Source organism: Anomalospiza imberbis, chromosome 1 (assembly GCF_031753505.1).
Source record: "Anomalospiza imberbis isolate Cuckoo-Finch-1a 21T00152 chromosome 1, ASM3175350v1, whole genome shotgun sequence".
Taxonomy (NCBI): domain Eukaryota; kingdom Metazoa; phylum Chordata; class Aves; order Passeriformes; family Viduidae; genus Anomalospiza; species Anomalospiza imberbis.
Window position 1 is genome coordinate 65971090 of NC_089681.1, and position 227295 is coordinate 66198384.

Genomic DNA, 227295 nt, shown 5'->3' on the forward strand with positions numbered 1-227295 from the left:
ATGGCTCCATCTAATAAATTTTGCAGGCTCATTTTTAAACAAGTGAGGCAGTCAGCACTGACAGTGCTTCACAGAAACCTTTCTGCCTGTCCCAGTGTCAGCAGCAGCACTGAAAATGGGCTGCCTGTCCCTGCTGGTTAGTAGGCTGGTCCTGCTGGGACTAGCAATAGCCTGTTTCTCAGTTCTCTCAGCAGTGGCACCAGTCTCTCTCTCACTAGCAGACATCTCCTGGGGGTGGGGAGCTGAATAGAAACCTGGTGGATGGAAAGAAGTAAGAATATATTTTTATATGAGGAGGATGTTTTTTAAAATGATGGTGGTGAAACACTGGAACAGGTTGCCCAGAGAGGTGGCAGATAGCCCATTCCTGGAAACATTTAAGGCCAGGTTGTACCAGGCTCTGAGCGACCTGATTTGAAAATGTCCTTGCTCATTGAAGGGGAATTGTACTAGGGGACTTTTGAAAGTCTGTTCCAACCCAAACTATTCTATAATTCTATGATGCTACAATTCTCTGACTCTTCAAAGAATCAGCTTGCACTTTGATGCTCACTGATACAATGGTGTGTAGGATTATCTTCAGTATGCATAAGCAAGGGGGACTAATTGGTAGATGATGCTGCTGGTGCTTTTGCTATTCTCAGTGGGACTCTTTTTCACTTCCTCACATCTCCAGCAGCTATTCTCAGCACTAGGTCAGCTTGGTCCAAGCTAAATGCTGAATATGCCTCAAGTAGCTTTTCCAAGCAATGGTGCTTCAGCATGTGTGTACACTCACATATGCACTATCTGTGTAGGCAAGAATATTAGGCAGACCCTTTTTGCAGCTTCTGGTAGTTTTGCAGCCAAGCACCTTTTCTCTGAGGAGAGTGCAGAAAATCAATTTCTGTTGTCAGTAGAATCCAGGAGGGAAAAAATCGGTCTTCATGGATTCCTGTAAGTGAAACATTTAACATATTCTGAAGCCATAAGTTAGTTTTCTCACATTTCTCCCATTTTGCAAAGAAAGTAGTAGTGCATGCATATTCATGAGTATATGAAATTGATGGGGAATAATTATGCTATTCCGGGTAGTAGTAAAAATGGTTACATTTTAGTCACTTTTAGCCTGAGAACCTCTGTGGAAATACTTGCTCAAATAAAATCTATTTAGAAAATAGATTCCTAAAGAATAGAGGATTCCTGAAGTTTCTGTGTATCACAACAGTCTCCTATTTAAGAAGGTCAGCAGAAAGTGGATTCAATTGTCTATTTATGTTTTATTTTATACAGAATCTAGCATTTACTGTCAGTATTACAGACAGTATGTTTAATTATATAAAATATTTTACATACATATAATAGTTTGTATTTTTCTGACAAAGCTTGCAGTGAAGCAGGTAAATTATTATTACATTTTTTTTGTCTCAGGTCAGAGAGTCCCAAGCAGTTCTGTTTTGGGCTACTGCAGATGTGTTGCAGTACACTTGCCAGAATAACAAGGCAGATGTCTTGTAGGACTTCACATTTTTTCATGAGGAAAAGGAAACATTTCAAAGAACCAAGAAAACTATCTCAGACAAAAATCACGTCAAGATTTCTTGTTCAGTTCACATTGCAATTATATGAAAATTTTGATTGATATTTAAGCAATAGCTTCCTGACTAAATCTAAAATTTTCTTGGTTTTGTCTCTGTGTATATTCTTGTATAAAAGCAAAACATTTGGCTGAACATTCTTAAAAAGCTATTTTTGGTATGTATAACTAACCACAACTTGCAATTCTTACATACAAAAATGCACCTCAGCATTTCAAACATCATTTGAATACCATGAAACATATAATCACCTCCAGGCTGCAGACTGCTCTCGTGTAATGCTAAAGGCTTTAAACAGAGAAACTTTGCTGTGAAAAACATGCCTATTGGACACCTGATCAAAAAGCTCTCTGCTCAAAGACAGAAAGCCCAACTCATTGGCAGACAAAGCAACACTTTTGATACACATTTGGCATCTCTCATTTGCTTAGAGAAGCCTAGGCTGGTGTCAGATGTAATGGCTAGAGACATAATTAATGCAAATTATGCACTGCTCTCGGAAGACAGAGTTTCTAGAACACGTGTTCATTGTTGACCTCTGCTTCTTCATGCTGCACCTATTTGGGGTAATATTAAGTATCGATTATAAACTTCCTTTATACGATGTCATTTGTCACTCAGTTTTCCTGTTAAAGATCAAAGGCAGATGATACCTGTCACCTTCAAACAGAGATGAAATAGATGGCAATTTTGGGACATGGAAAGGGAAGAGACAGAAATCACCTTTCTCAGACTTCATCTTTTGGAACCTATTACAGTGGACTATTGTAGTGTCACAGAGGTTGTTTTGTGATAGATACTGCTATTGATAACTGACTCCCAATGCACTTTTTCTACACTGAGGAAGAGTATCTATAACTTCAATGACCCACATGCTCCACAACTCTGGAGTTACAGGTATAAGCATTTTTTTACATAAGCCTTCTTTCCTAACTAAAAACATTTCACCACAGATATGAAAATAATGTATAATCAAAATAATAATTTTAATAAAATACCAGTGGGGTTCAAACCATTCTGTGTTCTCCTACAACATTAAAAAATGCCTCAGTTTTTGTGGAGAGACAATTAAGATATGCCACTGTATAATCTGCTTTCTTTCAATATACATCTTATGGACTAAGAGTTCACTTCATTACTGGTTATGGAACAAACTTCTGGTAACTGAAACATTTCTAGCTTTACCCCAGGCAGAAGGTACAGGGGTTTTCCTGTTTCTTTTGCGTATTTTTCCTACAGCAGTATTTGGTCTGTGAAAATAGGGCAGGGCATGAGAGCAGGCATGTGGGCCTTCTTCCATATTCAAGAAATTGTGTCTATTCTTGTGATTTCAGCACATGCAGAATATTCAGTTATGCTCACAAAAATGCAGTCCTGGCTCCAGCAGAAATATGCTTCCAGGTTCTGATCCAAATTATGCATGTGGTCAATTTTAAACTTGCAGGTGATTCTATTGTAATAAGGGAAAGTTCTCTGCTGATGCAGTTTCTAGCAGATGGAGATGTGCTTCTCGGATTTGGGCCCTTGAATATTATTTGAAACACATGATGCATTGACTTATGGTGGGTTACACATTACTCTGCATGGACTCCCACTGACTTCAAAGAGTCAGCTCACAGTGCAGGAGCCACTCAGAAGTCAAAACCTGGCCTTAGGCACAACATATATTAGCTCATCAAAATTCATTTTGAGCTCTGTTTGGGTGCACCTCAGTGGGTGACAGCCATCAGTGTGTTTGGTGCTACTTTCTTGCTATCCTTGATGCAGGAGAGAGAAAATTCACCTACTCTTCCTCTGAGGCTACACGATTCACCAAGAGCTCTGGCACAGCATTTCTCACAAGTCACTATGTTTACTGCTCCCACCTCTCAGGGCTGCAGACTTTGGGGTTTCTATCAGTGGGTCACGCTGCCCTTCTATGAGCTTTAGTGAAGTAATTTCTGTGCTTTCAGTTCAGTTTGGGCTCTGGAACAAGATGCCAGGGACAGCAGGATGAACCTTCTAGCGCAAATAAGATCCTCACAGCTAAATTTAGGGGAAACTCCACAATACTGTATTGATTTTTTTTTTCTTCTCAGTACTTAATAAAATTTCACTTCACTCTAGAAGTGTAACAAAGGATTTACCAGGATGTCATTCCTAAACATCAAAGGCTGCTTTTAAAAGGACACAGGTTCCCCTTGACCATTTTGTACAAAGAGGGTATGTGCACAAAACCAGGTAAGAATTTCTGTATTGAATTTCAGTGAAATACCAGTGGTTATATGGCTAGTTCCTTGCAGAACTTTGAACACTAAGCAATGATGTTGTGTTTACAAATGCAGGAACTTCATCCTATTGAGTTATTTGTCAATTTCTGTCAAAGTATAGACAGGTATTTCTCACATCAGACACTTTCACAATGAAATCACGTGTGTGTTCAAAACAAGGATAGCAGAAACCAATCAAAATCTTTCTGTTGGTGAGGGAGGAGAAAAAAAAGAGCATGAGAATAAGACCCTCTTATTGCATCTTACTCATCTTGGTGAGAAATAAAAGACTGCAGTCCCATGGCTAAGACTGAGTTATAAATAATTGTAGCTTTTGGCCACGAGTAAAACAGACCATATGTCTACACTGCAGCCACCGCAGGTCACATGAGTAAACCCGAGTTAGGCTCGAGCTCTGTCCCAGGCCTGCCTTGGCAGCAGCGACATCAGTGCAAATTCACCTCTCCAATCAGCCAAAGCTGCTCCTTTGGCAGCATCACTGTGGCACCTGTGGTCTAAGCAGTGCCTAAGCCAGCTCATGGCTTTGTCCCTCTGACCCCCAACAGGTGTAGAAACAGTGAAAATAGGAAAAAAAAAAAATAAAAAAAAGGACAGGAGTGGGGGAAAGGAACGGTGAAAGTTACAAAAGTCAGTATTCTCCAGAACAGTTCATGACAGCTGCTCTGCATTAACCATTGAGCCACAGTTCAGGAGTACGACTCCCTTTGCTTCTCAGGGATCTCAGTCCATTGGTACGATCAGCCTTCCCTGCTTCATTTGTCCCTTCAAGCATGGCAGAGCTGGCTGCCCCGTGTGCTGTCCTCCTGCTCCTGCAGTGCAGATCAGCTGAAACCTGAGAGGGAGAGGAAAGACAGCGACAGCATCAAGGAACTCATGCGGGAGGGCTAAGCAGAGCAAGGTCCTGGATGACTCACAGTGGGGTTTCAGTGCTCACCAGGAAATGTGGCCACTGATTACTTACTACGCTGTCATTTGCAGTCTGAGGTGTAGGAGGCATGGCCCTCAGTATGCATGAGCAAATGGCACTGTCTGAAGGCTGAACCACTACAGCTTTAGCATAGTATCCCTCTGTATTTCATTCCATGGGAAGGATCCTTTCATTAACTTCCCACCAGAAGATACCAGTGGCAGAATAGCCTGGCATCATTTTTGGCACACCCCCTTATCAGTTACATCCAACTCCTCACTCTCTTGTCCATCGATCTCTGGGAGAAGACTCCACGCTACATTTCTGTCGGTTGCCAGACCAAGGAGTACTCTGTATCCATGGAGTAAGTAAGTCTGTCTGGGAGGTAGGTGCAGTAACTCCAGCCCACTGAACAAAATAAACACGGCAGAATATTTCACAGCTATGCTGCACACAGTTACAGGCACAACCAGATACATGTTAGGCTTATTCCAACACAGGATTATGGTGCAGTTTGTCACAACAAAGCCCAATGAAATCCATGTTACCTCCCTCATTCGCATGGCACTCACAATTCCTGGCTTTGGTGTATGTATAATCACTGAGAAGTGATTCAGGGAGGTTTAGATCCTGCACTACGCATTTTGCTCCCCCCTTCCCCCAAGTCAGGGCAGTAAATATAGAAATAACTTCACAAGAAAATTTGAGTATTGTGTTTCTATAAAAGAATTTCAAGAAAGTAACAGGTGACTAATATTACTGATGTTACAAGAATATAATAGGTGAATTTCAGCAGTAAATCTCTATCACGTTACCTATGCCTTAGGGTATTAAGACATGATGCAGACTTGAGAGCTTTAGAGACCTCTGATCTGTGTTCCATTATAGGGACGTGAAAGCACTGTTTCATAAAAACAAGGGGGGAAAATGAAATAACACTGGAGTTTTTAAAAAGTTGGTGCATTTTGTCACATTAAAAAGAAAAATATATTCTTATTATATTTCTGATGTAATCATGAGCCTTCAGCTTGAGATCTTGACAGAGTGCTACTGTACTAAAATCCATACTGAAATGTTTCCATGCTCTCTTTTTCTTATTTTTTTTTAAGCAGAGTTTTAAGCAAAGAAAAAACTCTGGAAGTAGCCACAGGTGAAACAACACACTACTTTCTAGGACACCAGTCCAACTGGTTCCAACTGGATATAAGGAAAAACAAATCATCAGGAGGAAAATTAGGCATTAGAGCAGGTTGCCCAGGATCATTGTGCAATCTCCATCCTTGGGGATTTTCAAGACACAGCTGGATAAAACACTGAGTACCCAGGTCTGATTTCAGAACTGACCCTGCTTTGAGCAGGAAGTGGGACTAGAGACATCCTGAGGTGCCTTTTGACCCAAATGTTTTATGCTCAGCTGAGTAGCAGGTAATGATTCTGCTTTGTAGTGAAGCGTTTTTTTAACATGTAGAATGCGGGCTTTCCTTTCTTATAAGGAAAAATAAACCCTTCTGAATATTTACATGAAAATGGAAGGTGTAGGAGTGTCAGCTGCATACATCTGAGCCTTCTGGCTAGGGTGGTTGCTCAAAAGGTGGGAGACCCAGATTCACATCTCTGCTGCATGACTCAGAGTAGAAGTTTGCCCACTCCAGATGGGTTGACAATGTCACACCATTTGGATCCGTGTTTGCCTCAGCTTGCTCTTGACATGTCCTTTACATGTTTGTGGTCACCATTAGGTTTTTGGCTCAGCAAAGCAGCATGGTTTGGGGATTAAGTCCTGAGCCCTCTGGAATCCAGCAGTGGTCAAAGGTGGTACAGTGCCTGCTGTGGCTTGGCCCAGCCTCAGATTGCTCTAAGTTGTTTGTGGCCCCTCTTTGCTCACAGAGCAGCTCTCTGAGACTCCACAATAGCTCAAGAAAGGTCATGTTGCGGATTTTCTCCTTCTCCTTAGCACATGCCTGTCACAGCCTAGCTCTGCAAGGTAAGTATGGGATAACAAATGCCAGCACCCAGATCCCAGACCAGTCTCCTTCATCACCTTATGGACAGTACACAAGAGATTCTAAAGGAGCCCTAGAGAGAACACAGTGTTTTCAGCATCTCTGAGAGCCCATTCAGTGCTCTCGGAGGCTGGCTATGCTGCACAGAGCCAAAAGTTCCCAATGGCTAATCCTGCCCCTAAAACTGCCTCCTTCTGTGCCCTCAAGCACAGCATTTCACCTCTCTGTTGCAATTTTTTCATCTGTAAAATTGGGATAATGACATTTTGCTAACTCACAGGACTGCTGTGAACTTTAATTACGGTAGGTTTTGTAAAATGCTGTAATGAGGGAAAGCACTAAGAACAAGTAGATTATTTAGTTAAGCTGGCTGGTGTGGTGCTGCCAGACTTGCCTGAATAACTCAGGATCTGTATGTACACACCGGAGATTGCTATTCTGTACACCTTCAAAGATAAGCATTCCAGGGCTTGAGTCTGGGCAGGCAGGATTCATTCTGAGAGTGCCTCTTCCTAAGAAGACTGGTGTGCAGCACTTGCCGAGAGTGAAAGATTGGGTCAGGTTGAAGGGACCACAGTGGGTCATCTGGTCCAACCTCCCTGCTCCAGCAGGGTCATCCCAGAGCACATGGCAGAGGAATGTTCAGATGGTTTTTCAAAAGTGAGAGAGACTCTACAGCCTCTCTGGAGAATCTGTTCCAGTGCTTGGTCACCCACACATGAAAGAGGTTCCTCATGTTCAGGTGGAACTTCCTCTGTTCCAGTTTCTGCCTGTTACCTCTTCTCAGCACCATTGAGAAGAGCCTGGATCTATCCCCATTGTACTCTTCCTTCAGATAATCAGAGACATTGATGGAATCCCCTCTTACATTCTCTTCCCACCTTCTTTTTCTTTATTCTGCAGATAGAAAACAACTTTGATTTACCAAGATCCACCTTAAAATGGAGTACAAATCCGGATGATAGGATAGCCTGTGATACCAAGGGCTGAATGCAAAATATCCTTTCTAATCCCCTCTTTCTGTGTATAGGGAAAGCCACAGGTTTTTACAGATTAAAGGTAGGAAACCAAAGAATTTCTGTACTGCAGTGGCAGGTATTATAAGACGACAGCATTGCATCCAAATGTCTTTTCCTTAGCGTGTGAACAGGAGTTTTGTGATGTAGTTGCTCTGTTTTGCTGCCACCACATAACCACAGACCCTCCTCTGCCATGGGCTATAACTTGCATGAGGTGGCTGAGGTAGAGTTTCTTTGCAGGGAAGCAAGTGCTGTGTCCACAGTGTGCTGCAGGGGGATAGAAGGGATTGCCCTGCCTGCTGTATCCAACTCTTCAAATGCACTCAGACTTCATGTCACTGTTTTCTCTACGCTGGATAGCTGGACAGCAAGGCTTTGGGCATCTGGCAGCACTCAGCAGAGGGGTGACAATCATGTAAGTCCATGCAAACACAGTGTCTCACAGGTATGGGTCCATCTGGACACCGTCTTTCATTTTGCACGCAGCAGGTGATGACCGTTACCCTCAGATCTTTCTCCCAGTTCCTTTGCTACTTCCTGGCCAGGAAAGAATCAACTGCTGTGAGCTACACGGAACAATTGAGCAAGTGAATGGAGAAAGGCAGCACCAAGACAGGGAGGACTGGGACCCAAGCTGTGCCTCTGGTGCCTCAGAGAGCAGGAGTCAGGCAGTCAAAGGGACAATGCGGGGACATTGTGCCTCTCTGTGGGGATCTTTCACTGTCCTTCTATACCTGCAGAGGTGGGGGTCACCACAGCCTTGCCCAAGGAACATGGCCCTGCTCTGTTCCCTCCTTGCTCACATGCTGCCTGGTTGCATGCCTTGCATGAGAAAAGACCAGTCCCTCCAGTCAATTCATCTGGAACAGTGGTGAGGTCTGGAACTCCATATTCTTCTCTGAGGAAGACAATCTGTCTGGCTTTTAATACCACCCTATTGCTCTTTGATCAAAGATTATTTAAGCTATTATTGAAATATTGTTCTCAGACTTCTATTATGGCTGGTATTCACAGAAACAATGCTCCTCACTAGCTGAACACATAATGTTGAGCTGTTTGTTTTAGACAGAATTCCACATATTCACTTTAAGTTACTTTCACACTGCTGGTCATGAACAATGACACTTGTCCGGAGCTACAAATAATTACCGGGAATCATATTTCAGCGACACTTCCAGCAAGCTTCTACACTGAAAATTCATTTGCAGCACATCCAGTTCCTAGACATTTCTTTCAGTATCTAAGTGTCTACCAGATTGGCTTTGGGGTTTTGTATTCTGATGAGTGCTAGACTTCCTCACCATGTTTCTATTCTTTACATTCTAACCATGTTTGCAAAATGTCAAACATCTAAATCAGTTTGTCTTTTGTCAGATATGGAAGATTATTGTCTGCAATGACCAGCAGCCACTAACCTGGCTCAATCCATGCTGTTTGTTTGCTAGTTCTACTATGGACACCTTGGCTCCCAGGTATTCTCAATCTTGAGCATTAGCGCAGTATCTTTTTTATTGCAAGATTGTTTAGAGTAGCAAATACAGAGTCAGAGCAATGACTATAGACCAAGACTAAATGATGTTTGATGTTGCTGCTCAGTTTAGATACCTGACATGGCATATACGGACATGTATTTTCAAAGCAGAGTTACTTAGTCCAACCTGAAAAGTCAAGCTGCTGATAAGAGCTATAAATCAGGCTTATGAAATTCATGAAATTAGTAGATGCTCTTGACAATCCTGGAACTTTGCCAAAAAAGTTCCTGTCAAGTTGGGGTTTTGGTTTTTTGGTTGTTTTTTGTTTTTGTTTTTTTTTTTTTTTTTTTTTTTTTTGTGTGTTTTGTTTTGTTTTGTTGTTCTTGTTGTTTCAATTTGGTTCGGTTTTTTTTCAAATGCTCCTGAGAACCACAGAATCATCATAGAATCAGAGGATGGTTTGGGTTGGAAGGGACCTTAAAGATCGTCTAGAAAAATCCTGCCATAGCAGGGACACCTTCCACTGTAGCAAGTGGTGGCTCAAAGCCCCATCCAAGCTGGCCTTGAACACTTTCAGAGATGGGACACCCTGCTTCTCTTTTTGTTTGTTTGTTTTTAATAAAGATTTCATGAAGTTGTTTCCAAGCTATATTTTGGAACAATTAGTGCACTTCAACTGCTGCCCCACTTAACAGAGAGAATTTGCATTGTGGAGATTCATCATGCATTTGAAAACTGTTGTATGGCAAGTCTAATAATCCAAATTATTGTTTGCTAATCCAATTAGGTATTTTAATTAAACTGTGTAAAGTTCATTGCTGCTGTGAGGTTTTATATCTGCCTCTTGGTTAATTTTATTTTATAATTTTTAGGTGTTATCAGATGACAGAGCTCTAGCTCAGAAAAACAATGGTGAGGTGTCTGCATATTGGCATACTGAGTGGGTAGTTCTCAAACACTTCCGTCACTCTTTCCTGAACAGTCAAGTCAGATAAAATTGCAGATCCTATCATTAGCAAAGTCATCCAGTCCACTCCTCTGCCACTGGCTCACTCCTGGCTTTATATTTACTTCTGTTTCCTTGTGACCATCACCCAGACTTCACAGAATACTCTTATGGGATCTGGGCCCAAACTGATGTAAAAGATGTTACATAAACTAGCAAAGCCCAGAAATAGACTGAGGGAGTGCACATGAACTCTGTTAATTCCACCTAAAAAAGGCAAACTGAAGTACACCTGAGCTGGAATTGCTTTGTTCTTGACAAAAGAGCCCTACTGTTTAAGCACACCCTTCACTCCACAACATGTCTTGTTACATCTATTCTCATTCTTCTGGAACAGAAAGAAGAGGAGAATGATAACCCCTCTATGGGAACCCTTTCCCTTCATAGGAGAAAGAGTGACCCACACAATACTCTCTTCTTCCTAAGCAAAGCTGGAGGGAGGCAGAAAACCAACCTTCCCAAGTGGAGTGGTCTGATGAGCTGTAACATCCAGCGTGCTGCTTTCACGGTCAGCACAAGCTTTGAGCTAGCAACCAACTCTGCTCCAAGACTGCAATCTTTTCTTTCCCCTATGCAAAAACAGTGCTGATTCTGAACCAACAAAAAGTGACTGACCATCCTCTTAGGCAAGCAATACGGCCATGACTACTTCTCCTCTGCTTACAGATGGGATATCACATCTTGCCCCCACTGGGCAGATGGAAACAAAAGCAGTACGACCCACTACAGCATAGGAGTAGGACAGGCACTCAACTTTCCTGACATTTCTCCGAAGAAACTGGCTGAGCTTTAACTCTGCTCCATGCTTCTACAACAATTCCAGTTGGACAAGAAAAAGAATAGAAAAGCAGCCCTATATTTTTTTAAATTTTATTATATGGAACTTTACTCTTTTCTTTGCCCAGTTTATATTGTCACAATACTTTATTTTATTTGTAATTATTTTGAACATAAATTCTTTTATTTTGAGTTTTTTTTTCATTTTGAATGATCTTATACCTACAAAAGTCTCTTCCAAATCTATTTCAGAAAGACTAGAAAGACCTGTTTTCCTGCTGTGATGTGGGATGTTAGACAACCCTGCTGCTTGATGGGTGAAGAGCCAGGTGTCATGCTGGCAATGGGCTTCCCATCAATTGCTGATTGAGATTTGTAAAATTATACATTAGCTGATAGCCAAGATCTGTAGCTGTGCTATTAACTATGACTGCCAAAGGAGGCAGCAGGAAGATTCCAGCCAGCAGGCCACCACTCTTGTTTGCATGATCATTAGCTCTGTCCTGCATCAGCATTTAGAATGTGCTTTACCTGGGACTGGACTTCAAGGCCACCCACTGCCACCAGCAGCCTAGCTGCCCATCTGTCACGAAGTATTCCTGCTGTGGAAAGCTTGGTGTTGGTGTAGCACAGGTTGCAGTGTCTGCTTAGTCAGTGGCTTCACTTCATACTAAAGGCTACTTAAGATCTGGAGTGTAGCTATGTCCCTGCTGATCCTTTTTCCCCACCTCCAGCAGAAGCAGCCAGGGAGCTTTTCTCACCCTTTCTGATGCATCCTCTGTACCTCAGAACTGGAGGCACTACCCCTGCACAGCTCCCAGCTTTCCCAATTGGCTGGGCAGAACTCCAGTTTGGGATTCAGTTTGGGATTGCAGCCAGGTTTATCTTACCTGCAGAGGTTTTTGCCTGAAACCAGGCCTGAAGGGTTTTCAGTCCTCAAAAGTGAGTGGGAATTTTTTGTCCGACTTTTTACCAGAGGAGACTATACCCCTCTGGGTTTCATTCTTTCTAGGTAAGCAACTCTCTAGTCTGTGTAGAGTGCCTACAGGCAGGTATAGATACATTTTAGGAACTGAATAAATACCTCAGCTACACATTTGATCTTGGCAAGCAGTGAGTTATTTCACTATGCAGGATGAAGATGGCCCTTGTAACATAGGTAGATAAGACATAACTTTCCAAAGATACACCTCTGTTCTAATTTATACATGGCAGTGTTCTTTTCTGGGCTATCTGAAGCCTCTAAAGTAACTTCTTTCTATCTAATGTGCTTTAAAAATTCAGTTTTTACCCTTACAACAAAACCAAAATTTTCATGATTAGGTCAGAGAAAAAATAAAATGCATGCTTAGTTTCTGACTTTGGGGGAAGGGTGATAAGCATGACAGTCAGAGAGAGCACATGGTGACACGAGGCATGGCTAGGTACAGTTCCATTTTTTCTGTTGCGCTTGAAAATAAAATGGGATTTGTAAATGGAAAATAAAATGGGATTTCTCCCCATGCCTAAGTGGGTGTTTCACAGAAACTGTGTGACCGACTGAGGGGGCTGGCCACATTCACCCAAAACACAATTTTCTGAGAAGGTGGCCTTTGAAAGAACACGTCCATCAACAAGAAAACACTTTCTCCACCCTATTTTATTTTTTTTCATTTTTTAACCTGAGAGGTGAGTTCTTCTCCCACAGTGAAAGAGCCCTTGGTAAACTCCAGCTTGGGAGCTCAGTCGCTCCTAATATTAGCTTACACCATTATGCAAATGCAGCCCTGGTGTTCCCACAGTCTGGGGAGGGACCCAATTCCAGCTTCCCACAGCATCCAACAGCTGCCTACAGCCTGGGCTCTGCCACCACTGAAGACTGCAGCATTTGTCTGCACTTCAGTTCTGACTTGGGTTTTGCCAGCTTCTGTCACCGGATGTACTTGTTGCCACTCTGTGCTTGAGAGTCTCCCTCTGGTCTAGTTTTCAAATGCAATAAAACATTAATTGCTGAGAATACACACAACTTCAGCTGCTAACATTTAAGAAAGATGGTGAAAGCAAGATTTCAATCATAATGCTTTATCTCAATGCTTACATGTAAACATAATCCTACATGTAAACATAACCTTTTCTGGATAACTGTATAAGCCTGCTCAGCCATTTCAAAAGACATTGAGAAACCACAAAACCCTAAGTTCTTTTTTCATTTTTAAATTTAATCTTGCAGCAAAGCCTGAGAAAACATCAGACGTCCTAACAAAAATAAGCAGTCCATTTCTCCACACTCAAGAGCTATTCCAGTAGTGCACTGAAACTCCTTTTCACTCAGGTCAAACAAACCATATTGACTCGACTAAATAGGATCCTAGCCTGGACACGATGGAACTCTAACATTATGGGGTTCCAAGCTGATAGCTGCAAGTGTTTGGCTCAATGGTTCTGGGAAAAGTTTTGGGCCCTGGCTGAGATGGTAACATGTTGGTATGCCCCCATGGAGAGCCAGGTCCAGAAGAGTTGAAATCCCTTTTCTTCCCATCTCTCTTCAAAAGGCCCCCATACCTCCCTGAAGCACAGGATGGGAGCAGTCACTACCCCTCACCTCCTACCCCTCACCTCACTACCCCCTCACTGATCCTCTTGCATCATGCAAGGCAAGCTCAATGAACAAATGTTTACAGCCCAGTCTATTCTCCCTTTTAATTTTGCTCATCTATGATGGTGAGAATACTTAAATATCCAAACAGAGAATACTTATGGTTGCCTGCCTGTTAGCACAATTTTTTTACGCCTGCCTCTAAAACTGTAAACATGGGAATCAAACATCTGTTGTGCTTTCAGCAGGAAAAGAGATTACAGTGAGGTACAACTACTAACATTCTTTATTTCTGGCTCAGATTTTTTTTTTAATTGCTAAGAGTTTTAATACAACAATCTTATACACAATATAAAAGAACTTACATTCAAATTGGCTTACAATTATTTTCACTACATCTTAATAATTTGAATGACACATGCCTTACTCTTTCATGAGCTGCCAGGGTAAAAAAATCCCATCCAGCCCAGCAAATCTCTCTCTGCATGGCTTCACACCAGTGAACAGGAAAGGAACACTCCACAAATCTCCAGTCTTCACCTAAAGTTGCCCAGTGACTTTCAGGTCTGCAAATGCCCCTATTGTCAGGGTGTAAGACAGATATTTTCTGTGCTGCAAATGTTAGAAGAGTTCATAAATTCAAACTTGTAAAGGAGTCAGGATTATGCCATTGCTTTTGAAAGCAATATATCCAGTCAACTGAGTTCATGTGTGGTTGAAGGCACACCAACTGCTTTGGAGAAAATAAAATTTTTTGTTCACATAAAGTGATGCTATGTAAATTTATTTGTTCATTTCAGGCAGAATTGTCTGTATCAGGCATTTTTTTTTTTAGAATGACTTGATTATGACTTGATTTTTAGACAGATTTCTTCTGCACTGTAACTGGGACTACACTTAAGGGAACTCGAGCTAAACAAAGAAATAATTGTTTCCATCTCTTCAGCAACGTGTTGCAATGTTGCAAAAGTTATCAAACTTTCTTATGGAAATATAAAAACATTTCTTTATAATTAAGTCTTAGGATGCAAAAAAGGACACATTATATTAATAATTTATATATTATTAAACTTTTCGGGCTCAAGATGTAGTAGCCAGCACTTTGCTGTGTGTTATTATGCAGCCCTGTTTTCTGAGCAGAAGCAGCCCTTCATGTTTGTATTTTAGAGGAAACATATCTTTCTGTCTCACTGACTTTAGAAAGATGAGAAAAAAAAAAATTCTCTCCATGCTTGGGATTCACTGTGTTTGCTCCTGATAAATTTGAAGGATACAAATTTCCTCCCAGTGATATAAGGAGGATCTTCCTGATCTTTCTGCATACTCCAGCCAGTCTACATGACTTAATTTTGTTTTTGGGAAAGGGCTTCTGAAAACCTGCCAGAAGTTTTTCCCAGTGATTCCAACTGGTAAATTCCATAGGCACGGGAATATCTCAAGACGAAGCTGATACAAACCCCCTTTTTTATCCTTCGGTAGCATCACAACCCTTTCTGTGGCCTTTCTCTCCTCCTTATACTGCCGTCATCTGACAAAGGATACAGAGAGACTAAAAATACTGTTAAATAAAAACCCATTTATGTGACAAGAGAAAGAAAATAGAACGTCAGAATGTTCTGATGCCATCACTGCAAGATGGCATAGGACAGTGTGTGTACAGCACAATGTCTGGCAATAAGAGGAAGATGCTGGGCAAGAAGGAGCCTCTGTTGACAGTACATGTTCATTATTAATATTTGATGGAGGAAGGGAAGGAGAGGAGAAGGATTTAGAATAGATTTCCTTCCGCTGGTGCTGTACTTCTTATGAAACAAAAACCCCACAAACCCAGTAGGAATGTAGCATGTCAGGAAACTTTAATGATCAAGTAGATGCTAAGTTACAAAATCTCTCAAAGATTTTCCCCTCCAAGTCACATATTATGAAGAGATATTGCTTTCCAATCCTATAATAGATTTTGCTTTTTTTAAAATTGCATAAATTTGCTTTTGTGTCTGACAATCTATTTAGGAAGCGAAAGTCCATATACACACAAGAGAGTTCATTCTATATGCAGGCTATCAGTCAGCTATAGATAACATTTTAATGAACATTTATTTTACATCCTAATATGAGCTGTTTGCTGTTCAGGAAAATGCAGTTTCTAAAAAACAAGAGTTACAGAACATTTCTACTTTATGAAACAACTTCATTGTACGTCAACAACATAGTATGTCCTCCTGCTGGGGGAGGTGATGGAGTCACCATCGCTGGATGTGTTTAAAAGAAGACTGGATGCGGCACTAAGTGCCATGGTTTAGTTGAGGTGTTGGGGCATGGGTTGGACTCGATGATCTTGAAGGTCTCTTCCAACCTAGTGATTCTGTGATTCTGTAACAAATTGAGTCCACATCCCTCAGGTTTCAGCAAAACCTGCGATAGATACTGTAAGATTAGAAATAAAAATTGATTTTTTTAAAATTATTTTTAGTTAAACTATTGGCATTGATGGTTCAGTCTTTCAGTTTGGATTTTCCTTCCGCTTTTCTTGTGACTGGTAGGCACAGGACAAATAAACTGACTCAGCAGCCTTGTCAGTGGCGTAATCTTTTTTTCCTTTTTGTTGCTTTTCCATTTTTGTTCCCTCAGAAATATTTTTATACACTCATCTCTTCATTTTCTGACTAGTTTGCCTCCAACAAGTTCCTCCTCTTGAAGTACAGCGCCCTGGCTGCCTGCTGTCCCTTGCTCTCTCAAACAGTTCAACAGGTGAAGACCTGGAGTCTCCAAATGAGGAGGGGATCTCCTTTCTGCCACCAGCATTACATCCAGGCAGTGGAGTACCCAGAGTACTTATGCTTCTTTTAATTAACCAAATCTAATGTGATGCTTGTTCATTATAACCTTCACCTTTGTTTTATTGCTCAGTTGATTTTTTATACACATTGAAGTTTTCCAGCAGTTCTCATAAGTGGTTCGTTGTCCATCAGACCTATACAAGGTATCCTTCAGCGTTGCAGTGTCAGTCAAAGGTATTTTTGTTGCAAATTTTAGACCTTTTTAATTCATGCACAGCGCAAGAAGCCATGGATATCTATTTTCAGTGGAGATATAATTAAAAGATGCATAATTATGGTTAGAAAATATTCCTAGAAAACTTTACTCCTTCAGCATGTGATGATTTTTTATAGGTAACATTCTGAGGAGTCTTCTACGCTCACCAAAGATTAACATCAAAACAGTTCACCAGTGGAAAGATGCCTCAATTTTTCAGCTGAGCACCTGTTATCTTTGCAATTTAACAAAGCATTGAAATTTTTTTTCATTAATGCTTTAAACCTAATAATAACTTTGAATATAAATAATATTCAATATTATATCTATGCATTGAAGTCAGTACAAAACTGATAAAATTCTCACTAAAGGAAGGAACATATGATTAAGTCATATTGAACCTGCTTATTAGATGGACAGTAGGCATTGTAAAGTGTTCACTCATCAAGAAACATTTTCTTGCGGTAGATTTTCTAATGGAAAGGTTTTTGTTCTTATATGTTTATGAATAAAACTCTCTGGATATACAAAACCAGCTCTTTGAGTGGGCACATTTATTCTTCAGTGAGCTACTATTTTATTTATTCTGACAAAATAAAAGGAATTTTTTTCTGTCTATATGGATTAACATGAACAGCAATAGCTGCCACAATTCATGCCTACTTAAACACTGAAATTCTAAATGGAGAAGTATTAATTTTTTTTTTTTCTTAATGGAGGAGTTTTGAAACACTTGGAGTAGAACATGATAAAGGAAAGACCTGACTACCTATGATCATGTGGTACCTTTTGCAGGAATTCATCCACCAGCTCCAGCATCGTGCCCCTATGATTGGGGTAACTTTCTGCCTATTCAAACGCATATTTCCATTACAATTGTATGAGACAGATTCTTAGTATTTTTCTCTGCTGTGAAACAGCTGATGCCTTTCAGTGTTGGTAAAATAGTTCTACATATAATTTTCCTTTTTTGAAAATAAAGTGTTTTGGGATCTCTCTAGATGAAAGATGGACTAGAAATGCTAATTATCCTTAGCCACATAACTCAGAATTACCTTTTTATTTTACTCTAAATCTGTATCTGAATATATAAAAATCCTGAAAACTGGTGACATTAGACCTGCTCATATAACTGATATGCTTTTGGGGAAAATAAACAGATAGAACTGCCAGCTGCTGCACGAATGTTGTAATGGAATGAGTGCTAATGTTGAAAAGTATCTCCTTTAATAAAATTTTTAATAAAAAACTTAATTTGATTTCTGTGTTTAGAGAAACAGCCCCAGAAAATTAATATCCAAAAGTTTAAGTGAATTTATGTCGTAACTTCTCAAGTTTCTTTTTCCCCGCAGTTTTATTAACATAGACATTTGGGTTTGCATCAATACTTGCTCTTTGAATCTGTATATGTAAGTTTCCTCCAAGTAATGACTGTAACAAAACATACCCTGGCAGAACCTTGCAAAATATAAGCCTGTTTAAGTTACTCAGTAAAGATAACATTTCTTCAAAAATGCAGAAAAAGAAACTCTAGCTGCATGTAAATTAAATTTAGAACTCTCCTTTGCATAGAATGAAAGTCTGGCAGGCTGTGATTGCAGTGACAGAAAGTAAAATAAGAAAGAGGTCTCTGATGTCCAGGCAGCACATGCATGCCCTGTGCAGAAATCTCTTCACAGAACTGTCAATGGCTTTGCTCCCCCATACCCATGACATGGTTGCCTCCATTTCCAAGCTTTCCAAAAGCTTCCAGACAAGATTTGAACCAAACCAAAACGCTGGATGAAAGAGCAAGAATAAAGTGCCTCTCAAACTTTTATGCACTTATTTAGCTACAAGCAGCATCAGGGGCTCCAATGGTTAGAGATTCCCCATCTTACTGCTGGAGAATGCCAGGAAGGATTTTGGTAAATGCCCTCCCATTTACACACTGCTCAGCACCATGGCAAAGCCATGGGTAAGACTGGTTATTTGCAGGGATTGCTACCAGAACTTCAAGATGGGTTAGGAAAAATGGCTTGCCTAGGTCACCACCTTTCCTGTGGAAGTAATCAAATCATGGCTTCCAGCAGGGACTGGAGTGCTCCATGGGAGGTTGATGTTGCAGTGGAAGGCTATTTTGATAAAGATTCAAAGGAAATGCCCTTAACCACAGTAAAGATGAGGACCATGGCAGTTTCAGCTTTTGTCTCTCATTGGAAAGCAAGCAAGTAGCAGGCACTCTGAGGAGGGACTGCAGGACAGGTGCCAGCAAACCAAACCCCTTTCAGGGCCTGTCCATTCAAAAATGGAGAGAGGATATAGATGGGTGAAACATGTATGTAGAAATCTGAATATAAATGTTAGTTTAAATACTTCTCAAGTCATCCTCAGTACCACTGTTGCTCAAGGTTTTTGTTTCACGGCTAAAGATAGCTCTGCTGGTAACATGAGACAAAATAACGGTGGAATTGTTTTACTCCAAGAGAGGCTGGGTACTAAGGAACCAGCTTTATTTCCTCCCACCACCAGCTCCTTCTAAAAGATGCTTTACTGTGAGCATTATCCTGTATTTCTTAACATGAGCCTTAATGGAACTTTAGCATCCCTATGGCAGTTCTGTAAATGCAGGACTGCCTCTGGGGTATGGCCATTGGCCTGTATCAGGTGTGCTGCTAATGTAAGTCAAGCAAGCCTACATTTATGCATTTTAAAATACCAGACTCCTGTTTCCATGACAGAACTTGAAGAGACAAAGGGCTGAAGTCTCACAGCTTCAGAGTAAAAAAGATTTTTAGCACAGCAAAAGATCTGCTCGGTTTTCTGCCAGTCCAGTCCCAAGTGATGCAAGACCTCTCTTCCACCCCACTCTCCTTTGCACCAGAATTGCTGTAGCTCCTTCAAGAGACAAGGGTATTTCTGCTGAATATCCAACTCTTAAGATAATTTGTGCTGCTTGTGGTATGCAAACGAGCTTTATGGGACTGGGATATATTCACAGTGTTCAAAGCAATGAAAGAACCCCAAGGTATGCTGCACAATTCAGGATCTGAAAGAAAATTGAAATTCTGCTCCTAATTCAAGGAAAAAAAAAATGGGGAAAAAACGCATAATCAGTATTAAGTGGCTACTTTTGATTGTGAACATTAGCAGGCAGAGATTAGCACCTTTCCACTCTGTTTCTATAAAAGCTCTTTTATGCAGCCATAAAGTGCAGAAGGGCTGCAGGTAGATCTCTGCCAAAGATTGTGCAGTTTAGTGATGGTCTTGGCTGATGAGACACTTCAAGACCTGATCTAGGGCATTGAAGGAACATGGAAAAGGATGCAGAAGCAGCAGGCAGTTACCTAATACTATCAAGTCTCAATAAAAAATGACAAGCTGAGACATTTTGGCAGGCTTTCTGAATACCTAATAGGACAATGCTTGTGTAAATGGGCCTGGAAGTGAGGTGCAGAGAAATAAATTCACAGCAGAAAAAAAACTCCCAACCCACACTTTAAAAGCAGCAAATTATTTCAGTTCAAAGCTCTTCATATCACATCTGACCATAAGGTAACAGAATTAGCCTCACTGATTGTTTCTGCAAGACATGATTCACGTCCAGTACTTCATATGTAGCAATTCAGCAAAAACGCTTCCACCCGAGCCAGAATACATAAATACTTAACTTTTTGGCAAAGCGACCGTGAGAGTATTTGTACCTATGGATTTGCTGTGACAGATAAACAAACTCGTACTCCTTACAGAAGCGAAAGGGAGTAAAGCCCCGGGACGGTCGGGAGGGTCTGGTTTTTCCACGGGGCCAAGTTCTCACAGCGGTTTCCTTAAACCACCAGACCGCGCTGATCGCAAAGGCAAATGCGGGGGCATTCCCACGTACTGGGCAGACGTGTCTGTGCACGGGGGATGTAGGCGGCGGCGGGAGAGGCGGTGCGATACCCTCCTCCTCCTCCAGGTGAGATCCGCCGCTTCGGCCACCTCCAACACAGGCGAGACCCGTCCTTCTGCCTGCGCTCAGTTCTCCATCCCCCCTTGTCTTTTTTTATTTCCAAATAACTTCCCCCGTCCCCTCTCCCGCCCGTCCGAAGGGGCGGAAGCGGCAGACGGGCGCGGGAGGGACGCGGGGCGGGGGCAGCGCGGGGAGCTCGGCGCGCACCAGGGGCCGCCCGGCAAGCTCGGCCGGGGAGAGGCTCCGCGCCCCCGCCGCTTCTCTCCCCTCCCCGGCCCGGGGGCGGTGGAGAGGGGCTGCCGTCGCGCAGACACCGCCCTAGCGCCCGAGGAGCCGGGGCTGTTTCTGGAGGAGAGGCGCGGCGCGGCTCCGGTCCAGCCGAGCTACGGGGGCTCGCCCCGGCCTCCCCCGCAGGTGGCCGCCCGCCTCAGCAGCTCCCCCTGCCCGCCGCGCCGGTCGCACACCCCGGTGCGCGGCGGCGGGAGGGGCCGCGTCCCGCCCCGCCCCGCCGTGCCGCTGCCGGGCGGCGCTGCAGAGGGCGGAGCGGGCGGCGGGGCGGTGCGGCCGGCGCCCGGCGCGGGCTGGCTCCCGGCGGGCGGCGCTGCTGCGTTGCTCTGGGAGGCGCCGCGGGGCCGGGCGCGGAGCTGCGGGCTCGGGGGTGTGAGCGGCCGGGCAGGGCGCCCCCAGGATGCTGCGGTTCCTGCGCAGGACCTTTGGCCGGCGGTCGATGCAGCGCTACGGGCGAGGAGCCGGGCGCGGAGCCGGGCGAGGTGGGCTCGGCGGCGAGGGGGACGAGCGGGACGGGGGGCTGCGAGGAGCGGCCGCCGCCGCCGTCGGCTCGGGAGCCTTCCCCTCCTCGCCGCTCCCCGGAGGGGTCGTGCACAGCGCCGGAGCGCCCGTCCACATCCCCGCGGCCGGCGGCAGCAAGCCGGTGCTGCAGTGCCGCGTCCTTCTCCTAGACGGGACCGAAGTCAACGTGGAGCTGCCGGTGAGTAGTGTGCGCTTACCTCCGCCGCCTGCAAAACAGCGCCTGCAGCTACCCTCTCCCCTCCTCCGCATCGTCCCCCCCTCCCTGGCGACACGCACCTGCGAGTGCCCCCCCCCGGCCGCACAACAGGCGCCGTTCGCCGGGAAAGCCTCGCTAGTTTCGTCCTTCCCTCCGCGGGCGCCCTCGCCGCCGTCTCCGCCTGCATGCACCTGCTGCCAGGTGCGCGGCGCGCCTCCCCACCATGACCGTCGCCCGCCTCCCTCCTGCCGGCGGCGGCCGTCTGCGCCCTTCTTCCCTCTCCCCGGAGCCAGCGGGGAGGTGGGCACCCGCTCTCCTCCTTCCCTGCGCAGCCGAAAACAGCCCCTTGCAGCGCTGCCTTTCGCGGCGCCTCTCCCGCCGGGAGGGGCCGTCCCCGCGGTGCGGGCGCTACCTGTGCCTTTCCCCGGCTGGTGCGGGGGGGCTGCCCGCTGAGCCCGGCCTGGGGGGGCATCCCGGTGTGCCAGGCGGGGGAGAATGGAGCCTCTGCAGGGCGGCGGTGCCTTTGGCCTTGCTGCCCTGCGGCTCGCAGCCCCCAGCTCCGCAGCACCTGTGGCGCCTCGGGGAGAGCGAGGCGCGGCCGCGCTGCCCCCGCCGCGGTGGGGTCTCCGGGGGGTCGCCGCCTCCTTCTTCTCCTTAGTTCTTGTTTCCCACCGTCCCCGCTGCCGGGGCCGGGTGAAGGTTCCTCCGGGATGCCCGAGGCGCTGTCCCTGTCCCGTGGCGCCCGGGTGCGGGGCCGGGGTCAGGGGTGAGCCCGGGAGGCTCCGGGGGTGCAGCCCGACCCGGCCCGTGGGTGCGTGGACGGTGCCGGCGCTGAACTTTCTCCCCTCCCGCCGCTGTGCAGGAGGAATGAGGAAGGGACGGTGCCGGCCTGCGGGGCTGTGCGTGTGTTGTTTGTGCCTGTTCGCTGAGGTTGGGCCGTGTTTGTAGGTGTTTCACTATCCCCAAAGCCCGTTGTGTGTCCTTTTTTCTCTCTTGAACGCTGCTGCACGGTGTGTATCGGTAATTTTCAGTTTTGGTTTTTTCATTTCTCACAGCTGCTAAGTACTCACCACCCATCCTTTTTTTACTGACCTTTTCCCTCCCTCTTGAAACCCAAGTTTCCCATGACATAATATGGAAGTTTACTATGTTTGAAAAACATTTAGTGTTCTTTCCATTTCAGCTTAAATAGTCACTAGCCGTTAATCTTGGTCTCCAAAAACAGGTGGGAGAACTTAATGAGTGTAACAACCTGAGAAATTGTGCACTGCTTTAATCTCCACCAATATAAAAGAGAGGGTGTTTTCAGAGTACCTTTAGACACTTGTTAGGTGCCTTTCATATTAGCTGTCATCTGTATATATTGGCATCATTTCACTAAAACATGGAATTTGGCAACCCTGTTGTTTCTGCTTGAAAGAAACAGAAGAGATTGATTAAGACTCTTACAAGTGAAGTATGTGAACGGAGCCACCTAGAGATACTTGCTGCAGCATTATCAGGCTTCCCTTGCCTACAGACTACATCGCACATTTCTAGATATTTGAATGCTAATGTATTTCCTCTCCTCACATCTCCTCCTCAACTTGCTGCACTCCTTCTAGCATCTCAGCACAAATTTTTATAAAGTAGAGTTGATGACTGTTATCAGTGTGCTAAGGGTTTACTTATAGAGGTCTATGTCAATAAGCTTGGTAAATATTTTGTTTAAGGTTATACTCTGATTTGTCAAAGGTCAGATTTTGCTGTAGAGCCTCTTTAAAATGATCTGAGGATTTGTAGGATCAGAAAATGAGGTAATGACACTCACAGTCCTTGAGTGTTGAAAACATATGGACATATCTACTTGGCCCAGTAAAGAAGCTGTGGAGCATTTTTGCTTGAACTGACCTCCAAATGAAGCTTAGACTTGCCAGTGCTCTCAGATTGTGAGCTGCACATGTGTTGGTTGTAGCTCAGCTGTCCAAAGACAAGAATAAGAAGTTTGCTTCTTTTTTTTTCACCCAAATCCCTAGACTGATGGAGGACTTTGGAGCATGTAATAGCTGTCAGTGTTTTGAGGATTAAAAACTGTTCTGTTGAATTACATCTGTTCCTCATGTTTTTTTCCTTTCTTTAACTGAAAGTGACACCCACACTGAGAGTTAGAAAAAACTGAAAAAAGCATTGCACTGTTTACAGAATTTGATCCGTGAAGTTTCTCTGAGCTTTGCAGGTCTAGATTTTATGGGAATAGGGCATGAAACAGAACATGCTTGAATACTCAGAAGCTGAGGTATGGGACTGGTTAAGCTGAATGAATTGAGTAGCATCTCTTTTAAAAAAAGTGTATGGTGCTTTCTTTCATATCAGCTCAAATTTTATCAAAAGGAGGGAGGGAAGTGTGGGCTTCGTCACCAATGAGCAGCGTACTCATAAAGTCAAGTAGAGAGAGGATTGCAGAGGATTGCACTGTGCTGCTGATTGTGTTTGCAAGCACTTATTTTAGGAGATACTGGCATCTCTAAAATGTGCTCTTCATGATGACATTGCACCCCTCCTGCCTTTCTAGTTGAAAAAGGAACTTGTTGATATTAGAGCACAATACTCTTGCAACTACAACTTTTTAGGCTATCACTAAGACTTTGTTTAGAAGTAATTGAAAGGTTTATTGTATTTCAAAGACTACGAGGTTTATTTGCTTGTGTGGAGGAATGACAGAAAAGACATGACTGGAGGAAAATTAGCTATGTACACAGAAAAAATGTTATATTTTTTAGTTATTGTTTAAATTTTTTTAATATTCCAATTAAACTCAAACCCTGAAACTTTTGTCTAAGGTAAATGTTCTGCTGCAGTGTTTTCTTATAGGTGGCAGCTGTTGGAAAAATAAATCCTACATCAGTAAATTGGTAACTGTCTTTGTGGTTGATGTTCCAATTCGTGTGATAATGTCTGTATCAGAAAGTACATGACTTGCAAACTTTTGTTAGTTCATGGTGGCAACAGAAGCAGAGATCTACTCTGATCTCCCAGTTCTTCCTTAGCTCATTCTTCTCTAGGCTGTATAGCAGTAGTGAACTGGAGTAATCTTCCTTCTTTATCAGTGCTCCCACACCCTCTTTCTACTGGAGCATTTGCACTTTATTCTTTTTACTGCATGTGTTCTGCCCTTGGACTACCCCATCTTGTAAGCCTGCCCTTCTACGTGCTGTGTACCCTTTCATTTGTAGGTGTTCTCTGGCTTTTACAAACTTGTTTTGTACCCAGCTGCCCCCACACAAATGTCAACATAAGATTATTCTGAGCACTGCAGATACCCCTGGATAATGGGTTCTATACTAGGCTTCTTGCATGAAATTTCAAGGATTGCTTAATGATGCTGGCTTTTTTCTTCACTCTTAAGGCAAGAATCATGTACTTCAAAAGTATTCTTTCTAAACAGAATAATGCACTGGATGGCTTTTTAAACCCACGAGCTCCTCAGGGCCCTGTATTGAATGTGAGATGCTATTAAGGTTGGATCTGTTATACCGGAGTGAGTGGCAGTTGACCAGTTCTGTTGCTGTGGGGTGATTGCCCATGGGAAGGGGAGCATAAATGTTGTCATTACTTCTTCTTGACCTGACACCATGTGTCTGCACATCTGAAATCCAGTGATGAGAACTGATGCAATGAGAAAGAAACGCTTCCATTAGAAACCATCCCTCCTTCCTCACACATAGCTGTCTCTGTATTTCCTTTTATCATTGGGAGCCTGTTTAGTATCTTTTGTGTTCCACTTTCACTTACACTGGAGGCTATTAGCTGGTCAGAGTTTGTGACTTGGTCGTAGGTAGATGGAAAGCCACTTGATCATTGTTGCCAAAACAATCCTGCCTCTGTTTTTCTGGAGGACTCGTGACTTTAATGAAAGAAAAACTGGTTGTAGGTGATGCTGTGTTCTTACAGAAAGAATGCAAGGAGAGAGCATTGACATTTAGGCGGCAGTGATGGTGCCTGCTAGTTAATACATAGATGGCTCTCAGATAAAGCCAAAAGGCCAAATTTTTCTTAACTCTAAGGCATGATAGCTGACATTTCTAAAAACTGAGCCTTTGATTTTTAATTAGGTGCATCTTATGAAAGCTTAAAGGGCAGATATGAAAGATGGCTATTCAGTGGGACTGTCAAGAGTAGCAGGAATTAATGTTGCTTAATGCTGTTGAAAACAGTATTTTCTGATAAATTGTGGGAGGGCAGGAGGAGAATGTGTAGAGTGTTCTTGGCTTTCTGTAGTCTTAAGTGGGATAAAAGAGGAAGCAAATGGTAAGCTTCCTCCACTAAGAAAATCCTCATCCTGCAAAGCAGATCTGAGATACCTTACATTTTCTGTGATGTGAATCCACAGCAGTCAACATGTTGTCTGTTATAAATACTTCTTTCTGAAAATCTTCTTGCTCTGATAAATTCCTCTGCTACTGTGAAGACAATTACAGACTTGTATGATGTATTAGAAAGTATGTAATGTTTAAGGATTAAATTAATCAACAGCTCGAATATAACTCTTCAAATCTGTGAATTATTTTCAGATGAATGGCTTTTATATTATTTCTTTGCCATCCTTTTGGTGTATCTGTTTTAATAATTGTTTTGGCTGCTATGGAAACAATTCAGGATAGGAATAGTAAATGTTCTTCAAGACTGTTTTCTAATCTCTGATCTGCTGTGTGTTGTCTTCTTATTGGGGTAACATGAACATAGCAAAAATTGCTGTCTGGCCTCTATGCTTACATCAGATATAAATGTTAAATTAACTCTTGAGCAGTCATCTCAGTTTTATTGATTAGTGTATTTGACTTGATGAAGTTATAAATATCAGGAGAGAAGTGCAACTAATTTTTCTTTCTTTCATATCATATATGACTTCCAAATAATGTTTCATGAATATTATCTCTAGAAACATGCTCTGATATGCATATAGATACTTGGATTCAGGTCCTGCTCTGGAGTTTCCTAACTAAGGAGTTACACACACATACACCCCCCTCTGACAGATATATTACATCACATGGGTAATGGGATTTTTTTAATAAATTCTTTAAAGCTTTTATCACTTATAAAATTGGTAATATGCCTTCTTTATGCAGAAGAACAACGACATAAAATTATAGTACTTACTGGAAAATGTTTAAAGCATATTTGCAACACTGGAAAGGGAAAGGCCTCTCCTGTTCATGAGCTCCTGTGAGCACCAGTAATTTCCTTCATAAACTGATCAGGCTCTGTTGGTAGAAGAGGTTGGATATTTTTGCTTCTTCAGTTCACGTTGAAATGCCTTTTGAGTGCCTTACAGCTCTGATTAAGCAGCTGTATCTGGAACTCAGTGTGTTGTCTGCTGGTAATAACCTTTAATTATGTTATCCCTGTTCCATATGCCTTGATGCATTGCTGCAGTGTGTACTGAAGGTGTGTGAAAGCCACTCATAGTACAATCACATACAGAATCAGGAACATGCACGGCCCCAGAGAGAGAAAAATGAGATGGGGTGTGCATGCATGACTGCAGCCATGCTTCAGAAATGCATGAGGTTAGGCTCTTGAGAGAGTAGAGGGAATTTTTGGCCCTTGATGTGCTTGCCAAACATCCCCAATAAATCTACGGCAGATAAAAGAAACCTAGTAGAAAAGGGAGTACATAGTAGAAAAAGGAGACAAAAAGCAGCATTTTGTTTTGGCATATGTAAGAGAAATTCTGCTTGTGAGTTCCATTAGTTCTTAATGAAAACCAATACAATTTTTCAGTGTAATACAGATAGGATGACAGGAGTGCTGCTGCAAAGAGCTGACAAGCAGGGAGGAGGAGAAAGTCAGTGATGAGAGCAGTGTAATGCAAAAGCAAGAGCACCTGGTACTAATTCTCTGATGGAGAGCTTATGTGTTTGGAGAGATGAGGAGAAGATAAGGCTGTTGTATGCATTTGTTCAGAAGCCTTTTTGCAGTGGACTAGAAGGCAGCTATGCTGAGGAGAGTAATCATGTGAAATGTCAGTGTGGCTCTTGTTTATTAGCCCAAAAATTATTTCATAGCAAATGTTTGCAGTGGACTTACCTATCTGATAGCAAACATGGGAGAAACTTTGAAGACCACCATGGATTTGAAGGAAGAGGGTCTATAAGAAGGAATCTTTCAGAACAGTTTGACAATACAGAACTTGTCAACAGTGTACTAATATGTTCTAGTGGTTCTTTTCTATAGTGCTGGGTGGCAAGTCTGTAGCTTCAGGCTCTTAGTAGGAGTCCTGAAGAGGAAAATGAACATCTGGGCATGTAAAAAAAAAACATCTGGAACAGGTAAAAAGTTCTTATGAGGTAAGAAATAGGAGCAAAGAGACTTTTGAAGTTCAGTACATTTGTAAGAGCAAGCAGATAACTAGTTTTGTTTGGATTGCAGAAGATGGTACAGGAAGAAAAAAGCTGAAGAGACAATATAAATAACTATATATAAAGTACAGGATGTAGTGTTCATCTGTTTTTTTTTTTTTCTGAAACAAAGGGGATGGCTATCTCTACTCCTGCTTCTCTGCACATGCTTTGTCTTCATGCACTTCCTTGTGCTCCTGTTTGTAATGCCTCTGTAAATACCTTTTTTATATAACTCTCTCTGAGAGGCCTTGTTTAGTGTCTCACCTTCTTCAAGCCTAAATCCATTTTGCAATTCAGGGCTTCTGTTATTAAATTCCCAACCATTTCAACTCTCCCTTTTCATTTGCAATCTTCTTGAGCAATTATCTATACTTCTTCTTTGTGGATATCATCTGTATTACTAGCATGATACCTAATGAATTTTCTTCTTAATAAGAGCAGATTTCTTTTAGTTCTGTGGGTTTTCTTTTACTTGACTCTCTTTTCCCAGTCTGTAAAAGTAGTTTTATTTTCCTCCCAGGAGCAGCTAGCTACACAAGCTGTGAAGGGTCTCTTCTGGAAGGCACTTTAAAGAGCATTAGAGGACTGCTTCCTTCTGGTTTGGACCTTGAGCATAGCTCTATGTCCTAGTTCTCCTGTTTCTAGTTTAGAAAATTTCTGTGTTTTCCTGCAGTTGTCAGAAATTTGAAACGCTCCTCAGTCCTGTTCCTTCCCCAGGAAAATTCAATTTCCCTGCTGTGGCCATGAGTCTGTGGCTGGCTCTGCAGTTCATTCTGCCAGCTTGACTCACCTAAGTGCCCTGTCTGCCAGGGCACAAATGATGCAGGTTGAGGACAGCTTGTTGTGAACATTTGTGGAGCTGACATTAGGGAAACACTGGTAGCTATCTGTGAAATTATTAGTTTAAAGGTTAAACCTCATACTTTAAAAATGTATGGTTTCACATGGGACAACAAAAATGGACCTGAAAAGTCGAATGATGTGGACAGGAGCTGGAGAGAAGAAGGGAGAACATACACATCATTGAGTTTTTAGGCTCTTTGCAAAGTAAATGGAAGGATAAGAATAAGTACAAAAAGTTTCCTTTTTTGCTAGAAGGGTGAACTCAACAGCTGCTAGCATTATGTATCGTGTTTCTGGGTTAGTACTTTAAATACTTGAAAAACAGGGGGCTTTTAGTACTTGTTTTCTAATGTAGACTATGGTAAATGTTCTTTTATTTTTTTCTGCATTAGAAGTGAAAGGGTTGGAGGGTAATGAAGTGTTTAGAGTGACCATCTGCTCTTCATTTGACTTACTATTTCCATTTATTTCTATGCATCAATTTAAATGTGTCCTGGACCATTAACTATATTGTGATGAGATTATTTTGAAATATTTGTTGAAGTTACAGACTCAGACTCCTGCTGTGAAGCATGAAAAATATTAAGAGTTAATTTATGTTGGCTGTTTGGTTTTGATCTGTACAGATTCTGATTGTTTCCCTTCCTTGTTGTTATGGAACCACAGATAGTTTATCCAAACAAATACCAAATGTTGTCTTTGTTTTCTCTTCCCTTTTTTTTTCTTTAAGTATGCTAACAAACACATTGAGTTTATTCTGTATTTCATTATCTTAATATTTGTGGTACAGTTTGTATGATAAGAGACTGGAAATCCTAATAGAAGAGCCAGTTTAATGTTTGTGAATTATTACAAATAACTCTACATAAATACATGGAGAATGGTGGTACTTTCTTTTGAAGAACTTCACTTTATATGAACATAGCGGTATCAAATATACAGCTAGAAAAGCAGTGTTACCATTTATGGATTGTGACCTGTAATTAAATTATTCTAGACTGTAACATTACTTTGAAGGATAACTTATTTAAGGATTAATTCTTTTGTGGCTATTTGAAAATAATGTTTTCCTCAGTAGTTCTTCGTAGCACTAGTAATTGATTCTATGTATTATTTTTATTTGTATGTTATGTATACATCTAAAATAAATGTAGACTTCAGAGGATTTTTGTAATTTAGCAGTCTTGACTGAGAAAACACTTGTTTCTTTTTTGTCATCAACTGAGACTAAACAAGGACACTGCTTCCCATTTTTAAGTTTAAAGTTTCCTATTGTGTTCATTTCACTATGTGAGGTCTTTCAGGTTATGTATTGGCTGATAAACAAATTTGGTTGTCTTTGTTAAGCTTTAAAATTATCCCAGGTTCTGAACAAATTCTTACTTTAATTTTGATAAATAATATTAACAGGCTAACTGCATCACATCTCTCTTGATGGTATGAGGTCCAGTCATTACCTGCTTTAACTGTGCAAGTGAATATTTTCCAAGTTTTTTGAGAAAAGAAGCAGTCCTATGAAATGTTTTCCTTCTTCTCCTTTGTTTCCATCCAGAATTGGTCAAGGCTGCTTTCTGTCATTTAAACAAATCTTTCATACCTTGTTAGTGGTTCCTGGATCTATGAAAATGGTATGATTTTAAACGAAGAGCTTACATTTATGTAAAAAGACCAAACTCAAGAACTTCCATTCTCATAAGCAGGTCTGAACACACCAGTGTTCAGTGCAATCATTGTGTTGCAATAAAGATCACTATTCAGTAGAGATGCTGATCCCCAGTGTGGAGGTTTTATATTCAAGCTACTTACTGAGTAGAAATTCTTCCCGAATAATGAACCTTCCATGAGTGCTTTGCTTTGAGAGATGATGAATGATGAGTCTGTTATCTCTTTGAATTAAGCAAATAAGTGAAGAGTGGTGGTATTCTTCAAAGTAGGTCGTATTGCTAGGAAGGGCAGCACCCTGCAAGTGTAAAGTCCAGCAAGCAGTATCCACTTTTCTCTCATTTTTTGGTCTTTGGATGCCGATGGAAATGGATGTGAATTCAGAAATCCTGCTGTAGCTCTGGGGAGGAGCGGAGCTGGTTTAATAGTGTAACAATATAACTTTGTTGTGCAAAAGACTTAATTTCTTTTCCTCCCTCTTCCTGCTGTTTCATGTTACTGGGTTTGATTTAGTTTCTTTCCCTGCTGTTCAGCAATGAAGAGAGGGTGGCAGGAAATGTTCTTCTTTGTGGCTGGCATCCCCTTTCCCTGAGGAGGAGCATTTCCAGCCCTGCTCCCACTGTCTCGAGTCAGCCCACGAGTCTCATCTGCCAAGGGCACGCTGTGAGCTGGGGCTGGGAACACCCAGCTGCAGGGTGGCTCCACGTGTGCCCAGCATCTCTCTGGCACTATTCATTCTGCATGCAGCTATCAGCAGCACACTGGAGTTTTGTTCTTGACTTTCAGTTAATTAGATGTTCATTTTGATGGGTTATCTTTTTAATGGGGGTACTTGCTTACTAAGACAGCAGAGACCCCTGATTCCTTTCTCAGAGGCCAGTGAAGCCATTAAATTTTGACTGTAGCACTTCTCCCTTTCTCCTTTAAGCTGATTGCTTAAGCTCTTACCAGCCTGTGTGTGTGCTGTGTCTCCCTTCATTCCCTTCTTCTCATACAATGATATTTCACATGTGGCTTTTCTCTGTTCAATGAACTGTTTCAAAACTTAAAAAATCAAACCCCCTGTTTTTAAGTGTGAAAATCGGTGAGCCTTTGGGGCATCAAAACTCAAACTGTTGCATACAGTAGGCACTTGGAGAGGAATTTTTCTTTTCATTAAAGGGGTTTGGTTCATGAAGGGTGTATAATATATTTTGGGAGGTCAGACTATAAAGAAATCATCTCAACAAATATTTTATATAGTATTCTTAAAGTTATAATCGAAAACACGATGAGGTTATTTACCCACTGCCTTCATGTTTTCCCTTGAATTCTACTTATAATACTTATAATTTTTTTTTTCCTGTGTAGCATGTTGATGCATTATATGCATTAAAGTTTATCCTACAGTAAAACTTTTTTGATGTATCATTTCTGGGTTTAGAAAATAAAGATGTTTACTTTAAAGATGGAAAAAATGAGGAAGGAGTTGGAGCATTTGTCTGTATATTAGCAAAAATATAGGCCTAAGTTGATGACTGCATTTCTCAGAAGGGAGTGGGAATAGAAAAATTCAGTGCTGTGAAACAAAAACAAGTGGGTTTTGTTTGCTGCTATTGAAATTTGCCAGCAAATATTCTCATTTTACAGTTCATGTGCTTGGATTTTTGATGTATTTTCACATTAAACTCACAGCATATATCGGTCTGTGATTTGATTATAAAGCATATTTTGTAAAAAAAAGTTCATCTGTTTCAGCAAATGTTTTGCTTTAACAACATTGTTATGGTCAGGAAAGTGGACCATGATTTCATCCCCCTACATGTTATCGTATTAGCTACTGATAGAATGGTTTCTTCTTGAAGAACTTAATCTTACTTTGACAGAGCAAAACAGATCATCTGACAGCATTTCCAGTATGATCAGAATCTTGAAAATTTGTCAAAGCAGAAAGATATGTTCTTTCGTAAACAGAAAATACTGTTCATTCAAATTCTGTTTCAGAAAGCAGATTTTTTCCATGTAAAAGCTGCCAGTTTCTCAGCATTTGTGTAATGCCAGGAGGGGAGAACTTTCCCAGCTGTTTCAGTAAGCTGCATGCTGGAAGCATTCTAGGAGGAGAAAATAGTTGGAAGAACCTCTGTGTGACACTTCTGTGTGAGCTTGCTATGACTTTCAGGAGCTGTTGAAAATCTGAAAATCTGCAGTGCAAGTGCCGGCTTGAAGGATAGCCCTCAAAATGAACCTTGTATCTTTTGCACTCTGTAAGGCACCTTACTGTTTACTGAAATCAAAACTACTTCTTTTGATGGAGCTTTTACATAATACCAAAATCTTCAGTAAGATTTTTGGAAAAATTGTTTCTTGCAAACTACAGGGCAAACTGGTTAGGTTGTGAGAGAGATAGGGAAACATTTAAAGAATATTAATTCCTCTTTAATGCATATGCACTAACCTCATTAACAAGATAAGGCTGTCAAGAGTGGGTCAGCATTAAATGACTTGTGGGAGCCAGCAAATACAGATCCTGTGAAAAGCCTCAGGCCTGAGGAGCTCTCCCTACAGACAGCAGCTCTCTGAGAAGCACTTCCTGCTTTCCTTGCACAAGTTTTGGATTAGACTCCAAGACCCTGTATATGGGAAGGAAGCTTTTTCCCCAGTTTTCCTTTTGAGTCTTAGATAACTACATATATTTTTTTGTACTGGTTTCTTAAATGGTGCAGTCGTCTGCCTGCATTGCAGAGCTGATACAGGTGATGTGGAGGATGAAGTTCTTTTCTTTCTGTCTTGTGCATGATGTGAAAGTGCTCACTGGGAACAGCAGATAGTTGACTGACCGTGTGTGATCCAACTCCAGTTTCTGGTGCTGAAAAAATGTCTCTGAAAGCAAAACATGAATTCAGTGCAGTTCTGGAGGGACAAAATGGGACCACTTCCTCTGCTTCCGAGACTGTTGTCTGCTTTGCTTGGAAAATATCTTCTGTGAAATGCCAAACTTGGGTAATCTCTGCCTCTGCACAGATGGTAGTGGAAGTTCCTTGAGAGGCAGACCGGGGCGTGGGAGGCTGGGTGTAGGGCTGATGCTCTAGGGGATTCAGGGGGGACCTCACTGCTCTGCTGCTGCCTGAAAGGAGGGTGTGGACAGGTGGGGGTCAGTCTCTTCTTCCGGGTAGCAAGTGACAGGGCAAGAGGAAATGGCCTCAAGTTGTGCCAGGAGATGTTTAGATGTTAGGGAAAACTTCTTCACTGAAAAGATTGTCAAGCATTGTAATGGGCTGCCTGGGGAAGTGGTGGAGTCACCATCCCAGGAAGTATTCAAAAAATGTGTAGATGTGATGCTTAGATACATGTTTTAGTGGTGGACCTGGCAGTGTTAGGTTAGTGTTTCGACTTGATCTCGGAGGTCTTTTCAAGCCTTAATGACTCTGTGGTTCTACAATGAAAATACATGCTTTGGGGTGTACGCCTCTGTCTTGTACATGGACATAACCCATAGTACTAATAAACTTGGGGTGGTTTTACTGCTAAAGGATGGGTTGCAAATGCAGAAATGGCCCCATAGACAAGCTTGCAGTTTTGGTTTCAGATCTAAATGAATTTATGGTGTTCCTTAAAGTGCCTTTTGTATCTCAAAAGCTATTGTGAGGCTGCTGGTTCCTGTAGCAGTAAGAAATGGAATTTATGTTTGAGGTTGCTAGGATTTATGATGCACATTTTCATTTTGTGCTGGAATAGGGAGGGAGACAGTGTTCTTAAGGCCTGACTAAATGAATACAAGCTTACACATACTAACAGAACTTCTTGTTTTTACAAATAATTATTTTTCAAAGGGAATTATTAGAATGAAATAGATGCAAAAAATCACTGATTATTATTACCTGCCTTTGTTTCCACCCTGCTCACCCCAAATAACCTGTCTACTTCACCACCACTTCTGACCAAGCTACTGCATTTGCTAAAAAAATTTACTTTGCGTTAGTGGTTAGCAGGTGTTCCAGCTGTCTCGGTTCCCATTTTTTCCTCCTTTTAACATCTTTTGTTGAGGCTGTTAGGATGATGTTAAATGGAAGTCAATTGACTATTCTCCTAGACATCATTTCTTCTATCCCTCTTTATAGTGGAGAGAGCCATATGGATGGTTTGTAAATAAATAGGATCTGAACTGTAGATTTGTTTCAGGTCAGAAAGGGTCATTGTGAACACTTAGTCTGTTCCCCTTCTCTGATCAGTCTCTAGAACTTCTTCCAAGAATATGGTTTAAGTCTGTCACTTTTTTACCATCAGTGCTCTCCTTGGATCTCATTAGTTTATCTGTCTTTACAATTCTTTAATAAGAAGCAGTTACTTATTCATGTTGCATGTGAACTTTTCACCATAATAATTGGTCTTTTACTGTATCTTATATTTTTATGTTCCCTGTTATTCCCTGTCTTGGCACTTGCACAGGCAGGCAACAAAAAGTCATGGAACTACAGGGAAAAATATTCTCCACATGCAGGTATGTGAAATTCATACACATGCCACCTCTTAGTCTTGTCTGTGTCTAAGTAGATAAAACCAAAATTTATTTACTGATGCTATTTAGGCTCAGAAATATAGTTTATAGTTTTTTTCTGACTTTGTGAATAATGTGCAGACATTTGAGCTGAGCACAGCAATGTTGTGTTATAATGGTTTGCTGAGTGTTATATGAAATGCCATTGCTTCTTACCTAATGTTCCCTTGTTTGTTTTCTTAGCTGTAATGTTACACTAAGAGGTCACAGTCCATTGTTTTTCTGTTGTTACACCAAGGTTCTTGCAGTGCTGCTGAAAGTCAGGGCACTGTCTTTGACCTAATGAGTTTGAGGGAAACTCCCGTTCCTCTCTGTGCGACTTGTGGTTTCACTGAATTCAGCTACAGTGCGTTGATGCAGTCCTGCATCCCCAGGATTTGCAAATCACTATGTACAACCGACAAGACCCATCATCCCCTGCTACTATGCCAATTTTGTTCAGCAGGAGTAATTTTATTAGCTCCCTCCCGGGAAAAACTGGTGACTGTGAACAGAACACTTCAGGGTTGCACTGACAGTGCTTCTTGCTGGCTGCTTTCCTCCTTTCCCTTAGTGATTATTTTTTTTTTTTTTTTTTTTAAATCTGCCTCTCGTGAACTACACACATCTATTTTAGGAATGCTTCTGCTTTCTTCTGTCAGACTCAGCACCTGTGTTTTGAGAGTATGGGTGTTTTGTGGTCAGTTAGATTTGAAGCAGTTCTTGGCTTCTCATGCCATCGCGGTGCTGTAGACAGACACGGGCCCTTTCAGCTGTTTGTGGGGCTGTGCTGAAAGCCGGGTCAGGGATCAGACCCAGGGATGTTTCATTGTGGGGGGGGGGGGAAAAGCACGTTTGCAGCACTGAATGTCAGAAATTTGTTAAAAGTATGGCATAAGTAAAGGGCTAAGCAATAGCCAGAGGGCACAGAAGCTCTTTAAAGTGAAAGTTCTGGAGCAGCCTGTGTTGTTGAGTTGGGCTGTGAGGCTCTAAGTAATCACTTTAGGCATGGATTGATTCATGTAGTTGGTGCTCTCATAGCTTGGTCATGTGAGTGCTTCTGGTCTGTCCCACCGAAGGAAGACAGGTTAGTGTGAAGTGGAGAAGGAATAAGTGCTTGGTTGCTGCAGTCAAGTCATTCAGTGACAGAAATTGTGGCAAATAGCTCGAGCTGGATCTGCAAGAACTCATCTGGTCCGACGTCAGTGATCTTGCAGAAATTCATCTAAGGTTTCTTATTGCTGTAATCAGGTAACAGTGTAGTTTTATGGAGGAAGAAGTTAGACTTGTGTTGTGAGACAATTTTCTTGAGATCATGATGAGTGGTATAATTTATGCTGCTGTTATCTAATCCATTGCTGACTGGACCCAGCTGTCTCTAGTTTTTATTTTCAGAATCTAGAATTAATGCTCAGCTAGAGTTACAAAGCTGATACTGAATTTAGAAAGACACTAGGAATTTTAGAGAAAATCACCTTTTGTCTAGACTTCACCAGTGGAGTTTCAAATGGAACCAGAACTGAAAAGGTGGTCTTAGGGTCATTACTTGGTCTGGATATCCTGTGGTGGAGTGTGTCCCTTATCCCTTTAAGGCTGGCTGCAGGTGAGGTGGAAGGAAACTATGTTCAGGGAAAATGACTGCTGCACTGAGCAGAGCCGGGATTCCTAATCTATCAGGGATCCATAAAATTCAAGTGATCTGAGTTTAATTGTAGATCTCTATTTGTAGATATTTCAGAAATGGGTCTTGCTACCACAAATTCAGTAATTCTTGATTGTGAATAAATCTCAATTAAATTTTATCTTGCCATTTCTAATACCTCAATTATTTTTAGTTTAGTCTCTATGAAAGTAGAAAGTAGACTATGGATGAATTTGACTTCATGTTACATTTTCCAAATTAACTTTTTAAGGTTTACTATTAAATTACTGCATTTATGGAAGGAAGCATTGTTTAAGACAATGATCTGAATAAATGGTTTTTAAGAAGCAGGTGAAAGATTTTCTTGAAAGAACAAATGGATGGCTCTGAATCATGCTCAAAGTGTTCCAGTGGAAAATATGCTTTTACTTCCAAGTATACAAGTTACATTAGAATGACAGGTTTCTACTAGAATGACAACTATTTTAAGCATTTGAATACTTTTTTTTTTTTTTGAGGGAAAAACCACAGGAAAAAAGTTTTGCTTCAGGATTTTCTTTCTTGTGACTAAGTAGTTGTGTTCTTTTGATGGCTTGTGGCATAAATCCTCTTTTCAAAATGCTAAAGAAAACAGAGTTCCCAGGCCATCTGGTGCTTCTTTGTGTACATGCATGCCTGCATCCATTTACAGTCAGGGCTGTTGTGCTGCAGCTTCAGGGTGAGGGAGATCAACTTGGATCTGGGAAACTTAAAGGATGATGCCAACCAGAGCTGGGAAGTGTTGGTTTTAGTGTTCAGGGGTGAAGGTTTCAAGTTCAATATCCGATTTTTAAAAAATTATTAGGCATTTGGTACTCCTCTTGTGATACTCCCAAAGCATCTTTGGAGGTGTTATACTGTCTGGGTAGTGAGGCCACAATGTCTGTGATCCCCATCTGGACAGGAGACTTGAGGCTCTGATGGACTGCTGCAGAAAAGATTACCAGAGACTGCCTAAGACACTATTGCCTTTAGCTGTCTCACTCTGTGGCTAAACTGACAGAAGGGTCTGCTGGATAACCAGGGATGAGTTTAAACCATGGGAGACGCTGAGCTGCAGTGACTGAGATAAAGTTGTGCAGGGAATGGTGATCTCTAGCCAGAGTCATGGGAGTATGTGGATTTGGTAGAGTGCCAGTGAATTCAACAGGTTCAGTAAGGTTGCCCTGACAGGCTTCTTGGTATGGTTCTGGATTGCTCTTTCTGCACCCACAGTATTCCTCTGTACAGGTTTTTGTCTGGAAAGCCCCTGCAAACTGTTGCCATTGTATTTTGGGAGTAAATGTTTGAGTTCTATACTGGCCAAAAGAGGGTCTGAAACACTGCTGGAGGGAGAAATTAGATTGTTAAAGTCTGGATACTTAAGACATATTCTGTAGATGCAAAGCCCCTTGACTATGTGAGACTGAGGAAACAAGTTTAGCTGTGGTGCCTCTTTATCTGGACTTTGTTCTAGAAGTAGAATTTCATCTTACACAAATAATGGGAGCTGACTAAAGGTATTGCAGTGTTACAGTACAAAGTTCTTTTTACACTGACATGTTTTATTGAATTGAGGTGACTGTCTTGTGATAACCTTGTAGGATACAAGATATGAATTTTACTTGTGAAACACCCAATAAGCCTAAATTAAAAGCACCTCTTTTTGCTTGAAACTGGCAGTATAGAATTTGGTTAAGAACAGTGATAAAGCATAGACAAAGCTGATAATTTGCTAAAATACAAATCTTCCTGTGCTACAGCTAATCTAGACAGATTACAGGTATTGTAATTATTTATTAGTGACTTGTTACACACTTGAAATCACGGAAGAACAAATATTTGTCATTAACTTTTCAAATTTCTGGATAAAATTTGTTTTGAAGTTCCCCCAGCCCAAGTACTTTAGATTAACAGGGTGGAAGAGGGAGACTGGGGAGGCAGTTTCAAATTTATTAAGTTAAGACCTCTGATTTCTTTGAGACTTTTATTAAACATATCTGCCGATTCTGAGACGGAGAGAGAACCAATTTGCCTGTTAAAAATGCATCAGGCTAGAACTTGAGATTTTGAATATGTCGCCTGTTAGACTTCTTTTCTTTTCTGATAGGAGTTTATGACTCGTCTAAGCACACAAATGGCTAGTTCACTGTCAGTGTAAAACAAATCAAAAACAGCTAAGTTTAAATATGATACTCTTACGTTGTGCATCATCTAAAATGCTGTAATACACTTTCTCTACAATTTTACCAGTCACAATGAAATATGTGAGTGCTTGTAAATTGGCAGACCTGTTAAATTAAGTGCTAGATTCACGGTTTTCTTAGTGTTGTCTCTAGTTGGTTTTTTTTCCACATGTTCCTGATCAGTACTTAAAATATGTGGATGTTCTACTCTTTTGATATGTAAATAGCTAAGAATCTCCCTGGTGATGATTGCAACTTTCTCCAAACTTCATGCTGCTGATACCAAGGGCATCTATTTTATTGTGATAATCCTTTCCCATCTGATTCAACTGCTTTGGCAAATGTGTCAAAAATTATACATGAATGTGGCTGGTGCTGTAGCTGAATTTTTGGGTTACTATGCCTTTAAAGGGAACAACCTGTCTCTCTCAGTGATTGTTCTCCTCAGGCTGTTTCTGTGCACTTGTTTTCATTCTCTGAATCTGAAATACTCTGTTCTGGTGTGCCAGGCTCATAGCATATTGTTCTCCAGCCTGGTGGACAGCATGTGTGCGTGCATAAGTGCTGTGGGTCATGAGTTAGTCAAGAAGTAATTATCTTCTCACATCTCCAGGAGCCTATTCTTTTCTCTTGATGTTTTATCTCAAACTGTATCTTTTGTTAGAAATGTTTCAAGGCTAGAACTTGTTTATTATGACATGAAGTGTTGTTTTGGTACTTGATGAGAGTATGTTGAGGTCTTTACTACTTGTGTCTTAACTTTATCAAGATTTTGAGGAATCTGTCTCCTTCAAAAAGTAAACCAGTGGTAGAAATCTCATTTCTTAGGAAGGCATACCTGGTGGCTATCATTTGTAAAAGTGTCTCTTAAGAATAAGGCAGGAGAGTGATGCTCCCAACCTCAGACTGCTAATGTAATTTTAGACAATAAGCGAAGTAGGACTACTGTATTTGTTTTGATTAGGTGAGGAGTAATGTTGTAAATTGGCTTTTATGGAGACTTTGCAAAGGAAGTATTCCTCAGACAGTCAAGTAGTAGAGACCTTTATGATGCTCTGGAGTTTGCTCCTTCAGTGGGCAGAATTTCTTTAACTTATGGGAAAAGATTTGACATGTTGTTCTGCGTAGGCCTTGTAGTGAATAAGACCTTGTCTTGTAGCTCAGTAAAAAATAACAGTCAAAATATAGGGTTAAACTGGTTTTTATAACCTTAGTGATATTTGGATTTAGTTAAATGGAATGTTAAGCATTAACACATGAAAAGATTATTGGCAAAATACTGAAGTTAGAAACTGAAGAGCTTATAGCAATCCATTCAAAGTGCATTTTTCTAAACAACGATGAACTCTTATATTTTTGTGTTAAAGGAGAAATTGCATTAACTGTTGCAAGCCTAATTCATCATAATTTGTTTGTAACGGGAAGAAAGAATGTAACAAACCGTGCAACTCAGCGTAATCATTCTTCTTTTTGACATGCTGCATTTGCATGCTAACATAACAGTTATGACAAAAATAATGTGTCTTCAGTTTGCTGCACATTTTTAAGAAAAAAACTCAACCTGAGACTGTCAAGTATGGGGTTTTCCCCACCTCCAAAAATAATGTGTCTTCAGTTTGCTGCACATTTTTAAGAAAAAAACTCAACCTGAGACTGTCAAGTATGGGGTTTTCCCCACCTCTAATAAATTGAAAGTGTTTGCAAACTTACATAGAAATACGTGCAAATATGAGATGATGTGAGTTGAGAAGGGGCTGGGTTTTTTAAATACATGAGCATGTGGTATATTTGAATAAAATCTACTGCATTCCTGAGTGATCTTATGCTCATAGAATGCAGTAACTTAGTTTTGCTCTAATAATGCTGAAGTGCACCTGGTTGTTCAAGAAAACTTCATTATGTATGCTTTGTGACTCTAATGATCTTTGTTGTGGGTAACTGTGACTCATCTGGGGATGGGCTGTGGTGACAAACCAAACTCATGACACTTAATAATTTTTGGATTTTGCTTCCTGAAGCTGTTGTGCTCTTCACATTAATTTTTGATGATTGTTGCCTGACTTCCCATCTTAATTGTATGTTGGTTCACTCTGCACTTGCTTTGGGCAAAGGAAACTCAAAGTACAGCTCTGGGACCCAAAGATCTAGCGAGTGATAAAAACTTATAAATCAGTAGATAAATTTAACTGGCAACAGTACTTGGCACAGTGTTGGGAAAACTGCCATCCTGATGTAAACACATACCTGAACTTGGGAAGATAAATAATAAGTTTATCAAGAAAATAAAAAAAAATACCTGTTGCCTTTGTTCTTCCAGCATTGAGGATGTACTTGTTTAGTTTGAGGAGCAAAGTGGAGAAATAAAGAAGAGGTTTGTGGGTAAAGTCAGACCTGTATTCCTGAAGAAAAATATTATTTGATAGAATAGGGGAACACGTGACTGTTGTCCTTAGGATAGTCGTCTTCTATGTTTTAGTAGTAGTCAAATGGTTTCTGGTTATTACAGAGTTTGTTGTAGAGAGCCAAAGCATCTTTTCTTTGTATAAATTAGGTTGAACTAGGTCAGGCTTGCATTTTCCAATGTTGGATTTTTTTTCCTTAAAATTTTCATGCTGACATAGTTTTTAAAGTAAGGGTTAACATAAGGTTTCTGGAAAATAATGAGATTAAAGCTTCTGCTGTGGAAGGTATGGTGTAAAGGTTGAGAACCTTGTGTTAATTGAAAAGATGACGTGAATAAAAGAGCAGCAGAACTGAGAGGAAGGGCAAAGGCAATAAGAATGTGACTTTGTTGCTGGCTGTGTCATGTGCACACCTTGAGCTGCTCCAGATCACAAGCTCTCTTTATTGGTAGTCACCACCTCTGCATGTCTGCCAGTGTCACAGAATGGACGACTCTTTCTTCCTGACTAAACACACAATGTGCATGCACTTTGCTAATAACAAATGTAGGAACATCTGTAACATACTCCAAACGTAATTCTTCTTGCATCCTCCCTTCTGTACTCAATGTTATTTATAGTAATAAATGTTTTGCAAGCCCTTTGTGCAATTTTAAGGTCTGGCAAAGATAAAGTACAGATTATGATGTTGTATTGTTGAGAAACTGAGATGACTGTACCATCTTTCTTCTGAAATTAATAATTCTGGCAACCCGAAATGAGCAAGAAGGATTCAGTAGGCTGCAATATCTGAAAAAGGTCATTACTTAAAAAATATGGTTCTCCTAGAATAATATGGAAAAGCAGAGGAGCTTATCCAGCAAACATCAATCACTAAATGCTGTTATTTATGTTGTCCATTTAGCATGAGTGCCAATTTTCAGATAAAGGAAGTTGAAGGGAACAGATTCAGGTCAACAGAGTTGGTGTTATTCCTGATGTTTAAGGGATTATGTTCTTTTAGTTCATGTTATTTGAAACTTTTTGCCAGAAAAATGCATGAAAGATGAAATGAATCAACAGTATGAACTCTAATCAGTGGCTAAAACATCCTTGGCCACAATGTTTATGTATTAAAGTTGAATGCTTGTCTACTTTACACAGGTCTTCCAAAGTAATTAACATGTATATATCGCTACACAGTAATTTAAACAACAGTCATTTAAAGGGCTTCATTAAACCTAAAAAATGCCAGGCTTGAGGAAGCCATGTGTATGTGTGGCTGCTGGAGCGATTTGTCATTTGAATTGAGAATGAAGTCCCTATTGAAAGCAAATGAACTAGGAAAAACTGATCCAGCTGTATTGTAAATGAGCCTTAGAAATGAGTATAAGGCCAGTGTTCATTCATACTGAAAAACGTAAGCCTGTGACACTGGAAGGATGCTTAACTGTTGCAGCATGATTTTATTTTCCCTATGGGTGTGATGGAAGGAGGTGGAAGGTGCAGGTGAGGGGGGTTGTGGAGGGAGCAGAGAGAAAACCACTGAAGGAAAATTGTAGTGTGTCCCCTTAATTAAGGGCTCTAAGCAAGCCGATATGGTGACATACTATCAGTCTTGGTACTAAATGTGAACTTAGTACTTATTTAAATAGGGGCTTGTGCTGAAAGTATATCACTGTTAATGTCAGTAAATTGTATTAATTTGCAGCTGGGTGTTTTTACCTGCATGGATCCATTTTATGTAATGTACACTTCAGGCATACTGAGATTGTATCCTTTTTGTCCAGTAGCATCACATATATAGCTATATATCCTTGCATTTCCTTCCTTGAAGCCATGTTTCAGGTCCTGTTTCGTTCTAGATTTTTGTCCAGGGAGCCATGTGACGCCACAACACTGAACTCGAAACTCAGGAAGGCACAACTGCAGCTTTTTGGAAACAACCAGAGTAGGATGAGTATTTCTCAGTTTACTGTAGTGCCAACAAGCTGGGACCTGCTTATTCCAGTGCTCCACCCTTGTCAGGAGACAAGTAGGCAGTGCAAACAGTGATATCTCAATAGGCCTTTCACCTGCTCAGAACAAACTCTTATCTGGTAGACACTCTAGGCAGATGATATGTAGCCAGCTATGATGAATTCGTCTTTCACGGTTCAGGTTTGGTGTAGATCTGTTTTTCTGTAGAGAAAATATCATGCTTTGAAGCAGGTGTCAAGCTTCAGACTGCCTTTTTTTTTCTCTGTATTCTCTATGCTTGCTTCTTTCTAAGTATGGTTGGCAGGGTGGGGATTTGAGAAAGCAGAGGGTCAGTGCAAATCTAGCAGTCAACAGCATTTAGATACCACTCAGAATTGCTGTCTTCCATTTAAGAAACTGTTTTTTTTTAAAGAAAATAGGACTGGTCCATGATGCACCAGAAACCTTTTGCAAGACTGCATTATTGATAAAAGTAGGTGTTTTTCACCTGAGCTCATCTCTTATATTTCATTATTTTAAAAAATTCTAGTGGTGTGTTTTATGTTAGCCCTAGTTCGTGTGTCTTCAGCAATTTTGCCTTTCAGTGTTACAGACCATATCATAAGCCGTTTTTGAGCCCTGCAAATGTACTGTCTTCAGATGCTGATTCTTGAAGCTTACCCCCTGGAACAAGTCTGTCTCAATACCTAGGTCAGCCCAGCTCTGTCTGCTTTAGTTAACTTGACCTAAGGTGCTGCTGTGGTCCTACTACCTACTTTTTCTACTCCAGTTGCTTAGCATTTTGGGTTTTTTCAGAATATTAGTTCTACTCACTTTTTCCAAAGACACTTTTACGCCTGGAAGATGTTTAGGTCCATTAGTTCTGCTGGTGGGGAAAAAATGAGGACTTTGTTCCTGATTTGCCCAAGGAGACCTCTAGCTAACAAAGATGCTCTTTTCCACTTCAAAAAGAAGTTCTGGCAGCTTCTGTCTGTGTGAAAAAGTGTATGTGTATTGGATGTCTGTAGGGCTGCTGCTTCATCCCGGGTGTTCCTTTCCCCAAAATAGTTCAGCAGGAGCCCAGTTCTTTTGTTCTTATTTAGGTGGCTAAAGGTAGCTAAGACTCAGATTCTTATCTTGCAGACTTTGAGTATTTACATTTTTTGTTGCCACAAGTGGGATGAGAGCAGGCAGAATGTGGGGGAATGAGGGAGCAGATCTTACACAACCTGTGGTTGTTCGGACTTTGTGCGAGTCTTACTTGACTTCCATTCCTCCTCAGCCCCTGCCGTTGATGATGAGATGAGACATTACCAGGAAAGTGGGACAGCAGAGCTTAAGCTGACTTTCTATAGAAACTGCTCACATCTGAGGTTATTGGGAAGTTCTAGACTCTATGCTCTGCACAGGTGAGCAGTCTACCTGCACTGTGCCAGTTGGATACACTCTTGAAAAGTCTGAGCTACTTGCCTGGGAGATCTGTAACAGGGATATGTTTTCTTTATAGAGACTCAGTTACTGAATCACAGAACCATTTAGGTTTGAAAAGAGCTTTAAAGAGAAGTAATACTGGAGAGCTTTTTTCCTTTGTGCAAACTGGGACCATATTCTGACCTTCCCAAGAGCGAGAGAGGGCAGAGCAGGAACTTAGAACAGAGGAATGTTCCTGGGCGCTGAAGTGAAAATGAGGTTTTCATTCCCTTGTCTCCTGCCTGCCTTCTGATAAACATAGAAATTGCAGCTAGTTTCACAATTCTAACCTCTAGTATATGCCTTTTCTTGTTGTATTGTAATCTGCTATTGTATGATAATTAGCCATCCAGAAGATAACAGAAGCACATAATGATTTTTGTGCTAATTCTCCTGTGGACTTAATTTTATTTTCTGGTTAACTTTATAGTTGCAGTACCTGTATAATATTCCATGAATAATATCTTCTAGGAAGAGGAAAAGAAGAAAGTCAGCAGCACTATCCACACAAATTGATATGTTGATTGCAGATGTATTTACAACCCTGCCTGGTCATCACCAAAGACCTTTGGCAAGAACTTTTATAATTTGCCCAGTTAGCATGCTTTCCTGTGATAGTGAGATAGGGTTTCAGAGCCTGCATGTGCACGTCAGGGAAGATTTTGCTCTTTTTCAAGCTAAGGCACAGATTTCTAGTGGTGTTCTACTTCTACTGTACTCTGACAAAACTCCAGTATGTTTGCTGTAGGACCTCCTTAAAGGAGCTAATAGTAAAACACTTCTGTCCCTTTTTAATCTATTGACATTAAAAAAAAATTACTGAAAGCATCCAAAAATGTTTTTGTTTCCTTTTGTGAGTGCATGCCTCAATCTTGTTGTGTATTACAGGTATGTATGTCTTGTTCAGTTGCTGAATGAAAAGGTAGAAAAATTAACATTCCCTTGGAGAGATAATCAGTTTTCTTGGAACAGCTGCTTAAATAAATTAGAGATTGTGTCTTACTCCTTCTTCCCCTCAAAAAAAGTCTGAATTAACAGATATTTTCGAAGCAGCCTTTAGGTATTCTGAATCTTAATTTAAACATGAATGAGGCTGGAATGTTGTTTATTCTTGTGTATGTGTGTGCAATTTGAAAAAGATATTTATGCTACAGCTTTTGCAAGTGACATCTATTTTTATTGTTCTCTTTTTCTAGTCTTAAATTACATACATGCCAAGAGGGATTGCTTATTGTTTTTACATAAGTCTTAAGAAAACTCAAATTTTTTTAATTTCTCCTTGTACTTCTCCTCCAAGATGTTAAGGAGTTATACCCTTAGAATAAAGGACCCTTTATCCTATTCCACAGAAACCTTTACATGTCAGTTGATTTTCTGAATATAGTAAATATTTTCCTGAAAGCTGATAACATTTTAAAAAGTAAAATAAAACCCAATGTTTTTTTGCTTGGCTTTTTTTTGTTTGGTTGGGTTTTTTTTTTGCTTTCATATATGAGAAAGGATTAATGAGACAATTAGAGCTGTAGGAACAATTAAAAAACAAGCTGTGAAGTCATGGAACACTTTTCTGCCAGTAAAGATGTGAAAATCCCAGACAGCAGAGAATTCCGTAGTTTCAGTAAAAGCATTTTGAGTATGTAGAAACCAGGCTAATTGCTTGCAATAAAGCAGCAGTGCTTCAGGTGAAAGCTGAACCTGCGTTCCTGGATTATCTGATGTGTATTATCAAGAAGTGTTCCATGTATGTTGGAGGAAATATGAACTCAGTGCTATTAAATAGCCTGGAATAAAGCAAGCTTCTACCAGTCATAGCTTGCTTGTTTCAAAGTGTAATACAGAGGAGAAACTTATCTAGAAAGAATCATTACAAACCATCTCTCCATCTGAGTTTTGGGTGTTGAAACAGCTGACTGGTAACTGAGAGTTTGCTTCTGTACTTGGAAGCAGACAGAAATGCACAATGACCCCGAGTAAAGAACACTCTTACCAACAGTATTATTGGGAAGAAATTCAGCTTTTTATAAACTATGTTTCCAGTGAAATTACTTGGACTTTGTGCTGGCTTAATTTAAAGCAATATCATTCTCTGTGCATTATTTACATCTCAAAATTTCACAGACAGCTGTTTAATAAATTGAAAAAACAAGGGACTGAAGCAATAACAAAACCTAGGGAAGTCTGCCTCCCAGCACTGAGTTATTTCTGTTAGTTACTGCCTTGATTGTTGTTGTTGTTTTTTTTTTAATTTATTCTTTATTTGAACCTGAAGTATAGCTGAGGGTTATGTGCCTTGGAGGGTGGTGCTGTGTGCCTGAATTTCACTTCATTTTAGTTGGGTGCACACTCCTTTGGGCTGCTTTGTAAATACAAACCTCTGTGTATGTGTGTTTCTTCTTAAACTTGATGGCATTTGTTTTGTTCCGTTTGATCTTGGCATGCATATATATTAGCCCCTGGTAGAGATGAGTCACATCTGAGACGTGGTACATGTGCAATGCTGTTTATCAAGCAGTAATTTCAGACTTCATTTAAATATATTTCGTTTAGCTTGAAGGTGTGTGTTCCTTGAAGAACAGGCTTGACAAGATCTTGACGTATAAGTAGCAGCAAGGCAAATGTGATCTTAAGGAGTTTATAGCTCTGGATAGTTGTCGAAATGTTGCAGGGAACAGAAGAAAGATTTGGTAGAAGATGGAAAAATATGGAAGAATATAGAGAATAGAGAGAGTAAAAAATAAGACAGTTGGGAAGCAGATTGCTTGAATCAGTCTTGAAAGGAAGGATATAAAGTCTTATTTTTCCATTCCTGTCCCTTAGCTAAGGCCAGTGCCAAGTGCTGCAGCAAAGGAGGAAGAAACCTAGGCATCAGCAGATACTGGGTTGGAGGCAAGCTGCTGGAAAGCAGCTTTGCACAAACAGGGCCTGGGGGTCCTGGTGGCCAGCAAGTGGAGCCTGAGCCAGCAGTGTGCCCTTGGCACAAAGGAGGCGAGGGGCATCCTGGACTGTGCTAGATGGAGTGTCACCAGCAGGCCGTGGGTGCTGATCCTTCCCTGCTGCTCTGCACGGCAGATGTCTCACCTGAGCCCAGTTCTGAGCATCCCAGTACAAGAGAGACATGGAGAGGGCTGAATGAAGGGCTGCTAAAGTGATCAAGTGACTGGAGCATTTCACAGGAGGAAAGGCTGAGAGAGCTGGGACTGTTTAGCCTGTACAAGAGAAGTCTCATGGGCTGGGTGGGGAGGCACACGGATGGCACACAACTTATGAGTGTTTAAATACCTGAAAGGTGGGTGTAGAGATGGAGACAGGCTCTCTTCAGTGGCACCCACTGACAGGACCAGATGTAATGGGTGCAAACTGAAACACAGGATGCTCCATCTGAATATCAGGAAAAGTGTTTTTACTGTAAGAATGACCCAGCACTGGAATAGGTTGTTCAGAAAGGTCATGGAGTCTCCGTCCATGGATGGAGAAACAGTTTGGAGACAGTCCAGGACAGAGTTCTATAGTTGGCCCTGTTTAAGCAGGGTAGCTGGACTAGACCTTCAGAGGTCACTTCCAGCCTCAACCATTCTGATTTCCAATTCTTGCATGGGCAGTTGTTAAATTAAAGAACAGATTTATTCTGAAGATATCGTGGACCTAGTACTGCAAGTGATACTGTTCATTTGCCCAGGATACTGGGGTGGCATCAAGTCTCTTTGGAGTATTTGTCAGTCTAGTTCTTGAAAATCGTCAAAGGCAAGAGATCCCACAACATCCTTGGGTATCCTGCTCCTTTGTTTTAGTGTTCTAACTATTAAAACTTTTTCTAGTCCAAATAAGCTCAGCTACAAGTTCAAACTTTCCTGTTCCATATAGAACATCACTGACTGCTGTCCTTTTCATAAAGCACTTGGGTGTATTGAAGGAGTGAATATGGAGACTCTTGTGATTGGGCTGTGTTCTTAGATGGTAGCATTTTTGAGACAAACTTCCAAGCAGCCTTGTTGTGTTTTGTTCTGTATAAGCCATGTTTGCTAAAACTATTGTCCTTGCAGTTCTCTCTTGGGTGCTTTCTCTTTTTCTGTCAGCAGTTTTAAACATGGTGCTCCAAACTGAGTATGGTATTCCACTGGTGATTTGTTATTAGCACTGAGGAACTGTAATTGCTTTCCAGAGGCTTCACTGATAGCCCTCCTAGGAGGAGGGTAACATTCCTGCTGGAAATCAGACCTGCTTCTTTGCGGAACAGTCTAGTGTTGACTACATGGATTTTTTAATCCATTGTGAGCACTCCATTCTCTCTGCTCTACTGCTTTCTTGATTTTATCTTCTTTGTATGGTATCTTACATTTAATGGATTTTTTTTTTTTAATGTTGAAACCTCTTTTGGTTGATGCTTTCTTTACTAGTGCTGCTTTGATTTTCTGGGTTTAATCTTTAAAAAAGAAATCTTGGTACAGAATTGTTTATTTTGGACACTTTCACTTAAGTTATTTGACCTATGTCTTGATAACATCTATAAATTTTAAAAGCATACCTGTTCTGTCATTCAAGCCAACAACTAAAACTGTTGGAAAGAATAACATCCAGGAAATAATATAAAATGTCCATCTCCTGGTTATTTAGCTGCTGACTTGTGAGTACAGCTGAACAAGGATATGAGTCCCCATATAATTGTACTTTAGATTACATTTCTCTAACTTGTTTAGGAGTGTATTTAGGAAAATTTATGTTTTGAGAATGCATTAAGATAGGCTGATACTTCACCTATAGTTTTCCTTTCAATCTTTGGGTTAATTGCTCTGCTGTAATAGAATGGGAAAGGTTTGCCTTTAACATGTGTCTTAGTCCTCCTCTCAGATACATCTTCTGTGCTTTGACTTTTAAGTGGGAGACCTGGATCCCTGTGGAAACCTTGAAAGTAATATGTCCTATGAAAATACTTGAAATGCCCTTGTCCGAGGGAAAGGGAAAAAACCGACAAAAGTAGTGCAACATCTCATATGAACTTCTCCTGTGAAGAGAAGCCAAGTATTTTACATTGAAACCTGAAATACTGAGAATTTGCAAAAACAGTTTGTTCTGACTGTAGAAAGAGAGCAGTCCTCTCCTATTCTGATAGAGGCCACAAGCTGGAGAAAATAGCACAAGAGTATTTGGCTTTTTATTTAAGTAGTAGGATTGAAGAAATGGTATATAAATAGGGTCCTAGCTTGTGAATGCATTTGACTTCATACTTTTTGCTACACCATTTTCTGGAGAAATCAGCCACCCTCTAAGATATACTGAGAAAAAACACATAAATTTAAAAAAATATTTCTCCAGTACCTTTGTTGTATGTGAATGTGGTTCCTGAATTGTGTATCAGAAGGATTTTTTTTATTAGGTTTTTTTAAATGTGAATTTGCTTGCTAATAATTAGTAGAGATAGAATCTAATACTGTGGAAGAGCTTACTTAAACTGCTTTCTTGGAGTGGACTGCTTTTTATTTTGGGAGTTTTTCCCTTTGTATTTATCTCACTGAGACACCACTGTGTTGTTATGAGGATTTATTTTTTATATTGCTCTTTTCCACTTCAGTGGTAACTTTTCTCATATAATGATTGGTTATGAAAGCAGCTTTGCTTTTCTGGTTTTATATGTTGACAAAAGAAAATAAATAGTTGACTTTTCCATTTTAAAAGTAAAAGTTTTGGGGAAAAAAAAGGCACATAAAAAATTGGTTGGCATTAGCAGTGCAAATCTTCTTTCTGACTGCAGCCTGCTTGACAGTGGTGCTGTGCAGGTTCAGGGTCCCAGGCCAATCTGCACCTCTGCAAGGAGAAAGCCAGCTGACATTTTTGAGGCTTGTGTTGCTGAGGTATAGTTATACCTATATATATCATGTAGATCCCTCCATTTGTAAGAGAGCAGAAAGATTCCTTCCTTGGCCCCTTCAGGACAGAAGTATAGACACAGTAAAACAGATGCTTCATGGCCTGTCTGCAAATTGAGATACCTCGTGAGTTCTATTTTGAAATCAGTTATTCCAGCCTTCTGCAGAAAAGGCAGTTTCTTCTTTCCACCAGAAAATGCCATCTACCACAGAAATCTCTGAGCATTGTTCTTTTGACTGCTGGTCAGTGCAGTATTTTTATCAGCCTTTCTACTCTTGTCAGAAAGGATCAGGAATTGAAAGAGTGCTCCCCCCTCTTAAGGGTGGAGAGATATTGTGGTCTGTGTTCTCATGTGTATATTGTTGCAACATACTGACTGTTGCTTCTGTACTTTTCAATACAGAAATACTTTTAAAATGTTGGAAATACCTTCAGATGCCTTCTTATATCAGTGAATATAGGTATTAATTCTGATTTTTTTTCACAGAAAAACCTTGAAGTATCTTAATGCTGAGAAGTGTTTTCCTTCCCTCCTCGGATTCAATTTATATTCTTTGGTGTCATGTTACATTTAGAGGCCATAATGAATTGTCATAAGGTGAAACTTTGTAAGCTACTGAACTGTAAAAGCCTAAAGTTATAAAGCCAATTGGAATTCTCCAGTGGAAGAAAAGATGATGTGGTATATAAAGACAGAAAGTTGATGTCCAAAGCTTGTGCCTTCACAGGAACTTGAACAGAAAAATGCTTAGAACTAGAGGATATGCTTGTTGTTAGAGACCTTTCTAGATGCTTTTAGTTCACAGTCATGTGGGTTATTCCAAGCTCTTACTCAAAGCAGAGTCAAAACTGAATTTAGACTTTTTATTTGAATTCAGACTGAGGGTATCATCTCATCTTGAAAACAGTGATGAACATGCTGCAACTTCTCTGGGCAATCCTAAGGGAAAAGGTTTTTAGGACATCTAATTGGAACCTTTTCTGTGTCAGTTTGTGTCTTGTTCTCTTACCATGCGTCTCAGTGGAGACCCTGGCTTTGTCTTTGCTGTTACTTCTGCTTAGCTCTCAGATTGCTCTTCTGTTTTCCAAACCTTCTTTCCTCTGGGCCAAACAATCCCAGCTCCTTCAGCCATTGTTCATGGTGAAGGTGCTGCCCTTTGCAGAACCCCCTCCAGTTATCAATGTCTTTCTTTTAACTTGTCCTAAAACTGGCTGCCTTCTCCCAGATGTGATCTAAGAAGCATCGAGCAAAGAGGAATAGCGAGTTCACTCAGTCTGCTAGTCATGCTCCTGTTGCTACAGTCCAGCCTGTTTGTTGCCTTCCTTGTTGCCAGGGCATGCTCCTGGTTTGCCTGTGTGTCAGGTCCTTTCCAACTGAGCTGCTCCCGGTTAATCACACCCAGCCTGTACCACTGCAGGGGGTTAGTCTGTCCCAAGCGCAGAACTTTGCATTTGCCCATGTTTGAATTTCATGAGACATGTTCCTCTTGGCCCATTCTGCCAGCCTGTCTGGGTTACTTTGATGGGCTGCCCTGCACTTCAGTGTGACTAGACCCCTCAGCTCACTGTGTGCCAAAATCTCGGTGAGGATGCATTCTGGTGGAGGAACTCCGCTTGTAATTGCCCTTTAAGTTTAGTATACACTGATAACTACTGCCTTTTGAGCCAAATGACCCAGTGGTTCATCTACCTAGAGTCTATATGTGTTAACTATCAATACATCAACCTGGATTCAAGGGTGCTGTCAGATACGATGTTGAAAGTTCTTTAGTCCAAGTGAGCAACTTTGCTTCCTTCTCATTCACGGATTTAGTCACTTCATCATAGTGGCCAATTGTGTTGATTGAGCAGATTTATCCTTGGTAAATACATGCTACTGTTTTCTCCATCATCTGATTTGTGTGCCCTGTAATATTGTGGTTAATGCTTTCTGAAAACAACTAGAGATCTCCTGCCCATTGTTAGCACAGAGGCTTTCAGCTATCCAGACATCTGCTAAGAAGGCCTCAAAACTTTGGGCAGATCATGCTGGAGGTTCCTAGAAGCTGTAGCTGATGAATTCCTAGCAGATGGGGCTAATGCTCTGTTTGCCCTATGATATAACAAAGGTGAAAGAGTCTGGTTGATCTTGAGTGATCATGAGATGACCGAGTTCAGGATTTGGAGAAACCTGGGCAGTAAAATTAGGCCTGTGGACTGGACTGTTGCTTATATGAGAATTTGTTAAATTAGAATCCCTGGGGGTGGTGTTTGATAAAGGACTTAGAAAAGGAAATTTGAAAATCTGAGCTGTTGGACAGGTCAAGAAAACAACATCTCATTTTCCGGGTATGTCAGGACTTTGAACTGAAAAGCCCACTTGACTGAACAAGAGACTTCTTGTGGCAGCACATTTCTCTCTCTCTCTCAGGATTTTTCATAGAGGTGCACAGAGAGAAGAAAGAGAAAACAATTTCTATTTCTGCTCTTTGTTTTTCTCATGTGGAATGTGCTTGGAGAATTGTTTACCTGGGGTGATTGCTTGATTGGATTCTGGTGAGGATTGTTTGAGCCTGATGGCCAATCGGATCCACCTGTGTCTGGACTCTCTCGAACAGGATCACGAGTTGTTAGTAGTTAGATATGATAGAAAAGTAGGTATGTAGTTTTAGTATCTTCCTTTATATATTATATTAATGTATTATAGGATAGTTATAATAAGGAAATCATTCAGCCTTCTGAACTGATATTGGACATCATCATTCCTTCCCATTGGGTTCGCCTGCATTTTACAATAACTTCTTTATGAACAAAACCAAAATCTTTATGAAAAAGAACATAAAAGAAGTGAAAACCTGGACCAGCAACAAGAGTATGAAAGCATTACTCAGGTATTTAAGAATCAAAAATGAAAGACCAAAGCCCAGCAGAGTTAGGGCTAATGAAGAATAACAGGAAGGGTTTCTACATGTTTAGTAGTAGATAAGGGAAAAATTATGGGAAAAGGCTAGTCGTATGCTCATCTGTAAAAGAACTATGGCAAAGCTCTGAAAGTAATAGGCTAGTCAGCCTTATTTCCGTCCCTGGAAGGATCATGACTTGTTTCCACATTGGTTAAGTTTGTAAATACATGGTCAAGAATTTATTACTTAATAGTGTGCATTTAACAAGAGTGTGCTCACTCAGTCTCATTGCCTTCTGTGGCAGAATGGCTCTTTGTGAATGACAGAAGTGTCACCTTCTGAGGTTACCAAGGTTTTGAATAATGCCACCAAATGCATTCACACTTAGAGGTCTAAGGAAGTATGGGCTGGATGAACAAGCTGCTTAATGGCTTGAAAATCAGCTGGACTATTATCAGTAGCTCAGCATCCAGCTGGCAGCTGACTGCGTGCACTATGCCAAGGGTTGATTCTGGGGTCCATATTTTTCAATATGTAGTGATTTGGAGGATGACATATATTTGCAAATTACACTAAATTAGTGGGAGTGGCTGACATGACATATGGCAAAACATAAATCCCAAGGGATCCTGAAAGACTTAACACTTGGGCCATCAAAAGCTTCATGAAGTAGAACACAAAGTGCAAAGCGGTGCACCTGATACTGAACAATACCATGAATCAGCTGGGAATGGGCTAAGCGGCAGCTCTGTTCAAAAGAACCGGGAATTATGATTGAAAGCAAGTTAAATATTAACCAGTAGCATGCCATCATTGTCAATAAATCTGGTGCTGTGATACATTAGGAGTATAGTCAGCAGATTATGGGAAATCATTGTTTCTCTGTCCTTGGCACTGAGGATCCTCGACTAAGAATGTTCCTTTTGGGCCCACTAGAAAAGTAAATGTCAGGAAATTGCAGATGTTTCAGTGGAAGGTTTTCAGGGTGGTCTGCATGGCCTGTGAGGGGAGGCTGAGGGGAGTGAGCCTTGTCTTGTGTACAGTAAGCTAATAACAGTCTGCAACTATTTGAACGGCAGTTATAAAGATGATGGAGCCAAGCTTGTCTCAGTAGTGACAGATGATGTAACAAGACCAAAGATCTGTTTTCAGCTTGAGAAGTTTACAGTGAACATTATGAAAACTTAATCCACTGGGAAGGTAGTGTAGCACTAGTGCAGGTTATCCAGATAAGCCATGAGATCTCTCCCTGTAAAAGTTTTCAGGAGCTGGGTGGATGGATATCCATCCATCTATCCTTGTTGTGTTTAAATATGCAAGGGAGGGATATGTTGAAGCCTCCTGCCCTTTGATAGTTTTACATTATCTCATTTTGTTTTTCTTTTTCTTGGGAGCGTGTATGTATAGATGTGAAATCTCTCTGAATTCAGTGGAGGTGCTTTAACATGCCCTAGGAGCTAGTTTTGCATTTAATGAACATACCTCCAGTGTTTAGGGAAAGAGATGGGAAAAGAAAGAACCACAGTTGTGTCCTTTAAACAAAAATGCTTTATTCAGCATTGCTAGCAGTAGTCTCTTGGGATTTCGCTAGAAACATGGTAATATTTCAGACTTCAAGATTGTAATCTGGCTTTTCTTCCTATTGAGGGAGTGGAAGTCTAGGCAGAGTTCTACTAGGAAATTTTTGTTGGGTTTTATTTTTTCTTTGCCATAATGATGACACATTCCTTCCTAGTAATGAAATTCTAGTATAACTTTTGGGGAACCCTTGGTATCCTTGTAGGCTTTGTGGCTTCCAGTCAGCCTCTTGACTGAAATGGGGCTGAGAAAGAGATCTTAAGTGTGCCTGGGTATCTTCATATGTGCACCCATGCACACATTTGACTGCTTTGGAGAGCCAGGAGTTTCTCGGAAGCAGTTTGCTCTTGAGCTCCTTGTACTTCACTAAATCAACATCTCTTCCACAAGGGCTTTTTCTGGCACTGATGGATGGCAATTCAAGTTCAGCATAGCAGGAAACAAGAAACTGGAAAGCGGTAGAGAGCTTGAGAATTCTTAGATATGTTTAGCAATTCCTGTCTGTGGCTTCAAGAGTTAGTAAAGACTAGGTGTATTCACACCAAAAGGCTGAGTTTACTCTGTGAGAATAAACATCAACTTGCTGCAGCAACGTAGTCTAAGTCTGTGCTTAATATGTTTAATGTGAAATAATCCTCTATTCTCACTAGGACAACACTGATTATCCCCCTACCTTCATCATGGTTGCTGCTTAATTATTACCTTTCAGAACTAGGATGCCATAGCTCTACACTTGATACTGTTGGCTGGAACTGACAGTAATTTTAAAATAATATTTAAGTCTAGCTCTTCTGTAATGGGCAGATGTGGTGTACTGGAAGCATAATATCTGAGTGAGTTGCTCATGAGTTTGTGTTTGAAAGCTGTAGCATGGTAGTGGGTTGTGTGAGAGCTGTGCTTCCTTTCTCCTAATTAGAGGCAGTGGCACTTCAGAGTTTGTTGCACAATTTCTGGAGCTGTTTGTCTGGGCAACGTGTTGCTTGGGCAATCCTAGGCTGTTGATGCAGGGCCTTCTGCCAACTAATTGCCCAACCCTTTTTCCTCCTGTATCTTGATTCTTGCTTTGCAGTCAGTTCTCCAGTACAATTATTTACACATGCAATAATTTTGTTGGTTTTGGAAAAATTGTTTGTAATTATCTTTTCTGCTTAACTTTTCTAATGCCATCCACTTCCCCTTCTGGGCCCTCCAGTTTCAATATTTCTATTTGTTTTTATAATTGAAGAAGTTCTTAAGTAGCTTGAACTTAAAATAGCTGTGTTGGGCAAAAAGTAAACAGAATGTCTCCTTACAAGTCTTGTAGCTGTGCAAATCCTAAAGATGAGCATCTAGATCTTGTTAATGAAGCCCAACCAGGCATAATTAAGGCAGGGTTGTGCTGGGCACTGCAGGATCATGCAGCAAGATAAATTTATGACCTTAAACTGGTCTTGTAAGGCTCAGTATGTATACCATCTAAAAGAGAATGGTGTTTGTTGTTGTATTAATGTTGATAATCTCTATGGGTTCCAGGCTAGTAGAGGATCACCAGCTGGTCTCCTGTCTTTTTCCACATTGCCTCTTCTCAAGGTTGAATTTTTCAATTGTACCTCATACATTTCAAAATTTACATTTGCTTCTGTGGTTATTGTTCCCTTCTTTTCCATTTTATTGCTGTCTTCTCTTGACTTTTCAATGCTACACATAGCTGCAGTCTTCACTTTTTTCAGTCCAAGTCTTTCTTCTCTGCTCCACTGCAATGACTTTGATTCTTTGATTTCTGCATCAGTAGCCTACAAGATGTTAGATTTGCACTCCTGGTATTGCATGCTTTCTCTGTCAGCTAACTGATCTGCCTACCATGTTCAATACAGAAAAAAACCACTGCTTTTGTATTAATATTGTGATATAATATGAAGAAAATATTACTTGACTTCACTAACCCCTACCCTGTCTGAAAACATCAAAATAAGATTTCATCTCTTTATAGAGATGCTGCAAAAAGAATACAGGATCTATAGCTGGGCTGCTATGAAGTACAAAAATACAGGTGCCATCTAAAGCTGTTGAGAAAAATTAAGATGTGATTTTAGTGCATGATAAAAGTATGGTATGTGATGTCTGTTCCATTATGTAGTGTTACATGTGCACCAGCTTGTTCTGACATGTAAATAAGGCAGTTCTGGTTTCCTTGTGAATCTTTGTAAATAGTGCAGCATACCTGCTGATGTCTTCCAAAGGGAGGCAGATGTTTGCAATTTTTCTAAATCCTCGTGTCTAAGGATGATGCAAATAATATGAGTGAAAAACACTGCTAAGTACATACTACTCTGAATTCTTATTTATCTTGATGGGATATGTTCAGAGCTACTTGTAGTTGTTTGTTGTTTTGGTTTTTTTTTATTATTTCAAGCAATGTCTTTGGTTTGCCTTTTAAGCCCTTTTTAGTCCTTGCTGAGTCAGTCTCACTCTGCAGTTGAAAATGATATGTGTTTAACCTAGTTTTTAGAATTAAGACTTAACACCATAAGAAATTTAGCCATAGTAGTTCTAGCAGAGTTTTTCTGCTGTGGTTACCTTGCAGACTTCCTATTCTGAAATGGGTGCTGAGCTTACTGAAGTGCAGAAGTTAGTCCAGAACAAATTGCTTGTGGCACAACCTCTTCATGAGGGAAGTAGAGTGTCAAGTTACCTTACTGAGCACAAAAGCATCCGCCTGTCTGCAGGTGGTAAACAAGCTGTAAGTCATTCCTTCATCTGTGTATTCCTTCCAGGATCTTGAAGACAACTGGTGACTCTCTAGAAGATGATATTTTAAGCATTGACTCTGTTGGTTTAAAGCAAATTGGTTAGACATGTATATTTCTGAAAATTGTTGTTTGATCCTTTGTCCTGGGAACCAGATGTATTATGCCAATGGATTTTTTTTTAAAAATGCTTGTTTTGAGTAGTTAGGTTTCCATTTTTCATGCAGTTATACTTAACTAAATGAGTGCTTCAGAGGAGAATAACAAAGATAATTGCTTGAGTTTGCTGTCTAACCTTACCCTTGTGCTTCAAGCCTATCTTAGAATTTAATATTAACCCTAGATCATGGTTTATCCTGAAAATTGAAAACAACCAGCAGATTTAACAGTGATGAAACCTAGAAGACAACTGGAACATAACTTGAGAAAATGCTTTGCTTCTAAATGCTGCATGTAAACAAAATGGCATTAATTCAGTACAAGTTACACACAACGTCAGGAAAGGCTTGTTACCAACAAACTGTCAATCTTATGTCTGTTCATTTGCAGGAAGCTTAAATTGGGGGGGGGGAAGTGGGAACATTTATGACTCACATGGATTGGGAGATAACAAATCTAAACCTATGTTTACATTTAAAACAACATAAGGCTTTAAAAATGCTTCAAATTGTTAAATATTTGTCATATTGTAGTTTGTAAATTTTGTGTCTTCATGATTCACTGGGGAAAATGAATTCACTGGGAGTGAGAGAATAGCTCAGGCTGAAGGACAGTTTCCAACACATGAGATTTCACAGCCCCTGGATGTTGTGAAAATGAAGCTGGAAAGCATTTGGCGTTGCTTGGAGGCGTTCGCTCCTCGCTGACTCCCTGTGGCCCATGGAGTCTTGGCACTTCTCTTTGCATGGAATGTCTGAGCAGAAAGGAGAGGGTACTCTCACATCGAAATAAGCTGCATTTTGTTGGTCGACTGTGTTTGTATCAGTAAATATATTACATCTCTTAAAAGGTGGGCTTTTAATTCAATGTCCAGAGTTATTGAATAACAAGTGTGGAATCATTTCCTCCTCTGTAAGTTAGGAGTGGCGAGGGAAGATGAGAGAGACAGACAAAGGAGACAGCCTAGTTCTCAGAGACTGAAAGAGTTTTTATGCCTTGTTGAGGACCTGAGTTCAGCGATATTGTTGGTAGAGAGAGTATTGCCTTTCAGTAACGATGAGTATGGCAGATCTGAGATAACCTTGTCTTGAGCTAGTACAGCAAGACTCTCTACCCTCCCCCTGGAAGCCTGGCTATTTTGAATTTCATACCGATGGCCCAGTAATCTGTATGTGATGTATGGGAAGTGTGCATACTAAGGTCAAGACAGTGGAGTCTGCAAAAGGGTGTAAACATATGTATTGGATTTGTGTGGCAGGGTTTGGTAGCAGGGAGGCTGCAGGGACTGCTTATGTGAGAAGATTCAGGAGCTAGTCTCATTGTCAGATGGAACCAGTTCCAGCAAGTTCCAAGATGGAATTGCCCCTGGCTAGATCTGAGTCCATCAGCAATGTTGGACCACCTCTGTGATAGCATCTTTAAGAAAGTGAAAAAAGCCCTGCACAGCAGCTGTGAGAGGAGCAAGAAAACTGTGAAATAAACAGCACTGCCTACGCCAAGGTCACTGGAGGAGGAGGGACAGGAGGTGCTTCAGGCGCCAAAGCACAAATTCCCCTGCAGCCTGTGGTGAAGAGCAGGTTGAGGCAGGCCCATGGCCCTCTTGCAGCCCATGGAGGCCCACAAGAGAGCAGAGATCTCCCTTCAGTCCATGGAGGACCCAAAGCAGGAGCAGATGGAAGTCCAAAGGAGACTGTGCCCCTATGAAGAAAGGAGCCCATGCTGGAGCAGGCTGGGGGACACGCTGGAGCAGTCTGTTCCTGAAAGACTCTGCTCTCTGGAATGATCCCATGCTGGAGCCAGTCCTGAAGAGCTGTAGACTGTGAGAAGATTGTACTCTGGAGAAGTTGGTGAAGGACTGTATCCAGTGGGACTGGATCCTATCCTGAAACAGAGGAAAGAAGGAGCAATGGAAGAGGAGGAAGCAGCAGTGAAGAGACACTACCCATTTTCCCCAGTGCCACTCAGTGAGTGAGGAGGTAGAAGAGTCTGGGGTGAAGTTGAGCCTGGGAAGAAAGTGGGGGGGGAAAGTTTGTTTAGTTCTGGTTTTATGTCTCACTATCCTGCTGTTATTAATTGGCAATGAGCTAAGTTTATCTTCAAGATGAATTTGTTTTGCCTATCACAGTAGTGATCTTTCTGTACTTCTGTCAACCTGATAGGATATTTGACCCAGCCTTGTAACACTTGTAGCTCTTCCCTGATCTCTGGCTTGGCAGTGTCCCTGTCTACTGCCTTCACATGAGTCACCTGCACACCCCAGCTTGGTGTCTTCTGAAGAGTGATGTGTTCCATCTCTTCCTCCCTATGGTAGATGCAGGTGTTGAACAGGATAGGTTCCAGGATAGATGCCTAAGGGAATTCCCATTACAGCATGTCTCCAGGTAGTGTTGAAACCACTACCCATTTCCCTTTGAGACCAGTGCTCTAGACATCAATAATTGACCTATCTAGACTGTAGTGCCCCAGTGGGGATGTGGGGATGTTGTGGGAAACCATGCTGAAAACCCAACAATTGAGATAAACAACTTTTGTTGGTCTAATCCAAGATGATGAAAAGGCATAATTAAAGATCTTCAGTGTGTATGATTGGTGAGTGAGCATTCAGCTTATCACTCTCTTCATCTAAATGGTTTATTTTCCCCCAGCATATGGTATTTTCAATACAGGGAGATGAAAGACTAGTCTCTCTTAGTCTACAGACTCTCTGGCTGTATCAACAGTCATATGTTCTTTGTTGCTCAGCCTGAATAAACTTCACTACATGCTGTCTCTTTCAGAATCAGCACAGCTGAATAAGTGAGTTGACACTTGTTCTTCCTGCATCATCAGTGTGGTGTTGTGTTTAGTTGCCCTTAAAGGCTCTGCTGGCTACATACATATGACTTTGAAATCATCTGAATTGCTAGTGTCATCTAAAAGCTGTCAGGCAGCAAAGTTGTCCCTACAGCCACAGTTTGGCTTGCAGAACCTTGCTCCAACAGAAGAACTTGAGTTTGCTCTTGACTCTGTCCAAGTCTGTAAGTCTGGTAATGAGAAACATTGTTCATATTAATAATGTCTCCAGGACACTGATGGATTCCCCAACATTGGACACTTTTAAGATTGACCTGGACAGGGTACTGGGCCATCTTGTCTAGAATGTGCTTTTGCCAAGGAAGGTTGGACCAGATGACCCTTGAGGTCCCTTTCAACCTGGTAAGCTACGATTCTATGATTAGTGGTAGAAAACAGAATTAGGGCAACAAAACATGATCCTCCAGTGACTTAGTGACTTAGTGACTTTTCAGACCATGAGAATGTTTGGTGTTAATGCTGATTAAGTTCTGTTGGATATTTAACTGAAGTATTGCAAGTTTGTGGGAGTTCTCTGCTCTTGCATTCACTTTAATTGTGAAATAAAATTCTTCTGAGACAAAGGGACTCTTACCAATTTTATTTGCTTTATAAATGAAGGATTTTTTTATTGTCTGCAAAGAACTGGTGGTACAGTCTTTGCAGGAGCCATCAAAGAATGGCTTCATTTTTAAGTAGTTCATTATCCCTCCAACTAAAACCTATTCTGTGAAGTGTCTTTGTGTTGCAGTGACTTTTGGATATAGACTTTGTTGTATTCATACTATAAGGCCTTAGTGATATTTTTTTTCCCTGAAAAAAAAAATTAAAGTTTCACTTAAAAATCAAATTGTTATTTTAAACAACTGAGGTGGTAGCAGTTCAGCCATGTATGACTGGCCAATTTAGAGTGTCAGGTCTGATCTATCTTGAGAGTCGGACTTTAAGAAAAAAAAAATTGCAGAAGTTGTCAAGCGTAGCAAAACTTCTGTTGAGGTAAAATGCCCAGGTGAAAAGAACCAGCCACAAGGAATGCCCCATTAGCCTGTCACAGTGAACTGGGAGTGTCACCAGTTTAATGAGTTCTGCTGAATCTCTGGCAGTCACTACGGCAGTAGCAAAGTTTCCCTAAGTTTGTGTGGTTGTCTGAATTAAACATGCAAGCTCCTATTGAGATGTTGTTAATACACATGTATAAGAAGCCAGATGTAAAGCTGAGAATATATTTTTTTGCTCCTTTATGCTGCTTGGTTTTAATTTCCATGAGAGTTTTTTTGATTCTGTTTTATTTCCCCTTGCTGTGCGAACATCCGGAATTCATTTCATGTCATGGAGCAGGCAGAGTAGCCGACCCTGAAAGTGAAGGACAAAACTCAAACCTTCCTGCAAACTACTAAAAGCTGCAGCTTGCTGCAAATGGATTTTCAAATCAAACCATATATGGGGCAGCTTTCTAGCTATTGCAAGTCTGTCTATACTCTCTGGAATGTACATGTACCTTTGATCATGTTTTTATCTTATTTTTGCCTTAAAATTTCTGAAGGCTGTCATTTAGACTACATCCAGAGGAAGTGCCGGCACACAGCACTCCCTCCAAGTAGGCAGCAAAAACTGCAGCATGCAGGGATCCTGGCAGGAATGAAGCCTGACACTTGTGTGGATTAGTGGTTCTTCTTTTCCCTCTTCTTCAAAAACATCAATTTTCCAGATTCTGATGAATACTGTGCTTTTCTGCATTCTGACTCTGGGGTCAGAGGTTGTTAATAATGAGAGCTTTTATCTTTTCAGCCTCTTACCTAGTATGATTGGATGATCTGTTGGTTGGCATGAAATATCAACAAATCATTTTTGGCTAAAACCCAGTGTTTCTGCTCCTCTTATTAACACGCAGAACTCCTAAGTTTATTCAGTAAAAAACCCCAGACATGAGTCCTTGCTCATCTTTTAGAATGAAGATAAACAGAACGTTGTGCTGCCATGCCTGTTTCAGTACAATAAGGTGTTCACTTTTCCTTCAGATCTGAATATTTATAAGAGAGTAAGAAGTTAAATACTATAGCATGATGAGAATTTATCTTGTCATGGAATTCCTTGGCAGCAGTGAGGATATTAGAGTGCTAAACTTCGATATAATAAACGTAGGTCTGCCACTGGTTTTAACTGAGCAGTAGCATCATCTGAGAGAGGTGTTTTCTATTAACTTGAACTGCTGTTTATTCTTTTTTAGAATTGTTCTAATGAAGTTTTTTTGAATAAGAACCACATGTTTTTTTTTGTCTTGCATATTCTTTCTTGAAAGTAAATGTAATTTGTAGTGATTGTCTTTAATTGCATATACTTGTCTAATTATGTTTGTGTTTAAAAATAATTGTCTTCCTGGCTGTCCACTAAATTAAATACTTTTACTGGCAAACTTCCCTGGTCTTCCTCCGTTTTTAAATCTGCTGATTATAAACCTGCAGTTTAAGAGGGTTTACTGATTTTTTTGAAACTCTGGATTTCTGGGTCTCTTCAGAGAGAAGCAAATAATTGGGATTGATTATTTGGAGAAGACTATGACTTAGTGTATGAAAGAACAAAGAGTGAAGAGTACTGAAGTCAGTTGGCTGTCTGAATAAACAACCTAAAAAAGGGTTTCTCTGCATTTTTAAATCCATAGAGCTTCTGAGGAAAAGACCACATTAGAGCTTCATCCTCAAGTTCCAAACTCCCTTTTTGGTCACTGCTTCTGTTTCACATCTTTGAACTTCTTTTACTGGCTGTAACTGTCAGGGTGATTAATAATAAATATGATTTATATGGAAGGTTTTGCACATTATAGGGTAATTAATATACGTAATTAATTCTAATGTTATCATGCATGTGGAATTAATTTTGTTCTATGAAAAGTGCCACAAATAGTATATGTTATTTAATTTTTTAAAAAGACATAGAAATAATTGACTGTGAATTATGCGAGCATTAAATGTGTGCAGGTTTATGCTGGAGAAGAGGAGTGGTTCTAAGGAACTTTTTGTTTTCCCAGACATAAAAGTAAATTCATGCAGCATGCATGATGTGGTACTACTAAAGGAATCTGCTCCTTTTTGCTTTTACAGGTCAGCAGGTGGTGGTAGGGATTCTGTTCTATGCACCCAAAAGTGACAATCTTTAAGGCATTGTGTAAGATACCAGTTCCTGGAGTAGCTGTCCTAGGTTTTGCCTTCCAGCCACAGCACAGCTTGGTGGCCGCCTCCTTGCCTGGATACCAGTGTTAGGAAGCAGCTTTTGGCATATGAGGCCCAAGCCAGGCTGTGCTGTGTGGTCGTTTGTGTTGGGAGGGGGTTTGAAAGCACTGTTAGCTTGAATTAATAGTGATGTTTAACTGATGTAACTTGCCCCTGTAGCCAGTTCTTTACAAGGCATTCAGATGCCCTGACAGATACCCAAACCTCTTGGGCAGGAGTCAGGAATAGAACCTGTGACTTGTCTGGTTGGGAGAATGGGAGCCCTGCAGCCCTAATTTATGTCACGTACTACTATTTGTGTTACTTGTGTGTCTGGCCATTGCTGCTGGTCTGAACTACATTTATGCTGAAGCAAGGTTGCCAGTAAAGCCTTATAGGTAAACTGCTTTATTGTAGACAGTCATAAATGTGTTTTATTTAAAAACAAGTTAAAAAAATTAGAAATGGTTTAGTCAGGCACCCATACATGTGAAATGTATATGAAGGATGTGTCTATATGGAAAATTGGTTGTACAATTGCATCTGTTTAAAACTATTTCTACTCCTGGAGCATTCAAATGCAGGTGTATAAGAAAGCAAAGATGCCATTTGAAACTTTGGTACTGCATTAGCATAAGGAAAAGCAGAGTCTTTGCTAAACTCTCCCGGGAGTCTCTTCTGATAGCACTTGTCTATTTCTCCTTGTTCTTTTTAATGTCATCTCATGCCAGTTCCATGTTATTTCACAAATACAGTTTAAATTCATAACCTAGAATTTTCTATAGCTCTCCAAAAAGATGGCACCTCAATCCCATCATGATTTGTGCAGGAGGGCAATGGGCAAGGGAAGCATTAAAACATAATACTGTGTTGTGTTTGATGGTATTGCCTCAAAGAGTTGGCTTCCACTTCAATGCCCATAGCTTAGCTTTATCAAATAATACCTCTTCCTCTGAGAATGCAGAACTGTAAATTTTATTTTGAGTGAAATCATGTCAGTTGAGAAGTCTCAGCATAGGTTTTTGTTCTTATCCTAGCTACTTTGTGTTTCCTCCACTTTGTGTTTGAGTGGCATGTAATATTTCAAGTGGGTCAGGAGAGGGAGCTGGCATTCTAGGGGTGAAAAAGAATCTTCTTTACATATAAGTAACCCTTTTTTTAATTGTGCCTCTGAATATATAATTGTGATGGGGTAACCTGTCTGTTCCTGAAATAACAGGAGTCCAAACTGACTTCCAGAACATAAAGTTGCAAGTAAGGATTTTTTTTATTTTATTTTACTGCTTTGTTCTGTGGCTGGTGGTTGCTTTTATCTGTTGCCTGAGGATCCCATTTAGAAGTGCTGACAATGCTGTTCTCTTGGGAAGAGGTCTGTGTTTCCAGTAGTACATGTAGGTGATTAGGACAATGAGCAGAACCTCACCCTCATCTGAGTCCAATAAAATAAAAATGTCACTGCTGGTCACAATGTTGACTGTAGTAATTGCACGTATAGGGCACCCACCATGGTAGTGCCTGCCTGCCCTTCATGTGACTTTTGGAGAGATCAAACGCTTTTCAAAGGCAGCATGCCCTTTAGATGAGTGATGGAAATGTGAAATTGCCCTGCATAAGGGTTTCCCCACTGCAGTGGTTTAGCCTCAGCCATCAGCCAGGCTCCTACCCAGCCCCTCATTCAGTCTGCAGGATGGGGGTAGAAAATATGGAGAAAAACTGGGAATTAAAAGGCTCGTGGGTCAAGATAAAGCTGACTCTTTCCCTAACTGAAATCCACTCCTTCACTCCTAACTTGTGTACGCCTCCCCACCAGTGGTCTGTGGGTCTGCTGTGGAGATGACTGAAACCAGCTGTGTTCAGCATAGGACAGCCCCATCTTCTCTGAAAAAAACTAAGCAAGTGGTGAAATTATCCCTTCCAGATAATGTAGGTCTTGAGACATGATAGTTTCTTGCTCCATTTTTCAGCAACGAGGCAGGCTTCTCAGCCTCTGGATGTGCTACTATAATCAGTTTTTGAACAGCTGTACTGTAAAATTCAGCTAGCAAAAGTGCCTATTTCAAAAACAACTGTGTAAAACCAGCTTTCAGAAAAAGTTAGCATTGTTGGGATCATTTTATAAGTTTGGCTCACTTGTCCAGTTGAGGAAGAGACAGAATGTGATTGGAGGTGAGGAAAGGAAGTGACTGGAAGCAGGGATGTGTGAAGTGGCAAAGGAAACCCTATACTCTCCCTTCAAATCTCACCTGACTTTCTTGGATCTGCTTTATGTTTGTGTTACTGTACATAGTAATCTCTCCAGTGAGAGATTCCTGGCATGGCTTTGGACTCTTTGGAGATTGTTTGCATCTAAGGTAATTCCCTTTCTGCTCTGTTGTCTGTATGTTCTCTATAATGCTGTCCTGCCAATTCAATCTTTGATTCATCCTAATGAGTTCGTACTTTATGAATCATGAAAAATAATTTCTTTCCTTCTATTGCAGAGCTTGAAAATAGCATATTATTATTCTTCCCCACCCTTAGTTCTTAGTAGTTTGGGTTTCTTGGTTTTGCTTTATTTGTTTTTATTGTTACTTTTTTGTTCTTGGGCCATTTTTTAATTTATTTGTTTTATTTTTTTATTTACCACTGACTGCCCTTACATAACAGGTTGGAAAATACTTTTCCAACGTCACACTAGCAGGGTAAATGTACTGTGATCTGACTAGAAGCCCAGTGCCATTTGGGTTTATGTAGAGACTTGGTACATATAAAATACAGTGATCTATTTATTTGTCCTTGTTCAGGCTTCTCCTCCAGTGAACACTGATTCTTCTTGTCACTAGCTGGTGGAGAAATGAAAGTCTGGCTACTGTTAAGAAATGCTGCTGTGCAGCAATAGTGAGATTTACAATACCCACTGTTAGGGGATTTTTTTTTTTTTTCTTAATGACTGTCTACAAATTCTCATTGGCATCTTGGTTGCTTTCACTGTTGGCCTATCTGCCCACGGGGAGAATGTTCTTCAGTGGTTGTGTGCTTATCTGAGGTTCCCTCCATCCCCTTGATGGGATGTGACTTGTGACAGTCCTAGCTTTTGAGAGACTTTTATCATAGGCTTAGAGAGTAATTTGAAGGAAGCAGCTTGGTTTGTTGGTTTGGTTTATTATGTGTGAGAGTTTGGGGTTCTTTTTGCTTTGGTGTTTTGTCATTTTTCAAGGGGTTCTTTAACTTTGCTTCTAAGCCACTTCTGCTCAGGAAATAGCAATTTTTTAGTTTGGGGCCTTGACAGAAATGACTGGGAGCACAATGTTTGTTCTTTCAAGGTTATAATAAGTAAATACCATTAATGGGATTTTTTTGTCTGCTGATGAACAGCTGAGGGCTTGGTGGTGTGTGTATGCATTTAGCATTTTTTGTTGGTTTGAGTTTCTTCTGCAGGGGGAAGTTAAGGGGATTTTGACTCTTATTTTCAGCTAATTTCTCAAAGGAACTAAAATGAATTTTGTTCTCCTTCAGATAAAAGTTCACACGCGTCATCACTTGCATTTTCTTCTGGGCACATTCAGCAAAGCTGCTTGTTTCTATGGTCTGTACTACATTTAAACATCATTTGCATGCAGTAGCAGGCTCTGAAGCAGTACTGGTGTTATTGCCATGACAGGGTGAGAGGTTTAATGGTTATTTGAACAGTGTCATATTTTCAAATGAGCTTGTAGCCAGAACTGAAAATTTAAGTCAGTGGTTGGCTGGTAAGAAAATAACCTGACATCTTCATTGCAGCTTGAGAAAGTTAGCCAGCCTCATGGAAGTATGATGTGTTAGTAAATAATCTGCTTTTCTTCAGTTAGCACTGATTTTATGAAAATAGAGTAGTATTTGCATGATTTCAAGCACAAAAAAATGCAACTCTTTCCCCACTCTTCCGAATCTGCTCATTAGGCCACCATAGGAGGGTGGGACAGGCACCAAGGTCATGGCTGGTTTGCAGCGTGCTCTCTGCAAGAGTGTCCTCTCTGGATGGCAGCGTGCACACTGGAATTTGAAAACAAGCAACTGACTTTGACAATACTGCCTTGTAGCAGCAGTACTGGGATGGATAACATGGTTTTCAGTGCATCTTTTGCAAGCCCAGCCACAGCCTCCAACATGTACTTGGCTGAAGCTGTTAGATACCCTGGATTTATAAGAATGTAGAACAGTTGCATTTTTGTGCTTAAAATTATGGAAGTACTGCTGGCTTTCAGTACAGCTGAGTGTGTTTGAGCAAGTGAGGGCTTGACTATCCAGAAGAAAGCAAGTTAAAGGACAGATGATAACTGAGCCCCAGGAGTCAAGGCTAATTAGGAGCAAAGATGACTTTTATGCATGTTTAGCCTGTCTGAAACACTTGGAGACAGCACTGCCAGTGACTGCTAAAAGGCAAAGTGAATTCTCACTGCTAAGCAGGATGGCCAACAGATAAAGCCTCACATTTGAAAATGAGCTTTAGGTTTGAAAAATTGAGTTAATAGCAGTTCAGGTGTAAGAGGACTGAGCAGAACATATTGAGCTACTCTTGTTTTCAGGAGGTGCCAAGGAGAGGAAATGCTGTTCCATCAGAGCAGGGCAGTATCAGGCCTGTGGAGGTGAGACTTGCTAGCTACAAAGGTGCCTTTAAGAATTTACTAGAAGCTCAGACCTGAAGTGAGTGACCATCAGACCATAGCAGCCCACTCTGCAAAAATCTTGAACACATTGCAGAATACATAATCTTGTGCTTTCTTTCAAAACAGGAACTAAGCCTGCCCTACCTACCCATTGATGTTGCTACTCTCTATTCAGTTTGAGATGCATTGACTTTGATTGGAAAGCTAATTGGCTTTGACTTTTCTCTTGGCGATAGCTTATTTCCCTTAATTTTGGTTGTCATTTTGTCAGCTGGCAGACTATTTCATGAACCTCTTTGCCTATTTGACAGGTTATTTTCCCAAGCAGTGCTTCAACTATTTCTGAAATCTGTTTATTGTTTGTAGCCCTGTAGTCTCTGAGCTCTCTCTAATATGACTCAAGAATTTCAGCCTCTCCACTTGGGTTTAGGGGAAAACATGGGCAGAAGCTCTCCAACTTTGCTTGTATATGCTCTGAGAATGATCAATGGCATGCTTGCACTGTATCTGCACTAAAATTGGACTTTTCTGGTATGTATGTCCACTTTTCATGCCCTTTGGCGAAAATCTTTCAAAGAGCTCTGGAACAGCTAAAATCAACACTAATCAGCTTGTTGAGACAGGGCCAGTTGGTGTAAAATGTCCCTGGCTGATAAATTTTCTCTTTCCTTCATGTCTACCAGAAGCACATTAAAATCACTTGTCTATTTCCATGTCAAGCCTGGAAGAGTTTCTAATTAGAGAAGTTAATCTTTGTTTTGTCATGTTCTGGCTGACAAGAATTTCCATAGATTCTGTGAGACTGGGAACTCTCTGGCAGCCAAAAATGTAGCCTACTTGAAATGTGGGCCATGCAACTGTCACTGTTGTTGTGCAAGGTGCTTTATCCCATTTGGAGTCCTTGTAGGATTTGTAATGAGTCCTCATTTAACATAAGAATTCTCTCTGAATGTGATTCATGATCCCAAGGAAGATGATATGGGATTTTATTTGAGAATGGCTTTAATGAAACAGTGGACAAAACTCAAATAATTGTTAGGTGGAACAGGGGTGATTGACATGAGAAACTTTTTTTTTTCCTTTCTCTCAGTGATTGCTCATTACCAGGGAGGTTCCTAGTCTACAAGTGTAATTCAGTTTTTGTGTTTCATCAAGTACCTGCCTCATGCTAATTCAGTTTTGCCTTGGGTTGCAGGTGTAGTTTTCTTTGTAAGCTGAACATTTCATACCCACCCTCCCAGTGCTTGCCTGTGAGGTTTCATGGTGCTCACACAAGTTCTCCTGAGTTCCAAGGAACACTTCATCAGAAACTGGCAGTGCTTTAATTGATGTTTCAAAACAAAACAAAAAACCCAAACAAAAACCCACAAACCAAAAAGAAAATCCTACCAAAACAGAAAGCAAAGACTAAAAACCAAACAAAAACAAAAACCCAACAGAAACAAACAAGAAAGGCGAGTCAACACAAGGTTTTGCAACTTTTCTGACATCACTGTTCCCAATTATAGTAATGTCCATACCAACAAAATAGTATTTCTATATAATAGTGTATGCATACTGTTTGTTGCCATTTACTTCATTTTGTGAGATATAAGCTATGCAGGCCATTTACATCTGATACTTCTGAACCATCTGTCTAGCAAGGTATGACTGCAAAACATTTTTAGTTTATGGTTGGGGGTTTTTAGCTCTGTCTTCAGAAAATAAGCAAAAGTCAAAGGTCTGTAGAGAAAGTATGATTTATTAAATTCTAGATGATTAGATCTACCATGAAAATTTTACTGTACAAAATCATTTTCTTGTCTTTATGTGGTACCAGATTTTGAAAAGGGAAACATGTTTTTTAGCTACTGTTTTGTCTAGAAGGAGGAGAGAAGAAAGAGACAGTGAAAAACGAAATTTTATTGTAATACAGACATTTTTTGCTTTAGAGACCACTATGATGCCTATGTAATGCCTAAGGAAAAAGCCTTCTATTTTGACTATTCCACCCATTTCATTCAATGCACATTAATTTATCAGTCCACAATCTGACTTGCTGGATTGTCAGTCAGTGATGAGGCAGAATAAAGAACAGGTAAGCCTTTACTGTTAGTAGAGGAAAGGAGTCAGTTGCTTTCATCTCCCCCTGTAGTGCAACATCTCAAAGAAAGTTTTGGGTTAGCAGTTTGCCGGCTGCAGCAGCTTTATCATTTAAGGGGTACAAGTTGCTGGAAAAGCTCATTTAGTGACAAGTTAAATGTTACAATCTCCTGTAAGCTGTGTGTGTAATACTGCATTTTATGGTCTAGCTGTGCAGTGCAGAGCTATTCTGTATGTAACACATGTTAAACATTAACTACTGCTTGAGTACAGAAGGTGGAGTGTGCTCTCTGTGGTTTCTATTGGGTGTGTGGCAGTGGAAGATAAACATATGCTGGTAGTTAATGCCATTAAGCAAGCAACCATGAGCAGAGTAGGGCATCAAGTGCATTTTTCCTACGTTTTGAATTTTTCATGTTCTGCTGTTTCTCTTTTTATTGCTTTTGAGGGTTTTCTCCTCCTTCACTTAAGCAAAATCCGTTTAAATTTTGTTGAGCTTTGGTTTGGCTTCTTTTAACAAGTGCTGATTTTTTTTTCCGTATGAGAAAATATGTTCTGGATACTTTTTGTTCTGTTTATACCAATTACTGTACAAGAAAAGATGATGACTTCTTAGCAATGTACTGTTTTAAGAAGCCGTTGCATTCTCCTCTGCCTTTAATAGAATGTTGAACTTTGGTTAATAATGTCTACTATCCACCTCTTGCCCCCCTCAAAATAATAAAACAGTACCTTACAATGACAGTTTAATGTTGGTATTAAGCTTTAATTCTTCTCTTGAAATTTGATATGCTTCGATTTCTGTGCTTCTGTTTTGTTAGTTAAAAAACCCTAAAAAATACAACTTAAATAAAATTTGCTACCTATACCTGAGCTTGCTTGACTTTCTTGGAAAAACAGAGGTGTAACTCATCATCTTGTCTGTTGCCGAAGAAAACTGATTTTAGACAGCCTAGAACCCTGCATGTTATGATTGATGGTGCCTTTGTGCAGAAGATCAAACTAAAGGAACTGAATGCTTAAGTGTGAATTTTGCTACATTTTGGGATAAAGTGGAAATGCCTAATATGTTAGTTTTTAAAAATAAAAACTGGGAGAAAAAATCCTTAAAGTTGTAAGAGGGACAGTCACAACAGTGGATCCTGCTCAGTACTTCCCTGTATAAAGTACAGCTGTAGCTTTAGTCTCATACTCAGATTTATGATCATCTCATGCATTTTTGGGCAAGAGGTGTTTTTGCTCAAGAACTTGAAAACTTTCTTCCCCAAGTAACTCAACAGTATTTGCATGAAAATTTGGTTTGTTATTTCCTTTTCCTTCTGCCCACCTGTAATCTTCAAATTTTGGTTTTCTAGTGTTGAAGATTGAGTATCTAAATTCTTGCCTTAACCTCAAAACAAGTACCCAGGCCAGTGCAGCCTACCTTTACGATCTGCTAAGTTTTCTACCCTTACCTGTACGCCATAGTTGGGGTTTTAGTTGTTAACTTTTGTTTCCATGCCTGCATGTTTCAGATGGCATGCCAAGTAAGATTTACAGCTTTTTTGGCCCTTGTTTGTTTCTTCATTTAAAGGCTGTAAATACGATGGCAGTTGGCAACATAAATGAAATCTTATCAAATCCCAATAATTTTCTTCACAGTGCACTTTGAGTATTCAGGCTGTCCAGAAATTATTTTGCAGCTTCAGTGGTGGTGTGGCACTGCACGAGTGCAGTTGCTGTTGATAGCCAGCAGATTTCAGGCAGTGTGTTAAGTAAGCTTTTCCTGGAGAATCTGACTTCCTGGGGTACAAAATGATGGCTCTGTGACTTAGAACACTTGTAGGGCATAAGCCTTTCCTTTCTCTTGTACATTTTTAATTATGATGAACTTTGAAAGCTTTCTTTGAGAGTGAAATCTGATGCTGTTGGACTAGCTTCAGACAAGAACGGCATGTCACTCTCTATTTCCTGAGGAAAATACAAATAAATGTCCCTGCAATTCTTCAGAATAAATAGCATTGCTCTTTTGATATTATTTTCCTTTGTGTATCTCTTCTCACACATTTGAACTTGAAAAGAAACACATCCAAGCAACCCTACACTGACCAGTTTAAAAAAAAAGCATTTTATTTTCTGTTACAGAAAAATGCAAAGGGACAGGAGTTGTTTGACCAGATTGTGTATCATTTGGACCTTGTAGAAACGGATTACTTTGGCCTGCAATTCATGGATGCTTCCCAAATTACAGTGAGTATAACTTAAGTTGATTTTTATATTTTGCAGTAGTTTGTGTTACCTATTACAACTGTATTGCTGGTGCAGTCCCATGGAGAGATGTCAACACTGGGGGCTGAAACAAGTGATGCCATATTTGGTTCTTGCACATAAAGCTACATCCTCTGAATGAGTCCTGTGTCATCTTATATGACATGCATGTGACTTGATTGCCCACAAGTTAAAACAACAATGAATTTTGGTGAAGAAAAGTGTGCTTTATGGTTAGCAGACTCTTGGTATTCAGAATGTTTTGCAAGCAAGGATTTCTTGTAAATTTTCTGTCTCAACACATTGTGTTGCTTTGTAGATTTAGGTTCATTTGCAAGAGCAAAACGTTTTGGCTGAAAGTTCTCCTTCTCTTCCTTATATAAGGACCTCCAGTATCTACAGGTGAAATAAATAAATTTAAAAAAATTACATATTTAAATAGATATATTAATAGGATAGGGTTAAAAGACTACAGCATTGTGGTTACACTGTATTGACATATCTTTAATCTTTTCCTTTGTCTGTTCACTCTGTGTGAACAGGAAGTTTGACAAAAACCTGCACTGTGGATAGAAAATGTGCATATTTGGAAAATAAGTGTTTCTTTTAGTGCTCTCTGGTCAGTTTGTAGATGGTTTTTTTCCATGAAGCAACACAAGATCTCTTCTCTGGGACAATATAATAAAACAATAGGAAAATGTAGCTGCAATATTGACATCCTGGGAAGGGCAGGTTCTAAGTTTATCATCCCAGGATTCTCAGCTTTATTCTCTAATGAGCTTGGGTCAAAGGATGGATCAGGGTTTAAGCAGTTGCATTATCATCTGTGTTTTACCAGTCACTGCAAACAACAAACAGGAAACCTATCCAGGTACTGTACTGACTTGTACTTCAGGAAGAGAATCTCTGGTTTTGGGGAGAAGCAGTATTAATCTATTTAAACATTATCCTGATGTCTAAATGAATTTAGGTTAATATCACTGAAAACGGATGTTTTGAATGAAGTGTGCCCATAATGGGTTTGGGATTTTTAGGTAATTTAGTGTGTGTGCTCCTGATAAAATTTCTAAATACATAAATTGTATGTACTTTTATGATGGATCTGATTATAAGGACACAGTTAATACAGCAGAGCCTGCTTATAATGGGAAAATTGCATTATATCGTCACTGATTGTCAAATCATCCAACTGGGATTTTGATAGCTAGGAATAGTTACCTAGCAAGGAGTTCCATAAAGTTTTCAAAGAAGGGAAGCAGAAAGGGAGAATGAAATATCCTTTCTCATCAAGAATGAGAACAGATCAGCCAAAAGCCAGGCTGAGGAAGATGGGAAGACTCATTATCTTGTATGTTTGCAAAACTGAAGGGCTCTTTTGACTGGTAAGAAAGATGCAGATGTGAGTAGCTATGTCTTCTGTATGTAGCTCTCTCACTGGTGTTGAGGGCAAAATGTGCCTGTACATGGAAGTGTTTTAGCTTTATTTGTGTGCTATTTCTTTGTTCTTTTAAGAAGGGAAGTACATGATGCATCTACAGTTGCAAGAGGGATGAGGACTGTGAACAGCTGCTGGGGGGGAGTCTGAAAAAAGCCAACTCTAGTTGCAGGGCTTTGGTGGTAGGGTTGTAGTTTCCTGAATTAAGAGGAGTGTTGAGGGCAAAATTCTTTACCTTCCCTGAAGTGCAAGGCCAAAAACTCGTCTCTTGTGGTTTTTGGTCTGGATTAAGCTGGGCAGAGAGTAGATCTTAAAGAACTTCAAGGCACAAGCACCCTGTGCCTTTTATCTTGCCCAGCACCCCGTGCCAAAAGGTTCCATGTTTTAACAGCCTTCCTTCATCTGTTTTGAACCTGTGTCCTGCTCTTTTTGTTTGCACAGCAATTAATGCATAGCCTCCATGGGCTTCTGCTTAGTGCCAGCCCAGACACACAATGGCAAGTGGGGGCCTGGGAGATTAAAATTGTGTAAACCCCTTTGAGGCTCTAAGCCTTTGTCTTTAGTATGTATTGTTAAGGGCTAAAAATTTTTAAGTCACCATTACAAGTAAGAGAGAACAAAATAATCTTTGAATAGTGGAGATTGCTTCTGTGTGCGCCAAGGCCAGCAGCTTTTTGAGTGCACTGTGTTTCCTGCAGTCCTGTAACTTTGCCAAAGAGTTGGGACAAGCAGTGTTGATAGCTGTGATTTAGAAAACAAAATTGTGATTAGAGTTTATCTGCTTTGAAATAGAAAAAACTTTAATTGTTTGAACAGCTTATTTTTAATACAACCCCCCCCATAAAGCTGTAAAAAGCACAATATCAGCAGTAATGCAGAAAATACTGTAATGCCTATTCAGTGAACTCTGCATTAGTTTGTATCTTGTGCTCTTTGTAAATATGCATCAGAAGGATGCAGAAGGATCGAAGGATGTAGATAATCATCTAATAGTTTATTTGGAAACAAATCTTAGTATACTGTTGCATTTTGAGTGACTTGCTGTTAACTCTAGAATTAGAAATGTTCTGCTACAAGAAAACAATTTCTTATTCTAGCTATTACAGAACTTCAATGGAGATGTAGTGCTTGGGGTGATTGAAGGGTGTCACTCTGTAGGAGGTCTCTGCAGTGGTTCAGAGAAAATGCAAAGCTTATTGGGTTTTTAGTTACTTTTACTACAGTCAGTGTTTTCAAGTGGAGCAGGAGGCCTTAGAAAATTTAGGTGAGTTTGGGAATAGCAGTAATAAAATATTGGGAGACTGTACTATGGAAGCTCAGTTGCCATGAGGAAGTATTTAATTGATCTGGTTGCGTGCAACATATTCAGTGGTTAGTTTGGGGTTTTGACACTTACTTTTGGCTGTTGGTAGCTGATGTTTATTCATTTTCTATCTAGGAGTGTCCTTTCTTTCTCTTATTCTAAATCATCTTAATAAAAAAAAAAAGGCTTTCTGTGGTTAACAGCTCTTTGCGAGCTCTATATTTTATAGGGTCTCTCGAGATTTAGATATCTCCATTTCTACAGGTGCATTCTTTGTTCCGATTTTCTGTCCTGTGATGCCAAAACATGGATACCCTCCTAGCCCATCCTGTGTTTTACAAAAATTTATAACTGAAGGATTGCCCATGTTTATTAGCTTGGAATTTGCTTGCTTCCATCATAATTTTGTTTCTGTTCACAAGAACAATTGCCAAGTAATTGAAAGGGAAGTATTTTTAAGATAAATCTTTGAATTCTCCTTTTTTTTTTTTTTTTTTTTGTGCAAATGAGTTGCTGTCATCCCTGGGAATGGATAGAAGCAAAAGAATTAGCCCCTTTTCTCACATGTGTCTCTTTCAGTGATCCTTTATGTAATTAAAATCCTTTACGTCGGATCTCTAATGTCACAAAGACCCCTTAGCCTAAAGGAAGTCTGTGTGGAACAGCCTTTCCCGGCTGTGCTCTGCAGCCACTTGAACCCTTTTGAGGATGTGTGGTTGCACCCAGTGTATCTGGCACGTTGGGAAGCACTGGATTTACTCCGTGTGTACAGCAAGACTGATGTGTGAGAACACCCTGTGCCTCTTCTAGGTGCTGCCCATGGCTATCTATGGTGGGTAGCAGGGTTCCCTGGGAAGATGAGTGCCAGGACCAACCTGCAGTGAATTATCCTGGTAAACCATGTTTGCATCTGAACTTCTCAGTTTTGACCAATTTCTAAATTGGGTTTTGATGCAAGAGTTGAGAAGACAATGGAAGGAGGACATGGAGAAGATTGTGTAGAAGTGAAATAGGCTTTTATGAAAGCAATTGCTCCAAGAAAAAAAAAAAAAAAAAAAAAAAAAAAAAAAAAAAAAAAAAAAAAAACCAAACCAAGAGGGAAGAAACATGGCCAGAACTGTGTTGCCCAGAGTGGGCCTGACCAGCAGCAGTGTGTCAGGATGCACTGAGAGCCTCACCTCTATGAAAGGCAGCCTTCTGGCCAGGTTTTTCTGAGAGAGTCAGGACCGTGTATGACTCACGACAAAGGATTTCAACAGTGCTGGGGGGCAGGTAGGAAGTAAGCTGGACAACAATTAATGTAAGTGCCTTTGTTTCCTCTACACATCAAGAACTAGATTCCTGGATGTTTCAGCAGGCATTGGGTCAGGGACTTGTAGGGCCTTGGTTCATTATGACTGCCTCTGCTACATCTGTCTGAATTTTCTTTTAAGGGCTCATTGATCTTTTTTTTTTTTCAGCTGTTGCTTTTGCTATTACTGCCATGACTTCTTAAGATGTGAGGGATGGGGAAAAATGAGCAGTTCAAAACAGTCAATTAGCCTCATAGTGTGATATCTGGGAGCCTTTTTCTTTTGTACGCCTTAATACTTTAACAAGTGTTCATGGAGCAGAAGAAAATAGGGACAAGCCTTATTTTCAATATACTGGATGTGGGAAAGAAGGGAGACTGGTAAATATTTTGAAAATGCTAAGTGTTTCCTTTTCTGCTACTGTTAGAAACATATTATTTTCCCCATGAATAAGCTGTGACATTCCTCTGTGACTCAGTTTCCCCTCCCTGAATCTCTCTCACTCCTCTGGATGATGAGCACTTTGGGACTGTGGTTGTTGCAGGACGTGTGGATTGTAGCCAAGAGCAAAAAATACCAGTCACAGATGGAGGGTCCCAAAAGCTGTAGAACATGCTGTAGCACTCTGTGCTTCAGTTTCTAATAGTGGCAGTGATAGGAATGCCAGTTCAGTAACTGGACAAAGGCAGTATGGCCGACTCCAGAGTGATGCAGAACATCTGACGAATGTGGAACATTTCCAGCTGTGGCTGTCCAAGTCTGTATTGTGGTTTGTGAACACTTGGTGGAAGACTCTAAAACACTAACAAATTCCAATCTTTAGTCTTCCAGTAGCAGCTGCTGTTTTGGGAGGACCTTTTTCTGACACAGACTTGAGAAGCAGGTGTACAGGGCAGGTGGTTGTTGTGCTGTCAGTGATGCTTCTGCACCTCTCTCCTGAGTGTAAAGAATTCTCTCTGGGGCAGCAAACAGTCTGTGCTGGTTTATTTTGTCTTTGTGTGTGTTTGGAGCATAAGTTGAAGAGATTTCTCAGTTTTCTTCCACTGATATAGTCAGGTTTGTTGCCTACTTGTTAAAAATCCCTTCAGTTTATTTTTGAATGTTTGGGCATAGGCATCAAAATAAAAAGTAAATTGCTAGAATTGATCTGGAGTGGTATCTGATTTTGTCTGTAAAGTAAATCGAATGAGAAATATACTAGACCAAGAAAGTTTTTAATATAAATTTATATAATTCTGTGTTTTACTTCTGTCAAGTCTGCAAAGCAAAATATTATTTAGTTATCACGTGGATATGAATATATATATATCCATATTCATAATATATATTCATGGATATGAATTAGGAAAGGCTAATGATCTTGAAGGATGTCCTTACATCTCTCTGTTATTCTTGGTTAATTTATCTGGTCTGCAGTTAAACCACATCACTTATCAGGATGCTTCTGAGGTGGCTCTGTGCCAACTCAGGCCGGGCTTCCATGAATGCCACACAATATGTGGAGGTCTCAGGGCTGGTAGAGATCCATTAAGGCCTCCCAGTGCCCTCATGGCTCTGGAGTTAGCATCTGTGGCCTTGTACTTCCCGAGATCACAATCTGGAGCTTTATCACAGCTCCATGTGCCCCTCTGCTGCTGGACAGCTTTGCTTGCACCCTGCATTGCCTGCACTGTGCCACCGTGTCTGACTTGTGGAAGGTGGCAGCCCTTCACAGGGCTAGAGAGAGCTTGGCATGGCAGCTGCAGAGCGGTGTGAGTTGAAGGGGGCTGCTGGAGGCAGCTGCCCTGCCTTCTTCAGGCCAGGGACAATCAGAAAACGGATAAAACTTTGCACCTGGATCAGGTTGTCCTCCAGCGGTGTTGATGCGGTTCTGTAGCACTGTGCCGGGGCCCTGTTCAACAAGATGCGGACAGCAGTGTCCAAAGAGGCTCTAAATCAAAACTGGCTGCCTGAGACTGAAACCCCTGTAAGATCCCGCCACTATTTCGTGAAAAGTTGGTCTCATCTGAGCCCAAATAGAAACTGTTCACCTCATTAATCCCAGCTTGGTTTTATAACGTGAATGCTTTTTGAGTAGAATTCCCTTTTTTCTTTTTTTTTTTATTTCAAGTTGGGTCAGTGAGATTGTAGAGCAGCATCCTGAAAAATGCCTGCAGGTCTTGTCTGTTGAAAGGGGTGTCTCTATCCAAGCTCCTCATGGCAGCTTCAGTTGGATCTGGTTTCTAGGGGCTGTGTTCAGTCATGTTTGATACCCTCAAGGATGGTGGCTCCACAGTCCCTCTGGGCACCTGTGCTTTGTCTGAACAGCCTCATGGTGTCAGTCTTTCTGTCCAGCTGGGATTTCTCCTGAGTCTGGTACCACTCATCCTTCTGTCATGGAATACCTCTGAGAAGTGTCAATCATCTTCTCTACAGCCTTTCAGTAGGTAGTTGAAGTCACCAGTCAGGTGAGCCTTCATTTTCAAGAGGAGCATAATTTTCTAGGAGGGATTAGAGAAACATGAGAATAATACAGCATTGTTTTATGTTGTGAACTCTTGGGAGATTATCCTGTTTCTAAGTATATGTTTGTGTACTCCCTGAGTTTCTACATGACCCCAGTTCTCATTTGGTTTTCTGTTACTATCATAATAATGTTGAAAGGGGACCTGCAAAAGAAAAGAGGGCTTTTGCTCCTTTGCTCCCTTTTAAATCTGTAAATGTAGAGAAATCCCCAAACTGTGGTTTGGTAGGTAGAATTTTTATTGGCTTGATTTTTTTCTTGGTGTTTCCTCCCTCCATGTGATACGTGCATTTTTAACTTCTCTGCTTTAGAAGGTTGTGTGAGTAATGGCAGGCAGCTTGGTAGGATTCAGGTGCCTTGGAAACCAGAAAGCAAGAAGACAGTTGAAGGGATAATTGACTTTTGGTTTTAAAAGTGCCAGCTTTTGTTTAGCACACCTTCTTTCTGAACTTGATCACTGAGCATGATTCTCACTCTTGTACCTCCAGGCATCACGTGAGAAAGCTTTCAACTGATATTTTTCAGAGGACAAATAAAAATATCAATAAGAATAGGCTTCCTCTTACCGATAGTTAAATATATAAATAAGCATAAGGGAGAACAGTCAATTCAAGATGTTCTTCATGCATAGAAAGCCAATCAAAAAGGGTCAAATGCATTTTTTTTCCTTTTCAGGTCACCTTTGAGGGCTGTATAAATCAAGATAAGGAATATTCATTATTTTAGGAAGCAAGTAGAGAGGTGGTGGAATTTGCAAAGCTCAGGTGTGTGATGGGATTATGTCAGCCTGTGGAAATCCTCCTTTCAGGCCTCATTTGGTACTCACGTGGTCCTTATAAGCTGACTGCTTTACCAGCTGTAGTTTATCTGCTGTATCTTGACACAAATTTATCCTTCCCATGCTGTATATCTATTTTGAGAAAATATTGGCTACAGCCATTAGGAAATGCTGAGCTACTTATTTTTTCCCCTTCACTTCAGTAAAGTGAGTGATCAACAGGAGACTATGCTGAGATAAATACATGTTTCCAGTATTTTAAGAAATTATTTTTTAAGGGTGCTTCTTTCATGTAGAATTGATTGGTGTTTGTTTTCAACACATGAATCCCAGTCAATGGCTACTGTGTTATGTCAGTTAATACCATAGGAATTCATTTGATAGAGCAAAGAAATTTTGCTGAGATTAAAGAGGACTAAATTGAAGTTAATCTAGCATTTGACCTTCCAGTTTACCTGACAAAATTAAAGGAGGGACCACAGTGGTCTCTGCAGGTTATGATGGGAAGTGAAGAGGGAGGTGCTGAGCTCTCCTCCCTGGTACCCAATGACAGGATGTATGGGAGTGGTTCAAAACTGGATCATGGGAGGTTCAGAATGGACACTGGGAAGCATTTCTTTACCAACAGGGCTGTCAAACACTGGAACAGACTTCCTAGAGTAACTGCTGTCCCAAGCCTGTCAGTCTTAAAAGATATTTGGACAATGCCCTTAACATGAAGTGGTCAGACAGTGGGACTAGATGGCCATTGTAGGTCCCTTCCAGCTGAACTACTTGTTCTGTTCTAGCATAATCATGCTGGTAATTCTGATTACCTGCAGTTTGATTAGGTTTGGGTTTTTCTTCTCTTAAAAGAAGAAAAGCAGCTTAGACACTGTCTTCCTATTAAAACACAGTCCTAAAGCAATTTATCCCTTTCCTCCTCCTTGTTCTGCACTGATATTTCCAAGTCCAAACAGGATACAGGGATTATCGTGGGGTATGGTTGAAATGAGTCTGGTCTGTCTTGGTCCTACAATGTGAGATCCATAGTTAAGTTTCTTTGGTGAGTCCAGATCCTGAAATTATGTATGGTCATTTAGCTAGAGCACAAGATAGGCAAAGATACAGTCTTAGATGCTGAGAGAAAAGCAAGGCTCCTCTGGTTTTATTCAGCTTCCTAGTGAGATTTCAGAATTCATGCTTTCACTTCCCTCTAATTGAGTCAGCAAGCAGTATGTAGCCAAGCCCAAAGCTATTTTAGGCTTTAGCTAGAATGCTTTGATTTTTTTTTTCAGCTCAGAGGGACATTTGGAAGGCTGGTGCGGTACACAGTGTGAAGAAGCCCTCTGACATTATCTGAGGCAAAGAAATGTTAAAATTCAGCCTGATTTTCACAGAAATTGCACAAAATACCTGATTCTGAAAATGGAGTTGCTTCATAAATCTGCATGAAAACTTCTAGGCCTGGGAGCTCTGGGCCAATAATATTGTCAGTCCATGCCCTACCTCTGTCTTTGTATTTATGATCCATGTGGTGGCACATCACACACTTGATGTGTAGTGCAGGATGGGGGTAAAACAGCAGCTCACTGTTGCTTCTGAAGAGAGGTGACTTTAATGCTTGCTTTGCTTTATCTCCTGGAGCCGTCTGCCCCTGGCTGCTTAGGTACAGAGAGTGATGATAGCTTCCTATCTAAGCTCTAGTCAGAGTTAATGGTCTGCACAAGCAGTTCCTGGAGTCTTGTTAGGTATTTTTTTAGCCATTATTTGAAGTATTTGCACTTGCAAATAATCAGTTTGAAACTTACTCTTATTTGAGCTTTAATGTACCTTAAAGACCACATGCCAAGAAAAGGGACTATCAACTGTTTTTTCATTGGGAATTATTATAGTTCAGATTGTGCAGTGCTTGTTCCAGAACATGGTACTAACAGGAGTTTTTGGCATGTATTATAGATGTTTTTTTTACATGAAGCTAAACTTTTCTTTTAATGCATTAATTATATTTGTCTTTGAGAGGCTTTCCTTTAGCCAAGATAAATATTGAATGGAAAGACGTTTTCATAGCTAGGTATTTGAAGAATAAAAAATTTATCTGCCCTGGAGCTGCGAAAGTGACAGACTTATATAATTTCAGTTAAAAAAAAAATGGCAAAGTTTCAATGTTGATTTTTTCCTTATAAAAATTTTGATATTTCACAAAGCTGTAATTTTTCATAAGAGAGCAAAATAGAGGCAAAGTAAATCACTGGCAACTCTGAGGAATGTATTTATATGAGCTGCTGTAATGTTTCATTTCCATTCTGGTAGAGATTTCTACCAGATTAGGGATTATAAGAATTCATTTCTTGGCAGCCTCACTTAAGGGAGTCTTGCAAGTCTGCAAATAAAATCACCTTCAGAATCATTGTTCCACTTCTCTTTCTCCCTCTTGTGAGATTTATTTACCTTAAGGGTCGTAAGCTGTCAGACTTTTGATCTGTACACATCTCTACCTGTGATAAATTTTTGCCTTGGTTTAGAACATAGTTAATAAATACCAGTATTACTAGACAACAAATAATTTTGCAAATTTATTCAGCCATTGTAGCGTGATGGTGTAACAATAAGTAGTCATTGAGAGATTATCCTTTTTCTGAAAACATTAATGCTTTAATAGGAAAGAAGGAAGAGAGTTTTTTCCTAAGATTTTGTTTCATAGTACCTAGTTTATAATTTTAAAATATATGTAAAGATAGAAAAATACTTACTTCAAAGAAATCCAAAACTCTCTTACCACTTTGTATGACAGAAACATTTACACAGAGTTGCTTCAAATAAGACTGCAGCCTTCTGTAGGACATTGAGCAGAGACTGTCAAAGATTTAAGCTAAATTTATACCAGATTGTGTTTATTGCTGCCTTTCTGTAGATACAACTAACACTGAGAAGAGAGTGTGTAAACTTAGCTGGGAATCATATGTTTTTGTCTTCCTTGTTGCACTATTCCAGATCTCCTGCCTTAGTTTAAAAAGGAAGGGTGGGGTATACATCAGTGTTTCCCAAATGCTTTTAATGGGGTTAAGTCTCCATCCTTACCTTGAAAAAACTTGGCTATGGAGCAGTGGCAGGCAGGATAGTACAGGCTCTGGAGGGTCTCCATCAAACAGAGGTTTAAAGGAGGCTGAAACTCAGGGATTTGGGGCAAAAGGGTGCCTTCCTTACACACCACTGCTTTGTGGCCTTGCATTTTGAAGTTTCTTCTCTGGAAGAGTGGCTTGCTTGGTAGTACTGATAAATTTAAAAATCAAGCTTTCCCATGTGGAAGAAGGGAAGCTATTAAACGTGCCAATAAACACTTTCACCAATATGCAGAAGTTTAGAAAATAAATACAGCAATATTTCCTTATAAGTGATTTTTATCTGTTAAATTTTATTGTAATCACTTTATGGAGTCAACAAAATCTTGAAATGGAACTGCTTCTAAGTGTGGATTTTCTTTTTTTAGCACTGGTTGGACCATTCAAAATTCATTAAGAAGCAAATAAAAAGTAAGTACTATGTCTCTGCCTGTTTATTTTGTTACCTCCTAAAGAATTTGAATTTAGAGTATTAGAACATGATAGAGAATGTTTCAATTTGGCCTTTAATGGAATAAATATTCTGTAGAAAATAGTTTTAATTTAATGAGTAATTGGCTGCATATGTTATGAATAAAGGCAAGAGCACTTATTAAGCAGTAGCCCAGCCTTCAGAAGCCCTTGTTAAACCTGTGCTGTTTGTCTAAGGCAGAGTAGGTTGCCAGGTAATTTCAGTGGGATCTGTGAAATTAGGTTGCCTGGACACAGATCGCGGTTCCTGTCACTGCTTCTGATCCAGAACAGATATCCTGCAATTTCTTTCAGAGAGTGAATGGAAAATACTTCATTGTGTAATGATTAATTTTTTTTCCTCCAGATTATTATTTTAGAATTGAAACTAGCAGAAATACCTGCTGTTTTGTCAAATGTAGTTTTGAAATAGCTGCTGTTTCATCAAAGGTAGTTTTGGATGGAGGGGTTGGTGGACTGTGTTTTCTGTGAAAATTGTCTAAGGCAAGGAGGTAGCTCCTGGATTTTTGATAATCTGGTTGCAGGCTTGGGTACAGTACAGCATTGGCATTAACATATGTTGTTACAATACTGTAGTTGGCAACAGTCATGGGCCATGAAGACATGGCTTCAGTGATATTAAAATGTGTTTTTCAAGAAAATCGTTGACCAACTTGTAGGATCTCACAGAGATAGGTCTTGGTTTCTTCAGTGGTGCTTTGCCTTTCTTTTTGATGAGTAGCCAAGTACGTAGATGATTTTTGTAAACCGTGGAGTTCTTCAAAGGCCTTTAGGATAGTTTGCTGTCACCCCATGTTATGTGGGTGTCAGCCTGCTAGAATCCATGGTGAAGATAGCTGCTATGTGTAAGGTTTATGCTGTTTGGTTTTCTCTCCCCTTTTCATCTCACCACAGACTGCTTTACCTTAGGTGACTACCTGATTTGCAGCTGCACTTTCTCTAATAGCTTTGTCCTGGAAGATCAGTGATTCGTAACACCTTCATCCAGGTGTTTTTGTCTGTTTTTAATGTGTGAAGGGCCTGTTTTAAAAAGAATTTGGCCAGTCCTGGCTCTGAGGAATGTTGAAGAGGGAAGCAATTTGTTGGGTGTTGTAAAGGTCTGTCTCACAACAGGTTACTTTCCTTTACCTTGAATTCAGCAGGTGCTTTGTGGAGAGTTCCTCTTTCATGATGGATGTTGCTCACTGTTGTCTTTTCCAAGTCATTCTCTCACCTATGCAGATCTCACCAGTGGGGCCGAGCTGTGAGCTCAGGGTGCTATAACCTGACTTACAGGAGCTGCAATGGAAACAGAATCAAAGCTCTAATTATTTGACTTTTAGCTGCATATCATTTAGTAGAAGGATTATCATTATTATACATTTGCTTGTTGATGTGGTGTTACAGAAGACCTTAGAAAAGGGAGGAAAAGTAATTTTTCCAGCAGTTAATACATCAGCAGGCAGTTGGTCGGACGATGAGGGTTAGGCAGATAAGGATGCATTGGTCACAGTTTCATGGTGGCTGGATAACTTCCTATTACCTGCGTTACATGGGGAGTCATGTAGCATTCACCTTCTGACATTAGAAAACACAGTTCTTGCAACCACATAGAGTTTTCTGTGTTCATGGATGCCTTTCAGAGTCTTCTCCAGCACTTCTCAGTCTGTTTATCTTACCTTTTCAAATCAATGTATTTCAATCAAAAGCTGATCTATTGGGTAGGGGTTTTTTTTGGAGTAGTGTTTGTGCCTGGTAAGAAGGAGCATCACCCTCTCCTTCCCTCTTCCTTCCATTTCCCCCTGGGCCCAGCAACAGGGAGTGTACCTGGAAATTGCTGTCATTCACAGCATGCTGTGAGGCACCCCTCTTTGGACAAAAAATGTGTTTGTCAAATGGACTATTGCCTTGATAAATTTGAATTAATGAGTATCAAAAGTATGGTAATCATCTATATTTTTTGTTTATTGCATGCATTTTTAAATTAAAAAGACATGAAATATTTTCTTTGAGGAATTTGAAAAATGGAATTCATTTTGGGTCTCTTGGGTTGTGGGGTGGTGTGGGGACTGTTCTACCTTAGGAGAACTGCAACGAGTATAAACCTTTTTTTCCCCATTTAAAATCTCTGCATGTACAGTTGGACCTCCATACACATTGCATTTTCGAATTAAGTACTACTCGTCAGAACCGAACAACCTTCACGAAGAGTTTACAAGGTAGGAACTGCGCACGGCTGAGGGGGGTTTAAGACATCTGAGGCACGTAGGTGTACTGCAAGCAGGTGATTCGAGCTTTCTTATTAAGAGTGCTCATTTTGTCTGCCTTCTTTGGTGTTTTCCTACTGTCAGAGAAACATCGTGGTTTTAATTGCTGCCAGAAAGCATTAATGGGCCTCTCCAAGTGTGTTGGTGTGTAGGAGATGCTGTGTTCTGGTGCTTGGAAGCTGGCAAAGAAAGGCAGTGTTGTGTGGGGAAAGCTGCAGCTTAGAGACACCTGCTCTTGATACCTGCCATCCTCTGAGAGGGGTTTCCATTATGTCCTGCTAAAATGTCAGTGCCCTGCTTTGTTCCTCCTGCCTTGAGACTTGGGGGTGGTTTAATAATGGTACCAAGGGTAAAGAATTGTGGGAATAGCCAGCTTGAGCTCTGGGTTGAGAGTTGATTGAATTGCTTCTGCTTCCCCATGGTTCTTTGTGAAGCAAAAGCCAGCATTGTATAAAGTCACTCTACAAATACCTGGTAGTCCTTTTTTTCAATCTGCTGGGCTATTTTTTGTGGATCTGTAGCTTGCTGGATCCGTAGCACCTTCGTTCAGAGGATATTCTGAAAGCTGGGAAAGGAGCAGCTGTAGGAAAGGGTTTACTTATCTTTTCTATCTGCTTACTTTGTGTCTTCTCTGTATAGTAGTCACCTATCTTAATGTTATTTTATCTTTTCTTTTGTTCTGCTTCTCACCGTAGGGCTCTTTCTGTGTCTTCTAATTTGCTTGGCAATAATCAATGTACTCCTAATCAGCCTAAGGTGTTTAAAGATGGTAGATTGTTGTAGTTCATGTGCATGTGATGTTTACATTAAACTTATGCCTGCAGGCAAATGATTACTGTCTCCCTCTCTGTCTGCTGTGCCAACCATGGGGTTTTTTCACTGCCTGAGACAAGATTTAAGGGCTAATTGTCACCACCTCATGATACAGACATAGGGTCTTCGATATCCATTATCAATTTAGTCCAGCAGTGATAATTCAATAAAAGGGCATATTCCTATAGAATGTATAATTAACTTATAAAAATCCCTGCCACTTATGGAGCTGAGTATAAGATCTTAAGAGAATCCAAAAATCCGGATGATTTATGGACATCTCTAATGAGAAAATGCAGTTAAATTAGTAGGAATAATATGTGTTTTCTGGAAATTGATCTAAGTCTTCATACATCAGGGTACATTTCTGACAAGTATTACATTTCCCCTGTGGTCAAATTATGGCATTACTGTCTACCACAAGATTTCTTGCTTAGTGCTCTGAAGCATATGATCCTAGTCACAGTGAAATTGGGTTTCTGAGCTATGATCACATTGCTGTGATCAAGTAAGACATTTTGTCTGAAAGTATTAACCTCTGATGCCTTGTGATCTAATTATTGCTGAAAGGTGACATTTCAGAAAACTATTTTAATTAGAAAAACACTTTAGTCAGCTAAATATTCAGTGTTGTGAACAATTTCCTTTAATTATAAGCTTGACAGAAGACCAGTGTGAAACTGTGTAAGAAAAATTGGGGTGCCTTTTTTTTTTTTTTTTCTTCTTTTTTTTTGTTGGGGAAAGTAGTTTTGAATTGAAGAATTTTATAGTTCTTAAATTTTTAATTCTTTTAATTTATCAAGGTTTTCTTAAGAGTCTTTATGCTAGTTAGATCATATGTTATATGTAGCATGTTGAGTAAAAAGGGAAGATTAATAACTATATACTCAAAATCATTCCAAGTAGAAAAGAAATCATCATTAACAGTAACTGTGAACTGGTAGGGGGTGTTCAAAATTCCTTCTGGAGATCTGCTTTCTATTAGACTTCAATTTCTAGTGAAGCTACAAACATCATATTCTCATAATTAACACAGTATTGGGAAGCATCAAAACCCTTCACCTGCTCTGTCATTTTTTCAGTTTAAAAACACAGTTTAAATACAGTGCATTTTGGAAGACATCTTCTGTCACTTGTGTGAGATTAGTTTGTTTAGTTAGAAGAGCAACAGAGGAACGTGTCTGTACTTTGTGGATAATTTTCTAAGGTATCTTGCTGATTTGGAGTAGCAACGATTGAGATGCCAGTGTTTGTCAGCCTGCACACAGAAAAGGAGCCAAGGGTAAGCCTTAACCATCAGAGCAGGGCTGCAGCACTGCACAAGCCCCCTGAAACTCATAAGAGCTCTGCCCAGAGTCTTCTTGCAAATTTAGAAGAGTTCATGGGATTGTGAATCATCTGGGCTATCAATAAGAACAGAATGTATACTTGTCCCTACCTTACTACCCTTAATCTATGCATGCAAATAGCCGGATTTGATTGGCAGTCAGGTATTAGCCAAGTATGTGAATCAGAGATGTACCAAAGAGCTAACATGGATAAATCTGATTCTGCTCTAGTGTTATCATGAGAAATCTTAATCTTCCTTTTCATTTCTGTTTTCCCTGTCTGATTCCAATTATTTTTCCTTCGTCACATTCACTCCACATTCTCTGTGATGAAAAAAACCCCACTTTCTTTCCAGCATCCTTTGTAAAGGCAGGAGAGGTCTGTCTTTGCGTTTACTGGGCTCTCAGGAATGCTTCCTGCTTTCTTCTCTTGAGTCACTCATCTTTGCAAGCCTCGCCCCATAGTGTCCAGAGCAGTGCAGAGCCTGCCTCTGCCTTCCCATCCTCTACACATCCCTTGCATGACACAGGGCACTTGTACATGCCTCAGAGCCCAGCTCTGAGTGGTGTCAGTGAAGCGTGCCTAGAACTAAAGATTAGCAAAGCAACAGCTTAAAATACAACAACAGTTTGAAGGCTGTAAATTTCTACTTGGCATACTAAATAAATGTGTGAGCTCTATGGAGCTTTTATTCAGAACTTCTCTGCTATTAAGTGACATTTTGGTATGAACCTTTCCTTTTGCCCAGTTTGGACTTTTTCCATGTTCTGTATTTGTGTTTGAGAAAGCAGCTCTGAAGCCTACATGCTTTTATCTGTGTTTTGTTTCTAGATACTGTAGTTTGATTCCTGCCTGAATTAGGTAAGACCCAAGTTTAGGAGAACACTGGAGTGTTAGTAACATTTAGGTTGCTGTGGTGTATGCCCAGATAGAGCACATGCTAAACAGCAAGACTTTGGACAATGTCCTGAACACAACCAGTGGACAAAAAAATGTTCTTCTCTTTGATTCTAGTGAAAGCTGTGGGAGCTTTGAAGCTTTCAGGGTGTATCTGTGTGATCCCAAAGGCCCATTTTTGTGTAAAGAGCTAGTTAGTCAAATTGCTGTTACTACTCAATGAATTGGGGTATTCTTCCAGACAGCTGAACTAGCAGGATGCCACTGTAATTACTTTTGACTTTCTGAATTTTGTATTTGTCAGGTACCTGTTTGTATTACAGCTCCGGCAAGACATTCTTTCAGGGAAGTAAGTACCTTTTTACACTTGCAGCTGTAATTTAAAGAATTTTTAATAGTTAATCTCCTAGTGCATTTTGTTTTTTCTTTAGAATACAGACATATAGGACTTTGTGTGTATCATGTCTATATTACTGACAAATAGAATGGGTAAAGATTTTGATGGATTGATCAGGTGATGGAAATGTTTAAAGAGAGTGAAAGCAGTCCTGGGTTTTAAGACTTGAAAATGTAACATGGGCTTGCCACATTTTCTCAGTATGGTGGGTGAAATAGAGGATGAGAAAGTTGAAGTACAACACTTTTCGTTCAAGTCAACTCTGAAAAAATACTTTGTGTTTTTATAGTCTTACCCTGACCAATAGTCATTCACACCTGCACTTTTTTTTTTAATTACAGAAACAAAAAACTTCAAATGCATATTTTCTAAAATAGAGTGTTAAAGTAAAAATGGTTCCTTAGTTGATTTAGTGTTTTCTCTGCTAGTTCTTGTTTTATGGTGAAGTGTATCATGTTTAATGCTAATCAGAATGTACCAACTTAGGAAATAATCATATACAAGGAACAATTAATTGTTGATGCTTCATAGCATTAGTAGTTTGTGGAAGTTAATGTTTCCAGCTTTCGTGTCAGGCTTCTTTTTAGCTTTATTGCAAGAGGAATTCACTGACAAGAGATGTGATTTTTATAGTGTCATTTTTTGTTTTGTTTTTAAGACTGAAATGCCCATATGAAACTGCAGTTGAACTAGCAGCTCTGTGTCTTCAAGGTATGCAATCTTTTGAAAGTGGTTTGTCCAAATTTATTAAAAAACTCACCTGCTGGTTTCTTTTCTTCTGTTACTAATGCATTCTTACTGATCATATATAAATGCCATTCTTTTACCCAAGGAGAAGAATTTTAGGGAGATCACTTTCTTGCCTTGCGTCTGTTCATAGCTTCTGAACTACATCAGCCAATATCAGCACACCTGATATGGGGAGGGACACTCTAAAGCACAGCTAGACAAAAGCTTCATGGAAACCCAGGACTGATCAGGGAAGAAGGACCCAAAATAGCTCCCTACTGAGGGAGAAGCTGTGGTGTGTGCACAAGTGTTACCACTTGAGGTTGAAGAGCCAGCTGGCCCTTCACACAGTTTGTGGGAGGTGGGTGCCTGTGAATTTGGGCTTCCTGCTGCCTGAACAGTGCCTGTGAGAGGAAGCCTCCACTGTGGATGACTCGGGAGATGGTTACAGGGCAGGAGGGAGGGAGTGGCAGGTACTAGAGAGGAGAGAATTATATGGGAGGGTAAGAACTAAGATCACTTCTGTGGCAGGAGCACAGATTTCACCATGTAAAAGCAATTCGAGTACACTGGATTTCATTACGTTATTGTAGGACAATGTGGGTTTTTGTTGCTGCAAGCATGTTAATACTAATATTTGTTCCATTTCGAGAAATTTGTTTTGCAGATGGGGAGAAAATTTTTGTAATGAAGCTCAAATCAAGTTTATTTTTTCCTAAAAGAAAGTGCAGTGAGCTGGACCATTCTAAGCAAATCAGTAGCAACATTACTTGAAATGGAAAAATTCTCTTCCTGTTTCACTGGTGGTTGAGCCGTGGCACACAGACAGCTTAGGCAGAGTTGCTTAGTTTAATACAGCAGTGGAAATAACTTAGTGATTCTAGATGGACTTGATAGGCAAAACTGGGAATTCAGTTCCAAGCAGCAACAGGTGTAAATCTTAAGGCATTGTTTTATTGTACCAGTTGGCACAACTGTGATTGTCAGGTGTGCAAAGAACTGCTGCAGGCGCAGACTCTGTTTGTCTTTTTGAGGTGGAGGAAATGCAGAACCCGAATTTGATTTGTTGCTTACGTTTCCACAGATAAAAACTCTGATAGCCTCACATCTGGTCCAAGCAAGGAGGACCAAGCAAAGAATAATAGGTTGATGCCTCATCATTTTGGGTAGCAGCTGACACCTGTGATTACTGTGTAAATGCAATACAATAGCTGACCATCATGTTTATGATGTGTCCAGCTATCTACCAAAACTAGTTCTCTTTGATGCTGTCTGTGGGAACATGCTTTTATACTTTTTTGCTGTCTTTTTTTTTTGTTTCAGTTTTCCAGTATTTTGACATTATTGCAATAAGCTTGTCCAAAATTATTTTATTATTGCAACTAATTCATTCTCTTTGCTGACATATATAATAATAAGCATTTTTGGTGTAAAGATTGCTACATTTTATTGATATTGGAAACATAATTAAGCAGAAAAGTATAAAGAAATTTCAATTATTCCCTCCTCAGTGGGTTACATTTTCTTTGTAAAATGCAGTCTTGCTCCTTAGTCTGCCTTTCCTAAGAGTGAGGAAAAAGCAATGAATTACTATTTAGGCATCAGTAGTCTGAGCCCTCTGAAAGAAGAGTTTTCACAGATAAGCTTTAAATTTCATACATGTATTTTTATCAAGGCAGTTTTCTGTTAAAGTAATTCTGGGTTTCCAATAGCAATTTCCAGGGTTGATTTTTTTTGTTTGTTTGTTTGTTTGTTTGTTTTTTTTGTGTGAATCATCTTTCAAACAAAGTGTTGATTTCTTGCCAGTCCCATGAAGGAAATTCTGTAGCGAGTAACACTGATTTGTAGTATGGGGTAACATATGAAGCAGACAGGTAATATTATGCTTCACTTAGGGATTATCTGTGGAAATGTTGTCATTAAACTTGAGTTCTCACTGTTACAGTTAGGTTTTAACTGCATCATTAGTGTTGTATGGTCTTAGTGTTTATCCAGATATACTTTTGAAGCTGCTAATTATATTGAAAAGGAAAACATTTTCTCGCATCTCCGGTTTTCAGTTCTAATCATAAGACATCTTCATGGAATGCTGCAAACTTTTTTTCCCTCTGTATAAAAGAATGAGCTATATATTTAAAAATAAATATATTTTTGCAGTTTTCAAAAACTTTCTGGGAAAAATCCTTTTGAAAATGTCCCCCAGGTTATTTTTTGAAGAACACTGATAATGTATATACATGTGTTATGTAATGCCTGCCCCACCTTCCACCCTCCCCCCAAAAAAAGGGCTGAAAAGGGGCATGCCAAAGCATGTCATGAAGACAAAAATGAAGAGATGGGTGTTGTGCTGTGCCCTTGCATCTCAAAATATTAGTGCTGCTGAGCCCCTCTTTGTGTTTTCTGTCCTACAAGCTCATGATTCTTCTCATCCCTACACATTTTCTTTACAGCACAGTCAGCCTTCGTTCCCTGCCTTCTCTCTCAGTTAAGTAGTAGAGAAATCTCCCATGTTTTTCCTGGGTGGTTGGCAACACATAAAACTTCAGATCCATACCTTTTTCTATCCCCTTGAATTCTTCCTTGCTAATGTGTTTGCTGTGGCTCCCTCTTGTATACTGGAGACAGGACTGCCAGTAATTCTTAATATCTGGTTAAATAGGCTTCCAGCTTTGATGAAACAGCCACAGAGTCGAGATATCTGTATGTCCTTTTCTTTAGCAGAGATAAGAATACTGTAACTCACTATGGAAGATTACTGTTGCGAGTAAAATGTGTGTGTGAGACAGTAATTAAAAATGAAGACCAATGAACTCAATCCCTTTAATATCTTCAGGACTGCTAAATGTTTCAGCAAAGCTCAAGTTCTCAAAACCACCTAGCTGGTGTTAGCAGCCAACAGATTGGATTTTGAATGTAACTTCCTATCTACTAATGGATCCTGTTAAGTATTTTTGAAGTGTGGCTGTGACTGAAATTTTTGCAGCTGTTAAGTGTAAAAGCGCCCTGAAGGAATAAAACTGTTTTCTTCAAGGGATTTAGTTTCCCTCAATGCTTTTTCATTTTTATTTTTATTTTGGTAGTAGTAGCAAGAGTAGTAAACAGCTAAGAAACGCTGACTGACAAAGGCTTGGTTGGGAATCACATCATATGTCAAGTGGCACATGGTGTTGCTGAAGAGTGTATTTTCCACTGATGCTTGCCACACAGTCCTGAGGCATTGATGCTGCAGCCTCTTAGTACAGCTGAGAGGCTCCAGGAGCAAAGCTGTCACAGACACAAGGCAGTTAATGGTGTCAGTCACTGAAATGCTCAGCACTTGCATCTCCTGCTGAGCTCAGTGGAGTTGGAAAGTGTTCTTCTCCTAGAAAAGAAAACACCGGAGCCTAAGCATATAAGTATAAAGTGACACCTTAATTATGTTTACGTTTCAGCAATTTTCCTTAAAAATTATTAATCTGAATATTGCACCACCACTGTGATTTAAAAAACCACACAGCTGTATCACTGGTTTAATGAGATTAGGTATTCACTTCATGTTTTTACATTAACAGAAATATAACTCCTAAATTTGTCCTAAACCAGGAAAAATAACAAAGCATGCAATAGAATGGGAAGTGTTAGGGAGTAAAAAGTATGCAACGAGAGGAAGTTTCAAAGTAACCACTTCTAAAACAGAAGATGCATTGATGATTGTTTTTAATAGAAACTTTGTTTTCTATAAGTGCTTTCAAATCCAGAGAGTCGGCTTTAGTTGAACTGGTTCAGTCATAACATTCCTGCAGGTCAGAATTCTGTACCACAACCTTACTCCGCTCCTGCAAATGCATTTATCTGACTTCTGCTGTAAAGTCTGGTTTGAATTTATTGGGGCCAGGAGTGGGGGCCTGGAATGTTAAAGCATTGATACAAGTGCATTCTGCAACATGCTTAGGAACTTGCAAACTATCCTTGTCTTTGCAGGGATAATGGAATTAAATCTTTCTGGTCATCCCAAGATCTTTATATTTTTAATTTCTCAATTGATTGATTTCAGCTGAGCTGGGAGAGTGTGAACACCCTGAGCACACACCAGAGCTCGTGTCTGAATTCAGGTTTGCACCAAACCAGACTGAAGCAATGGAATTTGACATTTTTCAGAAATGGAAAGAGTGCAGGTAGAGTACCTGTGTGGGAGTGGGGTCTCTAGCAACAGGTTTTTTTCTCTTCTAAAGTCAAATCCTTTCAACAGGCATGAAAAGGGGATTATGTTTGTCAGTAGAGAAGTATTGTAAAAAGGCTTTAAGCCTTCTCCTTCCCTAGAAATGGCAGGCAGTAATTTAGGGAAGGTTGGTGGGGCAACTTTTAATTTTTTAATGGTTTTTCTTTGGGTTATGTTGTAATAATTTAAGGAGACGGGTCTTTTTCCTGTTTATGTTGGAAATAAATCTCTTTCTCTCCCTTTCTCCCCTTCTTTCATTCAAACATAAATTTTATGTTCAGGATGGTAGCAAACTCATTTTCTTGTCTTTTGTTAATAAATATTTTACATTTTGGTGATGCTTCGTTATGTGAACTGTCATCCTTATTGGTAATTTTAGACCTTTTTGCGTTTTCAGTCCTCTGTTTTATTTTCATTTGGAGGGAAGATGGTAAAAACATAAGCTAAGCTTGAAATACCATTTATTGTCATTAAGATTCAGGACACAAAGAAAAGGGTTAGGGGAATGAATCTGAAAGCATTTAAAGTGGACAAGAATTTTTTACCATAAAGTGTGAATTTTATGTTTATAGGGGAAAGAGCCCAGCGCAGGCTGAATTGTGCTACTTGAACAAGGCTAAATGGCTAGAAATGTATGGTGTAGATATGCATGTAGTTAAGGTAAGATCCATGTGATGTTTTATTTTTTCAGTGTCAGGTCCCTGCCCTGGTGTGGGTCAGTCCCTGAGGAGTGTCCTTGTTATGGTCTGGGTTGTCCCTTAGGCCGTGGTCTCTCAGAAGTCATTGCCACCTGCAGTACTCCTCCCAAGGGTGCTTCTCTGTGCTCCCACAGCATCCCTTTCCACATGCCTTTTCCTGCGTCCCTCAGTTTCTTCCTATTGTGTCTCCTTCCCCTGGCAGGAACTGCCTGCTCTTAAACAGGTCAGGTGAGGTATGGGCTGCCCTGGATAGTGTTGGTGTGGGTCCATCTCCATGGATCTCAGAGCCACTTTGAGCAGCACATAGGCTCCTCCCACAAAGGGCGACTTGCAGCCTTCTGTTGCCAAAATATGCCACTTTGCACTCAACACAGATGCATGTTCTTCTGCTCTGTAATGTTAAAAAAATATGGCAACTTTATTGCTTAGTTTAAGACCTATGGATTTTGCTGTACTACTGTATTAAGGTTTACACTGCTCATGGCAGATTGATTATTTATTCTGTACTTGCTTGCAGGGAAGAGATGGTTGTGAATATGCTCTTGGACTGACACCAACAGGCATATTGATCTTTGAAGGAGCCAACAAAATAGGCTTATTCTTTTGGTAATCTGCTTTTGTGTTATATTCCTTTTAGTTAAAATGCTGAAGTCTTTCTTCTTTGCATAATGGGATCTTGACTTCTAATTTATACTTGAATCTACAAAGTTTAAAATCTGAAGGTTAAATCTGAAGGTAGATTAGCCTGGTTAGAAGTACCACTCTCATATGTGAAATAGTTGTAGAAATAAAATTATTTTAATAGTATTTTAATTTTCTTCTTTTTGATTCTTGTGTTTAGGCCTAAAATCACAAAAATGGACTTTAAAAAGAGCAAACTAACGCTCGTGGTTGTAGAAGATGATGAACAGGTAACTTCTTTCCCTTACTTGGGCCTGATCCAACAAAGTGTGGTGTGTGCTCAGGCTGGTAAGAACACAAGGGAGGCTCAGCACACTGTTGGCCCAGGCTGTGTTTCTCCTACCAAGGACAATAACTAATATCATGCATGCCAACTTCCAAAGCTTTTGTTTCTGCATTTAGGGCAGAGAGCAAGAGCACACATTTGTTTTCCGGTTAGACAGTGCCAAAACGTGCAAACATTTGTGGAAGTGTGCGGTGGAGCACCATGCTTTCTTCAGATTGCGAGCCCCAGCAAATAGTAAATCTAGTAGATCCGACTTCATAAGGCTGGGATCACGCTTCAGATTCAGGTATTTAGTGAAGTAACAGCAATATATTTATACAAAGGAGCAGGTACAGCTTCCAACAGAAGGCAGCAGTTTACTTTGTTTATTTCTGTGTTTTAAGTGGGAGGACAGAATATCAAGCAACACACGGGACGAGATTACGCAGAACTAGTACATTTGAAAGAAGGCCCAGCAAGAGATACCCTTCTCGGAGGCATTCCACTTACAAGGGTAAGTGTTTGTAGACATCTGTGCACTGAACAGGCCATGCAGGTGTCCTGTTAAATCCTAGAAATGTCACATTACAATCATGACATCTGTACCACATTATAAAAAGAGGAGTATGTCAGATCACCTAAAAAATCAGAATGTGCATGGAGCTTTTTTCGCCAGAGTTCGTTGTTTCCCTCTTCTCTTTTTAATCTCTATGTACAATTAATTCTTCCACCCCCTTCTGTGGAGGAGGTACCTATGGTTTTTTGCTGCTCTATTGAGGAGGAAAGAAAAGTTGCAGAAAACCCACTAAGGCAAAACATGTAATGTTTTTTTGAATAATTGCTTGTGTCATGTGGGGTGGAGCAGTGTCTAGAAGCCTCGCTGACTTGCTTATCTAGCCAGACAATTTTAGGGTTATTGGACAGTCTCATTATGCAGTTGTTGTGGGTTTCCTGACTGTAATGACATGTTATTCACCTGTCCAGTCGCTGACTTTAACTAGCTTGCCCTGGGAATTGAGATGTACTGAATTTAAATGGAATGACAAAGAATTCATTTCCCTTGTGTTTTTGTAATTTGTACTAAAAAACTTGAGCTTTTTTTTCCATGTAGAAAAACCTAGGAAGGAGCACTGCAAGATAACCCTCTCCAAATTCTGTATTACTTGAGCCTGCAGGTATAGTTGCCATATGGAGCAAGGCTGCTGTACACAGTAGGGTGAGATGACATTCCCTTAGAATGTCTTAGCACTTGTCTGCATTCCCAGAATATAACCCACAGTTCCATGAGCAGCCCTTGTGGTATTATGGGGACATTTTTGTCTCATTTACAGTGGGGGGAGAAAGGGTGACAAGCATGCATGCTTTCTAGAGGCTGTAACTCTTTCCTTTGCTTCCTTCCTTAGTACATGGAAGGAGTTTGTTTAACTGAAAGGCAAATTTAATAAATCTGTGAGATGCTGTTATCTGAGACATGAGAGTCAACTATATAGTATGGGTTATTTTATAACTGGAAGAATGAATTCTTTAAATTTAATTCTTGCCATAACAGGATCTAACAGACCTTCAGGTTCTGCCTTCAGTCTCAATGCTTCTGTACTTTTGTCTGTGAGATACAGACAGAAGAGAGAAAGTGTGGCTTATGCTTAATTATGTCCATTGCAGCTAGCCAGAACTTCTTTCACACCCAAGTGATTAGAGAGCTGAACAGCATGTTTGTTAAGTTAATGCAAAAACTCTTGTAGGTTGTTGTCTTTCATGCATCTTTTGGCCATTAAGCCCTGTACCTAAATGCAGCCCACAAGGGTTGGATTCTCTCCTAGCTCTGTCGCTTTTGAGACTGCTACAGTGTGCCATTATCTTCCTGCATTCAGCAATCAGTTGGATTTTCACTTTCTCTCTGAGAAGTTTTTCAGTTCTCTTGAAACACACACAGTCATGAAAAAGAGATGATACAACCCAGTTACTCAGCTGCCACCTTCACCATTCTTTCCAGCCAGTCCAAAGCAGAGGCCAAGACCTTGTTCCACAAGATTACTTAGTGCCTGCCAGGATTCCCAACTGATGGGCTATTTTGGCTACCATTGTTCCCTGCAGTAAGACACAGGCCATTACCAGCTTTGTGAATAGTCTGGTTTCTATAAGATAGTGAAAATTTCTGCAAGGGGTAGTTTCTGATTTCCAGTGAACTTGATGGTATTGGCATGGTAGTGTACAGTAAGATGAGAAAAAAAGTGTTCTGGTTGTGCAGAACATACTCTGCCAAAAGTCCTGTTGTGGATTTGGGAAGAAGATGCTTGTCTGCTATCCTCTCTAAAGGGCTTTCACTCTTGCAGGACCAGAGGGAGATTTGTGTCTGCCCCATACTTTATGATGTTACACAGGATTACTAGAAAGCACAGGGCTGCACTTGAAATTCAGACACTTCTGTGCAAATATGTCCGTATGAGGATTCCCTTTAGCCATAGTGTAACAGACCAACAACAAGAGCTGCAAAATGGCTGATATTTCACTTGTCTTAAGATTTTGTGTTTGTTTCTTTTTAAGCAAACAATCCTGTGAAAGCAGCACAACTGTGGTAAGTGACTGCTCAACTTGTCTCTACCTCTCGGTTGCTGTTCTCGGGCTAAAAGGATTCTGAAGACAATATCTGCTTTAGGATTTGTAGAAACAGATTCTGTGGTGTGGGATTAATTGCTTTGGCATGTCTTATTATGCACCTCCAGATTCTTCTTGGGGCCTGTCTGCTTCCACTGTTTAATCTATTTCTTTTATTACTTTTATATATGAAATCAGACTAAAGTAAAACGTACTTTCTTTTTGCTCACTGCTCTTATGCTAGCTTATCAAGGATAATTTGTTCATGTATTTTAAATCTAAAGCAAAGATAAAAAGCTTGCACCCCTCTTTCACATGTTAACCGCTGTGGTGTATATCTTGAATAAAATAATTATGTCCTTAAGAATATTAATTTTCTCTGTAGTACTTCCCTGAACTAAAAACATTGTGATGTAGATGTATTGATTACATAAGAGCAATTTTTTTTTCTCTCTTAGTGCTAAAAGTACTCCTGAAGTCCATACCTACCAGGTAAGAACACACCAGTTACAGAGGAAAATGTGGTCATTTCCATATTTTATGGTAAATATTTTTACTCTTTATAGTTTATACAACTGTTTTGCTCCCCTTTCCTTACTCTGGGGTAAGATTTTCTGATGGGTCAGAAATAAACAGCACCATACTGGGGTTAAGGAGTTTTCTCTTTTTTCCCCTGTTTTCTTGGATGCTCTGCAAACTGAGTACACTCAATTTGCCATCTTCTTTCCCTTCCTTTTCTTTTTGTGAAAGTTAAAACCTTTGGGACTGTTAATGTGATGGGCCCCAGGAGACTGCTGTATGAGCAAGATTTTGTCTAGAGCAGCCTCTCACAGTAGGTGATCGTGACAATTTCAAAGTTGCAATTACCTCCCTCATCACAACAGTTAGAGAGTTCCCTGCTGGTCAAATGCTTTTTGGGTTTTTTTTTTTAATACACTCCAGGGAAAACATTACCTGGTTTTCATCTGTGCTACTGGCAGACAGTGGGTACTGAGAAAAAACAAGCTTCCAAACTCTGTATGTACATGAGAACTTAGTCTTAACACTTTTTATTAAAACTTTCAGCATTGATTTTGTTTTACTGTTTCTCTTTAAGATCTTATGGATATGAGAAGGAAGTCTTGTCACCAAAGACAGGAGACCTTCTGAAGCCTGCTCTTTATAACTATTCTTACTCTCCGCCTTTGATCAAAGTTGACATTTTTTGATGTGCTTTCTACGAGAAGCACTAGATATGCCAGGTTGTCTGTCAAACAGGAGAGCAATTTTCTTTGCATTGTCCTGTGAGTTTGTCCTAATGAGCAGGGACATCACCAAGTGGCTTCACATATGTGCTCAATGACATGGGAGGAGGTTGGAAGCATTAGGGTTTCTAGGGTTCACAAGGAACATATTCCTCATGACTCCAGGAAAATAAAAGTTAATAGGGAGCTTTAATATGCTTTCATTAACCAGGTTCAATGTTTCCATTTGCAGCCCCAATATCATCCTAATATACATCCTGCTCAGCCACACTGGCATCCACACACACCTGTGAATGTAAGGTAAGCAATCTTCCCTTTGTGAAGAAAAGATGATTACTTTTTCTTTATGTTACTCAGTATGAAGCTTTGGTGGCCCTATTGGGAAGTTGTCTGCACATAAAAAGTAAACGGAAGTTAGAAGTATGGGATGTAGAGACAGTATTAAATAACTTCTAAGTTTTGCTTTGGAATATGAATTATTTTTTTCTAGTTGATTTCTAATTCAAAATAGAATGTTAGTGATCTCATGTAGGGAGTATGTTGGATAGGGAGCTGCTCTGTAGCTTAATTGCAAATTGATCAGTATTTATTTGTATTTAATTTCCTAAGACAGAGAAGAAACTCACTGTAGTGTAAAGTTAAGCTATTAATAATTATATTCTTGCAGTGGAGCACTGTTTTTCATCTTTTGCAGAAATGTATATGAAAAAATGACAAGTACATGGAACAATTCATCAGGAACATTACAGATAATGAGTAAAATTATAGCACTGAGTTTTTGAGAACTCTTTCACAAAAACATTCGCGCATGTGCTGTTGTGCTATCTTCTTGCGTACTTTTTTGTTTGTAGCTGGTGATGAGAGACATTGAGTGAAAAGAAATTCTGGAAGAAATTCAGTCCAATTAAAACCCACTTGGTGGAATGCATGGTGAAGGCATGCACCTGCTGGTGGATATGTGTCTATACGTGTACACATGATAAAAAACAGCCACTTTTTTATCCTAATAAAAAGTAACCTTTTTAGATGACTCAGTTTTCTAGACAAATAATCGTCTTCAGTGAAAAATACCAATACCCTAATCTTTGTTTCTCCTTATCTAACATTTATATTCTTACATCACAATTGGTAGACTTTGGGTTTAGTGTGGGCAGGCTCTGGGGATGAGGCTGAGTTTAAAATGGATGAAAAGACAATTTGGTATGAGTTTGAGTCTGAGAATGCAGGAAAAGGGCAAATACATTATTAGAAATACTAGGCTGAGAAGCAGACAGGCATTGTCATCTCAAAATTCCTAGTGCACAGCAGTAAAGCAGATATTAAATTTGTGTTAGAAACAGGAGACTTGAAGTTGTGTAATGAACTTTGCCTGTATTTCAGGCTCAGGAGTCTTCCTGGTTTTAGGGTTTCTTTATCCAGTTTATTATGAGCACTTTAAAATGTACAGTTCCACATTATGAAAGAGTGGCTGCCAAGAGAGCCTAATGATTTTATAAATCATTTGAGGTTTTGCTGAAATTTTTCTAAAGATTTAATCACTTACGATACCAGTCCATGACATTTTAAAGCCAAACAGTTCACCCTGGAGCAGAGTGATATTGAAATAAGCACAATAATGTATTGTAGTGTGTGTAGACAACCTCCCCCTTCAGCGCCTCCACTGCCTGGGCAAAGACTAAGGTCAGTGAAATATGAACAATGGCTTTTTTATAGTAAGGCTTGTAAGGATGAAAAAACACAACCCATACTTAAAAGCTCAGTCATAGAAGCTTGGTAGAAAAGGTACTCAGAATTTTTGTCCCATTCAGGTAGAAGCATTTAAATGTGTGGTTAAAGTGGAAGTTTCAAGTTATTCTAACTTGGAGTCAAAGTGAAATAACTGGATATTTAAGATCTTGGACAGCTTGATTTGAAAAATCTTATTCCATTCAATTGCAAACTTGAGATCACAACTACAGATGCATAAAATTCTTTCTGCTGTGCATGAAAGTCTGGAATAGGCATGGGCTGAAATGAAATGACCTGTGTAATACATGTTATGTATGGAGCTTTTGTTGAATAATTTGTGAAATAGTATGTGGAATTGTGTCTCAGTTTTCTTAGTAAAATTCTCTCACTGAAATTGTTTGCAGATTCTTTCAGTGAAATTGTTTGCAGTTAGCTTAATATTTAATCTTCAGAAAAAAGAATTCCAATTAACAGCTGTCATTATATAACTTTAGAATATATCTAAAAAAAAAGGTAAAATCTAAACCTTGCCTGTGTTTCTGCTACTATAAAAAAAACTTACCAGAATCATAGAATGTTTTGGGTTGGAAGAGACCTTAAAGATCATCTGGTTCCAACCCCCTGCCTTGGCCAGGGACACCTTCCGCTAGACCAGGTGGCCCAAAGCCCCATCCAACCTGGCTTTGAACACTTCCAGGAATGGAGCATCCACAGCTTCTCTGTGCAACCTGTTTCAGTGCCTCACCACCCTCACAGAAAAGAATTTCTTCCGTATATATAATAATTACAGCTTCAATTTGGTAATAAGGTAATGTTAAATGTTGTGGTTTCCTACATAGTGTTCAAAATTGTTGTTTTATTTATTCCCCACTCCGCTGCAATGATTCAGGGGACATTGTAGGAATGGTTGAAGTTAGTATCTCTAAGCAGCAATAAGTAATGAACAAGTAAGGAAAAAGATATTTTCCTTGTAGTACTTTTGCAAGTCTCAGAGAATTACCTGTACTAACTGTAGACTGGGGGTGTTCTTAAGAAAATGCAACTCTATAAATTACAGGCTGCTTTAGTGTTAATTAACCACACCAGTGCCAAAGGATTGGCAGCAACTATAGAAGAGCAATTTTCATTCATAATAGGATTGCCTTTCTTAACCCTTTGCACTTTAAGGATGTACTTTCATGAGCTCAGCATTTTGCATGATAAGTTTTATTTTACCTGTTTGTTGTACAAATTTAGTTCTCCTATAGCCTCCTCCTCCTTCCCCACCCTCCCACCCCCACCCCCCCCACTTTGGAATTCCGGAGCATTGATGCACTATGCTTGTCTGTAACATTGCAATCAGAGAGGGTTTTCAATGATTGAGCTCTGGTTGAAAGCCTTTGGAATCAGCTAGAAGATTTCCAGTTGCTTCAGCAGCTTCAGCATCAGACCTATCGGTCTGGCCCCATTTCCTTCCCGTGCTGTAGCTCCATGTGCATGCTTAGCACTTGCAGGATGAGCTCGTGTTACTGTGTAGCACTCCTAAGTTGACTTCCATTCCTCACTAACCAATAACTGTGCAAATGGTACAGGCCACCCTATCATGATGACAGGCCCTATTGGAAACCCCCCACGAGTGGAGAGGACAGCAATTTACGGTATATCCAGGAACAGAACCAGAAGAATTTAGGAGGAGTCCAAAGCATGGTGTATCAAGATAAACTCATGACGACTCTCTGAAAAAGAGCCATCTTCATTTCACCTGCCATCTTAGACATCATTGCATTCCATGGTCCTTGTCTGTCTGCAATATGTTCAAAGTGTATTGTGCATAAAGTGTGTGTCTTTGTATGTACATCCATCATTGTTTAGTGTTCGTGGACATTCTTGGGAAAAGTGTTTTCCATATCTTCGTTAAAAAAAAAAAAATCTTGAAAAACCTTTTTTGGATTCTTGTAAGAATTTTCAGTGCCCTGAGACCAGAAATATTTCTGGGGGTTTTTATTCGGGTTTTTATTCTACCCTAGTTTCAAATCTGTGACCCCCTGCCAGCTGTTGAAAATCAGACATTTGTGCCTTAGTTATTTTTATTACCTTGTTTCTTTTGAGTCAAATTAATAGACTGAGAACTTTGTTTTATAGTGGCATGCAAATAGGAGCTTGGAGGGAGGAAAAAACAGAATTCATACTGGCAATCAAATTGGCTTGTGGGCCACCAACAAAGGGAGCCTACTGAGGCAGTCATATGTTTGGATGTCATTTGTTTCTAGTTTTGTGTTCTGCAGAAGAAAATAGAGGTGCTTACCTAACTTTGAAGACAAGTATAGGGAAAGAACACTGTAATAAATTTCACAGAGTATGTATATCTTTTTTACTTCTTATATTGATAGCATTTCCCAAAACCATACTTGCTGCTATAAAGGCAAGAATATTAAAAATTAATCCTTGCTAAAAGGGTGCTGCTGTAATCTTGTTTCTAATGTGATTATGGAAGTGAACTTTATAATTACATTAAACTACCTACTGATAACTTTTCTCTGAGTGGGCTCAAAAACACAACATATAATCGGTACATTAAAAATGAGGACATTCCAGTGGAATAGATCTATTTTTTTACAGTTAGACATTTGTGAAGTTGAATGTATATTTTGCAGACCTAGGACTTTGAATTGGACTGGCTGGTATTTTGATCACTTGCAGACTTTTTTATTATCTTCAAACCAAAAATCACAGTGCCATCTTCACTCGTGCATTTCTTTTAGTTAGGCCTTACATCTGTGGTCTCTCTGAAGTTGTTGGAATGGATGAATCTTTATTTGGGATGTTTTCAAAATGAAGTAGTTTTTAACTTGATTTTGATAAATACACATTTATAAATGGCTATAGTGAATTTTTTCAGAACAAATTTGATAGTTTATAACTTTTTGTGAAATACATTTGTTTACAAATGCTATCTTTTATTATTTGTTTTGATCTTTCCTGTATGTGCTAAGTACAAATAAAAAATGTCAATCTTGTTGATCTGGTTATGATGCATTATTTATTTTTGAAAGATTTTGGGGGAAGGTGGGTAGATATGCTTGTACCCGATTTCCCCTGTAGTTACTAATGCTGTGGTGTATCAATGTTTCCAGTACAATCTGTAGAGAGGGGAAGACAATAAAGCAATTGTGCACTGAGATGTGAAAATGCCAGAGTAAGCCTAAGGTGTGTGATCACAGAGGCTGACTTTGGTTTCTCCAGACTAGTCTTCCTGTAGTTCAGCAGCATTTTATTTAAGAAAGGAAGAAAGAGAAACTTTGTTGGAGCCATTGGAACAAAAGACTAGTTTAGCTGCTGCTCTGAAAGCGCTCTGGAGGATGGTTCTTGGAATACTCACATTGAAGTGTGGGGCAATGGTGCTTTATTATTTACACACCTACATTCATGATATAGTATCATTCTTGTCATATAATCTTGTCAGCTTCCATGTGCTTTGTTGCCAGTGTTCCACCTCATCCTGTGTTGCTATGTGTGGTTTGGTTTCTTGCTGAAGGTGCACGGAACGAGGGATCCATTCCCTGACAGACTGCAAGAACAGACAGCTCCAGGCCCAGCTGGTCCTGTAAGTGTTAAAAAGCCTCAGGCACACTGGTGAAGAGCAACCTGTGGGCCTTGTGTACTCTGCAGTTTGTGTGTGTTGCCTCGAGGGAAGCACTTCTAATTCTGCTCCTCTGGAGAAGGAGCCCACACATTCTGCACTCGCTTTTCACTTGTTCATCCCTCATCCTCCCTGCTGCCTGCAGAAATCTGAACCAGCCAAGTCACGGAGCAATCAGCTAGGTAAGAAGAGATCAGTGCCTCGGTCCTTCCTTCCTCTAGACATCGTTGGCTTCCTGTAGCAAATGGGCTGGGATGCAGTTGGGAAGAGGGAACATAGCTGCCTGATTCCTCTCTGACCCCAGTACTGCTCTCACCTGTGCAGTTTACACCACCCAAACAAAGGTGGATATGGGTGGTATCTGCCTGAGCAAGGTAGTATAAAAGAGTTGCGTTAAATATTAAAAAGCGCATTAGTGTTTTTTTCCTAAAATTAGAACAGTTGTAACTCACAACCATTTGTTTATACAAGCCATAGAGGTCTTGCGATGCTAAGATTGCCATTTTTTGTTTGAAGCAACATGAAACACTGCAGCTGAAACCAGATTACATGTAGAGAGGGAAGAAAGAAGAAAAGTGGACAATGTTTGGTTAAGTCTGTTGTTAAATGCAGCAGCAATTTTTATTTAAAATATTGGGAAAGTTCTGTCAAAAAAATCAATACTCCATCTTGATTTTGTGCTGCTTCAGGAATCCTCTGGTAGTTTATAGGCACAAACTCAATATAGGAGCTTGATGGTCCTGGTATGCGAGTGTTTATGCACTGAACGACTGAATTACTTTACCTCGGAGTTCCTCATGAGGAAATGCTGCACAGTTTTTACCAAAAAGCATGTTACACAGCCATTCTAAGTCAACACATTTTATATGTGTTCTAAATATACACAGGGAAGTTTGTTTTTTTTTTTTTTTTTTAAAAGTCTTGAAGATTGCTAAAAGGAGGTGTAACACCTTCTAAATCCAAATGAAACGTGTTCTCAGGGGTACCCATTGAACTGCATGGGCAAACTTTCTCCACCCTGTTCTGAAGTGTGTTTGCTGTCTGAAACCTTCTTTTTACAAGTCCAGCATACACTTAGAAACTTCTGTAATTTGATTACAGGTGATAAACACTATCCTTGGATCAGCTTGGGTGGGGGGATGGAGGAGAAGTCTGAGTATAGCAATAGGTCTTGCAGAAATTACACTGATCTAAAGTCCAACATGGAATCGCTTTTTCCATGTGCTGGAGAATCAATTTACCCAACCTGGCTCAGGGTATCTTTTGATCATCCCTCTGCACACCTTCCTCCTGTGCTTAATAAAGCTGGAAACCAGGTCTTCCCTAGCAGAGCTTAGGCCTGGCTCTATGCTCTGTGTATTTGGATTTGCAGAGGGATTATCTTTGGCCTTGTAATAACCATAATCCCATGTCCTCTCCCCCAGGAACCGTGGGGGAATTGAAAAGCTGATGACTCTGAGACACCACATCTGTAACACAAGCTGAAATAGATCACTTTTCACCCTCAGCCTGGCCCTGGCATGCAAACTAATGACTAATATTGAATACTGAAATATGATACCTGAAATGCAATACTGAAACTGTTGTCACTTTGAATATATTGTTTTAGTGTGGGCTTTTTCATCAAACTTTCATTTTCAGCTATTTTTCTCTAGTTGATGTGAGTCACAGGCAAAGTGAACAAAGGGATCAGGTTTTATAATGCATTTCTAAAGCTGGCAGTCAGGGCGCTTGCATACTTAAAGGAAAGAATTAAGTCTTTCTGGACCCTGTTATCATTGAACCCATGTGCAAACTGACCAAGAGGAGGATTGTTTTCTCAGATTGTGGATGGCAACAAGGCATATATTATGGCCTGGTGATGTAAAATGTGATTTTCTATTCCTCTGAATGAGCACTGCAGAAGATGTTTTTTCAGCTTGCAAGAGAAAGAGTGGCAGAGCTTGCAAGTAATTTTGAAAATGGAACTTCAGGTGCAGGCAAGGAATGAGCTGGGGAGCATCAAAGGCAGCAGGAGAAAAATGAAACCAAGTATATCACCTGCTTTTCAGGCCTCAGTGTTGGTGAGATGGGGCTGTCTGAGAGAGAGGAGACAGTTCAGCACTGCAATCATCTCTTTTGAGTGGAAAAATCTTTTCAGTTTGTGTATCAAGCAGGCAGGCTTCTACCTACCTCAAAGGAGAGAAGTTTTGATGCGCATCCATCTAACCTGACACTGCAGTTCTCTGCTGGCAATGGGAGGTTTTCCTATTACTCTGCAACAGGGAACCAAGGAAAACAGACTTGTAGGGCAAATGCTGTCATTGCAGCATTGCTAATGGCAGCTAGAGACTGCTGGTGCCAGAGCTGCTACAGACCAGCATTAATGGACATAAATTAGGAAATGTAATTTTTTTAATTGACCTCAGACTCTGTGTGTTGTGCTTTGAAGGGGATCCACCAGCATCCTGGCTTCTTTTGTTAAGACAGAAGTTTCATGGGAACCTTTAGAGCCAGCTTGAACTGACTGTTTGCACCCTAACCAAACTTTTGCTATATTGTGAGGATGGAGATTTTGAACTGTTTCAGAATAGATACATTTTTCCTATGTTACAGTCAAACTGCACATGGTTAGAAAATCACAGTGCTCTTATGCTGCTCCCAAATTCTAGTGTCGAAGAGCATGCAGGAAAATCAGTCCTTCTCAGCAGGCACATAGAAGGATGCAGCTTTTGGAAAAAAAAAAAACAATCCTACTCAAATCAGATCAGAAAAAAACATGTAAAGAGGTGGGCCACACTTTTCTGTCTACCTCCTGCAGTACATAGCAAAACAGTGTGTGATAATCATGAAGACTTTGTTCAGCTTTTCTTGTTTTCTACCTACTGTTGTAACTTGAAGTGACTGGCCAAAGAGTTTCCCTTCCTCAGGACATGTGCTGTTGCCCTTGTTGCCATTGCATCACCAAAAGAAACCACAATAAACAAACAAAAAACTCAAAAAAAAAAAAAACCCAACAGATAATTCAGTTGGAGTTCTTCCATTGGTATGAATCATTTCCCGTAATAAAGCTACAGAGTAAATGCTGTTCTCAAGCACTTACTAATGACTGTTTCATGACTGTGCTGTAAAGCAAAACAACTTACTTTCACAGAGCTGACTTCACAAGTGTTAATCTGAATTTAATTGTAAAGTTCATGTGTCAGGCCTCCCTGTGTGCTGCCCCCTGCAGATATGAGTATCTTGCTATGGAAAGTACAAGCATGTCTGTAATAACTTGCATACTGAATTTAATTTATGCATGTAATATACTTGCAGTTTTGAACAGGGAGAAGAGATTTAAAAACCACCAAAAACCTTAATCTTCCATACAGCTTTTCTGAAGATGATTTTTTCCCCTTCAGTTAGAATCTTGGCAGACTTGGCACACATTGGTGGACCCAGTGTTACTTCTTTGTTTTGTTGTTTTTTGCATGATAGCTTTCTAATGGCTATGGGATACTCCTTTGGGTTTGGTGGCACCTTATCTTCTATGATCTGTTGCCTGTGTCTCTTCAGAAGCAATCTAGTTTGTTACTAGCAGAAGAAGCAGTTATGATGACTGCCTTAATCATCACGCCCTCTCAGAACTGAGGGATCTGCCAATTTAAAATTAAGATAAATGTTGAGCTGTGGCTATGGGAACCAGTGGAAGTGCCCCTGGGGTTCTGTTTTCAAATTACCACTACAATTATATTTCCACCACGAACGTACTATTTTTGTAATGTGCTTGATTATTTTTTCTTTTCCATTTTCATCTTCCTCTTTCTTTTCTTCTTCCTTTTCCTCTTCATTTTCCTTTCATAGCACTAGTAGTATGACCTTTATCTTTAAAACTATCAAACAGCAAAATCTGCAGCTCATCACACGAAAGATGATGTTTTGGATTACACAAGAACAGATGTTTCATACAAGAACAGTTTGGAAAACTCTAGTTCCTGACTTAGCAATGTCTTATGTTGATGGATTATAAAAATTGCTATTTCTTTTTTTTTAACTGAGGCAATGAAAAACATCATCTACTTTCCGAGTCACAACAAAAATGAAAGAATTAGCCACACCTAATTAGAAGTAGGAAGTACTGATCTAATGCAATTAAACTCCGGATAAGAAGCTAATTATTTATAAGTTACTTTTTCCTCCCTAAACCCATAACAATCTGTGCTGGAGTTATAATCACAGTAGCTTACCTGCCATTACCAATTTCTGCAATTTTTTCTTCCTTAGAGAAGTAGAAATACAAATCATTAATGAATCTCCAGTGCTCTCTAAATTGTGTAATTGCATAGTAATGAACTCAGTACCTAAACAGATGTCAGAGTGGCTGCTTCTTTTCATCTCCAGGGGCCAAGGCCCTGAATATTAAGGCCTTGCTGGCAAGCAGCAGAGCCAGCATCACGGTGCCTCTGAGCCGAGTCTTTCTCATCAGTAGGAATATAGGAGTCAAACAGGAAGGAAGAGCTCAGGAAAAAAATGGGTCAGGCAAACAAAAAGCTCAAGTAAAGGGTTTAGGCGAAGCAGAGTTTTACAGTGTTATGTGCAAAAGAAAGGAACTAGAAAATGAAAAGCAATGGATTCTGCTAGAAACTGAGAATGGAGAAGAGGAATGAAAGCAGCAAGGGAGCTTTGTGATTTCAGCCTCTGTGTCTTGAGTACCTGGAGCTTTCTGAATCAGTAGCAATGCTGATTTGAAGCAAAGGAGCTTGAATGAGCTTGAATGGAAAATTGGATGCTGCTTCTGTATCAAAATTTCAAGCCCAGGAGGCCTTTGTTTGTTATTATTCATTTTTAGTTTCAATGACTGCATTTAATGTTTGTGTCTCATTCTCTATTTCTGACTTAAAAAAAAAAAAAAACCTGTGAAAATGGCTTTAAAGATAAAATGAACAGTTTCCTGCTGTAAGTCAGATGAGTTGCCCAAGTATTGAAGTGAGAACCTTCCCAGAGATAGGGCAGAGGTTGCAAGTATGTAATTAAGAGAGGTCTTGCTGTGCTGAGTGATTGATATTGTACTACTTTTATCTGTTAATACTGTGTTTTAAAAAGGGCAAAAATCTATAACCTAAAAAGAAGTCATTTGTGTGGCAATGGAGTCGGCTGTGTTCACACTGGACTTTAAAGTTATGGCAAATTACTGAAAATTCACAAGACAGCATATTTTTTGTAAAGCACTAGCAGTATTCAGAATCAGAATAATTTAGAAGCATGAAAATTACACAGTTTTCTTAATTTCTTTTAAAACAATTTTTTCCCAAGGAATTTCAGCTTAGTAAGGATGGAGACAAGAAGGAGATTTTGTAAGATGGGAGCATATTGTCAAGGGAAGATAAATCCAGTGGATTAGCTTCAAGGCTAAAGGGATTACACCTTTATAATCTGCCAGATGCAAGGCTGCTGTAGTTCCTGGCTTCACAGCCCAGGATGAGATGCTGAGCATTCATTCCAGATACGTAAATGCTCACTGAGCACCCACTCAGCCGCCTTGCCAGGGAGCAGAGGAGAAGGGCAGTACCTTGAGCAGCACCTGCATACACAAACAGCAGCTCACAAATCTGGGGCAGCACACAGAACTCCATCCTTGATGCAAACACCTCCACAGAAAATAGGACTACAGTTGAGAAGATGCCCTGAACTGTGGTGATCAGAGCTTGACCAGCCAAGCTGACCAGCAGCTTGCTTACACAGGACTGGTCACTTTTCTCACCTTTCTCATGTGCATCCTGAATGAAATTCATCCTGCACATGAATTCACCTCTTTCCTTTCTCTTGTCTCCTCACAGGTACCCCTGCTTTTTCCTTGCATTGCTTCTGGTTTTGCTAAGTCCATACTCAAAGGTCCCAAGGCTACCAGTGTAGTTTGGACCTTACACAGAGTTACTGATATAGTTCCTTAGCCAGTGTTGGCCTTGCAAGGTTGTTCTCACCCAAGAGACCCTGATACTCCTCCTTTAGAGCTCTGGGATGTTTGGCCATTGCTCATGTATCCCTACCATAACTACTTGTGAATTCCAGCAGTCCTTCTGGGCATGCTCTATAGCATTTTTTAGCTGCTTTTGCCTTTATCTTTTATGTCCAGCAACTTCTGTTGCATCCTGTGATTTCTTGTGTTCTCCTCTCTTAGCTAAGCCTCAGGCCTGTGCCTGCTTCTCTCTGCATCCTTTGGCAGCAACCACTGAGCACAGTGGAGATGAGACAGGGATGTGCTTAGCTCACAGGGCCTGAGTTATTTAATGAGTTAAGTGGTGGGAAAAGCTGCACCATGGCTAGCAATCTGAGATCAGCTGCAGGCTACCTCAGAGACCACAGATCCTTGCTTGGCTTTGCTCCTGTTTTAACCTGAGCTAACTTGCTTGGATTAGCCACCCCAAGTTGTTCTGTTTCCTAAGGACAAGGACATTTGCCTTTGCCGCTGTCTGAAAGGGGAAGGCAGCACACTTGAGGGAGGATCTTGTTGGTCTTAGAAATTTTTATGTCTGCTTTTCAGAGTTTTCTCATCTACAAGGACATCTGGGACAATGAATTTTTTTGACAGGTGATTAAATATCATTAGCTATTGTTAGTGTTAATTAAAAGCATTTGTAAATGAAAAAAAGCATGCTTAGTTCCCCAGTGGGCATATTTTGCATGACAGTTTTGCAAGACAGTATTTTTTTAATGATCTTTATGCAGATAAGGTGAAATCTATGAGGACAACATCTTTATTGAGTCAAGATTTGTTCCTTGGTATTTTATACCATGTGCATGCTTTGCTGCGGTGAAGAATTCCAGATTAGTTTTGCTTCAAAACTTAGTTCAGCATCTTCAGTGTCCTACAGCAGGCTTCCATCACCATTTATTAATATATTTTTTCCCTATTATAATTTTCTCTTTAATTTCAAGGTTGTCTGGGAGAAGGTTGCTGGCTGCCTGCTCTGCTTTCTTAGGTGTCCCTTGGATTGGATGGGGACTGTGTATCATCCCTGGCAGCAGGGAAAGAAATATGCAACACAATTTTCCATGCCTTCCCTGAAGCAAGCAAATGGGCCAGCTGTGATGTTCTGGTGTCAGAGCAGAGCATGGAAGTGTAACCACAATGTTAGCTTTAGTTACACTTCACACAGCTCAGGAAGCCAATTCTGACCAGCAAAGATATCTTTGTTATATGGTGCAGGAAGAAAAAATGACATTGGTTTGGTTTGAGTGATCCCAGTTTTCCTTTACTTACAAATACTCATTGCTTTTATATATCCCAGTCCTTGGCTGCAAAATGAAAGTTCACCCTCTCTCCTGTTATTGCAGTCATCCTGCTGTGGTCTGTGTTCTCTTCTCATGTATTGCTGGGTCAAGTCTTTTGCTTCAGTCCAATAGCCCTGGCCATTAAGTGATACTCATACATACTGCCTTCTTCCTATCCCCTCATTTCCTCTTTTTCCTCTCCACAGGGATATTTTCAGAGAACGCAAAATTTCTTCTCTCTGTGCCACTTGCCATGCTTTAGGGAAACAAGTGATATGTGAGATTCTAAATATGATTAAAGTTTAGGTAAAAGTTCATTGTGGTTTATTTGTTTGGTGGTTTTTTAACTGCTTTTGAAGCATGGACAGGGAATTAACCCAGAATCTACCCTCCTTCCTCCCAAAAAAGGGAGATACTAAACCCAAAAATGAATGTTTGGCTTAGCATAGCTGTTAAGTCTCCTCCCCCTGGCTGCCACACTGAAGTTTCACATGCAGTGGCTGCTTTCATTACATACACATTAATACACATATATGTTAACAGGCACTGCAACACTTCCCCTGGCTGCCATTTGGGAGCACATCTAAAGCTCATTTTGATGTTGGAGAAGGTATTGTAATGATACAACGATGGGTGATACATCTCCCAGCACATTCATTACAACACTAGCAGTGTGAATTTTTGCTGCCAAAACCTGTGCAAATCACCACCAGTCTTGCTCTGAGCTACAGATGGGGGAGGACTGAGAGCGATTCTGAAGATGTTTGTGGAGAGTTTGAGGGTTTTTAAATACTGGAAAATTGCAGTGGTTTGGTGGAGGAGGAATGTTCAAAGCAAATAGAGGTGTGTGTGTTGTAATTGTTGAAGGTTATCCATCACAACCAGACCTAGAAGCCTGGGATTTTTTTAAACCACTGTTCAGCTATGGTAGGGAAGGTCTAAACTCTTAGAGTCATCCACGAGGCACAATAGTTTGAGCCTGCTTTCTGGTATTGCCCCTTCAGCATCCCCATGGAGAGGAGAGAAGAAAGTCCCACCATTTGCTCTCCAAGTGTAACTTCAGACAGGTGGAATATGGCTAGAGGAAGAGTGGGGAAAGAGGGGCATGTGTAGGGTGCAGGAGTAAGCCTGCTCTGGGACACAGGTGAAAGATGTTTGTGCAGGGCTACACAGCTATGTTCTACAGGAGACTGAGGCGGGTAGCTGGGAGGATGGCATGGAAAAGCAATTATGCTTTGTAAAAAAACTCCTTGTCACTCACAGGTCACACCAAAATGGGAGTCCTTGCATACCGGGCCTGTCATGGATGAGAGAAAAGTATTGATCTTAGCACATCAGAAAGATTAGGGCACAGCTCAGGAGGAATTTTTGTGCTATTAGGTAGGAGTAATGTGTCACAGCTGAGGTTGTGGGGCTGGAAACCTGGCCAGTTTAGGAAAGGATCTGATGTTCTTGAGCATCACATGTTAAACATGAGTCAACAATCCCAGATTGTATTAAAAAATGTCATGTTCCAGTGTGTAAACAGGAGTAGATCCTGTAGGACATGGAAGCAACCCTTCCTCTTTGAAACATGTTTTCAAAGCCTCAGCTGGAATGGGGTGTCCAGTTCTTAGCACCACATGTTGGAAGCAGAGCAGGGGGCAGCTGGGTGGACAGGGATGGCAAGATGTCTCAGAGCTGTATGGAATGTGCAACCTGTGAGGGGCAACTGAGGAATTCAGAGCTCTTCCGATCCTGATGGGAGGTGTAAAGGGCCATTTTCAAAAACACAGTCTTCTGTAGCAAGAAATAATTGAATTCTTAACACAGAATTTTTACTGTGTCTGTGGTGGATGGGAGATAAAATAGTGGCTTAAATTGCAGTAAAGGAGACAGAATAAACAAAGAAATAAGTGTAGACATGCTGAGACACTGAAATTGATAGCGCAAGAGGGTCATTGAGTCTCTGCTAGTGAAGGTGTTGGAGGTTCAGTTCAGGTAAAACAGGCCCACGTACTTTGGTTTTGAAGGCCTTCAAAAACTTTTCTGTTCCCCATTTTCCTATATCCTCTTAAGATATAGGTTGTGTGGATTCTATACTAGAGACATAGTTTGGTAAAGCAGTAGGTGACTGGAGCACATGAAATCTAAGAATGTCAACTGAAAACAGCTTTTTGGGTAAAGTGTGAGGAGTGTAAAACTGAGACAGAGGACTAGTAAATTAAAACTGTAAAATAGAAAAGGAAATTAGTAGATATTTGATATTTGCCTTTTTGGTCAGAAGGAAGTAATTATTGTGAATTTGAGGCTAAAGGCATCGCTAACCTTGTGAACACTGAGTGGCCTTTTTCAAGGTTCAGCTTGCAGAAACTGAATCCTCAGGAGCGCCTTTTCTTGAGTGGGGGACAAAGAAGAAATAAATGTTTGCTTCCTTTGCACACTTGCCTGTAGGGCCCTGTCTCATTTTCCTTGAAGGACAGGAGCTGTCTGTATAGGAAACAGCTGGAGCTTGTTGAGAAAACCACACAAGTAAATAACAGCAGAGAAAGAGGAAACCTGCAGGACAGCCAGCTGATGTTTAAAAAGTAAACCAAAAGTGTGATATTGGCATACTAGGATGGCCAGAAGGCAGATGCAAGAGAAAGGATGAAAACTACTACCTGTCCACATAATGCACATAAGTCTAAGAGCATTACTTGGTGTCTGGGGAGCAAGTATAAATTCCTGGAGGTCAGGATATGAACACTTAAAAATATGGTCAAAAAGTTGGTTCACTGAAAGTAGTGATTTATTTACATCAATAGATTGAGAAGGGTACATGAGTATGTTTTCTATTCAGGTAAGCCAGATAGAAGCAAAGTTAGTGACAAAAGGATGCGCTCAGTGGAAAAGTGTCAAGTCTCTATATTTAAGACAGTGGAAGAACAGAAAAGTGAAAAACATGTGATATGAGATAATAATAATGATGTCACCTTGTAGAAACTACAGTAAGATACCTAATATACCCCTAAAATATATGTAAGAGAGTACATAGAAAAGGGACTTGGACTACTTATGGTATTTTTGTTTAGGTACAACAGCTTTCAGCTTTTCTAGTTGGCAGGCCCTGGGGCTGCTGCAAGGCCTGTTGTTTCTGATTGTTCAGTAACTCCTTGGTAGTGAGGGTGTTTGTGCAAATGCCCAACTTCATATGCATTGGACATGCAAGAGTTGGCTGACCCTGAGATAAGTTTGCCTCGACATCTGTCAGTTGCTGTCAGCCCTGGAAGAGTGCAGATGACCACACGCTTTTACATGGCTGGCAGTTTGAACATGGGATTTCACATCGGAGAGCGCTGCCTGGGTAGTGACACCCTGTCTGGAGCTTTGTGATCTGCTGTCCTCAAGGATTTCAGTGCATAGCTGAACATCGGCTTCACTGGGCTAGCTCTTTACTTCTTTGACGTAAAGGTTTCCCTGCATTTTACATTTTACATGTTACTCTCCTCTCTGGAAAATCAAGAAATACATCTAGAGAATTTGGTGCACATTTGCCCTCATGCCAGAGGTCAATTCAGTTGGCTCATTCAGTTGCTCAGCTCCTTCGCATTTCAGCATGGAAGATACCTTGGGACCATAGCAGTATGAGGAGTCAGTGTAAGGACTTGGTGTGATTCATTTTAAAAAGACCAATTGAAAATCTGCTAAACCAGCCTGCCAGTGGGTGAAATTAAACTCCCAACACGTTGGGTTTTGTGTCTTGAAAAAAACTGAATCAGATGGGAAAAAAAAAAAGATGTGCTGAGGCTCTGGCCCCAAACTCATTTCCCAACAGGGTTTTAACCATGTGAACAAAACCACCTATCCTCTCAGTCAAAAAATGTCATGCCAGTCCAAGGCCCTTGAAGGGAAAATGCAGGAGAGCTGCTACAATTAGTGTGCAATCTCATTAGCCTGTACCATTTCCCCCCTGTAGGCACTTGCTTGATTTGATTATAGCAGTAAAGATATAGTGCAGTTTGAAAAGACAGACCAGTCCTGGATTATTTGAGCTCACAAAAGCTGTCCCCTGTGGATCAGACACCTATTTCTATTGTTTCCTTAAGGCAAAAAAAGCCATCAGAAGTGCCTTTATTGGCAGCAGTTGCTTCATGCCGGGAACCTGCCACGATTAATATACACAACATTCCCCTCCCCACCTCCTGCTTTCAAAAAGTAACCAGCATAAAAGTATATTTCTATTAGTACCCAGCCAGAAACCTCATGTTGTCTGAAGTTGTTACTAAGAAGACAGTGGTTATTAATGATGTACTAAACTGCGTGTTTCAGTAGAACTTTGGAAATGATACAGATGTGTTTATTTACAGATGACTGGTTAATTTTGCTTTGAATCACTAAGTAATCTGCAGAAAACATATGTAGCAAGTATCTTAGGTATCATTTATTCATTGTTCCTTTAATTATTCAGTTTGCTTTCATTTCATGTTGCCAGGTTTTTGGCTGCTGTTATTAATAAGAGCAAACTGAAAACACATGCAGCTGAAGATATAATTTCTTTAGCATATTTCAAATAGGCAGGGGATTCATCTTTTGTTGAAATGGATTGATTTACTGCAACTACTATAGAATAAGTTAAAACCTTATAAAAATTTTAAGCACTCCTCTGAGGAAAGCACATTCAAGTCATTTGCAATATCTATGTAGAATTATCTCAATCTTCTTTGGTTGCTGGAATTAAGAGAAAATATCACTTCTAGAAATTCATCGTAATTTCAAACAATAAACTGAAACAGTATCAGTTAAAGCTAATGAAGAAAAGCAGCCCTGTAATTTGTCACCTCTCAGTTAGAGATGATGAGTTAAAATGTCAATGTGTCCCCATTTGCCAGCTATTGCAGACTGATGATAGTTACACTCCTAACTAAACACATGCAAAAAACCCTCACCAAGACCCAAACTAGTGTCTTGTACCAGCACCGGTACAATTCCTTTAATTCCTTTTTGACCAAGTGCTATTTTGTATGTTGTTATCTGTAAAATGTTTTATTTCCTAATATTTTCCCTAAGTCATAATTTTTTTATATAGCTATTTTTGCATCATAAATTTAGAGACCTGAACATTCTCAGGAATGTAGTCTTACTCTGAGAGTGTTCCTTGGTCTGCTCTTTGGACAATTTCACTTTAAATGAGTTATTTTCCGCTTGATGATTTTCCTATCCCAGAAAAGATTCTAGCAGAGATTATGTACTGTGTAAAATCAAAAATAGTTCTGATCTTAAAGTCATACAAACAAGCAGAGGCATGCTTTTTTCTCATCATATAAATCTTGTGAAGATAGAAAACTGTAAAGATTTGGGATAAAAAAAATTATTTACAAAAATGCTGTGCATTTTTTCCCAAGAAAGTTTTCACTCCGTCTCTCTAAATGTGCAATTGGTGCTACTGTTTACTGTTCTAATTTGAACTGCATTTATTTTGTAGCTATCCGTTGAACAACAGCGATCTTCATCCGTTCAACATTGAGGAGAATGGTGGAACTCCATATACCACAAAAATGGCTGCAAGGCACCACCACCACCATCGCCATCTCCACCACCACGCCAATTATGGTGCCCTTGCTCCAGAAAGCAAAGATATTGTTTCTGCAGTTCCAAATCCAACCAGTAAGTCCACTGCAGTGATCGTTATTTCAATGATTGTGCTGATTTCAGGTTTGTCTCAGGCAAGGAGTCAAAAGAAAGGAAAGGAAAACAGTGTGCATTTCGGTTTTACTCCTTGAAGAATGTGCTTCCTGTTATTATTTGCTAGCTTTGTAGCATGTGCAAATGAGACAAGAATTGCAATTTCCTTGGTTTGCTACAGGGTTGTGGGATTTGGTGTTAGGTGGGTGTTATATAGCTGAACAAATACCCCATTAGTCACAGATACTGACTCTAACCACTTGGCACAGGCTCCTTTTTCGTTGTTACTATTTGTTTGTGTAGTTTCACAAACCTACCCTCATTTGCTGTTGTCTTTTGCTGATCTGTCCAGCTGGCCCTCAGTCTTCATGGTTTGGATTTGTTTTTGTGTCTGGGCACAGGCAGCAGAAATTTTGGAGCCCTGGACATACAGCATCTAGCTCTTAGATTGGGTAATCGGAATAATTGCAAGCTTTAGCTACCAAGACTGGAATATTCTTGCTTCCTTAGTTGAGAAATTCTTGGCTTGTAGAAAGCAGTGAGGAGAGAAGCCTATCCATTTCTGATGCAGTCTTGGGGAGTTTGGGTGGAAGTCTCTGCTGATGAGCATGTACAGGCATTTTAAGGGTACGGAGCTTGGCCAAATATTTTACACAGGAAATGGAAGAGAAACATCCCTCTCACTGAGCAGTCCTACTTGCTCTCCAGATTTACAATCTCTGCACTGTGAAGTGTGTCAGATGCTGAAGCTGTATAAGAATATCAGATGATGGGCAAAACAAGATATGATCTATTATATTCCTTGTCTCTAGGAAACTATGAGTTCTTCCCTTGCCCAGTTTTTGCCTTCATAACTGTAAATGACCCTGAGATAGCGATCTATTGTGGAATCATGGAATCTTTCACCCTGGTTAGTTAATCTGATAATTTTCAAATTCCTGAAACCAGGGTCTTGGACTGTACTGGGTGACCCTGACTGTAAGCCATCCCACCTCAGCAGTATTGCACAGGCATCTACCTGGACAAGCATTTTTATCAGACTTTGTTTCAGAAGATCAGAAACATTTTATTTCATTTTCTTTCCCCAGGAGAGTGCGATAGTTTTGCGGCATTTGCATCTCGGCCCTGCTCTGCAGCCACCAGCATCCCCCGGGAGGGGAGCGCAGGCCCGGGCGGTCGCAGGGCCGCCCCGCACGCCGGGCTGGCCGCAGGTGGTGGGGGGATGCTGGCAAGGCTGTGCTGGAAAACCTCTCCCGGCTATCAGCCTGGCACCGTGGGAGGCGGTGACCTTTCTAGGGGGTGTGCCAGCCCATATTTTCCTTTCCCAAATTAGAGCTGAAGCATGCCAGGAAATTCATTCCGAGCCAGCTATGCTGCTGCTGAGTGTCCCGACCCAGAAGGCACTGCTGGCCCTGCTTGCCCCGACCCCCTCCTCGGGGCTCCCATCCAGCCCACAGCTCCGTGTCAGACTGCCCTCCCGGTGCCCCGCTTCAGTCCCCGCAGTGCTGCTGGTCTCCTGCTCCCCACCGCCCTGCCGTGGGCCCACCTGCGGGACAGGAGGCAATTAAAGAACAGCAAAAACCACACGGCACAGCGGGTTTACTCCAGCACTCTGTCTCCTCTCAGGTCACACAGCTTCCCTGCTTCTCCTTATTGCAGAAATAACCTTAGGAAAAGCCTGGAAGAGCACAAGGGCAAACGTCAGGGGCAGTTCTCTTTGTGCCCCGCGAGTGTTACCTGTGAGAGGAAACTGGGGCCCAGGAGGCTCCATGGCCTCCCTCAGACATGGGGAGAGTGAGCCCTCTCCCCCAGACCGGCCCTGGTGGTGGGGAGCAGCCTCCCTGGCCTGTCTGCCATGCTCTGAAGGGGACTTCAGAAGCCATGGCATGTATGGATGGCAGCTGTTGCTGGAGACACGTTCACCTTTCTCTTCACTTTGTCTGCTGAAGACTGCTCCGCACTGTTTGAGGCAGGAGAATCAGTACTGGTTCCTGCCCAAAGCCATTAGCGCCGAATGCCGATTCCCATTTTCTCTAAGGGAGTGGAAAGGGATGGAACACCTCCAAGGGGAGGCTGTGGTGCAGCCATGCTGACTGCTCCTAGCTGAGCTATTTAGGCAGCTGTGCATGCTGTGTGTCTTAATGCTGCCATGCTGCCCCACTGCAACCCGTTGCTGATCCTCTGCGGCACCTGCGCATCCGGCTGGAGGTGCAAAGCTGATTTCCCTTGAGAAGACAGTCCGTGGTTATATCTGGCATGTTTATGCTCTGAAAGCAGTGGCAGTCTGGGTAGGAGCACTTCCCTTAAAACAGAATCAGACTTACTCATTTGCAGCTTGGGGTGATGGGTTTAAGTGCCTTTTCAAGGTTGGTGCTCAGGGGACTGGGGTTGGTTTGTTTTTAATGGTTTCATTAAAATGCTACTCAGGCTATTTCAGTTGAGAAAACCCTTGTAGACAGCATGTGGGAAAGGTTCACAGTGCATGTACTGAAATGGTTAGGGAGCATACTGGCCATTGGCTGTTTATGGAGGCCATGGCGCAGGGTGTGGGACAAGAAAAAATCAGGCAGAGAGGAAACACTATCAGCAGTCTGCCTCAGGAACGTGAGGACATGGGGTACTGATGTCTGGCTCCAGGCTGTGTGGAAAGGCCAGTGCTGGGAAAGTGTTTCTAGGAAGTAAGTGGTCACTAAACTGGGGATGCTCTCAGGAAAGAGGGTGCTTGTGACCAAAATATCTCAAGTGGAGATGCCTGAAGAGCAAAAAGATCTCATGGGGCAAATATGCTATCCTAGCAGAAACTTCCCCATAAGGCTGATAGAGGTGAAACCAGCACTTAACCTACCTTGTGCTTTTCCATGGGACCACAGGTGTTTTGTGACTTGTTCCAGTTCCTATGGACTGGACTCATCACTGAGCTCTGAGATGGTTTTGAATTCATCTGAAGTGGAACATGGAGTGACCCACTGATATGTACCCACCATCAGACTGAGAGGGAGAAAGGATCTGCCTTTCTTCCACTTACATCTATTCTGAGAAATATTAAAATTCCAGTGCAGTTACTGGGACATGGGCAGGAGAGAAGGAAACAATAATGTGACCAGCCAGGGTTCCTTTAAATACTAGTGCATGTTTCCCAGCAAACACACAGCACAGGACTTTGTTACAGAAACAAAGAGAAAACAAACCAGGGCCAGACCTGCCTGATTTTTCACATTCCAAGTAATTTGTCTGCTTCAGTTACCGGAGGAAGTGAAATCCAGTGAAACAAATCTGGTGTGTGTGTTTATGAAGCTGTTCAGCTCAGCAGAAGATGTTGTTTTCCTGCATTCAGCCTGATTCTTGTACTCACAATGCTACTCTTCACCTCAAAGCTAATGTACACAGATCACATCTTGTGGTGCAGCACATCTTCCCCCAGTGTATCCCAGAACCCCAGTCCCACTCTGTGCAACAGCAGTTGGCCTTACAGGGAAGAGAGGGTGAGCTGCTTGCTGAGCCTAATTGGCATGGCAAGGTCGTACATGGATTACCAGGTGCACATGAGCAGATTCACTGGCAGCAGCTGGGGCTATCCCTGGGAGCAGATGCCAACATGTATGCAGTGCAGCTCACAGAATTTTTATGACAGAAAATGAGCAACGGGAAGAGGGGACCCAGGTTGCCTCTTGAACTCTGGGCTGAGCTTGCAGGTTATCACTTCAAAAAAGGGCATCCTTTATTCCTGAGCAGCTCGCTACAAAAGACCTTGCATAACCCTGAGCAGAGAATGGTCTAACACAGACTGAGTTTCAAGCTGAAAACTGAGCTTGGAAAAACCATGGTGCTGCCAGATCCTTTCTTGGAATGAAAGCCTGGGATTGCCAAGACTTAATGCTGATTCAGGAAATTTATGCCTTTTGTAGGAACTCATTTTTTTGCCTTTTCTTTTGTTTGTTTTTGAGGTTGGGTTAAAAGGCTAAACTGTCCTGCTTGTCTTCCAGAGCTCTCCATTTAAACAACCAACCCCCCCCCCCCCAAGCTTAAAAATCTGTTTTAAATAATAGGAAACTTGAATAATTTAAATAAGGCACTTCCCTCTCCCCCCCCCCCCCCACCCCTTATTTTCTTTCTTAGGAGGAAATTAGAATGATTGTGTTTCTTAAGAAAAAACTGCCCATCATCATGTCTGATTTTATGGCTGCAGTAATTTATTCCCAGGGTATCAGAGTTTCACAGTCTCATATGCACAGAAGTAGCTGTGATGTGAGAAATGCTGAACTCTGGCAACACTAACTTGTGATGAAAGACCACCAAGAGGAGGTCAATGCTGATAGTGTAACCCTTTCTAGGGCATTATTACCTCAGGGTCTGATAATGTTTCACTAACACCCAGAAACAGCTTTTTGCTTATATCCCTGTAAGCTGGTTTTAGCCATTTGTCTCTAGTCAGCAAAGCCCTTAATGTATATTTAAACAGCTGAAGAATTAGATCTTGAGTGAGTAATATTTAATATTCTTAGGACAGCTTAACAACCTGATCCAAACCAAACTGCAGTCAGTGCAAGGTTTTTATTGATTTCAGTAGGCTTTGAATCAGACTCCACAGAACTGGATTGTTCCCAAGTGTTATTATCTAGAATCCATGGCAAGAAGAAATACAGGAGGACACAGAGATATGTTAAATCATCGTATGATGAAGTTTATTTTTCTCAGAGTACTTGCAAATACGTATATATAAGCCACAGCATCCCCAAGATGATGACAGAGACCATTTAGGGCTGCTGGAAAAAGTATTTTTTCCTTGTCTTTCTGTGTCAGTGGCTTGCTCAAAATCTCTGTTGACAAAGCACAGCAAATTCCTGACAACAGTCTTAAAGAGGCTGGCATATAAATAAAGATGTCTGAGAGAAGCCAAAAGCTATACTCTGATCTCTTTACACATCACATGTTTTGAGAGTGGCACCTTGGCTGCATAAATAATCCCTCTGCTGTCAACTAAGTTTTAGAATATAGAGGGGGTAGAGGCGGTGGGGAGGTAAGGAGAGAAATATCTAGCCCAAAGCTGGCAAAAGCTCTGCTGAAATGAAAGGATGGGTGAGAAGGAGGAGGGGGAGGAATTGTTTGCTAAATAGAAAAAGGCAAAATGACCCAACAGGCATAATTATGAAACATTTTAGAAGGTCTTACAGAGAAGATGCTTTGTCAACCGCCGTCTCTTCAAATGCAGTTGAGTATCTTGCTCTGAAGTTCTCTGTAGCTTCCCTTCAGACTGTGTCTTTTTCTTTCTTTCTTTTGGGCATCCTTTTAGAACTGAGCTCAGGACTTCCCCTTCTTTATGATGAAACTTCTCATCTGAAGAAAATAGAAACGGAGAGTATGAAGGTAGTTGGACCATGGCCAGCCCTGCACGTCAGCATGAACAAGGTATAGCATATACATATATATTTTTACATATATATGCCAGAGCACCTTTGTCACTTCATATTCAAAAGCTGCTGCTTTTTCACCTCCAATTCAAATCAACATTATTCTTCAACTGGCTTGCTTTTTAATCACCTCTCACCATCTTCTTATAGGACTGGGATTTGGTTTTTAGATTTAGCATTTCAATCAGCTTTGCCTTTTAAAATTTCAGAAGGTGCTGCAACAATGTTATGCTATAGTTTTAGTTCAGTTGTGAAGAGTTAGTCATCTAGGCAGCCTAGAGCTGTAAAAAAATAACAACACTTTAAGTGATAAAAAAAATCTTGTTTTTCTACATGAGGAGTCCCTGTTATGCCATAAACTCCCCCTGGCATCTGATGTTAGTGGGTGTTTTATGAGACAGTTTTTGCAGGGGTGGCCAAACAGCCATGTCCTGCTGTTTCTGCCAGAGATCAGCAAGTCAGTGGCTCCTCATATCCATGTGAGGCTAAATCCACTGTGCCTGAACTGGTATCCCTTGTTCTGAATCTGGACCAGGATCTCTGGTTTACAACCACACAGGTCCCGAGCTGGACCCTGTGAAGTCAATGAAAGCATTGCCACTGTCTTCAAAAGAGGTGGGTCCTGGCCCCCAGTGACTCTGTACAGACTTTTTAAAATAAAAGCGCTGTTTTGAGAGTTCTTTGCCAGTTCAAGGAAGAACTCAGTTGAGTTATTTTACCTTGCTTTTACAAACAGCCTTTTGTTATTGGTATTACTTCAAAAAGCATTAGAGAAATTAAAATCCAAGGGAACACAACTGAGTGCACCAAAAATACAAGCACAAAGGGACTATATATCTATATAGCAGAGTCTTTCTCTTCTCTGGATGAGAAATTCCAGGGGATGGAAGTCAAGGTTAAAAATCAGTGAGCCAGGTGTTTCTAATGCAAAAATTAAATATTTGATTTTTTTTCAACATTAAAGTTAATTGAATTTATTCTATAATGTAGGGGATTTACTATCATTAAGATTTCCTTGAACCATGTTCAGTGTTTGTCATAAGATTGTGGTGTAGTTCAGATATGGACTGCAGTCCTTATATGCCTTATTAATGTAGTCATGAACTAATGACCTGTGTCATGATTTTTGGGGATTTCTCAATGAACAGAGGAAGGTGGAATATTTTAGACTTTTTCCCACATCTATTTGGTTTTCACCTGTGAGGTGTTCTAATTTTGTCTAGCTCAAATGGGAATTAAAAAGATAAATCATAAAGTCAACAAACTGAGGTGAAATGGGAAAGTAGTCACCTTTCATTCCTATATGCATTTCTCAAGTTCATCTTCTAGAAATATTCTCAACTGGTAATAAGTACAGCTTTTTATAGGCAAAGCTTCTTAAGCGCTGACATAGTTTGCCAAAGGAAAATTCTCCGTCTCAGACTCATCCAATACCCAGGTCTTGTGAGAGGACTTGAGTAGTTCAGATGTGATTACTGATACTCTATCTGAATCCCAGTGGGGAACATTTGCTCAGGTGCAATGTCCAAAACATGCTTTAAAGGACTGTCCTACACTATTGAGCTCACTGAGAGCTGAGTTTGGCATATTTAAAGGGCAAAAGTGAAGATGTGAGAGGTCTCCCTCCACATTGACCACAGCACACAATTGGGCAAACCAATCTGACCTGTGCTCCACAAAAGGTTCAGATATGTGATCTTAATGTTACCCCTGTGATTTCAAAATTAGTAGATTTATGGTCTGTCTTCTTTCTTAAACTGAAGCTTGAAACACTTTGGTCCTGTATCCCACCATACTGTGCAAGTAATCCAAATATTGTACCTGCAACTTCTGCCTGATCTCTGATCCTCTCGCTCGTCCATATTCACTGCAAGTCTGTGGAGGGAGGACTCAGCTCTTTTGTAATTAGAGGTTTTCTTTGGCTTGTCCTGACAGCTCTAGAATCTTGTCCACAGTCAGATGGATTATTTATTTAAGGACTAATTAGCAGAACCCAGTATCATAACAAGTCAGAGCTTCACAATAAATGCAGCTGCACAGTAAATGCAGCCTGTGTCTGCTGTGATGAGTCTACCATCAGTCAAAGTTTAGCTGATGAAAAAGTCTTGTAATGAGCACCAAAAGCTGCTAAATGCTTCTGTTTCTGGCAGAAGCTCAGCAAAAGGCAAGGCTAGAGACATGGGCTGTCTAATGAAAACCCTCCCCTGGCAGTCATAGAGAGATTTGGGTTTAAGAACTGGGCAGCTTTCCCATTAACAGCATCTACTATGTGAATGCAAAAGAGGCCAGCCCTTCAAAATTTATTAAAATTACTGTTTTTAGCAATCTAAAAATTGTACATGCTCTTGAAACTGGCCCAGAGTCACCACTGGAAAGCATTTCAGTGATCCAGACCTTACATTACAGGCTATGGGTTGTGACCAACAAATCATTCTGAGGTTCTTTTGGCCTTTCACTTGTGGTTTCTTCTTCAAGCACCATTGTCTGATCTAGATTCTGGTGAAATATGTATACAGAACTCACAAAGCTAAAACAAACTAACAACAAGTCTCTGAGCTCTGAGCAGAGCCTGGAGTTGCCTCAGTAGATGACTTCTCCAGCGAAAGAGAGAGACATGCTGCAAATATTGAGCTAACCCTGGGCTGAAATGCTGTAGAGCACTGCCCAACAGAAAGGTAACAAGGCAGGTTAGACCAGATTGAGCAACCCCAAACTGTGACAAGAATTTTTAACTGAGAGTGGGGCCTTTAAAGTTCCTTTGGTTATGGTAGTTAACTAGCTACTCAGTCCAGCAGCAAACAGATTTCAATGAGTGTTCAACATGTCTAGTTTCTGGCAAAAAAAATGAAGCGTTAACTCCTCTCCTGCACCACTCCATTGATTTCTGGTCTACTAAGGGCTTTTTATGGCCTGCTCTTGCATCCTCCAAAATACTATGCTTGAATAATACCAGTGAAGCTGTTACAAAGCTGTTTCATTTACTCTGTTTTTGATTAAAAAAAAAAAAAAGGAACCATTTCCACATCTGTTGTGGAATCCCAGTTTTCACTCCCTCCCTTCCTGTTGCTAATTGTTATTTTTTTCAAGCAAAGTGCTTTCAGGCTGGAATTTGTCAGGCTTAATAATCGACCCATAGGAGAATTAGCAAGAAATTGGGTAAATTAGATTCTGCAGTTAATTAATTTGATTGTCTGCTACAGCAAACTTTGTCTCACGGGAATGATGAATGGATGGGTCCAGCCTCTTTTCCAGAGCTGTTTGGTATGGTGTACATGTCTGTCCACCTACTGAATGATGAAAGTATGTTTCAACTTGTGTTTCATGCCCTTTGGTGCTAGCAGACTCCTTAATCTCCAAGACAGACAATCCTAAGTGTTGTAGCTGTGAATATATTTCTGATTTTCTTCTTGGAAGCCTTTCATTAGAAAAATTTGTTCTCCCATCCCCCATTGCTTTGTATATATGTGTGTGTGTGTATGTGTGTGTATGATATAAAGCCAAGAATGTATTGTTAGCATTTCTGAAATCTTGAGTGTCTAGTAATTATTAGCCCAGCTGTAATTATTGCATAAAAATAAAGAATAAGAATACATTTCAAATTTTTTCTACCTCTTTTCCTGATGTTATGCTCACCCTTTCCCTACACCTGTGGGTCCTAAGGTTGGTGATTTAATTTTGGTGGGGGTCAGAGAATTATGATGGTCATAGAATCATGGAACCATTTAGGTTGGAAAAGACCTTTCAGACCATCGTGTCCAACTGTAAAACCAGCAATGACAAGTCCAACACTAAGCCATGTTCCTCAGTGCCGCATCTACACATCTTTTAAATACCTCCAGGATTGGTGACTCAACCACTTCCCTGGGCAGCCTGTTCCAATGTTCTCTCCAGCCATGTCCATGTTTTCTTCTTTTTTCTCACTCTACAATATATTTTGGGTCCTGTTGTGTGTTTTCAAACAAGCCTTTACATCTTGCTCTTTCTTCACTGGTCTACACATCTTCTCATTCCACCCAAATTTACTGTATGTGGTGGCTTTTATATATATATATGCTATATATTATGTCTTCACTCTCTTTATTGCCCCTAAACCCAATTTTGTCCAGGTTCAGGTCTGCACTTTAATTGGCCTTGGTGAGTTGTTTATAGCCATGGGTCCCCAGTGCCAGACTGTGGCCTTTGTGCTATCACTCCATATCAGCCCTCTTCTAGACCATGTTCTGTGTCTTCCCTTCTCAAAGCCCCTGTTTTTATGTCAGCCCTACATTGCTTTAAACTACATGTTTGTGCTAGAGTCATAAGTACCTTATTCTACAAAGAATACCAGTGTTACTGCTTTCTATATAAAATTATTGCTGCTACAGCTAAACTTAGTAGAATAAACCTGCAGGCAGATTGAGAAAGGTTCAGACAGAGGCAGCTAGATGAGCCTTAACATTTTTGCAAACTCTGCTCAGAACTTAAGGCCTTTTGCTAGCAGGGCAAAACTATATTATAGGACTGGCCAGCTCTATATTATAGGACTGCCCTGTTACACAGGTTGTCTGCTTCCAAATGACACCACCTGCAAAAATCTGTGGAAATACCTGCTCCCTGCATAACAGCAATGCCCAAAGCCACTGGGGTTCCAAAAATCATTTGTACTTTAAGAAAACCCACAAAATGAACCCATCTTTGTGATGTACCTGAGACTCTTCTGTGTGATAAACAGATTAGAGGAAATCCCAGGAAACACAGCTACCATGGTCCTCTAAGGCTGTCATAAAGCTCACAGTGACAGAGGTAGGATTTAATAGTATTGAGCAATAGCATTTTATAAAATAAATTTGATACCAAAAATTAAAGAGGTTTACTACGAGGATATAAGCATATCAAGATTTATTGGGAGTTATATTTTTCATTAGACCGACTAATAGCTAACCTGAGGAAAATATTCTGTGTCTGACAGCTTAATGAGGGGTTTGTTTATTTGTTTTTTCAATTGTACTTTTTTTCTAATAAAGAAGATGCAGTTTCTGCTTGTAAACTTTGCCTCAAATAAGAATGACACATAATTGTACAGGTCTGATCATTGTGGTATCTGTTCATAATTGGTGTTAGCTGTCACATGGTTAAAGGCAATAAATTTCCTGGTGAAAAAGAGGCAAAAGAGTCTGTAGATTTCCATGCACATTTGCAGATGTAGTTGAGTCCCAGGAAACCTCACTTAGCTAATGTGCTTTCAGATCCTATATATTTGTGTTGTTTTTGTTAAAATTTTGCCTTCTACTAGTAGTGATGACTAGTGACAAAAATAGCCTGCATTCCTAAAGAAAATATTCATTATATTCTTCAGTTCTCTCCATTCAAACACATGTTTTAAACATGCTGTTTGTCTAGGGAGAGGCTATCAATAAATTCACAAAGGCACAAGAAAATGAATCTTGCTCTTGGTACAAAGTTTGATGTGGAACAAAATGTGAACCTTTTAAAGCAGAACTTGGAAATGTTATCTACAGGAGTGGTATTGCTGTGTTTCATGCAACTATTTTTATATTCTGTATGTGTACTTAATATTCACTTAGCTTTGCAAACCAAAGTCAGTGTCATCATTATCTAACACTCTACAAATCTGCCTTCAGTTCTAGTATCAGCAAATGTAATTGAATTTAAAGCAAATGTTTAGGAGGAGAAAAAGCAAATGTAAGACTTCAGTTACAAAAAGAAAAAAATGCCTCTAATTTTATATGTGTATATATCTGAGCTTGTTTGACTTTTTCCATGCAATTCTCCAGTGTTCTCCTTCCATGGAAAAATAAAATTCTGCATTGATGGTGAAAAAAAGTAAATACATTGCTGTTAATGAGATCAGCAGAATTGGACATGGACAACTGGAGTGTTATCAGGAATCCTAATGGGTTTTTTCTTAATTTCTAAACCTTTTAGGATGAGTTTAAATTGAAATGCTAAGCAAGAATATAATCTCTTTCAAATGCAAGTTTGAATCTAGGACTTTCACTTGAAAGGGGCATCTAGGATTCTTTTGAATTGTGTCTAAAAAGTTATAAAATAGGAAGTTTCATTAACATCCTGCCATGCTTAGCATTGTAATCATTTCCAAATAGAGAACTCTGAGTGTATGAATTAAAACAAAATGTTAATAACTGCCAGCCTGGCTCAACAAATTAATACCTAGCTGCTCTCTTTATGCTGCGAGCAGTGAAGATTCTGGAAAGATAAAATTTCTTTATTATACAGCAAAATAAAGAAGAATACAGTTTTCATTCTTTTAGCAATAGTATGTGGACATTCCTAATGCAGACAGGTTTTAGATCTTTGATTTTCTTACAAACTAGTGAAATGAACCACAGAAGATTCTGCATGTTCTTTTGTAGCCATGAAATGTTTTATTTTCTTTTTCATTCTTGATGACAGTTATACTTTAGGAGTTAAATTGGGAGATGAACGAGCTTGTATGTAAAGATTAGTGGCATTAGGTAAAAATAGGAATTTATATAGATGTTTAGAAGTACTAATAGTCTGCGATAAGGAGGTGCTGCTTTGTTCTCTGATTATAGTTTACTTTTCATCTGGATCCTCAGTGCCACTGACTCTGTGTGTAATAGTCTCAGCTAATCAGCTGTGGGAGAGCAGAATTCAGCAATGATTTGCAATGTGCTACTCTGTGGCAGAAAAGACTGCCACTGCCAAGGCAGGCTGGCAAAGAAGTCTTTGACATGTGTTCAGAAGCTAAAGAGGGCATGAGTCAGTTCAAGCGCTCCCACGCCCTGTGTGTGGTTTGTGTGCAGTTGGCATTTCTACTGGGGCAGGGGGACTTGGTGGCCTTTGGCTGCTGGCTCAGCAGCTGCTGAGCAGGACAAGGCTGAGCAGCAATTTCAACAATGTCTGCTCTTCATGTCTGACCAGTCACTAAAGGTGCTGCTGCTCCTGTTGCAGTGCAAGCAAAGCAAGTTTTGCTTGCTTGAAGGTGAAACCCTTAAAGTGTGACCCAAACATGGACTAAAGCTGAACTGAATACCTAGCACTGGCTTCTGAGAATTGTGCACCTTCTAGCAGCAGCTTTCTCTTTCAGCCAGGTCAGCTACCATCAGTATTTGGACCTCTCAAGAATCTCAGTGTGGGACTTGCACATCAGATCTCACACTGAGTATCTCTGTTAAATGGAGTCATCTGCACAATACTGAATACAGCAGGAGATTTAGATCTTTTAAAGATTCCCAGCTATAGGGCAGCCCTGGGTCTTTTTCTCTTTCTCTTGGTCAGTGTGGGGAAATTGGGCAGTGGAAGAAGAGCAATAGGACTGAAAAATATCTATATCCATCTGAATAACAGAGGGATGGGACTTGGGAACATTTATTGTTATGAAACAAGCTTGTCTCCTAAACAAGCCTCAATTGTCTTGCTATAGCAAGTAAAATATAATTGTTTAATCTTGCTTGACTGAAATGTTATTTAATTAGTATACAGTGTTAAACAAAGGTGAGATTTTGCATGGCCTTTAGAAATGCCACTGCTTAATGTGTTGTTTTTTCTGCTGTTAGAAATCAATACACATGAACGTTGGCAGTAATAACAGCCTTTTTAAAATGGGTTCACTTTGTCTACCAAGAATATCGGTGAAGTAAAAGCTGTGCTTTCTTTACAAATAATTTTGTCCTTTTGATTATCTCCACTTCTCAGCTTCACTAGTGTCCCAGAAAAGACACCTATGGCAATCAAATATTTCATGTTTGGTTTGGTGGTTTGTTTTTTTTCATATACTTGCCAAACTACTGTTTTAATCAAGACTGAATAGATGACTAGAGTTCCATAAATTGCCCCAGCTAGACACTGTCACTTTTCATTTTATGTATTTTCTTTTTCCCTTAGGAGGATACTGGGGAGAATAGGAAGTCCAAATATATCTTCCTCTAAAAAAAGTAAATGTAGCTTGACACATAAACATGTAAGAATTATTAGAAATTTGGCAGAGGAAAAAAATCTCATGACGAGCAGTCCTTTAACAGACAGTTGCTCAGAATCATACCTGGCAGCTATGGAATTTTGGATGCAGAAGGTTGCTAGACCAACTTTGCTTACACATAAATATCTTGCAGTCTCAGCAGAGTTCTGCTAAGGTCTGGCTCTTTCCCTCCCCAGTGTTTGCTGAACAGTTTCCTCAGGCAGCACAATTGCTTTTGGAGTAACTTGCTTCACTTGCAGAAAGTGTTCCCTGAATCTTGATATTCCCATTTGTCTGTGCTTGCTTGAGGACCTGAGAAAAGAGTCAGTAAGATTGTAGTTACCATCAGCCAGTGGCATGCCATGAGGGAGGGCAGAAGGAAGCATAAAGAGACAGATTTTGAAGTTAAAGGGCTAATCATATGGTAATTTCAGTAGCAAAAAAATGATTGGTTCTGTCTTTAAACACTTGGCAGAGGTGAACCTTGAGGATCACTGGACCTGGCGTTCTGATGCATTGTACCTGTTTTGGCTGAAATCTGAATGACGGCATTGCATATCTGTTCTGTCTGGGTGTATACAACCACTCACCCTTCTCAGCCATGACAGCAGAAAATGAATGCACAATCTAGTCTCTTACTCATCTGTAATTCAAGTGTCACTTCCAGGAAGAATAGGGAAGTTTACAATGGCTGTTATGCCATTGCCCAATTATTCTTTAAAATATGTGACATATTACAGTTTGATTGTTGAAAAGTTCATGTTTACAATCCTGGTCTCATCATAATCTCTTTGTTGATACATTAGTCTTTCTTTTTGTTTTCCTTTTCTGCATGGGAAGTTTATTCATGTGGCATTTCTGGCATTTCTGCTGGATATAGTTGTCGCTGTAGAGCAGGACGGGAACGAAAATGACTCCAAATCAAAGGCAAAGAGAATGAACTCCCATTTATTTCAAATGCACCGCTCTATTTATAGAGAACATCATGCGGACTAATTTCATTAGTCTTAGAGTAAAAACACTCACACCATTGGTGTGCAGTGAATGACACATGGTGGCAGAACCTATCTATAAACAATGTGAACAACAAGATAGATTAGAGAATTATTTACATTCTTTCCCAATTGTCTCCCAGGCTCTCGCTTGGTTAGAAAACATTCTCTTTTTCTCTCTGACTGAACTGACAATATCCACATTTAGTTTGTTCAAGGTACAAACCTTTAGGTCAGGTTTGACCAGGGCACTGCACTAGCTATCCTGAGGCCAAAATTTCTGATCACTGCATAGGTAAAGGATTGATATCAGGTGGAAACAGCATCAGCAATGTTTAAAGATTTTTCTTTTCATTCTGATGAAGGAGATTTTACTTGTCTTGCAATTAAGTGGAGATTCCTTCACATTTCTCTGGTTAAACTTGCAAAGCTTTGCATTTTAAGGGTGGTGTAAAAAGCCAGTGTTCACTACAGTTGTGCTGTTTGCTCTTCTGCCTTCTGTGGGATATTTTGAGACAATGTTTTGTTTCCTCAGCGTGATCATAGGTTTGAATAACCACTCCAGGGCCTGGCTAGGCTTTTTAAATGTATCTTCATTCCACATCATTTTCTTGCTTCTATTACTCAGGCTTCCCTGGGGCTATTCTTGTATTGAACATAGTATCAAATCATTAAATATTTTGAAAACTTCTACGATGTATCTATCAGGGTATGAATATGGAAGTTTTAGCCAGTATTGCTAAATCAAGTTATTACAAGTAAAATTTAAACCTTTGATAATTTTATGAACGTATCTTTCTAATGTACTTCACTGCTTTTTTAATAAATACAGGCTGAAGACAAGAAGGTATCAGAAAAGACTCTTCATGCCCCTGTGTCACCTTCATCTGTACCTGACCATTTGAAGTGCAACATCCTCAAAGCTCAGGTGGAAGCTGCTTTTAGAGTAGGTGCCCAGGTAATCTGTGTTTAATACTCTGCTTTTTTAGTTTTTGCATAGCTTTCACCAGTTTTCCAAAATCCCATCATTCCTCCTGAAGAAGCACCTAATTCTTAGTCAAGTATGCACAGTGACATAGCATTCTCTAGCTATTCTGGCATTCTCTTCAGGTAACTCAAAATTAATAATATGGTGGAAGAAGGAAATTTATCCTAACTGACATGGTTAATACAGCCAGGAGAGGCTGAGAAAATAGGAAAGATGGCTTCAGGAAATCTCTGTTTTGTCACTGTAGCTTTTAGTTACTTTGTAGCTTAAAAAGAGTTCTCTGGAGTTTACTGAGGCTACCCACTACTCATGGAAACTGGGGTTAAGATTGTTCTAATGATAGTATCTATATATCCAAATTCAACCTTTATTTCAGGGGATGAGCTTTAGATGCCTGAGTGTGAAATATTAGCTAGTCTTTTGCTTTCCTACTTGATTCTGGGCTTTTAACTAAATTTTAAGCTTCTATTTTCACTGCTTGGTTGATGTTTACAATAGATACATCCTGTTTCAAAAATACTCTTTTAATAATGCCATACAACTGAAAACTGATGCTAAATAGCATGACTGTAAAAAGTTATTTTCCCGGTCAGAAGTTGGAATTTAAAATGTATGATTCTTCTTAAGTGAAATTTGTGGACAAAAGATAATGCCATTGGTGCCACAAAATAAAGCCAAATACAAAGTTTTAGGAAGAAAAATAGAGGTAGAAAGATTGTTATAATGTTATCCCAAGTTCCTGTGGTATCCTTGAGCACACTATTCTCTTTGAATACAAAATATGTTGGTATTTCCATTGCTTTGTTTCTTTTCACCAGGTCAACTTGCCCTGCAAAGGACTTTGTTAGCAATTAGCTTTGTGTATTTGTTGTTCCCTGGCAGATCTTTCCTTTGAGAGCTACATTACATCTGGTCTAGCTAGATCTAAGGAAGCATCAAAATTTTGTTACTCTGACTGCCTTAGATTTCAATAGCAGAAACCTGGCAGGATAAGGAGAAAAGAGTTGTTTGGGTGATTTTTCTTCTTTTCTTTTTTGCTTAAAGCAGTTCTCTCACTTCTCTGAACTCTGTGTTGTATCAGCTGTATTTTATGCAGCATATTTTTGCCCTTGGGTTTACCTTCTGTTTTTCCTGTGTGTTTTTTCTATAGGATGTCATGGTATACTTCACATATTTGTATTTTCTCTTGAATATGTTTAATGGTGATGTTTGACTGGATAGTTAAAGACTGGAAGCAGTGTGTGCTGCTGCATTCAGAATACATTATTAAGGCAATATAGGAAATGTGCTTAATGCATGCGTCTCTCAATTGACCTGCTCTGCCTTAATTTTTCAGTCTGAGGCTTTCCAAGAGAAAGCATCCTGGGTTGCTTTTTCTGCCATAACTATATTCTTTAACTGTTGCTGTGTTGTAAATAACTTTCAAAGCAAATTAAGCATTCCTCTTTTCCTTCTTGCCTGTGTTGTTTTTCACAAGGCTTTAAAAATCAAATTGGATTAAGTAGATGTCTGTGGACTTGGCCTCAATGAGAAAAATCTTCCTATTTCAGGGGAAGGAAGGTAAAGAAGACTGTTGCAATATAGCATTTATTGTGTAAAAATAATGGCATAAGGTTCAGTTTGAAATCCCTGAAACTTTCACTGTTAACAAAGTGTGGCTTAAGATTTATAGCCAGTAAAATAGGAAGTCATCTTAAACTTAGAAATACTCATTCAACTATCTGCTTAGCCACAAAATTGCCTGTGTAACTAGAGATGAGTTCTTCTACACTTGAGCTCCCCTACTGTCAATTATAAAAGATCAGATACATTGCAAAAATAAGCAGGCAGATAACAGACAGTGATCAGCTGTTACAGTAAGAAGCTGTGGCTACACAAGCACTGAAAAGGGTAGGAAAAATGGTCATGGTGAAGGAACCAGTGGAAACACAACATTTGTCATCTAGAATGTGTGAGAAGGGAAGGCAGCTACAGGAGGACCTGATAAACCACTGTATTAGATATCATAAACCCACCCAGTTATCTTCTCTACCTGCCCCCAACCCCCCAGACAACTAGCTGAATACCAATTGCTAAGCCATTTCCCCGTGGCAGTTCAGTCATCTTTTGGGAAAAGTGAGCTGGGATGGAATTACACTGCTGAGAGACACAGCATTCTTTTTCGAGGGAGCAGATAAGGAATAATTTTGTTCATGGAAGACAACTATTTAACTCTATATATTCCCCCAGGGCTGTGATCCTGCCCCTCTTTGACCCCATCTGACATATCTTGCTGCTCAGTGTATCTGGAGGACTAATGATGTTATCGTTTGCCCAATTCTATCTTTTGATGCCAGTTCCATATTATATCCCTGGGAAGTCTTGCCTTCTGGCCTTATTCTTAACATTCCACTTTCTCATCTCTTCTTTTTTGTACTGTCATATTTCAATTTACTAGGCAGCCAGAGAAAGAGGTATATCTAGGGTCTGTATGACACAGACTGTATTCCTCGACTTGTAAAGCAAGGCAGCCTTGCTTTTCCTCATGTAGAGCACAGTTATTCCCATATTTCATAATAGCACAAAAAAAAATAAAAAAAGAAGAAGGAAAAAAAAAGAGAAATTGCTCCTCTAGTTTGTAAAAGGAAGAAGAAAGAAACACTGTGTCTTACGCACATTGGTGTTTGAAAGGAAATGTTCTTCTAAGGGCCCCCAAAAAATCTGTGGTCTAACTCGTTCTTTTTGAAACTTCATGGGGCATCTTCATTATATGGTTATGTTTAAAAGCATGAGAAAACTATTGGTGCACTGTAGGATCACATCCAAAATTAACAAACTGTTGCTTGAAGTATTTGTAACAGCTCTCCCTTCAAGCAGTAGGAATATTTTCAATACCATATGTTACTAACATCAGGATGTGACAAGTTTATGAAAGCACCTCCTGCATGTAGTAGAAGAAGAAGCTGTTCCTTGTTAATTCGGAGAATGGAGTAAATGTTTGCAAATGGAAAATATAAGTTGGGACAGAAATTTTTTTGTAGCTTACTGGTTTTTTTTTTTATGGCAACTAGGCACCAACACAGGAGAGAGCCTTAGAAGTGAATGATTCCAGTGCTTACGATTTAAAAAATTAAACCAGGGGAAATGTTGCTAGACATTTGAAAATATATCCTGGAATATGATCTCTGTGCTTCTTCATTTCAGAATTGTGCCGAAGAGCTTATCACATTCCTAGGGGACAATACATCTCCCACAGTTATAGCCTTGAGTTAGAGACAAAAAATTTGTAAGGTTATGGTGCTGATGACTTAGCCCTACTTGTGGTTTAGAGTTATAGAGCAGCAGAAAACTAACATGAGTGAAGGTTTTTTTTTTTTTTTTATTTGATGAAGACAGGAATATTTATGTGCTACTCATCTAAATGCAAAATCAAACTGCAGTGTGCACAGGGATGCTGGAAACTGGATCTAGGAGCTTACTGCCATGGACACCACAGCTAGGGGAACCTGTGGTTTGCACAGGGCATGCCATACAGTTACCTGTAGGGAGAGAGCAAATGAGTAATGTTTCACAACACACCTCTCAAACTGTGCCACAGGGATCTGCCACCTTTTAGCTGACAGACTACATGTCACAGTTCCCACATAATTAAGCTCCAGGGGAGCCCTAAACACTGTGAAGCAACTGACTTTTTTTTTTTTTTTTTTTTGCATATATTCCAGGCTCTTCATTTGAGAGGTACTCATATAAAGCAGCAGTAAGGAGCTGTCAGAATACAAAAGACCAGCTCTCCCTAGCATTTAAAACCCCTTTGCAGCTTGCATGAATCAGTGCTGATATGCTGTGACTGGGCAGACATGACTTGTTGGTATCACAGAGTCCCTTTTGCCAAAAAGTTCATGGCCTAAGTGATGAAGGAAAGATACTTGAAGGTTTCAATTGCTATTTCTATCCATTTTGGCTTTGGACAAATCCTAATTATCCTTAAAATTAAGCACAGGGTCCTGAGCAATTGTACAGCTATCTCAGCAGGGCTTTTTATTTTGGCAGGCAGTGTTCTAGCAGTTTGTCATCCACAAGTGGTGTCTGTATTCTGCACCTGTTACCCAGGCTTTCCTAAATCCTTGGGTTGATGTGTGTCCAGCAGGTTAGCACAGGGAAGGATCCCTTTTCTCACAGATTTCTACTGCAGCTGATTTTTGCCTCACTCACATCTTCCTCTTGTCTGCAGACAAGGGAAGGCCAAGCTCATTCTGCAGGTACATTTTTGCAGTGCATTTCATAGAAGACAAATGGAGGTAACATTACTACTGAGATACATTATGGGTTGTTTGTGGAGAAAAAAAAAAAAGTGGTGAGAAAAGGTGGTTTGGAGCTGCAGGGTCCTTACAAAAGAGCATACAAAATCCCATTTATTTCTCCCTTTTCAACCCCAATGGAAACACTTGGCCAGGGAGAGGTATCTTCAATCAGCCAGGTTTGGGTTCTCAAGCCATTGATTCCCCTGCCTTGGTTCTCACTAAACAAAGGGACATTTAGGCTGAACAAAGGGACGTTCAGTCCTCTAACTCCTTTCACACTCTAACTTTCTTGACAAGCCTATACACATGTAAATTTTTAGGCCAGGTCGATAGCCATCTCTCTCTTTTTTCTCCCTTTCCTAGAAACAAGTACAGGCCTAATATCATGTAGTTTTGCCTTAAGTATTGCAAATATGTGAGTAAGTGCAGGTTGTCTGTGTTGTTTAGAGTTGTCTTGAGGAAAGGACAGGTCTGTAGTACAGAAAAATACCTCAGGTCATGCAGGATACCAGTGTCATCCTGTGCTCTCTACATAGATGCAAGCCATGGCTGCAATGTAAATGAGATTGGCATCTATGCATTATTTATGGTAGAAAAGGTGCATAAGTACCAGTCTGTCATGGCTACATTTTTTGATGATTCTTTGTCTCTTTTAGTGTTGTGCCTCCTTTAAGGAAAGAGTCAAGTGTAAGGATTTGTCATCTTCAAAGTCCAGTTGCTTTTGCCATGTATTTCTAGAAAGAAATTCCCTGTCTTTATGTAAGCTGGGTCTTTGGAGTTTTATTCACTTAAGGAGATCTGGATTCAAGCCCTAATCAGGTCATGAATGAAAATAGAGTAGGTGAGGGGAAGACACTTGAGGATTTATAATCATATGCTATCTTTCTTTTAATAGGACTTAAACAAATCCTTCTGGATACCCAGAGGAATTCTCAGCTTTCACTAGATGTTGACTTAAGTACCTTGATAGGATCAGCTTTTCCAACATTTTAGGCTACTTCCATCATGAACTAGTTGCTGTTTGCTTCTCTCTCCTCCTTTCCTCCCTCTCTCCATCCGTCCTTATTCACAGCACCAAGCTACTACACAATTTGACAATCTTTGCACAGAGATCAGAACTGAAATTATGTGAGCCTAACAGGTCACAGCTGAGGTGTTCAGGCTGTGGGGGAAGCTTCCACAGCTCCTTATGTACACGGTGCCTTCCTTGCTAAAGCTGTTGCTGTTAGTCACCCACTTGGATGAGCAATAACCTCACTGTCAAGTTTCAGACTAGGTGAAAAGAAGCAACTGCTCTGGGACTCTCAACTGGAACAGCAGCAAGTGCAACATCACATCAGTTATAATTGTTCATAACAATGGAATTTAAAAATGGCTCAGCTTCAAATTCTCTGTGTTCGGTTGCTATGTCGAAACAGGTTTGCTCAACTTAAAAAGTGAGGCTACAGGAATTTGATGGTTCCACAGGTATAAGAATACAAGATTTTGATTGTGTATGATGAATATATGATACATGGCAGCTCATTAGAAGTGTGTCAGCAATGATACCTCAATATCAGGGAAGGAATTGAGGAAGTGATATGGCAGCCTTGCTGGAGGTACAGAAGGGGAATGAAGATTTATATAAACAGAATATGGGAACTGATGAGATCTTCAGTTTATTCCTTGGGATAGTGGAGGGAAATGTGGCAGTGGTGTCACAAGACTCCCAGAGCTGTGGAAATGTCAGTTCTGTCTCCTCTCTGGCGTGACTCTACATGCCAGGACATGATGAGACAAGTATTGTTAATTGCTTTGATGTGTAAGAGCCCTGCCATAGCCCATGGTGCCAGGCCTTGTTCAGAAGGGAAAAAAAAACCAGAGTAGTCTGTTCCCAAGAGACATAAACATCATGCTTTTCTGCCTGAAAAGTTGCATTTGACATATTAAATCACCAAGGTAGGTTTACCTTGGCAGAACATTCTTCCTGATGACATGTTCCTTAGGCTGTATTATCTAATGAGATCAGCCAACATTTGGCATAGCTGACAAAATGATTAAATTATTGATAAAGAGTTGAAAAATTAAATATTATTCAGGCCTCCTTACCATCATTACAGATTCAGAAAGAGCCAAGATAGAGAAGTATTTCCAGGCCACTGCAGTGAGAGTCATTCCTTCCTTACCTTTGAAGATCTCCAAACATGTGAAAGCTGTGTTGCTCTCCCTTCCCTTCTGCAACTGAGAACTTTGTGAAATTGCCAAATAAGAGCCATCATAGGTTTCCTATGAGCCTTCTAGACCCTTGTCTTTCTAGACCCTTGTCAGATGAGAACCTGGCACTCTCCCTCGGCTGCAGTGATCTGATTATTCATGTAGTTTATTTGCTTATCCAAGGTGCTCCTATTTTGGATCAGTAGAGGTGAGAGCCGCAGCAATTTCCCTTGTGAAGGAGGAGAGATGCAGATGATCCTAGTTCCCCATGGTGCTTGCTTGAGGCATGAAGGAACACTGTGCCTTGCACAGTGCCCCCCTGGCAAAAATCACAGAAGGCTGCACCCAAAGTTCTGTCTTTACTGTATTTTCCCTCTTGGTACATGCTTGGTGCATCCAATTCCCATTTTAAGGTTCTGTCCTTCATTACCCTGGGGCTAACTCTTTCTTCAGAAGAAAATCAAAGGAGCTGCTGTTCACTAGGCAAATCCAGCCACCAGGGCTTATGAATTCATGCATGGGATTACTCTCATGGGCCAGAAAGTGTTCCCACATCCTCTAGAAAGCTCAGCAGAGTCTGGTGTAGCATCCCTGGAGCATCCACTCCCTCTCTAAAGCTCCAAAGGACCTGGCTGTCGAGACAGCAGCAGGGATTAGCACTGCTCATGAGTTGACTGAAAAGCACTCTGAAAACTCCCAGCTGCCCATAGATAGATGGCTCAGTGAGCTGTGGGCAAAATTTAGTTACTTTTCTCCCCTTTTCATCCTTTGGTGAAACTGTTTCTTAGCAAACAACTGTGAAGAGAGCCTGTACAATGGCATTGCTGCCCAGTCATATTTCTTGTCCCTAAATAGTATAAAGTAATGCTTAAAATTATAAAGTAATTCTTTGTTTCTAATATCATCCAGAAAGTTAATGGCATATGAAAACAGAACATTAATGATTTTTCTTTTCCTCTGGGCCTGATGCAGATAAAATAAGAGTATGGCATTGTGTGGATGGATTATATGGATCAATTTATAGTTTGGTTTGCAGTCTGGTAGCCAGAGGAGTAGCTTGTTTCTCTTTGGGTAATTATTAAATGAATCTGCTTCTGTATAAATTGGGCTTCCAGGTCAGCTATGCCCTGAAATCTCTCCCTCAGAGTAGCAGCTTCTGTGGGAGGGGAGATTCTGCCTTAGTTAAGATCTAAGCAGCCCCATGTTTGCTTCTGCCTCTGTCTTTTATACACAGCTCAGTGCTGGGCTTTCAGTGGGTGAGAGCATCTGCCCAGCTCTGTGTGTACATTCCCTACCAGGCACCTCCTGCAACCCTTGGCTAAACCCCCTTTCTCCATTGCTGAAAGGCATCTTGCAATGGAAGCCCAAATCCTGGCCCCAGCAGGTGCACTTGTTTTCAAATGAAGGCAAGCCATCTGGGAATTACATTGCAAGGGCTATCAACAAGCAGAACCCTTGTTCTACAGTCATGTCTTTTCAGTAAGGCTGAGAAAGCCCTTCTGTGATTAGTGAATATGATTTGCAGTGTTAAGAAGAAAAATAAAAGCAACAGGCTGCCAGTTGATGACTTACTGACCTCATTCTGAAACAAGCAACCCAAAAGCCAATAATCCCCCAGGTGAAGCAGGGGCGGTACACTTTCTGACAGTTGAAGCCTTTTGCAGAAGGGTTTGCAAGTATAACATTTTCCTATGTCTGTTCATCCACAGATAGGGAGAGGCATAAGGTGAGAAGAATGAGCCCATCCTTGTTAATCTGTACTTGCCAATGCACACCCATAGCACCCTGAGGGCTGGCCTCACCACCTGAGGCTGTTCAGGCTCCCCCATTTCTTTGCATGTTCCCTCTCTCTTTACAATTTAGAGTGGGATTACTTGCTTGCTGGTCTGCAGTGCTTATTTGTGGGTACAGGAGTATTCTTTGATCTTTAAAACATGAGCAATAACGGAGAAAAATTAGTACCAAGAGAAGAAATTCCTCATTGATAGAGGATGATGGTCATACTGCTTAGGAATATTTGACTTCCTGAGATGCAGGCTTAGCCTTCCAATGAAGAGAAGAAAAAAGAGAGAAATAACGTAGTCACAGAGCTGAGAAGCAGCTCTGTGGTCTAACACGGTAAAGCCCTCTCAGCTGGCTAATGAGATCCATGGTTTATTGCATTTAAGTAGGTGGAATTTTAATAATTTCATGGCTGGTCACAACCCCTGCATTACATTTTTGATACCTGTAATCTCTTTTCTATTGTTGTGTTCAAGTGCATCTTAAAATGCAGATCAATTAATTTGGTGAAAATTGGAATGAACTAAAATTTATAGTTTTAAAAAGTAACCAATTTGACATATAATAAGCAGCTAGCTTGACAGTCTTAACAATAAAATGTTGCTAAGACATCAGTGTGGAAGAAGAGACCTTGTATTAGGTTTCTGACAGATGGATCCACATTTACAGATTTCAGAAACCAAACAGCTTTGTAAAAAACATTGTAATTTCTGAAGAACAAAGAAATATTGCTTCCACTGCTCAGCTATGCCAACAAAGAATGATTTTCAATGCTTTCTCCCAAGTCCTTAATTTTTTTTCTTTCATTTCAAGAAATCAATAGATTTTGAATAAACATTGTGCTAGACACAGCTACTACAAGACTAGTAAAAATGTTTTCTAAAGCTGAGATGAATTTCTTAAAGCTACAAGTTTATTAAAATTTTAAAATTGCACTCCTGATCCCCAAATGGTTTATGATGTGACACTAATTCACTGAAAACCTTAGCAGCAAAACATTTGGTGGCTGAGTTACAATTATGGTGGTGTTGTGATTATGTCCCACATTTATCTGATTCCTTAATTTCTGGAGTGTTTGTGCAGGACTGAGGAAACCTCTGCCTGAGGGAGATTAAACCCAAATATGTAAGGGCACTACACTGGAGTGGAGCTTCTCCAGTAGCTACTGTTGATCCTGTTCTCCTCCAAGTACTCTAGCTGTAAACCAGCTTCCTCTGTGTAAACTAGACCCCTAGGAGAGGGATAAACCTGCTGATGAGGGTCAGAGGGTCCCCTCTCTGCAGATGGGGGCTTTGGTATCAACATACAAGGTTCAACAATTCTAATAGGAAGGGATGAACGTCCTAGAAAAGGACTTGTCTCAAAATGCCCTCTAACCCATCACTTCAGGTACTCACCTGGGCTGGAGAAGACCCAGAACAGAGTTCACTTTCTGTCAGGCTCCCAGTGGTTCCAGTTTAATTGCCCATACAGTTAATTGTGTGTACAAGCTGGAACAGTTCCTTCCCACCATGGCTGATGATCTGGTAAATAATGATCTAGGAAGTGGCAATAAGGGTTCTGTTCCCTCTAGCACAAGGGGAAAATAAACCCGACACTATCACAGCTTGGGTGATTTCCCCAAGCATTGAGTATCCCTTCTGATATTTTTTATCTTAGTTCATCACTAAGGTATAGAAGAAACTCAGCTGTGATTTTGTTTCCTTTTCTTATGAGTACCCACAAATGGAATATATCAAATTTTATTGAATGGAAGTTCTTATGTAACATTACAACATTTTTACATGTCTGTAAAATCCTTTGATTTGGATTTGATGGATTTGAAGAAATCTGTTTCATCCTTTTTTAAGAGGATTAGACTGACACATTTAATTTCATTTGATCTGGACCTACGGCCTCGAATTACTGTGGTTCAGATACTGAACACTGACAAACCACTCTGTTGTGGGACTATTTCAGTACCTTTCTGTTCATGTAGCGGGTGCAAATGTCACAGTCTAAGAAGTCCCTGACTGATTTGGAAATACTCTTGTCTCTGTAGTCAGTATTTTCTGTAGTGTCCTCATACTGGCATTTACACATGGATTGGGAATTCTGCATCTCAGATGAAGAGTATATCAACACCTGCCCAGACTGGGCATTTCCTAGGTAATAAAGCAATTTCCATGTAAGTTATTTTGCAATACTAGTATTTTCAAATCAACAGATGAGAACTGCATATGAGAGAGAAGACTGTAATTTAGCAGAGAGCAGTAGTGGGTGAGATTTTCTGTGAATTGTGCATACAGTGTGAATATATGTAGGGGATCACATTTTTCAGTTAGGTTCCAAAAACTGAATGAAAAGTTGGAATCATTATTTCAGAATAAATATTTATTCTACTGCAATTGAAAAGACAGCTCAATTACAGTATGCTTGTCTGTGTAGATTTTGTATGATTTCTGCTCAAGTGCTTTCTGGAGGAGCCATAAATGTCAGTGTTCCTTTCTTTTTCCTCCAGTACCAATCTCTTCCTTACACTATTTCCCTGTACATTGTACATTGTTGCTCATCACAGTGAATCTTAGCGGTAGGAGATGAAAACCCAAAAAGATCGTGTCTTTTAAATCTGGACAGTGTAGACATTTTGGGTACTGCAGTTTTCTGAGGTGCTTACAGGAATATTTTTTTAATAAACAGTTGTATTATCCTAAGTGCATGGACTTTGTACTAAACTTTGGCTCCTTCTTTTAACAGGCTGTGAAAGAAGAGACCTCTTTTGTAAATCCCAGTAAGACCTCCAGTCTGCAGGACCCTAATGTAAGGTCTGTTGCTTCTTGTCTGTAGGGGAAGCAAAAAATTCATGTATGATGTAATGAGGCATTTCCCAAACATTTTTTCAACTTGTTGTTACAGTTCAATTTGCTCATCTCCAGGTTGCTGTGTAAAGTTCACCATGCAATGACCTGAGGAGAAGGTGGCTGTCAGAACAGTGCTTATTTTATGCATACGCATCAGATTCATTTTAAGAATTAATAAAAGCTCAGCTTTAAAGATCAGATTGAGTGTATCTATTTGAATAAATGACAAAAGCTCAGGGTAAGAAATCAGGTCTAGTGACAATCTTAGAAAAGCTTATATAAAAATAAGTCATTTTCATAACTTTTCTATAAGAAACATGCTAGGTATCCAAACTGGAATATTCTTGTGTCTGCATTTTCCTGATTTGTGCAAGGTCTTTTCTTTCCAGAAGAAGAGGCATTTAGTCTTCAGAATAATGGCTCATTTGCTGACAGTCGTGACTACTTTTGATTGTACTTTTCTTCTGTTGATAGAGGATAATAGTCTTTCTTTATTGGAGTGGCCATTTTGAAGAGGCATATTAATTGTAAACATTATTTGAGTGGCACAGTATGCTGTCTTCCAGCAGGTGATTAGAGAAGAGGTTACAGCAGGAGCATTTGGAAATCACCTGCCTCTATGTGTCTGGTAGTTCCATCACTTTGGACTATCTTCAGTGTTGAAATCTGAGGGGAGAGTTTGAGGGAAAAATATTGTGGATTCACAGCACGGCTGTTAATCAGCTAATTACACCACTGTATCTGTTTTTTATATGTTCATGTATATGAAATGTGCATATGTGCTGGAGCACTAGTCATCTCATGATTTTATTTTCTAACTTTTGGGTGGTGATTCTTGCAACAGAAAACAGACATTTAATCACCTTATAGAAAAATCTAGTTGAGGGGAGTAATGAATTATATTTGAAAAACTAAGTAATTTTGAACTCAAAAATTAACAGTTATAGTTGGGAAAATTTGTCAACTTTTTTTTCAAATGTGTATTTTCCCTACAATGTAGGGAATCTGCACTAGCCTTCAAAAACCACTTCATTCAGAATTCCTTTTTGACCAGATTGGGCTAGCAGAGTTGCTGTGTTTGCTTAATGAAAGCAGCTACCTAGAGAAGAATGGTGGGGATGGTTGGTGGTGCTGAGGCAGGAGGAGAGATGAGAGGCGATGCTATTGCCTCCCATGGCAGCTCCTGGCTTGCTTGCAGTGCAGCTGTGATTCCCAGTTTCCCAGTCTCTTATCTCGGGATATCTTGCAGAGCTGAAATGTCTCACCTGATAGGCCATGACTTTCTCATTTGTTTGTCCAAGAGGCTGTAAAATCTGTTTGATATTTAGAATCACCCATTTTTCCTCTGTGCTGTCGCTCTTCTTAGACCTGCACAAAACTTTCTTGAGAAATTATTTTCTTTCTTAAGAAAACTCATCACATACATTGCACAGTGACCTATTTCTTTGTTTAATTGGAAGGGGTTTCATATGTTGTCTCTGACACAGCACTTTGTTGGTTTGCTGTCACTTCCAGAAGCAGTTCAGGAGTACCTAATTTGTATATCCCTGTGTTACTGGGAATGGGGCTACAGACTTGTTTTCCTTAATCACTTCTTCTGAACTTCTGCATAACATCCGTAGAAAAACCTTTTTACTCCACATTTTGGAATAGGTTCTCTCCTGCTGCATCATGTTGAACTGTAAATGAGTGGTGTGCTTTGTAAAGTGCTTTTTTAGTAAAGTACTAGTCAGCATGAGATCAGGTTGGTAACCTGGCTGCAAAGCAAATTTCACTGGTTTCTTTCTCACACATCCAAGCTTATAAAATTGTAAAAGTCACTTTGGAGTTCTTGGTATGCAGCGTTCTGGTATATATTTGTCTAATATTTATTTTTATCTGTGTTATGTCAAGCATCATTTCCTCTGCAGTGAGTTGTACCAAATGAAATGGTATTCCTTTATTGCTGTGTCCTGAAGGTGCACATATACAAGTAATCAATGCTCAGGGATAGACCAGTTTTAAGGGATAGACCAATTTTAACAGCCTGCATTTCAAAACTCAGAGAAAAATGCAAAATAAATCCAGTGTCTAACCATTTTCTTTCTCCTTCAAGCAGCTACCCTTTCTGCAGGGCTATATGCACCTTTGCAGCCAGCCAGAATGTGATCTATTTGCAAATAACATTCTCTATAATATCTGTCTTGTGGAATTTGATGGACATAAATGAGCCTTCACTCTGCTAGGAATTGCATCTGAGTAGAGCCATGGGTTAGTTCATACTGGGAGACAAATTGACTGGGAGCTTTTCTCTTCTCTTTAGCGGAGGCAAGCAAAACAAGCCTTGGTAAAAAACCCTTCCATGTGGAATATATATTTTTTCCTTGCAAATACTCATGGAGACATTTCTGTAAACAACACCTCTGAATCTTTGAGGACTCTTTTTGCTGAAATATCTTGCCCGTTGAAACCGGTAGCTTTCACAGCTTTTTAACAATACTCCACTCTTTTCATGTGAGGGATTTATAGCAGGGACAATGACTTTGTGTATTTTTCACACTGATAACTGTACAAAACACTACAAAATTCTTTGTTTTTTCAAAACCCAAGACATAGGGAAATTCGTTCAGGCCTGCTAGTAAGCAAACATATGTAGTTTTGAGCAGTAACTGAAGCATAAATTGTTAATAGGGAACTAGAGGGTGACAGAGGAGGGCAGTAGTGGTTGTTTGATTAAAAAAACTGTGCTCTCTTTGCTACCATTTTGTCTGTTCTTCCATTGCTGTTCTGAACATTACACTTTTAATGAATTAACTGCTTGGATATGGCCTGTAATCTCCCATAGCAATTATTTTAGCATCTGCCATGACTGACTCAATTTGGCTAACAATTGCTATAGCTCTTTGTAGAATTAGTTCTGGTTCAACTAGTAATTACTCATATGTCTGTGTGGTATAGCCACTTTTCCTACGAGTCAGTCCCCAGTCATTTTCTTGGGCATAGCCCCAGGATAATGTTCTACTTATGGAAAGTTGTCATGTATCAGACAGTTTATCCACCTGTTTTCCGGGTCTTCTGGCAAACTTCTTCTGAACACTTCTTCATGTAAGTAATTTTAAAGATGAGGAAGGGGGAATCAGAGCTGAAGCTGAAATAGCACTAATTTTTCAGTTTTCAGGAGGGGAAACCTTGTTAAATTTGCTCTGTCATTTGGTGCACAGGCTGGAATTGCAAGGTCATCTCCTGATCTTGCTGTTAATTGGTAACCTCTACACAACAGATTAAGCTGCAGGAGGATGTGGGATCACAGCAGATTGCAGTCCTCTCTCACTCTTTGCTTCTGGAGAGCAGTCCTGCATGTTTCTACAGGTTTTCCTCCTCAGGATGGGATTTTTTTTTTCCTCCCAGACTGTTTCAAGTGCTGGTTCCAACATTAAATGATGGAAAAGCTGGTGCTTCAGTAACCTAATACACACTGCAGCGTTCTAGCTTACATGCTCTTTAATCCCCCATTAAGACTGATAGAGGGCACTATGAACTGGAACATAGTTGTAAATTCCCCTTGGTGACCCTGCTGCTTTGCTGATAACCTGTAACAGAGCTGCAGATCTGAACAGTGGCTACAGGGAAGTTGGATGGTTGCCTCATGTTGATCCACCTGGGCTGCGTGTGACAGAGTTCTCAGCTGAACAAAGTCAAATGAGAGCAGCTAACAGGAAGGGAATTTCTCTAGCAAGTTAAATAGGAGAGCCATTAATTACCTTGATAAGACACAGGAATCCTCTGAAGAGGAGTCAGATCTTTCTTTATAACAACTCGGTTGTAACAGATCTGAAAGCACACACACTTTCTCCAACACCAAAGTAGCATGTACTCTATATGTATATACTAGTAACTATATAGCTGGGCCGTATACATTTTGGACAAGGCAGAAGAGAACATTGGTTTTTGGAAGAAGAAATACCTGGGGGAAAATGTGTTATTTATGTATTTGCTTTTTTTTTTTACTTTTTTGTTTTGCTTTTAAAATTTATTTCTTTTTATACTGCCTGTGTTGAATCAAGAAGAGATACAGTTAGTTTGCAGTTACCCCTTCACATGGTGAGGCATGCTTTGTTAAGGCATGTAGGAAAAATGTATTTGTGTCAACATGGGGTGAGTTTGGAATTTGTAATGGCAGTCATTTTGCCAGGATTTTTAATAGTACTTCTTTTGGGATGTAGGCCCCAAGTGTACAAGGGAAGAAGTGATCATATCAGCCCTTTTAAAGGCCAACAAGAGGAATTAATCTTACAATAGAGTTAAAAAAGCCTTTCCAACAGGTCAGTTTCTTTTTTAGTATTGTAAAAGAACCTGTCATGGTGGCAAATGATCCAGAAGGGATTATGAGGAAGCAGCAGAGGTATTTTCCCATCTGTTAGAGAATTCCTTACACTCAGGTATCTGTCTCTGTGTCCAAATGGAAGTGTTGAGGGAGAAGTGTTGTGGGAGAATTTGCTGATTAGATATCTAATTTAATTCGCATTTGAGATTACTGAATGTTCTTATTGTTTTCATAAGCCTCTCATCCCCTGCCTCTACCAGCTAGGGGTTTTTGTATTTGATTCTTTTAGCCTTGAGAAATCAGGGTTCCAACTGTCTGCCAGGAACAATGAAGGAAGTATGGTGAAGGAAGTAAAGTGTTGTGCAAAGTAGAAAAATTAAAAATGTAGTCCGCAGCTTTCCTCTCTGGTCATGCTTTCCTCTTGATCAGGGGTGTGTCCCGCCTTCAGATTTGGGAAGTAGAGGTTTCTCTCCTGCAGCATATCAAGGGAATGTGAATTGCAAAGTCACCTTCTCACCTTTTTATAAACCTCACCCATCTCTCAGTAAGGGGATGGATGCTAGAAAGATAAACTCGTGAACTTTATTTGCAGAAATTTATTGCCTAATTGCCAGCCTGCTTAATTTATTAAGTATAAGGCATATATTGCTAACACAGAACCCTATCAAGAGAATTTGTTTTCTTATTCAAAGCTTTGCCAGACAGAAGCACCAGCTGTACAATTTCCCCAGTGCCTATACATGAATTTATCCTGAAAACTCTTTAAAGTATGTTTTCGTTCTGGCTATGACCACCTGGATAATCCTATAGCATGGATACCTGTGTGCATGTGCATGCAGGTTCACACTTACAGATTTGGACTGTATTTAAGATAAAGGTCTTCTTATTTTGTTTTCTTCTTCAAACATGTCTGAATGCAAGCCCAGGTATAATTCTGCTGTACTGGCTTAAGGAATTCCAGAGTTAAGAATTACACCAAAATAGTTCATGTGTTAAGAATCGGTACTACTTAGGACAAAGCAAAATGCTGCCTGTCTTTGGGCATAGCCTGTTTGCCAAAGTAAATTTTCATTTTGGTATAAGTCCAACAGGAGAAATGTTGATAAAAATGCCCAAAGTTAAACAAGTTGGGTAAGAAACTGAAGTAAAATTTGTAAGACAGGAATTACCTAGCAACAGGATTTGCTGATAATATACACTTTTCTTCATGTTCACGTACTGCTCAGGAAAGCTTAGATATGATATGTTTGGTACATGTAAACACTACTAACTTCTTCATCTCCTACATGTTAGTCTTCATGACTAACTTTATGAGGGTTCAAGGCAGGACAGTCACCAACTCTAAATCAAGTCAGTCATGGGTTTGTCTATCTGAATTTTGAAAACCTCCAAATACAGGATGTAGATTAGACAGCCTCTTACTCAAAATAGTGATCAAAATTGTAAATATAAGTTCAGTTGTCAGGAACCCTCTTCAGCTGAAGCCCTCAAGTTGGCTGGTCAGTTATTACTGTTCTTGTTGCTGTTACCATTTGCTGTCATGCACCATGTGTTGCATTTATGCACTGCAATATTTATTTCCCTTAAAATATGCTTTTGGGTTACTGCCAGCTTTGGCAGGCTTTATATCCCACATGGTTCAGGATTTGTCTGTGGATTTCTTTCTGTTTAGACCAACTGCTGCATCACCCTTTGTTGATCCTTGTTATCCAAATTATCTCATCTTTCATAAGATTGCAAATAGCAATATTCTTCTTATGTGGGAGTAGGTATAAGCACCAGCTGGTGCTTTGTGCATTCATTTATTCTAATTTTCTTTGTAAATCTTCCCATCCAAAACCAAATTATGCCATTACATTGAGACTAATTACATTAGGAGCTGCTCAACACGTAACATAAAATTAAATGTTATCTCGTAGAGCTTGATGATGCTGCACACCAGAAAAGAAGAGTGGAAAACATTAAATAATATCAAGTTTTACAGGGTGCAGATGAATCAGAAGAAGTAATCTCAGGCGCTCTTCTGAATGCCTACTGCAAAGTAAGCTTTGCTCATACAGATTGTCAGAATGTGATTAACCTGCTGTGGCTTGTGCCTCTGAGGTGCACTGGGCTGTGAGTCTGGCTGCCTTTCAATTTATGGGAAAATGTCTGACACCTTTTGTGACCAAGTGATACTTCTAAAATATAACTTCCGTGTATCATCAAGGAAGAAGTGTCTCTCAAAGTAATGTCTGCACTCTTGTGCTTTGCCTCTCCATTCTCACCTGCATAAACTATATAAATATTTAAATTGTCATATTTTGCTCTCTGAGCTAACATCCTGCTGACATACCTCAGTCTGAACCTGAACCATCTTTTTCAGAGAACTCTCTGCAGGTGCTCTCAAAATATGACTGAATAAGCAAGGTGCAAAGCGTAGTGATGTTTGCCTAATCTGTACGCAATTCATTGTGAAACTAGCATCTCAGTATCTGTTTTTGTACATACACTTACAGTGAAGGTCAGAGTAGCTTTCATGCTACCTGTTATGTCACCTGCATGATTATGGGCAGCTTGTTTCCCCAAGTTGAAGACTTCAGTTCCCTGGAAAACTAGATATATCCTAAAGAACTTTCAGGAAGTTCAGAACTGAAGCTGGTCAAGACTTATGTGCTTAGCCTTACGTGGCATGAACTTCAATGAATTCAAGCACGCTTGAATTTTCTTAAACTCAGAATGGAGTTAACTCTGTGAGGCAGAATCTGAACTATCACATTTAAATATTTTCTTCTAAATATATTGTGAAATATTCTAGGTAAACTAAAATCATTATCTATGCTGGCTTCTTCCTAAGAAATTTGAATTGCTTTTAAAAAGCTCATTTTCTCATTCAGTCTTTACCTTAAAAAAATGATAGTAAAGAATCATTCTCCAACTGAAAAAATTTCAACCAACATTTCCAAAAATAAATATCTAAATATACATCATCCCGGCCTCAGTCCAGGGACAGGTTAATGGATGTACTGCTCTAGCTTTTTGCAGGAACCTCACACAGTAATTTCTGTATCAAAGTCATAACTTCAAGCTGAACTCTTGAATAGCCTTTGCATGCCAGTCTTCATTAAAGATTGCAGATAGCACACCTAGATATGTTCTTTGACTTCATTCTGAGTCTTAAAGACCTCTTTGACCTGCTGCCTGAAGCCAAATGCTGATGAATTGTTTGTAATTGTATTCTTAACCTCCAGACTACAGAAAGACCTCTACTACTACTCAGACCTTTCAGATGAGGTGCAGCTAATGAAATACCCCACTCGAGGTGCATTTCTTTGGCTCTGTCCTGTGTCCCCTAAACTGTGCCTAGGCTCCTTGGAAAGCACATAATTCATAATGGCTGTCCTGGTTGCTGTGAGGAGGGGTAGGATTTGTAGCTCCATTTGACCTTAGATACCAGGTGTTGACCTCCTACCTTACCCTGAGCTGTGAGAGAAAAGCAGTTCCTGTATCATCATTATCTATCTGTTGGACCACAGGGGCACTGTTCTTTTGTCTAGACTGCACATAATTTTCATTGTAAGGGCAATAGAGGGGGTGGAATTTTTTCCTTTACAAGAAACAAAACTCAATTTGTGCGTAAGAAAAGCACATATGCTGTAGCAAGGATCTTGGTTATACATTTGCAATCTATAGGGAGGTGGGTATGGGAGGTAAAAAGAAGAAAAAACTTTATTCAGAAAATTTGATACAGGCAGTAGCTTTAAAATGTCCAAGCAATATTTTGAAGAGCTAACCTGTCTTCTGAGAAAAGCTACCTTATCAAAGTGAAAGAGAACATATTGTTTCTTAACTTCAGATGACCTTTGGAAAAGAAATGCATGAAATCCTTAGAGCTCGGGCTTAGGAAAGATTTGAGTGTTTGTCTGTGTTTGCTTAGCTTGTTAGGCTATGTTTTTGATATACAAGAGAATGTATCTATCAAATATTTTTTTCTTTTCCTTCCGTTCTTTCTTGCCTATCCTTCCCAAGTTTTCACTACCATGTTCCCACTCAAAGGGAATTCTGCAGCCAAAATCAGCCTCTGGGGCTCTTTTTTTTTGTCTTTCCCATGAGTCAGCACCTGAAAGCAGGTCAGCTTTCACGCAGCGGGCTGTATCCTTGTAATCATGCGGTTTTTATCCTCTATCTCTTGGCATCGGTTTTGGAAGACACATGGAGAAGGATTGTTCCAGATGACAAAATAGACACAAAGAGAAGCAAAGAGGATAAAGCCTGTTAAAGACAAGTGTAGGAAGTGTGTTCCCCTAGCAGACTTTGTTAGTTTTAAAATCCTGAACTGGATCCTCCAAGGTAAGAGAACTTAATTAATCCTGTTCAGTTTATAACGTGGACAATCATTTTGTCCCACATAGCCCAATTGCCACATTTCAAACAAGCATGGAGGTCTGCCCAGAGCTACCCAAGCAGGGGACAAGGAAGCCACAGCACACAAATGGGTGGTGCAGGAGCAGTGTAGCCTCAGCCCTGCAATCTGAACCAAGGTGAGGTGGGACACCCTGAGTCCCTCAGCATGAGCACATGCATTCCACTCCTAAGGAAGGTTCAAGGTAAACCAGCATACATCTGTGTTCACTTGCATTGTTCCACAGGGTAATTTTTTTTTGTGAGCAGTTTTGGTTTCAGTCAACTTCTTGGCTGCCAGTCTGAGAACAAGACAGATTCCTTGGGTTTGGTGGGGAGAAAGGGGGGGAGGGGGGCAGGGAGAGAATCTCTCTCTGGATCGTATTTATGTTGCTGTGCAGGCTTGTGGAACAGGCTGAAGCTAGTTCAGGAGAACTGTGCTGGCTGTGGCTCAGGAGGGTGCTGGGGCTCTCAGTGTACAGGCAGTTTCTGATGACCTGCCACTGCATGCTGACATTCATGGTTGTTATTGTCATTCTCACCAGGAAGCGACAGATTTTTATGTAAGGTGCCAGGTCATTAAGTAACTCTGTCTCGGTTCAGTACCTTCATTTGTATGCAGTAGTGGTTGGGTACTGTTACAGGAAAAAGGGTTCTTATGAATTAATGACATTTGAAAAGAGCCTTCTAAAAGAACTGTAATACACTGTACATTTTCTTTTCCATTTTAATTTTGAGTCCCACTGATCCTTTAACACTTTTCCTCAAGCTGTATACTTTGTACAGGACTACAGTAGTTTATATAGCTGTGTAATTTATATAGGACTACAAACTTGAAATGGTGATATCTGCACATAATCACTCTATTGAAATAATTTTACAGGGCTTCTCTTCAAAAATCATATCTTTACATATAAGAATTCTGGCTGTAGAAATCAAAGGACAATCACAGAAGTTATTCTGCTACTTTTTCTGGAATATCGATGGGATTTTTTTAAGAGTTTCTGTGATATTAAAAGCCTGCCATTTTTAAAACACAGATCAGGTGCTGGGTGGATCAAGCTGAGCACTTCTTGCATCTAGCTGCTGTTGAGAGAGTAGCGACAGTTTTGAGCAGGTTCAGACTGAGGAAGAGTGTTTGGAGATGAAACAGAAGCTGTCATGCAGTTTTTAGTCTGGTGTGGAAAGAGGTAAACTAGCAAGGTTTTAATGAGGGCAAAATTCCAGCTCTGCAGTTTGTAGGACTAGTCCAACATTTCATCTTGTGCTAATGGCCTCTTTGGGTAGAGGCATTGCCACAGCTCCTTTTCATTTAGGGGTAACTTCAGTTTATATCCTAGCTGACCTGCAGCTTCTCAAAATATGCAATAAATGGTGCTTGTCTCTCCCCCAGAGGCCTGATAAATATCAGGGGAAAGCTAGTTGCTGCGGCCAGCCCCTAACAAAAATTATGGCAAAATGCTATCATAATGGGAAAGAAGATTTTGCTTTTAAAATTGTATTGATTTTGCAACATAAGTGAGTGGAATACTTTACTGGTGTGGTACAAAACATAAGTAAAGTTTATGTGAGCAATTACAATGGCTGAAAAAGGAGTAGGTGTGTCTGATGTTTACTTGACTTTTTTTTCCTACTTGAAAATCTGCAGCATTCAAAGGAAAATAATAAGTTTTTCATCTTTATATTGGATTAGAGAGTAGGTGCTGTTTGTATCTCAAACACTTTATTTGAAGTTGAGTGAAATTTTTCATGTTAAACAATTTTTCTGCATTAATTCAGACTTAGAATTTTAAAATTTTTCATATGTATAAGTGAGTTTTATAACTTGCTTTGAAATCATTGTAAACTGCTTTAGTTAAAAAATTGCACTACATCTTTTCAAGCAAAAATTTGATTGTGACAGTTGAAATAACTGCTTCAAAAGCCCCACCTCTTCCTCTTTTGCTTTCTTTAAATTTCAAACCAGGGTATTCCAAAGGAGATACACAGGCTTTGTAAAATGAAACATAATAAAAGAGCTGAAATTATCACTTCAAATCTTCCTTTGCGTGAAAGTATCTGACTGACTTACATCACAGGTTATAATGTTGTCTTGAGAAATTTGAAGCACTCATGAACTGGAAATAGATTTGTAACCAGCTTTCCTATTCTACACTTTGCTGTTTCTTAAACCCCTTCATAGCGTTAATTGATCATTTGCTATAATTTTGAGGAAATGTTATTCAACTCATGTAGTTTATACCACTCTCTTTGTTTCCACTCTCACTGAGTTGGTGAAAAGGTTTAAACATTTTAAGGTACCCTGTTACAAAATTACTGGAAAGTTGTGAGGACCACTCATACAGAGCAAGAATATCAGCTAATATATTTGAGCTGAAAATAATTACATTCCTTTACACCCCTTTACAATTTGATTATCCATTGTTTAATGTGTCTTGACATATTTATCCTGCTTATGTCAGACTTCAGTTGGAAATCACTTTGGGTAAATTGAACAAGGAATTTTTTTCAGTAGCCAAAAGCTACCTTTGCTTCAGCAAAAGAAGAGCTAGTGTTGTCTTCCAACCTGGAGTCTGGTTTGATGAAAACAATCTTGGGAGCTTCCATAATGATGTTGATTCACAGATTTTCAGGTCAGATATATTGACTTCAAGACTAAAACAGATTATTTGGGCTTTTTTTATTTCTCTTTGCTTATCTTCCCCTTATTTGCCAGCCTAACAAATTCAGCAAAAGGTCTTCAGATATGGCTGGCTTGTTCTGCATTAATGTCATTGAAAAATCTGTGATAAAAATGAGTGACACTGAAATTTGAACTGGGGAAAGGAAATATATCTGATACAGATATCTTGCTGCTATCTATACTAACTTCTTTAAATTAATGGGAGCAAATAGCAGGTAAATAATTGACAAAAGTTGTTTTATAAGAAGTTCAACTAGTAATCAGGTTTATTATTTATTTATGCCCTTTGTACTTTAATACTTTTCACTGTTCAATCTTATTCTCTGTGATCTCTCCAAAAACTAAGAAACATTTAGGAAAACTGAATATATAACCTGAAGGCTGTGCCATCTCAGTAGGTTCTGTTGTAGCTCGACATCAGGTTCAGAAGTTATCAAAGAGAGTTAACAAAGCTTAAAACACACAGGGGCATCAAAAGGATCTGCAATTGTGAAAATTAAACATACTTATCTTATTAAGGCTTTAGAAGGCTAATGCAATCTAAGTAGACTAGAAAAACTTTTGTGAACTGCACCTCAGTGCATGTGCAGTCCCATCAGCAATCAGTAGGGCTGCTCAAGTTACTAATTTAGAATCTGACTTCAGATTAGATGGCCAAATACCATTTCACAAGTTGTTAATCAGGACTTTCAAATTATTTTTTTAATGTTTGGCATATTTATTATATTTACAGTACACATATAAGCAATATTTAAAGTAGTATTTAAGATGTTTAATGTGTCTTCATGCCCCTCAAGCTCATGGTTGAAATGGTTTCCTCCCAAGGTCATGAGGATCTTTTGTTTAGTATTTATGATTTTTTTAATTGAAGCCTGAATTAATTCTACTGATAAATGTTTAAGGAGAAGATTCTTTCAGGTTGACCTCTTCATTGCCATATCTTTCCTTTGCTGGAGCTCTGCAGATGTATTTCACATTAATGAGCATCTGAAACATGTCTGAGATTTGCTTTTTTCTAGCAAGTTGGAAAAAAATGTGATCATTTTTCTTGGATCACATCCCTTAGTTAATTTCCCTTGAGCTGCTCTTTCAACTGTGGAAGGATAATGTTTAATTTCAAATAAAAAATATTTTAAGCAGAACAGGTTTCACAATTCATAAAATAGTTTTTGTTAAACATATGTTTTGTAAAAATATTTCTGACGTGACTGAACTGCTGGTCTGTTATTAAAATGTGGTATTTTGGAAACAGTGACATTTCCACATGGTCTTTCACATAGGCTCTGTGTTTGTAACCAGTGGCTGCTTCTATAAATGGTATGCCCAGCACAGGAGGGTGAGTTCACACATCTTTTTCTGTACACACACACACACACACACACTGGCCTATGAACTATAAATGGAACAAAAGGATGAACTTCAATGGGCAGTTGCCACTTCGCAAGATAAATAAGTGTTGATGAGTTAGAACTTTGGTGGTATGCCTGAAATAGTTTAAATAGAGCCTGTATGACATATGTTTTTTCTTGCTATTTTTAGAAGTCCAGCTCCAGTGAGACCTGAAACTACACCAACAACTGTCCCTACAGAAAAGCAGGAGGTTAAAGCTCCCCGTGTGAGGAAGTTAACGAGGCAGTACAGTTTGTGAGTAACATACAGCATTATCTTTGTGGTTTTGCCTACTACAGCTGAAAATGAAAGGGGATGCTAATTATTGCTCTAGCTGTGCCTTCTGAAAGGCATCAGTGCAATTACATGATAATGAACTTATACCGATACCATCCCTTTCAACACTGAGAATCTTCATGCTCTTAATACAAAATGAATTTGCCTTTCCTATGCAGTGGCTAACCCTTTGAATTGCAGGCCATCCACCTTTTCCCAAGCTTATGGGTTAGGAATTAAAAACCTCTTTACCACATGAAATGTCAAAGACCTGGTGTGAGCTGGAACAAGCTGCTCTGTTGGCTTCATTACAACCCCATTTGCAAAATGAGGAAAACATTCTTTAGTTGTTGGGGCATCAAGCTGTGCTGTGAGCCATTCCCTCTCAGAGAGCACACCCTCACTCCCTGTGATTTGTCACAAGAAGAAATCGCTGAGCCTGCTACAGCTACAGCCAGCAAAACAAATTCTCTTACTCCTGGAAAGAGGGATCTTTGCCTACAGGGCTTTGGCATCCCATTTACATGTAATTCATTCCACTTGAAAGTCTCTAGAGATGTGAGGTACTGAGCAGAAGTGAAAGTCAGTGTTGATTTGTCCTCCCATGAAAAGACAGAAAAGGCCATCAGAAATTAAGGGGAAAGGCGATAATGTCAGCATAAACTTATCAGTACAAGAATACCAATGCCATAATAAAGAAAAAATATGTATGCTTTCTGTGTGGAATGGCAACTGTTAGTCCATCCAGGATTTCAACATTCTAATGTCAGTAAATATATTTTTTGTCTCTTCAAAAGGATTCTAATAAACATCAATATGTTGGTTTATTTTTGTTTCACTATTAAAAACATTGTCTTTGTAACGATCTGCATTACCAAAACTGAAAAATTATTTAGGAGAAGAAACAGAAGAACTTTGTCAAATTGAAGCTAGGAGGAAAATGAGCTATTAGCCAAATAGGTATTTGTCCAAGAGGCCAAGACTGGCATGTGGAAGCACGCAATCACTTTTTGATTGATGAGGTTTTGATGAACAGTTTTGAATATGTCTTGCTCCCATGTAGATTTTCAGTATAAGGTGTGTGTTTGTCCAGTATAAGGTGTGCGGAGCAGCAGATGTACACATCTAACCACAGGTATCACCTATGCTGTGGCCATGTATAGGGCCAAAGACTCCATAGTGAAAAAGACGGGCCGTAATTTTTTTTTTTTCTTTTTCTAAACTCAAATTCTGTTCAATTTAAATTGTCTTGTATCTGGAATGCAAATGTGGGAAATGTGAAGAAACAGTGAAGGATCATTGTGAAAGTAATACAGTGAAGGCCATTTCTCAGTCTTACAGCTAGTGTGCTTGATAGATAGCTTGATGGCTGATAAATCAGCCCTAACTCTTATTTTTCCACTTCCTTGTATACACCAGAGGAGCTTTACTCAGAAAGGAGATGGGGAGGGTGCCAGTGAATTCCTGCTGAGAGTGGACAGCAAGGACTGGGAAAATGTCATCTACATGTTTCTGAAAGAGAGATTAACTAGGTCAACAGCCCAGCTCTGGGCTTGTTTTGTCTATTCAACAAGTCCAAAAGATATCACAATTTCTTTCCAGCATAAAACATGTGTACTGTACATGCTATGGTGCTGAATTCTATCTTTACCCAGAAGGAATAAAAAATGAAGTTTGAAAAAGATAATATTAATAACCAAAATTTTACATCATAATTAAAAAACATTGCTAGGCAACCCAGCATAAGGTTGTGTAACTGGTATGTCATGTAGTTTTGAAGTTTTTTGTGTTGTCCAGGCATGCTGCCTTCAAGTGGCACTAAATCAAGTGTAGTTCTGTTCTGGAAGTATCTGGCAAGGCAGATACATGCAGTCAAGCTGGCATGGCAGGCTTCTGTGCACTGTGAGTACCTAATTGGTAGTTAAAATTAGTGCTGTTTTATGAGCAGCAGTAATTTTTCTCATTATTTTTTGCTGTACATTAAGCTGTCAATCTGTAGTCTTTCCTTTTCACACATCATTCCCAGTATAAGGCTTCCATAGGCCAAATTATGACTCTGTTTACCTCCATCCAATTGTAATTAACAACTGGAAACATCCTGACTCAGGGCTGACTGACTCCAGTGACCTGTAGTCAATGGGGTTCTGCAAAAATAAATGAAGGTGTAAAATTCTTTACTGGCTTTCATTTAGTAGTGACAATAGGTGAGATGGAAAGAGTTCAGCTTGACGGCCTAAAGCCCAGAGGAAGTGTGCAACCTCATCTTAAATAAAATGTTTTCTCTGTAAATGGAATAGATGGGACAGGAAAAAGATACCCTCACAAGAATGCTTTTAAAGAGATCCTTTATGGAGTCAATCAAATTCCTTTAAATACAGTTTGAAAATAACAGCATAGACTAGGTCCATAATGGGTGTCAAATCTACCATTGTCTGAAGTCAATGAAGCAGTCAGATCCATGGATATATGTCACCATATCTGCTCTTATCAATGCTGCCAGCCTCCATAGAAAAGAATGAACATTAAAGTGGAGTGATATCTAGTCCGTTCATTCATGCATATATACATAATCCATAGAAATGCTACTTGCACCTAATAACCATAAGATTTCCATTTGCAGATGAGAAGTACCTAGCCAACCCATTTTTTAAGGAATCTTTAAAGCTTAAAAAAAATCTAATTTACTTGAAAAGGTAGCTGCATTTCAGAGTAAAGAGTAAATGGAGCTTCACTTCAAAGCACTACAGCAGACATGCAGGTTACCAGTACCTCCTTGGACACAAGTGCAGTCAAAAGTCCAATAGCATTTTTTAATGAGAAAATCCCTGTGTTTTTATCAATGGCAGTGATGAAGATGACCTTCCTCCAGCACTGGCAGCAGCAGCAGCAGCATCAACACCTGTGTCTTCAGCATCTCCCGGGTCACAGAAAACGTGTACGCCACAAACATCGGAAGGACAAACACAGGTTTCGCCCGGTGGCAAGGTAACACACAAAGAGATGAGCTTTTGTCTCCTGGGAGAGGGAAAGGGTTCAGGAAGGGTAGGAGGGAACTGTGAGTAAAAGGTTTTCCCTAGATGGAATAATTCTACATTTAAGAGCAGTTTTTTAATGCATGTTTATTGATGTTAATCACTAAACATAGTGATATGTTTAACTTATTGTGTAAGGAAGTATTTAGTGTCTGGTCCAAGACCCAGATAAAATCCATAACAGTTTTTCCTCAGCATTACTGGGCAGTGGATCAGGATTACTCACATGGATTTTAAAGGTAATTATGTTTTTTATCTTTCCTGAGTAGCCATACCTGAAAAACATGGTGTGAAATTTGAAATCCATTTGGCAATCTGTGCTTTAAGGAATTTAAAAAACCCAACAAAAATAACCAACAAAATTATGGAAACTAAATGGTTCTTTCTTCCAATGTTGGGTTTCTTTTTTGCCTTTAGAGTTCCACAGATGCTGGGAGTACATTTGCTTTGGAGCCAGGTGACCTCCTGATGGATTTCACAGAGGCCACACCAATGGTAAATAGTTTTAGTTTGTAACCAGGAAAATGTAGAAGTTTTCAATCATTTCTCAGCAGCTAAAATGAATGGGATACTATGTAGTGTGTTACAGAGTGCACAGGAATAAAGTAAGTTTTCTTGACATTCAGTGATCCTGAGCCTCTATCAAACTCAGCTGAGAAGTTCTGAAAATCAGTCTACATCAACAAGTGTTATGGCTTATCTAAATGCATTTATTGTTGGATAACTACTTATTTCTCTCTCCTATCTTTACACATTGCTGCACTGGTTTCATAAGCTTTTTCGTCCCTTTAACAGAGATTCCTAATGTAATCAAAACTTTGCTTTTGGGAGTTGTCTGAAAAATCACTTCTTTTGCCAAAATTTTGTTCGGAGCTTATGTAATAGCCAGTCCCAAGACATGCACCTGCATTTTCATGTTTCATTAACAGAGTTCTCTTCCTCACTTTAGACAAAATTGCCTAAAATGTGTTGATTATTAACTTTTTATTTTTGGAGCTACATGATTTATATTTTTGCTTAAAAGCCAGGTAGAGATGCTGGTCTGAAATCTAAATACCTCTTGACTTCAGTGATTTCAACTCTTTCATCTCAGATTCTCAGCAGATTTCTTGCATAATCATAATACGATCCTTAACTTCCTCCAAGTCATCCTGCATTGCAAATAACTCTAATGCCAGATAGCTCCTCTGCTGTCCAAAGGCATTTTTGCTGTCTTCTAGAAACCACACTTAAAGCATATAAAAAGTGTGACAAGAACAGCATTACAATTTGGGCATAAATGTTTTTGTATTAAGGCAATTCTGTCCTGGGCATTGCTTTCACTTCATGGTTAGGTCCTAGTTTACAGTATTGGAAAGGTGCTGTGGGGTTGTGCCTTTTGCTTCTGCGACAGTATTGCAGTTGTCTATAAATAACTGCTTGTGTCCTGTTACCACTGGATGAGAGCTGTGGGGATCCACAAGACACAGGCAGACTGAAAACAAAACTACTAGGAAGGAGGTTGTAGCAAGATAGGTGTCAGTCTCTTCCCAAGTCAGAAGTGACAGGACAAGAAGAAACGGCCTTAAATTGCATGTTATTAACAGTTTGTTCACTGGAAAGTTTATAAAGCATTGGCACAGGCTGCCCAGGGAAGTGGTTGAATCAACCGCCCCGGAGGTTGTAGATGTTGCCCTGAGGGACATGGTTTAAGTGGGGGGACTTGGCAGTGCTGGGTTGTGGTTGGACTTGATGATCTGGAGGGCCTTTTCCAACACAAGTGATTCCATGATTCTATCTAGGTTAGATTGTCCTTTTCTGTATTAGTAGCACATTTGTGGCAAAGTTGAAATTATCCATTGGAATTTACAAATAGATTTCTTATTCTAAAATACATATGATGTCTTACTGTGTTGAACAGAATTTTAAAAATGAGTCATGAAGACCTGAGCAACTGACCTGCTCTAGATAACATAGGTTTGTTTTGGGGTTTTTTTTCCATTTAACAGAAATCAGCATTACACACTTTTTCCTTTTCCAGCTGAGTATACAGGCTTTTTGCCCTAAATATTTTACCAAATCATGCTTTCCCCTTCCCTACCCCACCACTGACGTAATTTATCACACTGTATGTTCATGAACTAACCTTTGATTGACTTTCTTGGTTTTAATATTTTGGAGAGCAGGTACTGCCCAGCATCAATCAACCCTTTTTGTTTTGTTTAACATCTATAAAGGTCAGCTTGTTCTCTACAGAGCAGGTATTGTTTACAGACCTTTCTCTGCAGTTTCACTGACTGCAGGCTGCTCTCAGTTGAGGTTTGAATGAAAAGTTTACTCTTCAGGGAGAGAGCGTCCAAGCAAAGACAAGCTAAGGGCAAATGTGTAGCTTTGAGACAGTCTGATTATTTAATAGTTCTGTTGTGATAGAATGTGCTGTCTGTTATTTGAGGGTCAAGGTAATGTACAGCTTAGCATCATGTTACTGTCAAGACTGTGGTCATGGGCTTGTTTTGCATGCTGTGACCTGGCCCTTGGGAATTTGTTTGTTAATTGCATCCATTTTTTTTGCATTCAGTGACAGGTACAGTATCTGAAGGGGTCATTCATGTTGTCTTATTTGGGGTATTTGCCTGAGGTGATAGAGACGGAACTTCGGATTCCTACGTCGTCAAGGTTTTTCTGCAGAGGGTTATTCAAACAGCTCTCTTGTCTGTTGTCTGGACTAGAAAGACGAAGGCACCTAAATTGGTCATCCAAAATTAGGTTTTGGAATTTGTTTTGGTCATGATGTATGCTGGCAAACTTCTTCACTTCACTGGAGAGCTGTTCATTTGAAGCAGCTTTAGATACCCTCCCTTCTTTTCCGTAACATTACTGTAGAGAGTGATTAATAGTCACTGAGTGAGCTGCATGATCTTCGCTGTTCAGTGTCTAACCATTGATGCTTCCTGATGACCTTGGGTTTTAGACATGTTTTGCTGCTGTTGCCAGCAATACAGTGGAAGATGCCAAACACAGTGGAATATATGCTTCTAAGTGGAATTACACTTAGAAGTGGAGCTCAGAAAACCAAATTAACTTATAAAAATGTAAGGATTACTGAATGGAGTGAATTAATAGAAATCATCAAGGCTGCAATGCAGGGATGAGAGTAATCAAATTTGTCTACTCAGTCAGCCTGGAGGAGGTATTGTGATATATACAAGAACCAGCTGAGCTCTAATGGTCACTTAGTCATCAATACTTAGACTGCCTGTAACAGCAGGGCAATTATGAGGCAGACTGATTTCAGGAAATCATTTTGCAGGAAAAATAATGAACATTTACTAATGCAGATTGCCTAGAGGGAAAGGTATCCTTTTGTGCTCTGCAGTCCTAAACCCCCGTGGTTTATGCACACTTCTATTCATTTTTCAATTAGATCCGACAGTTAATTGATTACAACACATTACTTATTGTCTGTAAAACAATTATAACATGAGTCTTCATCTTTTTTTACTACTCTATTGTGACTTCTAGCACTGTGTCCTTTTAGCTTGTATGTGAACAAGATTCAATCCATTCTGCTTTTGTGTTTCAAAAAAAGCAAATTGATTTTTAAAAATGCAGCATCATATATGAAGAATTATTTTAACACCTTAGGAGCATCCTTAATGAGGTGTATTAGAATAAGTTTTGTCAGTGTAGTAGGCTCTTTCTCATCCTGCACTCTCTCCTTGTGTTCTAGCTTTTCTGGAACTGGAAATCACTGAGCTTTAGGCTATTCTGTTGCAGTTTATAATCGGTGTGATTTCTGATGTGTGTGACTGCAGAGCTTTTCTTGCTTAGTTACAGAAAGCTCAGTCTTAAGACACTGAATTAATGTAACAGCTCTTACACCACACTGACAGTATCTTCTTGACCAAGAGAGAAATCAGTGTGCACAAACTTCAGTTTGACCTAATGGAGTGGGACAAAAGAAATAAGACTACCATATACAGCATGGAGCTATTCCTAAAATTAGACTAAGGCTTGTAATGCAAGGTGGATGGGCTAGGACTAAGTCATGATCATATCTAAAGAGGTATCAGAGAGCAGTAATTTACATCTAGCTATGTACTTTCAAATTATAAGTTATCTCCTGCTGTATCAATAGAATCATTTTCTAGAGCTTCACCTGCCATCTATTGGTGGAAAACAGAAAGTAGAAAATTATTTGCTTGTTTAAAGCTTCAGATATAACATTTAAAGGGTATAAATTACCAGTATGATAATTTAAAAATGAAAAATAAATGCTTTCAGTGTAATACAAGAAATATTTTATTTAGGATGTGTTGAAAACATGTCTATTTTAGTGATAGCATTGCTAGGGTATGCAGTCCTGTTTATTCATCCTAAGGGATCTCGCTTAGTCTGAAAGGGTTTAGAATTTTATGTATTAGCATCTACTATTTTGGAAATAAAGTGGAGGTAACCAGGTCAAAAGTGAGTCAGCTCAGGGGGAAACTGGGGGAAGTTTTTGTATCTTGACAGAAGTGATTAAACATCCCTGCAAACTCTCAGTAATTAGTAGATAGTGCGCAAGAGGTAGTGAATAGAGCAAAATAAGTAATGTATCTTTTCATTCCACTCCCCTTTAACATTTGTTATATTAATAAAGAAGAGTAAATTTAAGTTTTAGTTGGTAAATTTTTATGAAAATTTTGCAAAGTTGCAATAAGCCAAATAACAGAGTGACAGGCAAACATATCAAAGTCTAATACCTCCATAACCAGTGCTTTTGGCATTGAATTCTAAAGAAGAGTGACTGTAATTTAATTCAAGACTGATATTTGATAAGAACATTAGCATGTATCTACTATCTAACTGACTGAAAGTATAGATCAAGTATCTGCATGCCCCCAAGATCTTTAGAACAGCTCAGTCAGAGACAAATTTATAAATGCTTTACTTATGGTGAACTACATACTGAAGAAAAAATAGGACTCTTGAAGCCTGGGTGATATATTTCAGAATTAGGACCTTTCAACTTTTGCATCTTCATCACACAAACAACAACAACATAAAGTTTCTTAGTATAAGATGAATTGGATGCAATAAGTATGTAATGGATTTAAAGGGGAATATTAAAAATGCTATTTCCCAAGCCAGCTTCTCAATTGCACACTCAAACTTATATGCAATGGCCAATTATGAGCAAAAGAATTTGCAAAAATAAACAGTTTGTCTGTTACACATAGAAATAAGAAGGATAAATAGCAGCAAGCAGGATGTCAAATGCACATTTATTTCTGGTTTCAACTTCATGCCCTTTAACTCAATACTAAACTAAGATAAAGCAAAGAACAGCAATTGCTAAGGCAAACAACATCAATACAAAAATCTTACAGCAACAGGCAATAAGTCTAGTTCAATGTGAACTCAAGAAATGCTCTAAGTTTACTCATATTGCAAAGGACCATTCTTTTCTGCTGCAAGAAAAGGGCACCAGCTGGATGACAACACATTGCAAAGGGGTGCACTGTAAGGCTCAGTCAAACTGAGCACGACACATTTGACTGGGGATTTGCAGGAAGTGCTCAGGGCCCATCCAGCATAAGGCTCTGAGAGCACACAGCTTGAATTAAGCAGATGCAGGTTACCTGTGCATCATTTAGGTTATATAAGGCATGTCAGTAACTAGGGATGGGACTTGGAACATTTTAGAACAATTATAGTCTTTGGGCAACCAGATAAATGAGTGAATACATAAAGAATTATAAATAGGACTTGTGACTAATAGGTAGCTCTGCAAACTACAGGGCTTTATTGGTGGATGCCAGTTTCATAAGCAGTCTATTGAATTACTAACATGCAAGGTAACTGAGTGTCAGGCTCAGACACAGCCCCTTGAATCTTAGTTTAAAATTCACTAAATTACCTAAAACTCTTTGACCGCTATTTAGGGATTTGCTATTTAGGGATTTTCTCCCATTCATCCATTATAGAAGCAGTCAGTGAAGAAACAAGAGAGAATTCTAAAAGATTAACTGTAAGCTTCTACATTTACTTTTTATTTTTCCTCTGTTTTAAGGAATTTAAATTAATTGGCTCAATATTTTTCCCCATTATCTGTATGCTGAGCAGAACAACTTGGTGCACTCTGTAGATATATGACAGATGATTCAACACTTCTCTATTTCTTTAACTAATTGAAAGTGAATTCTCAAAAAATAAAAAGATCCACAAAGTGACATCCATTGCTGACTTTGCACCTGTGGACCCCATAATAAATTGGATATGATATGTATATGAGCAAGAAAATCTTCCAAAAATAGGGAAAAGTGTTATACAGAAAAAAGTTCAGACATGTATCATATAATTCAGTGCTTTTAAATAATCAATGGCCCACTGGCTAACATTTTAAAAAATCTTGAGATGAAGGTAAGGTGTAATGTCAGAAGACAGTTTGGATCAAGAGGGCAGAATCTTTTCCCTGGAGAGATGATAGATTCTGCCACGTGCAATTACTTTTTGTCACCTTTTGTGCTTTTTCATATGCTGTCCTAACCATTCTCTGGCATTCCATGCACCTGCTCTATGTTCACAGAAGTTATAAAAGGTGCAAATGCTTATCAGTAAATCTGGTTTCTGCCAGATCATGCAAGCAGAGCTGGTCCTGGAACTTAAGACTAGCTGGACTCCATAGCAGGCCTGAGCAGATGGGATCTCATTTGAGAAGATGTTTACACCAGACAGCTGGAGGATCCTGTACAACCTGTGTGCCTGCAGAGAGATAGAACCAAAAAATGCTGTGTAGCTAATGTGAGATGGTTGCACAGTGGTGGGATGTGTGCTGTGCCTGTACGATCAGTGGGTCAGTGGCCATTTCCAGACTTGCCTATGAAGCTGGAGGACTGAGGTTGTAGTGTCACAGCTGCACATGTAGATGGGTGCTGGATGGTTTAATCTGTTCCAGCTTCCTTAGTGGGGCTGAACACTAACCCAAAAAAAAAAAAAAATTACTTAGCTTTAAGTCAAATAATCTATGAAACCCTGGGGTTTCACAGATGGCTCTCCTAAGGACTATAGAAGTGATAAAGTACATTTGCAAGCAGTGTAGTTTCTGGAGTAGTACTCCAAAAGGAAGTACTGTGGTTATGGAAATTACTGTAAAGTTTGATCAGTTTATAGGAGGGGTTATAGGATGTGCTTGACTGCAGTAATGGTGACCTGAGGCCAAATGACAGGCAAGGTCCAGGGAGTCTGCTCCCTGATGATGGAGAGCATCTGCCAAACACCAAAAAGACAGGGCAGTCCAAGATGATCTGTGTGCTTCTCTTTTTTGTTCAATTAGTGCACTAATCATTTGTAGTCCAGAGCTTTTCTCAGTACCTCTGAAGTGATATAAATTGCCACAAGTTCTGCAGTGTTTAGGAAGTTAAGAAAACTTGAGGGTCATGAACATTATTGAAGCTTAAAAAAGGAAAAAAAAAAAAAGAAGAAAACTACCTGAAATCCCTTTCTCCTGCCTCCTCAGAAAAAAAAAGAAGGATCATTCCATGCCAGTAGCAGCTTTCTCTTTTGCTTGAAATCAACATCAGAGTAAGTGAAAGGAATAAAGTAAATACAAGCAAACAGATTTTAAACCAGCTGGCATATACCTCCTACAGCAAGGAAAGAAGGCAAATCTTTAGCGAAGCTTTTATAACCTGTGAATTGTTGTAAATCAGGTCTGATATGTTCAATCATACTTCTGCTCAGTGTCTTTTTTATTTAAGATTATTGCTTTACTTGTAAAGCAAATATGTTCCATGTTCTGAGCAACAGTAAGCAGGTGTAACATCTGCCTAAGAAGAATAAAAAGTGAACAATACATAGACAGTGCTTTTCAGACATAGAGTATAAACCATCATCTTTTTGTACTGGCTGAGTCTCCTCTTCCACTCTACAGTAATCGGTGTGATACAGGAATCCTCAGCTTCTGTGCAAAGACTGAAACCAGGTATCTTTTTACATTTGCTCTCAATAAGTACCGTGATGAAGCTATTATGTTGTCTCAGCAGCTGTGAAGTTCCTAGTTTCTCTTCCTCTTTGTGATTAGTGACAATTGCATTTAGACTTCAGCGAGTAACTATTGTGTGTTTGTTTTCTTTCCAGCCATCTAATGAATTGATATATGTGTAATTCTAATTCACATTTTTCCAGTGTGATAACAAGTGTGATACTAACAGCTTGGCTGTTCTGTGAAATTTCAATTGAATGTCTCCAGGCCCCATCAGAAAATGGGAACATCTGCTTTCTGAGCTGTTTTTTTGACTGGCTGAGTGACTCAACTTGTAAAACCAGCAAAAAGATCAAATAAACTTTATTTTTATTTGCCACACAATTGAATAATCAGAACTGATAGGAAATATTTTTTTCTTCTTTGATTAAAGTAAAATCTGGTTGTCTACATCTTCCTTTCAAAAGCCTGTATTGGAAAATATCCTGAACTGAATGTCAGAGAGTAGTAAGAAGGGTAGATAGAAAGATCAAGCCAATTTGAAATTAAACAGTGGTTCATTTTCAAGTAATGTTGGGTTATTAATTTCAATGAACTCACATTTCTAACCAAAATGTCATTTCTGAATTAGGCACTAAAAACTGCCCTGACAAAGTGCTGATTGAAGCCTTTTAAATTTTATTTTTTAAATATAGAGAAAATTAAATCAGCATTATTTCTTTTGTAACACATTTAGTTTGAAAAAATAGGCATTTTCTGCTGATAATTCCTAAGCAGTAGCAGTCCTTTTTGATGAACCACAATTGGTACCTAAGTGACCAGAGATGTTCTCTTCTGGCCTATTCTGCTTTTTGCTGTTATTCACAACATTGTGTAAATTCTCTACTGAAGCATAATATATGTTTAATTTTCTGTAGTCTGTCTACTAGCAAGCAAAAGCAAAACAGAAATACAATCACTGACTTGTGAGATTTACATCCGGACAGATCTTTTGCTATGACTTTATACAAAGCCTAGTACAAATCTTATAACTCAGAGGAATGGCAATAGTAGAATAACCAGTAAGTCAAACTGATAAAATTGAAGTTTTCATAAACCTCAGCACATCTATGATAACTCCATATTTCTGTGCCTTGTCCCAGATATTGTAGAAGAAGAAAATTATCATAGAAGAAAATTGTTATTTAATTGTGGGAAAAAGAAAACAGGAGTTCGCTAATTCTAACTTATTAGCTATCATTGTAACTGGATTGCAAACCAAGGAACTCAGTAGGAAGGACTCCCTTCTGATCATATCCCTTATATGAACCTTTGAAAAAAAAAAAGCTAAACTGGTTTGAGCTGAGGCAGAAAAATTCTACAGAGGTAGATATTCTATACAACCATCTTAAGCCTGATTAATAGAAAGCAGTTCTTGCATACTTCTCAGAATTATTCCTTGGAACTTGTCCACCGTGGAAGAACTATGGATTTATGGCTTGCTTTATGGTATGGCATTTTTCTCATTTTCAGCAAACTAAGACCAAATGCCCCTACTCTCTAGGAGATACAGCCTGTGAGGTCAGGAAAGAAAACCTCTATAAAACTAATTTAGCAAATTAATGTCATTTATTAGTCCTTTGTCAAAAGGTTGGCTAGAATCTTGCAAGTGCTCCAGTGCTGTGGAATGTCATCTGGCCTCTTCTGGCAAAGTGCCAGATATTGCCAGGATGGATTGTGATGAAGGAGTTGGCCCTGCCATCTGGCATACACAGCCAGCCATGTGCACATGCTCTGCTGAGAGCCCTGTTGGCAGTGCTGGAGATGGGAAGTCATGTGCCAAGCACAGTGGGCCTCTGACCACCTGAATTTGTGCACAATTTGGCACTCATTTCATGCTGCATCCAAGTTGAGCAAACTGTCAAAATTAATCACCATGAAGCTCCAGTGCTCACATACAGATAGAATCCATGTGTTTGCATCAGTGGCTGAGCTTCCCAGACTTCAAACAATGCTTGTTCTCTTCAAAATATCTGTGGTCAGGAGAGCTCACATTTGTGTGTGCCTCTAAGGCAATTTTGCCCTTCAGATCTTTCATGACTTGCTGCTACTAGTTTGGAGAAAGGGTTGAAGAAACTGTGCTTTCTCTTTTCTTCCTTATCAAAAGCAGGGGTGGTGAAGCAGCATGGATAAAGTTTTTTCTGTACATCTGTAGTGTGGCTCAAGTTGGGCATATTCCTGCACCAGGAACAGTTAGTTCCCAAGCTCATAGAGAGCACACTCAAAAAGTGCCAGGCATAGGATTGCAAAAGAAACCCCAAAACCAAACCAAAACCCAACAACAAATCAGAATGACACCCTGCTCTTACCCTCCCCCAAGATCCTGGATCTTGGCCTGGAGCTATGCCAGGGCTCTTGGGAAGAAATTTAAAAGAAATCACTGTAAGCCCCCTCCTCATTCCCAAGTTATGAAGTTGACTGGACCAGTTTTTGCTCCTTTTACATTTTAGAAGACTTCATGGTTTTTCTGAATTGAAGGAGTAAACTATAATCTTCTCAGAGACCACAACATCAGCAGAGGTTGCCAGACAACAGTGTTTTCACCTCATCCATCACCACATGGTGCTGGGAAGGGGTCTTTGAGGCAGTGGTGTTGGAAACATGCCTCAGAGGAAATTTTCAGGCCCAGTTTGGCTTGCCTGTGAGCACCTGTTGGGATGGGCAGGAAGTTGGTGACTAGGGACCAGGATCTGCTTGTGACATTTTATTCATAGTGTATTTCTTCTGTTGAAGAGGTGCCACAAGCAGATCTCTGGGGAGAGGACTGTTATTTTTTGGCCTCTCTCTCATTTCCATTTTACTTTTCCTGCTCCCTGCAACGTTATAATGTTTTTCAGTTGCCTTCACAGAGATGTCTTTAATAATGGATCCTCTCAATCCTTTGCTCAAAAAACAAAATGTGGAGAAGCAGAGCTCTGCTCAAATGAGAACAGCCTTCTGGCATTGAAACTGCTGTCATTCCTGGGCCAAGCAGAAGAGTTCTGTACTTGTGCTCTTGCTCCAAAGGAGATATTTCTTTCGTCATTAAGAATGGGCAAAAGTGAGTTATGTGCTAATAGCCCTAATTGATTTGGATTATCCCTTGGTTAGGACTAATCTCTTTAGCCATGGGACATACCTGAGTTCAATGTCTCAGACTGGGAGACTGGCTTTTAGAGTAATATCCCACAGACACAGAGGCATCTGATGTATTTCATGGCACTGAATTGGCAAAGTATTACAATGCAGGTGTTTGAATCTGTATATGCCTAATGAGCTCTTGTGTTTGAACACAACTAGATTTTACTTGCAGTCAAGACAGAATCTTTGTGTTTATTTAATGCTTGGTGGCTGGCAATATGAATGATTCATAGTCAAGGGAATGAGGTCATGAATAAATAGGTTTTAATTTATAACATTTATCACAAAACATTTACTAGATATGGGATTGAATTTGTTCATGCATGAATCTTAAACCAAGCAACACATTGCTTCTACTTTCTACTATAGACTTTCAGCTTCTGCTCCAGCTGGTCTTGGTGATAGGATCAAATAGTTTTGTATCCACTACATTTAAAGAAGCAATACTCTGCTTCCTTGATGCATGTTGGAAAAGGTGACATATTATGATGGAAAATTATTATTGTCTTATAGAAGCTTAATTCAGAGTAGATGTTTAGAGTAGTGAGACAGTTGCAGCACAGCACAGCACAGCAGTCAGCACTCTTATGTGTACTTGAGATCATAACTTGTGAGAGGTCACCAAAATTTGTAGGCACATGCACAGATTAAGGCTGCGGTAGTACCTGGGACTGGTCACATGCTGAAAATACACTCAAGTGTTCTTCTGTATAGATTTATAAATAGTGCACCAGTTTGTAATTTTAACACTTTTTCTGCAGCTCCACTGACTTTAATCTACCTGTGCTATTCTTTTCCTTTATAATAATGAACTGTATAAACTCCTGGGGATTTTATCAGAGCTCAATAGCCCAGAAAAATAGGACAGAAAATTGGTGCAAAGTATTTCTTACTATCCTAACATTCAAGGAGACTGTGATGGGTTGAGTTTCTAGATCCTTAAGGACTTTCAGCCAGCTTTTGCTCTTACACAAGTAGAGATTGATTACACTAGAGAGACAAACTTTGTTTGTGTTGGACTAAGGTCAAGCAGTACACTATTTGTGTCAATGTGTCATAACTTTTCAAGAGAGGAATGTGATCCTGAGGGTTCTAGAAAAGGGCAGGTGTGTTACATGGTTATTAATCAGACTTTGTGGGAATGTTCCTGGGTTCGAAGTCTCTGTGTTAATAAGTCTTGGTGAACTAACAGTTATTGAGTGATGAGCCATCAGTGTCTATACTTAGAAATAATCAGATGTGGTGAGGGATGAGTTTTTCCATCTGGTACAAAATACAGTCTGCTTGCTGGTAGTGAAATTGGGAAGTATATGTCTTACCTGGGGCACTCTCAACCAGAAGGAATCACAACACTCATTTCCTCCTCTTCATGTTATCCATCTTTAGTGACTTTCTTCTGTGAAAACAGCCTTCACCTGCAGAGATGCCACTTGATTTTGTTGGCTATGCATGTGGTATAGCACCTGCCACCGGATCACCATTGATTTTATTGGTAAAATCCAAGGGACAAAAAAGGTAACTTTGCATTAGCTGTCCCAGAAATGCAACTAATGCAGCAACTGCTGGGGAGCAACCATATACCATGGATAACTACTACTATCTGGTTTTGCTTCATTTCTGTGTTTTAAACAAAGACCAAGCAAATCTTTAGTCTGCGTTTTAGCCAAACCACCAAGACTGTGACATCATTTTGCCTTGCTACATTTTCCTCAGGGGATGGTGACTGGGCTGACAGCCCATTCTGTGGTCATGTTCTGCTTAAGCTTGCTCACCTTCACAGCACCAATGAAAGAGTACTGAAAATCCTGAAGACTGTGAGAGTATGGACACTGTCTTGTTTTGTCACATCTGAATTGTTCTTATTCTGTATTCTTTTGAAGAACATCTTCTCAAAAATATTCACAAGGCAAAGTTATGTCTTAAAAATGATCCAGGACATGCATTTTCTTCCAATGTGCTGTAGAGATGCTGGACTGATTTAATAACACTATTACCATCATCCCTCATTCTCTCCCAATACCTCTGAAATCCCTTTGCTAGCAACCCATAATTACAGTCCTTAGAGTGAAAATCTAGGGCACTTGGTCCCTAAAGGTAGCATAAAACAAATACTAGCACCAACCAAATTTGTAGGGCTGTCCTTGTAAATTGTTACAGAAGCTGACATGAAGATTCAGGATTATATCCAGAGCATCTTAACTACTGTGATTTAGGTAGACCAGCTTGCAAATAGTGTACAGTTTATATTGCAGCCACAAACTACTATGCATAAAGTATCTGTAAAATGCTATAACTGCAGCAAATCCAAGCTTTAGCAGAGAAAGAACCTTCTACATCTTCTACTCCCATGAACTCCCTCGACATCCATTTGGGAGACAGAAGTCACTGAAGCACAGTCAAGGAGTCACGTAGACACCTCCTGACAATGCCTCTGTGTTAGGAAGGATTGCACAGCGTCACTCTAAGAGGGAAGAAGATACCTGATGGACAGGGAAGTACAAGCAGCTGGTGAGACATCAAGAAAGCAGTGTATGCTGCCAGGTCATGTTCCAGGACAGGCGGACTCAGCCTGCACCAAGGTCCAAAGAAGGGCTGGTGTACATCAGTGAGCAGAGGAACAGCAAGTTCACCATTTGAGGGGGCCCCAAGAGAACTTGTCTCATCAAAGATACTGTGGAATGAACATGGAGCTTTCAAAGTAGAGCTTTTTCAGTTTACCAGAAGGAATTGAGCGTTACCTCTGGGAAGGGGGACTCTGTACTGCAGTACAGTAGTCCTGTGGAAACTCACACCAAATCAGATGAGTCAAAGACTTGGATTCACTTGCGTGGTTCTTAGGAATCAGTGAATATTCTTGTAATTCTTGAACTCCAGACTCCCCTAGTTATTTGCAAGCTGAGTAAGGGAGACCCAAATACCAGATGGAGCTATGAGGGAGATTTTCCAGTGCTGCCTCCTCAGAGAGAGTGACAGGGCAGGGAGGTTCTGGACATGTAGCTTCTTCCTCCCTGGCTTAGTGGCTTGTGCAGAAACTCATCCTCTTAAGAAACTTCCTATTTGGTGGCTCAGGGTATTTTCAGTAGTACATTTCTGCAGCAGTGCTCTCTTTAATGAGTGTGAACAAAATCTGTCTGCTGACACCAACACCTGGATATCAATTAGAAAACTAGAAAAAATCCTGCATCCCATGAAAAGAAGGTGGCCTGTGATGCAACACATGTGGGATTTGCACCAAATATGGTTCATCAGGGCATTAAGTTCACACAGTTTTTTTTCCAAGACTAATTAGTCAATAGTATTGCTGATTTATGTTTCTGTCCTGTTGCAAGTTTGCTGCACTGTTTTGGTCTGATTTTCACCCTGTGCATGCTGGCAGTGATTATGCCTACCTATCATGCTGGTTATGTTGCCACACGAGAAGGACATGAACTGGGGTTGATGTAATCCGAGTGTTCCATCATTTGAGCCTGAAACTGCTCCCACCCAAAAGAATTTGTTTGTCCCTGTAGATATTGCATGGTAAAAAATACCAGAAACTCTTTGGGTTTTTACATTTTCTGCCTCAGTATTCATTTCAGCCACTGGAATGGTATGACAGCAGACAAGGAGCTTTACTGAAAAATTGCAGAGCCTGGAACCTTCACACTGATTTTGGAAACTAGGCTTAATGGTTAACTGGTATTTTTTAAGTCATGTCACATGTCAGGACAGGTAAATGCTAGTGCAATATCCTCCAGACATCTCAGCTGATGTCCTTTTCTAATTTGATGAGTAGAGACAAGTCTCTGTACTGTATAGGTATGATGGTACTGAACTTACATTGTGTATTTTGAAATAAAGCACAACAGAATATTCATCTGGCTCCATGTGTATCCTGAGGGCCTTATTTATGACACTGCTTCAGGTGTTAGCAGCTCTGCCTCTTCTTGCTGCAATGCATGGGAATCCAGTGAAGTGTTTGGACTAAAGTCTGTCTTCCATCTGCTCAGTATATAAAGTGACAGTGCAAACCCACTGAGATCACATGTCTTCACCATAATGTTACAAATGCCTCCAGTCAAGGTGCAGGGGATGGCAGTGAAGTAGTGTCAACAGCAGAAAAAGTTACTGGACCTTTGTGGAAGGATAATTGTAGCAGGGCAGTGATATTCCAAAGGCAAGGGAACATATCCAAATTAAGTCCACTTCTCCCAAAAGTAGCACTTTTTTGGCAAAGCAAGGACATTTGTAATATTCCCTTCTGATAGAAATACCAAAATATCTGATTTTATATCAATTAACTCAACAAAAGTTCTCTTTATCTCCTTCCACTTCCATTTGTTTATATGAGAAAGTTACTTTTTTTTTTCTCCTAACTCATCTAAAAAGTGTTTCAGAAACATGCAATTGTTTTTACTGATATTTGAAATTTCATCCAGAAGAACTCTTTGCACAAATGCAAAGAAAAGGAGAAGAGTCTTGTCCTTTTGTCCTTTTTTTTCTTTCACTGTTCTTCATTCTTCCTTGCTATATAAATATCAAGGAAAATCAGTGCTGTTCATTATTTCTGGCTGTGGCAAAGATTCCTCCAAGATATTGGAGGAATCCACTCCAATGGACAGCAGTAATGCAATATGAATCTATGAGTGCTAGCAGAAAATTATCCACAGAGGAATAAATTTTTGCGCTTTTTTTCCCACAAAAATCAATGTGACTTATATCTGACTGGTTTTCAGATTTTTCACCTTAAAGATTACTCAACCATTGGACTTCTCTTGAGACTATGCCAATACTGCCAATACCTTCTTTTTTTTTTTTTTTTTTTTTTTTTTTTTTTTTTTTTTTTTTATGAGAGTCAACTGTTCTTTTAGGCTTAGTAAATTCCCAACTTACTAAGCTAAGTATTCCAGGCAAGGAGCTACTTGTCCAAAGTAGTCCTGCTATGGTAATGCACCCTGACCTTTGAAGCAAGGGGCATTTCAGGTTATGAAACAAGCCCTCAGCATGTGAGATGCTGCTGGAATGCCAGCCTTCTTCACTCCCCTTTCATGCCACACCCCTGCAACCCAACAGTGTCTCATGGGGCCTGCCTTAAAGGTTGTTTTATGGCTGTGACTTTGGCTGCAAGACTCTTGGCACTCCTACAGAGAGAGCAAGTGCGCTTGAAATCAAGTTTTGTACTTAAAAGCCTGTCTGTGCTGTTAAGGAGGGCACAGCACTAACCTCTTGTTGCTCACACTATTTCTGTAGCCTCTGTGACACCAGTTAGTCCCTTTTGCTCTTGTGGAAGAGCAAAACCTGACTGTACCAGAAAATGCCCATCTGAGTAATGTGGGTGATTGCTGTTCCATCTGTCATGACAGGAATTGTGCTCAGCTGTGGATTTTAAAGATGTTACTTGTTTTGTCTCATATCAAAGCAGGCAGCAAACCTCGCTCTGATCTATAGGCAATCCATGCACTGACAGCTACTATGTTTTACTTATCTGAGCAGCTAGAGTTCAGCTTCATGAGATCAACCTGCCCATGGAACTGCCTGCTTCCTCTTCCCTCTTCCTTTTCCCTTCGTGTGTGCCATCCCAGGTAAAGCCTGGCAGCTGCTGAGAGTCTCCAGATGCTGGAGGAACTGCAGCTTTGAAGTAGGTGGTAGAGTTGGCTCTGCCCTTCTTCTGTTCTCAGTTCTCAGGTGGCATCTTTCAACTGATGCTGCCATGACAGGGAGAAGAAAGCACCCTGGAAAAGTTAAGTTTCTTCCATGTGAGTTAGGAGATATTTAAAGGTATGGTATGTCTTCCTCCTAGGACAGGGAGAGAGGCTGTGTGGGGAAGGCATAACATTTAGGTTCTGGTCAGGGAGTTGTTTTGCTTTCTGAGCTACTCTGAGATTTTTGACTTCACACAATAAACTCAACTCCAATGCAAGGGTAAGGAAGAGACTCACCCGTGATGCAGCTTTCCTTGTGTGGTGGGGTGGGAATCACAGGCTTTTCTTCCCCCTTCCAGGTCCTGGCAACCGCTACTGCTGGTCATGGTGAGCATGCAGGACAGTTAGGTCAAAGTAGGTGAAGTATATTCCTGGCTGAAGAGACCTTTCAAATGTCTAAATCAAGTTACATAAACCAATTTTTATAATTATGTGTTCCACGCTACTGTCTCCTCATCCTGCATATCTTCTGTCTGAACAATATTCTTGAATATATTTTTTTCTGCTATTGTAGGATTAGGATGTTGTACCAACTTCCTACTCAGAAGAGCCAAGCCATTAATAGACAAGAACTTCTTGCCAATGCTAAAGAGGCAACAACAGTGTTGTCTCTACCTTGCCTATGGAAACTGGCAGCAATAATTTAATCAAGGCCTGAGCCAAACCAATAAACTCTGTTGTAACTTTTGAGTAACAGTGGCCTGTTCTCAGAGGCAAAAAAATATGGGGGGAAGAATAAATACTAAAAGTGAAGTGGGATGGTTTGTTCATCACTCTTAAGTTGAACACAGGTATGGGTGTTTTCCCCTCTGCTCCCTAATTTCTCTTTCCACTTTGTTTCAAAAGCCAGAAATTGAGGGGTTTATAATCCAGAGAGCCTTTCATTTGTCAACATTATCCTATTCTCAAGATTAAAACAGCACAACTCCTGAGAGGTACTCACACTGATAACTAAACCAGATTAACCATTTCTTGCCCTGTTTTGGTACATAGGCTGGCCTCATGCACATCCAACAGATTGAAGTGCTGTTTTTATAAGAGGGTATTCTGCATGGCCGTGGGTCACAGCACGTGATCAGGCTGACTCCTCTTATGTGCCTCTGCTCCCAAATCTCAGTGGATTCTCCAGTATTCTGCATAATCTTTCTTTCCTGTGTTCAGTAACTGTGCTTCATTTCCTTAATGAGACTAACCAGCAAAATTGGAGAGATTTTAGCTGTGGGATATCAAACTCATACGGCACATGAACAACTAACTTCCCATCCCTGTTTGTCTTTGGCTCAAAGATTTTATTTGTAACTGAGTACACTTGTACTTTGTATTGTAACATCTTATTGTAAACCCTTCATAACCTGCGAATGTCAGCCTGGGCTCATGGGTATTTGCTGTCTCTCAAAAGAGTGAGATATGCTACAGCTGTCCAGATTTGGCTCTGGGTATAATGAAAAATAACAAATTTGTGAGGAGTTATTGTGTCAGTCTAATGAGTTAGGTTCAATCAGCAATACAGCAGACACAAATACACTTTGATAACATGGATATAGGATTGTAAAAGGACTGTGAAACTTCCTTTAATAAATTTGCATAGAAAATTGTGATTTGAAATAATTTCTCCTTCGCAGAGTTGTTAGCTCATTTATGCCTGTGTAATTGATTTACAAACACCTTTACTCTGTTAAAAAGTTATTTACATGCTTGACGATATCTTTGCTAACCATACTCCTCATGTGTAAGAAGCCTGATAATTAATGCTAAGCTTAATTCCACATGTTTGCAGAAGCAAGCCCGCAGGTAGCTGTTAATTTCCCTCGGTACCCTTATAAGCCAATATGTTTCTGCTATTTTATTTGCAAAATAAACACTGTACATTTACTTAATTATATTTGATGTCATAATTCCAGGTTTTTCTTTGGCCTACAGGAGCTCAGGGCCCTCAAGGTAGCTTTCCTCATTATTAGACAACAGTTGTATAGCTGCAGTTAGTAAATTATGATTGAAGACATGCATAACAAAGCAATGCACAGCAGTTTCTATAATAAAGTGAAAAGCACACCTTTACAGTGAAAAATGTAATTTTCCAAAGGGAAAGCATGAAGTGCAGTTCAAAATTCAAATGTTTATTTGCTATTTTGTCCTCTCTGAATGAATGAATAATAATGTCTATATTCTGAAAAGGAAAATAATGAGAAACAGCATTCACATTGAAGTGGGACAGAGATTGTTGCTGCTTTTAATATCTTTTTAATTTCAGCTAATGTTTAAAACTACTTTAAGGGCAGAAGTGACTCCCAGCAGGGTCTGGTCATACCAGTGACTATATCCTCATGGACCAAGCCCTCTTGGCAGATGGATATGTTGATCTCTCTCCTCTTTGTTTCTATGCACTTTTCAAAAAACCACCAAGGATCATTCTTTATTCACAGCCCTCTACTCAACACAGGGCATCCTAGCTGCCTGAAACAAACAGTTGTCCCCATAGTTTTTTAATATATGATTTTCTTTTGATCCCACCTTGTGTGATTGTTTATCTTCTGTAGCAACTGTGTAAGTGAAAATTTGGAAGTCTAAAATATTTAAAGCACAAGTTCTTTAGCCATAGTTCCTGTACAGCAAAATTTGCTCCTGCACTTCATATTGCATATCTTAAAATGTAGTGCTGGCTGAAAGAATCACATAATAATTCTGGTGACAGAATTAGAAGATATATTGTATGCAACCAGCTCTGTATTTGCTCAACATATTTAATCACATGGTAAAATTAATTTATCAAGTTTTCATATTTATGCTTTGACTATTCATCATCAGGTTTCTGTATGCATTTTTGGAAGGGTCTTTTTTGGGTCTGGTCCAAGCACTGCTGAACTGCTCTGATTTGTTGGATATGTCACTGTAGTTGCAATGCTTTGCTGCTTTTTTTTTTTCTTTTGCATTTTTATGCTCTGAAAGTAACATCTTTTTCTTTATCTTTTTTAAAGATAAAGACATTCCCTGCTGATACATCTAATCCTTTTTTCGATCCCTTTACAACAGTACCACAGTTTTCTGTAAGTAGAACGTACGAATAAAAAACTGTGTTTTAACACAATTCCAACTGATTTTTTAAGTGTCAGAAATCTATGCACTAAGCAGTCCTCAAAAAAATAAAAAAGATAAATTCTAAGTTGAAATTAAGAGTACAAAGTAATTAAATATTCCTATTATACAAAATGTTGCCTCCATTCAGACATTGCTGCTTACTAGACAGAGGACTAAAAGTTAAAGGACAAGGTTCACCACTAATGAAGTCAGTCCCAAAATGTTGTTCATTTCAGGACTGTAGAGGACACTGGTGAAGCTCCATAACATCTTTACAGGGAGCAGTAAGGGAATGGGAAGATTTAGTCCTCTGTCCAGCAATTGCATGGCCTCCTGTCTGAAACCACCTGCTGTGCCATCACAAAGAGGGCCCTGATTTTCATTTAATGTACAGCTGAACTTTAAAGAATTGTAGTTAGTGTGTGAATGACTACAATGGTATCCTTGTACAAACTCTCATGTTTACGCAAGAACTTGAATCCAATATTGAACTTCATTCTTGTTACATTTTCACAGAAGACATGACTTAGGGAATTTGGTGAGGTAAACTACATACAAACAGAAAACAATTATCTGACAATTTAAAAAGTAAGTATGATAGAAATCTTGCTTTGGTGGCAGAGGCATTATCTAATAAGTATGACAAAAAAAGTATGACAATATTAACTACTATTTAAGAAACACTCTGCTTATAAACGCCATATAAAATTACTTACAATTTTAAAGTAACATTTGCAAAATGAAGCATTTCAGACTTTGACCTTACATTTTGCTGGTTGCAGCAATCTATATCTGGCATATAATCCAAGATAAGTAACTCCATTCACTGTTGGGTCATGTGAAGGTTCTGTCTGTATTTAATGATTTAAAGAAAGAGGCTTTTCTTTCACAATAAACCTGATCATGGGCTTTTATGTAAATGTGTTTTTTCTCCAAATATGTACTTTAAAGCCAAAGTCAGTTAGCCTTCCCAAGCTGTGTGAGTGCCACAGTTGAGCTCTAATTAAATGCATTTGAAAGTACACAGGAATGTCACATCAATGTTTCATTATGTCAGCCAAGCCCACAATGTAAAATTGTGATAAAAGCTCACCCAAAGTTACAGTGCTTGTGTTTTTCACAGTACTCCTTTATCTAAGCAGAATGATGCATCCCCCAAAATAGCTTTCCCACTAATTGGTATTGATTGTCAGACATTATTTATCTGTCTCTGACAGTTAGGATGGAAGCAAAATTTAGGAGGGCTATATAACATACATTTTCATAATATGGGGTGTCAGAACTCTTAAATACAAACAGAAGGTATACTGATATATTTACCCACAGAAATTTCCATATTGCAGAAAATGGCTATTTCAAGGCAAATTCAAATGTTGAATTTTTGTTGTGTTCTGACAGGAGAAAAGAAGTAAAGCAAAATTCAAACTAATTTTTCTGAAATCCCATCTTCTCCCCATAAATTTCCATTTCCCTGGACAGGGTGGAGACAAAAACTGAGAACAGAAATATTTAAAATACCATTGCAATAAAAACCAAATTAAGTATGATCCATCACATGATGGATCATACATTCCTTTTAGTGAGTTATCTACAAATATCTGTGGTGAACAAGCAGCTATCCATGGGACTGCACAGAGATGGGAGAACAATTAGGAGACTTAGGTGGCTTTGGTCCTGTGTTTCACAGCCCTCTGTCCCAGCCCTAAGGGAGGTGTCTCACCACAGCAGCATTTTAGATCATCCTAGTGCACTGCTGAGGGCTTGAAGAGAGCTACACAACAAGCAGGAGCTGTAAGGGAAGGGTAGCTGGGATCTGCAGGCAGATCTAACTCTGAATGGTCTCCAGTCACATGCAGACCCAGATGGTATTGTTTGGTAATTTTTTTCTTTTTTTTTTCTTTTTTTTTTTCCTGTTCTTGCTTCCCCTTACCCTTCACTTCCCCTTTCTCTCTTCTCCCCCCCCACCCCCCACTTGGAAAAAAACATTGGAATGTTATTAAGCAGGAAAAGGATTATGTATAGTGATGTTTAGAAGGCTTTACCTTTCATGTACAGCTTCAGATTTGGTGGTGTATATGCAGCTGTGTTGATTTGATCAGATGAAAAATTAGATGACTTGGTTACCTGTAATCTTTAAATATAAGCTTCAACCCAGGAACTCTCTGAATTTCAGAGATTTACGCAGAAAAAGTGGTAGGCATGATGGCCATATTCTCAGGCATGTGTTAGCCACATAGATTTAAATTAATGAAATTATATCTGTTTAGACCAGTTAAATATTTGGCTTAAGTGTACTGTGCAATCAGACATATGTATAAAAAGATGCTTTGGATACCTACTGTAAAATAATCATCCAGAGCAAACACACTGTGGGACTCAAGGCAATTCTTCAGCAAGTGTAATTTGTCATCACTCTGCTGATTTCAGTGAGGCTGAAAGAATGTGCATCAGCTTCAGAGTGATGTCTTCTTCTCATGCCATAGAGTAAGATCTGGCAGTCCTCGAAGCACAGGGACACCAAATTTCGTATTCCTGCAGTTTGTGAGGTTGAGTTTTAAAATTTGAATTACAGAGAATTTGGAATAGGTCCTATTAGCCATTATTTACACACAGGAGAGTTTCTTTAGTTGATTTTACATTTTCCCACTTTACTAATTTTGTGTAATTAATGGAATTCCTTTTGCTTCAGAGGTTATTTTGGATCATTAAAGATGTGTTTAAACATGTTAAAAAGTGACAATAAGCAAGCAAACCTAACACAGCCCAGGAAAGCCTGGGTTCAAATAGTTTTCCCACTGTTTAAACTAAGTTTGTGAATCCCTTGCAGAGGATTGCAGAATTTGAGAAATAATTAGACCAAAAAAAGGTTGCTCTTGAAATAGCTGCTTTCTTATGATGGTGACTTTTCCTCCTCTCTGCCTTAGACTCTGAACCAGGTTCAGAAGAAATAGTCACCAAGGAAGAAAGGTAGGATAAAGATACCAGTAGGAGTGTGTTTTAATGATCCTGACACACTGACAATTGCGGTTGCTCTGTATTTTTCCCAGGTCAGGGTCAGATATGCACCACAGGCACTAGCTGCTGTGGTTTGGCATAAGAAATAGCCCATGCCAAAAAGCAAGACAGGGCTGTTTGATTTTTAGGGATCATTCCCCTCTGGTTGTAAAAATAGCCCTGTCTTTGCTCTAATATTGTTGCACTGAAATATCTCACCTAAAAGACAGGAGATGGTTGTTTGCTGTTTGTCTTAAATCTACACTTCCAATATTGTTTTAACATTGCCTTTCATTGGATACTGAAAGAATATTTCTCTTGAGGCATATTTCAGTTAGCAAAAGTGGGAAAAAGATGGAGATTTTGAAACCTGGACTCCTAAAAGCCCAGACTCCTAGCTGTTAACAAAACAGAGTAGTTAGAAGACCCACAATATGATTCCTGAAGAATATTCCAGAAATCTCATATTGTCAACATTCTGCATAATTTTAGGGAAAATACAATAATGATAAGTGTCATTCTCCAAACTGATAATGTTTTTTACCTGAGTGCTGCCAGTCCCATACATGTCATCTCACTCAGTGCATGTTGCAATCAGACTGGTCCCTCAGGCATCAAAAAAGGTGGCTGTGGAGCCTCTTCAGAGGCTGCACCAAGAGATTTTAGCCACAGCCTCCAATTTGTTCTCATTCTTACTTGCTGTTACTGTGTGCTTGGCAATGAATTGGATAGTGAAGGATGGCAAGACCAGTAGAAGCTAATCTACAATTTTTTTTCTTTCTCTGTGTGTGTATAAATATTTTTTTTGTAGGCAGAATTTGCAGACAGCAAATTACCATGCTGTGGGGTGCAGTCATCTCCTAAGATTACGCTGGTGTCTCCATCACCCGTGCTGAGGTCTCTGGCAGAGACTATACCAACTCCAACAGTCCAGACAGTATATACGTCACATAAGCCCATTTCGCTGGCAGACAGGTACTGTGCAGTTCTTTCACAGAAATACTATGATGTTTTCTGCATTGGAGGAATCAGCTTGATTTCCCTTTTTCTGTCATAATTGCCATAAAGTGTCATTTTCTCTTATACTGAAAGATTTTTCTTGACTACTTCAGAATAAGTGGATTATGTAAAGAAATATCTGTAACTGATACTTTCATGCTCTGAGATAAAGAAAAGCCTACCTTAATTAACTGCTGCAGCCAGCAGCATGCAATTTCTGTGACCAATGGCCTGGAGACAAAAGGGTTGTGCAGATTTTCCTCAGGCAAGTCATTTTACCTGAAACACAAAAGTTTTGTTTTAATAACTGCTGTTACAATTTGTTTTTTGAAATTAGATGTCCATGGGGGAAACCTGAGTTTGAGAAATGTCTGTTCTTCTAAATGAAAAACAGGCATTGGTTTTCTTTCTTGTTCCTCTTTCTCTTTTCTTTTTTTTTTAGCTATTTTAGTAATGTCAAGCTACAGTGGTCATGTAATTTCTCAGAGAATCAACAAGCTATACCATCTTTTTACAGACAGATCCTTTTCAGTTTTCTATTCTTTTATCCTACTGGTTTTGCATGCTGGCTTCTTATTCTATAATTTCATCAAAGCTGAACTTCCCAAGCTGATAATTTACTGAATCTAAATGTAGCAATGGATATAGTCACTACTTCTGGAGCACAAATAGTTCAAGGCTTATGAAGAAAAAAGTATTTCTTTGGCATCATAATGAATTAATCTCTTATGCTTTTGGATTCACAGTTGATTCCCATTTTTGGTTGTTAATTATTTTTTGCAGCTGGTTAATTGCACCTGCACACTTATTCAACATTGCTTACTCATCTAAAAATGTATCATTGCAGTGAAAAAGTAATTCTAAAGCTGTAGTGCTGAACTCAGCTTCTATAAGATGTCTCGTGCACAAGTGGGTAATTCTGCCCCTGTTTGTGCACGAATGGGCTGCAAATCTCCAAACTGTGTTACAAGTGTGAGATACATAACTTTCAGAACAGCATGGTAATCAGTATCAGAAATGGAGTCACTAAACCAGGGCATTCCCAGGGTTACAAATCCTCTGGGCTCTGGAGTGAATTGGTGAGAGCAAGGACCTCAGGCTCTGATTATGGCATCCTGATATGTTCAGGACTGTGGTAAATTCAGCATAGCTATATATCTATGTATATAGATATCCCTCAATATCAGATCACACCAAGGAGCAGAAGGCTGTAACAGCAGTCTGTCATAATGGCATTTGCTGTAGCTGCTCCATTTTTAGAGTCCTTGTCCAGCTTCCTTTGAAATCAGTAGCCTTTAATGGGGGTTAGATGAAATTATAAACTGTTTTGCCATTAGATCTTTTTATATCCTTCTTATTGCCTCTGTTTGCTCATCAGAAATATCAAGCGATACTTGTTTTTGAATCAGCCATCAGTTATCAGCTTTTTCACTGAATTGACTCTGACCTTTTTTCCCCTTCTCTGGTATTTTGAAAATGTTAATTATTTTAAATTGAAATCTGAGACTTATTGTTGTTCCCATAATTGGCTGTTTATGCATTAATTACACAGTGCTGAGACTCTGAGGCGTGAACTTGAGAGAGAGAAAATGATGAAAAGACTCTTGATGACAGAATTATGAAATCTGCACTTCCGTCAGATGGAGAATGGATTGGGGCCTTTCATGTGCCTTCTGTCTGTTTACATTCCTCTGCTTCTGTGTACTCAACATAATGCATCGGGAAAATGTGTGATATTCCTGGCTCGCCTGGATTCACTATGGTTGGTTAAAATTGCATCTTGGCTAGACTTTAACTTGAAGGAGTTCCTTTATTCATTTGCTGCTGGGAAATAAACCTTCAATCCTTTCTCTCTCCTGAGATTTTATACTATTAACACAATTAATTTCTGGTTTGGTTTTGGTAAATCTAGGGCAAAGAGGATCAGCAAGGAACATACTGATTTCTATTGGGAAACACTGTTCTGTACATATGTTAATAAGTGCACAGAAATTAATGTTATGCAGAATATTTTGATAGTAACATAGAAAATATGTCATTTTGTACAACTGAAAATTGCAATGAGCTACTGCTATTTGTTAAGAGAACCATTTTTAAAGCAGAAGAATGATTATTACATCCTAACCCCAGGACTGTTAGTCTCCACAGAATAAATGGCTGTCTTATTAAATTACTAACCTTAACCTTCCCTCAGAGATATAAATAGCTGCAAGTGGGAGACACCCCACCATACCGATATACACACCCAATACTCCCTATAGCTTATCACCTTGACCTAAACCTTCAACAAAATCGTACCGTATTTCCGTTAATGGATGAAAAAAATCCATTGTTTAAAGTAATTTGCTACTGACTTTCTAGCTTGATACTAACTTTTTTTAAAGTAAGTGAGGAGCTTTACCTTCTCCAGTTTGCCTAGGCTTTAAGGCTAGCCCATGCTTAGATGTCTTCTGCCCCAACACTGAAGGTTGCAGAGCCTCAGTGGTGTGGATGTTGCTCACATAAGGAGAATTTTTTTCCTTCCTGGGTAAAAAACCACCTTCCTGACTGACATGAATTGACTGGTCCCCTTCAAGAACAAGAACAATGATCGTTTAAGGCATAGCTGTGCCTATACCCATATTTTTAACTCTACTAATCAGCATGTATGTCCCAGCAAATCTATGGAGGGCTATACACCCCATTCACCTCCAACACCGAAGCAGCCACTACATCCAGTGGAGCTATCTCAGGCATGAAGTGGGGTGGGTGGTCCAACACTAGCAGAGCCGCAGCCGCAGGGAGGGAATTAATGGTATACAGGTAAAGCTACCAACTATCTCCTAGGGAAAAAAAAGGGTCTCTGTTTCCCCTTGTTTAGTAATGCAGGGTCATCTAGAAAACTAACAATATCTGACTGTCAGCTACAAGGTATTCTTTCAACAGGAAAGCTTTTGTGCATTTTGTATGGCTGAAGATGTATATTTTTCTGTTACTCTGTACACTATGTTCTCTTATTTGTATTAAGATAAAATATTGCCCTTCATTTGGCACTGATTATGATGGCTTTATCTCAGCTTAAGCAGTTTGTTTGTGTGGAGGCTGGGAAGTGATTGCTGTGAGACTGGGTTTCCTTCAGAGTTAGCTTCTGCTGTTTTTCTAAAATGAGAGTTTTGGAGAGCTTTGTAAGACTATGGATTGCAGTGTGAAGGTATAAAATGACTTGTCTATTTTATATTTACTGGGACAAAAAAAATAGCATTAGGCTTCCCATTTAAATCCACCAAACACAACACTTTCTGGTTGCCATAAATTGGGTCAAAATACATGGTACAACTGTTAGGTAGAAAATCACATTACAAAATTTAATCAAGTGGCTCAACATGAGCAGTGGACACAAGAAGCCACAAAACCACACCTGGACTGTAAAGTTAAGAGCATTCCAGTGACTTTTCTGGGTAATCAGATAATGACTTGTATGCTGTCCGCCTGCTAGTTGCAGTGCCAGGACATTTCTGTTCCTTTTGTTTTAATGCCCTACTCCATCAATCCAGGGTTCTTAAAGATTGATTAGGAACATTAAATCCCTGTGAGGAAATTGGAAAGGAGGGGAAAATGCACAGACACAAAAGAATGCAATTTCCTATTACTCTTTACTCACCACTTCCCAGAAGGTATTGATGAGGGAGAAGCAGCAGCACATTTTGCCTGTGTCCAAGTGAGAGTGAGCATTTTGAAGAACAAATAAAAGAAAATTGTAACTAGAAATGCTGGCTTGGGAGAGGAAAATGAAGTAAGGTTAAGAATGGCAAAGTGCTGACTAGCTCAGTCTGGTTTTCTGCCTATTAGGTAACCCTCAGTTGTGTTTGAACTGGCAACAGTTTCACAAAGTCATTGTCAAGGAAAACCCAGGGAAAAAACCCAACCAAACAAACAGAAAAAAATCTGAACACACCCTTCAGTCATACTGATTGCAATGGAGTGGACTTTAGGAACTCCACAATATGCCTTCAGGTTTGGGGGAAAAACAGATCCATGTTAGGACTGTTGGGTCTCTTAAAGCAAAAGCCTTTAGCAAAACTGAATGCCTGAGTCAGACTAGCCTACAAGATGTTCAGGCTCATAAGCAGTCTGTTAATTTATTGTTTTTAATGCATCATTTTTGCTCCCATTCTATAAAATTTCTTCAGCTGAAATAGTCAGAACCAGAAAACAAGTAACGTGAACCAAGCTTACTTTATATGGCCAAGTCTTTCTAGCTGAGGCGTGCTCTGGGATAGCTGAAGAAGGGCAGAGATTCCTCCTTCTTTGGTTCCCACCAGGAGAAGAGGGAAAGGCTCATGTGGCTGCTTAGTTTTTGAGGGACATTTTCAACAGAACAACTCCAAGTACGTTGCCTTGTTGTGTTTTAGTGTCTTATCCACTGGCTGCCACCATTTCCTACTCTGCAGTCTAATGGAGCTTTACTAAAACTGTTTTACTGATATCAAACTAAACTTTTAACTGTGGAATGTCATCATCTTGTTCTTTCTTACTATGTACCTTCTTCAGCCATGCTTGAGCATCTCAGTTTTCACATCCTCTGAAGAAACACTTCTGCCTCACCTCTGGTTGGGAATTACAGTGTTAGGACACCTGTTACCCAAAACTGCTGTGAACAAGACAATGGCAACATAAACATATTGCAGAGGGGCAGATATTGCAGATTTGCCCCTACAATTTAACTTTACAGGTGTTAAAGGATACTCTGCCTGAAGGTATGTCTATATAATAGTGCAGAAGTATCTGAGCTAGCTTTAAGCTTGCATATGTAGTTGTGGCAGCATGAAGCCCAGCACAGGCTATCATTATCATGTACATTGACGTGTAAAGATAACGCATTTGAACAGCAGCCTTCTGAAGCATGGTCTCCAGAATTGATGACAGAAAAGGGTGGCTGAAAGGATTTTGTCTCTTCAGCTCTCCTGAGAAAGGGTTCATCTCATCTAATATTAAAATGCCCAGCTCTCACCTGATGAGCGATCAAAGGAACTGTCTTCCGGAGGTGCCTCTGACTTAAGTGTCTACCTTTATACTGATTTAAGTTAAGTGAGATGAATCCTGCTTTCCATCCCTCTGGCTAGGTTTACATTGCAAACCCTTGCTGACTCAGCTGCATCATCCAGGGTTCAGCTTCAAGGTACAATTTGTGGTCAGTGAAGCTCTGCCAGCGAAAGCCTTGAGCATTAGGCGTAAATAAACTGCCAGAAATATCCTTTTGTCAGAACAGCTTTTATCCCTTGTGGGAGAACAGAGAGCTGGGATAACAACTTACAGTGACATAAGAGCAGAGGCTTCTCTATAGTCATGCTCCGTCTTGGAGTAGCTGGTTGATGAAATCTCCTGCTATAGCCACGCTGGCAAAGCTAATCAGGGGTGGCCCTGGCTTTTCGCAGTGCCTCAAGTGATGCTCTGGCCCCATCAGCAGATCCCAGCTTTTCAGCGTGAAGTCTCTAAGCAGCAGAATGCAATGTTGTCCTGTTTGGGTGATTCCAGCAAAATTTATTGACCATTTAAATAGCTATGCAAGGAGTTAAATATTTTCTCATTTTGCAGTCTCTTATGGAAACCAACCAATTGTGCTTTGTTTTTGTGTGGCTCAGCTGTTTCCACTATTTTTTTTTTTAAAGGAATAACTGAGTTTTCTTTAGAAATGTTGGTTGAGATTTCACACCTCTCTCACATCAAATTGTGTGTGTGCACTTTTTATGTTTCATAGACCCTGGAAGTGCAAAATATGAAAATTAACTCCTCCAAAGTTTCAGTTCATGGCTTCACTCTCTTGCAACAGGATGCCTATGTGCCCATTTGAAACAGAGCTAGCAATGCAGTGAAATGTTTAATTGGAGGCAGCATCATGTTTCATTTGAACTGTTTACAAATAGCCTTTGCTTTTTTTTTTTTTTTCTGAATACATTTCTGGTTCATTTGCTACAAAAAACTATTTGTAATTATGCAATGGAATATTTTTTCCTTTTCTTTCTTTTTTTTTTTTAATGTCCTGATGTTCAAGGAGTTTGCAATAAATATACTGAGACTGATCTGTAATTGCATGTAAGATTAGCCTCACAACTGTGCTTTGTAAAGTTAAGTGCCGTAAAAGAAGCTGTAGATGATGTGGAGAAGGAGGGAAGATAGAGAGCAAGTGGAGGAGAAGGCTTCTTTGGCAGCTGCAACATCAAGTGGTGGGTAGCAGCTTTAAAGCAAGACTGCTCACACCATTTTGTTTCACCTGAGTAGGAGCATGTATCATCAGACAGTGTATGATGGCATTTTGTTGAAAACATGCCTAAGAAGAAACTTTTACGGCTCCGCTGTTTACCTGTTCCTGTATTCATGCCTGCAATAAAAGAGATGAAAAATAAATCACAGAGTCTGAGCAATTTGTAGTCAAACCAGTCAAACCCAGGAGGCAGGGGGCAGCATGCCAATTAGAGGAAACATCTGCTTGCTAGGAAAGTGGATCCACCATCATATAAAAAATTACAATGCAAAGAAAAAATGGAGAGATTATTTCTTCATGAAGCCCAGAGGGTTTTCTCCAGCTGTAGTTATAGTCTAGTGTTGTGGGGTGCCAATCGTCTGTGGGGTCATTAGGTGGGGCACACTTTGATGAATACCAGAGCCAGAAAAACACTGGCAGGATTAAGGTAGACAAACACAAAACTTTTTGGGCTTTCATCTAGGGCTCAAAAGGCAGCAAGAAGTATTACTAGAGTGGAAGGGATGGGGAGGAATGCTCCACACAGGCCTGAGAGACACCAGGTTGTTAAACTGCTCCACAGAGGAAAATTTAAAACATACCCACCAAAAAACCCAAAACAAACTAAGCCTGTTCACTGTAATTGTTTTTCAAACTCAATTAAAACATTTGACTCAGATTTTTGCCCTTGATTTTGCCTTTCTTTCAATGTCTAAATGAAAAGTTTCTTCAGAATGAAACATTTCCCTTTCCTTCAAAGATCTCTAAATCAGAGATCTAAATCAGAGATCTAAATCAGAGATTTAGAGACATTTTGACATTAACTTTCCCTGTGCACTTAGGAAATTATATTGCAGCAATGTTCACCCCATTTTCTGAGGTTGCCAAAACTCTGTATTCAGAAGGAATATGATTCCTACCCAATTTCTCCATCTGGATCTTCTTCTATTTTTATTCTCTATGTGGGGAAATCAGAGGAGCAACAGCTCAGCGTTCTTCCAACTCTGCTCAGTTTATACCAAGAAAATTGATTATCCAGACAGCAAACCTAGTTAATTAACTTTCCTTAATAAAGATCTTTGCTAAAGAACAGTGTTCTGAGGTGCAGTGTAATGAGAAGCTGTGCACTAAAAGGTCGGCAAATACTCTTGTGGAATTCGGCTGCAATGGAGAAGCGTGGGGACTTCAGATGTAAATCTGAACAATCTTTTGGTTCATTATCAGATGACTGATCTGTAAGACTGAGTGTGAAGTCATTGAGATTAATTCTATATCTCTGGGGACATGCTTTCTCAATCAGAAAACAGACTTTGCATACAGGCACTGTTGAGTTGGGGCAGAGGCACAATAAGGCAATGGTTTCAGGCTGTCTGTGGTGCAAAAATCCTGTGGCAGCAAGGGGGTAGGAAGGCACGCCTCAGGGTGCAGACACAGGCAAGGGGAGGGAACGCCAAGCCTCATGAGACAATGGCCATGCCTTTGCCAAGCACAGTGAAGCCTTTGGGGCTGGTCAGCACTGGGATCCCCATGCCCAAGTGCAACTTGACCTGAAGGGCAGCCCTGCAGCAAACCCTGAGTCATGTTTGATTGTGACCAGATGTGCAGGAGGGTACACCAGGAAATGAGGGAAATAAAAGACCAACTATTGCTCTTTCCCAGCCATTCCAGGACAGGTTCATGGGAGCATCCCAGCTTCTGGTGTCAGATGAGGAGATCAGGGTTGCCCTTTTTGTGAGAAGCTGGAAATAGGAGCAGTTTAGCTGTGGCATCAGATGTGTTTGACAACCCTGACCATTACAACTACTTATTATGTGCTGCCAGTAGCACATATGGCCTGTGAGATGTCTCCTCATCAGACTTTAGGATCTATGATGGCCAGGAGAATAAGGGAAAACAGCAACAAGAAGAAACAGCAAGAACAGCAAAAACCCACATTGTCACCTGCTGGGCAGCCTGATGGAAAACTACTACCTGAAACATTATTTGACTTTTTACTTTATTTTAAAATTAAAATATAAAATTGCCTCATTACATAAGCAATATGCAATTGATACTAATTATGTTATTTTTTTAATGAGTATTTCTACAGTGGGTGTGTTTGCTGTATAATGCCAGGGAGTGCTCAACTGTATCATCAGAGTGGCATAAAAGCCCCATGGATCTTTATTGTTTCATGCAGTGATTATTCAGTTTTTCAAGCAGGGAACAAGTTAACCCTCTTGCATTGTTCTTCCTCTGCCTTTTATTAGCAAACTTTTATGGAAATCCAAGAAAACCACAGCAAAAATTATTTTCTTAAAAGATATTTGGTCAGTCAGCTTAGCATCCCAGAGATTCCATGATGTGAAGAACTCAAATATGTTATTTTTTAAATTATTTGCCTTGCTGCTCTCAAAAACAACAACAAAAACCAATGGTTTCTGTGCTAATTGTCTCATGCTCTGCTGTGGCTGCTGGCCCCCTTCCAGCAATGGCAGGCTTAGCAAGGGCACAAGGTGGTTTGGCATGAGACAACAAAGATTGGGTGGGTTTTTTTTTGGAGGGAGGAGTGCTAATAGGACCCAGCACTTCTGTCCTTCTTAGGGCGTGGCTGTGGCTGACTCAACCTTTTCATTCTCCAAGGTGGGATGTGCACTGCCTTGCTGGGAGCTGAGATATTTGCAGCTCCATGGCCACTCAGTGAGGGTTTGGGCTATTGAGGGTGAGAGCTGTGGTGGTTGTGTATGTAAGAGGCACCTATAAGAGCTAAGGCTCTGAGGTTTTGGAGACTGCCTTGTGCCCATGTTGTGAGGCCACGAGTAGATGCATAAGGCTCTGGGGAGAAAGGTCAGTGTGAGCTGCCCTCTACCTGAGTGTGCAAAATTAGGGATATAGTGGTAGAAGCATCACTGTGAGACTGATTACTCCTCCCGCCTGCAAACACATTTCCAACCTGTGCCCTCCAAAGCTGACTAAACCCCACAGGACCAGTCTTTGCTCAAGGAACAGAGCAAGGTCCGCAGCAGAGCTGCAGCTGGTGCCTTTGGCAGTACCCGTGCTTGCTCCGGATGAGAACGGCAGTGCCCTTGTCATGCTGGCTCACAGCTCCTTTGTGGCAAGGCGAGGATGACAGCCCCTGAGAAGCACCTCCGCCAAGACTGCCGGCATATGAAGACAGGGATGGGAAGTGCTGGAGCTGACTTAGCTCTGCAGCCCAAGAGCACTCCCCTTTTTCCACTTCCAGCTCAACATGCCAAGGCTCAGTGTGAGTTCCTGACAACTTGCCCTGGCTATTGCGAGTCACTGGGAACAGAAGGTACCTCCTCTAGTGACCTGCCTCATAGCTCCTTAGTGCCTTTCTATGCCACCCTGCCAATCCTCCTCCCTCCTCTGCTTGGCACTCACTCACAGACTGCTTCATGGGTGCCTCCTTTACCCTTTTGAGCACCCCTTCCACACAAGCACCTCTGGCTTTGTTGACTTTCTGGTTGAAAATCTTTTGCCCTTTTGAAGGCCCTTACCAACTCTTGCTTTCCCTGACCCTCAGAAGGTGCTCCTCCATCTGAATTTTTCTACCTTTCCTCTGTGTCTCACTCATCTCTCACCTCTCCTTCTGCTGTCCTGGGTCCAGTGTCTAACAGGCATTAAAGCACAACAGGTTTTCTTGCCAACCAGGAAACCTCTGTGAGATGATCTCTCATTAGAGACCAGCTAATGAGGGACTGACATCATCCAGGGCTGCAGGAGCTCCCATCAAGTCCAGTAAATACCTGTGGGTACACTGCTCAGCCTCAGTGACTCTCCTGCCTGCTGCATGGCACCAGAGAAGGACACAGAGGAGCAGTGTTAAAGAGAGGATACTATCATTTGCCCTACCCTTGAAGTGAGTGATTTTGCTTTCGTATTTTGGATGGTTAATCTCCATTTTATCAATGAGGCCTTAGTGAATGGAGGCACCCCAAAGAATTGTGACAAAAGTCACCTTCCTTCCCTGGCTTCCTCCCTCTGTTTCTCTTTCCCTCTTTCTCCTTCCCTACTTCTCTTTCTCCTTCCTTTCCTCCCATGCTTCCTCCCTTCTTCTCTCCTTTCTTTCTTCTTGCTTCAGACAGGGTTTTTTTGCAGCCTCTCTGTCCTCACCATAATCCTACATGGTAGCAATAACCACCCTTTTATCCCTTCCTACCACTGAGGTCTTTGGCTATGCTGCTCCGTATTGCTGGGCTAAATTTTGAACCACTGGAAAGAAAGGGGGGATGTGGTAGAAGAGGGAGAGGTCTCCTTTCTTCACCCTCATTCTACCCTTGTGGGATTTCTATCTCCCATCCTTCCCCAGCAAGATGATTTAGGTTCCCACTCTGGAAAAACTGGATTAGTGCAGTGACTTGAATCCCTGCACTGCCAATCCTGTGGCCCATCCTTGGTGCCTTGAAACATCTTCCCACACAAGAGTGATCCCCAGCACAGCTGTGCTGTGGCCTGTCCAGCCCAGCAGACCCAGACACTGACCCTGCACTGCACCCAGTAGATCCCATTACAGACTGTGGGGAGCCGAGCAATGAGTTTGGCAGAGAAAAACGTGCCATGGTGGGTCTCAGCTGCCTGCTCCTCAGAGGTGACACATCTCCTAGCTGTGTGCATTACCTACAAATTCAGTGTCAAAAGGGCCAGGCTCCACTTTCTAGGGACACCCTTGTCCTGAACAAAATCTTCGTGCAGTGCTGCAGTGTCTCAGTGTCCAAGGGCCACCTCTGCCAATCCCAAACCACTGTTCCCACCAGCTTGCACACCCCGGCTGCACTGTGGTGTCTGCTTGAAAAAAGCTCCTGCAGGACAGCTTTGCTTGCTTGAAAACCCTTCCAAGAACATTGTATTCCACCCCCAAGGAGGAGCATTAGGACATGCAGGACTTGTTCCCTGCAGCTGTGGGTCAGCTTAGGGTGGTTTCTATCTCCCTCAGTGGCCCTTGGGCATCCCTGTTCTGGTGCTGTTCTCTCCAGTGGGGACAGCCTGGAACAGCTCCATATCTCCTTTGTCACATCTTGTCCTAAAGTCCAGTTAGTGTTGTTTATGCTCATATTGTAACTGAAAGAAAAAAAAAAGATGTTTTAGTAGGTCAAAGAGTGTGAAAAGATAAATGTAATTGCAATAAATGTAATTGCAGTAAATTCAATATATTGAAAGATGTTACCATTTAATTAAAACTATATGAATTATGCATGTATCTCTTCCACAGCCTTACTGTGTGGGCTTGAGCAGTAACTGAGTACATTCAGCTCTAGCTGCCACATGAAACCCACGGCTGCTTAATTTCTCCCTCACACACCTAACACTGCCAGCTGAACTTTTGCTAGGAGTAAACAATGATATACATGGGGGTTATTTGGAGTCACCTTTACCCTTCCATACTCTTGGGCACTTGAGAAGGGACATAAATCTTACCCCACCAGTTTCCCCCCGAGAGGATTGAGATTGCCTTTTGGGCATTTTTTACAATATCAGGTTCAAAAACCACATTATTTATGGGTGCAGCCACAGACTGGACTACCCATACCATGGGCCTATGCAGGCAGTAGCATCCTGCAGTCTTGGGGCATAAAATGTGTGCCCATGGGCTGGATGAGAACTCCAGCAGCCTGGCAACAATGGGACAGGAGAACAGGGCTTCTTGGTGGTGGAAAAATCACAGCACCTGCAGCTCCCCATGGCTGGCACTGCCACTCCCACCCTCAGGTGCTTCATGTCACCACTGGATGCCTGGTGCTCAGCTTAGCTAAATGCCCACTTAGTGCAAGCCATTTCACTAATATGGAAGAGTGATTTTTTATAAATGCTGTGCTGTCTTTCTGGGAACAGAAAATCTTCCCCATCAGGGCAGACTTGCCCTTTGCAACATTGCTGAGTCCACCCTGGCAGACTGAGCCAAGGCTGCTGCTTTGTCATATCTTTGATTATCAAAGGAGGTGGAGTGAATTCGCATGAGGGAAAACAGATCCCATTAGTATCTGTGGAAATTTCAAACCAGCTATTATGAAATTAAAACAGGAAACAAAGTGATTGGGGGAGGAGAGAGACACCTCTCCCTAATCTCTAAATAGAGGCCCATACATCTCCTTAGAGCTTACAACAAATCACGCCTCATTTTAACCAGATGTGCACAGAAATGAAATCTGAATCAAAATGTTCATCTCTAGCTAATTTACTGTTGATTTTTTTCATCATTTCCATGCCTTATGGAAATGAGAGTAAAGATTTTTTTTTGTTATTGTTAATTTTCATGCTTACAAAAGCTCTGCCTTTTTTCTTGTAGGGAAATTTTGGCCTTGGTTCAGCAAGATACTCATACGTGACCAACTTCAGGGTGAGACTGGTCCCCGTGGCCTCCCTCCAAAATAGCCAGGAAAATTCAAACAGTTGCAGCAGAAGCACTTGTCTGTGCTGTGCGCTGTGCCAAGGCTTTAAACCACAAGATATTCTTACTAGGCACATTTGATAAGCTAGGCTTGGCTGTTTTCCTGCATGCTTTTTGGCTGATGACAAGAGTAATACATAACGAAGGCACGAAGCTGCAGCCTGCTCCAAAAAAGATAGCAGAGTTATTTTCTTCTCTGTGCCTGGCATGTCAGGGTTTGACAAACCGTCAGGGCTGAGCTTTGCCCGTTTGGCTTGCAGTGACTCAGGAAGTGCACAGATCTCATCCACTGTGCCAGGATGGACACAGGATGTGGGGCAGAAATCCTGGGGAAGAGGTTTGTCAAGCACCATGGGGAAGGACAGTTCAGCTAGAAGACAAACGGAGCCCAGTGCCTAGGGATGGAGGGATGGCTGTGGGAGTTAGGTGTCTTCAGGGACCAGGCTTCAGGAGAAGGAAGAGCCAAAAGCAGCTAAAGCCCAGAAGAGATTTTGCTGGGTTGTGTTATGGGGTGTGTGCCCTGTTGCCTGCACTCTGAAGGCAAAGAAAGCTGCAGAAAGGCAGAGAAGGACTGGAAGCTGTGATGGAGCTGTTGATTTTATTTGGTGGTGTCCCTCTCCTGGTTACATCTGTGTCTCGTGTGTCAGTACCAGCCTGTGTCCACTGTGAATTCTGGCTCTTCTAAGTTTGAGGGTGCCTGCAGGTTGCATCTGGGTCTGGATACTTGTCAAGAGGCTTTTAAGGATAGTCTGAGATATCTTTTTTGAGAATTAAATAGCTAATCAAAATCAAGGTTGGATCTTCCTCAGGTGAGGAAGAGGATACATGGAGGGAAGTCTGAGTATGTATTTCACAAACTGAATCTGTGGATTCTTCCCATGCAGATGTGAGCCACGTGAAAATGTATCTGTGGCTCCTGGCCTGCGGAGACTGGGGTGATCCAGCTCTTTTCATTCCCTTTCCTCCTTGGAGCAGGAGCTATAGCATAGCAGCTATGTCTGCTTTCCAGCAAGGGAACAGTGGGGAATGGTTGAGTGGGGAGGGGTTGAGAGCTCTCTTGAAATGTCTTGAGGAGACTTGAGCCACTAAAATTGAGCAATTTTGGGTGGCAATAAGAGTTAAAATGAAACCCTCAGCAGTGGCCAGGCAAAACCCCACAGTCAGGGCAGCCCTTCTGAATGGGGTTTTCCTTGCCTTTGGGCTCTTGAGAGGCAGGGAGAGGGCTCACCACTGAAAATACTCTAAAATAAACAGAAACTGTTGGTAGCATGGGTAATTGCATAGGAACCTGCCATCTCTGGGGGGGCTGAGCTATCTCAGCTGAAAAGTTCCAGGGGCATGGAGACAGATGTGAATCCCTCTGCTGTGGGCACAAGATACATCAAGCTTGTTCAGGGTCTGACAGCAATAAAGTATTGCCTCCTCTCTGAAGAAGCCCCACCACTCAAAACTGACAGAGTTCTCACTTCTCCTTAGAAAAAAGACCTGAGGGCTGGCAAATCTCGAATAATGAGGGAGACCCCCACAGCCCCTCTGGACAGCCTCTTCCAGTGCATGATCACGCGCACAGTAAAGAAGTTCTTCCTCATATTCAGGGGGAACTTCCTGTGCATCAGTTTCTGCCCATTGCCTCTTGTCCTATTGCTTTGCACCACCAGGAAGAGCCTGGATCCATCCTCTTTTCACCCTCCCTTTAGATACTCACAGACATTAATGAGGTTCCCTGTAATTTATCTTTTCTCCAGGTTAAACAACAAGATCTAGAACAGAGTTAGTGAGAAGGCAGTAAGGCCTTGCTATAGCTTGAGTAGTTTCTTTACTCTGTGAAGGCTGAAGTGATGGTAGTGATGGGAATTTTGATGTTAAAATCCATTTTAATTCAACAGTGGTGTTTGAGAAAATGTGTTTTTTAATGACACCAAGGTCTCTCTACTTTAGCACTGGTTTATGTGCCAGCCAGGCCATAGGTTAGTGGAGAAAGAATGTTGGCTGATGCTCATTACTGTAGTGCTACAGCTCATTACTTACCACTTTCTATAACAAAGAAATGCAAAAAACCCTTAATCTGCTTTTTCCAAACTGTCAAAAAAACTATTCTTCCTGTTTTGTTTGGCTTTGGGTTTTTTTTTTTTTTTTTTGTGAAAGCCCAGAAGTATTTATTGCCTCTAAAACATATACTCAGAGAAAGGGAAGAAATGTGCTGGTGGAATGGCTGTCCCGCTGTGATCTGTGACAGTTTCAGGCATCCTGGAGGAAGGGTGAAACAAGCCAAGGGCATCCTGCAGGCTGTCCCGGGCAGCAAAGGGAGAAACCCAGGCTGCTGATACATGCTGGATGACAACTGCTTGCCTCTGTGTGGTTTAACTCAAGCAAGTTCAAAAATATGGGCCATGGTAAGCTTAAAAACACAAGGCTGAAGGACAGAGCTACAGCTGGAGAGTAGACACAGTTCCCAGAAGATGAACAAGAAGAATGGGCATCTTGGACACCCAGACAGGGCAGGTCTTTTCACCAGGCAAGGATTTTTTCATGTTGTTTTCTCAATGGACTTGAAAAGTACTAATAAAATAAAAATAAAAATGGGACTAGGAAAGATAGGTGGAAGAAAAGAGATTAATTTAGGAGAAATCATCTTTTTTTATGGCATTTAGATGATTCTGAGTACCAACTGGCTGAACCCAAATGATTTAATACTGTTTTTTCTTAGCATCATCTGATAAGGTCATGTGCAGCATTTCATTTGGCGCTGGTAAAAAAAAAAAAAAGTACAGATTCTAGCAAGGTCATATTTTGTTCTGAAAATCAGCACCACAAACAGCTCTCAGTTTCTAGTTCTGTTCCTTTTTGAGTCCATTATAACCATGATAAATGGTGCACAGCCATTTGTATGAACCTTGACAGGGAGGGGGTGACTCACGGCAATTTTATGCCACAATGCCATACATATCACAGCAACAGAATCAGATGAGTAATCTCAGATCTTGCCTTCAGGCATCTTACTGGTTTATCTCACAGATCTCACTGCAACAAAATGTCAGTGTTTTAATACCTTTGACATTTCTTTAGGTTCAAGAGACAATAATGAATCTTTCTTGGTTACTTACTGAGAGAAGATTATATCAGCGAAAGCAGCTAATTCTTCTTATCCGATCAGACAATATTGGAAATAATCTCTTTTTTCACTAAATGTAAGAATAACCAGCGTTAAATAAGAGCCTTTTAATTAACTAAAGTAATCAAACAGCCCTCAAATAGATTTAGTTTGAAGTAGTGACTAAATAGATTTAATGCCTAGGAACCATCCAAGCACCTCAGGTGGATCCTGCCTTTTCTGTTCCTCCAGACATGTACCCCCAAGGAAAGGCTGCCTGTAATGCACAGGGCAGAACATGGCAGTGCTCAAGGCTTGGTAGGCAAGTCTTACCACAGCTGATGCCTGCTGCCATAACTTGGCACAGCTCTATTCAGCTTGTGGCCTGCACAGACACCTTCTAAGGAACAGGAACAGATAGAGCCTGGTGGAAATTAGCATATTTCATCAAGTTTCTGAAGGTTGAAGGTAGAGGACTAAGCTGCCAAGGAAAGCAAGATTATGTCTGTGATTTAGACCTCCTTGGAAAAGCTGATACGAAGTTTATATTATAAATAGCTATGGTGATGCAGATGCTCCTCACTTGTAAAAAGGTAGATGCTGCTCTGAACCCATACAGATCTATAGGACAAAATACACTTATCTAATATTTTTAGTGGAGGGTGATCTTGATCTTTGAAGAGCCCTGTCAGGCAGCAATCTCATATGGTAGTTGCCATTCAGCATATGTTCTCTGGCTTAGACAGGGCACCTACACCAGGGCTGTACAGATGGGTGCTTGCATAGGGATGGTTATGCTTGGTTATGCAGCTGCTTCAGCATTTTCAATTCAGGTAAGGAGATGTTTGATCACTTTCAACACCATGAGAGGGTAAGATGCACCTTGAAAGTGCACTGCTCAAGACTTCATTCAGAACATTGGCATTTTCAAGTTTATTTTCAGGTTTTGCAGTCCAACAAAAGGCTTTCTGCAGAAGCTGGCCAGTCAAGTTCCAGGGAGAAAACAACGGAGCTGGATTAGCACACGGCTATAAACCAGAGGTAGCACTGAGCTGATGTATATGATATATTGTGATATATGCTCCTCTGGATCTTCCAGTTCAGTCAGTATCAGTTGGAAATGAAGAAGGATTCACAGCAAAGACATTTTCTAAAAATCTGAGGAGTGCAAAGCAATAGGAGCATGACAAGCAAAGGACTCTGAAACCTCTTTGGGTCTAGTAAGATCAACAGGATACATCCTCAGATTCACCACAGCTGTATCATTGAACAGCTTCTCAGCTTGTGAGAAATGCTGCTTCACACTGGCAAAGCTCTGTCAGATGGTGATATTTTCCCTGCCCAGGATTAGGTTCTTAGCTAGCTGGCTTAGCACTGCGTGGGAGGCTCAGCGAGGTTTCACGCATGTCCCATATGCTGCTCTTCCTCTGTAACCACTCAGGTCTGCGAATCTGCCTGAAAACAAAGTGAACAGCAACCCTTGTCCTGCTAAGGACTGCCTGTTTCCATTCAGATGCCATGTTTCTGCGTGAAGCATCCCTGCTGTGGGGGCTTTGAGAAAGTTTCTCTGGTCCTATTAATTTTTCTTCTATTCTTCATCATTGTGAGCTGAATAGTCAACAGCTATCTTAGAGGGAAGAGGGGATTCCCACAGCAGACAGGACTAAGAGCTCCTGAATCAGGAAAGGAGAGGGGTGCATTGGTGGTACTCTGTATCTCCTGAAGTGTCATCTTCCCTTTCTAGTACTCACAAGCTTAGCTGAATACAAGTGCATGGTGCTATTTTGACTGCTTTGCCTTCTGCAAAGTAGGTAGGCTTCTTTTAATGTGGTTTACTTCCAAATACATTTAAAAAACCCAAGAAAAAAACCCAACAAAAAAGAAAGTATACTTTCTGCATGAGCTGACATGATGCTGTTTTCTACAGCATCTTCTGAGTTATCAGGAAATAAGTGAGAAGAAAAATTTTCCTATTAAGTTATCTCACTATTGCTTATGGTCAGAAAATGAAACAGTTGGGAAGCAAAAATGTAGGCTTTCTACCTTTTTTTGTTGAAATACAAGTGCAACAGTTCACTACGAGCTAAAATATGAGCAGGAATGAATCTTCTCTCAAAGATAATTTTAATGACAATGTGATTGCCTGCAAGGAAAAATGTTTTTTTCTGTTCTTTTATAAGGGATTCAAATAGAAAAATAAATTACATTTTATATCACTTTCCCTTTAAGGTGATTGAATAGGGGAATGTTTTTAATTATTACAAAAATCTCCATGTTAATAGTCTTGATTAAAGGGGCTTTTAAACAGCTTATCTGCCTGGCTACATTCCATCCTACAGCTCTGCAGAAGAAGATGTCTTTCATGTTGAATTTAAATGCTTATTATCCCTTTGAACTCGGCCAGTCCACTCATTTGAAATATTATTCTTCCCTTCCAGCCTGTGGAGTCAGCTCACCAAGAGATCTTGGTAATGCTACTCTCTGGGGAACTGTGCTGGTTAAATTGAACCTTGAGGCAGCAGCTGGGGCTGGTATTTCAAAGCTTGCTGTGACCTGCTGCCTCATTTCAGGGCCAGCCCTACAGTGGGGACCTGCAACTTCTTTATGGATCCATCACCTGGAAAAATGAAGCCTTGCTCTCACCTGTGAGCCTCCTATGACAGTAACCACTGATAGCTAATGAACAGAGGTCTCAGATAAAGACTGCTTTACCCCTGTGGTACCTACTGAGCAGAAATCCGTGGGAGGGGAAAGGGAGGCGAGATGGGCAGGTCCCTGAAAAACCACGCTTAGATGTGAACATGAATAATATCTGGAGAAGAAATTTTCTATAAAGCCTCCCACTCTTTTTCCCACTGATAACTACTGTAAATGTTGTCTTCACTTTCTGCTTTCTTTTGCCACACACTGAAAGCAGAGCAGTGTGCAGTGCAGCTGGAGTCACTGTACATGTCTGCATCCAGAAACATTTTCCTTTTACTCACCTGCAACACAGTTCAGGCATCTGACAAGGTCAGGTTAGGTGAGCAGCTTCCCTGAAGGATACACAGCTGTACAAATAGGGACTGCAGGTGCTTGCATGTGTTAGGAAAAGCCGGGGAAAAGCAATGCCAGGCAAAGCAATGACCCTGGTCATGGATAAAGAATGATACAGTCCCCTGTGGCCAATCGCTCCACTACTGCCTGGTCATGGAGGTTTGAGCAACTAATCTGTAAAAAGAGACTGATGTAAAAAGAGAAGATGGGAACCACAGTTTTAGAGCACACAAAGCCAAAGGTTTGATCCTCTGCACAGCCCCTGAATGGCCATTCTATTTGCTCCTCCTGCTGAGTGGAGAAGTGAAAGCACTTGACAAATGGATCTAAATACTCATGCTCTTGCCTGTGCAAGCATCATACCTAGCAAAGGTTTCTCTGCAGGTTTCTTATACTGGAAGGGCATGCATTTTGCTACTTCTGCTGGCCAAGCACACCCGATGAGCTGGAGCTGGCAGACACGTGTCCTGCTGCCTCTCATGGCTGTGCACACACAGAAGTTCTTCTGCCTGCAAGCGTTCAGTGGAAGTGGGTGGGTTTCCAGGGGAATAGTAGCCAGGACTGAAGAGGAAAGTTTAGGGTAAGAGAAGGGGTTGAGGGTTTGCATCTGTTCAGGCTCTCTACCAACTCTTTCTTGGGTCAGGTTCCTGTCAAACCCCCCCAGTATGGGAACAGATAGAAGGAAAACAGCACAAGGAAACGAGACTCCTTATGATAGAGGACAACCACTGAAGAAAAGGGAAAGTGATGTGAGCATCAATATTTTAAACAAGGATCAAGGAAGCACAAGAAAGGTTTGTTTTTGCAGTTGTGCCTACATGCTTGTTAAGCTAGTGCTTGTTGACACAGCTTGCATTGTCTGTGTGAGCATCCCTCAGTCCCATGGCCAGCTGTCTTGCGGAACATTTTACATGTAATACCTGTAATAGCATTCCTGTGTGGAATTGGGCAGGATGACTCTCTCTATTAAAACTACAGTGCTGTGGAAGAGCTGGAAGAGCTCCATTTTCCCCCCAAAGATGAAATGTTCCCTTATGAGAAATGCAAAATGATGCTGGGTCTCTTCTTTAATCAGAAAAGTAAAGTAAATAGTCTTCCACTTGGAAATTGTGACTTTACTTAGCTGTATCTCTGAAGGTCAATTTTATATGCACGGGGATGCAACTGGAAGGATGCATGCAAGTCTTTAAAAGTGAGTGGTTAAATACGCTTTTGACAGTTGTCCCCAAAGCAGAGCTCAAATAGAATAGAGAAGATAAAAATAAACATTGCTCAACCCTTTCATTCATTACAGGCTGTCAAATGGGACAGGTGCTGTGGAAAAACCCATGTGTGACTGTGTCATTAGAAGTTGAGTCATCATGCGAGGGCAGGGAGAGGGGTGGAGGGGCTGGGGTGACTGCAGCAACCTTAACACAGACTGATCTTTAGAGAACAGCTGGTCAGAAGCAGGAGTTTCTTGTGTTTTGAGAACTTTCTTCAAACTGAGAACCAAAAGCAAAACTTTCCCATGGATAAACACTAAGCAAAGTATCCAAATTCCCTTTTCTGATGCTGTTAAACTCTTTTTGGCACACAAAATAAATATGAATACAATAAGCAACAATATGATGTCATGAGTTTGAACAAAATGGTAGAAACAAAGAAGAACTATGATTCCCAAAAAAGATTAGAAAACCAAAGCCTTGTTCTTCACTTTTACTTTGGGTAAAAGTATATTAATACTTCACTACGAATGAGAGTTCTGATGAGTTTGAGGTTTTTACTTTGTGTTGTTTTAGCAAACATGAATGATTCTAAATATACTTCAACTAAATGCTGAGACATTTCATGAGAAGAAGCATGGTTTACTATGGATGGAAAAAGCTGTGCTGTTTTGCAATCCCTAATACCACATACCATTAACTCTATCCTTGAGGGATGCCAAAAGCTGGGACTATAGCAATATCTGGTCCTGCCTGACAGTTAGCATTTTGCCTGAAGCCTGCACAATTAAATCACATCATCTCCTCAGCCAATTGCATGCTCTATCCACCTGCAATGTCTTCCTTCAGCATGTGGCCAGGGCACAAAAGGCCTAAAGGAGTGAAAAAACTAATTTCTCATGGTCCAAAAGGATGCTCAGAGGGCAGACTTATACTGTCTAAATCACACAGTAAATACTGTTTAACTGCTCTTTCTGTGTCTGGGTTCAGGGTTTGTGCTCATCAGCTCTTATGGAGAAAAATGTTGGTATCCCAGTGTGGCCTGAGCTTGGTAAAGCTGTTGGGTATCAACTCAGCAACACTGTGACTGCCTGTAAGGAGTGGCAAGAAAACATCTGTACAATGCACTTTTGCTCTTCACTGCTACATTTTTTGTTGGTTGACATATGTGAATATTTCACAATGGCAGGGAGAGGGCTCTGTGTACATGTGGGAGAACTGGCTGCCAGAACAGGGGAACTTGTGTTTCTCTTCAAGTACCAGATTGATGTCTGGATTTTTCCCCATTTTCTTTTTTTTCCAATTGATGAGCAATGTTTTCAGTAAATGCTTAGAGACTGTTTTCCTGTCTCAAATTGGCATAGCAACAGCATCAGAACAAAACTCATAAGCATCAGCTTAATGGCATACTGAAATGGCTTCAGAATTCATAACATGCTCTCATTTTTTGGAAGTGTAAGGGAAGGGGCTACTGCACAGCATGGGCTGTTAGAAACCTTTCCTCCAGGCCCATATTGAATGCCAAATGAAGATAAGCCAGTTAAATACCTATTTTTAATTAGTTTTATCCTTGTAGACATCTGTATGAAAACCAATGAATTAACCCTAGGACATATTACACACCTGCACTGTAGAAACAAGAAAATGAGTTCAGTATTCTTTACAGGTTGGGTCACATGAAGATCTTAACTAGAAAATCCCAACCATTTATCAGTGCTCCAATTTTTTCAGTTAATAGAAAAAGGAGGTGTAAGAGTGGCTAGAGATCCCCAACTTCACCTTTAACAACCATTAAACATGATGGTTTTATCCCCACACTAAATGGTATAAGTGTTTCTTCATCTTGTCTTTTGCAAAATATTTTGCTCTGTTCAATAACACTGTTTCATTAGCATTCATTAGTATTCTAGAATGTCTCGATAAAAAAGCCACGCTGAACTCTCAGTTCATTGACTGTGAGGAGTAAAGCTGACTTTGCTAATTTAAATATTTGTAGCAACTTACATAAATGACAATATTAAAAATGTCTCTCTTTTTAACAGAGTTTACAAGCAATTCAAAACAACATATCCAGACTCTCCAAAGTTGTTTGTTGTTATACCACTGGCAGATGTATGGGATCTTTTCTACATCAGAGTAACTTGTTCTGTGTTTAGTTTGTCCCTGCATCCATGGTTCAAAGAGTCTTATGCACCTTGTGGATGATACCAAAGCATGCAGTGAGGTTTTTGAGAGGTATAACTCTGCTCCATTAATGTGGAGTTCTTGGGTAACCAAAGCCCTCTGGTATAATTAATTTTCCCTAGTTTTTATGTGAACAAAAGAACAGATTTTTTTTTTTAAAGTCAGTGAAGCCACTTGCGCACCAGACTGGCTTCACCATCTACAGACATGCCTGGTAGATAGTGGCATGCAAGGAGGGAAGCTTGAGACAAAAGCTGGAATTTGGGCTGCAATTTCCCTTCCTCGCTGTGTAACTCACCCTACCGCTCCGGAAACCTTTTCCTTGCTATTGCTTTAGAACTGAGCAAGACCCACTAGTTTTCCAGTCACTTGCGTGTGTGCCTTGTTCGCGATGATCAGCAGGAATGATTCCGGCTGCCTCAAGCTCCCCGGACAGGCTCTAAGGGGTTCTCCAGGCAGCGTCGCCTCAATCCCCCTCCTGCTGGCAGAGAGGGAAAAGCCCAGTTACCCGTCTTGCCGCCTTGATGGGCGTATGTTTTTCGGGGACCTCGCCGTGCCTCGGTGCCTTGGTGCCGCTCGGCGGCGGGCGGGTGCCATTGCCAGCCCCGGTTCTCTCCGGGACGCGGCCGGCGGCGGAGCTCGGGGAGCGCGGCTCCGCGGGAGATGCTCCGCCACAGCGGGCAGGTGGCTGGCCCGGGGCGCGCCTGGCACATCTCTGCCGGTCGCACCGTCCCCAGCGCAAACCGGCTGTGTCCTGCGGACCCTCACATCTGTCTCTTCGATTTCTTCTCTCTCGTCTGCCCCACCTTCCCCCTTTCCTCAAAAACTCCCCGAAGCTGCACTTGCGGCTGTAACGCAACGCGTTATTGCACTTGCGGGGGAGAGAGAGAAAGCACCCGTCCTGCAGCCCAAGCTCAAAAATTAGTGTAGAGAGCGCTGGATGTATTTGAGCAGGGGGCCAGCAGCACCAGGAGCAGCTGGGGGTGACCGGGATGCTCCATCCCTAAGCCAGACTTGGAGCATGCTCCCGGAGCTTGGGGGCTGCTCTTCACCTGCACTCCAACGACTCCAAGAGACAGAGAAAACTGCCCTAATCCCGGAATTTATTCATGGGTTGTTCGAAACAAAGCATACCCTCCAGGAGCCTGTGCCCAGGAAGGGCCAAGGCCTATGTCCCTCAGATCCCCTGGCTGAAGACGCCTTGGTCAGGACTTACAGAAAGCACCTTCACTGCAGAGGAGTGAGATAAAAGGAGCTCCTCTGCTGCTTTCTCTCACCCACTTATATTCACCTAGAAGATAAGGTATTATTGTTGTTATTATTATTATTATTATTATTATTATTATTATTATTATTATTATTATTATTTTGACTCATCGATACCTGTATTTGGACTGGGGAAAGGCTGTTTTAAATTACTATTTTCCAACAGGCAAACTTACAGGAAATTTAATAAAACTCTTCAGATGAAGTCTCATGAGGGAACAGAGTTTCTCTTTTTTTTTTTTCCCCTCATTTCTGAATTCTTAAATAGTTAGGATAAAATGACATTGTTACATGTGGAATTAATTGAATTAATGCTGCTTAAACTCTTTAAAACCTCCCTAGCTAAATGAACTCTTTGCTAATACAAGCTGAATTTTTCTGCTCTCCAGGCCAACTTTTGCACAGTAAGTAAGTGGTATTTATGCACAGGGAGGCCTCAGTGTAATGCCCTTTATTGTGAGTTCTAATAAAAGGCTGCTCTGTTTTGGCTCCTTATTAGAATAACACTATAAATAACCTCTTTGTAATGAGGACTTGTTAAAAAAAAAAAAAAAAAAAAGTGAAACATTTTGCTCTAGAACCTTCTGGTGCAGATTGTGCCACCATCTGGTAGATCTGGCTTTCAGGGTAGGTATATCTCCCAGAACTGCATTCCAGCTGGGGTAGCAAAGAATGTCAGAAGGTAAAAAAATGCAGTCTTGGGAGAAAAGTTATAAACTACCTGATGTAAACCAACATGCACACACATAAACACCCCAACAAACAAACAAATAAACAGAGCTGCAGTTTTAATATACCTTGGGAAGGGTCCACAATGCTTACTGAAGCAAAACTCATGCTGATTTAGTTCTGGACTTAGTCTTTAGATTGGTGTATGTTATGCTTGTGGAAAAGAGCTTGGAGACATTGTTTTTTCCTATATTAGATTAATTTTACAGAAAGAGTACTGTTGTGGGCAGTAATGGCACAATCACTCTTGAAGCAAGACCACATACATAACTCAGTAACAGCAGAAAATGAAGAATTCACCAGTGCTGAGCAAAAGATGATCTAAGGATCTAATGCAGGTTTTATTTGGATAATAGCATATTTAGAGTTTATATTTTCTTGCCTTTCTCCACCAGATCTGAAGCAATACCATGCCTCCAAAAAGCTCACTTATTCCTTTTGTGAGCTGCTTTCAGAAACAGCACACATCTGTTTCCTTTGTAATGTTTTGGTTTTTCAAAGGCAGTCACTTATTTTTCACTTTTTTTCATAGGAGATGTACTTCATCTATTGGCATTTGACATATTTCCCATCATCATTCTGTTTCATACACTGTGAAAAAGCTCTGCTTGCAAGAAATTCCTACCACTTTTTCTCCCATGTCTTAGTCTGAGTAACTAACACCACAAACATGCTTCTGTGGAGTCACAGGTGGTTAACTAGAGCACGGGATAAATGACTACTAATGAAAATTTATGATTCAACAATTTCTCAATTTATTGTTGTTTAATAGAGGAAAGCCCAAGATAAATGACTTGTAGAGTAGATACATTCCCCACATTGAACATGAGCATTGTAAGAGTTTGAGAAAACTGCATATGAATTACAAGCTCTGGTTCAGGTTACTATAGATTTACTGTAAGAAAACCGTCTCACGAGTTATTTTCTCAGTCAGCACTGATGGATACATACCAATTTTTCAGTACATGGTGATTGAACAGAAATGACTAGGAGAACTAAGATTTTTTTTTCTGAATGTCTGTTATATAAACTATGACTTGTACCTGAAACTTTAATTTCTAGTCCAAAGGCCCCAAAAAGCATGAGCCTCCAGGGGAAAGGTGTACTGTGAATGACAAAAACAGCCAAGAAAGAAGGCACAGTGGGCCTCAAGGATAGGCTGGGGATAAATCAGGTCTCCAGTCCTGGAACGACACCCACAGGCTGAGTGCTAGCACCACAGAATTGCCCAAGCTAGAGCAATTAACCATCAAAGGATTTGACTGCTAGATTCCCCTGAGGCAGGAGGTGATGGTGCAAGAAGTGGTGGAAATGCTCACATCTCTAATTGAGCAAAAGCAAGAAGAGTCCTGCTGCCAGAGGACTTCCAGCCTGTGGTTCTCACACTGCTTGTTTGTGTCTCTTCTGAGAAAGGCATTACAAACAAGTGCAAGGTGAGAAATATGGCATTCACAGAGTTCAGGCATTTGAGGGTTAAGGCTGCTCATGCAATTGCAGTTTGGGCTCTTTCTGCTAATGCTTTTTTTTGATGACAACCTCAATTGCTTAATCAGATAAGGATCTTTCCTGCAGTACTGCTGGCAGTGCTGTTAGTTGCAGTGTAGACCCTTCTGTCTGGTGAAAACTGAAGGTCGTCATTAGAGCTCCACCTGTCTCAATGGGATGTTGCTTCCCATGAGCAACCCATTTTTGAGATAGGGACGACCTTCAGACAACCACAAGAGATTCTACTAAGCAACAAAAAATCCAGGGGTATTTTAGTTCTAATTTTTAAGGATTTACTAGGAGGAAGGTCAGTCTCTTAGCCATATCTTCACTTTAGACAATCAGTGCAGCTCCACTGTAATCACAGACAGATATCTCAGCTGCTAGATTTAAAATGATAGGTGTCATGTAGGCACAAACAATACATGACAAATATCCTAAGTGTTTACCATAACTGTGAAGCATTGCCCATATCACAGTGTGCTAAAGCCTGTTCTTAGGGAGGAGAAACCAGCATGCAGCTGACAGCTGCTCCCTTGCTGAGCAAATGCTTCTTCACAGGCACCACAACCCTCGGCTAGCTATTTCAAAAAGGGAGATGGGGGGCCTTCATCAGAGTTAATCATTGCCAGAAAGAATAAGCTGCCGCCTTACTTTCCTGTTAGCTTGATTCACAACGGCTTTTCTATTGCCATTTGTTTGCTTGTTTTCCACTAGCCTGCTAAATTTTGCCAAGCTCAGTGAGGCAGGAAGAGGGGACTCAATATTTTGCAGTTGAGCTTGCCATTGCTTTCCTATAGCTTTTTCCATATGCTATGGAAAATGTGGAACATGTTGAATTGGCATGCAACTGGTATTATTTTTGCAACTTATTTTTTTCCTCTGTGTGGCTATTCCTCTACTTGCAGTGAGAAATAGCATGCTACTCCACCAGACCAAACCATGAAGACGTGAATCAATATCCTCCATTTGATGCAGCTGAGCACACTCCGTAATGACAAGCCATCGCTCAGCCCACGGGAATGAACTTATCCCTAATGCAGCCTAGGTCTTGGGCAGTCTCAGTGCTCCACCAAAAAGTAACTCAGTACAGTCATTGATACTAAAAAAAAGAAAATATTTAAATGGAGGGTTATTTTAATTTCCAGAATATTACTGACTGCTGTGTGTTCTTCTTTCTCCCTCCCTCCCCCATGATGTTTTCCCTATTTTTATTCCGGACTCTCGGAGGAGGAAGTGTGACTATGCATAATAATATAAAAATGAAACCACCATAGTTATAACCAAAAGACAGCAATCCAAACCCAAGTAATGCAAGGCATGAAAGGCCATGGTTCCTCCATCAACTCGTGGATCCCAAAGCACAGCTAGAATGCAGTTGTATGCTTAATGCTTAGTTGCAAGTCCAGCCACAGATACCAGAGCCCATGACAACTTTGGAAGCAACCTGGGATTTCCTTCGGTCCTGCCAGGTTTGGAGTATATTGGTATTTCTGCAGTTACATTGTATAAAATACAAAGCAAGAACATGCAATCAGATAGCAAACGCTCACTTCCACGGGGTTTTACCTGAAAACAACGTTAAGTCGCGCTGTGTCTCCAGTCCCATCCCAGAAGTCATTAAAAAGAATAGTAAAAATAAAATAAATTAAAAAAAAAAAAAAACAGCTAAGTTTGCCCGGCAATTACTAAGCAAGATTTATCACGTCCTCTTGAAGCACATGCCAAGAGGCTTTAGTGAATCGAGGCCACGGGTGCAGCCAGGGATGGCTGGGTACTGCCTCTCGACGGCTGTGCCCGGGCTGTGGGAGACGTGTCCGCGGCGGGGTTTCTGCTGGGTGGGGCGCGCTGTGGAATGGGGGAAATCAGTGATCCAGGGAAGGCCACCGCGCAGCCCGTGGGCAGCGGTCCCTGCGGGGAGGGCCCGGTGCTGTGCCTGTGACCGCCCGCGCACCCCGCTCCCGGCGCATCCCTCTCCCGCCGCATCCCGCTCCGAGAGCATCCCGCTCCTAGCGCTTCCCGCTTCCAGCGCATCCCGCACCTAGCGCATCCCTCTCCCGGCGCATCCCGCTCCCGCGCACCCCCGCGCATACGCCGCCCCGACACCTTTTCCCCCCAACACCCTCCCACGCCGTCTCTTCGCCCACCGCCGCGGTTCCTCCGGCACCGCCCGTCCCCGGGGCTGGATCCCCCCGGCCGCCGCCCCCGCTCCCCCGCGGAGCCGCGCTCGGGCGCCGCCGCCTCCCCGCCCCGCCGCCGCCGCCATGGCGGAGCGGAGCCGCGGCGCTCGGCGGCGGCTGCTGCTGCTGCTGCTGCTGCTCCTGGCCGGCTCCGCCGCCAGCCCGGCGGAGGAGGGCGGCGGGCGGCGGGAGGCGGGCGGCGGGGAGCACGGCGAGGAGGCGGCGCGGCACCACGACTCCTCGTACGGCACCTTCGCCAGCGAGTTCTACGACCTGCGCTACCTCTCCGAGGAGGGTGCGGCGGCGGCCGGGGCGAGCGGCGAGGCCGGGCGGGGCGCGGCGGGCGAGGGGCCCGGCGCGGCGGGGGCCGGGATGGAGCGCCGGGCCGGGCCGGGCGGGAGCGGGGGCGGCGGGCGGGAGGCTGTGGCAGCGCTGTTCAGCACGAAGGCCAGCGCCCGCCGCCATCTTCCGCCGGCCCGGCCGCCTCAGCCAGCGCTGCCGCTCGGGGCCGGGGCCGCAGGGGCGCCCGGGTGCCCTGCCCCGCTCTCCGCAGAGCCGCCGCCTCGCTCCACGGGCATCCCCGGACACGGGCAGCCCCGGACACGGGCATTCCCGGACACGGGCATTCCCGGACACGGGCATTCCCGGACACGGGCAGCCCCGGACACGGGCATTCCCGGACACGGGCAGCCCCGGACACGGGCATCCCCGGACACGGGCATTCCCGGACACGGGCAGCCCCAGACACGGGCATTCCCGGACACGGGCATTCCCGGACACGGGCAGCCCCGGACACGGGCAGCCCCAGACACGGGCAGCCCCCCGGGCGGGAGCTCGGGCAGGGGGCCATCATCTTCCCGCAGAGCGGGGCCAGCCGGCGACCCCCTCGCCTTCCCCTCTTCCAAAGCTTTCCGGGCTGGTACCGTAAAAAGGAGTCCTGGGGTTTGTGGGCTTCGAAAGTACGTGTGATGCCCTAAAGTGTCAAGAAGCAGTGTGGTCGTGGGTTTTGGGGTGTTTTTTTTTTTTTTTTTTTTTTTTTTTTTTTTTTTTTTTTTTTTTTTTTTTAATTTACAAATGGCGGAATGTTAAAACACCACTTTTGCGGCTAGGCTGCATGGAAAACCATTTGTTCAATGGATTTCAAAATAAGTAAGGAGTGAGAAAATTGCATGTCCTGTGACCCGTGTTTCAGCAATGTGCCGCTACATTGTGCTGCTGTGAAATTCTGCAAACTTATTTATGCAGGGTAATTTACCTACCCTTGATACAGTTAGTGTAACTGTGATTTACAGCTTACAGCATACTTTCTCCATTATTGTCTGAAATCTAGGGAAGTAAATCAGGGCTCCCGAATGCCCAAAGCTGTGTAGGTCAAAAGATTGGGTGCTGGTGCTGGAAGTAACTTCAGTGTTCATTTTCTACTCAATGAAGCACTTTTCCTACTAAAAGAGTTTCTAGTTCCACAGCTAGCACTTTGGTTTTTATCTGGCTAAGTAAAAGAACATCCTATTAAAATATCTGTGCTTTTGCAACAGACACCAGCTCCCACAAGCCAAGACTGAATAGGTCTGCTAGTAAACTTTCTCACTTTTCCTTTGGTACTATAGTGCAGCAGATGGGATAGCTTGGAATCATAACTCACTGTCTGCTCTTCTGGGTCTGCCTTCACAAGTGATTGAAGGCCATAACTGCAGGCAATTCCCTGCCCTGATAGTCTCTTACCTTTTACTGCAATGTGTGTTTTATTTTACTTCATAAAGGAGGATGTATTATAAGGTCTTTTCAGTATCAATTCCTACAGCTCTGCATCTGGTGCCCTGCCTGCATTTATATCTAATGTTGTCATTTATGGCTAAGGACTCAGTTCCCTTATGGATTTCCTGAGGGGACTGTGAGTGCATAAGGAGAGAGCTGAGCAGAGATCCCTAATTGTTAGTTGACTGCAATAGTCCATGGTCCTGCTGCCTTACATTTAACTTTTGCCCTCCAGCATTCTTTTTCCTCCTTGATGAATGTAGGAAACCTTAGAAAAGTTTTGTTTTCAGTTATTCACTTTACTTTGTTACCTGGATCCAGGTAACAAAGTAGAACAGTGGATTTTGTACATAACAAAGTAGTCACTCATCTGAACAGTTCAGTTATCAGCAAAGTAAATGGTACTGGAAGACCTTCTCTTTAGTATTATTGATTTTAGTCCTTGTATTTTATTTGGTAATAGTTTATTCTGGTCATACAGGTTACCCTTTCCCTACTGCTCCTCCTGTGGACCCATTTGCAAAAATCAGAGTGGATGACTGTGGAAAAACCAAGGGATGCTTCAGGTCAGTCTGAGATAAGAGTGCAGATACCTTTATGTTTAGAGATGCTGACTGATGATACTGGAGACTTTGGTTAGTGTTTCATAGTAATTTTAAAAAATGTTATTTAAAAACATACTGCTATATTATTTGAGGACTCTAGTTTATTTAAGAATACATGTCATAGTTACGGACGTACATATGGTTCTTTCTTGTATTTTCATGAAGCACTTAAAAAAAACGGAGCAAGGAAGGTCAACAGAGTTATATTTTGTTATTCTTTGCTGTACTGTTTGAATACTATACAGTAAAAGAGTAATAATTGCAAACAATTAATGCTACTTTATGTCCAGCAGAATATATGCTTTACTGCCATTATACCAAAATACATTCTTCTATTTTTTTCTTGCAAGATCTTAATTAATTTTCACAGCAGGAAATTTCAAGGAAAAAGTTATGTGTATTTCCAATTCCATTTAGGTATGGTAAACCTGGATGCAATGCAGAGACTTGTGACTACTTCCTAAGTTACCGCAGAATAGGAGCTGATGTTGAATTTGAGTTGAGTGCCGACACAGATGGCTGGGTGGCAGTGGGATTTTCCTCAGACAAGAAAATGGTAAGATATGTACAGTTTTTCATGTTGGCAATATGCACGCTTCCACATGCTAGGATATAAATGGTTTATGTACATTTATATATTTGATCGGTGAGAAACAGAGCATATAAGGTGAAACTGGCTTGCTGAAAACAAAGCACCATTCAGTACCCGCCCTGGGAGCACTGTCTCACAGAAAACTGCTTTATCCTTCCTAACATCTCCTTTCCCTCTTCTCTGAGAACTACAACAGTATTTCAGTTCAGCTCTGAATGTTTGAATGTCACTAGCTTTTTGCCTTTTTATTAGAAAAGCCCTCAGGGATAAGTCAATTCACACAGAAATGTCCTGTTGCGCTTTATGTCAGTGTAATTTGGGCAAAAGACACATCATCAACTGAATAGCAAATGATTTTATTCTTGAGAAAATCAGCTGAATTTCAGCAAATTTTTTCAGAAGTTTTTATTTCACTGCTTAACTTGGGAATTTTTTTTTGTTTCTTTCTCATACCTATGTGTTGTTCCAGGGAAGCCACAATGTGTGAGAAAATGACTCCTGCTAACTTAAACATTTATACTCAAGAAGGCAGTCTTGTTAAAATTTCTTCTCTCTCCTCTGGATTGTTATTGGGTTCTGTTTTATGCCTATTCCTCTACTTTTTAATTCAAAAGCTCCACTTTTCATTGAGTTTCAATGAGCAAAACAGAAACATATAATGTGTGGACTTCAAAAAACATGGGCAATAGATGACTTATGTTTTGTCTGTTATCCTTGGTAAAATGTTCAGGATAAAAATGTATTTTATAGTATAGGTGTTCATGTACAGAAACTCTCCTGTGAATATAGAACAATACTGGACCTATGTCCTAAATCACAAGTCAAAGAAAGGACTGTTTTTTTGCAGTGTTGAAAGTAGCAGTCTGAAAAAATACAGGATTTAGATGTCCTGGGATAGGACCCACAAAAAATTACTTGGAAGACTTGCACTGACATAACAGCATTTTTATGAAGTCCCATCCTCCCAGATTGCTCTCCTCAATTCGCTGTTGTTTACACCTTCTGGGCCCAAAGCTGCAGCAGTGTCCTTGGTTCTCAGCTGGAAAAGGATTGTTTTGTCTAACTAAGCTGTGAAGAGAATTTGCTAACACTTTATATGAAGTTCAGTGTTATATACTAATGCAGTACAGAATCTGAAAAATATGAAAGCTAAAACTTAAGGCATCATTTGACCCAAAATAAGAAATAGGAAGAAAATGTGAGGACAAGTGCTTCTCAATACTACATATGTTTTAATATGACACTGTAAATAAACACAATGACGAAGGTTTTTGTGTCATAAAGTTGATGACACAAGAAACAGTTTGTGGTTTTGATGTAAAGAGCAATTTGGCTTTACAGCCAAAATTTGGGAAGAGTTTAGAATCTTGCCAATCAATATAGGTACTCAGCAGGGTTTTCAAAGCAGCTCAGCACCTTTAAGTATTTGTCCCCAAGCTATCAGATTGTGTTACCAGTTTGTACCTCTGAGGTACCTGCAGTGAACCCCAGGGTCCCACTGCCCTCCTCTCATCAGTCACTTGGAAAGCAGGCACAGCAAGCAGCAGGTTAAGTTTCGGCTTCTGGTGAAAAGAAAAAAGGAAGTGTTAAGTAAAAGGTTGTGCTTCCAGATTTGCTCTACATATCATGTAATGCCCATAAGTCAGCTGGGCTAAACCAGCTAGCATCTCTTTTCCTCTCTGGCTCTCCTGCTGACTTCATCTTTTTCTTAACTTCCAGGATGTTTTGGTGTCCTGGGATGCACAGGCTTAGATGATAAAATGGCTCTGGGTCAAAACAACTTAGCTCTGAGAAATGGGTTGTGCTTTGGAGGCCGTAATGAAAATGGTTTGGCCTGGATAGCTTCAGAAATTAAGGGAAAAAAAAAAACAAAACTACTTTGTGTCCTCAATAGATTTTTTTTTAAGTCCTGTGACCTATTTCTTTGTCTCAAATAACGTTATGCTTTTCTACTTTCAGGTTTTTGTGTCTTGGCAGGATTTTGAAATGTCATTCCATTAATTGAGATTTAAAATGCTTTTTTCTTTCCTTTTGTTTTTCTTTCTTCAGTGTAAAAACACCTTTATTTTTGCCTCTTTGTACTTAAGAATGAGGGATTTTTGCTTAGAAGTATAAAAGGTAAACCTGGGAAATAAGTTATGGAGAGCAAAGATAGTCTCACAACAGAGGCTGGAAAGGTCTGCAGCAGCACCAAGGTGCAGAAACTGTTCAAGCATGTGTTTTACCTAGTTGTCCCCTCTTTCCACTCACTTCTGGCACATCTTTTACAAATGCACATTGCAATATTCCCATAGTGCTGAAATATGCCCTTTTCCTCTCTTTTCCCTGTAATAAAGGACGGAGGGATGATCACACTAGTAAGCACCATGTCTTTCATCAGTATGACACAACAGAAAGATATGGGGGGAGTAGAGCTTGTGGTTAATACAGCGCTGATAGCTGTGGCACTCATCCAGCTTGGATAGTGTTCTAATGGCTCTTGGTGCTAAGGCTTCTATAAGATAGTACTCCTGAAGTTCATGCTCATCCCTGTGCTCTACCACTCTGTCAGTCACCTTGAGTAACTATTCCAGCAACTGCTTTAGTATTTCGATGAATGACCTTTACAAATAAGGGGCTCCTTCTTCCTTCTTTCTCTTGGTTGTTTGGTGGCTGTTTATGCTAAGTGAAGAAGTATATATTGATTACTTTTTTTTTTTTTTTTGTATCTTGTGGTATACTGTATTCTGTTGTTACAACATTTCTTATAAGAAATAAGAGATATGGGAAATTATGTTCCCTAAGAAATTATGAGAAGAGATTAGAAAATACTTACTGTAATTGATGCTATTTTTTCCCATATGTAGAAGGTTTTTTTCCTCTGTCTCACTAAAGTATATTGGTTTTCTGTCCATGATTTGATGCAGTGGATTTTGTACACATCAGGGATTCAAGACTGCAACATTTTATGAAGCAGTATGCCAGAACTTCACAAATGACAAAAGAAAACAGCCCTCCACAGATCAATTAATTATATGATGTCAGAGTGATATCATATCCTACAAATATATGTTAAGTAAAATAACTTTTAGAAAGATCCAAAAGAGAATTCAGAGATAGTAAAGGTATGTAACTATTACTACCCACTTAACATCCTTTTCAATCTTACTGAAGACATCTGGTTAGGGATACAAATATTTGTGTATATATAACTTGGAAAGAAGGAAAGAGCATCCCAGGTCTTGATCAGCTTTGAATAATTAAAATTATATACATAAATGAGGAAGTGTTTTATGACCCTTTTGTTTTCCATCTTCAAATTTTTTTTAACCTTGTAGGGAGGAGATGATGTTATGGCTTGTGTTCATGATGATAATGGAAGAGTCCGAATACAGCACTTCTATAATGTTGGTCAGTGGGCTAAAGAAATCCAGAGAAATCCTGCTAGAGATGAGGAAGGAGTTTTTGAAAACAATCGTGTAACGTGTCGATTCAAGCGTCCTGTCTATGTTCCCCGAGAAGAAACCATCGTAGATTTGCACTTGAGTTGGTACTACCTGTTTGCTTGGGGTCCAGCAATCCAGGGTAAGTTGATCTTACCAACTGAGTTGATGTGCCAAAATTGATAAATGTCTTTCAATTACATGATTCTTATTAGACGCACCCTCCCCCCACCCCCCCACTTTTTTTTTAATGAACTTAAAATTCTGGCAGCATGAGGCTTAAAAATGGATAAAAAGAAAGACAGGAGTCCAACATGTCTTGTTTTCTTGGCTATATATCTACTATCCCCACTTCATAAAGCTGAATTTAGAAGAACTTCTTAACTAGAAGTTCATAATTCATTTGAAGGATGTTTGTTGTTTACTTGAATTTCATTTGTTTTATTCAGAAATTTCATTTCAGAAAGCAAAGAAATGAGCCTACTCCCTGACACTGTAACATTGCATGCTTCCACGGGTTTAAAAATTACCTGTCTGCCTACCTGTTTCTTCAGTAGAGTTATAGAAAAAATTGTATCTGACGTTATTTCTTTCTGTCCTTACCTGCTAAAGGTTCTATTACCCGTCATGATATTGACTCTCCACCCGTGTCAGAGCGTGTTGTCAGTATTTACAAGTACGAAGATATTTTCATGCCTTCGGCTGCCTATCAGACCTTCTCTTCTCCATTCTGCTTGCTCCTTATTGTTGCACTGACCTTCTATTTATTGATGGGAACCCCATGACCAATGGAAAATAGCAAGAATTTGGCAGTGGAAGTTTCTCAGGATGGATGGCTATATGGATGGACAATGCATTTTTCTTTTGGAATTGATATCACATCACCATCCTCATCTAGCTGAGGATCATCTAGCTTTTGAACATAGCTTCTCAGAAGAGTGAAATAACCATCTCCCTTGAGTGGCAGAGTGGTGACAAATCAATTAAGAAAATCAGTGAATACATAGGAGAATTTTTTTCAGTGTTGTGATTACTTGCTTAAGGAAAATGAGACTTTTGTAAAATCAGTGTGTGTGTGTTTGTGTGTTTGGGAGGGGTGCCTGTATGTGTGTTTAGGTGAATTTAGTGATGGACATCTTATCAAATAACAAAATTGCCTTCCATATTGCTACAAAAAAGCAAATTTGGGAAAACACTGCAGTGCTGTTTGGTACTTCTAGAGCAGAGAGCACTTCTCCAAGTGCAGTTTCTAATCTTAAGATCTGGAAACCAACACAGCAGTATAAAAGCTGTCCTTCAGTAGTGGATAGTTCTCCCAGTTTTTTGTTTTTTTTTTTTTTTTTTTTTTTTTTTTATATTTATCAAAGTGTACTTGCTGTAGTACTTTCCAAAACTAAACTTGTATATTCAAGCGTTAGCATGATATTCTTTTTCAACAGAAAGAGGTGATGAATGTCTTCATTGTGTTTCAATAGCCTTTTTGAAAGAAATACCTACTTCTTTAAAGAGTGAGGTATAAAGTTATTTAGACAAGGGGTAGGGAGATTAAACCAATATAAATTCTCCATATATAGTGTAAAACCATGCAGTTGTAAAACATGCAGAATATAAAAGTTCCCAACAAGCCATAGGATGTCCTCCTAATAGATTAAATCAATTTTTCTCTTTTTATGAAAAAAAAATTGCTGTCCTGTAAATATACTTTTAAGTAATTGTGCAGTAGTATGAAGTAATCTCTTCTTCTGTGTTGTATGCCACTAAATCCTATTCATGTTAAGGGTGACTGTGGGCAGCTGGTGTTACCTTACAAATAAATATAAATGAGATTACTTGTAAGGAGAGACAGGGATGAATAAGAACAGCAGTATCTTTTGTTCATCAAACCACTGCTAAAATATAGGTATTGTGGAAAAAAGATGAGCTAAAAAGGAAATATATTAGCTGTTTTTATCACCAATAAATAGCACAAGAGGAATGCTAAATATTACAGAGATGAAAAGTGTCAAAATGCATTATGAGCCACAGAATATAATAAAAAATTAGAGTGAAGAATTTCTGTTCTTCACATAATAGGAAGTGTATGACATGTTTACATGTAGCAGTCAATTGTGTTTAGGTGAGGTTACTCATTCACTTTCCCAGGTACACTAAAATTCTACTTAAGTAGAATTAAAGTTTAAGTAGTGCCAAAGTTTTATCTAATGTGATGCACTTGAGGACTCTCTAACATAGAATCTGGTAAAGTAGATGTAATGCAACTCCTTTCTATTCTCATTGCTGCATGGAGTATAAAATGATTAATTAGCTTGGTTGGGTTTGCATCATTATTCACAGATTGATGTCTGTAGACTTAAGTATTTATAGGCTTAGAATTATTCAAACCTATGCTTAAGGTATATGAATTAGATTAAAGATGAACTTATCTTCATAACAAACACTTGATCCCTATTTCAAAAGATTGATTAATATTTTATATTTTCACTGATGTCTTTAAGGATTTGTTCACTTAAAATTACTGGACTAGAGTTCAGGAAAGGGAAGAGAAATTCAGAAGTGAACTTCTAAAGCATACAGTAGCTTTATTTAGTATAAATTACTTCTCTCAGGTTGGTTAACTTACTCATCATCTGATCAAGTAGAGACCACCTAATAAGGTCTGCTTTGGCCCACAACAGCTGTGTAGTTTAGCCTTAAGATTGGCTGGAGCAGATAAGCAGAAGCCTGGATAATGAGCTTTACATTCAGCAAACAGGTGAAGTGAAGAAATCACTAGGGTAAATTCTTTCACTCAGGCAGCTGAGATATTGTAGTTCTTTCTCAGAGCCTGAGGATTGCTTTAGTTTATGGCTTGGTTTTTACTGTTTCAGCCATTTACTTGATTACCCACTAAAGGGCTAATTTAATAATTTAAAGGTACTGAACTTGGATGGAAACCCAGTTTGGCTTCTCTTTTCTTCTTTAATAGAGCTCTGGATTTAAGATAGCCTGGTTGGACCTGAGCATGCAGGTATGTTATAGTTGACAATAATAATACCAAGGTAAAATTGTGTGACAGCTGTCAGTCTGCTTGTGACATATATGGAGTCAGATGTGGTTAAAGTTCAGGATTTGAAGCAAGAGCAAAGTATTTTACATTATTTTTTATTCCTTTTTCAGATTACTTCAGTGTGCTGTCTTTTTGTCATCATATTTTTCTCTTGTTGAAGTACTAGCAGAAATGTGCACTTCTAAAAAATCTTTCGCCTAAGCTTCACAGTACTTAATTAGCCTAATAAAGTGTTTCTAATCAAAAGGGAGGAAATAAAAGGCCACAGGAAGCAGCAAAACAATCTATTAACTGGCATTTAAATGGATGGTTGAGTTTAGCAATGAGTTTATCTAAGAGTTCCTCTTCACAGTGGGAAAATCAGGACTGTGCAATTCTAGTTGACAAACAATGACGGCATGAGTATCTAGAAGTTGGTAGTTGGGATGAAATTTGAGGAGAGAAAGGTTATAAGGGAAATGTGGTATGTAAGTTTGTATGCTGCTTGGTAAGTCTTAACATTTGAGTGGGCATAGTAACTTGTGATGGAGACTATTTTGGTTTTCACATGTTGTCTTCTTGTTTTTCTTTTTAATATTGAAAAGCAGGATTTATCCCTGTTACACAAAGTTACTATAAAGTACTAGACTTCAAAGTAATTTTTAATTGATTATGGCATTGCAAAGATTTTTTGTTTTATTATTTTTTCTAATTGTCTGGTACTAACACAAACTAGAAGAAAAGGTATGATTTGGAAAAGGAGGCAGATATTTCCCTCTCCAAGTAATTTGTTGTTTCTTTAGTGTGATTACTACCAAAAAAACTATTAAAGAACACATTTTCCAAGTGCTTTAATTTTAAGAATTTCTTGCTGCAGAGTGACTTCATACAGAGGCATTAAGTTTAGAGAGGGCATTTTTAGAGTATGGTGGTGTTTGGAAATTTGACTGTGGTTACTAATTAGAAAGATTTTTTTTGCATAATTTTTTTCCATTTCTGGTATCAAATAACTGGGGTTTTTTAGATATAAGTGAGATGCTAATTTATTTCCCCTCTTAAAAAAAAAAAAGCACCTAACTGATTTAGTAGTGTCATTGGATAATGGGTGATGATGTCTTCTATTATTACAAGGGAAGTATTCTGTTTTTGAAAGAGAACATATTGATGAGAAAATTTGAACTCCCTCTGTGGCCTTCTTTGTCTTGATCGGTTTTGCACTACTTTGCTAGTAAGAAAATAAACACTTGCGGCCTCCAATTTGGGTTAAATGATGTTAAAGCTGTGTTTGGCACTGACTTTCCCAATCTTCAGCGCAGGGATTGGAGAATGACTGGGGTGTGGTATACACCAGCATGGCACCCAGGCAGTGGTCTTGAAGCTCACTTGGGGCACCATAACCTGGGTCTGAACCAACAAAAGAGCCCTGCAACTGCCTCTGTGTACTAAATAGCTACACAGTTATTAGTTACTGCTATAACTAGTACAACTGCTATAAGTTTAAGATAAGTTTAAGGGAAGACACAGGTCTTCCTTTTTTTTTTTTTTTTTCCCCTCTCTTCTCCTTTCTCATCCCTCCAACGTGTGAGACATTTAAAAAAAAGAAAACTGTTCCTGTTTTAGAGGGTAGACCCTCTATCTGGTGTTTCAGGTCTTTTCTGGGTCTGTTGGAAGCTTGCACCCTCCAGTACTCCAGAGGCAGAATTGAAGTTTATATGCAAGTTATGTAACTTTAATAGCATTTGAATGGCATTTTGTGACTCTGTGGTTTCATTGGTTTGGCACACTGTTGTGTAGCAGGTGTACTTCCTCCCACCCTTCTCTTGTTTTAACATCTCCAAATAATTTCCCCAAAGTATTTGGTAATAGACATAAAAAGAAGGTAATATGTATTTCAGAGAATTGCAAAAGGCCTAATATCAGTTGTTTTCAGAAGTAACTATTCTGTTAGTGTTTTATACAAAAGATGACTTTGCATAGAGCCTTAGATTTATGATAGGACCAGAAATACTTTAAAATATTACAGTGTTTCAGTGCTTAATGGAGCTGTGGATGTGCATAGCTTACATGAATTGATGTGATCCTTTTCAACCCCATGTAATGAAACTGGCAAAGCAATTTGCTTGGATGCTGCACAGTGAGACATTGGTGACTCCAAACTGTTTGGAACAGAAGAATGGAGAGACTGGTAGTAAGGACAAATGACAGGGCAGGGAATGGAATGGTTTTGGCATACTTTCTATTTTTGTATAAATTTACATGTGGCAGTGCCTGTCTGGCACTCTTTATCCAAGCAAATATTACTTGATGTAGGGTTAGAAAGGAATAGAGACTGACTTGAAAGAGATTTTGGCTTTCAGGCAGGTCCCAGCTGTTTAAGGGCTGATGTGGGCATCAGGTCAGACCATGCCACAAGATGTCCTCTGCTGTCAAGCTCCAAGTTAAGAGCTGGAGGCTAGATCTGGCCTCCAGAGGTACAAAAACCCCAAACGACCCCAGAGGCAATAGCAGCAGTCAGCTGCAGCAGGGAGTACCTGCTCCGTTTGTAGAATGGCCAGTGAGCAGGTACTCCCTGCTGGTTGCAGTCTCAGTATCAAAAAATGTGGGCTCTAAATCTTAACAGCTTTGTACATTAGCTCCTCAAATTAAAATTTCATTATCAGTATTTTTGTAGCAGTGTCTTTGCGCAGCTCTCCCTCAACCTGCCCAGGACAGAGATGGATCTAACAGGAAGATTTTAAAGAAAATATCAAGTCCTTGTGTACAAAAATAAATAAAAAAGAAAATATTTTTTTAACCATATTCTAGCTTTTTTTTTTTTTTTCTTATCTAGTTATTTATATGCAGTTTGTATGTTGAGGTGTCTGATTTTTGAAAATACATAGTAAGATCTAGGTAAGCCTTCCTTTTCTAAACATTTTTTATTAATATGAAGTAATCACTTTGGTAACTTTTTTTTTTTCTATTTTCATAGTAGGTTTGATAAAATTATATATGCTTAAACATGGTTACTTAACTTACCTAATTTGGGCTCAGATAGTGAGGCAAAAGCAGTGCAATTTTGAAATGTCAGAGAGGATGTGTGCAGCTTATGGATTTGATAGGTGTGAAAATGCAGACTTAAAAGACATTACTTGCTTTGAAAATCTGTGTTATGACTTGGCAATAGCAATGAATATGCTGTAAAGAAAGGCACAGATATTTTTCCCTTGGAATACTGAGTATTTTGTCCAGAATTCATAGACTATCTTAGGTTGGAAGGGATCCATACAGATCTTAGAGCCCAACAAACACCGCGCTCCTCACAGGACTGCCTAAAACTAACCCATATGACTCAAAGCATCATCCAGATGCTCCTTGAACTTTCCTGTAGAACCTGTTCCAGTGACTAGGTGCCCTCTTAGAGAAGAATCTTTACCTAAGGTCCCATCTGAACTTCCCTGACACGGTTCCATAGTCATTCACAACTGTTGCTTTTGCCTTCTCTCTGTGTTTCTTAGCTAAGTAGGAATGTTCTTCCTAACCAGTCTGAGGTTGGAATAAGTGCAGGACTTCACATCCTGTATCTTAGAACAGCTGCTGCTCCACATAGGCTTGTTCTGATCTGCAATTAAAGGCTAATTAGGAATGTCCTTACAAGATGAACTTTCATATGGCATTCTTAAGACATTTTCTTAAAGGTGGTTTACTCTTTATAGACTAGACCATTACAAAATTACCAGTACTTTTCTGAGCTGTTTCTAAATGATTCTTAAATTCTTATTTGCATTTTTGAAGAAGTCATTGGATTTTTCAGAATTGCTGAGCAGCTGCAAATCTGTTATAGCTCCAGTGTTTACTCAGGGAAGCAAATATTTTATTGTAACTCATGATCTAGCTTCATATCTCTCTCTTAGTTTTGATGTCATTGAGTGTAATTTCCTATGGTGGTATTGGTAGAAGACTAAATAAATGAAAAATTTAATTAGGTTTTGTGCCAAGGAATAAAATATTCCTGCTGATTTTTCACAACAGTGATCTGTAAGGTTTAGATAATGAGAGGTATTCTTCACAGAATTAATGTTTAGGCAATGTGATTTAGCTGAAGGTATTTGTGTGTGCATGTAAAGTCTGAGAATTATAGAAGATAGTCTAAAAACAAAAGGCTAAATTCTGCTCTGGAGACAAGACAAAACACAGAACCTTGCATGTTCCCTGACTCCTAGCTGATTTTGTGGAGCCAGAATGATCGAGGAGGAAAATATATAAACCTGAGATATTACGTGTGTGGGGTTTGTTTGCAGTTCTTATACACACAACTTCTTTCTTCAATACAAAAATTAGCCTCACAGTCTTAGACCTATTACAGTGTTATTTTCACTTTTTTTTTGCATACAAGCTGAAACAAGAATAAATTCAATAAGTCAAAAGATTGTTGTCATATAGAGTATTAGGGTAATAGGAAAGGAAGCACAGATGCCACAGTTAAACCTAGGAGGAAAAAAAATCTTGTTATTTAACTCCAGAATATGGTGTCTGCTTCTGGAACACTTGACTGCTCACATAGAAAGCAATGAGTTCTTTTTCAGTTTTTTACCATTGGTGATATGAAACAAATGATAAATATTGAAATATAAAAAAACACCACAACAGAATTTTTAAAGCTGGAATTATCATTTAAGTCTTGACAAAGAGATTCAAAGATGAAATTTCAAACCTATTAACTCGCTAGAAAAATGAAATAGTGGGACCTTGACATTTGTGTGTGATGTTCCCAGCCTTTATTTAGGCAGATATATTTTGTTAGCATGTTGAGTTCTGTTTAGGTTATGACTGATGCCTGATATACCTTAGTATTTCTGATTTATATATCCTGAGATCTGGTTTGCTTTAACCTCTTTGCAAATAAGCAGGCTATCATAGCTGTGTGAACTCTTGCCACTTGTTTCTTATTACATGAAATGTAATGGTTGAACCTGAAATGCCATCTCTACCTTTTGACTTTATTCAGTTCTTTGTCAAGACTAATATACAGATAAAACATACAAATAAGAAACTTGTAACTACAGTGTTAAGTGGTGTTCTGCATTCTCTATGCCAGGCTTCATTCTGTGTGCCAATACCCAGCAGCCATGTGAAGTCAATGAGCATTTGGTTGGATAGGAGTGCAGAATGGATGTTTTGTAGTCCAGAAGAATTTGCCAAACGTCTTTGTGCTCTAGTTTTTTCAGCAAAAATAACACTGAATGAATAGATAATGAAATTACAGAGACCTACGGGAGTACTTTACAATCAGTGCATGCCCTAAACTATTGCTTTGTAACATCTGTTTTATACTAAATGTTGGTGTTCAAGTGAGCCTTGTTAGCTATTTGACAGTGACAGACAATGATATTTATAAAACTGTTGCAATAAATGCCTTTTTTAGTCTAAGAAAATGTGTTGTATGGCATTTATAAAGGGGGGAAAAGTCTCCATGAGGTTAAAGAAGTCTCTGTGCTGCCTATGTTAATAATTCCTTCCCATGCCATTGTCTTCAATTTCTCAGCCTGACTAATTCCATTTAAGTCAGTGAGGCTGGTCATTAGCAAATTAAGAGATCTGAGAAGACCGCCTTTTTTTCTTTTTTACACTATGTGAATCACAATGCTGCTGTAAGTAAGTGTGATCATTTCTATTTTAGCAAAGTATTAACCACATTGTCAATTGCTGTAAGTATGTAAAATTTAGAGGTTCCTATGGTGACCTCTGTGCTGTGTTCTTGT

General features: G+C 40.3%; 2 protein-coding genes and 1 long non-coding RNA gene across 7 annotated transcripts; 2 read left to right on the top strand and 1 right to left on the bottom strand.

Annotated features, from left to right (window-relative positions):
* Positions 1–21074: 21074 nt before the first annotated feature.
* EPB41L4B (erythrocyte membrane protein band 4.1 like 4B) lies at positions 21075–190755 on the top strand. Of its 5 annotated transcripts, none has more exons than XM_068195510.1 (27): positions 21077–21558; positions 72710–72814; positions 83613–83655; positions 85835–85913; positions 89305–89349; positions 90056–90108; positions 94160–94280; positions 94897–94984; positions 95540–95628; positions 95864–95933; positions 96106–96275; positions 96373–96482; positions 98513–98543; positions 99022–99055; positions 100040–100107; positions 102233–102343; positions 117831–118012; positions 123321–123436; positions 133205–133330; positions 144352–144419; positions 157361–157465; positions 160333–160471; positions 160936–161013; positions 180279–180347; positions 184184–184347; positions 185924–187575; positions 187610–190755. In XM_068195510.1, the coding sequence occupies exons 1-26, from the start codon at positions 21259–21261 to the stop codon at positions 185991–185993; spliced, it is 2634 nt and encodes an 877-aa protein (XP_068051611.1). In that variant the 5' UTR covers positions 21077–21258; the 3' UTR covers positions 185994–187575; positions 187610–190755. The 5 variants fall into 5 exon arrangements, with proteins under 5 accessions (XP_068051621.1, XP_068051611.1, XP_068051649.1 ...); XM_068195540.1 differs by lacking the exon at positions 21077–21558 and adding an exon at positions 21565–21876; XM_068195520.1 differs by lacking the exon at positions 180279–180347 and having other exon boundaries at positions 21075–21558.
* On the bottom strand, positions 190356–203165 carry LOC137477007 (uncharacterized). The gene is made up of 2 exons (XR_011000772.1): positions 203055–203165; positions 190356–190729 (listed from the first exon to the last, which is right to left on the bottom strand). It is a non-coding gene; the product is annotated as an uncharacterized lncRNA (long non-coding RNA).
* Positions 203166–212182: 9017 nt separating this feature from the next.
* FRRS1L (ferric chelate reductase 1 like) lies at positions 212183–222322 on the top strand. The gene is made up of 5 exons (XM_068195599.1): positions 212183–212450; positions 214392–214476; positions 214933–215071; positions 218425–218671; positions 219142–222322. The coding sequence occupies exons 1-5, from the start codon at positions 212240–212242 to the stop codon at positions 219312–219314; spliced, it is 855 nt and encodes a 284-aa protein (XP_068051700.1). The 5' UTR covers positions 212183–212239; the 3' UTR covers positions 219315–222322.
* Positions 222323–227295: the final 4973 nt, after the last annotated feature.

Bases quoted from the DNA above. Each gene is read 5' to 3' on its own strand.
- EPB41L4B (XM_068195510.1), top strand. From the start codon at position 21,259: ATGCTGCGGTTCCTGCGCAGGACCTTTGGCCGGCGGTCGATGCAGCGC. The intron at 83,656-85,834 runs GTAAGTACTATG...CTGCATGTACAG, and splicing joins CATTAAGAAGCAAATAAAAA to TTGGACCTCCATACACATTG. The intron at 85,914-89,304 runs GTAGGAACTGCG...TGTATTTGTCAG, and splicing joins CTTCACGAAGAGTTTACAAG to GTACCTGTTTGTATTACAGC.
- FRRS1L (XM_068195599.1), top strand. From the start codon at position 212,240: ATGGCGGAGCGGAGCCGCGGCGCTCGGCGGCGGCTGCTGCTGCTGCTG. The intron at 212,451-214,391 runs GTGCGGCGGCGG...CTGGTCATACAG, and splicing joins GCGCTACCTCTCCGAGGAGG to GTTACCCTTTCCCTACTGCT. The intron at 214,477-214,932 runs GTCAGTCTGAGA...AATTCCATTTAG, and splicing joins AAAACCAAGGGATGCTTCAG to GTATGGTAAACCTGGATGCA.